This window comes from Scophthalmus maximus, chromosome 16 (assembly GCF_022379125.1).
Source record: "Scophthalmus maximus strain ysfricsl-2021 chromosome 16, ASM2237912v1, whole genome shotgun sequence".
NCBI lineage: Eukaryota > Metazoa > Chordata > Actinopteri > Pleuronectiformes > Scophthalmidae > Scophthalmus > Scophthalmus maximus.
In genome coordinates, this window is record NC_061530.1 from 16396479 (window position 1) to 16612480 (window position 216002).

At 45.8% G+C, this 216002-nt stretch overlaps 11 protein-coding genes across 41 annotated transcripts; 4 read left to right on the forward strand and 7 right to left on the reverse strand.

Annotated features, from left to right (window-relative positions):
- The first annotated feature begins 987 nt into the window (after positions 1–987).
- glud1b (glutamate dehydrogenase 1b) lies at positions 988–16158 on the forward strand. The gene is made up of 13 exons (XM_035612201.2): positions 988–1550; positions 5072–5152; positions 5480–5535; positions 6238–6301; positions 7102–7196; positions 8284–8463; positions 10248–10385; positions 10529–10666; positions 10775–10855; positions 11688–11811; positions 14250–14341; positions 14610–14672; positions 15146–16158. Exons 1-13 carry the CDS (start codon positions 1154–1156, stop codon positions 15263–15265), a joined length of 1629 nt encoding a protein of 542 aa, XP_035468094.1. The 5' UTR covers positions 988–1153; the 3' UTR covers positions 15266–16158.
- Positions 16159–17225: 1067 nt separating this feature from the next.
- Positions 17226–27017, reverse strand: sncgb (synuclein, gamma b (breast cancer-specific protein 1)). 2 transcript variants are annotated; one of them, XM_035612205.2, is made up of 6 exons: positions 26624–27017; positions 22242–22283; positions 22000–22127; positions 21385–21402; positions 20551–20592; positions 17226–19177 (listed from the first exon to the last, which is right to left on the reverse strand). In XM_035612205.2, the coding sequence occupies exons 1-6, from the start codon at positions 26742–26744 to the stop codon at positions 19169–19171; spliced, it is 360 nt and encodes a 119-aa protein (XP_035468098.1). In that variant the 5' UTR covers positions 26745–27017; the 3' UTR covers positions 17226–19168. The 2 variants fall into 2 exon arrangements, with proteins under 2 accessions (XP_035468098.1, XP_035468099.1); XM_035612206.2 differs by lacking the exon at positions 21385–21402 and having other exon boundaries at positions 26624–27014.
- Positions 27018–28877: 1860 nt separating this feature from the next.
- Positions 28878–41968, reverse strand: ldb3b (LIM domain binding 3b). Of its 3 annotated transcripts, none has more exons than XM_035612202.2 (10): positions 41863–41968; positions 41367–41703; positions 38018–38169; positions 36990–37065; positions 33618–33640; positions 32391–32588; positions 31647–31670; positions 30448–30617; positions 30305–30341; positions 28878–29596 (listed from the first exon to the last, which is right to left on the reverse strand). In XM_035612202.2, the coding sequence occupies exons 2-10, from the start codon at positions 41460–41462 to the stop codon at positions 29500–29502; spliced, it is 873 nt and encodes a 290-aa protein (XP_035468095.1). In that variant the 5' UTR covers positions 41463–41703; positions 41863–41968; the 3' UTR covers positions 28878–29499. The 3 variants fall into 3 exon arrangements, with proteins under 3 accessions (XP_035468095.1, XP_035468096.1, XP_035468097.1); XM_035612203.2 differs by having other exon boundaries at positions 41907–41928; XM_035612204.2 differs by lacking the exon at positions 31647–31670.
- Positions 41969–43796: 1828 nt separating this feature from the next.
- Positions 43797–64151, reverse strand: LOC118287922 (melanopsin-A-like). 2 transcript variants are annotated; one of them, XM_035613566.2, is made up of 11 exons: positions 63772–64151; positions 58202–58338; positions 57933–58066; positions 55081–55284; positions 53552–53723; positions 52951–53112; positions 52007–52114; positions 51053–51221; positions 50359–50550; positions 48303–48374; positions 43797–45852 (listed from the first exon to the last, which is right to left on the reverse strand). In XM_035613566.2, exons 1-11 carry the CDS (start codon positions 63892–63894, stop codon positions 45652–45654), a joined length of 1674 nt encoding a protein of 557 aa, XP_035469459.2. In that variant the 5' UTR covers positions 63895–64151; the 3' UTR covers positions 43797–45651. The 2 variants fall into 2 exon arrangements, with proteins under 2 accessions (XP_035469459.2, XP_035469460.2); XM_035613567.2 differs by lacking the exon at positions 48303–48374.
- A 5386-nt stretch (positions 64152–69537) lies between these two features.
- On the forward strand, positions 69538–73702 carry LOC118287924 (GTPase IMAP family member 8-like). Its single transcript, XM_047327861.1, has 5 exons — positions 69538–69699; positions 69789–70478; positions 70918–71670; positions 71783–71992; positions 72081–73702. The coding sequence occupies exons 1-5, from the start codon at positions 69675–69677 to the stop codon at positions 72284–72286; spliced, it is 1884 nt and encodes a 627-aa protein (XP_047183817.1). The 5' UTR covers positions 69538–69674; the 3' UTR covers positions 72287–73702.
- Positions 73703–88615: 14913 nt separating this feature from the next.
- On the reverse strand, positions 88616–131828 carry usp54b (ubiquitin specific peptidase 54b). Of its 4 annotated transcripts, XR_004785741.2 has the most exons (21): positions 131677–131828; positions 122384–122977; positions 116985–117077; positions 111581–111715; positions 110353–110466; positions 110164–110246; positions 108370–108475; positions 105417–105563; positions 103094–103243; positions 102606–102798; positions 102195–102377; positions 101694–101913; positions 100669–101055; positions 100264–100391; positions 99951–100109; positions 96594–96741; positions 93389–94218; positions 93104–93231; positions 92878–93009; positions 92510–92649; positions 88616–91061 (listed from the first exon to the last, which is right to left on the reverse strand). XR_004785741.2 is itself a non-coding variant. In XM_035613530.2 (20 exons), exons 2-20 carry the CDS (start codon positions 122537–122539, stop codon positions 90975–90977), a joined length of 3579 nt encoding a protein of 1192 aa, XP_035469423.1. In that variant the 5' UTR covers positions 122540–122977; positions 131677–131828; the 3' UTR covers positions 88616–90974. The 4 variants fall into 4 exon arrangements, 3 of the variants coding, with proteins under 3 accessions (XP_035469423.1, XP_035469425.1, XP_035469424.1); XM_035613530.2 differs by lacking the exon at positions 92510–92649; XM_035613532.2 differs by lacking the exons at positions 92510–92649; positions 122384–122977; positions 131677–131828 and adding an exon at positions 122153–122358.
- Positions 131829–133109: 1281 nt separating this feature from the next.
- myoz1b (myozenin 1b) lies at positions 133110–142085 on the reverse strand. Of its 2 annotated transcripts, none has more exons than XM_035613844.2 (6): positions 141926–142085; positions 138778–138864; positions 135011–135177; positions 134857–134926; positions 134586–134772; positions 133110–133736 (listed from the first exon to the last, which is right to left on the reverse strand). In XM_035613844.2, the coding sequence occupies exons 2-6, from the start codon at positions 138860–138862 to the stop codon at positions 133502–133504; spliced, it is 744 nt and encodes a 247-aa protein (XP_035469737.2). In that variant the 5' UTR covers positions 138863–138864; positions 141926–142085; the 3' UTR covers positions 133110–133501. The 2 variants fall into 2 exon arrangements, with proteins under 2 accessions (XP_035469737.2, XP_035469736.2); XM_035613843.2 differs by having other exon boundaries at positions 134857–134929.
- Positions 142086–144334: 2249 nt separating this feature from the next.
- Positions 144335–158127, reverse strand: synpo2lb (synaptopodin 2-like b). Of its 2 annotated transcripts, XM_035613454.2 has the most exons (6): positions 157797–158127; positions 155702–157417; positions 153237–153388; positions 152817–153119; positions 152063–152451; positions 144335–148019 (listed from the first exon to the last, which is right to left on the reverse strand). In XM_035613454.2, exons 2-6 carry the CDS (start codon positions 155801–155803, stop codon positions 145279–145281), a joined length of 3687 nt encoding a protein of 1228 aa, XP_035469347.2. In that variant the 5' UTR covers positions 155804–157417; positions 157797–158127; the 3' UTR covers positions 144335–145278. The 2 variants fall into 2 exon arrangements, with proteins under 2 accessions (XP_035469347.2, XP_047183456.1); XM_047327500.1 differs by lacking the exons at positions 155702–157417; positions 157797–158127 and adding an exon at positions 155611–155629.
- sec24c (SEC24 homolog C, COPII coat complex component) lies at positions 157394–173060 on the forward strand. 5 transcript variants are annotated; one of them, XM_035613450.2, is made up of 25 exons: positions 157394–157548; positions 159250–159432; positions 159675–159755; positions 160305–160431; positions 160947–161113; positions 161291–162145; positions 162232–162374; positions 163323–163391; positions 164593–164701; positions 164898–165025; positions 165703–165841; positions 165936–166051; positions 166864–166988; positions 167209–167400; positions 167488–167581; positions 167896–168012; positions 168145–168315; positions 168468–168564; positions 168677–168822; positions 169050–169188; positions 169470–169588; positions 170521–170700; positions 170825–171010; positions 171119–171208; positions 171657–173060. In XM_035613450.2, the coding sequence occupies exons 2-25, from the start codon at positions 159273–159275 to the stop codon at positions 171795–171797; spliced, it is 3891 nt and encodes a 1296-aa protein (XP_035469343.2). In that variant the 5' UTR covers positions 157394–157548; positions 159250–159272; the 3' UTR covers positions 171798–173060. The 5 variants fall into 5 exon arrangements, with proteins under 5 accessions (XP_035469343.2, XP_035469345.2, XP_035469346.2 ...); XM_035613451.2 differs by lacking the exon at positions 157394–157548 and adding an exon at positions 158518–158655; XM_035613452.2 differs by lacking the exon at positions 163323–163391 and having other exon boundaries at positions 157395–157548.
- Positions 173061–173679: 619 nt separating this feature from the next.
- LOC118287867 (NACHT, LRR and PYD domains-containing protein 3) lies at positions 173680–179026 on the reverse strand. 2 transcript variants are annotated; one of them, XM_035613458.2, is made up of 9 exons: positions 178562–179026; positions 178248–178359; positions 178079–178153; positions 176202–177990; positions 175391–175552; positions 175115–175288; positions 174821–174988; positions 174536–174582; positions 173680–174441 (listed from the first exon to the last, which is right to left on the reverse strand). In XM_035613458.2, exons 1-9 carry the CDS (start codon positions 178583–178585, stop codon positions 173921–173923), a joined length of 3072 nt encoding a protein of 1023 aa, XP_035469351.2. In that variant the 5' UTR covers positions 178586–179026; the 3' UTR covers positions 173680–173920. The 2 variants fall into 2 exon arrangements, with proteins under 2 accessions (XP_035469351.2, XP_035469350.2); XM_035613457.2 differs by having other exon boundaries at positions 178248–178379; positions 178562–179025.
- A 4215-nt stretch (positions 179027–183241) lies between these two features.
- LOC118287871 (calcium/calmodulin-dependent protein kinase type II subunit gamma) lies at positions 183242–214617 on the forward strand. Of its 17 annotated transcripts, none has more exons than XM_035613472.2 (23): positions 183242–183533; positions 186026–186120; positions 192206–192265; positions 194651–194705; positions 194930–194995; positions 196119–196191; positions 197467–197569; positions 198029–198112; positions 198573–198667; positions 199179–199301; positions 199427–199510; positions 200123–200165; positions 201014–201076; positions 203932–203972; positions 204758–204841; positions 206392–206436; positions 206579–206633; positions 206841–206921; positions 209176–209316; positions 210373–210448; positions 210549–210643; positions 211405–211641; positions 211786–214617. In XM_035613472.2, exons 1-22 carry the CDS (start codon positions 183469–183471, stop codon positions 211635–211637), a joined length of 1860 nt encoding a protein of 619 aa, XP_035469365.1. In that variant the 5' UTR covers positions 183242–183468; the 3' UTR covers positions 211638–211641; positions 211786–214617. The 17 variants fall into 17 exon arrangements, with proteins under 17 accessions (XP_035469365.1, XP_035469366.1, XP_035469371.1 ...); XM_035613473.2 differs by having other exon boundaries at positions 183243–183533; positions 206579–206624; XM_035613478.2 differs by lacking the exon at positions 209176–209316 and having other exon boundaries at positions 183243–183533.
- Positions 214618–216002: the final 1385 nt, after the last annotated feature.

Here is a 216002-nt window from a genome sequence, read left to right on the forward strand (position 1 = left end):
ATCGCAAACATCAGCAGATCGACCCCACCATCTCTTCCCTCACTCAACAGATCAGGGAACAGCTGATAACAACAGGCCCCTGAAAAGATCCTCTGATCAAGCCACAAAGTACAAAACTCTACAACACTGTGATTCGCCGTGTACAAAAAGCTAATTAATGACCAGGCGGATGCACTTTCTAATCTATATCAGCTCATGTTACAATAAATGTAATAAACATACTGACATAGTTAATATGGAATGAACTGCCTCTTGTTCCCATGGAATCAGTTTGGGCTACGAAATAATGTATTGTTAATAATATAACAATAGTAATGATGATAATAATAATAACAGTAATACATTTAATTTATAAAGCGCTTTTAACAAGGCCTCAAAGACACTGTACATGAGTTAAAAACAGACAAAAGCGAAGTGTGTGAAGGAGGAGTACCGCAGGTCCTTCCTTCCTGCTGCTGTGAGACTGTATAATCAGCACTGCTCTCAGTAGAACACAAACACACACAGACACACAGGCACACAGACACAGACACAGACACAGACACACACACACACACACACACACACACACACACACACACACAGGACTTCACCATTCTCCATGTGTAACTATTGCTACTGCTCTGTATATAGTATTTATACATTTTTTTTTATATTGTCTGTCATATTTTTTACATACCTATTGCTTTTAAAAATAAATGATTTCTATATTCTTCCATCCACTTTGCTGTTGTAATGTCCACATTTCCCTATTGTGGGACGAATAAAGGTATATCTTATCTCATCCTATCTTATAAACCATATAAACTGACGACTGTGGTCAATGACGCTGATTTAAAAAAAAAAAAATCACTGGTGGAAACTCGGGAGCGCGCACTGTCATCAGTAAACCCCCGACCCTCCCTCGGGGGCGCGCCTCCTTTGGTCCTCCTCTTCCGCGTGGCGCGTGCTGCGTGCTGCCTTTTAAAGCAAACACGCGCAGCTTGTCGTTCCCCACTCGGCCAGAGGACGCGACGCGCGGAGGAGTTGCAGTGTCGGTCATTCGTACCCCCCCCTCTCCTGTTGTCACCCCCGTTGTCCTCGTTGTTTTTTTTTGTACACTTTTCTATTTTTCTTCGAGTTGTTCGTGTTCACGGTTAGCTAAGTTCCCGTCATGTATCGGTATTTCGGGGAGCTGCTGAGCCGCTCCGCGGGCAGCGCTCTGGCCTCGGGGTGCGTGGACTCCGCCCTCCCGGTGTCCTCGTCCCTGATGCGGGTGCGTCACTATGCCGACGCCGCGGACAAGCCCGACGACCCCAACTTCTTCAGGATGGTCGAGGGCTTCTTCGACCGCGGCGCCGCCATCGTGGAGGACAAGCTGGTGGAGGACCTGCGGACCAGGGAGACCCCCGAGCAGAAGAGGAACCGCGTGCGGGGCATCCTGCGCATCATCAAGCCCTGCAACCACGTCCTGAGCGTGTCTTTCCCCATCAAGAGGGACAACGGAGAGTGGGAGGTGGTGGAGGGGTACCGCGCCCAGCACAGCCAGCACAGGACACCCTGCAAAGGAGGTGAGCCTCGAGTCACACCTCCCCGACTGGCCAACTTTGACAGTTAGCCATAGCCAGCTACTTAGCAATTAGTTAGCAGCAGCGTTAGCCTCTTAAAAGCACAAAACACAAGGCAGCCGCTGTCAACAGCTGCAGCCGCCGCGCACCGTTACACTCCCGGCCAGTCCGGTTTGATCCGGAGCCAACCGCCGTTACATCCGCATTTCGAATAGCTGCCTATATGTGTACATAAGACCGCCACCACTTTAGACTTTGTGCGCAGTGTGCGTTGACCTTCCTGCTCACCTGTGGCTGTCACGGCGCAGCTGTTTGTTAGCCCAGCTAGCTGTGAAAACGAATGCACATATTCAATGTTGTCTTGCCAAGTGCCGTCGTTTTTGCTAACGGTTTCTCACAACTCTTTGGTTTGACCTGCTGCAACACTGGCTGGCTGCTGCACCAGCTCATTTTCTAGCCACCGGCGACGTGCTCTTTCTGGACATCGGATGTATGGTGCATTGATGTCATTGAGCATTTCAGGGTTCAGCTCTGAACACATGTGCTGCACAAAACACATGGCTGACCACTGGAGACCCTTCTGCCCATCACCCGTGATCCAGACACAAACCCGGGAAAGTGTCAAAAAACCAGGGGTGAAGGACGCTGAATGTTGTCCAGTGGAACCAGCTTTGGGCAAAATATGGCCTAAAATCCTCTCTGCTCAGTGATGTATACCCCCAGGGTTCAGAGGTCAAGGTTTAAAGTGGAGGCGTTATGGCCTACTGCTGTAGTGCATTCTGGGTAAATTGCGCGTAGAGGGTTGAAGGGGAATAGGAAGACGGGCGGTGTGAGCAATGAGATGGGGGTGGTAGTGTGTGCAGGCACTCCCATTTGTCAGCAGGGTGACAGGTGGGGGGAGGCCGCTGCAGAGAGGAGGCCTTCTCTATAGAAAGAGAAATCCCATTTCAGTCAGCCAGTCAAAGGGCATGTTTGAATGGTATGTTGCGGACATTGGCCCCGCGTTAACACCATGGAACCTGCAACTGTGTAATGCAGTGAATGGAGGCCTATTCTGGGGAAGACGTGCCCTTTGCTCAACGGGCTAATGTACAAGAATTGCTTGAGGGATTTAAAAAGGAATCGATTGGAGAGTGTGGCCTCATATGTGTCACCCACAAAGTATCCAATCAATCACGAGTTTCTCCACCAAATCACTTAATCAGTGATAGGTCAGTGCCACACACTGTCCTGCCAGTGTACAAACCCAGCTTGGCATTAACAGTCCTCTATAGTAGTAGGTAGTATTACAAAAAAGCTTTCTCTCTAATGCTGCTTAATTTAGATCAAAGGAACAGCTGACCAGTTGTTACAGTGGCCGACCACACAACTATCTGGAAGTGTTAACTTTTGATTCGTAGTTATTTAGTGGCACTAAACAGCGGGTTAAATAATAATTAGTATGACAAGACGGTTAACAGCCTACAGTTAACAACAGGAGTCGCTTGTCTTGGACCTTAACTTGGCCTGTACAAAAATAATATGCAATTTACACAATTGTGATTTAACTGTCAAGTGTTATTGATTCAAGTGGCCCAGTAAACAAGTCTGATGGGCTCATCATTCCAACGTCGTAGATTAAAATGGGGGTGTAATAGTAAAATTAACTGCGTTTAATCATTGATTTGGTGCATAGACCTTTGGCTGTGTTCGTTGCAAACTACAAAGTGCAAAGGCTGTTTCTGAGTGTGCATGTGGTGCTCATGCTCCAGCTTTGAGGGCCAGTCTGGCATAAACGTTGCAAATTCAGTATTGAATTTCATTTCCTTTACTCGCCAATGGATATCTGCAGCAGCGTCAACAGTGTAAACTCCTGTTTTGCCTCTATTTCTATCTCCTCTTTGCTTCCATAAGTAGTTGCTTCCAAAATAGCTAGCTTTTGATAGAGTCATCGTGGTGCAGTCTGCACCAAAAAATGGGGGTTTTCTATCAGTTCTCTTTGAACTTAGAGGAAATAGAACACAACGCCTTAAATGCAGGAACATCATATGGAGTGCGTTTCATCGCGTGGATGTCTAGAAGAGAGTTTGTGACAAGTTGTCCAAAAGCACAAGCCGCTCAAGTTTAGTTTAGTCTGCCAAATAGTCGACACCCTTCTCCTTTCTGTGAAGAATTGGAATGAATTTCTTCACATAAATTCATGTCAAATGGAAAACCACATGTTCAACAGTTTGGCAAAGTTGCATCGACTATGTCATAGAAGTTAAAACAGGAGCCCTTCTGTAGACACAGAATTACAAACTCTTACTAACTAAAGAACATCAATAGCAAAAAAACTGTAATCATTAAAAGAAATAGTGTTTTTTAACCAAACAAACCTCGAAATCTGTTTTAAAACGAGTGTAGATATGTGTACACTGTACAGGGTCTGAAGCAGAAAGCTCCGTCAAGTGAGGTCTTCTGTAAAAAAACATACAAACATAAAACGAGCTACACAGATTGCAGTGGAAACTCTGAATTTCAGCGTGGGCCTCAGTTTATATCCCAAAGTCTGCCCTCTAATTCAGAGGAATGTGTTTACAGAAGCGTTTGAGTTCTTGTTGCTATGATCGGCTCTTGGTTGGGTGGATACATGACTTGTTGGTTGGGGGGGATGGGTTTGCAGCCTGGCCTTTTTTCCCTTTTTAATTTGATCACTGAGCTCAAGATTGTCCTCTGTTGGCCTGAGGTAGCTCAGCTGATCTGTGGATGAATGGGAATTAAGATCTAGATGAAGAACCCCAACAACCTTTCACAAGATGGAGATGTTTTTGCACACGCAGATCGACACAAAGTGCTCTTGTCTCTTCTTGTCTCCGCTGTTTGCCCTTTGGATTGCTCTGCGTAAGCTAACACTGGAGACGCAATATTTGGTATTGCCGGACACACACACACACACACACACACACACACACACACACACACACACACACACACACACACACACACACACACACACACACACACACACTGTACCATTGGTGTGTAGTAGTACAACTTGGGCAGTATGGCAGGGCCAGCAGCTGGTATTCATCTCTGCACAAGGGCCTGCCCTCACATGTTTCCCTGGCAACGATGGTAAACGTCAAGCAACAGGATGAATTGACTGCCGCTTGTGGGCCGGGGCCAAAATGGAGGGCTGGGATTGGCTCGTTCGGTCTCCACCCGCCCCCATCTCTGTTACTGTGACTGTCGGACACGGTCAGGGATCCCTGGCCTGTTTACGTGGTCAGGTGCGGATGTGGAGAATTGGTCCAGTCTCACTTAATAGCACAGATGGAGCATCTGTGCTATTAATGTATTTAATCATTCTGAATACAGCTGATTAAACATCAAATATCGATTGTTAAAGATAGAAAATAAAAAAATATAATTTGCTAAAAATACAAAAATCGGTTTAAATAACTTTTACTCGTACAACTCATACACTTCTATTTTCCCCCCAGTTTTTTTGTGTTTTAAACTTACCCGTGTGTGTGTGTGTGTGTGTGTGTGTGTGTCCTCAGGTATCCGTTACAGTACAGAGGTGTCTGTGGATGAGGTGAAAGCCCTGGCTTCTCTGATGACCTACAAGTGTGCTGTTGTCGGTAGGTATTAAAGTCTAAAACTCTCCCCAAGGCGTCTTGGTGGTTATCCCCTTATTTTCCACAAACACAGTAAAACAAATGTCTTTTTCCATCTTTTTAAGTTTTAAAGTTCAAAAGTTCAATCAGGACACTGCTTTTGAGTTCATTTGCCAGGACGTTAGGTTGAGGAAATTGGAGAATAGTTATAATTTTTTTTGTTTTGTCTCTTCTTCTTCTGATGACACTTAAAAGATGTAGTTCTGCCTTTGGTGTCTTGTAGTTTTGTGTGTTGCCACACATATTTATGTTCCTGTGGTTTATTAAGTTGTATCATTATTTTTCCTCCAGATGTGCCATTTGGGGGAGCCAAAGCTGGAGTCAAGATCAACGTCAAGAATTACTCTGTAAGCCTTCTAATGTCAATCCTCCTTCCCCACACTTACACACCCCCACTGTAAAATAATGCTGTATGTAGAGATGCACACAAATGTTAAAGTGTTTCCTATAAGGAAAGCAACGCAGCCTAAGATGAAAACTTAACATCCACAAGACTGGCAGTCTTTGGCGGGGATATCAGTTTTCCACATCTCCCTTTCTCACATCCAAACAAACCCTGCAGATGAGTCACAGCCTTTCATGTTGTGTGTGTTCATCCACTCAGCGAGGGCGGGAATTAAGAGAGAATGATTAAAGAGAGAGGTCGAGATGTGAGAGAGATGCTTGTTAAGCAGATGATCAAATGTCCCTCGCCTCTATCTTTTTCTAGATTGAATTTTAATTCAAAAGCTGGAGGAAGGGCTTGTGCCAATAAATGACCCGATATACTTTTCAGTATTTTGTGGTTTAAGTTAAATGTTCACATTCTGTTAATGATGCTTCCCTGTTTTTTATTTGATTATAAATGGACATTAATCTATCTATTAATGTTTGTTGCCTATGAGTTTAGACGTGTGACTGGAAGGAAAACCTAAACAACACCCCCCCGACACTTTTATTAAAATGCCCAAGCATCTTTCTAAATATCTGATTGAAACTATTCCTTTATATCTATTTTTTTATTATTTATATATTTTTTGTTGAACTTTACTGTGTTTCTGTCTCTGTAGGACAATGAGCTGGAGAAGATTACAAGGAGATTCACTATTGAGCTGGCCAAGAAGGGTTTCATTGGTGAGATTTCTTTTGTGTGTATGTGTGTTTTAGACTAACTTTTAAAGTTTCAAAACTTGTTACTAAAAAAAGCTAAAAGCATTTTAGATTTTCACTGAGTGATTGATTAGTTGTATTTGTTTAGTAACTTAGTTTTGAAAGATTGACGTTCACCGTCCTTGTCACTGTTTGCCCAAAGAGCTGCTGTGATGGATATTTCCACTGAGAGAAGTAAACATTTCCTGTCGTCCAGCGCTGTTTGTTCAGGTCGGGGTAGATCAGGGTGCGCCTGTGTCAGCGGTGGAGGGAAATGAATGCGGAGACAAAGGGATCGGGATCAAATTTCAACTTGAATGTGATGTTGGATGTTTTGTGTTCAGTTCAAAATGCGTCACCGAGTGATGTGACGGCATGCTATGTGTATTTTGACATTTTTATATTCTTGTAAACAGCCACAGTTGTTTAATTTGGTGAGGTTTTATACAAGGACCTTCACTAGTTAGATGCATAAAACACCTAGGGGGCGCAGGGGTACCCGCTTCAGATTACCGCCCCATTCTGTCAGTGTGAGTGTAACGTGGTCAAACTGCCCCTATTGAGATATTCGGTCATCCTTTTCTCTCTCTCTCTCAGTAGTCCCATCCCCCACCTCTTTGCATGCCCTGCTTCTGTTTTTGGATCTTGTTCCAGGAAAACAGACCCTCGAGGGCACATGTGTATATAATGTGTGACACGAAGCCTTGTGCTTAACAGTCGTTTGCATACTTCACAGAATTCTATTCCTTCCCTCCCTCCCTCTCCTACGTGTCTTTGTTCACCAGGACCCGGCATCGACGTCCCTGCCCCAGACATGAGCACAGGAGAGAGGGAAATGTCCTGGATTGCCGACACATACGCCAACACCATTGCACACACTGTGAGTTCTCAAACATACACTGTCTGATTTGGCTGGTTGTTTTTTTTTTACTGAATCATAAAATAGGGGGGAAAAACGAAGAATGACTCATATGTTAACCACGAAAAGTGGTTTCCTGCCTCTCCCTTCCCAGCAAACCAGGGAGACATTCCAGCTTCACAGACTGAGGCCTGCCTGTGTGTGTGTTTTCATCAGATAATCCTTCTCCTATCAAATCCTGTCAAACAGCTCTTATTTGACCAAAGATAAACAATATTTACCTGTGTGTTAAGAACATGTGCCTATATGAATTGTCAAAAGTTAAATCCCAATCGTCAAAGATTATAATGCTCAAAAACTGTCATTCCAACTTGGTTGTGAGTGTCTTTAGGTCCTTAGGAAAAGTGTAAAATTTAATTTGGAAGAAGTTGGGAAAGGGCAAATGCAGCGTTAAGAAAATCCAACTTATTTTACCAGAGACTTTGACTCCATCCCAGGCCAACCGCACGCAAACCATCAGACTGCTTAATCATGTAATCTAATTCCGTTCATCGATCTAACGAGAACCACACTAGTAATACATTTGACATGCTAATTTTGCCTTTCCACTCTACGTTTCTAAACTCCTCTCACCTTATGCAGTCATGTGACCTCTGTTTCAGAAACCCCTGGCAGCACTTTAGAGTGGGTGACACATTCCTTCTCCTGCTCTGGGTATCTGAGGGCAGAGGATTATGGGTAGTGTGTGCAGATGTCCTGTCAACCTCTGCACTGTCTGGTAGTGTGACACTACACAACCTCTCGTTGTGTGTCAACACTCCGGCACCACCGATGGCCCACGAGATGCTAGTTTAAAAAATCTCTTGACTGTATTGAATTCCATTTGTAGCGATTGTCTATTGAAATATGACAAATCGTAGTAGTCTCTGCGCTGGTTTCAAGATTTGTAATGGAAATGTGAGAACGATCGGAAGCCTTGAGAAAAGTTCTTCCCGACTGGGAAAACCCCAAAATGAGGCTTCAGAAACACAACGATTCTCCTGCTGTGTAAATAATTTTCTACGGTTTGTGGTGTTTGATTTTCCTTTTTTTGCGTGTGTGCGCGCAGGACATCAACGCCCACGCCTGTGTGACAGGAAAACCCATCAGCCAGGGAGGAATCCATGGACGTATCTCCGCCACTGGTCGCGGAGTTTTCCATGGCATCGAGAACTTCATTAACGAGGCGTCCTACATGAGCATGCTGGGCCTGACCCCTGGCTTCCAGGACAAGACCTTCATCGTCCAGGTACACACACAAACAACAGACAACGCACGCACGCACGCACGCACGCACGCACGCACGCACGCACGCACGCACGCACACACACACACACACACACACACACACACGCACACGGTTTGACCACAGTAGACATTTTGCTTAAGATATTTGCCCGCCAATTCTCCCAGGATTTAAGTTTTCATTTGAAATCATGATGAGGGGTTTACTGCTGCGTCTCAATCAGAGCCATGCCATCTGTTATCTGCTCTGATCTCCTCATACCAAGCAGACAGCAGGGAACTGCAGGAGTTCCCTTTTCTTTGTTCGGGGCAAATGATTCCGTAAGAAAGTGGGAATATTACATTTTCTTTTGTTTCGATGATTTAAATGTAATCTTAACAAAGAGGGGATAGAAAGAATCACTGGAAACCAAAACCACGAGAAAACCTTCCTTTCTTTAAGTGTCCCACGGATTTTAAATGCGGAATCTCTATGAGGTGAAGTTGGTGTGTGTTGTTGGGATGAAAAAGGCCAAGTTTCCCTCGCAGTTTCACTTCCACTCGTCACATGGAAGCCCCTCACGTGTGATGGACACGCACACAGAGACACACTTGACACATGGCCTCCGCTGCTTTCCTCGAATCCTTTTGTACGATTACCACTTTTTCACGACAACGATTTCTAATCCCACAGATAAGCAACTCTGTACGTTTAGATGTGTTTAACTAAACACAAAGTGTCTGTCAGGGTCAGGGTGGCTGCACCCTGTGTAACTTTCACACAAAAGAGGATCTGCTCATTATTGTTTCCTTACACGATGAATATTGTTCCTATCATTTCCTTTTTTTTTAAGAGGATACAGACATATTTTCTCAACTGTAATTAAAAAAAAAATTTGATGTTGAAAGGAGATGTTCGTGGGGGGGGGGGGTTTGAGTGATGAAAGGTGTCACTGAGGAGCTGAAGAAGCAATAACAATGGCTGAATCATCACATAAATGTTCAGAAAAAACTAATCCCATTGCGTGCGTGCGAGAATTGCATTGTACTGAGATTAGGTTTTCTTAGAGATTTATTCGTAAGAGAGGAGCCAGCAGATCTTGTTTTTACTCCCCTATCACTTGATCCTTTTTTTTCTTCTCTTTTTTTAATCGGCCGTAAAGTCAGCCCTTCGTATTGCCATCATCCTATGACACTGTATATTCCATGACAAGATGGAAATTAAGTCGGAGCTCAGCCTTTCCGTAAAAATGTGTTGAATGGTCTGAGATTCATTTGTATAATTTGTACAGAGGTTCCAATCTTTTAACATCTCCGACAATATGAATAATTATTGTGGCCAATGCTCTTAATCAGTGTTTGAGACTTTTCCCTTTTGCCCCTCTATTTTTTTATTTTTTTATTTGAAAAAGATATGTTCTGTATTTTTGATGTATAGCGATAACATGATATATATGTATAATGCGATATACGATCGTCCATATCACCCACCCATATTCCCAATCGGATTGAATCAACAGGCTCCAGCAGTGATATACTTTAACGATGACACACTGCAACTGAATGACATTACCTGGAAAACATCCTCCCTGTCCACCTGTGAATGTTGGTGAGAAATGGAGACTGGTCAGATGCATAAAAAAAATTCAAACAGAATAGTTTAATCAAACATATTTATTGTCAGGGATCACCTTTAATATTACGGTGGACGAGGATGGTGTCATAACCTCAGCCGGCCACATGGTGGCACCAGAATATAGTTATTTGGAGCTGTACTGAAATATTCACTATTGCTGTGGCTTTTCACAGGGCTTTGGTAATGTGGGTCTCCACTCTATGAGGTACCTGCACAGGTTTGGTGCCAAGTGTGTGGGCGTCGGTGAGATTGACGGAGCCATCTACAACGCAGACGGCATCGACCCCAAACAGCTGGAGGACTACAAACTGGTACCAGCACAGTTTTTTTTTTTGTTTTTTTTGTCTGTGACTGATTTGTTGTCATGGAGCAATATTTTTGTCTGATAACATTCCTGCTTGCTGGAATTACAAATTTTCTTTTTCTTCTCTGTGCGTCTCTTCACTTTCTGCAGCAACACGGCACCATCGTGGGCTTCCCAGGAGCCAAACCCTACGAAGGGAGCATTTTGGAAGCTGACTGCCACATCTTGATCCCTGCTGCGGGAGAAAAGCAGCTCACACGTCTCAATGCCCCCAAGATCAAGGCTAAGGCAAACACTCAGTTTGATAAAACCCTTACATCGCTATTTGGATTCTTATGAAGACGAGAAATTGAACTTCATTGTAGTCATGTGACGTTTGAGTTTTGTTTGGTTTAGATCATTGCTGAGGGAGCCAATGGCCCGACCACCCCCGATGCTGACAAGGTCTTCCTGGAGAACAACGTCATGGTTATTCCTGTAAGTACACACACATACACACACACACGCGCACACGAGAAATGTGCAGTATTTGGATAGACGCATTTAAGAAGTTTTGAACCAATTCAAAACTCTGGATTTGCGTGTATGGTTTCCTTCAGCTCAATTCAAGTGAATAAATTGGTTCCTGACACACTTCACGCATAATGGCTCTGAAAGAATAGTGTCTCAGAAGTATGGCATGATATGATTTTTTGCAACTGAGCACCAATTGGGATTTAGCAACACTTGACATCTAATTTGTCTGATGACAGTTGCTTTATGTTTCAAACATTGTCAATCAAATGGGATGAAACCAGAGATTAGCTGATTTTCGTTGGGTATTACATTCATGAATGGCACTTAATAAAACTTTAACTGAAACTTGTATAGAATAGAATGTAAAACCTTATCAATAAGCAACTTCTTAAACTTCTCATCTAGACAATCAGCCTTTATTTTTAAAACCACATTTTACTCATTTCATTTTTATACTTTTATTTATGTACTTTACACTTTTCCTCCACCGTCACTCTTGGTTCTCTTCATTCATTCTCCCTTTCAATGTTCGTGCACTAAAACCAGTTTTCTTGTGGGCTTGTGAAATCAATAATGTCACAAAGTGTTTGTTTCTTTTTCAGTTTATTTAATTGTCATTTATTTGTCAGAATTAAAAGGGGGGAAAAAAAACAATTCAATTTTCATTTTCAATTTTATTTGTACAGCGCCAAATCTCAACAAGCAGAAAACCCAACAGTTTCCACAATGAGCAAGCACTTGCACTGGCGACTGTTGAGGAGAAAAAACTTCAGTGTGATGTTTCATTCTGCAGGACATGTACCTGAATGCTGGTGGTGTGACCGTGTCTTATTTTGAGTGGCTGAAGAATCTCAACCACGTCAGCTATGGAAGACTGACCTTCAAATATGAGAGAGACTCAAACTACCACCTGCTCAGTGAGTACAAGACGACTGCTTTGTAATTCATGCAAAACCTGACAACAGACAGGGTCATATGACACAATTTTTTACAAGATATGTAAAAAACAGAATTTGTATAATAACCCTGTTTCTGCATGTCGAGGAGAAAAACGCACACTGAAGCCACACAAAGCCACACAGAATGGCTGCTACTCTATAGTTTCAACACACGACAAGTCGTCGCACGCGTCTGCTGTCGCTAACTAACTACGGCGCACGGAACAGAGTCAGATCTCCCGCCAACACACATTTCCCTGCACACGCCTCTGGATCTTGTATCATATGCCTACCGCTGCACATGCACACATATAGAAGCTACGTACACACACAGGCACACAAACAGCAGCTCACACCCCGACTCAGTCACACAGTCAGATACTGTTGTGGACTGCAGAGGCGTTGTTGTATTTAAGCAACCACAATCTAATTGTGTGTGTGTGTGTGTGTGTGTGTGTGTGTGTGTGTGTGTGTGTGTGTGTGTGTGTGTGTGTGTGTGTGTGTGTGTGTGTGTGTGTGTGTGTGTGTGTGTGTGTGTGTGTGTGTGTGTGTGTGTGTGTGTGTGTGTGTGTGTGTGTGTGTGTGTGTGTGTGTGTGTGTGTGTGTGTGTGTGTGTGTGTGTGTGTGTGTGTCACTATCAGTTGGTAGGCGTTGGGCAGTAATGCCTTCGGGGTTCATATCAGGACAACACTAACACACATGTTGCTGTCTAAACCTTATCAATAAGCAACTTTTTTAACTTGTTATCTAGACAAGCAGCTTTTATTTTTAAAACCACATTTAACTAATTTCATTTTTATACCTTTATTAATATACTTTTCACTTTTCCTCCACCGTCACTCTTGGTTCTCTCATTCATTCTCCCTTTCAATGTTCGTGCACTAAAACCAGAAACAACAATTTTTTTTCTACAAATCAGAAAAAAAAAAATGTAATTGACTTTACATCCCAGTCACCTATTCATTAATGAAAGGAAAAGGCTTTGATTTGTAGTTATTTACTGTATAATGATCCATGTTGAACTAGTCAACAGACAACCCATGACCTGTCCTTCCCCCCTATTTCTATTTCCATTGTATTTTATTTTGGGGCAGGGACTTTGGTCTCTTTGACCCCAGCCTTATCAGGAGATCCTTCTTCTTAAGCATCAGAATCATCAGAGTCTGACTCTTCAACAGCCAATTGTATCATTAGCTGCGTCAATTTTTCCAGTTCCATCTTTCTGAATTTTTTTCCAAATTCTGTCTTGATTGCCATGTATCACAAACTTTCCACTCGGGTACATACATACAGTGCCTCTCCTGTTGGCAAGTTTGATTTTACCCATCGGTTCATTTGTCCTGGACCCTGGATAAGAATTTAGTATTGCCTCTCTCCACTCTTCTTTGTTCTTGGTAAAGAAAATGAGGTTGCATCTTTCATCTTTTTTAATGTCCTCAAAGAGAGCATCTGGATTTTCCATCAGAATTATTTCTTTGCGTTCTTTCTTTTGTCTGTCTGACATTCCTTCTGGGTATACAATTCTTCTAGCAGGCATCTATGTAAAAAATCAAAAAGAAAGATTATTTTTTATGATTTAAAATGTTAGTGATAAAAGGTAAAACACATTAAACTTGCTGTGGTTTTATACCTTGTATTTCTCTTGTTGTTGTGTCTTTTTTTTCAAACTGGTATGGTTGACACTGGTCCAACAGCGGCTTCCTGTTGGCACAAAAACATTATCCAGGTTATAAAGACTTACCTTTACAGTGTGGATGTTATGAAGACATACCTACCCATAATATAGAAAAAGTCTACCTACCTAGTTAAGTCTAAATGTGACTCTTCTTTTCATGCAGCGCGTATTTCAGGTTGTTTGAATATGTTTGTAATTGCTGGAATACACTTTTACAAACGGTGGTCTGCAAGAATAAAAAGAAAAGAAACGTTTCTTTCTCTTTGCAGTACAGGAAACCTGGATGTGACACACCACTATCAAGGCAGTTAATGTAATGAAAATGCAAAATTGATTTGTTTTTAATATGGCCGTAAGAAGTGAAAAAGAATCCATCAACAACAAAATTTAAAGGACAGATAAATGAATGAATTCTTACCGAGTCTGTGGCAGTTCACGTAGAAGTGACTTGTGTTGCCTGATGGGCAAACAAGTGTCAGCTGATGTCTGTCTCAAGAGAAAGTACTCCTCTGTAAAACCTCCCCCTCTTTTTATATCTACCTTCTCTTTTGTTCACATGAAACCGCAGAGGATTTTTTCTTTCTTTAATTATAGGGAATATTAATATAAAAGATTATTGTTGTAAAACTACATTGATGAGATGATTCATCAGGGTGTTGATCATCGCTGGTATTTGTTTTTGATGCAGAAACTACACAGGCCTCTGAATTCTCGTCTCTTTGTCCTGTGTTATTTCTTGTAGTGTCGGTCCAGGAGAGTTTGGAGAGGAAGTTTGGCAAGCAGGGAGGACCCATCCCCGTTGTACCCACTGCTGACTTCCAGGCCAGAGTTGCCGTGAGTAACATGTACCGACATGCAGATATCCAAGCGTTGACCACCGCTGATCAGAAATTATTATTTTCTAATGATACATTTGAGGTCTACCCTGGAAAAAACAGCCATACGCTCACAACCTGACAGAAGCTCTCGGCCCTTCCACCAATAACAATTTAACCAAATCTCAAACATATAAATGAAAATGGTTAAATACTCTGCGACCTATATACCAGAGAATACAGAAGATAAACAATGATACATTTTATTTTTTTTATTTTCTTTGCAGGGTGCTTCTGAGAAGGACATTGTCCACTCCGGGTTGGCCTACACCATGGAGAGATCTTCTCGGGTAAGTGATCCCACAAGCCGCCGCACTGTCCGACATGAACTAGTGAACAGGGGCCATGCGCAGTGAAGTAAACTCAAATGAAACATCACGACTTTGTCTTCAGAAATCTAGGAAACCTCTGTGGTTCTCAAGCTTTTTCTGTCAGATACCCCATCCTCCTGCAAACCAGTTAAATGTCATTCAGTCATCAACAATACTGGGAAATTTGTAGCAAAACAAGTCAAATAGAGCGTTAGATTATTCAGATATTTTTGGGAACACGAGCTGCATGTTTGTATAAAATTTCACTTACACAACAGAAAAAAATCATTTCAAAGTTAAAATTGGTGAAAATTGTTTTTCGGGACAACAAGACACAAGGTCTTCCCGTTATTTTCCCTCTCATTTGGTTTTCCCTCTCATCTGTGTTCAGTTTGAAGCTTTATCTTCAAAGATGACAGTATTTATGAAATGTTCTCCCTCTGCCTTTTCAGCAAATCATGCGCACGGCGAGCAAGTACAACCTGGGTCTGGACCTGCGGACGGCCGCCTACGTCAACGCCATCGAAAAGGTCTTCAAAGTCTACAACGAGGCCGGGCTCACCTTCACATAAATGGCCAATCTCGACCCACGCTTCCTCCCCCCCCCCCCCCCCCGCCTGCTACTGATCTCCCTCTCCTGCCATCTTCCATCTATTACACAGCCTTCAGAACATATCGCTGTTTACCGCTGCTCTTTCGCCCTTTGTCGTACACACGTATACAGCCACACGTTGGCTAGCCTGGTTTTTACGCTGTGATCTTTTTGCTGCCATTGTATTGAATCTGCATCTCTGGGCTACATCCTGAGAGAGGACAAAAGACCCCATCCGCACCTCAGCCCCCATATAAATGTTATTGATATTGTTCTATGGCAGCCGTGTTCGAAACGTCCGGGTTTTTTTGTTTGTGATAGCTGAACGCATGCGTGACCCTCCTGTTGCGATGGTTTCAGTTGTCAGCACTACAGATGCCTTATTTCAGAAAGAAGTCTGCTCCAAAATGGAGCAGTTTCACTTCAATCAAAAGGGATTTAGATTTAACTACATGTGAATAAGAGAATAGTCAATTTATTACTTTTGAGTTTGTCTTCTTACTCTCTAAAGTCTAACGGTTAGTAGTGAAGTTGCCAAGGCACAGGATTGCCAACAATGAGTTGGTGTTTTTCTCCCGTAAGTTTTTGCCTTTCAAGATTGGATAGATGCTCTCCCACTCCTTGTCCCCTTCCTTTTTCTTCTTCCTTTCCTGTTTTCTTGCGCTTATCTCAAAAGCCGCTTCTTCCCGATTCCTCCGCTGGCCAACAAAGGGGAGCAGAGAGGGCGCGAGGTTGAGCGCCTGTTCCCTGGTTAAATATTTTTTTCAGTTTTAACCGTCCAGTTCCTCAACATAGAAAACCCTTTTGGAGGAACTTACTTTTTATTTTTATTTTATTCATTTTGTGGAAACCAATAAAATGTTCGGAAAATGATACAACAGCGTGTCGCGTGGGTTTTATTTTCATAGTAAACTGTCACAAACTGGGTGGACTGTAAAAGTAGTTTGAGCAGTGTGTGACAGCCGGATGCATTAATTTCAGATCAAGCAACAGGTATTAACCAGGAAATTAAACTGAACAAAAACCAATGCCAAAGAACCAATGGAGACTCCAATAGATCAGTACTCCCGAGTAAGAAGTAGTCAAGCTCAAAAGCTTTCTGATGCACTTTGACATGTTCAGGCATTTATGATTTATGTAGTCTACCCTACAAGTTTCTAAGGGTTGGAGAAGGAAGATTGAATTTTAAATTCAAAGAGATAAATTAGTTGCAACAATTGCTCTGGTTGCTCCCTTAGGACAAAGCTCACGTTAAACTAAAAGTTTGGGTTTTATCCTCAGAATGGACATCTGTGCTAACATTCTCAGGAACTTCATTAATTGCGAGTTTGATTGGTAAAGCGTCACATAATCTAAAATCACCGGGGCCTTCATGTTCCACCCGTGTCTCCATGTAATCCTGAAGCCCTGCCTTGTTGAAGGGGCCTCATAGTTTCAAATTTTGTTTAAATGCTGTAACTGACGCGTGGATACAATGGGATTGACAGCTGGTATCGTCCAATGGGTGCAGGTCACAGGTGCGGGGGGGGGCCCGCTGCTCCTCCAAAATATGATTACTTTGGATTTCAAAGAACCAAGATGGTGCTGATCAAAATGCTGAACTCGGGGCAAGGTCACGGTAGGTTTCCACTTTGTTTGCAGTTGTTACCCAAGGCTAATTAACTGCACAGACAAAAGTATGTTCTTTCTATATATGTTTCCACCTGGTAAGAAAGCAAACAAAGAACTTTGGCAGAGGCTCACCACTCGTTTTTGCCTTGTGGCCCCCACAGAGAGGTGTTTGACAGGTCCCTTTGTTTGCTAAAGTCACATAATGCTGTGACCTTAAAAATTCAAGATTGACGACAGCTCACCCTGGTCACCTCTCACCTGACTCACGATGAGTGAAAACCTTGTATTTGCCGTCAGACACTCGGCACCAATAAATTCCTGACACGTAGTTGGATTTCAACAAAACCATTTTAATTTCACCGGTACTGTTTATAAAATCAGCGAGTCTGCTTTGATTGCCAACTTAAACATGGTGTGTGATTTGTGTTTGCGTGGTTGAGGTGGGATTGTGTGTTGCTTCGTGTGTGCGCGTGTTAGTGTAAGTGTGGTGTAGTGCATGGTCTTTGTATGTGTGTGAATGTCAGATTGCTTAATAAGGCAACATGCAGTCATTAGTTTCCATTGGCCTCAAAGTAAAACACACAAACCTACTTCAGAAACAAACGCACACACACACACACACACATACACACACACACACACACACACACACATTGCTGGCTGAAACCGTTCTATGTTAACACACACATATATGCACACACATACAGTGCACACCGACACACACTGACGCCGGGCAGACGAGCAGTGAAAGGTGGCATGACACTGACATAGTCAATGAACGGGAACTGGTTAGTTTGAAATGAAAATTCCCCTAAAAATCAACTACATATCCCAGAATTCAAGCTGTACACAGAGCTACACATAAAGCTGATCCACAATGAAACCCAAACCCTCAGACTGCTCTCGCACAGTGAACCGATTCCCTCGCTGAATACGCGCTTCTCGTCACAGAAACCTGAATCAGTGACTAGTGTGCAGCCCGCTCGCTGTTCCTCAATGGCATGCAAGACAGTTTCACAAACAGCGAAAGCAACGACATGATAAAAGGTGTTCAGCTGCTCACCCCCCCCCCCTTAAAACACCTTTCTAACCCTACTATTTCTTTTAATTTCCTCTTCAGGTCAAGTTGAGTCGGTCCTCACTCTTCACTGAAGCTATTTGATGTTTAGACTGAAGAAAACTGTCAAACCAAACACTGTTCTAATCCCCCCATAGTTTTCTACACATTTTTCCCCCAGAATTCACCCTGGCATATTTTGGAAACTTTGGGATCTCCACAAGGATTTGAAATAATGTTCCGTGAGTTTAAATAGAAGTCGTCGTTTTTGGGTTTTTTTGACGTACCATGAACACATCGTTTTCCGCCAAAGTTAGAACAAACACCTTTTTGGGGTTGATGACACTTGCAATAACCCCGTTTCTGCATGTCGAGGAGAAAAAAACGCACACTGAAGCCACACAAAGCCACACAGAACGGCTGCTACTCTACAGTTTCAACACACGACAAGTCGTCGCACGCGTCGGTTCATGCAGTCTACTGTCGCTAACTAACTACGGCGCGCGGAACAGAGTCAGATCTGCCGCCAGCACACGTTTTCCCTGCACACGCCTCTGGATCTTGTATCATATGCCACCCGCTGCACATGCACACATATAGAAGCTACGTACACACACAGGCACACAAACAGCAGCTCACGCCCCGACTCAGTCACACAGTCAGATACTGTTGTGGACTGCAGAGGCATTGTTGTCTTTACGCAAACCACAATCTAATTACCACTCGTGTGTCCAGTGTGTGCTTCTGTGCTGGCATTTACTGTATGCATGTGATTCATGCATGTGCTTTATGAAGGTGTGTCTCTTTTTGTGTGTGTGTGTGTGTGTGTGTGTGTGTGTGTGTGTTTGTGTTTGTGTGTAAGGTTTTCACTATCAGTTGGTAGGCGTGGGGCAGTAACGGCTTCGGGGTTCATATCAGGACAACACTAACACACAGGTGAGGCGAGGGTAGGACGGGCAGTGGGGGACAAAGCTACAGGCTGCAGGAGATCAGAGGGGGCAGCGGGGTGGGGGGCACCGGGGGGCGTCGAGGTGGAGGGGCACCGGGCGGCTGGGAGCTGAGGCGCGGCATCTGGAAGAGTCTGTTTGAGTTGGTTTTGGTTCCGTAAAGTCACAAAAAAATATGTTGAACATCTGGAGTCTGCGAGGCGACGGGGGCGGGTGGGTGGGGGGGGGGGGGGGCCGGAGACGACGGGAGGGGAGGTCCTGGAGACGACTAATACCCCTGGAAGGAAGGAAGAAGAGGGGTAAAGAAGGAAGGAAGCTGTGTCAGCAGTGGCCAAAGTATGTCGATTCTTTAGTTGAGTAGAAATAGCAATAAAACAAGAATAATGAAACTTAAATTAAAGGGCAAGTGCAAAGATATTACACATCAAGTTCATTTTCGTGAGCAAAGGTCAAAAAGTAACAAAGTACTTGGATTGCATGCCCCATGGCTATTTCCATGTACTGCTGTTTTATACCTGTATTCCACTACATTTCAGGGAAATACTCTCTTTACTTGATATTTATCAAACAGATTTTCCTTTTACAGACAAACTTCATGATAAACAGTTCAGGTTAAACCAGTAGTTCGCCAAACTTAGACATGTGAGCCCTTACAATAAGAAAAATAGAACCTGCTACGTACTATTAAAAGTGAAAGTGCGCATTGAAACAATGGTCCCTTTGAAATTCAAAGGCCCAGTCAGTACTTTAACAAAAACTGTCAGTGAAGTTTGGTTTGCTGTACCTTTCGATTCTGTGTATTTTCTCATGGTCACGGCAAGACTTGATTTTGGATAATATAATAGTTATTCCACTTAAATGTGTATTTTGCTTCTTGTCCTTTTAGTCGGATGTCTGACCTTCACTGTGGAGACACATGTACAGTACGTGCAGAGCTTGATACGGACTGTTTTCACGTTCGTCCGCCGAAGAGCGGCGAGGTTTCTCTGTGCTCTGATTAAATCCCAGTAAATGTTAACATACGATCAGGATTTTGTGACAAGCCAGTCATAATACTGTATGCCCAGTATGCAGCTTACAAAACTGTGATTTTTTGAGTCTTCCCGTGTACCAATACTGCGAGTGGACTTTTCAGTGAAGTAGGAGGCATCTCATGGCCATTTACATATTCCGAGATTGTGGCTTTTTCCAACGAGGGAGAAGAAGTTGGTGTAATCGTATGAATTGTATGAAGGATTTCATGAAGGAATTTCACTTTTTGAAGGAAAAAAAATAGATATATTGGGTCAATGGCATAAGATATCTGCAGGCGAACTGTACAAGGTCAAGATGCTTTGTAGGTAATGTAGACACCAGGTCTTGACAAAGAAGAAGAACTCTGGTTCTACTGCGTCGATTTTGATATTCTATATTATTATTTTCCTCTGTGGCAATTGATTTTTCACGAACCACAAACTGCAACTGTGAACTACAGTAAACTGAACATAGTAAAAACTACAATATTTTCCACCGAAATATCAAGGAAGTAAAATACCCGCGTCGTGTACAAGGATTGCAAAGTCATATGTGAGTGCAGTACTTGAGTAAATATATATGTACCTCTGGAAAACATAAATATCAATGCTGCTTTAAGCCACGTGGTTTTCTTACCTCTCCTCCTTCGCCACCCTGCTCCATCCCCCCGTATTCTCCCTGTGGAGGATAAAAAGGGCGAGTGAGAATAAGGTAGACGCAAAAAGGGAGATGGAGGATGAAGCGATGAAGCGATGAGGTGATGGCAAGGCGGAGTGCCAAAAGCACAGACGGCCGTTTATCTAGCTTTCGTCGTGTTAGTTACGACTACAAGGACCATGCTGTGTGGTTGACTCAGTAACTCTTTATTATCATGCTGACGACACGGGGGGCGGGGGCAGTTAGTTGATTAGATCTTTGCAGGACGTACAGTAAGAGTGAAATAGAACCTTCCCTCTGCCGGGCTCTGGCTTCACAGGCCTCGTTCAGCCTGAGCAGCGCGCCGAGCTACTGGATGAATGAACCAGGTAACATGAATACGGTGCGGGACTTTGTGGCCACGTGGTTAGAAATGAGACGTTTTATTGTTCATCGTTGCCGAAAAGCATGTGAGTGCGCAAGCGTCTGAGGGGGGTCAGAAGAGCTAATGCAGTATTCACAGTGACATACTACGTTGGAGTTTTTTTTTCTACTTTCCCCACTTGACGTCTGTTGTGGGCTGTCATCTAAAATACACTGAATCACCGGTTTATTAAGTACACCTGCACAAATGTAATGCAATCCCAATACATCCCCGCATTTGTGATTCTGCACAAAAAAGGTCAGATTGACTGCAGGTTTATTGGATTGCATTGTTCATGTGTACCTAATAAACGGATAACGACATGCAGAGTATCCCGTCTTTGTCTGTCCTTCACCCCCCCCCATCCCCGGGATGACCTATGACCCCACATTGCTCTGTCCAATAGGCACCTGGTACACGGGCTCCTCCTATCAGGAAAACACAGGTGAGACACAAACAGCAACAAGAGACAAAGTGAGAACGACAGCGACACAGAAACAACAATGGTCGATATTTAAACGTTAACAGAAGAAACACAAATGAAAAAAGACACAAACGTGAGATGTTCAGGAGGAGAAGGAGAGGGCCATCATCACGCAAATTAAACTGCACCACTACTGTAAACTACTGTAGACTTAATCATGCCAAAAAACTAACACACGATTATTAATAAAATGCAAATCCAAATATAGATAATAGCTTGTATATACATTACATTGTACATTGAATATCTTTGGGGTTTGGACAGTTGGTTAAACAGAACATTTTGGTAAACAAGTGGAAGACACAGTGCAAGTGAGATTTCTTGGACCAAGAGCTCTATCTGGTGGCTGACCTCAAACATTGTCCACATGTTTTTGTTCCATGGTGATGCATCCTGAAATATTTTGGTGACTCTCTTTTTTTTTTTTTTGACATTATATTTGGGTAATCCTGCTGCTCTCGTCTACAGGTGCTCACTGGTGGCCACGTCTCAAACCCGTGGAGGACATTGGCGTGACCCAAATGTTGCCATGGATACTGACCTGGTTGATCAGCCCGGTCGACGCGCCGACGTTCTCGACGCCCTCCACGTTTGCCTGTGACACCTCGTTGGCCCCGGCAGCCGTTGCGTCTGCCACGATGTTGGCCTGATCCACGGTCCTGTTGGCCACTGGGAGGCAGAATGTAGCACGGTCAGTAGTGACACTGAGACACACACACACACACACACACACACACACACAGGTCACAAATGGGACGACACACGTACACAAGGTTTCATTACCTTTGTTTACTGAAGACTCAACTCCCTCCTTTGTCTTACTGCCTGAGGATCAAGGAGAGAGAGAGATTACAGTCACATTCCCGTACACAACCTCCATCAGGCTCATAACAAGGAAAACTACACTCCCTTGTTTTATTTGGGGTTGATATGATATATTTTGTTGATATATTTTGCATCTCGTCAGTATTAGATTTGGTCTTTTAATCAGTCAGTAAAGATTTGAGCGTAAAAATTTCCATGATTTTTATTCACCAGTGAATTCAACTGAGACGCTAACACCTAACTGATGATGATTAATGATGCAATAGAGAGAGTATAATAAGATTTCCATTGAAGATGGGACACTGAGCTTTCGATCTCACTAAGACACAAATCCTCCAAATGTGTGAATTCTAATACATTATTTCATTATAGGGAAAAGTGTTCACACACTCTAATCCACGACATCTTCAATTATCGAGGCAAAGCTTTTGATCAGGATTTTCATTTATTATCAATTTTTACAATTTCTATTTTGATAAGCACATTTTTTAAATTGTCACAGAATCAGGAAATTATGTGACAGATGTTGAAATTATGTGATACGACCTCTTTTTTTGTATTTTTGGAAACATGTATTAGCTGCTGCTGCCTGCAGAACCTTGTCACGTTAGCAGAACAGTATCTATTGCACTTTCTAAAAAATATATTTTCAGAAGACCTACTTTCACTGATGTGTTTTTTTCCCCTCATGTTTATTTCAAGTGAACTTCTGTTTTTCTGCTGGTGCCATTTAATTTCTTTTATATATATATATATATATATATATATATATATATATATATATATATATATATATATATATATATATATATATATAATTCCATTTCAAACCTTCAGAGCTCTTTTATTTTAAAGATGCTTAATTATCTCTGCTGACTTGACACACTTTGAGTGGAAACGTTCTCGTGAACAGGAGCATATCTGCATTTCCTCCTCCGCTCAGCAGTGCCGATTATTGTATGATCCCAAGCAGATTAAATTGTGGTTATATAATCTGCCTGGCTGAGGGACAGGAAGAGAGAGAGACATATGCTCTCCGCAAGATGAAAGGGAATCATGGGTGGAAGGTAGAAAAACCAATGGGAAGGAGGAGTAACGTGCATACACACACACTGTTCTGTCTAGGCCTCACACAGATGCAGATGCGGCCTTTTCGGCGTTTCATCAGGCATCCACCCAGGTCCTCTCTCTGCCTGCTGCTTCCCTCCATCTCTCTCTGCCTGCTGCTTCCCTCCATCTCTCTCTGCCTGCTGCTTCCCTCCATCTCTCTCTGCCTGCCGCTTCCCTCCATCTCTCTCTGCCTGCCGCTTCCCTCCATCTCTCTCTGCCTGCCGCTTCCCTCCATCTCTCTCTGCCTGCCGCTTCCCTCCATCTCTCTCTGCCTGCCGCTTCCCTCCATCTCTCTCCGCCTGCCGCTTCCCTCCATCTCTCTCTGCCTGCCGCTTCCCTCCATCTCTCTCCGCCTGCCGCTTCCCTCCATCTCTCGCTGCCTGCCGCTTCCCTCCATCTCTCTCTGCCTGCCGCTTCCCTCCATCTCTCTCTGCCTGCTGCTTCCCTCCATCTCTCTCTGCCTGCCGCTTCCCTCCATCTCTCTCTGCCTGCCGCTTCCCTCCATCTCTCTCTGCCTGCCGCTTCCCTCCATCTCTCTCTGCCTGCCGCTTCCCTCCATCTCTCTCTGCACGCTCCAGTGGTACACGAGCCACGTGCCTGAGCACTGAGCAGCACTGCAGCACACACTGGCACACTGGCACACACACACACACACACACACACACACACACACACACACACACACACACACTCGCACTGCAATGACACAGCTCGTTTCTCTCTCAGCCAGCAGGGGGAGCCCTCCCGGTGTCACTGCACTGGCTGTGGTGATCTGTCTCTCACCATCGTGCAGGACAAACTATGGGTGAGTGTTCTTGCGTTTTCTTTTCAATGTAAATGGACATTTTAAAATAAATAAATAAATGAATAAATAAAGGATGCAAGGTGATGCACAGGACACCGCTGAGCCAACAAGAGGGAAAAAAAAATAATCCTGATAATAAATGATAATCCTGATCAAAAGCTTGCCTCGATAAATGAAGAGGGCGTGGATTAGAGTGTGTGAACACTTTTTCGAAATAATGTATTAGAATTCACACAAAAAAATGTCTTCTTTTTTATTTGGAGGATTTGTGTCTTATTGAGATCGAAAGCTCAGTGTCCCATCTTCAATGAAAATCTTATTATAGTGGTGATGTGTTTGCAGCAACATAAAATATATGATTCATGCCACCCAGACATTCATATGTGTATACACAAAAAATATTCTGCATATACACAGATGGAAAGAAAGCTGTGTAGGAGATAGACTATTTCCAATGAATAGAGGTGGACAGCCAAAGCACAAATCCTCGATTCACTTGATATGTGCGGAAAATTGGCGATGGCACGTTGTTGTTGAGTTGTGGTGTTTAATATTAAGGGTTTTAAGGTTCAATGTTCAATTCATTAATTGATAAAAACATGGATATGATTGTGTACATATTGATCGTAAAACGACATGAATAAGCGTGATTGTGAAAGGAGTCGTCTGAACAAGTGCATCCTGCCGTCTGTCCAGGTGTGGGCCCGTGCGTTACAGCGGGCGTGCACACCTCGATACTGTGCGACCACATTCACATGCTGACGTGCGCCTTCTGCTGCAGCCTGATACCGTGGTCTATCGACCGTCTCCACTCCAGCGATCACAATCCCTCTTTCTTCTCCGTCCCCTCCTTCATGTGCTCGTTTTTTTTCCTCCATTTTCTCTTTCCCGCTTTTCCTTTCTCCCCGTCTTCTCCCCTCCAGCCGCCCTCAACCCCTCTCCTCCACCTGAGCTTGGCACCACCCTGGAACATCCAGGCTTCATCCTCCCTCGACCTCCTCCATCATTCCACCGTCGCTGCATGTCACCTGCCTCTCTCTTTTTCTGTCCCTCCATCTGTTAGCACGAAGCTTTTTCTGACATAACACCCCTCCCTTCTCTCTCTCTCTCTCTCTCTGTCTCTCTCTTTTCCCTCTCTGTCTTTTCCCCTGCATCTCTCCATCCTCCCTTCTTTCCCTGGGATGGGTGGGTGGAGATGGGGGGTTGCTGTAAGAGCTGTGGGGGAGGAAGGCGGTGTGTCATCAAAGCAGCATGCAGGGGGCAGGCGAATCCCTTGGATTTGGGGATTGGCAGGGTAAATACTGCAGTGCACAAGTGATCCTTGCCCTGTCTGTCCCCCCCCCCCCCCTTCCTCACTCCTTTAGCTTGTGACATTGACTCTCGCACGCACACACATTTTTTAAAATATCATCCTCATTAAGATTTAGCTGCGTGACAGTCCATCAGAGCGCAGAGGAGACGGAGTGTAGACGACGACGTAGACTTCCACTCCGCTAACTCCTCACACGCCCCCCCCTCCTCCCTCCCCCTCCCCCCTCTCAGGCAGGCCTGAAAGCCTGATTCTCGGGGTAACCTTGAGATGTGACGCAGTTGTTGCTGAAGCGAGTGGAGAGGAGCAGGGACGTACAGCAGGACCACATAGAATCTGAGCATCTGCAGCATCTTTTTAAAAAAAATTTAAATTCTAATCTTTTTTTTTGGGGGGGGGGGGGAGGGGGCAGTTTAAATCCATCCCAATATACTTGCATTCAATTTTTTTTATTTATACATGAATTTGAATAAAATCTATGTGAAACAAATCCTCAAAAAAAATGTTTGTGAGCCTGTGGAATGTAGGTCAGCTCCATTCTGGAATATTAAAGAGGCAGATCAGTCTCTGGGGACTTCATTGCTTCACTGAGTTAATTACTGCACGTCCCTCTGCAAACTCCTCTACCAACCATTACGTGTGAATCAAACAGAGCACAGACAAAATCCTGCGGTATCCCTCCTTCCTCCTCTCGTGTACGTTGTGCGTTATATTCTTCCCCCCCCCCCCCCAAAGATAACCCACCACCCACCACCCGGTTACAACTTTCTCCATCATCCCCATCACCATTTGACCCCTCTCCACCTTCTGTCCCTCACACTTTTGGACCCCCACCCTCTGCCTTGCACCAGTCCTGCAGCAGTCTCCTGCCAGCACTCAATCCTCTCCTCCCCCCCGCCCCCCCATCTTCTTCATCCTCCTTTTCCTCCCCCCTCCCTCTGTCCCACTCACTTCTCACAAGTGTCCCAGACGTAACGCCCATGGGACCCCACCTCAATCGGTGCACAAAACACACACGATGCCACCTCACACGGGAGAAAAAAAGAAAAACAACCCCCGAGTGCATCTCCTCACAAAACTTACTGACCGCCCACAGATGGGGTTTTTGTTACCTACCTACATACATCACCCCTTCCTTGGTCTTGGCTGCCGCCTCCTCCATGCCGGCTTTGGTTTTCTCTGCGGCGGCCACCACTCCCTCCTTGGCCATGGAGAACCCCTTCATCAGTACATCCATCTTGGGTTATAAGACGGCTGGGCTCCCCTGCTCCAAATGGGCCTGGCTTGGCTGACTGGTGCTTACGGTGAGTGTGCAGCGGGGATGTCGGAGTGCGCTTGTCTGTGTGAGTATCTGTGCGTGTGCCGGTGGCTCCTCCTCCCTTTGGTGCTACAACAGACGGTTGGAGAGGACTGCACAGCGGGGCTACAGCACGCAGACTGCCAGCGAGAGAGAGAGCGAGAGAGAGAGAGAGGGTGGAGGAAGCGGCGAGTATGCACGAGATGGAGAGGGAAGAGGAGGAGGAGGAGGAGGAGAGATGGCCGGATGCTGCAGCATTTTCAAGTCATGCTGCAGCCCCGCCCCGCAGCCGTCCCTCCCCTCTCATCCATCTTCCTCCTGATGGCTCTCACTCATGCTCGGCCTATTAACATATTTTGATTGGCACGTTGCTCTGGACACACCCTTCTAGATGCTGAGCTTGTGAGAACTGTTACACAACCAGCACAGCTTTAGCACTGGAGGCGAAGTGGATTTTTTTTTTCCCCCACATCATATGCTTTGTGAGATTTTGTCATGTATTTCATCTCCATTTGCGTTTTGCACAGCTTGTCCAAAAGATGTGATTCCTCCTCCTTTAAGAAACTGTTCATTTCATTCACTCTGTTCATTTATTATTAAGAGAGTTACAGCAATGCGAGTAAAGCCCCCCTGAACTGAATTAAGAGAGACACAAAAAGCACCTGCAGCCATTTCTTATTGTGAGAAGAGAAATTGCTTGGTCATCTCCACCTGAATGAGTCACAACTGCCGCCCTCCTCCTCTTCCTCATGGTCCCATCTCTGCCAAACATGCCGACTCAGCAGAAAAGCAATTCTGTATTAGTAGTCTTGGCACTCCTTCTGCGGGCCGCTCAAGTCAAAGTGAGAAGAGAAAAGTGATTTATTGGGAACACAACTGATCCATGAAGCGCAGTGGTTGCTGTTGCAGAGAGGAGGGGGTCTCGTCCTTCTGGGTCTTTGAATGTACAGAATCTCTGGTCCTCTGGTGGTGGCATGAAAAATTGACACCATGATGCAGCATCATGGCTGCACTGATGGCTCGGCGCGTAGCATAAAAGATAATTTGGTCTTTCAATTATGAGAGTATAAGAATTATAAGATTTTTTTAAATTAAAATCTGTGGAAGATATAGTCCCCACAAGCAAACTGCAAGTCATGATGAAGAAGCATTTGAATGCTTTTTTTTTAATTTAAAGCTCCGTTACTGGTGTGTTTAAACATACCTGAGACCTTTCGGCGCTTCATGTCAACTGTGTAGTAGGCAGTCAGGACTAAAGGAAGTCAAATATAATAATAATCCATATCATTCTATATTAACAGGGTCAAATCACTATGTGCAATGTGAAAGAGGGTGTAAGTAGGGAAGAACCCACACAGAATTATCAATGTAGCAGTTTCCCTCATCAGCGTCGTTTCCAGCCGCAGTAGGCCGCTGTTTTCAGCCAAAAATGTCAATAAAGCCACTGTTTGCTGCCAACTCGGTATTGGTGGAGACCAAAAACAGAGCTAAAAGGAAAGTGATTATTGGATTTAGGTATGAATGCACATAACATGACTTCAAAGTTCATGCTAATGTTGCCTTGTGTCTGCTGGTTGTGTAAAAAAATGTTCACCGAATCAGATTCATAAGCTTCAATATGTCAATGTTGTGTTTTTATGTTGTTCTGCTGCCCCCCCCCCCCCCTCCCCCCGACTCAGGTCTAAGACACAACTCTGATTGCCTTCTCTCCAATGATGCGAATTCTTACTCTCGCTTCGTCTTCAGAAACGTTCCTCTTCGCTCACATGTTCATAAAGAAGAAAAGAGAAAAAAAGAAGAATTTCCCAAGAAAATTCAGAATGCAGCAGCAATAATATTCAGCTCCCCATGAAGGGTATTTGAGGCTTCGTCAACATTGACGACATAACTGTGTCACTGTCAATGGTGCCACCAGCTAATCGACAGCCACATTATCCAGTCGACAGCTATGAGGGGCTCTTTCAGAATAACATTTTGCACCAAAGGTTTCAGGAAATGTGACCCCGGTATTGAGAAAAATGTCTCAGAGCGACACGGCTACTTCATTTGTGGGTTTGTAACTGTTCACTCAGCTTTATAGTTTAAAGAAAACATTTATTCACATTAATATCAGTACATTTTTTGAGTGCATTTTTGTACATACTGTATCTGTGCATATTTATATATTAATGTCTATGTGTATATGTCCTTTACGAGCCTTCTCACAAGCATGCTGAGAGTGTTCAAACTCATTAATTTGTGTACGCCGTTTATGTACCTGGCGGGGGGGGCGTAAAATAAACATCATCATTTCTGCAATTTCACTTGAATACTTGTGATTTTTTGTACAATTTCCCTTTCGCTTAAGAGAGACAGCACCCAAACAAACAGGAAACAAAGAACCCAAGAAAAACCCAAATGCGAGATCAGGTCTTAGCAGTGGACAGGTACATTTGAGCTTATGAACACAGAGCATTCTCACACTAACAGTTAGTATCTCACGTTCTACTGATGTAGTCTACAACACTATCTCACATCGCCGAGGAGTTTCCTCCTCTTCCTCCTCCTCCTCCTGCTCCTTTACCCCCCTCTGTAATCTATCCCCTCTTCCTGTTCACTCCTGTACTTTTGTCCATGTCCTCCTTTCTGTCTCTCTCTCTCTCTCTCTCTCTTTCTCTTTCTCTTTCTCTCTTTCTGGTTTTTCTCCCGCTCCTCTTTACTCCTGGACGTTGAGGATCTGTGCAGACAGTCCGTTGTGCCAGTTCTTCAGCTTGGCAAAGCGAGGCCCTTTCACCTCGGACTCAAACTTCTCTCTGAGGGGAGAGGAAGGCAGGAGAAGACCCTTACACCTGGTGACAGAACTGTTATGAAAATGCATTTTTTTTTAAAAAGGAAAAAAGAGAAGATCTCTTGAGAAGATCGATACCACCCTCTTGTCTGTGCAGAAAAGAAGGCCCGCAGCCCGTTGGCTTGGCTTTGCGTAAGGACTGGAGGACAGGGGAGACGACTGCAATGGCTTTGTCGTAAGGTTACAAAATACTTCTGCCAGCAATCAAGATATGACGTGTGTGTCGGTGAGCTTGAGAAGAGCCCCAATTTGTTTCTCGTGTATTTATATTTGATTCACAGTGGCAGCCATTGATTTCTCTGCAAACCAATTACCTGATATAGGTGAGGATTCTGCAGGAGCTTCGGCTCTTCTGAAGTTGGGATAGTAATGAAATCCTCAAAAGTCTCTTTTCGTCTTCCATCTGGATGAAGATTTTACTCAGTCTACTTATTTTCCAATTTTATTTTATTTTTTATTACAAATTTGATGTTACTTTTTAAAATCGTTCAGCATTTTCCTTCAAAAGTGACGCATTGATAGGTCCTTATTCTTAAAAAGAGCAATTGCGTCACATGTACTGCACGGGCGTGAGAGTGGTATCAATTTTCTCATCTAACTGAGAGCAAAGCTAAGCATATTTCCCAAAATGTTGGTCCGCAAAAGTGAGGAGTCCGTAGCCGCTCCTCCTTACCTCGACCTCTGCAGGGCCTCTTCATCTGGGTCTTGCACTGTGTGGAGAGAGAAAAACTTGTCAAGCGCTCACCAATGAGATAGCAAGAGGGAGTTAGGATTTGAGATGGGTTATAAAGAAGGTCGCGATGACGGTGTACTGACGGTATTCAGTGCCAGTGATGTGGGCCAGGATTCGGAAGCTCTTGGACTGCAGGTTGGCAGCGCGGCGAGCCCATTCGGACATGTCCTGGTTCATCTCACCGGGCCGGATCACTGCCTGGTACACGGGAGACGCACAGTCGACCACAGGGTCCTTGACGGGCAGAACCCCACTGCAGGGTAGAGAGAACTGTCAGAGCTCCGAGTGTGTACCATGTGCACACCCTGGAGTGGTGAAAGGCGTAGGTAACCAAAAACCAAGATATTCAGATGCTATTAAGTCGGGCATCATTTCAAGATGTGATTATATATTTCTTTTATAATGATTCTAATCACAAATATCTGCATGTATTTTTTAAATGTTATTTATCTCAGTGTATCTATGATTGCCATCTAACATGGTGTCTTTTTTTTAAGTACCACTAGAGGGCGCCAGTGTCAGGCATTTTCAAAAGTGACTCGCAGGTTTGTTAAGGTGAAACAACAAGTGCGGCACTACACAACAAAGCAAATCCTGTTTAAAAATAAATATATCATATTTCCTGTGGGCAGTTACGATATGTTGGCTTTGTTTTTCTTCACCTACATGGAGAACAGTCTGTTCACAATACTTAGTTTTACTCTCAAGGTGCCTGTAAGTGTTCAGTAAATTAATACACTGGAGTGAGTTTACACAGCAACGTGACTGGATAGTGTTTTCCCAGCATTCTTTAAGTGAGTGTTAGAAAGGTCAGTGAATACTGATGGGGCGGTAGTCGATTTAAAAACCTGTGATTTGATACTCAGAACATTCCCATGCCAAGAAATCCCATCGGGTATCATTAGGCGTTGATACTGTCGGCTGCTTAAAAAAAGAAATATATATATATTGAGCAAGACTCCACAATAACGCCCGAACACGACCTTCACTCTCACACACTGACCAAAGTGCTTCTACATTCACAAGAGTCCACGATGGCCTGTGGTTAGTGAGTTTATTCCACCAAACGCCTTGACTCCAAACACAATACCCCGGGAACAGAAATGAAAAACAAAGACACATTCAAATGGATGAATAGTTGCTGCGGGACCTTTTTTCCGGTTGCTGGACATTAGTCTATGAGACGTATGAGAGCGATGCACAAGCTGTTATGAAATCATGAGAGAAAGAGGACGCGAGTGTGAGGAGAGGCGGGATGGAAGAGGAGCTCCGCTGTACTTACGCCAAGGGGGAGCCCGCCTCCTCACTGAGGTCGCAAACCAGGAAGGAAAGGTGGGGAGGGATGGGTGGACGACAGCGCAGGTGTGGTTGGTTGTTTGATTGTGGATGGAATGAGCAGAGGAAAGTGGGTGAAAGGCACAGAGGAGTACGTGGCACGAACAAAGACAACAGGGAGAAGCCCGGCCATACGTACAGTCCAGTAGACAGCGTGGACTAGAGATATGCTCCTGAGTTTAGAGGCTACTACTTCTTGTTTGGGCTCCTCAGGCAAATGTATAGAAAAGGATTGGTTCACCCAAAGTGTAGGAAATTGGAGACACATTTCCTTGCGTGTGGTATGTTGTTTATTTTTTTTTATCTGAAGAGGTTGTGAGATGTTCATCGGCAAGACGTCTGTCCAGTGGGGCTGCGATGTGGTTGGTTCAGGAAGTATCGAAAGTTAAAAAAAAGAGTCAATATCGTCAGTGTTCCTCAACACTCGCACGTGTTCATGTGGCTCCCTTATACTGACTATACTATACTAACACTGAAGATTAATATTTTGATCATAAGTTGGAATTTATATTAATATTTCTACTTCAGTTTGAACTACGGCACAGTTTGGGTGAACCAACCCTTTAATTTGTCAGTGCGCGGACCTGTCGGATCAGTGTGATGTCAAAGTGTGTGAGGGGAGAGAGCACGTGAAAGGCCTGGGGGGGGGGGGGGGGGGGGGGGGGGGATTAGTTGGGTTATGTGACCTCACCTGTCGTGTCCCTTGGCCTGCGACTGCCCTGCGATGGCGTCCATGATGGCGTCCTGCGAGTACATGCTGATTGGTGTGTTGTACTGGGCGTGAACGATGGTGGCCTTTCCGCCCGGACCCCTCACCTCAATGGGCTTGTGGGTGGACAGGGCCGAGTCTTTCAGAGCTATGGGGTTGAAGCTGGGAGTGTACTCCACACTGTCAGCGCGGGAGGGGATGGGGGTTGTCAGTGGGGTCGAGGACGAGGTTTCAGGTGCAAGGGGTGGAGGCGAGAGGTCGACGGTCAACGGGGGAGGAGTGGGGAATGTGAGAGGAAAGAAACGACAGAGAAAGTAGCAGAGTGAAGACGGGGAACCGGGTCAGCGTGGCGTAACACAACAGAACGGGAGAAGGTGTAACTGGGACATAGACTTATTCCATCACGACTTGCAGCTAAACAAAACTATTTTGTTTCACTTTACAGAAAACGTGTAAACTTTTATTCCTGGGAAACAACGAAAAATGCTGAAATGCCAAAGTCCAAAGAAAGACCAAACATGCCATTTAATCGCAACAACCAGGCGGCCAACCCGACAGGACCACAGCACAGATTATCACCTGTGTTTCTCTGAAGATGCACAAAGAAACACGCACGCACACACACACACATACACGCACACACACACACACACACACACACACACACACACACACAGCAGATGATGTTTTGCTACTGCTCATGCACGTATTCACAGTAATATACTTTAAATCTTTTCATATTCACAAATATGGAAACGAAGGCTTGCGAGGACCAGCAGAGATGGAAAACATAGGTAGATATAGTTCAACATTAAAATCTGTATTTTTAATTATTATCATTAATTAAGCATTAAAAATAGATTGACTCATTTTTGTTCTTTGAAGTTTTGAGTAAGTTTTATAAAATCTTTATCTAACACAGGGTACACAAACTCTGGTGAGGTACAGGTTTTGTTTTTTAGTTTCCACTTCTGGGGACCAGATGCTGTTAATCACATGTCTCGAAGTTTTCCGCCTGAGAGTTATTGCTGCAGAGGAAACAAATGACCAGCACACTCACAACAAGCCATTGCAGTTACACCGAAGCCTTTAAAGCTAAGTTGGACACGACTTCACTTCACACCCAGCTAACAGATCCCAAGGAACAAATCCCCGCTCTACAGAGATACACTCCATGCACAATAAATACTGAGCGATGACGGTACTGACTTTCCAGCTGTGTTTGCGATAACCTGAAACACACCAGAGAGAGATGGACAGGGGGAGACAGACAGAGAGGGAGAGAATGTCGTGAATCACCGGCGGCATTTCGGGGGATAACAATGGCACCGGGTGCGTTTGTGGGAAACCGTCCCAGCGGCCTGTGTCAATCCCGTAAAACCCCGTGTGCGGGTCAGAATAGCAACCGTTTGTCATCACTGGGCTATTTCCCAGCGTCCCCCCGGCGTGGCGAGGAGTGACTGACAAGAGCAGGAGTGTCTCAATCACATGGCGGGCGGTTGCGGAGACACATTTAGCACAGAACGGACCCCAAAAATACACACGAGCACGCAAACAGAACGGCAGCACCTGTAAACGCATGTAGATGATTTCCCCCTTTCGTTGATTTTGTCAAGACTCCCGCTCAGATCCAGTTGAAATTTACGCACGTAACACTTGTACAGTATCGTGTGTTGTGCCTTTTGATAAATCGTGAATTTCTTCGTGTGAAAATGCAAGAAATCATCGAGTTTGACGACACGTATTTTGAGTATTCCTCATATGGACTGTGGAGATTGGACTGAGGGGCCTCTGCCTTTGTCATAACAAGTTTAAAAAAAAAACCCAGCTTAATCTGTCAAAAGGGGAAAAAAAACAAACATCTTCACTTTCTCTGTCGGTAAAATGAGTTCGGTGTCACTTCCTGGGAGCTGCGGCAGGTGCCGCAGTGGTGGACACAGATTTTAATTCACAATATGAACATTTCCGGATCACGTCCCTTGTGAGACTTTCGCAGCACTGAGGCGAGTGGAACCGAGGCCGGGCGGGTGGTGACATCATGACCTCTCTGCGCAGTGCACAGGAGCGTCCAGGGGAAAATGCTCGGCACTAGCTCACATGCGGGACGTCTCCCTACAGACGGGGAGGGGCGGAGGGTTGTAATCTCAGGTTTGGAAGAGAGGCGGTCGAGGGGATTCAGGATGATGCTGTGTAACCGGAATAGAGCATTCCATGACCATGTTCAACAGCTGCTCTCTCTCGTGTGTGTGTGTGTGTGTGTGTGTGTGTGTGAGTCTCCATGCACACGGCGAGGTGGGGCCACTGGCAGGGTATAACTGCCGTTATCGCCCTGCCTTCTGTCTGGAGCACATTTCCTGACACCTGACTTGCCATCGGCCCGTTGCTGCGAAGCGGCTCGGCCTGCAGAGGGGAAACGCATTAGTGGAGACTGATATCTGGATGTGATATGTCAGAGGCCGAGCAGATTACAGCCTCAATTACCCTCGGCAAGTATTGACTGAGGCTTCACCCAAACTCACACCATCCGGCTGAGGACAGTTCCCTCAACGCCCTCCGCACTCCTGCCAGTGCAACACACGCTTCAGGCAGCGTTATCACTGATCTGCCCGACAGCGCCAGCCAGCGCGCAGTAAAACAAATGCAGATCCAAGTCTATTTGTGTCCTGAGAGTGAAAACATATAAAGTTCAAAATCATAAGATGTGTCCACTTTCTTGAAAGACTGGTTCTGCTCTTCGTTGTTCCTGTCGATCTCTGACCCGGCAAGGCGGCCGGATTGCTTTCCAGAATCCATCTCTCCAGGCTCCGTATTTGGGACCCACCCACAGTGGTTCAGACCAATCCGTCCGACGTGGGAGGAACGATGCAACCGTCACTGTTGTTTCGCAAAAAAAAAAGTCCCAGAGAGGGCGGCGCGGGATTCAAGAGTTTCTGACAAGGACGAAACGTGGCGACTGTGGAAGAGGCTCTAATGGTGGACATCCAGTGCACCTGGGAATACGTGCGAGGGTCCTCTAGGGAAGTCAGGAAGTACTTATTCATGATTGGTTTTTGGTCCTGTCATGAGATTCTTTGTTCTGCCGGAACAATTCACTGGTTCCGGCTTTTTGTTTGCGAATATTGTCTCTGCTATTCTTAGTTTTCTGATGGTAAATTACATCTAAATGGGTTTTGTGAGAAACGAGTTTGCTTTTACGTCAAGTTGAAACTGTCACCTTTGTGTGACCTCAACAGCAGAAGTTTTACAAATAAAGACAAGGCAGTCTGTTCTGGGCTTTGTATTCCCATCATCACCAGAGGACACGGGGGGAGACAAAGATAAAAAGAAAGATAAAAAGCCTCCAAAAGGGAAACCGGGGAGCTGAAACTGCAAAACTACTTCCTTTTACAAGAACGGAAGAAGTCCAAACCAAAACTGACCCCTTGACTCTCACTCCATGTTGAACTATGCTTGAGGCGGCATCTGGCCCATTTCAGCGGAGTGCCGGGGCCCCGCGACCTTTCGCTCAGTGTCTCAGATCTGCCTGTAATGAAAATCCTCAGATGACCCTGTAGCCCGATCTCCTGCTCTTCTGTTACCTGGACATGGGCCAGGTATGTCTTGTGTGTACGCTCCCGAAATAGTGCCACGTGTGACAGGAGTGAAGGCAGCGACGGCGACAGAGAGTTCTGAGTACATTTCCTCGTCACCGGGTCCCGTTAATGTGGGGTTAAACAGGGAAAGCGTGACTTCCTAGACTCCTCTACAGTGACAAGCAATACTTCTGTCACGTTAGTTTGTGGGTGTGTCGGTTTTAGGCGTGATCTCCGGCGGAGTTAGATTTGCGATTCTCTCCGTCTTACTTGACGGGGGATTAATCATCCCTTTGGTAACCTACCCCACCGATGAGCCTCCGCGGGCAGCTGCCGACCCCTCTCCCAACTTGCCCTGCATCAGCATCATTTCTCTGAGCGTCTCGGGGGAGTAGAGGCCAACCGGGGAATTGTACTGCCCCCGCTGGCCTGGTGGAGACACGGCAGCTGTTGTGGCGGAGGGAGGAGCTTTGCCCGGGGTCGAAAGGAGGTCGGGATCTTTTTCAGGGACTTGGAAGCAATGCCCCTCGGAGGAATTTAGATCCTGGAAAATTTCATGAGATACTTTCATTTCCATTTGAACCTCTTCAAAAATGTTTGTTTTAGGCCTGAACTCCTCCTCCATCTTTTCTAAGTCCTCAAAAAGGTGAGGAGAAGTGCAGTTAGACAAAGCTTGAGGCAGCTGCTTGTTTTGTCTTAATTTTCTTGTCATGTGGGTTGGGTGTTTTCGGTTCGCTGACCTCTGACCTCTGACCTCTGCACAGGACTCCCTGCAGTTGCACTGCGAATAGTTAACACTAGAGGGCAGCAGGACACTGCCTGATGGCACCATTAAAGAAATGCGAGGACGTGACATTCTCGCAAATGAAGGAGAAGAACACAGAACAGGAACATTTATACAAATATGTACAATTATGCAGACACGTGTTTTTTTTTTGTGTGCATGTATAAGTTGTGTGTGTGTGGAATTTCCCATGTGTTTATTTGAAGCCACCGTGGGTGTTTATACCTTCTGGTGGGGGATGACTGGCATGGGTGAGTCCATTCTTGGAGTTGCTGTGGGAACTGGTGCAGGGCGTCTTGATCTGTGGAGTAGAAAACAAACATGCCTTTGAAATGAACCGTCTTTTGCTGCATCAGATTTTTTTTTTTAAGTCTGCCTCAACTCACTCAAATCAGTTATTTCTTATTTGACCCTTCACTGTGTCGAATCATGTACGGTTTTGGCAGCAAAAGAAGAAGTTTGTGTGTAGGTCAGTCAAGACTTTGCGACATCACAAATAGTCCAGGAACCAATCCCGGAGCAGTATGCGGACCCGTAACTCGAACCTGTTCGTGAGGCAGAGGAGACATCTTGTGTCCACCAGTGAAACTCTGAGAGTGAAACTTATTTCTTGATTTTTCAAGAAGGTGTAAACTTTTTTTTTGTGAAGAAAATATATCAGATACAAATTATTATTGGGGCTGCGCGGTGGCGTAGTGGTTAGCACTTTCTCCTCACAGCAAGAAGGTTTTGGGTTTCGAGTCCCGGTACAAACCAACCAGGGCCTTTCTGTGTGGAGTTTGCATGTTCTCCCCGTGTATGCGTGGGTTCTCTCCGGGTTCTCCGGCTTCCTCCCACAGTCCAGAGACATGCAGAATGGGGTTAGGGTCATTGGAGACTCTAAATTGACTGTAGGTGTGAATGTGAGATCGAATGGTTGTTTGTCTCTGTATGTGGCCCTGTGATAGGCTGGCGACCTGTCCAGGGTGAGCCCCCGCCTCTCGCCCAATGTCAGCTGGGATTGGCTCCAGCCCCCCGCAACCCCTAAATGGATAAAGCGGTAGACGATGGATGGATGGATGGAAATTATTATTCAACGCAGAATAACGTGATGCTTCTTAAAACGTGTCTGAAGCGGCACATGTGACTACATCTTTAGACGTTGACCATGTCCTTTTTCTTTCTTTCGGCTCCAGCACCCCGGACGCTCCCTCTGCATCATCTACTTAGGTTTACTGGTCAGGTGTTTCGGTGTGAGTGTACTGGTTGCCTACTTCTGCATGGTCAGGGACAGTGTGTTGGTGGCCGCCTTGATCTTGTTCTGGGCCTCCAGGTGCGTCATCCCATCAGTGCTAACCCCGTCAATGGATGAGATGATGTCGCCCTGGGCCAGGCTGCCGCCCGCCGCCTTGCTGCCTGGAGTTATCTGTGGAGGGGTCAACAGCTCAAGTCACACAGGGACCCCCTGACGGAGACTCCTCAGGGAACACGCAAGCGGCGGAAAAACACACAAGCAAGTTACAGAGTGAGTAAACATTAACCTCAGGGAAAAAAATGAATGCAAAGAGCCTCAGTCACCATAGCATTTATACTGTGAATGTAGCAGCTCAGTAAATAAGGCTTAAAGGGAGAGAAGAGAAAAGTTAATGAAGCAAAAATAAACGAATCCCTCCCATCTGCAGATTAGATTACCCCTTAGCAGCACAAGGGATCTTTATCTTTATCATCACTGTGATAAAATGAGGCGGAAACGCAGGGGGATTTCGAGTAAAAGAGCCATAAAATGTGCGGGACAGAATTATCCTGTTTCTTATTTAACTTATTATACGTCAAAAACAATAATTCTTGTGTCTTTATCTTTGACTGAGCGGTTGAAAGGGATCCAGTAGTACAGGCTAAAGCAGGCTGAGGATTCTGAACACTGAATCAAACTCCACGAGACATTTTGGAGTTAACGTGACTCGAACCACAACCTCACGGTTCGGGACCCTTTCTTTTTTAAATCACTCTATTTCAACTGACATTTTCACAGATCGACCTTCAGCTGAACACGTACTCTGCGGGACTCGGATGCACGACCGCACCTCAGGGGTTGAACGACACAGAGACGAGGTGTTACTGAGCTCCGGGGCCTCGGGGGCCGCACACTTTTGGTCCTTGGCTTACAGTCAACTTGTGAAAGAGTTAAAAATAAGCAATGCTCTTCTTGATGCCTGCGGCTTCACTATGATTGACCCGGCTGAGTCCCCCTTCCATTCCCCATACACACACACGCACGCACGCACGCACACACGCACGCACGCACGCACGCACGCACGCACGCACGCACGCACGCACGCACGCACGCACGCACGCACGCACGCACACACACACACACACACACACACACACACACACACACACACACACACACACACACACACACACACACACACACACACTAACCTTTTTTTCCCCCACCTCTGTTTGTCTGCTAGTTGTTTTTCTTCCTTTGTGTGTGTGTGTGTGTGTGTGTGTGTGTGTGTGTCACAGCAGAAAAGCGAAAGTGACGAGGGGAACTCATTTTCTGCACGGCCACCACGGTGTAATCAAACACACGTGGAGACACATCATATCGCCTTTTTCCACGTGCACGAGCTCATGAAAGTGGCCGATCAGGGACCAAATAGCGTTTGAAAAGAAATTCATTTAGAATATCTCAACCTCAAGAGAGAGCGTAAATAGCCTGAAGTGACATGGGTGACACGTGTTCAGAGGGTTAGGATTATGGCCACTACTGTAATAAAAAATAAGAATAATTCAAATATATAGAAAACCCCATAAGCATATAAAATCGCTGGACAACAGCAAACCAGTTTGGTTTGTGCCATACTAACACATAGATGTAAGGAATCCGCCTCATTCCTCTTTCCTCTCTCAGGTCTTAGGCCCAAAACCAAACCGCGGCGGCGTTACGTCAAACTGTGAAGAGACCTCCCCAACTCGTCACGTCGAGCGGCAGTGTTTTGTGTTAACCTGCCAGAGCCCGTCGAGGCCTCAGGATGAACACAGATCCCATGATGCAATGTCGTACCAGACCCGGATCAACGCTTCCCCCCGTGGTCGCCCAGGAGTCGATGCACACACAGACTCATCCCCAGCTGAGCATCAATCAGGACTGAGGCTCCGGAGGCGTGGGGGGGGGAGATCCAAAAGCTGAATCTGAAACTGACTGTAAGAATAAAGCTTACTGAAGGTAACACAAGACGCCGTCAGCTTCCTCGCTCACTTCCCCTGCTTCCCTGTCCCGTTCCCTGCCCCTCTCCATCCATCCACCTCTCTTCCAATGCTATTTAAAGGAAACGCTGTAAATACACTGGCAGTCCTGCCAGAGAGAGCGAGGGTGAGAGAGAGAGAGAGAGAGACCCCGACTATCTGTTACAGAGGTTAAAACTAATCTGATGTTTTTGATTTATTTTATTCTTATTCTTAAACTCAGAAAATATCTAGGAGCCAAACTGGACTGATGGATGAGAATCTTTTAAGATGCATGGAAGAAATTCCTTTTTGTCACAATAAGTCCGCCCTGTCCGCTGTCCTCAGAAAATGTTGTTGTGTGGTCTGACTTTTTACTTTTCAAGAGATTCGATATTAGGTCAAATAAACGAATCAATCTTAATGTCCCGATTGCGCGATGTCAAACTTAAACCTGGGGTTGGAGAGGAGATATTTGAGTTTGTACGTGACGCATTCAAAGTGTAAATTGAATTCACCGGTGCAATTTTTCAAGAAAACTGACAACAGTGAAAGTGATCTCATTGCCGCGCCACCTCCTCTGCAGGACAATTATTCCTGTCTATCCTCTGCTGCTCTATTTTAGAAAAAAATCTCTCTGGAGATTACATGTGAGCCTCAGTGCCACCACCGTGAACAGCAACATTACATAACCTCTGCACAGCCCCTGCTCTCTCTCTCTCTCTCTCTCTCTCTCTCTCTCTCTCTCTCACGCACGCACACACACACACAAGCACACGCACGCACGCACACACACACACGCATGTACCATATTGCACATGCACAGACACAAGCTTGATTAAGTTGAGGACGTGCAACTCGTTGTGGTCAAAACAGGTGAATATGCAAAGAACTGGGCCGACTTGCACTGAAAGGTTCCAGATTACGGTGTGTAGGAGTTCCGTCAATTAACCTGCCTCACTCACAGCCCCTTCAAATAACGAAACATTTGTCGGATGTGACCTAGATATCCATAAAAACATGAACTTTCCGAAAGGATTTGTATTTTCACAGAGGCCCCATGCGCCCGTTCACCTGCAAATCACCAAAATGACACACACTCTGATATTTAAGTGGGAAAATGTGACAGAGGATAATCTTTTCGAAGTTCGGGGGATTATGTTGAGCTGAGTGTTTGCATCAGTGTGGCATCGTCTGTGCAAAGGGTCTATAGCTTCAGTTTTAAATCACTCATGTACGGTTTACACAGCCAATGCACCACTGGGACATTTCATAGCAGCAGATTATCCATTTGCCAGTGTTTATGATCTGTATTGTCAATGTGGCTCTGCTTGTTTCTGTCTCGCTGTTTTGCTGGTTGCTTTGTTCACCGCAAATCTCGGTCCTTACCCTGGAGATGGTGAGCGGCATGTTGAAGTCCTTGCCCCCCTGTAGTCTGAAGCCCCATGGAGCAGGGCCATTCAGAGCCACCGTGTACGTACTCATCTTCGGTCAGACGTCAACACTCCCCCTGATAACAACTCCTGCTGGTCTGTGTGCTGCTCCCCTCCTGCTCGGCCTGCCCTCGCTCTCCGTCCTCCCCTGCTATCCTTTTGTCCTCCTCCTCTGTAAGCCCTGGCTTTTCGCTTCCGTCTCTGCCCGTCCGCTCCCAGCTCTCAGGACAAAAACGCCCTAGGGTTGGTGCTGGTGGTGCTGGTGGGTGGGTCAGTCAGTCGCTGTGGAACCTCTGTGTGACACACACACACACACACACACACACACAAACACACACACAAACGCAGGGACACACACATTGGCATTTTGTGCACACACAGGTGCACACAGAAAGAGAACGCAGAGCTCAAAACTTTGTTCCCCCCTCTGATCAGAAACTATTCCAACAAACCTCGACTCTGAGAAAGTGCAAACTCTCAAAAATCAACATTATACTCAGTCTTTAGATGGAGAAGAGTTTCTTGCCTGCAGGGTTGCTGAGGGTGAGGGACAGACAGCCTAAGAATAGCCGGAGCGAGCAGAGGCACAGGGGCCCTGGCCCTTATAAGGCCTGTAACACGAAGCCCCAGAATGCTTCACTGCCAATTCACATCGCCAATATAGACCCCTCTTACTGCAACACATTCTCTCTCTCTCTCCCTCTCTCTCCCTGTGTGTGTGTGTGTGTGTGTGTGCGCGCTATCAGCTCAGGCTGCTAACACCCTATTATCCATACTGATGTCATTCTTGTTTTCAGTCTTGCAGTCCTTCGCTCTGCTCGAGAAAAAGGAAACAACAAATTATCCAACGCGCCCCCTAAGGCTGACCAAGCCGCCGGCCCTCCGTTTGTGTTGGCGTGTGTGAGTGTGATTTGGAGCAGTCAATTTGCAGCCAGCCACGGTTTGTTAAAGTTAAATGAACACACACAGCATATTCAGTCATTGTTTAATAGCCCCTCCCAGCGGGCACCTCCCAAAACCCACAGATATGATCACCCATGTGGAAACTGTAATTTCTGTCATCACATTTTAAAGTTGAATATTTTTAAAGACACTGTCGGACCCAGAACATATCAAAAACTTTTTTTTCTCCTGTTCCCTTCTTTCTTATTTTTCTGAGTGGACTTACTACTTGTTGCCGTGCAGATTAAGATTTAATTTACAAAACATGATGACGGGCTGATAGAATATGCATTTCAAGGGATTCGATTACTCAACGGTATGTTGCACAGTTGAAATTAACTCCATCAATGCATGATCCAATAATATAAAATAATACAACATAAGCAGGGGCATTTTTTCGAAAGAACTAAATACTTCCTTTTATTGTAGAATTATTGTAGAATTATTGTACTTGCACTTACAACCTCCTTTGCAAGTGTGAATTTGAGGATGAGAGAAAATGCAGAGGCTTATAGCAGGTCACCATCTACACATCAATCTGTCCCACCCACTTTACTGTTCCTTCTCATGCAGAGTGCAGTACCAATCTTCACCTCTGCAGGGCGCCATAGTTCTGCAGGGAGGCCTTAAAGCCAAAGAGCACGAAGGATGAACAGTCCACCGTATCTGAAATGTGACATGTGACATACATGACCTATGCACTGATGCTGCTCTCTGTCATCTGACATCAGGACGTTTCAGCTGTTATCTTCTGCGCCGGGTGGATCTTATCCATTCAGGAAACTGAGCCTGCAATGATTTGTGAAAATACCGGTCAGCTGACGCGGACGAGCAGCTGCTGCATCAGGAGCCGCTCGTCCTCGTCGTTATGGTGCAGCACATGAATGCATGTGACCGTGTTGTGAGTGAGCACAGCAAGATGACGTTACCCCTTTTTATTTTATTTTGCCTACTTAGAGATGAAGAGCACTGAAGAGCAATATAACAATGCATAAGTGGATGGTGTGTTGCCGTACAGGTCACTTCGAAATAGTTGATCAACAGAAGGGTAACTAGAATGCAAATTTATCTTCAAACAAATTCGTCGGTTCCAGCTTTTAAAACTTGCTGGGTTCATGAGTCTTTGGCGATGATACACGGAATCCGCCGGGGTTTTGGTCTGTTGGACGGACAAAATGAACACACTTGAAGATTGCACTGGACATTTATCCACCGAGAAAATAATCAGCGGATTAATTCCTGCTGAAAGTTATGATTGGTTGCAAAGTCCTCGCGTAAAAACAGCTCAAGCTCGAGCAACACCAAAGAGACGGGGAGACCAACACAGAGTCGCAGAAAGAGGCACAACGCACACAAATGCAGAATTTAACCATTTTTTATTTAGAAAAATAAATAAAAACAACACAAAACATTTTGTACAAAGAAAACAAAATCATCATGAAACCATCACTTCATTAAATCTAATATATATATATTTACTGTAAACACATGTATATTTAATGTTTCTCTTTGTTTCGTCATAATGCCAAAATTGTATCCATAACCTCTTAAACGCATGTAGCTTTGTACATTCGCTGATGGAAACTGGAGGGCAAATGAGCAACAGCATTTGTTGCCGCTCTAACTGAGATTGCGTGAAATGTATTTCTACACACAAACAGCTATTACAATCATAGTCAATGGTGCAGCAATTTTAAGTAATCTGAAAGGGAAGTGCAGCTCACTGAAGTGGAACAACAACAACAAAAAAATGGCAAAGTCACTTATCAAACTGTCTCCTGTGTATCTAATTGCGAATGTCACATGGCATCAAGAGGAATGTTTAATGACAATGCTAGAGTCCAGTGTTTTTCTCGTGGCTACACACACGCTCACATAGGTTGGACGATGTTCTGTGCTGTTGTGACTGGGCTGTGGCCCCGATCGGTCCGCTCTGTGCCGTTTCATGTCACCAGACCGGGGAAAGATCCTCGCCAAAGTGATTTCGTCCCCTCCGGATCTGTCGAGTGGGTGTGTGATTAGTCATTTTAAGACGTACATCTCACTTTAAAGTGGCGTTAAGTGTTTTGGTTTTTTACCAATAAAGGGGCGGAACAGACTTGAATGTTAGCATAATGTTTAAAAAAAAGAAAAAAGGGGTTTCCTTTATTTGTATTTAAAACGATTTATGGTGCGTTTGAGCACAAAGTGAATCGGTGAGGCGTTCACAGGCTGACTTCTGGTCAGGGAGGCACAGGTGCACCCACCGGCGAAAGACGCGTCAGTCAACATGAGCTTTCCGGCAGAGTTCCAAGCAGACTAAAGAAAGGAAATCTACATCGTTGGGAGGCCTGAATAAATTTGATATATATGGGAAACAACTCGCCTACTCACCACCTGTTGAATGTTCAAGCAATAACCACCACTATTTCACTTCTTGTCGGCTCTTTTGGAAATATTCAGTCCCTTGAACCAAAGTGTCCGTCTGCATTAAAAACATGCGTCATTTCAAAAGGGCTCGTGAACAATGTGCAAAGGTGAATTCAGGATTTCTGAGGTTGTGAGACAGCAAACGTTCAATGAATGGATAAATAAAGAAGATTAAAGCTGCTTGCAGACACGCACCGAGGTCCGGACACTTTCCTGAACTTTTCCGGAGGCGCCGAATGCAAGAACGCAGAGGTCTGCAAATGTTGCTCCGCCGGAACATTTTCCGGAACATTTTCTGGAACTTTTTTCCGCCAGCCGCCTCGTGAAATGAGCCCGTGTGAGGAAAGAAGCAGGAAATATATATTTTCTTGCTGTTGTGAACGCACCAGACTCGGACGACCTCCTGCTGCGTGTCTTCATACGTGACCGACAAAGCTCAGGAAAAATGACCGGGCGTAATTTCAACAGTTCATGTCTTGAATACCGTTCTCAATTCTTTGAAGACGGACAATTGGACATTGTTTTTGACATCTACAACTGAAATTGCACGACGAAAGGATCCCCCTTCCTGGAGATGTACAGTAACTCTTCCCATTGTGTCCGTTACGGCTAATTTGTTGCCTCCTGCTCGTAGATAAACGATCGTCAACCATCGTGATGTGTCAGAAAACGTCAAAGAAGTACAGCAAATCTCTGCAAACACGGACACGGACACATTCACGCTCACATACTCATAAACTACGCGCAAAAAAAGAAATCAGGAGAGCATGCTGTGGTCTTGAGTTACCACAACTCGAAAAGCAGCATGCTAGTGCACAGAAAAAGTCCCATGGGGGGAAATAATCCCACAAACACAGTTACACAGCCTCACTGCACTTTAGTCCAGCTGCTCACTGCAATGCGGTCGTCTGCAGCCGCGCCACGTCGAGGGGCTCCTTGACAACCGGGCAGAGCTTTTGTGTCAATTTGTGGTTGCCACGAAGACCCGGGGGACTATGGAGTATAGACGGGCTGGATATGGAGGTGGCGATGACGGGTGGCGCTGGTTTACACGCCGTCCTCGGCCCCGACTCCGCCCTCAGGTTATCCAGCTGTGCAGGCAGGGGGACGGAGAGAGAGAGAGAGAGAAAGAGAGAGAGAGAGAGAGGGATGTGTTCAGGTATCGTAAACTGAGAGTGGCCATGGGAGGACGGGGTTGGAGGCTTGAGGTGTGGAGGTTCGGGGGGAGACTGGAGTTTCATCAACTGTTGCTTCCATTTGGATCAGTGTAGCTCTTAACATGAAATACATGCAGCCGATCAAAAGGCATCGATTGGTTGGATTGATGAATGACCCACACACAGTTCTCTTGACAGAGAGAGAGACTTTATCACTCAGCCCCCCCCCCCCCGCCCTCAAGATGAATAGCTCTGCACGAGAGAAGCGCAGTAATCTTAGAATATTTAGCATTTTTTCACAGGATGATCCTGTTTAATTTAAATTTGGCTCTTATTTTCAAATCCATCCTTCTATTTTGGGTTGAGGCCACAAGAGACTGATAGCACTTGGCACGTCCCAGGGCTCATTTCGCGATATTGGAAATATGCTTATTTACAGTCTCGCTGGGAGCAACATGAGACGTTCGATACCACGCTCATATCAGTCCGTCGGATGTGAAACCACCAGCGCCAGCTGCTGATTATCAGCTCAGCTTAGCGCAAAGACTGGGGGTCGGAGGAAACCGTCAGCCCGCAGCCATCACTGTGGTCAGTACAAAGTTCTCTTCAGGGAAAAAAGATGAAAAGAACTAGATAAAGTTGCCTCAAGTTGTAAAAACCTGAATAATATTCTTCGTGCATCAGTTTTTTACACACAAATGCCGCGGCAAACAGAAGCTTCATTTAACATGAAATGAATGATGACAAATCAAGTACTTTGTACAACACCTGCTATGTCAGAATCAGCGAGAAGATCTTTGTTGTGAAAGTCAAACAAGTTATGTGAACCTGGCTGATTAGGACACATCTCCTTTCACTTCTGTGAAACAGTCAGTTAGTCGGTATCGTGAATCTGTCTTTACAGCCTTTGTCCTGGAGAAGTTGTCACGTCAATCACACCAACACATCCGAAACAACTAACACCATCACATGGTCGCAAAGACTGAGAGTATGAGCAGAGGATGTCAGGTCGGAGCTGCTAAGCTTCTGATTATTATTATTATTCGTTTGGGGTTTGATTGATATTGATGTCAGATAAAATGAATGAAAGAGGACAGGATGGAAAACACAGTTGATTGGATGAACTCGAACGAGCAAGGGGGTTGGGGGGGGGCGACTACAGAGACATGCCAACCATTTAAAATTACATCACTTTTAAAACAGCACTATGAAACCTCACAGTTTTTTGCAGCGGAATCATCGAGCGAAGCTGAATGGGTGACATGTCACTTTAAGTGACTCTTAAAACACAAGTGAACACAACACCTGAGCAAGACCGGCGCAAAACAATCAGGTAAAGGACACGAAAAAGAGTAGAGCCTCTTCATTATCACGGACATATCCCTTGAAAAGACCAAAAACAAAAACGAATGACTATGTTTCTTAGTTTTCTAAAACACAAGCAAATGAATTTGAACTAAATGTGTGCCAACTCCACCGCGGAAAGAATTTACAATCCTTCTCGTGAACATGAAAGGTTTTAATGAGATCCATTTTGTTATACACGTATGACATATTTAATTAGTCACATATCAATTATTCCCTTTCAACAGCACATGTTTGTTGTTAAAATTCATATTTCTTGATCTTCTTTTACTATGTCTTTTTAAATCATAATATAATATAATATAGTAAAATATAATAGTGTTTAGTCTCGACCTTACATTGTCTTCTGAGATTCTCAGTTTGGATTTGGCACATACAAATTATATTATATTTAATTATAATATATGTAGGCATGTTGTCTCTCTAGGTACTGACATTATCTTTTTCATGTTCATCATGTAATATCATAAACATTTGTGTTAAATGAAGTATTTTGTGACGTATCAGGATAAACTGATACACTGTCATAACAAGAGAAGGTTCTTGCTAAAATGAAATCATTTGATATATTAAAGATGTAATTATTGCATGAAATTATGTACAGTTGTATCATCCATATCCTGTATGATACACTGCACTTCACCACAGACGCACTAAATTACTGCACTACACTGCAATAAAGAAACAGAAAATATAGAATATCAAATAAATAATAATTCTGAAATATTTATGATGATCAATAAAAACATATTACTTTATGGCTCCAGTACAAAAACAATAACCTGAGAGGAATAAGTCATCAATAAGTGGAGTTCTATGGAATAGACATATAAACTAAATCTGATTTATTCATTATTATTATTATTATTATTATTATTATTATTATTATTATTATTATTATTAAAGGTAGTAGTTTTGTTATTTGCTGTTGCTTTCATTTTTTCATGGGATTTTTCCATTTTCAGCAGGGCTGCTCTGCCTGCAGCAGAGCAGCAGGCAGACAGTCAGTGGACTCTTACAGTAGCAGGCAGATGACTGGTTGGCTGCAGACTCATGTCCGACATGGAGATGTCCTCGGGCTCCGTCAGAGTCTGAAGGGTACGCACATAAAAACATGCCACTTTGTGTTAGTGCTTCTCAAAAGAGCTGTTGTAGTATTTGGGCCTCTGGGTCACATGCTGATCAAACACAGAGCGATTCGAATGGGGATCTGATCATGGATCTTGCAAATGAAGGAATATCTCACTTGAAAAGTACGTGATGTCGTTTTCCCCTCACTCCAGTGTTAAGTTGGTTTGTCGAGAGTCACGGCGCTGAGCGTAGCCACAGCGAAAACAAAAAACGTAGTAATGTGGATTTAGCCTAATGCCGCTTTCAGACCAACGTTGCTCGTTGCAGGATCATTTGCGTTAACTCGTGCGAGTGAGAGCAACCCGCGGACATCTGCCCGTGAAACTGTTTGCGAGAGTAAACTGCGATTATAGATAAAAGGTCTAATTCCATTGTTTCCTCTGTGCCGAGATGGAAGCAGATGGAGGTCAGAGACTCCTGGAGAATCCGCCGTCTTCGTCTGCCGACAAGTGCAGTACATAACCGTTGGTCGAAGCCATGCAATCTGTGGATTACGTCTGAAACTCCCAGATTACTGGATTAGTTTTTGGACCCAGTGTAACAGAGTCCTCAATGAACCTGGCCTGCATGGCAACAAGCTTTTATGCGCGTGTTTGCATATGTGCGTACATGTGGACTGTAATATAAGATGATAACAGAAAGACGGAAATGCTCCATATATTGGACGCTCCAAATTGGATGACCTCTTACTTTCCACTCGCCCAGCATCACGATTGTTTTGTTTTTTATAGGAACAACTGTTCTTATATAAAGTGTTGGTTTGGTAAAAAAGTGTAAAAAGTAAAAAATGTGTAGTCTAAATTTAGAGCAAATATTAAGTAACCTCACATGTTGTAGGATTTTAGTTTCATATACCACAGTGGTTTGATATATGAATCTCAAATCATACAACATGTGAGGTTACTTAATATTTGGGAATGAAGACAACTGTGATCGCCCGGAACGCAACAAGGAAAAGACACAGGCTCCATGTTCGGATCGGTCGGCTGTGCAGAGGTGAGCGCGGAGACGAGTACATGTTAAACTTAAGTTTCACCTCCAAATACGTGGTTCAGAATGAAAAGAAAACCCCTGTGACTGACGCCGTGCCATGTCCCCACATGTCAGCGACTAAGTCCTAAAGATCCAGGTTGCATAACGCAGAATGTGTCCGCAAAGCCCATATGTGTGGGATGGGATACTAAAAATTATTAAAAAAAACATATACAGTACTGTGCGGTGCATGACAGCAGCTCATGCCCTCGCATTGATCCGAACCAGTGACGCTGAGCGTTATGATGGATTATTATAAAAAACAGCTCAATCATTTTAGACGCTGGGTGTCAGTTCTACGCATAGCGCCTGTAAGTTAAAGCATTTGCCTAGCGTTGAGTGAAGATGCTGTTCCAGTCTGGGGAATGGCAGTGGATACACATCATGCTTTTAGCAAACTCATGTTCTACTGGAGCTCCTGGATTCTTGCTAGAAATTAAATTTTTCTGTTTGTGTGCATTCCAAAAAGGGAAACGAAAAACTCCTCAAAGGTACAAACGGGCAGTTCGGAGTGTTAACACGACTCCAGAGGAACACGGCAAGTGATACTGAAATACTCCGACCAACATGACCCCACATCGTTGCGTGCCATGAGTCACCAAATATAAACATGGCGTCTGTTGACTTTAACAAGACAACGAATCCCTCTGTGACCTCACTGCTCAGACTCAGGAGGAGAGGATCGGGACTGGCCCCCGACGTGATGACAAAACAGAAGCGAGACTTCCCAACAGAAACATCATTATATTACAAATGTGAGAACATTGTTAACCGAGCGCCATCTGACGTGCAATCTCAGTCAGACTGCACCTTAATGCACTGGAGTTTGAAATGTACGACTTTCTGCCAAATCTTCAGTTTACTACTTACTAGTCTATATAAAACAACGATATGTAAAGGGTCCATACTCACAGTGATCGGTGAGAGGTGACATACGGCCGGGTCAGTCGGGTTGTGGGCGGCGGTTCTCTCAAACTCTCCTGTGTTGTGACTTCTCACCTTTGACCTCTGGCTTGCACGGCGCACCTGTTTGACATCAGCGGACAACTGATGAGTGACAGGCGTCCGAGACAAGCCGTCCTCCTCGGTGTCTGACAAGTGGGCCTGAGACAAAATCACACGCAGGCACACACAGACAGGCAGACACACACACACACACACACACACACACACACACAGACACACACACACACACACACACACACACACACACACACACACACACACACACACACACACACACGCACACACGCGCACACACACACGCACACACGCACACACACACACGCACACACACACACACACACACACACACACACACAGACAGACAGACAGACAGACAGACAGACAGACAGACAGACAGACACACAGACACACAGACACACAGACACACAGACACACACACACACACACACACACACACACACACACACACACACACAGACAGACAGACAGACAGACAGACAGACAGACACACAGACACACAGAACACACACACACACACACACACACACACGACTGAAATCAGCAACCCATAATTCAAAGCCTTTTTGTCGTGGGAAGTGTAAGACAGAGACATACCATATTAGATATGAAGTACACTCACTGATTCGCTCTCAGACTGGGAGGAGTGGCGGGTCTTGTTGGCGCCTTTGCTCTCCGATTGGCTGGTGAGCGTTGATCGGCGGGTGGACTGGAAGCTGCTGCTCAACGGGTCTCTGCCGCTAATGCACAGCAGCGCCCCGAGGTAGGGAATGTACCTGCTGAGTGCTGACCTGTGGGAGAGAGAGAGAGGGAAACATCCTTTGAGCTTAAATTGGCCCAATTTCCACTTTCAAGTAGAATCCAAGAAGATCACTCAAAATCAGCTCAACAATTTTCACTCTCCTGAACTTCCACCGCATGCAGGACAAGCAGAGCGGAGCAAAGGCACCACAATGCAGTTCGGCAAACGCATGACGTAGCCCGATTTTCAACTGCAACTGTGAACCACATTAAGTGTATATTCAGATGGAGGGACCACGCCCTAACTAAGCCAATGTGCACTGACAAACCTAAAAAGAACCAAGAGAAAAGAAGCATCAACTCTGCCAACAACAAGTTGGGGGAAAGCAATACAGAGATTCAACACTTTCAAAGAAAAATGAAATAAAATTTCAATATTTACTGAAGGAGAAAAGTGTCCGAGCATGAAACACCCCTTGAGTACAGAGGATCAACACATAAAACTTTACTGAGCTTCTTCGGAACCTGCCTCCTGTTTCTGATTTCATTAAATCCTTTTCCTTTTGGTTCTCATTTAATCCATTTCAATTTGTACGTCTCATCGTTTCTCATGCATTTTCTGTCTTTTTTCATTTTTGCTTCATTTATCTCCACGTTATAAAAATACTGCCCAATATGCTAAAGTGTTTTTTTTTTTATCAATACTTTAATACTGAACTTTGTAACAGTTATGCAAATAAAGGAAAGTTGAAATTGTGAGAAAGGGTGAGATTGAGTCCCCAGTAATAAACTGCACAGTGCTGCTTATGCACTTAACACTTGTGTGCAATCCCACCTGTATTTTGGATGTGTAATAGCGTATATGATGGGGTTGTGGATCGCAGAGGCTTTGGCGATCACGGCAGGAACAGAGTTCATGTAGGGGGTCAACATGTCAGCGTACCTGTGAGACAAGAGAGAGGGGAGCAGGGACAGAGGTAGTTGAGAGGGAGACAAATGAGACAGGGAAACGAGACACGTCCACGTGACGGGGGCTTCGGCGGCCGTGTTGCCTTGTACGAGATCCGTCGAGAGAGGTAGGGGGGAAATAAGCTGCGCTAGACGGTGCGTAATGTAGATGTCTAATCAAGTTATACGAAAAGTACCAGCAATCCCATATAATAATCACATGTCCTATCAAATTAAACTGCCTTTCTCCCCGTAAGTAATAGCACACTGGTTTATAAAATAATGTCCTGACTCCAACACTCTGCTACAGAAGGAAATATTTTCATGCAGATAGCTTTGTTTGTCATTTGGCCAGGTTTTAAAATGTCTGTCACTGATATATGATATCTCTATCTAGTACAATTGTCATAATGGATCATGTGAATAAGATCTGGTGGCCACAACATCGAGGAAAAAGTTGGATAATCAACAAATCTGGGATCTGAACAGTAGGATACTGGAAAAGACTCTCTGCTGTTGAACTTTAGATCTCCAATTGGTGATTTTCTTTTTGTCCAGTTTGGGGTCAGGTGAAACTGAGTTATTAGTTACTTTTTTGATGCTTTGAAACCAAAACTATGACACGGAAAATCATTGTAAAGCTCCACAGAAATGAGGGGTTTGTAGATACTTCTCAGTGGGTTCATCACATTAAATGACCAATTTCCAATGGTCCATTATTAATAATCCTAAAGTATCAGTACTAGAGTTTTCTGTTCTGATCGAGATGTTTGGAAATCACTTGATTGAAATGAAAGTCTCTTTAGCAGTCATTGATACACACACACCTACCCAGCGAATGCAGTGAGGGCCACGCAGGAGTAAGGGGCCCAGGAGATGACGAACAGCAGGATGACGATGAGGGCGATCTTGGCCATCTTCCATTCACTCCTCATCTTATGGAACTTCTTCGCAGAGTCTCTGGTTCCCTGGCTGTTGATCTTTGATATCGCCCTGGCAAACACAAACACACTCACCACGGTTAAGAAGGTTTGCTTTTGTTTTCAACGGGATCAAAACATGATGGATGAAATTTCCTCCCGTCAGAGTTTATTGTAGTTTTACTCAGTTAAATCATTTTGAAAGTAAATTACTATTGGAGTTGGACAAATGTTGTATATTTGTGCGCACACAAACGCATGCAATTTCATCAGCGCCTGCTGTACATTGCCAGCGTCGACTGCAGGAGCAGGACTAGTTTTCAAGTGGAACAAGACGTCATCGGAAATCGATAAGAAAGGCAAGACACGTCGTTACTCAACAAGACATGAGTATCAACGCACTGTTATCAGCCCTGTCACGGAAACCCATGTCTTCAACAACACATAGGTGGTGGGAGCATTACTAAACATAAACAGTGTGTGTGTGTGTGTGTGTGTGTGTCTGCACCAACCGTGTTGCGTGTCGGATGGCTCTGAAGATGCAGCAGTAGCAGATGATGATGATGGAGAGAGGGATGAAGAAGACAAAGGTAAAGAGCAGCATTGTGTAGGAGCGGACAGAGGGGGTAAAGGTCATGTAGTCCCAGGAGCAGGACGTCATCATACCCTCCGGGACATAGGCACCTGTGTGAGAACATGTACACTTGAGTTGCTGGTTCGCACGCGGTGAAGTTTAACAATTCCTACTTTATGGCAGTTGTACAACGCCTAGCTTTTTCACAATCTGAAAGACCCTGAACTGCTTTTTGTAATAAAGACAAGTCTGTCCTGACAGATGTCCCCCAAGTGTCTCCTTACAACTACCTGAAGGGCCTGGATTTAGTGCCTCATTTGACAGTCCAAATGTTAGGCTCTATCATGTGGGTACATAGCAAATACAGAAGCCAGAAGAAGGAAGTGAAGAACCACTTCTGTGAAACCACCAAGCAATAAACACATAGTTTTGTTGAACACAATATACAATATGTCCAACCTTCTTAACTTGTGGTCCAATCCAAGCGATAGGGACATAAGGAAAGCATATGGCCTAATTAACTAGTACAAAAGTTATATTTATATCACATATTATTATAGAGTTATTATATGATCTAAGCCTATCCAATGTCTAAACTATATTTCCAGGGAAATAATCATAATCCAAATGATAGTACAAAACATGTGCACAGAATACATTCATGAATTATTTGGTTGCATTACTTCATATGGCTTTTATCAGTCAGTTTATATATACTCTACTTGGATTGTAGAGCCCATTTATGGACTTTTGATTTTGGCATCTTGGGGTCGGATTTAAATTTGTTTGATTTATTATTGCTGTTGGAGTGCCCCAGGGCTCTATACTCGATCCTTTACTTTTCTCTGTGTACCTGCTGCCACTCAGTGATTCATTTTTATCCGACTGACAGTTGTAATTCCCCTTCATCATCACAATCTCCAGCAACTGAATGACCTGCACAGCTGTGTAATACAACCAAGTGCATATGAATGGGGTTTTCCTACTCATACCCCAGTTCCAATGACTGACTGTGTTTTGGTGCGTTCTTTGGTCCCCTCCGTAATTCAAATCCTGTCCAAACAACAGTCTGAGTCTTTCACAATGAAAGGTTCCTGTTACTGATTTTTTCAACAATTCAGTTAATTCCCATTTGGGAGCTCACGCAACACGTGACACTTGAAAAGTAGAGCTACCCTCGATAACCTCTCTTCAAATGCTGCTCAGTGGCTATAATGTCAGCTACATGTAAGCATGAGGTGATCTGCGTTCTGATAGCTGATCTTAAATTGAACGTATTTGGCATGTTGACAAAAGACCAATCACGACCTATAGTAGTACACCCTTCAGAAGGAATTCGAGATGCTGACACAAACAAAAACAGTGAGAGACGTACGATGGGGGAGCTCGACAAATGAAATCCCTCGGAGGAATCACACTAATCAATAACGACTTGGTTTCCAGGTCCCTGCGGGTAACTGTACTCACTCCAGCCAAAGAAGGGGGGGAGGCTCCAGCCCATGGAGTAGACCCAGGCAACCGCCAGGATGCTAAGGGCTTTCCTGCGAGACATCACCCCCAGAGAGGCCAGAGGCCTGGTGATCACCACGTACCGATCCAACGCAATCACCATCAGTGTCATCATACTGCAGATACCAAACAGCGCGCCGCAGAAGGCATACAACTCGCAACCTGTGTGTGGAGAGGTGAGGTAGGAAGGGGAAACATATTTCTACATGTTGTAAAAGACTGTAGCTTTCAGGATAAAATACATTTTTTGGCAGTGGTTTCTTCAGCAATTGAACAGCAGTTGCAGCCGATTCGGCAATTTCCGAGATCATTAGAATGTATGTTTTGCTCGTGTCATATTAGAAAACATACACGCCTGTGCTAACTGGTCATTTTGTATAGACTGTAAGGTGAGATTTTTTTTGTCTGTACATCTTCATGTCTTTTCCAAGCGCATTTCTTCCAAACTAACTCATTATATTAATAATTTGTTTACAGCAAATCGGGACTCTGAGATAACATTGTTGTCAGACTTGTTAGGCATCTCCAAATTGAATTTTTTTACACAATAAGTGTTGTCGGTTGATAACAAAATCAGGCTCAATTTGATAATTGTAACTTATCAGTCTATTTGTGAGAAATCCTGCTTGAATTGAAGAAGAAGAGGGGAAAAAGAGATGGAAGAAATGTGCGCTCAAGAATGCAGGGAGGATGGGAAGGCGAGAAACAGGAGCAGTTGAGTCAGTGAATAAAACAAAGGTAATTAATAGGAGGGTATTGAATGGGAAATGGAAAATGAAGTAATGAATGAGGGAGAGGGGCCCGAAGGTAAAGTGTGAGTAGGGGTGTCGGGTGAAGGGAAATAGAACCAAATAACATTTTGATGAACGGAGAAAAAAACATGTGGAGGACAGATAGGAGACGTGTGGAATCCACAGAACAGCATGCAGTATTCATGTTTAATAAATATTGAATTTAGGTTGCACACGCAGTAATGAAGTCATTACATGCTGTGCATGGTTTCATTCAGACGCTGCCACTGCCTTGACTTCTAACACATCTCTTTCCATCCCGTAATGTAGCGTGCCGTTCTCGACGGACTCTGTTACTATGCTAAATGTATCCATAACACACTGACTAAACACTCAACCTTCACTTCATGTGCTGTTGTCCCTCAGGGACGATTACCATCCTGAGTGTATGATTACCATCGACATGTCACACATCGTGTGGTCCCGGTGCCAAGTCATCACATCCAAGCACGAGGAAATCTTTCTCAAGTGTGTCGCCCGTGTGAAGAAAATCAAACAAATACCACTCAGGCAATTATTAATTATGCATCACAATGACTTTCTGTCTGTCGTCCTGACTGCCTGTGTGTGTGTTTGGCCGCCCCTTTTTTTAAGTTAGCGAAACTAATCAAGTCCAGATTGGCTCCCAAGGAACAGCAGATGTTCTCTGGAGATGAAGAACAATACTGTATATCGAAGTCCTGGGGGCGTTTTGTGGTTACCGGCAAAGTCCACTACATCGTGGTCAAGTCAAGATGACGAGTTCAGCAACGGAAAGGTTGCTTGATGCGGTCCTTGTCACGTTCAGGTGTACTTATGTGCGGTTGTGTTTCAGTTGCGGCATGTTGTTGTGCATTTTACCAACTAATAGAATCATTCTCGTGTTCAATATGTAAAATTAAGAGTCATCATGCTCATGTCAGCGTTTTAATGATTCTCAAAGTGAGAATCGTGCTAAACATGCCAATGTTTAGGAGGCAGCTTCTCCAAACTGATGGAAATCGGTTCATTGTATTTAAAGACATAGAAAAATAACATCTATGTTAATTTGTTATATCTGTTTTTCTTGGTATATGTCAAATTTATCAAGACTGCACTCCCGTAAAAAAAGGTTTAAAAAAAAAAAGATCATGTCACATCCTGTACTACATATAGAGTACATACCTTTACAACTTTCAGTCGTATGAAACTGCATTTTGACTCCATTACATATTGGCTGGAGTTCCGTGCTTGGATATCATAGATAATTGGCATTACCAAGAGAGCTATTGTATTTCTCCGTAGGCTCCTACCTCCTCTGTACTGAGGTCCAACACCTCAAAAATGCTCTGATAGCTTTTTTGTCTGTTAGAAAAGGTTACGACGGCACGCATGGGGGGAAAAAAAGGAGGATCAACAATTTTTCGCGGTGCTTCATTCGACTTATTGTTGACATCCCTGCAGCTAATAGAAACGCCCCGGCATTGAAGAGCGCATGGAGAGCGTTGACGTCTATGAATTCTGGCAAAATAGGACGGGCGAACACAAAAGGCAAAAGCTCAGTTTGGCTTTTGCTTTGTTATGTCCATTCATCTCGTGCATATTTGACCTCGACTCTCTCTCTGTCTTTTGAAAAGCTAAGCTAGGAATGAAAGAGAAAGGCTTCTTAGGCATTGGGCCGGGATAAAAGCATGAATCCTCTCACAGTAACCGCTGCTCAAGAGTTGAGCGCCTGGTCTGACAGTTCCACTGGCTGTCTTCATATAGGTCAGGACAACTCCTGAAGGAAGACGCAGTGCTTCCGATTATCAGTGTTTGAATTGTGGAGAGAGGCATCTGTTTTACCACCTCTCTGTCTCTGTTCCCCACAGGTTGCACACCGATGTACAACACACACACACACACACACACACACACACACACACACACACACACACACGAGTGTATATGAATTACCATGAGTCGGTTGTTGGGCAGATTACATTGTGCAGCGTTTGATAATAAAACCAGGTGTGAAAATGTTTTTGCAGTGAAGTAAAAATGTGTGTGCATGTGTTGTACCTTTCTTTCCAAAGATCCATCGCTTGTGCATGCTGGTGATGAAGAAGACGGGTGTCTGGGTGAAACACATGAGGAAGTCCGTGACTGCCAGGTTGATGATAAAAATGTTGGACGGCGTCCGCAAGCCCCGGCTCCTGCAAGACACAAACACACACACACACAAAAAATTTAATAAATACAAAAAAAATGAAGTTTATTTTGCAAATGCAAAAACTTGATAAATACAAAACAAACTTAAGTTTATTGCAAACAAAAAACACCCACAGTACCTGCAGAAAGCATATATGACGAGGAAGTTTCCCAGCATGCCTGTGATGCCCACGGCCAAGATGACAATACCAATGGTGTAGTGAGCGTGGTTTGGGACGTCGGCCGTTGGGAATGGGTGGCTCGGACCTATGGAACCCTAGCAACGGTAAAAACAAGGATCAATTAATCCCGAATCAGGGGATCATGATAAAAAAGCCAAATGCAAAAGGGTGGGAGGAATATATATATATATATATATATATATATATATATATATATATATATATGACATTATTTACTTAATTATTAATTAATTATTATATGTTCATATAGATTATGTTTTCATTTTCCTTTCTTAATTTTTCATTTCAGTATTATAAATTCCCCTTTTGTACTGCAAAATTGCTATTTCGAAACATACATTTTTCTTTCCGCTGCTACTTCCCTTTTTTCTTGTTTTGCATTTAATCAATAGCAATAAAATATATTAAAACATTTTGCCATTTCCTTTTTAATTCTCCATATTGCCTGCGGATTTCATTTGGGTGAAACAATCCTCTACAGAAAAGACAAGAGATGTGTTTCAGCATACGTGTCTTCAGTGATGAAGAGGCCTGTTGACATTTAAAGCAATGCAACTTGACTGCGTTATTTCATGATGTCTATATTTGGGGACATTCAAACTTTATGCTTGAGCGTAAGTGCGTCTGCAAGTATTAGATTAAAGCCTCGGAGTGAGAGAAAATCCACTTAGTCTGCAGGAGCCCACTCTGAATGACCTCTATACACCACAAATACACTCTGTTTAACTAACCGGATTCTTTTCAGTAGACTGATTAGGGTATCAATAATTGGTTTGAAGTGCTAGTATGTGCTTTAAAACATCAATTGGTGACTTCAAGCGACCTACAGCACATCGGTACCCACTCGGTGCAGCTCTTCCTGATGAAAAGCCGGGAGAAGATGAAAGCATCTGTCCACGCTTTATGCTCCAGTGACGATTTCTTTTTTGAAGGTCGCCGAGCGATCAGCGCATATCGACCTCCGTCGGCAACAAAGGAGCTCTACAAGGTACCTGCCGGAGCTTACACTAGGGAGCCTACGGTATTTGTCACACGCAAAGTTTTGAAAAGTCTTACGAACAGAACAGTGCAACGAGTAAAAAAGGAGTTAAACCAGAAGGCAGGGGTTGAAAATACACTGCTATTCTTCAAAAGACGCACGCTCACGGTTAGTGCTGCTCAGATGAGAACTGAACCATCTCTAGGCCTCGACTGCTGGGGCGAAGTCCCACGGTGCCCCCCTCCCATCCCCTCACGTCTACATGTCACTAACTTTGCAGGAATGTCTGACTGCAGATCTGACCAGGACTCAGCTATTTCTTGTTATTATCTTTACCCTATTATTTATCTTACTAACATTATTCTTGGTGGCGCTGTCATTGCTGCTGTTGTCATTAATAACAGTATCGCATCTATAAGTGTCACTATTATTATTGTCATCATGAGAACCAGTCTGACAGAGATAAATACAACAGCTACGCAACTGTTCCCCATCTCTCTCTCTCTCTCTCTCTGCCTCCCTTTCCACCCACACCTCCTCTCTCCCCGACCGGTCGCGGCGGATGTCAGCAAGTACTTACTCATTGTGGGAACTGTTGAGTTTCTCTGTAATATCGTGAGGTCCCGACCTCACTGTGTAAAGTTTCCTTGAGATAGTGTTGTGATTTGCCGATTTACAGTGTTTGCAGTGTTGCTTAAGTCAAACGACGTTTCTATGGTCAGATATATATATAAAAAAAAAAAAAACATCATCATCGCTGCAAAATGATATACTGTGGATTATTATGTGGACGGATGCCAACAATGCAAATATTCCAGAAATTATCTTTGCAAATGTATTTAGATAAAGTAAATGCACTCACTTACACAGTCAGTGTGTTAATATGAGTGTGAAGTTTTTTACCTTATGTTCAGAAAATTTAACTCTTTGGCTTTTGGGATACCCCCCCCCCCCCCAAAAAAAGAAGTAAAGATCAATGAAGCAAAAAACAAAAAAAAAAGGAGTTATGGTAGTTGTGGTTTTTTATCCATAAAAGCAGATTTTTGTGTGTAATAAACACCTCAGCACAACTCCAGAGAATTCATGTCAGAAATCCTGGCAACACTCCTCTGCATTAAAACTTTCCTTTTGTCTCTTCCCGGGAACACGCGCGCACGCGATTTTCACTAAGCTCAATCTTCCTGAGTCGCCCCAGTGTTCAACGGGATGACACACATATCCGTTCATTAATCCTACACATTTAAGTGTGCAGTGTGTGTGTGTAGTGTGTGTGTTTTCTGTGTCTGCGTGTCTCCGGCTTGTCCAACATCTGTTTCAGCAATCCCGCTTTTTTCCCGCGGAGTCAAGAGCTCCTGTCGGTGAAAAGGAGGTCATCTGAACAGTGCGGGGAGAAGTGATGGAGCGGTTATGTAAGCAAGTTGCGAGTGAAAAGGTCACGGGGTCACGGGGATGTGTTGCTGGAAGACGGGGGACGGGTGAAGTGACGGTGGGATGCAGAAGTGGCGTATGTATATGTGGACTGTAAACACACGTAGATCCAGCGTCACTGCTGATGTGGTGGATCACACTCAAGGTCCCTGCGGTCGTTTTCCTCCTTTTCACTCTCCCAGCTGGATCTCCTTCTTACTTTCCTTCTCCCTCCACAAGCACTGCTGAAAAACCAATCCCCGTTAGAATCTCTCTTTCACGTGTGTTCCTTCGTTCCCTGAATCTCTCCATCAGCCCTCTCCCTCCTGCTGCTGCTTCCTCTCATGTCGTCCGCCTCCTTGAGCTGGAGCAGCCCTGGGCCAGATTAATGGCGATCTCACGGCAAGGTGGAAGGAGCGGCACAGCCAGCGGCACGGCACCGACGTCTCCTCTATGTTTGTGCAGGATTTACAGGCTGAAGTAGTGGGTGGTAATATCTGTCTCCGATGTACGCTCCTAAGGCCATAACGCCAGCATGTCTGGGTTTTACTTTTTATCGTCAGTGCAGAGCAAGAAATATAAATTTAAATGGAAGAGAGGGTTCGAGTCAACAAAAAGACGTGCATGAACGTACAACTCATAGCTATGTACACGTGCTACCTAACATATACTGTGTGAACACACGGACGCATTGGCGCTCATGTACCAAACCGAAAACTGCATCAGTCTGCAACAGCCATAAACAGGTCCTGTGTCGACAGCATGCTCACACTCATAATCAGTGCAGCGGTTCATTTACAGTAAAGAAGTGTATTTTCACTATAAACAAGTCTTCGTCATCTGACCGTGTAGCCACTCAGATATATTGCTTCAGAAAAACTGTAAAAAAAAAACTTGTCTGCACACCATTGACTGTACGTAAAAATGGAAATAGTCACTGGGTCCGTAAAGTGAAACCAATGCCAGTATTCTCTTGAATGCCCAGCAGAGGGCGACTAGACTGGTCAGTTTCTATAGAAGTCTAGGAGAAAATGACCCTGCTTCTCACTTGAACGTCAGTTAACATTGTCCTCAGCAGCCCGTTTCAAGCACGATGTTAGTTTTGTTATCATTATCATTGTGTAAAAATAGACGATAAATCACGGTATGCATTGAAGAGTGGATACAGCATGATTGACATATCGTCCAATAGGTGCAGGTCGCAGGTGTAGGTGGAGGTGCGGGGGACAAACTCTCAGTCAGGTCACACCACCCGCCCCAAATTACTTATTTTACTTCTGAATTTAAAAAAAACAACAACAGCGCTCTGGGCAAGATTTCAACACAAGGCTTCAAAACGGCAGATGACAAACAAATTGGTGACGTCACGGTGGGTTGCCTCTTGCAGACAGACAGACAGACAGACAACTGCAAAAGTTGTCAAAACTGCACCTATTGTAGTTTGCGCTACAGTAGCCACATTCAGACACATCGGCACAATCCGCCAAACTGAATCTGTCACACATTCTATCACATGTCACGAGCAAGTTGTTAACAGCCTGAGCTGGCAAATAAAGGACTATCTGCAATTTCAGAGGCCAACTCATCTGTTTATTGACCCACTCTAATCAACAGCCAGAGGACAAGGGCCACCCCACCACCACCACCATCTCTCTCTCACACACTCACACACACACACACACACACACACACACATCAGCAGCAAAAGACACATCTGTTTTTTCCTCACAGCCTCTCCCCTTGCACAAATGTGTGCATGCATACATACGTAACAATTCATAAATTAGACATATATATATATATATGTATTTTTTTTTATAATTCACCAAAGACTGCAGATGAGTTGGATGATCGAGAGAGAGAGAGAGAGAGAGAGAGAGAGAGAGAGAGAAAGAGAGAGAGTAGAAAAACAGTGCTCCGGAGAGAAACAAGGAAAACCTGGAGAGCTTTTAAATGAAAACCACACTTATTATTCTGGAGTAGAAGATCACATCTGTCTGAGGAGAAGCTGCTGCCCTCGGGCACCGATTCAGTATCAGCTTTCCCAGCAGCACTCCCACTATGAGGTCCAGACCACAACAGCTCGACCGAAGCCTGGAGGTCTGAGCTTCAAAGTCGGGATCCGAACGGAACCGTTCACACTTGTTGAACTGTACATTTGCCGCGCGGCTGCGCGCCCATGTGTTTCTCAGCGTGTCTTTAAAACAGCTGTTACTCTTTCACATCATACTCAATGTCCACCCCCCGGACTCCCAGGGCAACGTTAAAGCTGCGTGCGTTGTCTTTATTACTTTATGTTTGACTTGCGGCACAGAGGTGGATCCATTTTCCGCACATCTGTATGGGGAGGGATTTCCCTTGGAGGCTGCGCGTAAACCGATCCCTCTGTCGGACAAGAGAGCGAGGGAGAGCGAGATTGGGTCGGAGGAGACTTGGTAATGAAAACATCTTTTAACCCAAACATCTTAGACTTTCCAGAGGGAACACGTCGTGCCATAATTGGAGCTAGATCAACGCCTCTTGGTGCAACACTCTGGTCTCAAAAGTAATTGTACCGAGCGCATGGAAGTCCTGTTGCGGGACAAACTCGCGGAAACTCATCTGAAAAAGATCATTATGAGCGATGATGCGACAAAGATACATGACTGGAATTTGTTTGTGTTATGACGCGCGCAGCGACGCGCACATCCACCCACCACACCAGACTGTCGGGACCGTTCTCCCGGAGACCATTCCGGTGCTGACTGAACGGAGCGCTGATGCGCAGGCGATGCTGGTGTGACCCATTCATTCACTCCGAGTTGATATCTCAGCATGTCCACACCTCCCTCGTATTGTTTTCCTCAGATTTAATAAATGATTTAAAAACTAATAACAAACACAAAAAAAACATGAAACCTTCAAAGTTTATTCTCCATTTTCTCCTCCCCAGATGTGGTGAGTTGGTATTTGGCTGCTCTGGGTCGGACCCTGGCGCGATTACGCATCGCTGCGGCGCACGCTTGCGCGCCCGTATTCAGGGACATTCATTCAAGGCGCCAAAATAAACACAACAACGGCAACAACAACAGCAACAGCAACACAAAAGAAGAGGAAGAAGAGTTTGGGGCATTACGCTCACAGTTGTAGCGACTGGAGACAGCTCCATGAGCCGGTGCGGACTGATGGAGCTGATGTTCCAGGGTGCCCGGGCGGTGGGGTCCGATGTGGGGAACCCCGGTCCAATCAGCAGCCTAGAATCCATCACCGGTCCACACGGCGGTCAATGCACGGAGGCTGTGTGCAAGAGCAGTGGACGCGGGGGGCGTCGAGTCTACACGAGGTGGTGTGGGGGGAGTCCGAGTGGCCAGACGTTATCGCCTCCCTGCGCTCATACCCCACTCTGACAGCACCACTGGTACAGCAGCTGTGGGAGGGTGGGAGGGAAGGAAGGAAGGGCTCTCTCTCTCTCTCTCTCTCTCTCGCTGTTCCTTGTCCAATCTCTGCTCTGGGGGAACCCTGCGAGTGTGTCAGTAGGTCTCTGCGTGTGTATAGAAGTGATCATTATTTTCTCCCCCATCACATCAATGCACATTTTGGCACGTCTTCTTATCAATTCCCTTTCCTAGCTTTTCTCTCCTCTGCTGACAGGCGGTGAACACCAATAACGCCATCAATCAAAGAAGAATCAACACACACACACACACACACACAAAAGATGAGCCTATATCTCTATCACAGAGTTCCTTGCAGGGCTTGTGGTTCAAATTCACAATCTCTTTGTTTTGGTTTTCTCTTATTTTTCATTTTGCAGAGACGTTGCTCACATCCTCAATATTTATGTAGTAACGGATCAAATCTATATCTGTGACTCAGACAGCCAGAGTGTTTTGTTAAGTGCATGGAGAGTCTTTGGATTGTCAGTGCATCTGTGCAGAAAGGTGTTGGTCGCACGTGGAACATTCTGCTCTGTACAGACAATCAGAAGAAATTGATGAATGATGGAAGGATACAAAGGCATTTTAGTTTTGGGTTGAGTTGGTTCCATGTGTGTATGCAATGTTTTAATCCTACAGGGGGGGGGGGGGGGGAGGACAAAAGAATGGAGGGAGTTATTAATAGAAACAATACTTACTTACTTATTTACTCACAGTGGCCATAATAATGAGAAAACAAATAAAAAATAAAACTCTTATAAAAAAGGGATTTACAACAACATGAAGGACGCCTATACCGTAGCCAGCCACCAGGGGGCGATCAAGACGCTTTGGCTTCACTTTTGGGGAGCTGTCATGTCGTCCATCTTTATAGACAGTCACAAATCTAGCATTTGACATTAGTATTCATTTAAAATACATGTTTGTGACCACCCGCACTTTGTTAGTCTAACTTACGTTATACATGTCTGATATTTGTTACCTTGGGTAGGTGAAGATGTCTTTTGGCTGCATGCGGTTAAAAAAACTATCCCATCAGAGTAGTGGCATCCAACCACAAAAACGAAGATATGGGTCGGAAGAACCAAAACAGCACGCTCAAAGACAATAAAACACAATGTTGAGCTGAAAAAGAACTGCAGGGCTGGGTGATAATGTGTGTTTCATTCCTATGTAGAACAGAATGATTGTAGCCTAAAGATTTTTTTTTTTTTTTTAAATAGAGCTTTTTGCTACTAACGTTCAGAATCAAAAGCTTAATGTGATTAAACAGCTTCATGCTAATGTTCGTTCAGTCCCGTCACAGGACAGAATCTCAGACACTGCACTGATAGAGATCGATATTGCATCACTCTCTCTGTCTCATGATTACTGGAGAGGGCACAGCGAGTTTGCTGAGTTCTACCGAGGGGGAGAGCGGGAACATGTTTTTCTATGCGACTCTAAACGCTCCTGGGTGAGCAATAAGGCGCGTCCTTAATCTTTCCAGATCCGAGATGGCATTTAGCCGAGCACGCCTGGCCCGGTGAGCGGACAGATCGGCAGAGAGGCTGATGAATTGGAAAAAAATTGCCCCATCGTCAACAGACGGAGTATGCTGTGGAATTTAAGCGTGACCCTCTTCCAGTTCTTTTGTTAATTGTAGAGGAAAGTGCAAAGTCTTATGATGCCTCTCTCATTTATAACCTTTCGTTCTCCTTACTCGACCAGAGATTCTTCTTCTTGATTTTTTTTTTCCCACACCCACCAATTCTTACCGTTTACATAACTCACTTTTCTGTGGCCTTCAGTTTTCAGCAATAACATGTTCCAAATGCCCTATAATGATGCTTAATGCTACACACTAACAGCACAAATGTCCCTTCAGCTCCCTCCAACCAAGAACAGGTTAAACCCCTTCAGGAATTCCCAGGCATGATATGAAGGAATTCAAGAGCACAGGGGTTTTCAACCTGGTGGGAATTTTGGTTTTGTTTGTTGATGTTTTGTTTTTTTTGTCCCGGAGAAGGATGTGAGATTGGCTACAGGAAAGGTGAGTCACAGAATCTTGTGTGCAACGAGCAGCCAGGCTTTGTGCAGACTTGACTCCTGTGCACCTGAAGATGACCATGCTCTCTGCCATCGGCCTCTGTCATAGAACCTAGCTAGATTGCGTTAACCTTGAACAAAATCTCCACCCATAAACACACCACACGGTTGCGTCTCCTTGACGTTAGAGGACATGGCATTGACTTGCATACATTTCCTGGAGACAATTTATAACCATGACCATAACTAATACTTGCCAAACCCTAACTCTGTAACTCTTACCCAAACGTTTACTTTAACCGTACCTCACCCCAACCTTAAAACATGTCTTCCCATAAAAATTTTATTTACGTTATGAGGGTCTTCCTTGTCCCCACAAAGGAAGTCAATTAAGGCAACATCTCTGTAATGGTGTAAGCAGACTTGTAGTCCCCACAACATGAGCAATACCTAGACCACGCACGCACGCACGCACACACGCACACACGCACACACGCACACACGCACACACGCACACACACACACACACACACACACACACACACACACACACACACACACACACACACACACACACACACACACACACACACACACACACACACACACACACACACACAGAGGGCAGTTTCGGAGTTCAGGGTTGCAACATGTTTAAACATTTAACTTCCATCCTCTTCCCTTCTCATTGAGCTCTCCAACACACAAACACGTCCTTCCTGCGTGGATGTTGTGTATTTTGATCTTAAGTGTACAGCGTGTGTGCCTGGGTGGATTTGCGAGCAGCTGCAAAATCCACAAAATACCTTGTCCCGTGATGGGGAACTCTGGCTGATATTGAGAGGATCAGAATCTGGGTCTGGACTTACACAACGTTGGCATTACACAAACAACACAACTCGCACAAAAGCCAAAACAATGCAACCCTGTGTGGAATGATCCCATTTGTACTTCAACCCTCCATCTTACTGAATTACTTACTGAGCGGCGTCTACGCAGCGGCTCAGAGTTGAGAACAGCGATCGTCAGCTTCAAATCCGACGGCCCATTTTCAGGTCAGGAAAGCCGATGTGTCCAGATTATTGCAGCATTGCAATATTGTTATTGTACATGTCAATCAACCTACCTAAACCCGCCAGAGTAGTCTATTACGCAAAACGCAGACAGCCAGTTGTAACACAGTGAATTACAAAGTACAAAACTGATGCTAATTCAGCAAAATGAAAAGGCAAAAGTAGGAGTTCAAATTAAATGTGTGCTGTGGTGAACTAGCAGAAGAAGAAGAAGAAGAAGAAGAAGAAGAAGAAGAAGAAGACCAATACAGGTCGACTGGGGTTTTTTCTCTGTGTGTGTGTGTGTGTGTGTGTGTGTGTGAGACAGTTGTGGTAAGTGTCATTTCAGACAAATAAACGTAACTGACATTTAGAAAATCTGTGTCGGCGTGGGACATGAGGTCAGGCTGGACAGGTATCACAGATTTCCCAGGGAAAAGACAGTACAGTCACAACTCACTGGAAATAATGGATTAAGATGTGACAACCGTGCAGGCTAAAAGGCTGGAAAGTCGTAGGGTATATCCATCCATCCATCCAACAGTGACTTACTGCAAAGCCACTATGTGAAATGGAAAACTCAAAAGACACAGACAATGTCCCCTGCCGGCCAGTGCCCATGTATTTCAGCGCATGACAATTCGGGGGGTCCACGGACGCCTGCACAGAGCTGGACTCTCTGATCAACCAAAATGATGTCACGCAGACCCTGGTGGACGCTTGCATGCTCACAGATGCGGAAAGTGTAACACTAACTTCATACCATTAGATAAATTCAAGAGGTTATGCATATTATGACTAAATACGCTGTGAGAGATCACAAGTCACAAAGGCAGCTGCAGAAATGTACAATTGCAGTGACAGTCTTGGAGCGAACATTTACCTGGAAACAGTCGCCCAGGTGAAGACACCTGGGGGCACCTGGTTCATCAGATGTTGCCATGCAGCATCTCTCGCCCTACCCAGAGTCATGGGAAAACACTGGCGAGAGGAGGGATGATGTTAATGCATGCAAAGTTGAAAACAGTAGCTTCTGTTTCAAAGGGAAAACAATAGCAACTTCCCCCTTATGGTTCCTGGACGTGCGAAGGAAATTCCCAGAGGGGGGGTTCTTGTTAGTTTTGAGCCGCCAAATGCAATTTGTTCTCAGCTCTGGACATTTGTGTCTCGTCCAAGTCAACAAAACACCTATCAAGATGTCAATGACTAATTAGGCTTCGTATTGAACCCCATTTAACTCCAGTTAACACACACACACACACACACACACACACACACACACACACACACACACACACACACACACACACACACACACACAGCTGTTTGACAAGGACAGAAGACAACAAAGTGTACTGAAATGTCCACATTTTATTAAAAAACATGTAATCATTTTAAGCCCGGTAACCACAGCAGAAGGAGCAAACAGCTGCTGAAAATAACAATGTGCATCGTCATAACACGTGTTCATGTGTGTGTGTGTGTGTGTGTGTATGCGTGTATAATATTTAATGTATGTGTTTAAAGGGACGTCGCGCAAAATGGTTGTCCTAAGAGTGTTACCTGTCCTTCTGATAGCTTTTGTCATGTAAGGTTAAGTATTGTTTCAATAACGCCAATGATGTGCAACTGCTCATTTCCAACCAGCATTGAGGAGGATTAGATTTCTGATATCACAAGTACGTGTGGCGTTGTTTGACTCAATGGAGCTGGATTAACATGAATAATCATTGGGACAGATGGAATTGACTTAGACGGCCTCCTGGTCATGCTGGCAAGATCTCTGTGCCCCTGTTTTTTTGTTGTTGTATTAAATGTAAGAGCTATTGAAAACAGATCTCCATTGTATTCTGCTCACACACTGTTGATCGAGTTGATACAGCGGAGTGTTAAAAGTGACACCAACTGTAGCTGTGTGTGTGTGTGTGTTGCTATTAATTTGGTTATGTAAGGGTTTTGGCGGAGGCAGCAGGTCGAGCCTGACACCCACAAACCAGTTCGACAACATACAAACACTAATGTCAGAGCTTCTGGGAGACAACAGCCGAGACAGAAACATTTTATCTGATCTCCAAGCGTGGCCACGCGGACCTCTCTATTTCAACCTTGTATTCAAATATTATTTAGGTGATGGCGTTTGTAACAACAGAATGTGCAACAATCAGGTAATGAAACCCAAGAACACACACAGATTGACCTAATGACCCAATAATCAATAGCAGTACTGGATCAATGCATACAGTGTGTGTATATATGAAAATACACAAAGATTTATGAAACTGCTGCTGATGCAGTTAAACGTTTTCACGATGAATGGAAGAAAACAAAAACATTTAGTCGGAGGATTCAACGAACCCGCAGGTTCTATGTGGGGGGAAAAACAGGGTGTGGTTTGCTGGCAGTGTTACCAGATCCCTTCCGCTGATGGAGTGTGAGGTACATTCAGCGCTTCGCTTACACACAGCGAAGCTAGACACAGAAGAAATCGAGCCCCTTGGCAGTCGTATTAATTACCCTCTTCAGGAAACATGAAGAAAGCTACATCTGTCAAAGGTGAGTCAAAAAGGACCCACTGCGAAAGAGAGATGGTTCATCCACAGTTTTCAATCTTTAAACGCTATGCTTGTCCGTCTTTCTGTCAGAGCTGAACGCGGTGATATTGGGATCAAAAAGCTCCCATAAGTATCTGGTTGGAAACATCATCCTGGGAACCGACGCGTTTGATGCAGTAGATTCAACTTTTGATTGTGAAAGGCGAGAGGGAGAGGTATGCGAGCGGAGCGTCACGCTGGTGAAGTCCCCTGGATGGCTCCGGGGATATCACCTCTGTGATACGCCCGAACTTGTCAGGACGGAGACGATTCTCAGCGTCACCCTGTGTCCGCCCGGAATTCATGGTTTCATCCTCGTTATTAATGCCGAGCAACCATTCAAAAAGGTACACAAGAAGGTAACCAAGGACTACTTGCAGCATTATTTTGGTGAGAAGGTGTGGCACCACACTATAGTGGTCTTCAGCCACAGGGGCCACCTGGGCTACAAGACCATCGAGGATTACATACGTGGGGAAGGGGCACCACTGCGGTCGCTCCTGGAGTCCTGTGGTCACAGATACCATGTTCTCGGCGACAATGGCACAGACAGCAACATGGTGAAGGTCAATGAGCTGTTTGAGAAGATTGACGCCATGGTGGCCGAAAACAGCTGTTACGAGATCCTGAGCGCGCTGACGCAGAGTGCGAAGGAGGGGAGGAAGGAAGTGGACCAAAAGGCCGAGGAGTTGCGCCAGCAGGCGCAACAACAGAGGCAACTGCTCGGAAATCTCCTGTTAGGTCAGTTGGATTTGATCCGCATTGATAAATGTTTGTCAGAAGAGAATGAACTTGATTGACCTGTTTTTCTAGTTTGGGCCACCAGCACTGTTGTTAATAATAATGTTGTAGTGGGAAAACATTGCAGCTGTCAAACGACCAGACACATTTGTTAACAACCCCTCAGATTAGCCAAACCTATTTGAAAATTAAACTAAAGGAAAATACTAAATTGTTACCCAAAGTGTGTAATATCAATAAACACCAGATTTGACATATAAACCGGTTTAACAAGTTTCATATTCAACCACGAGTCATGGTCTATGCACGATTATTAAGTAAAACTTTTGAGATCATATATTTTAAAGAAATGACAAAATAATAATAATACTTGAGTTTTACTAAGCAAATATTGTCCTTTTTACTCATCAGATTTCTAAAAGCTATCTTCCTTACACAGAGCCAAAACCCAGCCTGAGAGTCTTGATGGTCGGCTGGGTGTTCTCCGGCAAGAGTGCCACTGGGAACAGGATCTTGAGAGCTGAAGTGTTTCAGTCTGGTGACAGAACCATGAAGGTTTTACGGCAAAGTGGCGAGGTGAATGGGAGAGAGGTCGTCATCGTGGACACTCCTGGATGGTGGAAGTTCTTCCCGGCGGTCTTCACCCCTGCTGCTCTGAAGTCCGAGATTCTGAGTGCCTTGTCTCGGTGCTCGCCATCTCCAAATGTCATTTTGCTGGCGGTGCCACTTGACACGGCGTTCACCGAGGAACAAAGAAGAGTCACCGAGGACAACATGCGGCTGCTTGGGAAGAGAGCGTGGAGACATGTCATCGTGCTGTTTACGAACGGGGACGTCTTGGTGAGGAAGACTATTGAGCAACACATTGAAAGTGAAGGAAAGCCTCTCCGTTGGCTTATTGAGAAATGTGAAAAGAGGTACCACGTCCTTGACAACAAGAGCACAGACGATGGTCAGGTAACAGCGCTGCTGGAGAGGATGGAGGAGATGGTGGCGGGAAACAGCTGTTTTTACCTCAGCGAAACAAATGATCCACAACCCGGGAGAGAGGGAGGTGACGGATTAGCTGAGAACAAAGATGAGAACAGAGTCAAGGAGATCACAGAGCAGCTCAACATCGAGTGGAATCGAAGGAACTGGGAAAAATACCACATCTTCAAAGGAGATGTCAGTATGGACATACGACCAACCTGTAAGCATCCAGAAGCATTAAAACAAAAAACTGTATTCAGCACATTCTAGCAGTAATTTGAATCAGTTTCATGCCTCGTATGACAAACACGATTATTGTTTTTCCCGACCAGTTAATGAAGACAGGCAGAAGTCTGAGGCGTCAGCAGGAGAAAAAGAAGAAGATGAAGAAGCCCATGAAGATGACCAGTTTAAAACCAGGCTTGAAGTTGAAAGTGACGAGGATGCGGGTTCTGGCTCTCTGAAGATAATGAAGGGACTGCTGGAAAGAGAGTGGAGCAGACGAGAGGCGTCGATGGAGCATTTCCACGAGCTCGTTGCAGGTGAATAAGTCAAATAGCTACTGTGCGTGCAAGTATCCTCTGTCTTTATCAGTGTTGTATTGATTTAAAGTCTTATTTTCTGCCATAGACAAGGAAGTCAGCTCCGAACCAGATCTGGATCAGCTGCGGAAATCGAGGGATAAAGTGCTATTGTGGCTGGAAACCCAACACACAACATCAGGCTGCAAGTCCGAGAAAGAGAATCAGCGCGGAAAAAGAAGACCCGCTCTTCAGCCTAAGAACCCGGCTGGAAGTGCGGCAATGAGGAGGAAGAAATGCTCTAACAATTACTGAAATTATTGAAATGAACCTACACGTGTCGTTAATATGCTCATGCCTCTTACTAAGAGAATAAGGCTCATATAGAAAATACTTTAACACATGCAACACGATATTATAGCACAGAAACCTAATATCATGCAGTGTGAAATGAAGGAAAAAATCGAATGAATATGAATATTTAATGATACAAACAAAAGGGTCCGGAGCGGTGTCGAAGTTCCTGTTGATGCCTTGTGATGTGTGAGAGATAACTGACTCACGGAACTTAATTCAGCCGACCATGTCTGGTAGACATTCAGGGCTTTTATCAGGATGCTTCCCACTTCTGTCGTGAAAATCGCTAAACTACAAACCGCAACACGTTGCAGGGGGAAATCATCCAGGGCTGATTTTTAACAGATGTGCAGATTATTGTTATCAGCCAGCACCTGCAAAGACTTAAAGGATACGGGTTTGGGTGTGTCTCCTGATGATCGCCCTGCTGAATTAGAACTGCAACTTTAGAACTGGGATAGAGGAACTATCTGTCTAGAGGCTCTAAGAAAATAATAATATGGCCCCAGTCTACCACCAAGTTACTTAACACAAAGTATTGGAAGGAAAGGGATAGGTGCAAAAACATATATACGTATATATATATATAATGTATTTTAATGTCAAATTAGACCCGATGCATACCCTGTTGATGACTGCATATGAAGATGCCTGACACATCTTCACTTTATAAAATGATGTCACCATGCACTTTTTTATTTATTTTTAATTTTTATTTTTTTTACATAATTTGGTGCCAGAGTGGAGCCACGTTATCAAAGTGCAAAAATTTACAGAAACCATATTTGGGAAAACTTTATTTGCCGTATACCGTGATTGTTTAGTTTGGCCACGTCCCATCCGCTAATATGGAGGGGGGCGGGTTTTATGGCCTGTACTGCAGCCAGGGGGCGGTCAAGTTGTTTTAGCTTGACTTTTGGGGAGCCCTCATGTCATCCATCTCTATATACAGCCATTCCTTATTAGGACAGCAATCCTTGAGGGTATTTTGTCAAATTTGGCACCAAAGTCCTCTTTTTTATTTTATTTATTAGAGCTTTGATGATCAATGGACAGGTTGGCTTGAAGAATAAATGCACTATTTTTTTCCAGCTTCTCAGTTAATTTGTCAATTTTATCAAATTGTCATAACATATTATATCCAAAGGACCCAAATCAAATTCTGCTTGGGGCCCCGTATAGGCTTGGGCCGCCTCGGATTGGGATATTGTGATTGTGATTTCCTGTAACTTTACTGATCATGAAGCTGTGATTGTAGTTATCATATGTATGTCTGTGTCCAAGGTTCTATTGTTTGGTGTTTGACTGCAAAATGAGCAGCAAGGCTGTCATCATTAAGCATGTTAAGAAATACAATAAAGTAAATGCAGTAAAGTGCGGCAGTGGTGCATTATTTTAACTATTCACATCACAGTTTACTGGACTGAAGCTATCGCATGTGACATTTCGACTGAAATGAACATTTATTAATTTTTCTTCAACCCTCACGGCATTTTTAATATCCTCAGGTCAGCACTACAAAGACGTCCATACAACCCATCTGACTACTTTGATTAATTTAAATAGCTAATTAAATGACTGTGTGATGGGAATTATGAATTACCTGCCTCAGAGTTGCATTATTTAATAACCACAAATGGAAATAGAATGGCACCCAGTAGAGCGAATTCCTCCACCACGGCCCAATAACAGTCCCCTTATGAGACCATATTTAACTCCACCACATCTGGATTGTTATTTGGATCTGAGCAAATTGCACAGACACATAAATATCAGTCCCTTAAAATGTGCCTGATTTTTAATCAAGAACCATTCATTTTTTCCGGTAAATTGGTGAATATTACTATTATTTGAACTATTTTGATAGTTGGGATAGAAAATTCCTTGCCAGATCCTTGCCAAAAATGTAACGGGATCTTGCTTGGCCCATATCTCACCCTGACACCAAATTTTTGAAAAATACATTTCAATAGTTTTTGCATAAGCCTGCTGACAAACAAACAAACAAATGGACAGGGGGTGAAAACATAACCTCCTTGGGGGAGATAAATACATTTTTTGGAGAAAAAAAACACCACAAAAAGGTCATGAACATCACACTCGGAAAAAAAGAGGGCGACGGGTGGATATTGCAAATATCAGAATTGTGGACAGGAGCATCAGATGAAGAGCGATGAAGATCTGCAAATGTGTACTTGAATCCTACTGAGGCCCCTGAGCTCATCAGCAGGACCAGCAGAGGGGGATTAGAAGGACCATGGATTACCAGCAAAGAGGCAAGCGGGGATCTCTCTGTTTTATCAGAATGAACCTTAATCCAGAGCTAAACCCTCGACATCTTTGTATTCACAGAGACAAAGACATCGATACATACAAACACACTCGAGGTGGCGATGTGTCAGTTAGATACCACTTACTATTATTAATGTTTACCCTTACCAATATACCATATAACTGCATCAACTGCGCACACACACACACGGTGGGTTTTAAAGGAGACATATTATGCTTTTTTACAGTTTTCCTCTTATGTCCGGACAATATGTAAAATGGTGACACCACCAAATTACAGACGTACATAAATCATGTCTAACGGGCAGTCTGGCACGCCCCTAGCAAAGCCTAGGTTTAAAGTGAGAGTGAGAGAACTTCCTACACGCGCTTGAAGCGGTTGACCAATCACAACAGAGTGGGCTTCATTGGGAGGGAGGGGCCTTAAAGAGACAGGAGCTAAAACCGAGCGTTTCAGAGAGAGGCTGAAAAGAGGAGCTGCAGGAGAATGGACAGTTTGAAGAAACTGATGTGTTTACTGAACATTAGAGCATGTGAACCTTTTCACGTAATAACCCCAAAAATAAAAATTATGAATCTGAATAGGAGGATAATATGTCACCTTTAAAAGAAAGAGAGGAAGAAAGTAAATCGTCTCTGGATGGTCTACCGGACTGTGTGGTTACCACATGCACACATGAATGCTAACTTCATCACCTTAAACTATGGTTTTCTGATCTTTCATGTTGGTGAGCATACACAAACAAACACAGTGAATGCACATGAACACAGTCGTGTGCACACATGCACTGAAGAACTGTGACTCTTTATCAAAAAATTGTGAAAACCCATTTAATAACGTCCAAGGATTTTTACAAAAAGTGGATCTTAATGTTTGTGTGATTGAATACAGTGAAAAACAAATTCCAAGGCAAATTACATGACATTATTCTGAATCAGACTAGGTTTTTCTTTCTTCGTTGTGGCCCCGGACCCAAGACTTTTGAATTTCTTTCCTTGGACACACTACACTTCTCTTGTTTTTGATTCGTCTGTGAGTTGAAAATTCGTCAACCTGACGAAATAACAGGGACAACTAGAGTTCCATCTAAAAGTCATAGCTCAGTTCAAGTCTCTCACACATACAAACAGACAAACAGCAACCCTATCACCTATGGATTATCATTTGATGCTTCTAATTAGTTTTGCAAATTATATTTTGAGGAAAACATTAGCGCTGCCTGGCTATGTTCAATGACAAGGTTAACATTGGTGAAAAGGTTATGACCTCTATTTAAGGTTAATAAAATGGCACACGCTGTGTCTTGGCTGCACGATGGCGTAGTGGTAAGCACTTTCGCCTCACAGCAAAGAAGTTTCTGGGTTCGAATCCCGGTTCAACCAGGTCCTTTCAGTGTGGAGTTTGCATGTTCTCCCCGTGTATGCGTGGGTTCTCTCCGGGTTCTCCGGCTTCCTCCCACAGTCCAAAGACATGCAGAATGGTGTTAGGTTCATTGGAGACTTTAAATTGACCTAGTGCAATAATATCACACAAACAGATTTTCTGTGTTTTCTATAATGTTTAGCAAAAGTTCCTCAATTCCCTCGGGACAGAGCTTGAAGACACATGATAAGGGAAAGACAAAGAAGAAAGGCTCCTTTTTTTTTTGCTCAGTCAGATGACAACAGGTCAGAAAACAGCATTTCCTCTAGTCCACCCATCTCCTTCTTCTGGTCATAAATCAAATCATGTGACAACCACAAATTAAAGGGGATCTATTGCAATCCTTTTCAGCTCTATATTTCAATTCTGGGACTCAACTAGAGTAGATTTGCACTATTTACGGTTCAGAAACAGTCTTTATAAATCTCAAAGTGCCCGTTATGCAGCCGCTCAGTTGAGCCTCTCCTTGAATCCCATTTTCTTACGACCGGCTGAATATCCACAAGTCCTGCTTCCACACCCTGCACCACTGCATCCGCTTACTGGTGTGCCGAAAATAAACTGCAAAACGACGACGTCAGATGACCCAGAGACTAGCTTTCTACGAACAGAAGGAAAAAGTAAGACAGGAGAGAAAACAAGGGGAAGAAACCGTGACAAAGCTGGTTCAGGCAAAGTTCAACTGGGTTCAGTGAGGTCAAAACTGCATATGCAATGAGACAACAAAAACAAAGTTGTAACAGAATACAGAAACCAAGAGCGGTTGAAGTTAGAATAATTTTCTTCAACCCTTAACCATCGTATCTATTGCGTGAACGCGCACAGCAAAAGCTGTATTTCAATCATGAGAGAGTTTTTGAGAAACACATTGAATTATTTTGAGTAGAAGGAATAGACATTGGTGCTTAGACACCGACAGGATGTAGAACGCCATGGAAGTTGCCCTGTGAATTAAGTGCCTACCAAGCTTATGCTGAATCCTTGGGGCCAGCTGCAGCAGTCCTGCACAGGTGTGACCCAGGGCCAAAGGCTCTGCTGCTTTGAATTTGGACACTTGGAGGACAAATAACCTGCTCCACATGTCACGATGGGCATAACTGAGAATGTCTGCAGTGAGACAGGAAATGTGTGCATGGAGAATACTTGACAACAATTGACGTTAGTGACATTGATGCAGAGGGTGATTACCAGCTCATCAAGTGAGTTCCGACACTGGCGGGGAGTGTAGAAGACGGCACAGCCTTGAGTCCGCTGCACGGACGTCTAGTTGCTCGTGTCTTTTGTGGAGACAGTAAGTGAGTGAGTGGTACGAGGTACTGACTGGAAGGACGGCAGTGAATGAAACTGAGGACATCACTTAATTGCCACACGTCGACAGAAAGCATCTGCCTGCCCTGTGCACTCTTCGCATAAAAGGCAAACAGATTGGATTAAAATAGCATACAACGGATTAAAATTGCACAGTGGGGGAAGTGATGTTATACAGCTGGCAGACAAGACGAACAAGGGCATATCAAAACTGACAAACAGTAATTTGCGACTCCTTTCTCTGCAAGTATGCATGTGTACGAAAGGAAGAGATTAGGTGAGGCAGGCCGAGTGAGCGAGAGAGAGAGAAAAAAAATCAATCATCGGGTTTGGAAAGGGTAAGAGGTAAACACTGTGTGGGAGGGAAGGGAGCCGATTTTAAATGTAGGATAAAAATGTGAAAGGGACAGTCAAAAAAGATGTACCTTATAAGGAAAAACTGACAACTTGTCAAAGTTCTTTTACCATAAGAGGCCAAGAATCTCTTCTCCTGACTGACCCCTTGAAGACTTTTGAGGAAGGGAACACAGCCATGGCATTATGGGTATAGAAGCAGAATGGTTGAGGAGACGGTGGTGAACAGCACAGACACAGATTATTTTTAGGTCAAAAAAAAAATTGATGTTCTTTACCAGAACATCTGAACAAAAACAAAACAAATGACATAAATGAGATCGAATGAGGGTTTCACGACGCACGCACGCACGCACGCACGCACGCACGCACGCACGCACGCACGCACGCACGCACGCACGCACGCACGCACGCACGCACGCACGCACGCACGCACGCACGCACGCACGCACGCACGCACGCACGCACGCACGCACACACACACACACACACACACACACACACACACACACACACACACACACACACACACACACACACACACACACACACACACACACACACACACACACACACACACACACACACACACACACACACACAGCAACTGAGAAGTCTTTCAATATTGATTAATCTGTGGGTTCTTCGCTTGATTAATCAGTTCAAGAAAATGTCCGGACTTCAGCGTATGTCTGAACGCATCGCAACTGAGCTGAGACGAGCTGTAGCTCCACTCTTGTGATAGACCGGTGAGATGGCCTCATCTAACTCACAATGTTGCATTATGTCTTGAATCTGCTAATTGTTTCAGCGCGGCGTGCAAAGTGACGATCTCCCCGTGGGCCGATCAGAGAGATAACTTGACTCAGTGAAACTGAGAAACTGACAAGTCAGTTGAAAAAAGGCAGAAGATAAGATAGTGTTTAGCCAACAGGTCACAAAAAAGAAGCGAGGAGGAGGCAACTGTTGAGATGGTGGAGTGGTTCATGTGTTTGTAGATCAGGGAGAGATTTAATGTTAACATGTCACACTAAGCCTGTTGAATCTGGAATCACAGGCTGCTGCGCTGGTGTCCTCATGCAGACAAGCGTCTTTTATGTGTGCCCATTATTAAGTCAACATTAAATTGGCCCAGTATACGTGGCATCTGGCATGCGTTCTTCACAAACACACAGAATCTGGACAGCGTCCTGCTGTTCATCCAGTTATGGCCGTGCCGTGGGGGATAGGGATGAGGACGATTCAGCAGGTCAGCAGTGATGAATGTTAGATGGAAGCACTAAGGAGGAGAGATAAATCTCTGGGAAATGGCAACCAAGTGATGAGGACTGGAAGAGTTTCAGTCGCTAAATATAGACGGTGTTGTTACAGAGCACAAAGCTGCCTGCGATGCCCAAAACTCAAAACGTGTGTCACAACTCGACAAGCCAGGGAAAAAGCAGACGCTGGGAAAACACATGGTCACATCAGTCCAGTGAACCTCGAGGAATTTCAACTTATTTTGGATGATTCTGCTTGGACACAGTTTTTTTAACTACTTAATGAAGCATGGGGAAAAAAATGTAGGATTGCAGTATATGCCGACCAAATGCGAGAAGCTACACAAAACAGACCCCTCCGGTTTTCTCTGCGAAGCCGTGAATCTGGGAGTACAGCAGGCTGAGCGAGTGCGGCTGCCCTGGGGTCAAAGTTCAAACAAACGAACTGTGACCTTCAAGGGGAATGCAAAATATGTTCTGTGTTGATTGTTGGCTTCAAGACAATACACAGCAAGAAGTGATACTTCCTTCAGATCGGCAAGTCAGTTGGGTCTCATCTGACCACTTTGTCAAACCCCCATCTTTAGGTAACATTTCAATCGATCACTTCAGTATATTATTAATAATTGTATCCTCTGGCTGGAGCCGCTACATGGGTGACAGGGAACAGTTAAGCCACCAGATCTGGAGGGATGAAGCTGGGAGATATGAGAATTTGGAGGAAAAAGACAAGGGGGGATGATTGTAAGGGAAAAGACGACGAGAGAGAGAAAGACAAATGGGGCAGACTGGACAGAGAAGAGCCAAAGAGTCGGGGAGAAAGAAGGATGTAAGAGAAATCGAGTGTCTGACAAACAAGCGAGGTGTGAACGTAGAGAGGGATTTCTGGGATGAATCAGAAAAGACCACGCAAAGGTGAAATATTGATTGATAGCCAACCACCCCTCACACCAAGGTGTTTTCAATTCATAACAGATGTGAATAGAAAGCCGGGATACAGGGGGATGGTGGAAAGGTGTGGGAGCTGGACATGAGGAAACAAGAGAGGTGAGTGGGAAAATCAGACAGAAGAAGAAAAAAAAAGGAACAAATAGGCAGAAGAAGAGATGCATTATGCTTGTAGAAGAGTGAATGACCTTGGCAACAAGCATTACTGTGACAGATTAAGGGTTAATGTCCAACGGGGGTACTTTTAAAGAAGAGCGGAATACTTCCATCACACACACACACACACACACACACACACAGCGGGAGCTGCGGTGCTGAGTGTGCTGCCGAGGGCTGAAATCAAAAGCGGTGATTCTGATAATAATAATTGCAGTGATTACTGCTTGTTCGCATGTCTCCCAGCATTTATTCTCATGTTGTCCCCCCGACGCATTAAATCTCTTCAATCTCTAACTCTTTCAGCAAAAAAAAGCTGTGGAGGAGATTTCACAGGGCTAAAAAAAAACAAAAAAAACAAAAAAAAATAAAAACACATTCCCTTGCTGTGGAAACACAGTTGGGCTGCATGCTGTGGAAATGTCATCAAAACCCTGAAAGGGAGTTTTGACTTTTAAGCCAGGTTGATGGATTGTGTGTGTGTGTGTGTGTGTGTGTGTGTGTGTGTGTGTGTGTGTGTGTGTGTGTGTGTGTGTGTGTGTGTGTGTGTGTGTGTGCACATTGTTGTGAAGATTTATCTTAGTGGGAAAAGCTGATTTATTAGGCAAAATGACTACAATCAATAATCAGAGAATCAGAGGAAAGGGTAATTTACTTCAAAAGCTACCTTACATAAAAGATTGTTTTTCTGTTTGTATCTGTTGTGACCCGATCCGACCTGGATAGTGTTGTCATTCACTATCTCTTTTTAAACACCAGCATCCACTTGCAGACGAGTTTGCTGTAGTTGTACATTGTACAATAGACGTGCTTTAAAATATGCGGATCAATGCTACATAAGTAGACACTAGGTTTAGAGGTGAATTGCCACCTCTTTCACACAGTGCCGTGCGCAATGATGTACTACAGGGAATGTTGTATTTGATGTTCCATGACACTGGAGGTAAAGGTTTTCATTTCTCTGATCCCTCAGTACAAGTCGATGTGACGCCTTCACGAGTGGACCTCACTACGAGTGCGGTGAGACAGACAAAGAAAAAAAGAAAGTACACAGGGGGAAAAGATGAATGAATGAATGAACGAAGCAGAGAATGAATGATCGGGCTCCGTGCACGTGCAAGAACACCACTTGGTACGTTGCTATGGTAACAGCAAGTGCCATCTGTCTGGGATGTACATAAAGTAGCAACATGTGGGGTAGAACTCCTGCATCGTGCGTCACACGTGTCTGGAAGTGCTGATGTACGGAAGACTATTAGGGCCAGGCATGAGAAAAAAAATGAGGGGGAAGATTTTTATTTTTTATTAATTAATAATTTATAAATTTTTTATTTATTTAGCATTTCAACATTAAAGTGGAAATGTCGAGAATAAAGTCGAAATGTTGAAATGAAAGTCGAAATAGCCCTAAACGACCGTGTTGTGGTACCAGTTCAGCTAGCTGTCACACATCCACGTGAACTAACGTTAGAAAAGCTACGCTAGCTCCGGCAACTGCACGCCTCTCAAAACTCATTAATGGTTGTTTGCAATTGAACGTTACTGGCCAGGAAACGCGTTGACGTTCATGTGCAAACACCCGTTGTCACCGCATCGCTTCTTTCCATGTTCAGCCTGTCAATAATAATAACGCAACCTTTACAACTTGGTCAGCAGCTAGCGTTAGCTTAGCAAACTGGCTAGCAAAACATCAACATCCGGTTGTTTGGCGCTGCTGAAAAGTGCTTCTGTAGTAGTATTTCAACTTTTTAAATTTATTTATATATTCTCGACATTTCGACTTTATAATTGGAATGTTAATAACTGTATGTGTACTGATGTGTGCGGGTGTCTATGCGAGGAAAGCTACATGTGATGCAACCGATTCACTTAACGATAACCGACCCTGAGTCGTAACTTGCTTGAACAAATGAACAAGACATGCAGACAAAAATAGAATTTTAAAAAAAAGAAAAGGGAAAAAAGAAGAAGAAAGAAGTCGCGTCTGCTTGTGATGCAGCAGAGGGAAAATGCATGGGGTAAAAATAACCCCTCGGTTTCTATTCCCCTCCGTTATGGTCCTCTCCGGCTGCTCTCCCTCCTCCGCCGGTGCACTATTTTTAGCCCGAGATGACTCTCTCCTACCGGGAGCCTGAGCGCCTGTCTGCCACTGCGCCGCACGTGAGTCCCCCGCACGTGCGCTCCTCTCCCGCGCCGTGACAAGCAGCCCGGGCGTCAGACACGACCCGCGTCCGCCGCCGGTGCCAACGCCAGGGGAGAGAGGAGGAGGGAAGGAAAGAGAGCGAGGCGATAAGGGGGATAGGGATAGAGATGGAGGTGCTGGGTGGTCTTGTCATTGATCGCTGTCTCTGAATAAAGGATGGGGGAAAAGGACAAGACAAAAATCAAACCATTCACTTATTCATTCCTTCATCCTTTCATGGATTTTTCTATGGAAGACCAACCTCTGCCAGAAAAAAAGTAGGGACACGGATACATAGAGATTAACAAAACTCAAGACGAGGTCATCACTGCCCACAAACTTACACTCGTCCTTGACCGTGGCTCGTTTTCTTTTTCTTTTATTTTAAAGTTATGACAATGTTTGGTGATGGTCTTGATAAGCGCTGACAAACGCCGTCCTGCTGTGATTCAGGAAACAGGCCAGAAAATAATCAAGAGTCGATCAGGGTCAACAACTACAAAGGCTGTATTTGGTTTGGTTTCATTTGCCTCTCCAAGTGGTGGGGGTTTAGGATTTTGTTTCTTACCATTACAAGTATATGTTTAGATTTTGTGAAGTCCTCTGGAGTTTGCACAGTGTTTGATCAGGGATCAGTTGCTCTTTTAACTTCCACAGGAGTCCCGCTTCCTCCTTGACACGTCGTCTCCAGCAGAGAGAGCTTCTGAAGCTACATTCCAGTGCATCTTTGACTGGTGTGGTTAATGTACGGGTTGTCATCTGCTCGAGAACTGATCTGTGTTTCATGGGATACAACCAACCCGCCTAAAAAAGCGTTAGCGATCACAACCATCTCCATGTGGTTTCTTTTAGCATGAACGAGACGGTTTAAACTTGATTTGAGGGCGGGACATATGGGTTGTACAGTGCGTGTTTTCTGTGAATCTCTAGCCAGACTTTTGGCTTTAAGGACGGCTTTGTTGCTCTGTCGTGATGGGTTCACCACTTTGGACAGGACTAAAGTATCTCTAAAACCTTTAGATGGACGGCCAAGTTGTCATTTTACAGGGATTTGTGGTCTCTGGTAAGACTTTGATAATCCCCTGACGTTCCATTTAGTGACAGGGTTTGACAACTTGTGGATCAACATTACATTTGGTACAGAAGTCCATGTCCCCCCTACCAATATTCTGGTTCATAAGAGGATATAACTGCAAAACTAGCATGTCTTTTAGACTAGTCTCAGCTGAAATAATGAGCGTAGTCAGGGAACAGTGTTGGCACATTGAACACAAGTGCGAATGTAATTGCGTTGTCAATGCACACACGGCAACAATAAGGACATAATAGCGCAAGGCCAAAGCGGCCGGGTAGCCGCTAAGAAGCTCGAATCAATTTGCCAGTAAACACACAAAGCAATCTTCTCCTGAGGCCTCAACTGTTGACGATATTCATTTTCACTGATTGATGGAGTGGAAATAAAGGTTTATCAATGTTGAGCTGCATGCGTCATATTCCCCCCCTCTTCTGGAACTTTTGTATCTAATCTGTTCTTCGTTTGTTTTTTCATTTTTGAAGTTCTTCATGCTAACTTGAAGTTTAGGTTTTTCGAATTTCATACTGCATTTTGTTGCAACGTTGATGATATTAGACAACAAACAAGCATTCGCTGCCTGGTGCTTGCATATCGTGGTGGCACACAAGACACACATGCAGAATGGTAATGTCATTTCTATCATTATGATGTGCGTTATAATTTAAAAAAATTGTATCTATCACCATAGATTAGAACATGCAACAATATGTTCATATATTCACACAAGAGGTGTACACATTTTTTTTCCTATGGCCTCTCTCTTTAATTCCTCCCTTTTTTTGCTCCAGAATTATGCCTTGTCGTTTTAACGGCCATCCACTTTTTCTCGAATTACTTTGGACCATTTACCAAAAGTGACAGTTTTCTTCTACGGTTTTTATCTGACTGATGACTGATAAAGGCAATCAAGCACTTCCTGTCCTAATGGCTGTGGTAGAATGACTCGGATCAGAGCTCATTATCTCTTCTTTGTCATTCCAGCAGTCCTGAAAGCTTCTATAGGAGCCACTCGGCCATCTTCCCCTGTTGGTGTTTCAAGTGTTTCCTCATTGTCTGCATGTTTTCGCATCACTTCTAAATTTGTTGGTTGACAGGTAGTTCCAGTTACTTGTATAGTATGTGCCTCTTGATCCTGTGTCGATATGACTGGTGTTCAGGCTCTTACTAAACAATAAGAAACTATTACAAGCATCGTATTTTTCTGCTGTAGGCCACACAGAAAAGGCACAGCTTAGCAAATGTCCAGCAAAAACATATTGTACATTTAAATTCAAGTGACAAAGCCACCCATAGAAGCCAAAGTTATATCGATAATCCTTTCTTAATTTTCATGAGTAGAAGAGCGTTAAGAGTTAATGATATGACATTTACACAAGGAAATGTGTCATATTTGAAGTTAATTTGTTTCAGACTTTTGACATCTCTTGTCCATTTTTTGTCAAACTTGCGGCGTGGCTCTCAGGATAAAAAATGACATTCTCATTCGCGCCATTCACATTGCGTTTGTGTCATTTGCATTTGCGTGACGCCGTGTCGCGAGAGCCGATTATCGCTGCCATTTTTCAACATCACCGATGTCCACGTCCCAGGGAGGACGGGCGAACACAGAAAGAGTTTGGTGTGAATGCACCATAAGAGCTCCGTTTTAACAATCTAAGTGCCAAGTCCGACGACGATGACGAAACGCGCTTTTGGTAGTTTGCGGTAAAATGGTTTCTGGTTTGCTGTCTCTGAATTAATCCTGGGAGTGTTTTGGGCATGCAAAAACCCCCAAACAGTGTACTTCGTCCCATTCCATTGAAACGCAAAGTGCATTTGCTATTTACGTGAACTTGAAATCTCTGTCGGTCTAAAACTAGCTAAGACAGGTTTGGCACTGCTCTGTAATGGATTTAAGAGAGGACTTCAATTTTAGGGCTTCATTTTTGTCACCACATATGGTTCATTTGCCTGCACAACACTAACAAATGCTGGTACACAATGCATGTGTCTATTTCCACATTGCTTCTTTGTATGTTCCTAAATCCATGTTTGCTTTTGTGCGTGTGTTTGTGTGTTCATGTCTCGCCCACACATTTTTGTTTGTGCTGATGTGGTCTCGATCTTTGACAAATGAGCACGGCGTTGTCGAGAGGGGTGTCCGCTTCGCTTAGCAACGTCTCCTTCACCAAGAAATTATCCCACTCACTGTTCTGTGTCCAATTAGACATGCCTCTGTAACATCACATTTTCTCTGTGGAAATAACTTGAGAAAATATAATTCCTATCTCAATTGCCCATCACGGTGCACGGTGGCGTAGTGGTTAGCATCTTCGCATCTCAGCAAGAAGGTTCTGGGTTCGAGTCCCGGTTCAAACCAACCAGGGCCTTTCTGTGTTGAGTTTGCATGTTCTCCTTTTGCATGGGTTCTCTCCGGGTTCTCCGGCTTCCTCCCACAGTCCAAACACATGCAGAATGGGGTTAGGTTCATTGGAGACTCTAAATTGACCGTAGGTGTGAATGTGAGGGTGAATGGTTGTTTGTCTCTGTATGTGGCCCTGCGATAGGCTGGCGACCTGTCCAGGGTGAACCCCGCCTCTCGCCCAATGTCAACTGGGATTGGCTCCAGCCCCCCCGCGACCCTTAAATGGATAAAGCGGTAGACATGAATGAACTGACCATCATTTTCATTATGGAAGACCAATCGTGTTGCTCTTGCACTTGGCGTGTATCATCCATATGCACCTTCAGCACCGTTTGCTGTGTTGCCCAAGTCAATTCCAGAGGATAGTTGTAAGCTTGCATTTTAAATATTTTACTGCTCACTTCTGATGTTGAGTCTGCTCATCTCCAGTCACTGCCAGCCGATTACATGTTGCATTATTTTAGAATTACATCACGGACACACACACACACACACACACACACACACACACACACACACACACACACACACACACACACACACACACACACACACACACACACACACACACACACACACACACACACACACACACAATTGAGTCATTATCTTTTCTCTGCTCGGCTCTGCAGGGAATTATTTTCTTTTTCTTTCGTTTTTTTTTTTCCTGCAAACATCTCTTTCAAACTTAACTGTCATTGCCTTTGGCAAAATCTCTCTGGGTTGTGGCAAAGTATAGGAATCTTTTTGGTGAGCGGAGATATGTATCTGTGATGACACAAACATAAATGTCAGTACTTTTGTGAATGAGTGGGCGTGGATGAGTGCGTTGTGGGACCATCAGGCTCGTGCATCACTGCTCACATCTAGTGGTAGTGGGACACACTGCAGCCTGGCCTGACAGTCAGCATTTGCAGGCAACTTTTTTATAATTTTTGGCAGCAACGGCCTATTCAATAACTTACAGTCTAAAACACTGGTAATCATCAATTTGACATACATTTTCCACACTGCAATTTATATATATGTACATATAAACATATATGTACATATATATACGTATATCATGCAATAAATAAAAAAATGTTTCATTTATTTTAATCTTGTTTACCTCTTGTCTGTATCCCTTTCGCACTTTAATTATTGTTATATATTTACTGTATTTATTTACCTGTGAAGCACTTTTAATTGCCTTGTGTATGAAAAGTGCTACACGAATAAAGTTGACTTGTCTGATACCGAGGTTGATTTAGTTCGCCAAAAGTCCGTGGAGTGATACCTCCTGTTGCGTTAGCATCTGTGTGAGCCGGTAACCGGCCTTACCTCCAGTTCCCGGAAGACGAGAGCAGAGTCCGGCGGTGAGCAGTCAGGGACCGGTCGGGCCGGGACCGGGGGGAGAGTGGAGTGGGACGTGGTCCCGCTGATTCCTTGGAAACCAAGGTACTGAACACGTCGTTTGCGGGAGCTGAGCGACACACGGACGGTCTCACCTGTTCCTCCGAGTGTCGCCCCAGTATAGGCGCCATTTTTCTTTTTAAAAACAGCCCGCCATCATGCTCGGAGGATCTACGTCATGAGGGGCGTGTCCTCCAAAGGGCCAATTGCAACAAATTTCACCGATGCCTTTTTTTTTTGGTCCAGGCTGAATATATAGTATTCATGTGTTGCAGTTAATTTGTTTAAATATTATAATTATTCAACCTCAATAATACTGTAATTTATTTTTGACTGTGTCCTAAAACAGACAAGGGAAAAAAGGTCAAATTCTCTATGAACTACGACTGTCGATAATTCATCATGCTAGTCATTTTCTGTATTCTGTATTTTGTCTCGATATTGATGAGGTGAAAAAAAACGACACTGAAAAAAGTAATTTTTTTAAAATCTTAAACTAGTAACCTACAAATTAATTTGTTTGAAGTTTGTTCAACTTAAAGCTATGGGTTGGCTTCATATATTAACTTTAAGTTGAACAAACTTAATTCATTTGTGTTCAAGTTGATAAGCTTCTCTTTTTTTAACTTTATCGCTAAAAAATACAAATCCTCTCCGTAATTTTCTTTTTTTTCAGTGTACTGATATTTCTCTCAACTCATCCCATCAGAAACATCATCAGCACATTAGCAGACTTCCCAGAATTCATCTCTCAGAGAGAAAATATGAATGATGGAGACTTGCTGTGCATCTAAGCTTGTTAAATTAAGTCGCAGACTCGTCATTTCTTCGTATGAAAACAGGACAAACTACAATGAAGGCTGGTGTCAAACAAAGTTTTGCCGTCTTACAAACATTTTTAGGCAAACTCAGGCATCAGCCTTGTGTGTTGACTTTGTACGTTGAGTGGCTCTGACAGGAGCAGCTGCAGCCGTTAGATCTTCATGTGAAATGAAGACGTTTTCAAACTGAGAGGACGAAATTGGAAGGCAAACCTGTCTGCAGCTACGACTGACAATATCTCTTCTATGAAAGCTGTTCATTGAACCTAAGATCAGTTATTGCCGAGTATTTTAGATTTTTCCAATAAAATATTTTCATCGCACTAAAATGTTCAAATTCTCTAAGAGTCCAAATAAAAGTATGGACATTTTGCACCCTGATTCTGTCCACTCCTCTGAAAAATTAATTTCAACTGCCTATTCAAAAAGACATTTCACAGAAATTTTTCACGAAATTAGAATATATTCCAATGTTTCTTTGGTTAGATGCAGATATGTAACAAACATTACAGTTACTTTTACCAGTACATTACAGGTACTTATACAAACATTACAGATACCTACAGTGGATTTGGTTTTCCAGTTGTTTGAAGATTTCAGAAACAGACAGGGAGTTACGTTTTTTTTTTTACACCTGATCTTTCCAAAAGCAAAAGAGGACACAGACATGTTACGGTGGTTACGCCCCCTGTGGGAGTGCATTGGTAATAACTTTATTGCAAAAATACAGGTTCCCTCTTTCCCCGAGCAACAACACCCCAGAACTGACACACATTAATCTACACACACCCACAAACAATAAACCACCTTCGGCCGTTCGCCCAGTCTCCACCCCTCTCGGGCTCATGTCATTCGCCAAAAAAACCCAAAAAATCTCACACTTTCATCCTTTAGTTTACATTCATTCGCTCTCTTTCTCCATCCCACTCTCTCCCTCCGTGTTGCCCTCTTTTTTGCATTCCATTGGATGAAACATAGCAGTAGATGCAGAACAACAAAGTTCACCAGCAGCATTAAACATGAGATTCTCTCCCCCCTCTCCCCCGCGTCGCCGCCCAGAGTCCATGAGAGCGCCCGTGGGTGGGTGTGTCTGCCTCCTGACTCGTCTCTGATACAGGAGGGAAGGTTCATTTGCATAGCGGACTCATGCGCTACAATTGGCTACATTCTCCCACATCCAAAACCCCAAACAACAAACAAACTAACAGACAAACAAACCTACATCAACAAAATCTGAACCTAAATGGGGAAAAAAACCCAGAAACGACGATGTTAAATAAGCTCTCTGAGTTAAGTGCCAACCTTTGGTTTAGTCACAACGATCGGTCAACATCAGTAAATTCTTAAAGAACTTTACATTGGCCAGTTTTATAATAAGGACGTTGTAATTTTTTTATGATATTTAATAGAATAAAGCATATAATAAATGTACTCTACACATGTCAGAATGCTACTCAGTAAAGGGGGGTGAATTAAGTTAAATCTGTTCATTACTGTATAATAACTCTTCATACAACTGAGGAATGGTTGACATCTCTAAAGAAGATAGCTCACTGGCTGAAAATATACCTCTAATACATACATATCATATAAAGTATACTCATATTTGACATGTCACTGTCTCAGGCTGAAGATGAGCTTCTTTCTTTTTTTCTATTCACAGCTGAGATCTCAAAAAAACAGTTTCAGTGGGTGAGAGAAATAATAAAGTGTGAATTCATAAGTGCCACTGAAGTTCACCTGAGGCCTTTTTAAGTTAAACAAACACCACTGACGTCGCTCCACCTGCTTCTTGGTCAAACAGCCTTCGGAAAGTGCACTTCTTCTGCCAAGTAATCTTACAAAGCGCACTTGAGTCGTCTCTCTGCTCACTGATAAAGCCCAAGAGAAGGGATTCCCTAAAGCTACATTCTCCCATTCCTTCTCGACTTTCCCCCCCTTGCTGGCCTGTTTCCGGTGCTACCGTTTTTTTTTTTAACCTGTCCGGAGGGAAGAAAGCAAGCGAGAATAAAAGAGAGCAAGAAAGGAAAGGAGGAGAGGAAAGACGCAGAGAAAAAGGAAGCGCTTTTCTTGTTTAATCTCCCGGTAGAAACGGGAGAGCTGTCATTAGGTCGGCGAGCGGTTTGGGTAGGAGGGGTGGTAACTCCAGCTAGACACTTGTGAAGTGCACTCCACTCGTATTTGAAATGCAGACATGAGGAAGTACCACTTTAAGTTTATCAATAATTGTTAATTATCATTATCAACATTCCATAAGGTCTTATTAATTAACATACAGGTTTCATACATGAGTTTTTCTGTACATGACTTTTAGTTAATAGAGAGTTCGGTCTCGGGCGGGTCTACTGTGCGCGCACACAGGAAGAAAAAAACAAAACAAACAGACAAACCCTAAATCAAAAGAGAGAAAAGAATATGGCTGTCCATCTTAAAACAGACCCAGTTCGGCTACGTGTGCGTCCAACAGGAAATGCCCGTGAAGAAAGAGGAAGAGGGCCTGGCTACTTGGTAAGAGCCTCCCCCTGAGCGGAGGGTCCCGCGGGATGGAGGGGCGAGTCAGCCGAGAGCTCGGGTCCCAGTCAGACCCGGGCCGGTGCCCAAACCAACGCAAAACTGACCACGCCACAGGAAGCGGCATGCGCGCCAGGCTGACTGCACAGGGATTCCCTCTGAGAAACCCAGGGGGAGACGAGAAACAACAGTCCCGGGAAGTAGGGGAGAAGCTTGAGGTTGTAGTTGGGGGTCAGAGTGACTGCATAGACAGAATAGTAGGTTGAAGGGGGGGGCAAGGTGAGGCAAAGCAGGGTGCTGCAGGCGCTGAGGGAGGCTCTACGTCAGTGCCGATGTGCGTGTGTGTGCGTGCATGTGTATGCGTGTGCATGTCGTTTGACGGGGGGGAAGGAGAAAGAACGGGATCGCAGCTGAGTTTTTGATCCTCCCGATGCCAGGTCCGTCGCAGGCGAGGCCGTCGAAAAGGACCGCGGCGCCGCCGCCGCCGCCCCGCGTGGCAGTGTTGACACGGCGAGACGTTAGTGAAGCAGAGCGGGACTCTGGTCGGAGGACAGCTTGACCCCCGTCAGACACAGCCAGAAACTCCCAGCATTGCCCGACAGCTCCTGGACGAGGGGAGAGTGAGCGGGAGGTCAGGTCGAACATGGAGGTTTACAGTACATACACGATAAATATTCAAGGAGGGGTTGATTTTGTGATGTAGTATTCTTGTGTTTATGGTCATTTACCCACCTGTTCTCAAAGCCCTTTTGACAACAAGTGTCATCATCCTCAGCTCCTCAACTCTTATTTTCTGTCCTTGTCTTTATTTCATTTTCCGAACTCTGTAGAGCGGCCTTGGGTAACCGGAAAGGCGCTCGATAAAACACTTTCTTTGTATTGTTATCATTATTTACACTGTATGTCCCTTTTCTAGTTTCAATCTCAGTCTCATAAACCAACCATTTGTTTGAATCCTTTTTAAATGACATAAGACATGAGAAGCCTCATCATTCCTCTCCCTGTATAAAAGATCGTAACTGTATCCAGGTTTCGATGCACCTGTGTGTAGATTTCAGATATTAACGTGCCACAGTTTCCCCGGTTTCCGTCTGAGTACTACACAGAGTATATTACGGTTTCTGAGAGCAGGACAATAATATTGTTTTCTAATTTGCTCATTATTAAGGTCTCAGGCACTTTGCCCCCACAAATGTAATTTTTAACTTTCAAATGAAGGCGTGGCTCACAGGCACAAACACCTGCAAAATTACGAGTTTCAGTTTGATAGAGTTTTCTAAACAAAAGCTCCTGTTCCTGAAAGACATTAAAAGATTCTTCATTCCAGCAGTTACTTCATGAGGGTCAGAACAACTTTTTCTGAGCCGTCAAAGATGATGTAATTATCATCATTATCATGTATTCACGAAAACTTGCGCTGAATCCTCGACTTGACAGACAGTTGTACTTGCTAACTTTTGATTTCTGCCAAAGGAAATTAAATATCTTGAAATGGAAGTGTGATTTTGGCACAAATCTTCACACCGTCAAACATTTTAAATTCAGGTGCCTTTGCCCCGGTTCGGACGGCAGCTCTGACACTTAAGTCGCAGCATCGGCCTTGAGTTGCAACCTGAAAGAAGAATGAAATATTTATATTTCAAATTTGCGTCACTGTGTCTATATTATCGACTACTGCGATAGCGCCACTGCAGCATCCAGCTGCAGTTAAGATACAAAATAATGATTTCGCCTGGCACAGGGATGGAAATGACCTGTGCTTGTCCACAGCTACTACAAATCTGTGCACATCCCCGGGACATCGCTACGTGCCAAAAAGGGGCTTAGCCTACTTTTGTGCTGCATGAGTCTGATTCGCCACAGAGTCCAATGTTCAACCAGAAACTTTTCACAAAATCCAGAAAAATACTTTTACTAAGCTATTCTGACCTGATTTTAAAAAGTGCTCTGAACCCACTCATCCGAGTGTCTCAACCAAGGAAATCCAGAGAGTTTACCGTTAGTAGTGTTTATGCTTCATAGAATAGAGGTATGGGCTCAGCACAGTGTTTACCTGTGAAGCAGTGGAGGGAGGTGGTCATGAGAAGGTGTTGGTGATGAGGATGATGGAGAAGATGAGAGTGGTGAAATAGCAACAGGGACTCAGAAGAGAGGAAGTTAGCAAGGAGAGGCACTGACATCAGTCTGCTTCACCTTCGAGAGAGAAAGAGGAGAGAGAGAGAGAGAAGAGGAAGCAAAGAGCAAGGGGACAGATAGGAGATCGAAAAGCAGGACAACAGGAAGAAACGGGACAAAGGGCGGGGAAGAAGAGCACAGGGGAAAGCCATGTGTAAAGTGAAGTGCCACGGTGGGAGTATCAGGCAGATGCAGTTCAGTAGCACAGCCATCGGGAGGCAGCAGAGCTGCGGAAAACACACTCACAAAGCTGCGGGTTGCAGTGAGGCGGCCGCGGCGCGAGGTCACCACTGTGCCGCTCAGGCTGCGGCCAATTCGCCGCAGGTTTTCCCCGTCGCCGGGCTCCGCCCCAAAACGCAGATCCCGCACCATCGCTGGCTGCAGAGGGAGAAAACGCGTCCGTGAGATGTTGGACAGCGGTGAGGGGCGAACATGCGAGGGGGGGCCTGCGTTGGAAAGACGTAGGTGTCACCTTGTTGAGGTAGGTGGGGGTGCTGGTGCCATCAGCCCCATACACACTCCTCTCCATGTCTGCGTTGGGGGTCTTAGAGCGACCCTGCCCTCCCACCCTGGATATGAGCCTCTCTGACGGGCTGCAGCCTGAAAACACACACACGGCAGCTGACGGCATGAACAAAGCCTCCTCTGAAATTTGATTGAGGCGTATTAACAACTTGAACCTTTTTTATTCCCCTGTGTTCATCTTAAATTTACCTATTTGGAATCGTGTGTGTGTGTGTGTGGGGGCGGGGCATACCTGTCTTTCCAGCCTGCAGACTGGCCTGGAAAAGGGAGTCAAGCTCAGACAGCTCAGCCTCCTCGCGGTCATAGCGGGGGTCACTGTGTTGCCCTGGGGCATGCTGGGAGCTGCGGTGCCCTGGAGAGTACTGGCAACTGTAGCTGTAGTTCTGGCTGGACGCCCGCGGCCTGATGGGAGCGCAGTAGTCTGGGGGCGTGCTGTATGGCATCACCACGGCGTCAGGGCGGTCCAAACTCCAGGAGGACCAATGACGTGTGCCGCCGTCGGACGCGTCCCCGTGCCTCAGCCAGTGCTGGGTGGCGACAGTGGGGGAATGGGGCCGGGGGGGCTGCCAGAGAGGCGCTAGAGGTTTCCTTTGCCCAGAGGCTTCCAGTGGGGAGGATGGGGGAGGAGTAGAGGGCAGAGGGGTAGGGGGTGTGTGTGTGGGCTCAAGGTGTGTGGAGTGTGCGGTGTGTGTGATGTGTGTATCCCAGAGACGCAGAGGAAGCGAGGGCAGAGAGATGGCTAGGTGCTTCCCCAGAGGTCTGACACTCACCCCCCCTGCCTGCAGCAACTCACACAGCCTCACCCCGGTCCCCTCCCTCCCATCTTCACCTTCCTCCCTTCTCCTCCCCACACATCCGACCTCCTCCTCCTCCTCCTCCCCTCGGCTGGAAGGGGCACAAGGGTGAGCGATGCTGAGGCTGAGTGGGGGTCGGGGGGGAGCGGGCCGATAGGGTGGAGGGGGCGGGTCCGGGCCCAGAGCAGCATCCTGGTTGGGCACTGCCTGGTCCTCTTCCTCCTCCTGATTGGGCGTCAGCAGTACTTGGACCGGGCCAGGCTGTTCACTGGAGGACATGGAGAAGGAGGGTGTCAGTCGGAAAATGGGTCTTTTAAAAACTAAACCAAAAAAAAAAAGAGAACTGCTCTGACGTCAGGTGAGTTACTGCATAGAGGGAAGGTCACAACACAGCACACCAGGATAACACACGCGCGCGGACATGCACACACACACACACACACAAAACAAACAGCTACAAACACACAATGATGCAGCCTTGTGCAAGCGTCGCTTTTGTGCATGGGATTTCACAGCCATGCTGTTTATGAATCAGGCGCAAGCTCAACCTCCTGATCTGAACGCATCCAGCTCCAAACACCAAATGGGTTTCGACTCTAATCTGATTTCCAGAACAACAAATCTGCCCCGTGGTGCACCGAGCACCGCAGTATATCAACAATGACTGGCTCCCTCAGTTTGGAGCAATTCGGTCTCACCGGGCCACTATATTATTTATTGATTTAAATACATTGATATGTGGAGGATATGATATATGTTGGAAATTAGCAGGATCCGCTCTGTAGAGAAATCGTGCCTATTCTGGAGTCTATCCGTGTGTTGAAAACTAGTGTGTGTGTGTGTGTGTGTCTGTAAATTAGTGTCTATTTTGATGTGTGTGTGTGCGCAGACCTGTACGTGTCTACATGAGCGCCAGCCTCCATCCCCCACATTAACTCCGCCGTCTCTTTTCAGCCTTAGTAATTACCCAGCAGGCTTTGCAGCAGCGAGCCATAAATCAGAGGCTTGTGTTGATCAATAGAGGAGAGGAGGAAGGTAATAAAAGAGGCTGAGCGCTGAGCTCTATACCTCCTCCTCCGTTCCTTTCAGTCCTGCTGTTAACAGTTTGGATTCACAGTTTATTAATTTTTAATAAATTTGGCTTCAGTTACAACTGAGACTATATACCAAACATTGCCACAACTAAGTTAGCACCTCCAACCCTCGTCTCTGTCTATTCAGCGGGTTCCAAGACTCCTTAAAACATCTAATAGGAGAATGTTGTATATTAGATTGTGAGATTACAATGAATCTCACCATTAAATCACGTATGTGATTAACTCCTGACTATATTTCTAACTTATTACCTCCATATGAGCCTGAGTTTAACATGAGATGCTCAGTGAGGTGCTTAAATGTAGTTATAAGCTAAAGACCAGAAGACCAGACCGCAAATCAGCAAGTACCACCCCTCATCAAAATCGTAATCTAATCTATTTTTGCGGGAAATTATGAAAAATGCCTATCACTATTTCCTAAAGCCCAAGTTGACGTCTTCAGATTGTTTGTTTTGTGAAGTCCAAAGCCCAGAAAATATTCAGTCTACTATCATACAAGACAAAGAAGCAAACAGGGAATGTTTCCAATATTTGCGTGAATGACAACTTAATCAATTAATCGATCAAATACCAACATCCGTGAGTCTTTGGTTCCAAAGCCTGTGAGATGCAAGTCTTGTTATCATCATTTATTTAATAAAACGAGTTTGCATTATCTCACATTTAAATATTTCATATTTAGAAAAATTGAGTGAAAATATCTTTTTCACTCAAAAACTCTTCTGCTTAAACTGACTTTCCCCTATTCACGCATACAAAAAAGAAGAAAAGAAAAAACCTTGACACATCAGCAGGGAAAACCAGAAACTGACTCACTGTGAAAACACAAACACAGCAGCATAAAAAGCCCAACAAAATAGAAAAAGAAAAACGCAGCACGGGAATCTATGACTGGAATCTCATGGCAGCACGCGGGGGCAGAGAGACAGCGACGGACGGCAGCGTTCACAGAGCGCAGACGGAAAGATCAGCAGCACGCAGGGAGCGGAGGGAAGCCTCGGCAGCACACGGCCACAAAGAGCAGCACAACAACGATGAAGGGGAAGCGGTGGAGCGCGGAGAGCATCGCAGCCTCTCTCTTCTTATTCTCGACCGGCGACACAGAGGCCGGCGGAGCAGGTTATTCCTGCACTGCAACAAACACACAAACACGGGGGCATGACTGTATATAGTCAAGTGTGTGTGTGCTTGAGAACACACACACACACACACACATTCAAACAGACATACACACATACAGCGGGGTGTGAGAGTGCAGTGCTGGGTGGTTATTAAAAAAAATGCGGGGTTCTGGGATTTGTGGGGGGGTGGGGGGTGCAGCCAGAGCTGGAGACACACACATGAGGGTGTTGGGGTGTTTTGGGGCAGCCAGCACTCAGAGGACACACACTTAGGAGTCCTGCAGCGGGTTTGGGGACAGCTCGAGCTGAGGACACACACAAAGTGAGGGAGAGGGAAGAAGGGGGGAGAGGGGGTCTGAGGTGAATCTGAGACGGGCACCGTTGTGGACACATAAGGAGAGGGGGGGGGGGGGCAGTGTTGGTACCTGTGACGCCCCTGTGGACGGGCGCTTCCTGCCTCCAGTTCCATTTCCTGATCCTGCCTGCGTTTGATTGGGCCCCCAGTGCTCCTCATGCACGCGGCTACAGCCAATCCGCTATGAGCGTTAGCCTCATGCAGGGGTCTGAGCACAGCTGAAGATGTTAACAACAGAGCGGGAGATTTAAAATGAACAAATAAAGAAAAGGAAAAAAGAGAGAGAGAGAGAGAAGCGTCGACAAGGTGGCGGAGAAAGGAAGAGGAATATGAGAAGGTGTGAGAGAGAGAGGGAGAGAGAGAGAGAGAGAGGATGAACACACAGGTGAGACAAAGGGAGACAGAGAAAAAGAGAAGCAGAGCAGAAGGAGTGGTTATGAGGGGGCCGGCATGCGTTACGCTCCTCTACTGTAAGTCAACACGTGTGTATTTTATTAAACATGTACAGAGTTGCAAAGTGGGAGGATTTATTTAGGACTACTTTGGATCGATGCAATCATTTACACAAAGTATTGGTAACTGCTAGAAACATATGGGGATTCCTTTAAACTGTGATTCTCAAGAAGAAGTACACTGAGGTACAAGTGATCACAGGCTTTATGATTCAATCGTGTGGGCAGCTAATGGCGAGCTACAGCCACAAATTACACTTCATTCAGATCAAGTTCAGATTCTTATAGCATTTGTGGCTTTTTCTTCCTGATTACATCACAGGACCGAGGCTGGAATAAACAAAACTGACGAATATACGAAGATCCAAAGATGAAATTGCACATTTATTCTGTAAAAAAACTAAACGTTGCCGTCATGAGCGATAAAATGAACCCTTCCTGAATACTATTTGATCATGTTAACAAACTTTTACATTCCTGTGTAGACTCACAGACATTAGTGAGTCACTCATGTACAGTATGACAGCAGCATTACCCTGCAATTTCCACTTATATAGTCTCCACTGACAAATCCACTACTTTATCACCGGAAGAGCATTTTGAAACAGGAACATTTTTAAATTAGGGGAGGAAAAATAAATCCAGACCCATCATCTTCCCACTTCACAACTCTAGTGTTTATGCATATATATGTGTCAATTTGCCCTGGAGTTAGAAAATCAAAAAAAAAAAAAAGAAGTCAACATTAGATAAGTGAGGAGCAAAGTTGAGGCTACGTTCATCGAGCTACCGACATCAGACAGGGGACAGAAAAGGGACAGTTCGAAAAGATGTCGTTTTTTTCGAAAGGAAGCTTTCCAAAGTGCGTGGCCTTGTGAACGCACCCTGAATGGTGATGGTTTGTTGTTAAAGAAGATGCAGAAAAAGGACAACAAAGGAAAAGCCATCACCCGTCCTGGCTCGGTTTTAGAACACTTTGGCTTGTCGGGGACAGAATAGAGCAGGGCCGATGGCCGCTCTGTTGCTGTTGCTGTCGGCCCAAACGACCTCTGACGCACCGAGGCAGATTGTCCGGAGTCCGCCGGACAACCATCGATACGGATGTGGAAGCCCAAGTTTCTGTTATGTAATCGCACCGATAGCGTCGCCATCTGTTCATTCGCCAGGCGTCCTCTCACTTCATCAAGGTTGAGTGTACTCACAGGGCAGGGAGGTGTGTGTGTGTGTGTGTGTGTGTGTGTGTGTGTGTGTGTGTGTGTGTGTGTGTGTGTGTGCGTGTGTGTCAGGTACATGAGGCAGAACACACCGAGGCACACACAGTATAGGACAGACAGGACACAGCACAATAATCCCTGATATAGATTAATATATGCTGAGCTAGACGGGAGAAAACCTGCCCACCTCGTTCAAAGTGGGATTTTTGTTTTTACAGTTGTCTTCTGCTTTGGACAGTAGACCAGGCTACCGGAGCCAGAAAACAGAGTAGGAGCTTCTGTGTACAAAACTTCTTCCTTCTCCTCCGTTATCATCCAAAGTGGTGTTGACAACTTCCTCAGGAGCTCTGAGGAAAAGTACCTGCGTCCTCTACTGCAGCGTCTTAACGGCAGTGACCAAACAGTGATACCACCTGGAACCACTAGGGGGCACCAAAAGTTGTCCGTTGCCTCCTTAATCCAAAGTTTCTTAGAATCAACCAAAGTCTCTCGCTCTTCCGCCGTGTATCTGTGCGTATGACACCAGCAACGCATCAACTCACGCGGCAACATCTCCGCAGACTTTCAACTTTTCAACACCACGTCGTGAATGCACTATCAGACATTCCCTTCCTTATATACGCCAGATATTTTCAAAACTACATGCCCCCAATCTGTGACGGAAATGTGTACCGAAAACCGGAAACAAGATTAACCTCTGGAATTCACACACACACACACACACACACACACACACACACACACACGAGGATACACTGTGCATAGCAGGTATATATATATGACTAGTTGTATGTATGTAAATGAATAAACATAAACACGAAGTAACACAAACATACTCAAACACATATACTGCATATAAAGTAAGGGGAAAATACAAAAGCGCGCACACACACACACACACACACACACACACACACACAATTTGGCCGGGGCATCAGTGCTCTGAGCTTGGAGTGGGATTAGGATTTTAAATGAGAACTATTAGAGACACACACACACACACACACACACACACACACACATATTCTGACATAAAACACTCATGGATGACACACAAAAACCCGATGTATACAGTATAGGTCAGAGTAGCACAATGGACTATCAGACAAATAAAAAATACAGACGCAGGGAGACAGATGGCGGGACAGACGCACAGATGGGAAAGAGGACAAAGAGGAGGTCGGACAGAAGCACGGACAAACAAGTCACTGTCAGCGCTAAACACGACTACAGGAGATAATGTGACCTCAAAGTTGCACCAGGCGAGACTTTTACATAGAGAAACACTTCATCACAAATTGACGAGCGGGCGAATGGTTTGTTTGGAGACGGACGACGTCGCCCCGTGCAGCTTTAAATGCAGGTATCTCCTGACATTCCTCTCAAAGGGTCAGTTCACACAAATTCGCAGGAGAACACATACAATCCCACTTGTCCCTGGCAGTATCTCACCAGGCAGACAGCGGAGTTTGGAGCTCACTGTGTGAACAGGTTTCCTCTGATATCAATTAATATCCATTAACCTCCATCGTGGAGACAGAAATCTCAGAGGCACACGGCGTGTCTCAACACTCACGCTAAATGAAACCCTAATTATTCACCCTCATGGCCGGAGATAGCACGAGAGACGTGATGAGAAAATATGTTTTTCCTAGATTGGGTGAACCAAAAAACATATGCAGTCCCACACACTTCTTCCTTCTCCTCCACTTCCCACTCCTACCCTCCGTTTCTCCTTTTTAATCCTTCCTTCCTCCCTACCCTGGTGTTGGAGCTGGTCCAGGTCCATGAATTTGCTGGGTCTGGGGTTGAATCCCATTGCTGCCTCCCGCTCCGCCTCCCTCCGCTTCTGCTGCTCCTGCTGGCGGGCTCTCCTCGCCACCTCCTCCTGCAGCTCGTCCAGCTCACTGCGCCCTGAGCCTGAACACGCACACACACACACACACACACACACACACACACACACACACATAGGGGATGAAGAACAATGTGTGGGATCAGTCAAACCACATGCACATTACAGCAGATACACGCACAAATACACATTACAGCAGATACACGCACAAATGCACACCTGTGTTGGCGCTGCTGACCCAGCTGGGTGAAGGCAGCTCCTGCAGGATGGCACCGGTGCTCTTCGACTTGGGCACCGAACGCCAGGAAGGTCCAGACATGAGCACCCGTTTCTGTTGCCCCACCTCCCTGTGGAGAGAAACGAACCGACATGGGGAAGGGACAAAAGGGGCAGAATGCTGAGCACGTCGTCAACACAGACAGACAAACGTGTTCATTGATTGATTTGTTGACCGCTGGGCCATTTGTTGTTGTTAGCGTCACATTATATTCGATGCTCATGGAGTGAAATTGAACGGAGAAAAAAAAAAGAAGGAGGGCCACAACGAGAGCGAGAGAGGCAAAGATGATGAACAGCGGGGAAAACAAAGGCAGAGACAGTAATCGTTATTTGTGGGTTTTCTACCTGTCGGGACTGCTGCTGTTCCTCTCGCTGCTCTCGTAGCCACTCTCCATCCTCTGGATCAGACGTGGCTGGTGCTCCACCCCTCTCAGAGGCGGAGGGGCAGGGGGGCCCATCGTCCGCCCGCCGCCCAGAGACCTGGGCTGCCCGACCAGCCCAAACCCCGCCTCCAACTCCCCGATCTCCCTCCCTTCCACCTCTTGCAGGCCTGGCTGTGTGGGTGGAGCGGGTCCCGGGGCGGGGAGGGAGTCCTGGGGCTCCGGCGGGAGAGAGGGACCAGGCAGCGTGTTGTAGCCCAGAGAGGAGCCTCGCTGGCGGTTGAAGATGCTGTCTATGTTCAGGGCCTCTCTCCTGGGCCTCCAGGTCGGCCTGTAGCGGCCTCCAGATGAACTAGACAGCAATGGACAAAGATGTTACATCAATCTTCAATGGATAAAATCTTCTCAAGACAAAGTAGAATCACTCAATGTTATCAGGGAGTCAAAAACATGACCTACAGGATAACTTGATTACAGACTCATCTAGATCCTTAACTTTGTACTGCCTGTAGATAGAGTGTGAAATACTAATACATATGCTTCGTGACAGATATTGCAGTCGCGGTGATCATGTTATTGGACATTAAATAAAGAGCATGTAGACATAAAAAGAATACGTACATAAGTCCTATAGTTTGGTTTTATTTGACCTTGAGCACCACTCCTGCAACGTTGGTAGGTAAAAAGTTAATTCATTCAAGTACGGAACTTTGTTTGACGTACAAATGATCCAGTATTTCACAAAAAAAAACACCAATTACAAATATGTTATCATAAATTGGAGCAGAACTCTGTTTGTCCTTCTGTGCTTCCTCATTATTAATCTCACAGCCCCTCAGATTTATCTTGTGACCCTTCTGCACCACCAGACTAATCTAAGTGTATATAAAGTATCTGGGAAAAGCCTCAACAGTGATGATGCATCAGTATTGACAATCTAATAATGTTCATGTTTACATGGTTTGACCAGGACTGTCAGTGGTGCAGTACCTGGACTTGCTCTCACTGCTGGTGCTTTCATCCTCCCAGTGGGGGCCCCCAGCCCCGCCCTCGCAGCCCCCTACTCCTGACGAAGAGGAGGAGGACAGGGGACGAGAGGAGGAGGAGGAGGAGGTGAGAGGCCGGCGCGAGGAGAGGAGGAAGACGGCCGTCTCCTTGTACTCCGGCAGGGGAGGAGAGGACGGGCGGGGGGGACCCTCCACTGCTGACTCTGAAAGTGGGAGAAGAGGTAAATGCAACCAAATTTGTATTTATTGCACAGGGGATAATTATGTAGGCAGCATTCCAATTGAATATGAGAATAACCACGAAAAGAGGTGCAAAACCTGAAGAATCTGTAATGACGAATCACAGGGGCAGAAAAAAGTACTGCAGCTTTGCACTTTCTCTAAAAAAAAAACCCTGTGGTCAATCGTGTATTTGCAGTTGTTTGGAGTTTTTTTGCTGCACTCTGTGAGTCTAGGTAGCTTTGCTGCCGGACATCAGTTTTACCTCTGGCGTCAGCACTGTGCGGTGGGGTGCCGATGTCGTAGTTGCAGACCACCGTGGTCTGGGATTCACTGGAGAGGTGGCTGCCCGTGGACTGGTGGAGCGATCGGCTGCGGGAGGCGCGGTGACTCGAGCTGTCCGTCGAAGAGTCGGTCCGAGTGTCGCTGGATATGGACGGCTCCCGACCTGGGGGAGCGCGAGAGACAGAGCGGGGAACTTTTAGCTAGTCCTGCATCCCAATATGTTCGTATGCAAAAGGCGGGCAAATAAGTTCAGTCTCTGCAGCGTATAGAGGCAAGGGGCTGGATTATGGGGTTGAAGGTCAGAGCTCTAAAGCTCTAATGAAGCTCGCAGTGATGAACACAGAAGTAATCTATTCTGATCTGTAGCAGAGTGTTTTTATCTTTGCTGTACCGGAGTCTTCGCTGTCGTAACCAGCCTTGCTGCTGCAGTGCTGAAGCTCCAGCTGCGGGTTGGAGCTGGTACAGGGGTTGGGGCTCTCCTGCAGTATCACCGGCGTCCCACGGGGGTCAGCGTAGAGCAGCAGCAGGGGCTGATAGTGGCCTTTGATACAGCGGGACACCACGTCCTTCCACTTCGGGCCGATCTGGAGGTGCAGCGAGGGAACCCACGCTCACACAGACGCACGTACTTTGCAGCTTTATGGAACACAACTCACGCTCAGACAGAGTGACACAACATCCGACCAGTTTTAGCTCTGAAGCCCGCGGCACGATTTGAACAGAGGCTGAGGGTTAAAACAGAGCGCGCGGCGCTTCGACTAACACGCAGCGCGGCCCCAGTCGCTCCTGCCGCGCACGGGCACAACTGGAGATGCGGCTGATGCTGCACGGCGCACCCTCCCCCGCGGCGCAGCATGCAGACTCCCAGCTGGGTCTCACCTCTTTGACGTGGGCGTCGTCGAAGTACATCCACTTGCGTAGCTTGGTCTGGAAGAAGAAGGTGGAGTAGTGCTTACCGTAGTAGCACACCATGCCCACCAAATAGAGCTCCGCCTGGCGAGCCCTCTCCTCTGTCACACGGTAGAACAACTACAGAGAGAGAGAGAGAGAGAGAGAGAAGAGGAGGGGAGGGGAGGAGGAGGAGGAGACCCGGAGGGAGGGAGGGAGGGAGGGATGCAGGGAAGAGAGGGAGAGGTGTGCGGTAGCGGAGGAGATAGAGACAGGAGGAGTTAATGTGAATACGAGCACATTTTTGCTCACCTAGTGTATATGCTGAATGCAGTAATCCTTCACATGCATCCACTCTCCTTCCCCTCGTATCGTGCACGCACTGGACACGCTGCTGCAGATACTGTACGCTGCAGCTCTCTCATGCAGAAATTATTCACAGTTGTCACACTGATGCCTCGGTACGCGCAGCTGCTGCAGGGAGAGCGGATGCTTCTGCACGTTTCATACGGGGACCACTGTGCATAAGCACTCAGAGCGGGAAATGGACAACAAACTGATTGCATAGTTTTGACGGCGATAGGAAAAAACGACATCATTGTCATCACCATCGTCGTCGTTGTCATCGTCCACCGTTACTGCGAACCTTCCCTTCACCACGTTATTCTCTTGGCCGCACAGGGACGGGGTATTCTCAGAGAAATGGCAACTCAATTGACGGCACCAATGGAGCTGCGTCACGCGATGCGTAACCGAAAAACGCGGAAGCGAACAGCGTTCCCCCCGGTATCCATCCCCAGTGACGCAGACGGCAGACAGTGGAACAGCCCGGTTGACAAACACAACTGAACCTCAAAAAGAATCTTTGTCGATGGGGGAACAAAAGCAGTCGAAGAGATAAAACAAGAGCGAAACCTCGGACGGGCATTCGCTCCGTGGAGAGATCGACTTCTGGGACCTGAGAGGCTTCAAAAACATCATGCAGTTTGTTTTCTTCCTGCTAGATCAGTAAGTAGCGCGACCAGCCTACCTCTCAATACTACCCTGGACGTTTGACTCAAGGTTATTTGTTCATATTGGGATTTTTCACGGTTGTTTCTGCTTTGGACGGTAGACAGGCTACTGGCATTTGAATCCTGTCTCTCTGTATTTTAACAAATCATCTTGACCAATATGGTTCAAAAAGTGTGAATAACAATTTTCTTGGTCCAAAACTAACAATTACTTTCTTATTTGAGCCGATTTATCATCAGCCTATAGAAGGTGAGACAATAATTTCCACAACCCAAGTTGATGTTTTCCAGTTCTTTCTTTTCTCCAACCAACAGTAAAATTATATATATATATATATATATATATACAGTATATATATATGTATAATAGCCCTAACACAACATACAAACAATAATAAAATCAACTAATGTTATTTAAAAAAGCAACGACAAACAGCAAATCCTCACATTTTAGAAGCTGGTACCAGTACGTGTTCAGCATTTATGCTTGATAAATGGATTGAAGTAAAGATGAATCGATTGACATGATCATTTTACTGCAGAAGACTAATGGTTTCAGCACTGACATAATTGAATCCGAGGAGAGAAAGGACAAGCGCAGCAGGGAATCGGAGCAGAGAGACAGAGAGAGGAAGTGACAACGGGACAACGTGGATGCAGGTGGATTCACTCGTTCCATCTTTCTAAAAACACAACCACACAAGAGCAGAAAATTCAACCGCGCATTCTTCCGATTGGTATCTGACAACTGGCCTCCTCTCACGGCATTGGGATAAATAGATAAAAACGAGAGAGACACCGGCCGGCCACAGAGATACAAGATAGAAGATATAGGGACGAACTTGACTAACTACAACACATATTCATATTCACAGATCCATTATTCATGGATATCACTTCAGAATCAGAAAGCGGCTGGCGATGTTACAGTGGCATTAAAATGCATCAACAGCACTCAGTCATGACACGATGTATGGCCTGTCTGTGTGTGCGTGCGTGTGTGTGTGTGTGTGTGTGTGTGTGTGTGTGTGTGTGTGTGTGTGTGTGTGTGTGTGTACAGCGCGAGTTGTGAAAGCTGCAGCAGGAGACACTATATGAGATGAATGGAACTCAGGTGGAAAGCGTGTTAGGACACGATTGGTGGAGTTTATCGAGGCCCACATCATGCACATATTTGTCTCCGGAATATTATCAAGTATGTGTCTGTGCACATTTATGTGTATTTCATCACAGGCGATATGATTATGTGATGATGAGTGTGTGTAACGGGTGTAACGTGTGTGTGTGTGCGATCCCCTTACGTCTCCCAAACGAAGGCAGGTCCCCAGGCTGTGTATGACGTCCTCCGCCAGGTCCGAGTGGTCCGAGTCCCACACCAACCCGATGGACACGATCTCCGGAGAGTTCATCAGCACCCGGCGGATACGCAGCACCTCCCCACAGTTACTCTGTGATGGAGGGACGGAGAGAGAGAGAGAGAGAGAGAGAGAGAGAGAGAGAGAGAGAGAGAGAGAGAGAGAATGGGCTTGATAAGAAGGAGACAACCTGCACGTGTGATCAAACAAGTTTAGAGTGTGACAACAGTGCAAACCATCCCTTTATTTGGCAAAAATCGTGGACACGCACATGCACACATCGGATGAGGCGAGTAGCAGGACAATGAGGGGTTAACGACGGAAGGCAGGAGAGAAGAGGTGATGAAAGGACAGTGAGAGAGAGAACAACAGAGAGAAAGAAGCTCTGTGCTGAGTCCCTCTTGTCCCTTGGGCCTTCTGTTGAGTTCAGAACCGCGTGTTCTGAATCCTTCCTTTGAGTCATGACCCACCGCAGAGCACGCACGCACACTCACGCACACTCACGCACACTCACGCACACTCACACACACACAAACACACACACACACACGTGCGCGAGCAATGCTGAAAGTGCTGGCGGAGCGGGCTCGGAAACAGCCTGAGAACACCCTGGCAACCAGACACATTGCCAAACACAACACACACACACACACACTCACACACACTCACTCACACACACACACACATATGCACAAGCGCACGCACAGAACTGTCCCTTTGGTGGGCGGCGGGCCGTCTCGCGCTGGCACCAGAGACGACAGGAAGGTGTTTTTGCCAGGTTTTTTTTCTTTTCTTTCGCTCCTCGGTTCCCAGGAAGCGGCACAAACACGGGCCAGCGAGCAGCGGCCAAGCGGCGCAGCGCCGGGACAACATGGCTGTCTGTTAGCCCGGGACACGAGCGCGCGTCACCACGTCGCCCGTCGAAAGGACCGCGCGGACAGATTCGCCCCTCTGCTTCAGACTACAACATTGATCGGAGGCAGTCTCATGAATTTTATATGCAAAGATTTTTTTTGTTCTTCTTCTTCTCCATCCCCCCCTGCTGTGGCTGTGCAGACCTTTCCCCAGAGCGTGCGAGTTACATAACGGCGCTGCTGGTCAGAGCACACTGTGGGTTTGCAGAATGCTGATAGCGGCATTGTTCAGAGCATAAATGAAACAACATTTTGGAAATAACGTTTTTTTTTTTTTTTGGGGGGGTGCGATGACAGCTGAGTTACTGAATGCATTCGTCCTACTTAAAAAAGGGCGATTCCAATTTATTCGCAACTTGGGCTTTACTCCCGTAGGTTCCTCCATCATTTTCCGCCCAAGTTGTTGGGCGAGGCCTCGCCGCAACGACGCCAGGCCGGGCAAAAGAAAAACGCGAGCGGCGCGTTTTTAAACCAGCCGACGTTCAGCTTTTCACGTGGAGGTGAAACCAGAAGCGAAGCCAAAGGTTTGAGTAGCCTGTGAGCAAGTCGTGCATGCTCATGTGTGACAAGTGTGTCAAAGTGAGCTGAAGGGCCCCGTGTTATAATTTTATTTTAAATGTATCTTTACGAACAGGTTGGAGTTACTTGTGCTTGCTACCTCTCTCATGTGGGACGAATACGACGGAGCAAATTTTGGCGGGACAACTGTCAATCCATGTAGCACAGAACCACGGCAACATCCAATATATTCAGCCAAGTAACCAAAAACAAACTAAGAGACAGGGGCAAAAATATAACCTCCTGGGCGGAGGTAATTATGTACTCAAAAGACTTTCTGCAAACGGCACAATCTATGAGCTTCCATAAGAGATATCTGAATAACACTAAAACTGGAGTCTTATTTCAAACACCTAAAAAAAAAAAAAAAGACCAGTATCAGTATCAGTACTTTGCAGTTTCCTCTCTCTCTCTCTCCTATCTTGAATCCGGCACCTGCAGTATCTTCCGGCAGCCTCGCTCTCGTCCCAACGCCGCCACTTTGTCTGAGCAAAGCCCAAAGGCGGCAATAACACAAGATGGGCGCGGCGAGCGACGCAAGGCGAACACAGGCGGGTCGTGCGACTCCCGCGGGACAGTGACGCCGTCCGGAACCGCGGATAAACCAAATGGCGTTCATCGGTGTGTCGGGAGGGGGCGGCCGCTCGACTGGGCCCGGACACTTTGGCAGACTCTGGCCAATCTAGCCGGATCCATTCGGGGCAGCAGCCTCTTTCCCACGCGGCAGCGACGACACACAGACATCGCCAACGGAGGGAACTACAAAGCGTCCCTCCATCCACCCGCCCTCTTCCACCACCTTCACCTCCCTCCGTCCGTTCTCCCCTCGGTTCCCTCGTCCTTCCTCTCGCCAGACCCTGCTCCTCGGCGCTTCTGCACACTTGAGACTCATCTGGTTTGACCAATTTCAAACCCCGAAAGAAAATGTGTTGGTCTGAAAAGGCTTTGCCCCCGCTCGACGTGGCGCTCCGTTGTTTTCCCGCCTCGGAGAGGGACGCCGACCGGCGGCGCTTTACCGCACAGGAGGTCAACGAGGACAACTCGCAAACATTTATTCCGGCAGCAGAGAGCGAGGAGGGAAAATAGGGGGGAGAAAAAAGCAAAATAAGCTGATGATTATGCAACAGGGGCAGAGAAAAAAAACAAAAAAAAAAACAGGACATGATGAAACTACCAAATTGGTTATGCTGCAAATTATATTTTTAAAATCAGATTTTCAGCATTCTTGTTGCATTATTTGATTTTTTTTTTCTTCATCTAATTATATTAGGAGGAAAACAAAACAACAAAAGCATATTGGGTTACCATAATAGTTAAAAAAAAATGACCAAAAAGTGTCAAGCTGCATATGGAAATGTGCGCCCGTGTGTGTGTGTCCGTGTGTGTGTGTGTGTGTGTGTGTATGTGTACACTGTGTATTATCTCACAGGGCAGTTGCGCAGGTCTCCCATGTTGCTGGCGTTGCGGAGCAGCTCTCCAAACATGTCCGGTGTGGGTTTGTCTCTGCACTCCAGCATCCTCACCGCCTGGTTACTGCAGCATTACACACACACACACACACACACACACACACACACACACACACACACACACAGAACAACAACTGAATCACACACTCGTTGACTGATTTACCCCCCCCCCCCCCAGAACAGCGATTAAACATCTATTTGCCACCAGATTGTTTCCATTCTCTGCATTTAGACGCCGATGCTTCTCAAGGAACAACACACTGAAGAATTCAAAGATTTCTAGGGCAGATAACCCCGAGCCAGCATGTCGCTTAGGCTGCCATCCACACACATCTGCACGGACTCATCTGCTTTCAGTAAGAAAGGGGAAATGAAGGAAATGAAAAGAGCAAAGAAGAAATCCAGATCACACAGCCGTTCTGCGGAAATGCCTAAATCCTTTCTGATCATAATCTTTGACCTTCCCGGAGCTACAAGACGGGGAACATTGTTTCATTTTTATTTCATTTTTTCACTGTTAAATAAAAGGAGAAACTCCCTGTTTGATTCAAAAAGCTTCCTACGCGGATCCCAACTGTTGTTGAGACGATCTCCTCCGGCTGAGCTGCATTCGTCCCTTCGAAGCACAACTGTCCTCTGGAAGGACAGCATCAAATGTGTGTTATTATTATTATTATTATTATCCCTGAATACCAAATGAACTTGTGAGAGCTCCGGCCGCAGCTCCTTACCACGGGATTATGTTGGAATCCCTATTGTTTTTCCGAGTCAAGTATTCCTTTGAGAATAAATATTTTAGCCCCCCCCCCCCCCCCCCCCGTCCTCTCCCCCCAGCCCCTGCGCCCACCCGCTCGTCTTCAGATGAAAAGCTAAGGCAAACACGCAGCCAACAAACATGTTTGTTCCTCTGTTTTACTTGTGTATGAATAAACTTGCACCAGGCCCTTTTTTTTCTTCTTCTTTTTTTCCCCCGCTGCTGCCCTCTGATTATCGTACTCATGTTGACTTAAGCGTATTTGGCATATCACGACTGTAAACAACAGGCTCCACTTAGGGTAAAAATAGCTCGGCTGTGCCAACAGGCACCAACGCGGAGCGGTGGCACCGCTGCCTCGACCCAGCGTGTTTGTTTGTACCTGTGCCGCCCCCCCCCTCACGTCCGCCCCCCCCACGTCCGTCCCTCCACCTCCTCCACTCTGTTTTCAAAATGTCCGAAAGGGTTATGGAGTGATATATCCTCTTATTTCCCTCTCGTTCACAGGCTTTCCGACCCACTGTTCCACTTATAGATTTATGTCGGGCCCCCGGGTCCACTGAATCAAACAGCTGATTGATTACTTCCCCCCCCGCTCCTTATTTCATTGACTCAGAGCATGTGCGCTTATTTTTTATGTAACAATTCTGAGGATGCGCACATGCCTCTCCTGTGTGAGGATTTACCAAGCGACTGTCTGTGTGTGTGTGTGTGTGTGTGTGTGTGCAGACTATACCTTATGCACAAGCTCACCTGCTCCTGAACATACATGTGTGTGCATAATATGTGTGTGTGCGTGTGCATGCGCATGTGTGTGTTATTGTGCTTACAGTTCAGTGTTCAGCGGGGATCCGTGCAGGAGAGAAGAGAACACGCTGTACCTTCCTTTACTGCCACCCAGCCTCAGCTTGCTGCCAGATTTACTGCAGTGTGTGTGTGTGTGTGTGTGTGTGTGTGTGTGTGTGTGCGTGTGCGTGTGCGTGTGTGTCTGGTCTTACCAGAGGGATGTAGTGGAGATGTAATGAACCATCTGAATGAAGGGCAGGGGGTCTGATGTGGCTCCACAGCTGTTACACACACACTGCCAACACAAATCCATCCTCAGAATCATCGCAGGACATTGTGTTTTAAAAAAAAGAAAAAGAAGCTGTTTCATTTGGAAGATCTTTTTCAAGCCACCGACCTACCTGTTCGAACAGAGTCATGGCAAACTTCTGGTGCGGTATGCAGTGTTTGGCTGTGCAGATGTCCTCTCGACTCTCCGCGCTGATGTGGAAGTGGATACGCATCAGGAGGTTCTCCTGAGACACGCAGGAGGCAAAACACACATCAACGGATGCCTTTGTATTGTTTTAATGTGTGTCACTATGGGCTTGAGTCTGTGTATGTTATATATATATATACGTACTGTGTGTGTGTGTGTGTGTGTTTGATCGCTCCTCTCTGTTGGTGCTCTTGTTAATCTGACCGTGGGAGCAGCATCTATATTTCATAAGAGGCCGACGGATTCCCCGACTGAACACATTTACTACCAATCGATCAGACAGCGGCTCGCAGGTACACACACATAAGACACGCGCGCACTGTGGAGGTCTTCAAGGTGGAGAGCGAGAGACGGACGGAAAGTGAGAGACGCGGGAGAAAGCAACAGGACGACTCGCTGTGAAGGAAAGAAACAGACGAGATCGAGCATGAAGATCTTTCAAAAGTCAAACCTGTGACTAATGACGTTTTTTCTTCTTTTTTTTCCCTTCTTCTTCATTTTCCCCTTCAATAGATCCATCCATTCATTCATTAGCTCCACCGCCGATCCGGGCCCCAAAACTCTTACTGTAATGCTCTCTGTATAACTAACAATTCATCCTCATAATACTGCATATTGTTCTTAAACGACAAATTGGATTTTGTGGTATTGTATTTCTATAAATTTAAAGATACACGGGGCTGGAAGGAAAAAGCCCCATAATGCAGCGTAATATACCACCTAACACTGACTGCAGCCTCACGAACAGAGTCGAAACAAAAGTTGAATATTGTAGGCTCGAAGAAAAAAAACACAACCAACGTGTTTCTTTGAGGCTGCTGCGCTGGATTCCCCCCCCCCCCCCGTCCCCCGGAGATTTCTGACTGCAGCAAAGATGTGGAAGTTCCTAAAAATAAGCCTTTAGGCAAACCCTCACCTCTCCCCCGTGTGTGTGTGTGTGTGTGGCCATGTATGTGTGTGTGTGTGTGTGTGTGTCCATGTATGTGTGTGTGTGTGTGTGTGTGTGTGGCCATGTGTGTGTGTGTGTGTGTGTGTGTGTGTGTGTGTGTGTGTGTGTGGCCATGTATGTGTGTGTGTGTGTGTGTGTGTGTGGCCATGTGTGTGTGTGTGTGTGTGTGTGTGTGTGTGCCCATGTGGTGTCGCAGACTCACAAAGCACTCGGCGGCGTCGTCCATGATACCCAGCTGGAAGCGTTGTTCGTCTTGGAAAGTCTTGGCCAGAGCGCTCCGCAGTGCATCCGATGGCAACACGCGCTCACTGCTGAACTGGAACTGAGCAAAGATACTCTGCAGACACACACACACACACACACCCATATAGAAATCCATTAATACTTTATTTCTCTGCTACAAATATACATTGTACCGTAAACGCTTCTCCTGAAAGACCCCTGCATTGTTGGAAAGGGTCCATGCGCACACGCATAGTATATTAAGCGCTTCTTTTTTTCTACTTCTTGCTTCGCTCAGAGTGAAATAAAACCCACTCAACACATTTGTCCAGCAAATCGGCACCGCGTTCCGTCAACTGACCAATAAAAGCCGAACCAGTGGAACTAGTTGTCGGCGCCTGTCAGCAAGTGCCGCACAGCGAAACCCAGAGCCGGACTAAAAGAAACGCCCCGCAGCACAGCTGGCCTCAATATCAGCCCGTATCAATAATAAATGCCGTTTGTAGTGCACTTTTCCCTGATAAAAAAGAGTGCTTCCGTAGCAGTCAAATAGAAACCAAATCAAACTGTTGCAGTGGGGCTCCGAGAGAGAGCTAGGCCACTTAAGTGTGTTTTGAGGGCAGCGTTCAGAGACCAGAGAGACGGATCAGTGCATTCGGAGGGAAAAGACTGGTTTGCATCCATAATACTGCCACAGAGGTTTTATGAACCCATATATATATATATATATATATATATATGTATATATATATACATATACAGCTATTCGATGTTTTCTTTTCAGGGAGGTTATGGATTTGCCTTTGTTCTGCCAAAGGAAGAACACTAAGTGTTTTGGGTAGAGATGCAGATTTCCCGAGCCACTGCACGGTTCCCAATCGTTTTTGGCAATTGGGACCCCTTGAAATACACCGACGTCTGCCAGCGACTTCTCATCGCCGATGTCAGACGTGTACGAGATTAAGAGTTTTCGCCGCTCAACTTCTCAGAGCTACTCACTGAGGCTCAGGGGCCCTAAGAAGAGTTTGATTGGGGGCCCCCCGCTGCATCTGCACCATTGTCAAGGCGTGATCACTCACACGCCCACTGTAAATGTACTATTATCCTACACTATCATTGTTATTATAGCACTGCTCTGAATAGAACACACACAAACACACACAGGACTCAACCACTAAAATAAATTCATAAAATAATTCACGGATACACTTAAAGTGCAATAACTAATTTATATTTTATACTTTTGAATATTCCATGTGCAACTATTGCTACTGCTCTGTATATAGTATTTATATACCTTTGGTGTTTCTTTATTTAATGTTATTTTTTTGTTACATTTTGTACATACTAACCCTTTTCTGTAAATTTCTTATATATTCTTCTGTCCACTCTGCTGCTGTAATGCCCGAATTTCCCCATTGTGGGACGAATAAAGATTTATCTTATCTTATTGATGAATCTCTTCATTATCAGTTTTGGTAGCTGCAGCTTCGTTGTTCTGACAGGGGTAGTGGGGACTTCTTTCTTGATTTCTTCATGCGAGCCGACGGCGAGGTGGAACGAGTATCTCCATGAGTCCTTTCTAATTGTTGTTGTGAACAGAGGCGGTATTTGTAGAAATAGTGGTCGAAACTTGCAGCAGTCGTTCCAGAAAACACAGTCAGTTAGGTTATGTGGCTCATGCGGGTTGAGGAGGAATAAATCCGGATCAATCGACAACTTGAATGTAGTGATTTAAGCCGGAACGTGAGTTGGAATCAGAGGCAGTGGGACTGTAACGTTTGACTGAGGCGGATCTGACGGCGACTAACGCGGGACCGATGAAAGCATCGGATGCCTTTTCCCCACAATGCCGACGGACAAAAATGACCTCATTTTTCTTTTTGTCTTTGGTGAGTAAGAAGAAGAAGAAGAAGAAGAAGAAGAAGAAGAAGATTGAAGGCAAAACCGACCAACGCTAAAAAACAGCGCCGGGAAAAAAAAGCCGGAGTCAGTTTGACGTGTCGGAGCAGCACCTGGTCTTCCGTCCCAGCAGTAATTCAATCACTGATTAGACGGCTGGGCGGACAAACCAGCAGGCGCTCTGTGTCCCGAGGACTCGCGCACACTCCGGAGCGAGTGACGGAAAGATATTCGGGCACAGTCACACATGACTCATCTGTTTGCTTCCGTCTCAGTTGTTCACTGTACAATCAGGCGCACGGCATCGCGTCCACATCTCTGACGCGAGCAAGCGTTCCTGTATTTATTTTGTTCATTTTTTCCTTTTTTTTAAACTTGATCGTCGGACGCGTACGTTTGAATACATTGAAAGTACATTTGTGTGGGGTTTTTTCAAATTTAAAAAAAGGGGTTCTTTGACCAACGCAGACCATCTGGTGGAACAGTGGAGACGCAGGGACCCTTTAAGAAATCTATACGGATGCTTTGCTAATTTTCCCACCATGAAGACTAATCAATGTTATAATCAATTTGTCAGTGATGTGACACTTCCTTTATCGAAAAATTTGATTCCCTCTCAATTCTATTTGGCAAAACTGTTGTGGCAACTTCGCCTCTCTAACCGATTACTATGAACATTCATTTTTTTCTTTCCTGAAACCATAACTTTTTTAACCATAACCATAGATTTTCCTTTCCGAAGTTCCCAGTGGGTTAACGAGAGTAATATGAGCAGTGTCCAGCAACGGAAATTCAGGCCAGAGTTGTTTTCCCGGTCGTAGTGAAATGTTTTCATTTCCCCATCTTTACGTGTCTGGTTGATTAGAAATGTCCAAAGTCATAATTTACTGTAGCAGTTTACAGTGAAGGCCGGTCGTGATCATGTGGAGTGAAAGTGTTATGAAACAACAGGCCTCCGTCTGTGAGTGTGGCCCGAGTGTGTGCAGGCGGAGGGGTTGGCAACGGGAAAGGTAATGCAGTCGTGCTGACGGGGAGCACAGTGTGTGTGTGTGTGTGTGTGTGTGTGTGTGAGAGAGAGAGAGAGAGAGAGAGAGAGGAAGTGAGCAAGAGAGAGAAAGGGAAACAGAAGGAAGAAAAAGGCAATGTGTGAGCAATACGGTGACTGTGTATGCGCGTGTGTGTGTGTGTGTGTGTGTGCGTGCGCGTGTGTGTGTGCGTGCGTGCGCGTGTGTGTGTGTGTTACGGTGGCTGTGCTGACTGCAGCAATGCGCCAAGGAGAATGGAGGGGGAATATACCCTACAGAGAGTGGGAGGAAGGGAGGGAGGAAGGAGGAGAACAGGGAGGGATGAGGCTGAGTGAGTAAGAGAGCGAGGTGTGTGTGTGTGTGTGTGTGCGTGTGTGTGTGTGTGTGTGCGTGCATGCAGTGGTCTAAGTGTGAAGAGAGGAGCACTCAACACCAACTCCCACATTCATTCATCTTTCTTCTTCTCTCCTCTTCTTCTCTCTTCCTATTCCTTGTAGTGTACGTGTGTGTGTGTGTGTGTGTGTGTGTGTGTGTGTGTGTGTGTGTGTGTGTGTGTGTGTGTGTGCGTGTGTGTGTGTGTGTGTGCGTGTGTGTGTGTGTGTGTGCGTGTGTGTTCAGGTATCTGCATCTAAGAGTGTTTTGCTGTTGAGAGAGATAAAGTGTTGCAGTGATTTCTGGAGGGATAGCCACGGGCAGCCTGTGAACTTATGTTTACTACGACAGCGTCTTTATCTGCTGCAGACAAACAGAAACATCTCACACACGATCCGCCCAAAATAAAGCCAACCATAATGATCATTTGTCTCTGTCTGATCCTGAAAAAGGAAAAAGGAAGAGACGTTTGAAAATTGAACACGTCATCGCAGTTCCTTTGGCGCGCGTCTCGCCTGATTGTTCAGAGAGTTTAATCTCCGTTGCTGTGGCAACCACAGCTACAAACAGAAAGCAGGAACAGTGTTACATCTGTTCACATCTGACAAAGGACGGGCAATGAAAACTGAAAATGTGAACACTTAGCATGGCGGAAGTACTTCTGATGCGTACACACACAGCTGACGCACGCTCATCACGCCCACGAGCTTCTCTGTGTGTGTGTGTGTGTGTGTGTGTGTGAGTGTGTGTGTGTGTGTGTTTGTGTGTTGGAGCATCCCAGCATGGCAAGAAAGATTTCATGCCGTGCGTGTGACGTGTGCAGCATGCGACGAAGATTTGTGTGCGCACATAGGTGTGTGTTTATGTGCGTGTGTAGGTGTGTGTGTGTGTGTGTGTGTGTGTGTGTGTGTGCGCGCGCATGTGCACCACTCCAGCGTGGGCTCTGCTAGCTCAGCGCCTTCAGTCAGCCAATTAATTACAGAGAAGCGCTTGAGACAGAACAGCGTGTAGGACACACACATCGACGCTGCACGCACGCACGCACGCCGCTACACACCAGCGCGTTACACACAACTCGTCGCCTTCACTCAGACACACATTTGTCATCGCTAATGCAACAAATGTCTGGAGCAGAGCTGCATCAGGCTCGTTCATTATGAGGGTTTCATGATGTTACGACGCGTCTTCATCTTCTGTCGGGCAACGGGGGGCGGCTGCTGGGACACAACAGTGAGTGGACATGCAACCGCGTCATGGAGAAGACTTTTACATTGGAAGCAGCTCCTCAATTTAGCACGTGACGCTTATTTTACACAGTGTTGCTTTTAGAACAATTGATGGAGAGAGAGAAAAGGAAATGATTGAAAGGGAGAACACTGAGAAAATTAAAGCGCGGAATGGAAAAAAGGAGAACAGATTGATTCAACCTGCAACGGCAAAGGAAACATAGCTGTGATGATGACGTTTCGATTTTGAGAATTGAGTCAAAATGTTACGAGAATTAACTCAATAATTGAGAAGAAGTCCCAATATTGCAATGATAGCGGGCTCCTTTTAACGGAATAGACATACAAAAACAAGTCCTGATACTTATTCTTCTAATTTTATGATTTTTTCTTTCTCCTAAAATCATGACTATTCTCATAACATCATGACTCCTCAGAAGTTTAAGTGGCCCTGATACTTTGTCATAATATTTTTGAAAAGAAATATATTATGACACTATGGGCACGATGTATTTGGTAAAGCGTACATATGTCGATAGTCATCGTATGGGTTCAAATGTATGAACTTTAAGTGGTAAAAGTCAATAAGTAAGAACTTGAATTACACGGACAGAAGGAAGGACAGAGTTTTAAGTCTTCAAGTGTCATGTTACTCAAGTCATCGGATGAATGCAGTGGGTTTAAACGTGCAGCGCGTCCTTGTCCGAAAGAGAAAACCTGAGTTCTCGAGCACTTAGTCACGGTACAAAGAAGTAGCACCGCCGCTTCACAACGTGTGATTCAGAAACCGCCTCTGCTTGACATGTCTGACAGCGACAGTGTTTGTGTGGTTAACAGCACAAAGGGGGAGGGTCTTTACCTTCAGAGCACAAAAGATGCACGAGTCCTCCATGCACTTGTGTGTGGTCAGCTGTCGAAAGCTCCGGCGAAAGATGTCGAGATGCCACAGAACCTGGGAGACAGAACACACACACACACACACATTTACACACAAACTGGGGGGGGGGAGTATCCTCTTTGTGTCTCTTGGATCTGGAGTGATCTAGGTAGAGGCCACAAGTGCCTGATCATATTTTCCTTTTTTAACTGTTACTTTTAAAATAATTTAACAATATTACTTGTTTTAGTTGCATTTTTTTTAATGACATTTAACAAAAATAAGCAACAATAATTGCGCTGTCAATGTTGTGAAGCACTTTGAACGGCACTGACCTGTATGAAGGACCTACATACAAATAAAGTTCGATTGCTGGCTGACGGCTCACTGTAACACAAACGTGCCTTCTGGTGAAGTGCTGACAGAGGAAGTGATGTAAGTATTTGAAAGGAGACATTATCATGATGGGGCTGCTGAGTTTGAAAAAAAACTTTTGGAACCGCTGATCCAGCTATAATGTCTGGATAATGTATGTGAAACAATCAGATATTTCTATCTACAAACAGCTCATCTTTTCCTGCTTCCTCGCAAGAAGCTGCCTTTCCGTTCGGTTGCATATTTAAAATGATGAAGCCGCTCGGTAATATTTTCAGTCCGGGGCATTTAAAGCCCGACTGGTTCCAACAAACAGTTTATTGTTGGGCTCCATCTGCTACCTTCGACACCGTGAACCACGGTTCAAGTGTTGCTATGGCAACCTCTACCTCTGCCAGCCCCCCTTGTAAAAATTTCTGGAAAAAATCTGAGAATATGAAGGGGAAATCTTGTTGCGTGCTCTACCCAGACTGTTGCAGAAATGTTCCTGTCCGTCGGACTCGGACAATCTCCATCTCCTGCCGCGCTCTTCATATATGAACAGCGAAAGGCATAAAAGAAACGATTCCATAATCCTGGCATCTGCATGGTAGTGAACTCTTCACAACTTTAGTTTATCGGCTAAACCGACTTTCGTTGTTTAGATCAGAGTTCCCTGTTGCTTAAAAAAAAACAACAGGGAAATCGCTTAAAATGGAATCCGATGACTTCCCGTAATGCGAGAGGGTTGCAGAGGAATCGACACCCCGGTCTCTGCCGCGCGGTTTGACTTTTAGCCATTTTCAGCTATGTCCTTTTTTAAATTTTTTCCCAGCAGCCACCATGGAGTGCGCTTTCTGCTTTGTGTGTTTATGGCAACAAAAGAGAGGCAGTGGCAGACGTTCATTTGGAAAGACAGACATCACAAACCCCAAAGACACATGGTAGAAAAGTGGTTCGCATGAGGTAGTTGTCTTTCTGTCCTTCTCTCTCTCTCTCTCTCTCCCCTCCCCCCCCCCCCCCCCCCCTCTCTCTCTAGTGCATAATTAGAGGAAAGAGCTTTTAGTACATTCATTCAGCACACTGTAAGATAATATTGACACAACACTGTCCCTTAGGCTTCGGCTGAAATATGCAGCACTCATTCACAGGACCACACACACACACACACGCACGCACACACACACACACACACACACACACACGAAAGACACCCTTCCTCACGCAGACAACTTTTCGCACAAACACACACATGTGCGCGTGCGTGTGTGTGTGTGTGTGTTAAGCACAGAGTGATAGGTGGAGGAAAGAGGGGGTGGAGGATGACAGACTGCATGCTGACGCCAGTGTATGCGTTCGTTCTTACCCCCCCCCCCCCCCCCCCCTTCCGTTGCCCCCCTCCCTCTCCATAGTTTATTTGGCCGTGATGAATCGGCTCCCTGCACAGCACTGCAGCAGCCACAAGGAGGGCACGCTCTCCCCCTGCCCATCTCTCTTTATTACCAGGTATCCATCTATTCATCCATCCATCTCCTCTTTTCTCCTCCCCTACGCACCTACCGCGTCTTTCTCAGCCTCTTCGGCCATTTGTATCATTTGTTCCTCTCTCTCTCTCTCTTATTTTTCTCTCTTTCTCTCTCTGGAAAGACTGCAGGCGCTTCTTAGGGGGGAAGAAAACTATGCTGAAAGTAACGAACAATCCTAAAAAGTGATGGAAACGTACACAGAGTTGGACACTGACCGCACCAACTTGTGCTTTTAGAAAAGTCAAATGTAACCAATGACACTGGAGGGATTGGCTGCAGTGTCGTGGATGAGGTGGTCCTCCTGCGTCCTCGTTTGTGATGTCAAATAAAATAAATACTTCAGAGTATTTCATTTCTCAAAAATACTACATCAGAGCTGTTTAAAATTATTGCTCGTATTGCTTCAGATTTTTGCTGTTCCCATGGTCCCGAGTGCAGCAACCAACCAGCTGTCAATCACACTGTGTCCACGCTCCATGCTGTATCCTGTGCTTTATCGTCTATATGACTTTAAATGAGACCATCATTTTTCTAAATGAACATCGTGCCGTATTGAAGAAGACTCGAAACTAGCGGTTGATCCAAAAAACTCGATATAAATCCAGTGAGAAGTGGAGTCATCCTCTCATAGAGGCAAGAGCAATAGTGCTAACCCCTGCATGGCCGTGCCAACTGGGACACACACCCCAAAATGAAAGTATGCGGTGAACGATCCCGTATCCTCTTCGTGTCTCTGACTGACTGTTGATGCAGAACATCCCGTCAGCGAACGTACTCAAACGAGGTGTTTGGCTTTGGACACTTTTTGCTCAGAATCCCGCCCAGAAAATATATGAAACTGTTCTGTAATGAGTCCCGGAGTCCAAAGCGGAGTATCAACGTTAAAACTTAACTCTTCGCTGTTTGATCTTTTTTACGGGACAGTGAATGTGTGAAAATGCAAAAAGGATATTTTTGGCCTTCTTTGAGCTTTGTAAATCTGCAAAAACTTTGTTTTTTCCAAAGTTAAGAAAGATTCAAACATGTTTTAAGTGACTACTTTTATGCTGCCGACAAACTGATGCTTCAATATCAATCATCTAATTCTGTCATGTATGGAAATATATCGGTCCGACTTTTAATTATTTTCTTTCACTGAGAATTTTGAGGATTTTTGATTCAGGACTTTTGTGTATTTTTACATTGCTTAAGTAGTACTTTTTACATGAGTAAAGTATCTGAACACACACCACAGACAAACAGACCCACACACACACACACACACACACACACACACACACACGCCGCTGCCTGATGAGTGAGTCAATGTGTTTCAAGCCGGTGGACTCTCTAACTCTTCTTCTTTTTTTTTTGTTACCCGCGTTGCTGAGCGAGCGCACCCACTTCACCTCACAGCACCTTCCTCCGCTCCCATTAAACCACACACCGCATCCACGACAACCTCTGCCGCCGCCCGCCGCCCAGCAGCGCCACCGCAGCAGCCGGAGTTAAGTGCCTTGCTCAAAGGGGCCCTTGGGGGCGAAAGAGGCAGGAGCGAGAGCATTTGGCTGGCTCCCAGCGCACCTGAGTGGCGGAGCGTCGAACATCCCAGTAAACAAGCAGACGCAGCTAAAAGGATCAGTTCTGAAAATCAATTAATCATGAGGGTTTTTTCTTTGTAAGCAGAGACTGAAACATTTACCTGTGACCGGCCTCCGCGGGGTCAAGTGTTTTAATCCTCGTTTACATTTTTTTGTGTCTCTTTTGTGAAAATTCCACATCTTTTGTTTCTTTTACGAAACGAGCGATGTCATGGCGCCGCGCAGAGAGCTCGGGCAGAACTTTTTCCGCCGTTCAGCATTCGGGGAGTCCTTGTCCTGAACTTGAACTTTGACCCGCGACTGTCCATCTCAAACGCAAACATACGCACACTGAGAGAAAAAGATGAATGCGAAACAGCCAAAATACTCTGGACAAATTGTCTCGGTTCATCTCCACTCGTCTGTCTCCCGTCAGACGTCCTCTCGTCTTTGTGCGTACATGCGTGTGTGTGCGTGTGTGTGTGTGTGTGTGTGTGTGTGTCCTTGAAGTGGCCCACTTTCCTCCGCTGCTTTTCCCTTTTTGAGACACATTCCCTCAAATAAACTTTGCGTCCTTCACTGTGTCTTTTCATGTCTCTCCCTCCTTCGCTCCGTCCCCACCCTCTCTCTCGTCCTCTCGTCCTCTCTGATCTCTTCCTTTCCACATACAAAAACACTCCTTATTTTTCCCTCTTACCTCATTTGACTCTCTGATCCCGCTCTTCCTCCCAGCGGTAGCGCTCGCGGTCCGCTCCTCAGTCTTCTCATACTGTATACTCCTCATCCCTCTGTCTGCTCGTCTCCTCCTTCAGCAACTCTTCGTCTTCTCATCTGTGCCCCTGCTCTCTCCAACTCTCCCTAAGCTTCTGCCCCATCACCTTCCTCCCTCTTCGGCTTACTCCGACCTCTCTCCCCTCTTCCCTTTCTTTCTCCCCCTCTCTCTCTCTCTCTCTCTCTCTCTCTCTCTCTCTCTCTCTCTCTCTCTCTCTCTCTCTTTTCAAGCCAGTAGTCAAGAGGCATGTGTGTGTGTGTGTGTGTGTGTGTGTGTGTGTGTGTGCACAGAGAGAGAGGAGATGCAGCAGTGGCAGTGCAGTGTAAGCATCTCATCACACAGACTGGATGTCCACATTGAAGCCAGACTGGCGTCGGTGCCAAAACCCACCGAAACACGCAAACAGCCGTTAAGACGGTGCTAATCTCCTCCATGTCGCATTCAAACACTGCAGTGTGTGTGTGTGTGTGTGTGTGTGTGTTGGGAGGGGAGGGGGGGTTTGTCTGTTAGCATGAGTGGAATATACCATAGCGTATGAAGTATTCCTTATTAGAAAGTAGTTGCTTTTGCCATTAATGCATAAACATGCTGAGGACATTACACAGGAAACTGAAAACTGAACTGCAGTAAAGATTTTATCGCAGTGATGCTTTTTTTTTTTCTTTCTCTTTTTCTTCTTTCTATTGGCTCTGTTCTCCGGCACATTGGATTTGAAAGGAAAACAAGGCCCATGAGATTAGAAACGCTGAATTTGATCTTTTTTTTTATATATAGAGGTGTTTATTCCCAGATCAGATCATCAGTCTGGGAACTGTATCTCTGTTTTACCAAATGTCTCCAGTTTTAGGGGAATAGAATGTAAGTGGATAAGTCAACATGACGTGAAATCTAATCAAGTCATCATATTTAATGTTTTGGTGAAATGTCAAACCCAGAGACTTCAGCTGGACGTCTTCCTGTGACGTCTTCTGCTGTCGCCACCATCAACTCCATGCATCTCTCTGGCTAAGGCCTGGTCTTGTCCCAAAGCTTCCAAATGACATCGTTCATTCGCAAAAAAAACAACAATGTCCAGAAGTATTTGGAGTCTTTGGACCAGTGTCACACTTTTCCCCTTACTGGTGCCTTCTGACAGCCCTGAGCTTGTGTGCGAGTGTTTATCCGACTGACCTGCAGAGCGCTGTTGAGGAAGCAGCTGTTCTGTCCCGGCTCGTTGCTCAGGCCTTTGCTGGGTGCAATAGAGGTCATGGTTCGCGGGGTCACCAGCCCCTGCACCCCAGCCGCTGCTCCGCCGCCCGACGCAAAATAGTTCCTCTTCCACGACATCACTACCCGGACGCCCCCGTTGCCACGGTGGGGCGGGGAAGGGGCGGGGCAGCAGACCAAGCGATGGCCTCTATGTCACGCCCATGAGAGGGAACGAGGGAGAAGGAGAGTGGCACGGGGGAGGAGGGGATGGAGGGGGGAGGTCGATGGAGGCGGCGGCGGATCAAGGAGTTGTGGTGTGTCTTGAACGGGGATTTGGCGTCCATACGCCCCCGCCCTCTTCAGCCGTGCGTCTACTTTAAAATCTGTCCACTTGCCGGAGCCAGCGGTTGGCTTTTTTCTTTTTCTTTTTTTTTCTCTAGATCCTTGGATTTAGCTGTTTGTGTTTGAAGACGTGAGAGTGTGTCCGAGGCATCCCCGGGAGTATTCTGTCAGATGGATGTTGACTGGGCAGCACTGTTGTTCCCATGTGGACGCTCCTTCACGGCGTTTCTCCTCCTGTAAGACACAAAGACCAAGCTGTTAGGAAGATCCTCAGAAGGAGCGAGCCTTTTTTTTCTCCAGTGTTTTTACCAGACGTAATCTCTGGGTCTATTCATAACTTATCGCCTAAGAGCCTCACCGATATGTACTGTGTCCCCTTAACAGCTTGGGAGGAACCAATGTCACCAAACTTCGTCTTTCGATATTGTTTTGATCGAAAAAAATGACATATTGTGCATTTAAACACTAATTAAAATATATATATATATATATATATATATATATATATATATATATATATATATATATATATACACCGTGTAGAGTTCCTTCAGTAGTAGTTCCGTCAGTAAAAGTATTTAAAAAGTTTACAGCTTGCCCTCAACTGATGGAATCACTATAGTGATAGCTGGCTAACACTTAATTGAACTAAATTTGGGTTATTTGATGCATTACACTTTAAATATTCCTTGTATTGCACTTGACAATTGCAGTAGATGACTTTTAATATGCATTAATCAATAATTGTCTGTATGTAATGCAAAAGGGTCAATTATTGTGCCAAAATCATAGCAGTTTGTAGGCTAACTTTGCAGCTCTGCACCCCAGCGCAATTACAATTACTTTTGCATCACGAATCACGAAAATGATCACGTGAACACAACGGTCATTGGGAAACGTTGTATCAGTGATACGACACACAGGGACCGCTTGCAGAAATCTGTTGTGTCATTTTATAATCGGTTCTTAGGGACTTTATCTAGAGCTTATGCTGGTTCAGCATCGCTTTGCACAGTTTCAGTGTGTGTGTGTGTGTGTATGTGTGTGTGTGTGTGTGCGTGCGTGCGTGTGTGTGTGTGTGTGTGCGTGTGTGTGTGTGTGTGTGTGTGTGTGTGTGTGTGTGTGTGTGAGAGAGATAGAGAGAGAGATGAGGCAGTCCGTGTGTGTTTTGTCACCAGTATGGGTGCGTGGGTGTGTGTACATGAAGTTGCATAACACCATAGGGCAGTAACTAACAAATCCGCAGTGCCCCCCCTCCACCTCCCTCCCTCCCTTCCTTCCTTCTCCTATAGCTTACCCACTTTTGGCAAAGCTCCCTCGCCTGGTTGTCAGGTTGCGTTGCCGCCATAGCACCCCCCTGGCGAAAGGCCAAAGGGCGCAGGGATGCTGCGGCGAGCAGGCAAGCAGGCAAGCAGCGTGGGCTGTTGCCATGGCAATGGGCACAGGGGGTCTGGGGTGGCGAGGTCAGGTGACGAGGGCCGTGGGATGGAGGTAGAGGGGACATCGTGACGAGCGAAATGCATCAGAGCAAATGTGGACGGAAATATTATACAACTGTGAGACAGCAACTTTGCAATGTCAGTTCATCTACTTGTAATACAGCCTATCTATCTTTCTATCTATCTAGCTATCTATCTATCCTTCCATCTATCTATTTATCTATCTATCTTTCTATGTATTTTTCTATCTTTCTATCCATCTATAAAAACAAAAATACACATACAATATTTTCATCCATACACAAACAAATTCAAATTGCCAGAGGATTTATAAAAAGATTTGGCTGGCATGCCCTGTGTGTGTGTGTGTGTGTGTGTGTGTGTGTGTGTGTGCCTCCCGCTGAGCCTGTGTGGAGTGTGTGATCACACATCCTCTCCGACTGCACCCTTCAGCCACACACAACTGAGATTGCCCTGGCAAGCCCTCGCACAAGCGCTGTTTATGTGGTCTGTATGTGTGCGTTCATGTGTGTGTGTGTGTGTGTGTGTGTGTGTGTGTGTGTGAGTGTGTGTATGTGCGTGTCCCCACATCTTCGGCTAGTTACCATGGAAATAGGCCAAGCAGCAGGCACGCGGGGGAAAAGCCGAACCATGTGATTTAACAGAGAAACACACTGTGCTGCACTGGTTGAGAAAGCACACACTCAGACACACACACACACTCAGACACACACACACACACACACATCCCCACACGCACACGGGCACAGACACACACACGGCTGGCGAGTGACGATGATGTGTATTGATGGTGGAGAGTTCCTGGAAGCCAGAGTGAGTCAAGGCACAAGTCAGTCAAACTCCCTGACCCTGCGCCAGCAGCCATAAGGAAACCAGGACCTGTGGTCGCAGCCCCGACCAACACAGGGAAGACATGTCCACGTGTGATGTTGAGGTGAGGACTGCGGCGGCACGGCCAGACACAAAGTGTCAGTCGTGTGTGCGTGTGTGTGTGTGTGTGGCTTCACCATCTAACCTTGTGAAACTCAATCCCAGTTTGACATAAGGAATTGTCAGAAAGCGAGGTCCTGACTTCTTCAGCAGACAGGATGGAGGAGGTGACGAGCGTTATATTTTATCTTGGGACAAAGCGTAGGTTAGACTAAGGCTAAAGACTAAAGAGGGTCTGATTTAAACCCGATTCACACACCAAGCCTACTCTTGCTGGCGACACTGTCAGCTGCTCAACGTTATAGACTATTGAAATGGCGACTGCGAAACGAGCTACTGCGCCAGTGCGGTGGACAGCCGAGTCAGAGGAAAGGCTTTGACGAAGTGTGGCAAAAAAAACAACTATAACCATACATTATTGTATAGACCGAGCAAGTGGTCGCACTCGGCGAGTCTCCATCGCATTCGCTTTGTTTGCACCTGTGACGTGAGGCGGCGCGTTCGCTGGGGCAATAATCTTACAAAATATCTAATATAAAAGTGTGTGATGTCCCGTTATTTTGAAATCTTGCTCCGACATGTTTGAGGTGGGAGAGAAGAACATAGTGTGAAGATTATCCTCCAGTGCGCGAAAATAGAAATAAACATGTTCCTGAAATTAAACTTGTCACTATAACGCCTCGTCTCTTGAGGCTTTTTAAAACCCAGCTTTAGTGTGCGACTACTGCTACTGCTACTTACTACAACTACTGGTGTTGCAAATACGTTGCAAGTACTCCTGCTTCTATATTGACGACAACCTTTCTTCTTCTGTGGCTTGTAACGACATTTCCAATCCTACATCAATTACTTCTTCCCCTCCTCCTCTCTCCAGACCTAATGATGTTGCGCTCCCCAGCTACCTCGCTTTCTAAGATCCCCCCCCCCCCCCCCCCCCCTCCTCGTATCAATTGTCACGCCGCCTCTCCAATATGGACCCCCCTTCTTTTCCTCTTGCCCCCTCCCTCCTCTCTCTTTCACTCCTTCCATTTCTCAACTCTTCCGGGCCTCCTCCGAGTGACGTGCAGAACTTCCGAGGAGTTTATCCGCCGACAGAATCTGGAGGACGGCCTCGATGCCTACTTGATCCCGGTGACTCCTCTCTGATCCACCTCGCTGCGAGTCATGCAAACATGCTGCGAAAAATATCCCTGCGCGTCCATCTGCCGCTCCATCAGATCAACACTGGAGAGGAGTGGCGCGACGTATGACGCGCGGATCAGGCCTTCTTCCGCAACTCCTGTCTTCTAATCTGATCATCAGGGAACGCTGCTGTTTTTCGACGACGAATTAATGCGTCAATTTGAGGCTCGTTTATTTTTCTCTTTGGGATTGGATTTTTTGCGTGAGCTGAGTTTCCGTCTAAGTATGCAAAGCATGATGTGTCAAACTGAAAAAGCTGGATGGAAATAACGTCTTGCGACAGATTTTCACACCCTTTTCAACTGCAGATATTTCTTAAGACCTAAAGTGATTCAAGAAGTCACAGTGCAAATTCGGAGGTACCGATATTTGTCCCCAGCTTTGGGCTTTTGGAAACGCAAAACAGTTTCTATGTCATGTTGCATATGATTATTAGTTGTAAAACAGCTAAACCAAAGAATAATACTCCCTCGGATGTTTTTTTTTTTGGAGGCCTGAAAAGATGAAACTATTGTGTAGTTCACATGAAAAGAGCGAGGACCAGAGAGATCATGGCCTAAAGTATGTGGACATCCAATCATTACACACACACACACAAAAAAAAAATGCCTCCACTCTTCTGATTTCCGGCTTACTTTTACTCCACTATATTCTGGAAGAAATATTTTCTGGTGAGGTCAGCCACTGATGCCGGGTCACAAAGTTTGGCTTGCAACCATCTGGAAGGTGTTGGATGAGGCTGAGGTCCGGGCTCTGTGCAGGGCAGGTTCACGTCTGTCACACAAACTGGGAGAACCAACCTTTTGACGAACCTCACTTTGTGCACAGGGGTGTTAAGACGTCCAGAACAAGGGTCTTTCCCCAAACTGTCGCCACACAGTCCGAAGTAAACTGCTGTCTGCGCAGTTACACTGTATTTTGACGGAACCATCTCACAGCAAGGTGGACGCAGTGGCTTGTGGTTGCATCACACAATGTTCTACGGAAGATGTTGCCAAAATTGTCAATGAAATCAATTCGGAGGACTTCTCAGGACTAGGACTTCCATGCTGGCAAACTGCGGTTGGCAAAATCTTGCCAGACTGAGAACTTGAAAAGATTCTCAGAAAAGAACTAAATCAAAATGTGCACTTCTTCGATTCTGTTGAAACTGGGCTAACGCTATCTGCTAGAGGATGTTTGTGTGATGCGATTGAATGATCCAGAGAAGCTACTGGACATTTTGATCAAACTATTTAACCTTGTAGCTTTATATTTCCCTAATGTGGAACTGGGTCCAGTCCACAGACAAATGTGGAAAGGTCCGTCCGCATACTTTTGGCCATCTACACTATGTCCAACTTCTAGAATATGACCTCACCGACAGGTCACATGTGAGGTATGTTTTGATTTACATTTTTTTCTCCTATTGTTTTTACATTGCGCTGACGGGGAAGCACTTCAGAAATCAAAGACGGATGGAGATGAAATGCTGTTGATGACACTGTTTTGGAATTTGAATGTACAGTTCCTCTCTCTCTCTCTCTCTCCCTGCTCCGGATAGTGTTGCTTGGTGACACTGACACCGAACAAAGAGACGATACGGCCCCAGAGGACAATAGCCCGTCTCTCCCACTCGCGCAGAAACACAGACGAGAAGTGAGTTTCGATAATAAGTCTTGATCTTTTCCTCTCACGCGCTGCATTCTCCAAAGTTGGCTGTGTCGTCCCTTCCTCTCCGGCCCATTCACTTCATTTCTGTCCCCTGTCCCTCACTTTCTTCCATTGACCTCTATTTTCCACTCTCATTCACTCTCTCCACTGCCCCCCCCCCCCCTCGTCTGTGTCTCTTTTCCTTTCCGTTTTTCCAAAAAACTTCACTTCACACGCATGTGCTCACACACACACACACAAACACACACACACACACACACACAAACTGTGGCTTTCCTGTAACTGGGTTATGTGTAACTTCAAATAGCCCGAGTCGACAATAGGGAGAGCCCAGAGTTCATCCTCCCCTCTGAGCTTCACTTTATACCCCCTCAAATCTGGGGGAAGTTTTATATAACACACATATAAAACTTGTGTGTGTGTGTGTGTGCGTACATACAGTAGGCACACGCGTGGCTGCATGTGTGAGCATAATACCGAGACTGAGACCTTCTTCTTCTTTTGCAAGAGTCAAAGTCATTCCCCCAACATTAAAGTGTACATGTGAAAACACACACACACACACACACACACACACACACACACACACACACACACACACACACACACACACACGCGTAATCTTATGCACGCACACCAAGACACAAAACACGTGCACACTATAGCCTAGATGCAACCCATTATCACCATGGCACACGTGCACACACCAAATCCTATTAGTGGGAAAATATAGAGAGGGGTGAATATTTGCTTAATATTTCGGCTATTGCATAACCATCCTTATTCACAATGCATGGCGGGAATAATGGGAGTTTCTTTTAAAGTTTAGGTCAGAGTGGAGACGAGGAAAGGAAAGGAAAGGAAAGGAAAAGGGGGCAAACAGGGGAACGGGAAGAAGAAGAGAAGAGGAGTAAGTGGGACATTAGATTGAATAACCAGCCACAAGTCAAAGAAAGAAAAAGAGAGACCGAGCTCTCCAGCGAATGGTAAAGGTCAAAGGAGACACACGGAATGAGCGTGCCTTTCTCTTCCTCTCCTCCTTCCTCATCCTCCGGGATGACTTAATCTGCTCTTCCGTATACCTCAACCCTGGTATAATCCCGCACGTGCGGCGCCAACCAGATCAAGGACACTTTAAGGGAAATGTCAGCGATAGATGAATCCCCGCCGGGAGGCTGAGACACAAGCTGCGCTCGGTCACACTTGACCACGTCTGGAAAGAAATACTCGGAGGATTTAAACCAATTAAAGTGGAGAATTTGAGGGGAATTAGATACGCTCCAAATTGTCCCACCACCACATTGCTGTTTGTTTCGCAAATTGCAATAAGTCGACGGGACCTTGAGATCGCGCCACGCTCGCTGACAAAGACGTGGACGATCCGGTGGTTCTCTGGTGGCAGTGTGCGTCAAATGCAAACAGTCCGAGAAAAGTCGGAGAACTGATAAGTAAAAGAGAAAAAAAAGATTCAAGGCCAAAGTCAAGTCCGTCATCCTCAGCTCTGGGGCTGTTTTTTGGTCACGTGTCAAGTTGCATGATTGTCCACCACAGCGAAAACACAACAACACAGAAACCATCCTGACTGGTTTGAGCATTTAAATAATCCCCCCCCCCCCCCCGAGGAGAGGGGCGAGGGAAGCCAGGCTTTTCCTGGCAGTGTGGACCGAGGCTACGGACGAGCTGTTTTGTAGATAAAGGTAATGAGGGTTCTCCTTCCACGACGACCCTATGCTCTTCAGGCAGGATAAGAGGTTGCACGGCCTGGGACAAGGAAACATGAGGAGGCTCCAGTTGTGACGGGCCGTAAAAAGGATGAAACAGCTGCACATGTAATGTTAGAGCAGAAATATAGACAACTTTTTCTCTTAAACTTGTCATTATGATGTTAAAACTGTGGGAGAATAGAGTTCTCCCAGTATCTCATCCCCGCTGATGCAAATGGCAGACGGCGGCACAGTCGAATTGGCAAAAACAACTCAACTTCGTAGGGACAAAAAGCAGGTGAAGAAGGAGAGAGCCCCGGCACTTGAGAGGCTTCAGAAAACGACATGCAGTTTGTCTTCTTTCGACTAGATCAGTAAGTGACACACGCCAGCCTACTTCTATTAATACTGCTGGACGTTTAACTCAAGGTTATTTTTTCAAATTGGAATTTTTACGGTTGATTTCTGCTTTGGACGGTAGCCAGGCCGCCGGCCTTGAGTTAACCGCGATGCTTACGCTGCAGCTGGTTTACCGCTGGGATCCAGGAAACAAAGCATTGTACATACTTCATCCCTCTCCTCCGTTACCGCCAAAGTGGTGATGGCAACTTCCTCAGGAGCTCTGAGGGGAAAGTACCTGCGTCTTGCCACTGCAGCGTCTTTACGACAGCGACCAAAAACAGTAATACCACTTGGAACCACTAGGGGGGGGGGGGGGGGCGCACAAAAGTTGTCTGTTGCCTCTTTAAATGAATATATATCGTAGTACAAAAAACGAGAAAGGGAGGAAGTCACTATACCTTCCAGAGCAAAAAAACTTTAAAAAGTCCAACTTAAATGTCAAGGCAACATTACAGCTCACTTTGGTGTGTGTGTGTGTGAGTGTGTGTGTGTGTGTGTGTGTGTGTGTGTGTGTGTCTGTGTGTGTGTGTGTGTGTGTGTGTGTGTGTGTGTGTAACTGTTCCTCCAGGCAGATAGAAATGAAACTTCATTCTAGGCCTTTATTATAGGGGTATGACTTGTTCTAATAGGTTTAAGTTAGACCTAGGCTAAAGTTAGTCGGTGCTATGTCTCCACAAGTTGCAAAAACAAATGTGTGTGCTCCTGAAGTATCCTATGTTCCTTTTCAATTTAATTTAAAAAAAACAACATTTTGAAGCACTGTGTGTGCTCGTGCGTGAGGCGCGCAGCAGAGGGCCGCGTCACCGTCTCTGTCTGTCCGGGGCCCGACGAGGGGCCAAAGTCATCAATCACGCGGATTGAAACCGCAACGGTTAAATCAATGGCGGCCCCCCGGGAGCGATGACAGCCCCCGGCGTGAATCCGCCGCGGAGTGGGAAGGAGAAAAGAAAAAAAGAAGAAAAAAAAAAAGGCTGCGGTCTCTCTCGGCCACATCCATCAACAAGTCGACACAACTGAGCACCAGAGTCCGCGAGGGCGAGGAAACGCGCAGCGCACAGGACAAGGGGGGGCCAGGCGCGCACCGGCGGCATGTACCTGCGGCCGTGCAGCAGCGTGGACAGCAGCAAGACGAAGAGTAACAACACCTGTAACCGCGAGATGGACTGTGCGAAGTACCGCGACTCGAGAGCACCTGACTCAAATAATATGACAGACAAGAGGCGGAGCAGCGCGAGGGGAGAGCCGCTCCGTGCTGCTGATGAGAGTCATGATGGAGATGATGGTGGTGGTGGTGGTGATGATGATGATGGAGAAGATGTCATCCTCAGAGAGAGAGAGAGAGAGAGAGAGAGAGAGAGAGTCGCGCGAACACATCTGGGGAGGACCACATCTGGCCGACACGTTGACCATAAGCCCCCACACCCACTCCACCCCATGAGCCCCCCCCCCCCCCACACACACACACACACAGACACACACACACACACGCGCGCGCGTATATACCCTCCCTCCCTCCCACTCCACACACGCACACGCCGCGCGTCCCCCACCCCGACCGGTGCCCCCTTCTTCTACAACCGTGGTGTCGCCGGCTTCTACTCACCCCGGGTGCTGTCGCCGCCAGTCTCCGTCCGATCGCGTGTCCCACCGTGTGACTCTGACTGGAGAGAGGGACGGAGAGGGAGGGAGAGGGAGGGAGGGCGAGTCGTGGGCGCATCCAGCCCCCACCAGCGCCATCCAGCGCTCCGGTCTTGGCACGCCGCTCTCGCGATACCGTGCCATCCTCCGAGCTCTGCGCTTTTAGTGTGTGTGTGTGTGTGTGTGTGTGTGTGTGTGTGCGCGCATGCGCGTGCGCGTGTGTGTGACGTAGCGGTTTTATCAGGGGTGGCGTGTGCTCGGCTCGATGGCGCCGCCTCCCGGACACGAGGCGAACAGAAGATGGCGTTTCCTGTCGCGGGTGACCTCACCTGTTCCACCTCCACCGACGAACCTTCAGACAAAACCACAGACAGTGGTGGAGTGCAACTGAGTACATTTACTCCCAGCGAGTATAGAACACTGTGATGCCACTTTACTTGAGCACTTCCATTTAATGAGGCTTTTTTTCTCCACTTTAGTTAGTTGAGGGGAATTTTACAGCCTTATACTGACTATTTATTTTTGCCAGATTCCGATTTTTGAACACACAAAAAAGGGCTATGGAACAAAAGCGCACCGATGAAACCGCACGTACCAGTAGTGACATTAATTAGGAGCCGTTTATGTAATCCTCCATTCTCAGAACACCGAACATGTCGTGTACTTCTTCCACCTCGGTATGCAGAAGACATCTGTTTTAACTGGAGACCTGCCACGCAGCACCGGTTTACAGTCGCAGCTGACTATTCATAGTGCAAGTGAGAGGTCATGGGGACAGCGTTTGGTGCAGTGGGGGGGGGGGGGGGGTGCAGGAGACATTTGACAAGTCAAATGCACAAAACCTGTAGAAATATGTTAATCAACTTTACAGTTTAACTGAGTAGGTTCACTGAAGTCCGACCCGTCGACTACGTCCATTTTGGTCCTACGTGTCTTCAGTCCGCCAACTGTGTCTGTTCCGTCCTTCTTATAAGAATAAATGTCTCTTGAGATTTGTACTTTGCTTGTTTTTGACGGGTGGGGGGTCGGGCTGGAAAGAGTCGATCCGGAGCTTTTCAACCACATCTCACAGTATTCACCCGTGGACGGAGTTTTGCTGTCATGGAGATGGCCTGGGTGTCAGCATGCGACCCGAGGTGTAAAAACTCATGGGCGTCTGACAACAGGTGGTCGCATACGAAGGAGAAACTCTAAACCCCCTGTCTCTGTTCGGGGAATGTTAATTTGGCATGTGAGCAAACTCCATCCACCGCGGACCCGTGGTTGAGCGCTCCGGAGAGAGAGAGCTCCAAAGTGTATGATTCCAAAAATATAGGTTTTTTTAATATATATATATTAGGAGATAACTCTTCTCCAGGACGATACACGTGCAGTGGTCACACGAGGAGCAGTCAGACGTTCTGTAAAGGGGGAACTTTATTGCACAAATACATTTTTTTTTTTAAGAGTGCAGAGTGCTTGTCTGTTTCTGTTCACACAGGTCTCACATTAACTCACAGTTTTGCAAAATCATCGGGGAGATAATTTGTCCTTTTTGTCCTCCGCTCAAGGCAGTTTTAAATAGTATTTGCTTTTTCATGCAATTAAAGTACATTTTAACACGTGCTTGTGTTGTCAGTGTATGTGTGGCGTGAATCATGATCTGCTGAATGCTCGCATATATGCACTCATGTGACGGCGTATTCTGGTACAGTATGTATGTATGTAGGTGCGTTTATGAGTTCTATGGCTTGTAAGGTGTGTTTCAGGCTACATGTGTACTGTAAGCATGTCGCCGTCTGCATGCGTGTTCACAGGTCATCCGTCTCTCCGTCGAAGGCGACGTTGTCCACGTCCATGTGGATGTGCGAGTTGTCCTCGCCGCACACCCAGCCGATGGGCGTGCGGTTGAACGAGGGCCGCAAGAGGATGTCGGCCTGCAGGCTGGGCAGTGGCTCCGGCTCGTCGGTGGCGACGCTGGCCTCGGGCAGCTCGAAGGTCAGCAGCTTGGTCGCCTTGTCGAAGCCGCCGAATGGCAGCGCCGTCCTGGGGAAGAAAAGGGAAAAGAGAAGAACAGGGGCCTGAGAGACAAGAGATGTCTGGTTCTGTGCTTCATTCAGCTTCGTTACGTGGACGATGTAAGAACACCGAATTGAAAATGATCTCCACAGATGACATGCTCCTGTGGTTTGTGCCGGTGGCAGGAATGGGTCAGGGGATCCACACAGACACACACAATTACCCCTACGAGACACAAAACAACCACAAGGAGATGTAAAATGACTACAAAGAGACAAAATAACTGCAAAATGATGCTTAATGACTACAGATGTACAAAATGAATCACAAACAGATGCAGATATGGCAACAAAGAGACACAAAATATCACCAAAAAAAGCAAAAGGACCTGAAAGAGACGCAAGATGACCACAAAGACTCATAAATTGACAGCCATTTTGTGTCTGTGTGAGTCTGAGGGTTCTGTCTCTTTCCGTCTATGTAGCGGTGTTGGGGGGCCCTTTTACATATCTGTGCCCAGGGGCCTCTTGTCTCATAATGCGTAGCGACACAACCAGCACTGCCGGTATCATCTGTTATAATATCACTGTTGTACCAAATTTCCACTGTTTTTAATGCTACTTGCACGTGTGTTTCCGCGGTTTTGTAAATACCCAGTGCCGTGTCCTGACTCATATCTTCACATTTCTGGAGCTTGACCCTTACAACAGCAAAGGTCATAATACCTTTGCCGTTTGCAGTATCAATTCAGACAAATTAAATACTGTTGATATTGTGTAAATATTCACAATTCTCACAAAAGTGCCAGAAAACGGTGAGATAAACTCAGTATCTTCTGGTTTGTGTGTGTGTGTGTGTGTGTGTGTGTGTGTGTACCTGTTGAAGCTCTTGAACAGAGGCAGATCTTGGTGCACCTGGATGGGTCCCGGCATGGAGGCCTTCATGGTGGCTCTCAGCTCCTCGTTGCCCTTCATGGCCCGTTCCCATGGTGATACGTAGGTGCGTATGTACTCCAGTCTCCTCTTCTCCTTCTCCGCCTCCTCGTCCACTGTCTCCTCCACCACTGGGGATGGACAGAAAAGCATCTTAAATACCGAAAAGATGACAGAAAACATGAATGAATGTAGAAGTGCGTTGATGAGCCTACTGTTGTCTCCTTTTGGCATCTCCGGCTTTGGGGGAACAGGGGGAGGGCACATCAGCAGGTTCTCAAGGTTCTGCTGGAAAAAGGAAGAGAAAGCCATCAGCACCCACATACGCACACAACATATCCACGCTCCCCTTCGCTCCGTCACATTCACCATGTTCTCGTTGGTCACGATGAACTTGTCAACTCTCTGCTGCCTCATCCTGAACATCTTGGAGCCCTTGTTCCCGGACAGGGAGAGCTCCTCCAGCATCACGTCCTTGGGCGTCTTGATCTTGGTGCCCAGGTCGAGCTCGGTGGCCTCAGTGTCCGGCTCCTCGTCTGCCAGGAGGATGACGGCAGAGGGTAGGGGGAAGAGGAGGACAAAATGAAGGCACTGAATGCGCAGCGGCAGGTGGGTATGTGTGGAGAACATCAGGTAGAAGGGAAATCAGGACAGTTTAAACATGTTGAGAAAAATGCAGTGGGGAAAAGCATTGAATAAAAAGCCGTAAATTGTTTTTATGAATTGAAACGTGGTGCTAGAAGGTTGTTTTGCGAAAAGAGCATATATCCATATAGAAACTACTACATACTATATACTACTACAGTATACTTTGATAATGCATCCTAAGTCAATTATTATATATATTATGACACGTGAGAAATTAGAGTTTCTGATTCAGATTTGGTGGAAAAGGTCTGGAATAATTTGACACTTTGGAAAACATTATTCTACTATTCATTTCTTCATGAGACTTAGATGAGAAGATGGCGGTTCTTGTGGAAAAAAAGAACAAAGTGTAAAAATGAGGAGTTGTAGTTTTACACTGGGATTATGGTAATATTAGCCTCGTGGTGAATAGACTGACATGAGGTTGATTTTCTCATCTATCTCTCTTGCGAAAGAAATTAAATAATGAATGAAATACTGTACTCGTGTAACCCACGATGATTTATCGCTGTTCATCTTTAAAAATGTTTTAGTTATTAAGATTCAGGGGAAGGTACTGTATACACTGAGCCGTGCTCGCTCTCGTCAACTTAACCCATTTGGCAAATTAAAATGTTTAGGTTTAGCCTCCAGTTCGTGTCTGATGTTGAATCAGGGCTGTGACCGTAAAAAGGGGTGTGGGTGCTTTCATCCCCCGGCTTTCATACCGTACTTGTGGTGATGAATTACAGTCAGAACCTGTTGTGCCGGAGGATGTGAGACCAGGGGAGTCGTGGGCATTACTAGGCCAGAGCAATATAGAGGAAAAGGGGGCCGCGGGGAATGTCACAACAGGTTCTGGTAGAACTGTTTATGGAGGGAAATCCTCGTGACTGCCCCCTTCTCTCTCTCCACCTCCCTCCCCTTGTCTTTTCTCTTCCTCCTCACCGGCGGTGATGGAGAGATCTGACGGATTTTTACCGCTCCACGGAGCTCCTCATAAAACACTCTTCTCATCCACCGCGTACACTCTGATATCACTCATAACACCTGGAGCCCGGCCATAAACCGACACACACACACACACGCACACACGCACGCACACACACACACACACACACACAGTGGCACGAACCACATCTATAAAGCAGGGAGTTGGCATTGCAATGCTGCTGTTAGCAGGACCTCGTAAATCAGACTTGTGCAAGTGGGTGTGTGTTAAGTGTGTGTGTGTGTGTGTGTGTGTGTGAGAGAGAGAGGGAGAGAATAATTGAGGCTGCTGAGCAGAGCGAACTCTCCCATGAGGATATTGATTAGAGTGTTAATTCAGAGGAATGTGAAAGTGGAGCTGGCTGCTGACCAAGGGGGACCGAGACTGACGGAGGCAGGGGTGGACAGACACTGACGGACAACATACTGAGGGACAGAGGCTCGGGATGAACCGTCAGGGGGGACACAGTGGCAGGGATGAGCGATAGATGACCGGGGGCATTAACTGCAGCAAAAAGGGGATAAGCGGGATAAGCTCCCGACTGGCTGAAAACAAACTGGTCGAAGGATACAGATGTGACAGCAATGGACAGGAACGGCGAGACAAATGGACAGACTGTTGAACGGCGTGCTCAGATCGGCAGATTGTGTGTTGTCGGCGTTTACAGACGTCTTTTCATGATGCGACAAGTAAATGCCACTTTTGATTCTCCTGCACGTTGAGACAAGAGTCTGCGGCCACGTTGGCAATCCCTGTGAGGATGCGTTTATGCACAGCAGGGCACAGTTACTCTAACATGCTCATAGCGTCAAAATTAAAGAAGAGCCGGGGCCGATGGGAACGCCGTTAGTTTCGCAATCAAACAAAAACTATTGGGACAAGTTGAAAGTTTGACCCCAAAAAAAGTTATTACAATTCCTCCTGAGGGGAGGCGTGAATGTCTGTTGCATCTTCTTACTAAAGAAGAAGAACAGCGGCGTGTAGAGTAGAGGAACAATCAGGGGTTAATGAAAGTCAGATGGATTCATCCTCTGGGGATCATGAACGTCTGCACAAGGTTTGCTGTCACCTGTTTTTTTTTCTCCATTCATTTGATTTGTTTCTTTGCTGCACTATACTCTATAGCAATGGAAGAAGCGTCCAGATTCTTAACCTAAGTAAAGTTACAGATTTACGTTATGATATGATGTAAAAAGAAAAACATTTTCAAAAAATACAGAATTATTTACAGCATGTTTTTCTTGAAGTTTCAAAAATAAAACTTGTGAGTGTTATACTGTGCTGAATATCGTTTCATCATCATCTTATAATAAAATTAGATTATTTATGTAATGATGTGAGGGCAGAAGGATACAGCTGATTGGGGTGGAGCTCACTGGTAGTTAAATGTAGAAAAACTCTTTAAGAGCTTTATTTTACAAACTCAAACATAAAATCGAATCATCAAAATAACAATAATAAAGCTCTTATATTAAATGTAGAAGAGGAATTTAAAAAAACAGTACAAAAAATCTGAAAATGAGAATACCCTAGTGAAGTACAAGTACCTTGGAATCATACTTTGTTTTTTATGGCTGCACCATCTCATTTTATGGAACTTTATTATTATTATTGTTATTATTATTATTATAATTACCATCTGCACCAGCATTTACACATTACCCTCAAATTCAGCCTGACACACCAGGTTATTTTATTTTTTTTATTATTCATTTAATAGATACATTAATGTAACTAAAAATAACCTTCTGTGAGTTTGAACAATGTTCAGCTGCACAGCGAGAGTTTGAACAGATGGACGTACTGGTGGGTCTGGCAGAGTGAAATATATGAAACACTTTGTTTCCGATGGGTATTTTCCTTCAGTAATTCTCTGGAGAATCCCCAGTGAACAGGCTGTGATTTTTCATTTTGTTTTACGGAAAAAAAGAATAAAGGGAGAATTATTTTGTTGAGCAGCTCAACAGAGAAAAGAGCAGCATTATAAGAAATTAGATAATTAAAACAAATACATGTATACTAAGAGTAACATTTTGCAGCTGTGTGTTTAATGCCAAGACGTGATTCATTTGCCACATCTTTTACAAGTTGCACTGATTCCAGATCCAGTTAACACACAACCTCAAACAAATATATAGTGGGAGCGGAATCACAGTCGTGTCTCCTCTAATGGTCACAGAATTGTGGCTGCTCTGCCATTTGATAATGAGCCACATTGTGTTATTGCGTTACTGCTTGGTGTGTGTGTGTGTGTGTGTGTGTGTGTGTGTGTGTGTGTGTGTCTATCATAAGACCACATAAGACCACATGTAACGATTCAATTTGCGGACACAGATTGTGCAGATAGCAGACACCAGAGAGCAAAGCTTGACATTTACTGGTCTGGATAATCAGATCACAGGGGAGATAACGGACGGTCTTTGAGGAATGAGGATGGAGAGGTGCGGCCAAAATGCTTCTAGTCGTTCTGTGTGTGTGTGTGTGTGTGTGCGAGTGTGTGTGTGTGTGTGTGTTTTACCATTCTGGCTGATGTTGGACAGGTCAGTGATGATCTTGATGGCCTTCTTCCTCTTGTTAGAAGGGACAGGAGTAGTGATAGGCATGGCTGTAAAGGACACAACAGAGGAATGACAGCGTCACCATAATCTTTCTCGTCATACATATTTCAAAACAGATCAAATGACTCTGTGTGCTATGGAAGAATCACAGGGTGCAGTGCTTAAAACATTTTGAAATGAGTTTAAATGAGTGAACTCAGATCCGTATTAATAGTAGGTTTCTATTTTATCTGGTTGGAAAAATGTATGGTTCTGATATTTGTTTTCAATGATTTTGAGACTACATTTGTTTAAATTTACGTTTCCATATGTTATTTTTTAAAATGTTTTGTTGTAACACAACTGACTTTGATCTTTTACTTTGGCAGTTTGAGCATCACTGATGGCTTCTACCCACGGATGGAAATTATCTTCTGGCTATATCTAAACAACAACTTTATTGCGGATTGTCCCTGTTTTGTAAACACATAAATATAATTAAAATCAATACATAAAAAGTTGCAATTCATAGTGATAAACCCACAAAGAATTGTCAGCCGAATCTGCAGCTCTACAGAACACTTTTCCATCCTGCAGCTCAGTATTTTGGTTTTACAACCTTCGACTTTGCTGTTCGGTTCAGTCTCATCAACCTTCCCATTCCCTAATGCTGCAGCAGCTGTCTTCAGCAACAACGAAAATATGACTCAGATGATCCCACTGTACACTGCAAGCACCAAACAGACCAAACAGACAAAGTTCACAGACGACTTTGGCATCTAAACAGACAAATATTTCCCTCAGGGAGTCGGTGGAGACCAAAAACAAAGCTAAAAGGAGAGAGAAAGGATCTACATTCGCCAGATGATCAGTTACACGACTTTGTATGTTCTCAATGAATAAACAAGTAACTGACTGCTTGCCACAACATAAAATTATGACTTGAATTTTGTATGTAATTGATAGTGATATTGATTCATGTGTAATGTTTACAGAGGATTGTATTCATGATGTGCAAAGACCTTATTATAGAGCAACAACACCACTATTCAACAACACTGCGACTCATTTCCTGTTTTCTCACTACAGTCAATGTTGTTCTCTAAAATACCATGGCCAGGATCACACCCCAACCTTAACCCTGCACTTATGTTAACCCACAAAAGGATCTAACAACATGTTTTTTTGTGTCCAAACATAACCGTATTTGTCACACTTTCATAAAACAGTGATTTGTAACAGTTTTGGAAGGCACACACAAGTTACGTCGTCCTGCCTGTAGGGGGCGTCAGATGAGAAATCACCTCAAAGTGTTGCTCTAATGGGCAGTTGGAGGTCGTGTTGGTGTACAGCTGGTTGTATTGACCCCAAGTGACCCCAAAAGAAAAAAAATCTATATATATGTTTGAAAATTGAGCAGATGTATACATAATAAATCAGCAGTGGACTAGTTATGATAGATTGTCGGTGATCTCGTGCACTCGCTGTCCTGAGATCCACAGGGAGACTATTAAAAAGTCTGTGTCCAGCGGCCAGCTTCACTGCGAGGCCCTTTCGTGAAATTGTTCAATCGACTAGGCGACAACAAATACGGCATAAACACAACTCCATTCGTGACATCGAATGCAGTTTTTAATTTTTCAACAACGCGGCTCCTCTTGTCTTCCGGTGTGCTCCGTCGTAAAAGTTGTACTGTACGAGCGGTTTAATCAGATATTAAGAATTATTGCCCCGGCGCTAATTCGGTCTCTGTCTGGCGTCTAGCGAGGAGCAGGACAGAATTAGCAACAAGACACTGACAGGCGGTGAAATGTGATACAACAACAGTGTGAAACCTGCCCATAGATATTTAAGGACAAGGTATAAATTGTTTTTCCGAGACATATCTGCGGATGATGACGTCGCCCATTAGTTCCCAAATGCACGCGAGCTCCAGCAGAAAGCGCTCCTAATTAGGTTAAGCAGACTTTTTTTTTTGCACATAGTGTATGGCCTCTGCATGCCCCGGAGGACACTAATTCCCAGTGGCAGCTTGTGTCTCTCTTGACAAACCACTGCGATAGGGCCTGGCAGTATGTCGCTGTCTGTTGCACAGGTCAAAAGCAATTATGTACGGTCGGAGGTGAGTTCCCCACGTATGCAAGCGAAAAAGCCGTAGAGCTCGTCCAGGGGGAGACAGTTAATGTAATTGCTTTTCATCTGCTGTAATTGAAGCTCATTTCCTTGCTGGGAATTCAGTCCTGTGCGGGCTATTTTTATGAACCCATGTTCTATACCTCCGCCATGAGGGGGACTGTCATGTGTGCGCGTGCACACACATACACACACACACACACACTCGAGCCTGATTAATGTGAGTCTGTGGCAGGAGATTACAGGTGTTTTTTTGGAGGTTTCTGGGAAATGTGCAAGGTGGAGGGGAACTGGCAAAACGCAGGAGCCGTGTGCAAACGGCCTGGGTCCTGTTACGGCCTCCCTGAGCGAAGAGGCGCTCCCGTCCCCCCTCGACCGGCCTGTTTTAGCTCCAGATAAATCTCGAGGGGACAGCTGCGGAGGGAGGGCATCAGTCAGCACATTCCCAAACACACACACACACACACACACACACACACACACACACATACATCCATGATCCCCGTGGACTAAAAACTCCACTGCAGAGGGCCACATTCCTCACCCGCCACGGTGTTGGGTAAGACGTGGTGGAGGTAAGACGTCTTCCACCATTTGGCTGAGATTTTTGGTTTAATTCATATCTAAATTAACTCTTTACTTAACGGTCAAACTCTGTGTGATATTGTGTGAATTGAAAGGCTTTTCATGAGCAATTACTGTGACTTGAAAGACAACAAACAGTGCACACTGTCATATTAACTGGAGCATCTGCTTCCGATGCCCTCTTTCATTAATACATCTATGGGTCACGTACAGTACAGGGGCTTCTCCTGCAGCCAAAACCACGGGAATCAAATTAATTTGGCTGCAACCGCCTCCGGGGATTCATGATTATCTGACAACTCGGCGACCATCAGTGCAAGATCATCCACAAACACTCAAGGGCATCTCCGGGAGAGATTCCTTTTTTCTTTATCGATGCTATCACGCAATGTCAGGGGTCAGGTGTCTTACCTACGGCCCGGGTATCCACAGGAAGACACGGGTCCCAGAAGTTGTGTGTGTCGGAGGAAGGGGAATATAAATTCCCGGGTAGATTTGTGTCCCACGGTTTGTTTTGCAGCGCCTGCCCTCCTCTTCGCCCCAGAGAGAGTGAAACCCTATCAGCAGGGCTGCTGCGGTGCTATGGACTGGGCCCGGAGGGGCGGGAGGGGCGGTGGGGTGAGGTGAGCAGGGGGTAAAGTGGGAGGGTGGGTGTGGTGTTCGGAGTTCAGAAGTCAGCAGGAGTGATGATAACAAACTGCTAGTAAATTGATTTAATTCAACGGCTTTTATTCGCTGACTTGAGGATTTTAGTCATATATGAAATTCACCTCTGGAAATCAGGGATTTGCTCAAAATATAAATTGACATCCTTTTTTCCGAATAATTTGAGATATAATAATTTGATATTAATAGTTGCAGTAAGATTTACATATGTAAATGGTGCAAAAGAAAGAAAATTTAAAAGGGAAGTACAGTACCAGGAGAAAGATGGAGACAGGAACCTAAAGCACAAGAGCAATAAGTGAAAAACTATGCAATAAAATGAAATATATAAATATAAGAGTTAAAAAACTCAAAGAATTGTAGGAACTAGAGCTGTTGTTGTTGGTCAGTTCATATGTCCGCCTCTTTTAAATGGGTTAAAAGTTGATTCCTATTTCCAGGTGTCGTGATTGCAAAGATCGCTTTTGGTCTTTGGCCTGTGGACTTTGATACAACCTGAAGAGCTGCGTATTAATAGTGTTAACCTTTGGGTGTGATCAGCAGCTTCATGCCTCGGTCATGTCTGGCAGCAATTACACTTGTATCACCATGTCAGTCGGTCGATCAAGTTCTTTCTTGAGAATTTTTTGTATGAAACATCAAGGGCTCACCAACGTTATACTACACTGCACCAGCCGTCCTTTCACGTAAACCATCCAGCGGTTGTTGACACATTCCAGTCAAAACCACGTCCCCAAGGTGACACCGGAGGGAAAAGTCAGGTGCAGGGTCATCATCGAGCCGGTTGGTCATAACCTTCTAGCTAAGGATACGCCTCTTTTCCAAAAATGACAACTGTATCAATGATCAAATTAAATGCGATTGAGCATTATTTGTACATGAACCGACCTGGCCCTTAACCCTGACCCTTGACCCCGTCCCTGACTCTGTCGACCCAGAAACACGGTGTGAGGAAAGCGAGCCTCTTTGGCAGAGCCGTGAGAGGAGACAGGATGTATGAGGCAGCGCTTTTCCCCTCCCCTACAATCACATTGTAAAAAAAAAAAGAGCCATCAGAATTAAGAGTTTAGCACCGCGCCAAATAGCTGGAGATTAACGGCTCCAAAAACCGGTGGGATGAAACGACGGAGACGAGTGCGCGTGCGCTGCAGTGCAGTGCAGCGCTCTCCAGAGAGAGGAATTATCAGAAATGAGGAGAACGAGTGAAAGAGGAGAACCGTAGAATGAATTTATTAATATGGCCGAGGGGTTAAAGGAGCCACCTCAGCCATTACTCTGAGTGCAGTTAAAGCTTTTATGTGTTTCTGAAATCCAGTGACCTAGTTTGTTGGTGGGGGAAAAAAATGTATGTGCAGCAACACTGGAGGGATATTTTTTTGTGTGTGTGTGTTGTTGTACCTTCCAATAACAGAGCAGCTAAGCTTACCGGTGGAACTGAACAGGACTAAAGTTAGCTGCTAAAGTTAACCCCCGTCTGTCACCTGATCCCAGTCAAGGGTCAGAGGTTAGATCCCCTTCTGTGACCATGGTTGGGTTTCACAGCTCCAAGGCCGGGGGGGGGGGGGGGGGGCCTCTCATTAAACTGCTGCGAAATGTAGGCCATTGGCCCTTCGAGGACATCTTCAACTACAATCAGATATTGACATTAAAATATATCAAGTAGTAAAGGAGATGTATGTATTTTTAATGATTTTTTTTTTCATTATTCAGCTGGATTACCAAATAACCTTTGATTTAGAAAATTGAATGTAGGATATGAAAAGATAGGATAAAAAATTATTTATTTATATATTTTTTTCTTTGACAGGTGTGCAAGAGATGTTACGGAAATTTTACTGATGTAAAATCTGTGATTTGACCAGGAAGGGAGGTGGTGCAACATGTCTGACTCTGGATGGCAAATCCTACAGCGCCCCCATGTGGTGAAAGTTTGAAAAAAAAAAATCTTGATTCCTGAACTGTCTCTTCTGATGACGGAACGTGTTTATCTGTACACAGCCGGAATCCAGATGGAAAAGTCACGTCAGTTAATGTCTGAAAGAGAGAAAAAGTTGCACACACACACACACACAAATAAAAATAATAAAATGTGAGGGTGAGATACTCGAGCCTGGCGACACGGGTGACAGAGGAAGAAACAGAGTGACAGCTGAGGTGAGTCATGTCTATTTTTATTCAGCCGCATGTCTCCGTGTAGAAGAATCACAGCCAAACAGACACGTTATACCTTCACTTGTTCCACATCAGCGGATCAGAAATCAAGTCTACTGTAAAAGGCTTTTCCCCGTCTCTGCGACAGCCGCGTTCCTCGCACCTATGAAAGACTACAGAAAAGAAAAGCACACACCTCTTCAGTATACGCAACTAAAAAAAAAAAAAGAACCAGACACGCAAGTGTTCAAACATTAATACTTAAAGAGTATATATTACAGAGGGCATTACAGTATTAGTAGTAATGTCAAATTTGTTAGTTTCTCATATGGTGTTGCTGGATTACAACAGGTGCTGCAAGATGTTTACAGACAGTGCAGCTATGGGTCGAATCTGTTCCTTTTACACTTCATCAGACATTGTTTCTATTATGTCACTTCATCAGTGCCTTCTCATCTCTTCCCATCCTCGACTACATCTCTCTTCAAACAGTCTCTCGTCTTTTCACATCCGCTTTTCGTCTTTTTAACACTAAAACTTCATTTTTGAATCTATCAATACGCTATTTACAAAAACTTTTTCCAGCATCTCTTCATGTCCTGTCCTGTCAATCTGCAGTTTATCTTTTTTTTTTTTTAAATCTTTCCCACGTTTCCACACCACATCCCCTTTTGCAAAACACAGTGATCCCTTTTAAATGTGACCAAATGCGTTAGGTGAAGCAGTCAGATCAAACTGACTACCAGGTTAAATGTTAAAGACAAAATGTGCTACACGTGTGGCCAATCCAAACAGACCTTGTGATAAAAAGTGGCTGAAAAACTCCCAAGATGCAGCCCTGATTTAAAATATTACAATACTAAAAACACAAGGACTAATTAAAAAAAAACAATATGGCTCCCTGTTCGCATAGAGCCCTGGTTTCTTATGTCCAGACCAGAATCAGGTCAGTGCATAGTGGATCCGGGGCGCCAGACGGAAGGCTGCAGACCCAAGTTGGAAGTGCTGAACCTGGGCCTTGGCACCCTGGCAGGCAGAGCGCTGCTGGACGCCGGCTGAGAGGCACCGGTGGGACTCAGAGGACTCAGATCCGGGGCACTCTTAAACTCCCTGTTGGCCTGTGCTGCGTTGCAGGGCTGAAGGTGGGAGAAAGTGCGGGACTGAACCGGGTTCGGAGCAGGAGAGGAGGAGAAGGTGGGGAGCCGAGGGAGCGGCACGGTCGGGGCAGGGGGCACAGGGGGAGACAGAGGGGCCGAGGCCCACTGAGGTTGGTAAGGCTGGGGTTGAGGCTGATAGGGTCGGTTGGAGGCGGGGCCAAATGTGGGCGGAGGAGACGTGATGTCGGAGCGCCACATCGGTTCCCCGAGTGTCGTCGCGGATCGGGGGACAATAACTTTGAGGGCAGGCCCTGTCGCTATCGGGGGAGGCGTGGAGAAGCGCTTCACCTCGTATACACGTGCTGTTTTCTGAGGACCACCTGTCATCCCTTGCTGCTGCTGCTGCTGCTGTTGATAAGTTGATGTGTCCTGGGGAACCGCGCCCCCGTAGCTGAACAGGGAGGAGTTGAGCTGGTAGGGCTGGTGGCTCATAATGTCCACAGGTTTGATTCCTGCTTTCTTCCCTTTAGCTCCAGCTGGCACAGGCTTTTTCACCTCCGGCTTCTTCTGCGCCTTCAGAGGGCAGGAGGGGGAGAGGAGGGGGTTGTAGCTGATGGGAGGTGGAGCTCGGATGCTGGACGAGTACTTCCAGGTGGCAGGGAGCGAAGGCGTGGGTGAGGGCTCCCTTGTCTGGCCGGGAGAGTAAGGTGCTGCAGCAACAGAGGGAGATCGATCCACAACATACCGATCCATCCTGTTTTGTCGGCGGGCAAACAGTTGACCTCCCTTCCCTGCCAGTTGTGGCACCTGAGGGGCTTGCGGTTTGGGGGCTACAGGCGGAGGCCTGGGTCCTCGCTGAGCCTGCATGAAGTTGCAGGCCTCTGCCCCCAGCCGCAGCCAGTCCTCCTCGGGCCCTGACTCGTGCCCAGCCTCCACACTGGGTGCGACCCCGGATTCTGCACCGGGGGTTCTCACAAAGCGATCGTCCATGTTCTGGACCATCGACAACAAATCCGGGTTTGGGGAAACATCTCTGTTCTGGACTGCGCAAAACATCGGCTTCTTGTTGCCACGACGATGGGCATCGTGCAGGATGCCGGTGCGAGCGGCGGGCACAGAGATGCGCTGCTCACGCGTCGCCAGTGAATCAGCGGCAGGAGCCTGGGGAGGCGGTGCAGTTGCCATGGCAGCATGGGGCCCAGGGGTCACTGCACCCGTTGTGTTCAGGTGGGGGCGGACAGACGGAGGTGGAGGAGGCTGGGTGGGAGGAGGAAGATGGACGGGCTGGGCATTGAAAGACACCTGAGAAGGACCAGGGGCATATGGTGGGGAGGTGGGAGGAACAGAAAGGCAAGTGGAGGGAGGTGGGTGAGCAGGAGGAGAAGAGAACGACAGCTGAGCTGGAGGGGAGAAGGTTTGAGCGGGGGATGGACAGACTGGAGATCCTAGAGCTACAGAAGGAGACAAAGCGGTGGAGGCGGAAGCGTGCACCGCCGGCTGAGGAGAAAATGTGTGTGGGTGTGCAGGAGGCTGGGAGAAAGGTGGGGAGGACAGAGAGGAGGGAGGTAAGAGAGCTGAGGGGGGAGAGTGAACCGAGGGATGAGAGTTGTTGTTCCTTGCAGCGATGTACAGAGAGGTGCTAGACACTTCCCTCCTCGCATCTGGCCCTGGCGGATGGCAAGTAGGCGGCATAGTCACCATGGAGACGGCCGCCACGGGCTTGGTTTCCATGGTCACGGTGGTGGGTTTGGGTTGGGGAGGGCGAAACATCACAGAGGTGACAGATGCGCGGGCAGAGGTCGGGCCTGGGGTGAAGGGTCGTGCGGTACGGTTCAGGACACTTAGATTGGGATTGAGGCTGGAGTTCAGGAGATGGTCTGAGTCTGTGATTGGGTTAGGACTGAGATTAGGGGGAGAGCTTGGATTAGAGTTTCCATGGGGCCCGTTTTGACTCAGAAGGGGAGTCTGAGAGGCTGGGCTCAGAACAACACTCGCCCGACTAACAGCGACTGACACCCCGTTGGTCTGAGCCACGGCCGGAGGAGACATGTGTGCAGGGTGGTTACTGACTGGCTGCTTTGTGACGCTGCTCTCCAGCCTTGAGCCCTGATAGGCCGAGCCCTCCAACCCCGGGCGTTGATTTTCGGGGGTCACAAGTCCTGGAGTCTGACGGGCCGAGATGTCCAGCCCTGGGCTGTGATTGGTTTTCGGTGCGGTTGGAGTAGTTGGTGCGGTCGACGGGCAGGCGGAGCTCCTCCGGTCCAACAGGTCCAGGTAACCTGAATCCCACGTGGGGTCAAACGATGCTGAGAATCCCTCTTCATCCACCTCTGAGCCACTTAGGATGGAGCTTCCTCCTTCCTCCTCCGTCTCTCCTCCTGTATCCCCTTCTGTCTCCCCTCCTCGGTCCCCCTCAACTTTCCCAAAGCAGGTCAGCGTGTACTTCTTGGCCCTCTGCCGGCGCTTCTTGAACATGAGCACCCCTTTCGAGTTGGGGTTGGGAGCGTCAGTCAGCAAGGAGGCGATTGAGCGGCATTTGGTGCGAGCTTCCTTCACCTGCTTCTCCACCACACTCTCCCCACGCTGCAACTCTGCAGGACAGGGAAGAGACAGGGAAGACAAGAGGGACCAAAAGTTAATGTGCGGAAAGAGAGAGGGCAAACAAAGGAGGGAACTCAGAATTCTGATTTTTGATGAATACATAAGGCACCAGGCGGAAAAATGATGGAAACAAAAGTGCGAGCGGTGGCTGATTTGTACAGTATTGTCACGGTGAGGAGCTCTGATGAGGATTAGCAGTGACAGACAGGAGTGTGTGCTGTGGATTTAGAACAAAGGATTCCTGCTGTCACAGGCATTGCCTCCTGTGTGTGTGTGTGTGTGTGTGTGTGTCTTTGTGTATGTGTCTGTGCTTCGTACAAGGCTATTTGCGTCTTTTATAGTATCTTGGCTCACCTCACATGAATATCGTCACTAAATAACTGTTGTCTGATGCTGTCACGCTTAACCAAGGTTTAAACAAACAATACTCCGAATATCAAACTTCTGTTGCAATGTTAAAGAAATTTCTGTTTACGTTGATTAATGGCATCCTCCACAAGAAAAATGACTGTACCAAGAAAAATGTCTGTACCATGCTGGCATTAAACAAAGTGGTGCAGGGGTCTAAATACAAATACCCTTAGTTTAGCACCAACCACAACACAGGCACCAGCAGTTTTGTTGGTATTTTACCCAGATTAAGGGATCGCCAAAGTTATTACAATTCCCCCTCAGGGAGACATTGATGTCCGTGCCAATCTTTTTTGTTTCATGGCGATCCCTCCAAAAGCTGTCACGTCAAAACGCAAAGGTCAACCTGCTGGTAGCAGTGGATGAAAAGTCAGGGGATCACCAACCACGTCATTAGGATTCATCCTCTTGGGGCCAAAACTTCACTCTAATCCAGCCAATGGCTGTGGAGGTATTTCAGTCTGGATGGAAAAGCAGGGTACCGGCAGACCGGATTTGCCGTCCCTGGAGCCATAGTTAAAAATAACTGTAAATAATGTGAAAGCTTTTATCATTTTCCACATGTATGTATCTGATCCATCGTGAGCGAAGCAGCTTCGACAAATTGATGAAACACAACGATATAGACACATCGGCTAATAGAATTTATCTTAAAAGCGTAGAACAACAAAAATAAGATGCACAATCACAGGTACAGAGACCTCGGGTCTAAATCATTTCAACATTAACAACATGAATGTTTGACTTTGTAGGACGCTGACGTGGCACATAAAAGAGGTTAATTCTTCCAAATCTGAGAAAGGAAACGTTACTGATATGAATGAACCCCTAATGATTGTTTCAAAGCATCTTACCTGCGTACACAGTGCGTGGGACTGTGTGTCCGCCTACGTCTGAACCTGAAAGAGATGTGAGGTCCCGCATCTCACCAGTGTGAGCGTTTGCTTAACCTCCCTCAGACCCTCCCACACACACACACACACACACGCACACACACACTGACAGACAGTGTGCAGTCCTGCTCTGAGCGACGACGGAAGCCGTTCGCTCTCTGTCTTGCAGTTCTTCTCTCGTGGGCACAGCCCATGTAAAGACCTTTGTCTCTGACCGGCAACCCGAAGCAACACATGATGTCAACCCACTATTCCTGTCCGTCTGACAGGCATCAAACACCTGTCCAGTCTCTGAGACACACACACACACACACACACACACACACACACACACACACACACACACACACACACACACACACAAAGGCACAAGGACAGGAAGACCCCCTCACCAGAGGATATTTTGACAGCAGTGTCATTGAGGGTGAGTATACTGTATGTGTGTGTGAGTTCACAAAACCAAGTGTAGGTTATTGAAGGAAGTGTGGGGTCCTGCTGTTGACACTTCTTCCCAAACAACCACTGCACATAAACACACACGCACACACACACACACACACACACACACTAATACACACACACACACACACACGCACACGCACGCACGCACGCACGCACGCACACAACTCTTCAGCAGCAGTGCTTACAATCCCATATCCGATGTGTGTTTGTAACGTGAGAAAGGGCAGATCCCTGGACAACTCAGTCATTCATCCTATAGTAAAGCCCCAACGTAAGTCGGTTAGGCCTTCAGCTTCTTGTTCCAGAGGACAGATTGCTTACTACCGCATCACTCGCATGAAGTCACAACTCAGTCAGTGCATAGTTATTCAGCGCCATCAGCTTGTGGCCACTATTCTGCCTTGTTGACATGATGAATAAAACTTTAGAGACATTATTGGGAAATGCACTTATTTTAATTTCTTGGTGAGAGTTAGATGAGTAGACTGGCATCACTCTCACATAACTTTTGCCCAGCATATAGCCCTTCATAAAGAAAGAAAGTTGGATTTTCATACTTCAGTTTGTGTGCAGATTAGGAAAACAAGATAAAACATGTTTATTTGTTTAGCTTTAGAGGTGCTGGTACATGGATTTGTTACTTTTAGGAGAGAGTCAGGCTACCTGTGTCCTTCTTGTTTTAATTTAAATTAATCCATATCAAATGAAGTTCCTCCAGGGTGATTGAGTGATATCAGTTTTTAAATCTAACTGAAGCAAATAAGCAAATTACACCTAGGTACATGAGAGTAATTATTCAGTGGTTCACAACCACTTTGTGCTTGTGGCCCCTTAACAAACCAATGTCTACTTGCTTGTATTCAACTTTATCAGACCCTTTCATTTGAATATTTTTGGAGGCACTTCAAAAGAATTAAGAAAAATTTACTTTTTATTCCAGATTACCTATCCCAGTAATCACTTCATGATTCATCTCGCAAGCCTTTGTCAATGGAATCAGTTTGTTGTTTGGCCTATTAAATGTCAGAAAATATTAAAGATAATCCGTCAAAACTCTCTAGGCCCACGGGGGGGTTTGATAAAGTTGGAATAATTGTTTGTTAGCCCAACAGTCCAAAACTCCAAAATATTCACATTACATACATGAAAGAGAGAAACGCATTAAAGCAGCAACTTTAGAAAAATTTGAAATTTGAAATTTCTATTGACAAAGTTGTTGCTTAATGGTTAATAATGGTTAATGGATAATGAATTGGCTTACAGTATTATAACTGGCATAGAGATTTTACCGATAGATGCCCCGACAAACCCACACATATACCACAATTTGCACGTACGCACACGATCTTGCATAGAACACAGAAACACACACACAAGCTCATCAGGCACATATTCAGCTGTGTGGCCTAAGTTGCTTCCAGTCTGTCGATCAGAAGCTCCGGCGTCTATAAATACAGCCAGTGAGGCAAATACCCAGAATACTGACAGAAGAGATCGACTGCTGTTTGAAGGGACAGAGACGGGGGGGGGGGGGGGGGGGGGGGGGGGGGGGGTGGGGGGGGGGGGGGGGGGGGGGGGGGGTGGGGGGGGAATACCTCTGTGGGTATCTGGTATATCTCACTCTATCACCACCAGCCTGTAAAATATAACAGATAATGACCACTAGAGGGCGATCTGGCTAAGGATTTGAGCCAAACTGCAGGTGGGGACTTTTGGAGACACCAGGGGAATTACTAGAATTTAAATTAAAAAGCAACAACACTACGGTTAAAAGAGAAATAGCTGCGTTACCGTGAGAAACTAGAGATGTTCCTGTGCAGCTGTTTTCACATCCTCAAACTTATCATTGCAAAGGTTTGAATCTTGAGCAAACCCAGGCTGTATTTAACAACAATTATTCATTGGACTTTTTTTTTTTCACCATACACAAGTGAGGTCATGGTAGCTTGGTAGCTATGGAAACCCAGTCTTCAAACAGGGCTTTTAATCATCCACACTTTGATGTTACTTGATGTGTGTACTTTGTGTTCTCTTAAGCTTTAAATAAGATATTTAACACGTAGGAAATACTTTTTCAAACATTTTTTTCACTTTACGAAAACTTGCAACATGTATGTTTGTATGATCAAATCCTGATAGTTTACTGTTCTCAAATTGTACATGTATTTAACTCTGCATATGTATTTTCTCTTTTTTCCTTTAGTTTATATGTAGTTCTTAGACTTAAAGACCTGTACTTTTAAATTTTTTTACTAAGATATACTTACTGGCTTGCCGTGCTTTGTCTTTGTAGGTGGTGGAGAGCTCATCACTGACGGGGGTCTGCTGTAGTCCCACCATGGCCACCAATTGTTTACTAGAGCCCAACATCATAGCCTCTTTCGCCCGTTCAGGAGACACCAGGGGTGGGCAGGTCAGCCCAATGAAGCCGGCCGCCTCCTGGAAGCCGCTGTCACCTTCTCCCTCTGCTTCCACCAACCCCCGATCAGGGGTCGGGGTGAGTGTGTGAGGGGTCAGAGTGTGTGGGGTGTGTGCCGGAGGGGTCCACTCTGTCTGGGGGGGCTGGTAGATCAGCTCTCTGCGAGGGACGCCAACGAGACACTGACCGTCCCACGGCCCCTGCAAGGAAACCCCTGCATCTGTGGCACTCTCGTACCTTAGAACAATGAGAGAACGCGGCAAAGATGATCATCTTTAAAATTCCCATGTGTAAAATTTTGAGACTGACAGCTTGGCAAGGTGGTTTGTGGAACACGAATCAAAAAAATATTTTATATATATATATATATATATATATATATATATATCAGAATATCTCAAAAAACTCTTGTATCTCTTACTACAGCATAGGAAGGCTGTAATGATTTGTCTGATATGATCTTTAAAATTGAATGATTCCATATATTTGACTTTTTAATATACTGCAGCCGGAAATAAAACAGTATAATGTTTCAGCTTTTTGGAAAACAACAACAAAAAAGGCAGAACATGAAAATGGGACTTCAGGTCTCCATCTCTTACCCGCTCATCTCTGAGGTCTCCTCCTCTTCCTGGTTGTCATAGCGCCCAGGTGAGCGTGCATGCGGAGGTGTTCGGCGTTGGCGGCGGTGAGCGAGTGACTGTGTGTCTGCGTCACTGTCTGTTTCTCCGTAGTAGGCCTCGCTGTCTGGAGGGGAAGTTATGCCTTTGGGGATCCCAGTGGGGGAGAGGATGGAGGGACAGTGGGATGGCAGGGGGTCCACGGGCGGAGACAGGACCCTCATGGGGCAGCGGGGTGATAAAGAGCGACCAGACTGAGATGAGGACTTGAGTCCTGCGGGGGCCCTGGAAACACACACGTATACCAAAGGAAAGACATGCATCAGTTTGTCTGACATTGCCTCACATAATATGGCGTGTGTTTAACTGTGTATGTGTGTGTGTGTGTGTCTATGCTCTGACCTTTTAACCCTCAGGCTGAGTGTAGCACTCTGTGCATCGATGAAGCTCATGGCCTGAGCATGACTGAGCTCTGCACACACCTGGTCGCCAATGGCAACCAGCTCATCGTGCTCCTTCAGTCCAGCTCTGCAGGCTTTGCTGCGCCTGCGAACCTGTAGAGAGGAAAGAGTGACACATTTATACACAAAAGCATGTAGTACATTCACTTATTAGACAAGACATCACCTTCTTTTTCTGTTTAAGTCATGAATATTTAATATTGTAGAGAAGTTCTTCAGGTCTGACCAAGTCTACAGAGGCTTCAAAACCTACGGCAGGTAGCCATAAAGTTCTGAAACGTGAACATCAGTGTTCAGACGTCTCTCCTCAAGTTGCAACTATCACATCCCTGCAACAGAATAACTCATGAAGTCATGCAGCTGTTGCTGTAGGTCACTAAGAGATGATGTCATAAGATTCTTCAGGAAGTAGATGTCTGTGAGGGGGGGCCGGGGGGGGGGGGGGGGGGGTGTTCTTGTCCACTAGACTTCAGTTTCCTCCAAAAGAAGATAGGGCCCTCTCCTCTGTCTCCTAACACTTACACACTTATACGAGCATATTATCATGAAATCATGAAAATGTTGAGTGTGCTCCAGCACCTACTTGGACTCTAAAGAGGTCACAGAGTTTGTCCTTATCAGTGTCTCCTGACCCAATGATCCTATTCCACCATCATATGCAAGGACAAGCTATCTACTTTCACACACACACACACACACACACACACACACACACACACACACACACACACACACACACACACACACACACACACACACACACACACACACACACACACACACACACACACACACACACACACACACACACACACACACACACACACACACACACACACACGGCACAAGTGAACATCATGAAAGAGGGGGTTGGAACAGCTGCATCACCAGTCTGGTCCAGGGGGCATGAGTGTCATACACCTTATGTTCTCCGCACACCCGAAATAAACCCTCGCAGGAGAAATCAACCACATTCCTGGACAGATGAAAAAAGACGGGAGCCAGTGTGGTGTGGAACTGAGATAAAATAAAAACAGAATTAGGTCTAAACAATTTAGGGGAAATGGAAGCGTGTGTACATGTGTGTGTGTAGTTTCTATGTGTGTGTGTGTGTATCTGTATCAAGAGTCCTTTTTCCATGCTGAACTTCCAGCACCTCTTAAATAAGCTATTCTGATCCTCTAGCTTGCGTTCCGTTCCCAACCAGGCTTATCTGAGGCATGCACACGCACACGCACGCACACACACACACACACACAGACACACACACACACACACACACACACACACACAATTAAAGACGACCATATCTATTGTACTTGAAAATCCTGGATAAACAGAAGCATTTTTTTCCCGCCATAGTCACTTTGCCTCCATTTTGAATCACAGGTTATGACAGCTCATGAGCGACTAGCCAACTTTTAACGTCGGTGTGAGCGAGGTCACATTCCCCCTCTCCAGAATAGCTTTTCTTATTAGAGACAACATTCTGGTCTGTCAACAAATATAAACACAGACACGGGAAAGATTGAGGGGAAACCGAACTGGAATAAAAAGAATATTCTCGGGCTTAGAGTTGGCTTATTATGTCTTATTAAGTATGCAACGATGACAAATCTGAAACAAGGTTGTTTCCTCTTGTGTGTAGACGCATTCAAGCAAACACAACATATGTTTGATAGAAAATGTTTATGCATGATCTATTTGAAAGAGAGCCTTTCTCGTCTATTGTATGATTGCTAATGAAACGTGTGTTCACACTGTTCTCTGACCCGCAAACTAAACTCACAACAGGGCGGAGGTGAAATTGAATTGGGGATGTGACCAATTGAATAAAAAGAAAATCTTTTCCTCGAGGCCCAGTTGCATGAAGCGTGACAGAGATGGTCAATGCTTCTCTCTCAATGCAGACAGAAGTTTAGTGTGAAAAGTTATTCTGGTTGATCTCCTAATAGGACTCTGCAAATCAAACTTATCCCTCTCCAGTTCAGTAATGCTCTCCAAAGAAAGATCAATCATCCCTTTTCTGAAACTAGCTGAGAATAAACTATCGATTGGACTGATCATACTCACAAAAGTATTTGAAACGTAACACAAGTCCCCTGACAAGAACACTTGTATTTTACACTCTAGACATACATTCAGTTACCACAGCAATGAGCTACTTATTCTTCCCGATTTTATTCTGATTAAATGTATAAGTGAATCAAATTTTCAAACAGAAGCTCGGATTACAAACAATAAACCACAAAACTGACCATCAAGGGCCTGAGAGCTCAGGTAACAGCTGCGATCTCTATTAAACGTCTACTCACGTTACTACCTTGGCAGCAATCTCGCCTGCACACACGCGCACACACACGCACACACACACACACACACACACACACACACACTCCACTGTACCTTCGCCACCTGTAGAGGCTTCTGCTGCTCTGCTCCTCCCTGCAGCCTGAAGCCCCACGGGGCTCCTCCTGAGAGGGAGACCACGATCTCCTCCGCTACCATCCCGCCGTGTGTATGAGGGGGTATTTGTTGCGCTGCCCTTCTTCGGTTCCTCAAACTCCTCGAGTATCAATGAGTGAGAGGCTTCTGTCTCTCTGTGACTAAGGAAAATCACTCCACCCACGAGCAGACAGGAGGGGGGTGGCTGGCTTTCATCTGGAATGCTGTGTCGGAGGGTGGGCACTCAAAAGGGCGTTAGGGGGCAAAAGTGTGTGTGTGTGTGTGTGTGTGTGTGTGTGTGTGTGTGTGTGTGCATCCTCCCGTGTATTCAACACTTGCCATGTCACTCTCAAGCACTCTCTACAGGAGGGGATGCTTGCTGATAAACCCTCCCGAAATAACCACCAGCACCACTCCCTCCTCCCCCCCCAGCTCAGCCAGCCTGGGCAGCAGCCATGGCTCACAGACCTGTCTTCATCTACCCACAATACCCCAACCTTAAAGCCCGGACGGGGGGAGGGCGTGAGAGGGAAATATTTTAGGAATCTCAGATGGTTTACTGTCTATACATTTTAACAGCTTTAGAGGGAGTTGTGCTCCAGTCGCCCGCCTCCCAGGAAGTGCAGTTTAATTTCAGAGCGAGCTCTTGTGCAGGGTTGGACAAGATGATGAACACCGTCTCTCGGGGCTGCTGCGCATTCACTTCAACGCCTCTGACTTTGCAGAAAAAAAGGGCGAGGGATTACAGAATTTTGGTAGCCAAAATGACTTGGCCCCACGGCACCTTCAATATGATCAACTGATCAAAGTCATGCCAGATTTGTGATGAAATAGCTCATTGAGGAAATTTGGGCTGAGACAACACTTGATGGCTCAGCCCATAGGAAGTTTAGTGTGAAAACATGAAGAACGTAAAAGCTTCAAGTGTTGTATTTTGACTGTTCACTTGCCTTTATTATTTTCTAGTTACACAATTATCCTCTTAAAACTGGAGAATCTGGAGAATTGCCAATCTTACATTTTCTTCTTCTACTATTTATTGTTGTTGATGTTCTTCTTCTTGTTCCTTCTTCTTTGCTTCGTCTTCTTTTTAAAGGCAGGTGTCAAGCAATATTGCTGCCACCTACTAAGTGGTGGAGTGTGAACCATAGCAAAAAATCTCATTATTTAAAATAAAATGTGATAAATGTGTATTAATCAAGTTTCTCTCAAGAAAGCTCCAAGATGGAGAAAGTATTTCACATTCAAATTCAAAGACGCTGCTTTGAGTCTTGGCTTGTCAAAAGGAAATGTGCCAAATAAATAAGCTTGACCTGACTTAACTTCAGAGGCGAATACTTTGAAGAAATTGACACAACACATGACTTTTACATGACACATAAATGATTTCTTCAGCAAACACCGACACGTTACGTCATCAGATACTGGCGGGAATAACCGTAGTGGTGCTAAAAAAAATCCTAAAAATACAATATAGAAAATAGAAGAATAGAATAATAGCATTAGTGATATATCAACTTATCCTCGCGGTGCCTGGTTGCACCGCTCTCCGTCCCGTGAACCGGTGCCGTTGCTCCGGTGCAGCAGAGGTGGTGAGCGCGGAGGGAGGAAGTCGCTTCTCGGTGTCCGGATGTGGACGTGGCACAGCGCTGCAGCAGTTCCGCTGAATGTCCGCTCCTGTTAACCGAGGAGGGATTAGTGACAAACGGCCCGGGACGACGTCCGCCTTCAGAGTTTGTCGAGCCGCCGGGTTACCGCAGTTCGCCCCGGGACAGAGGACCGCCTCTACTATTCACAACACTTCGGAGGTAAAAGCGTCGCTTCGGGACCGATTAATGTGTCACATTACCCGTCCGGCTTTGACGTGGAGGGAGAGGGGGGGGGGCGGATTCGGCAACGTTAGCTCGTGCTAGCTAATGCTAAGCTACGGCTAGCGTCGCTCCGTGAATTACCTGGATGTGTGCTAGCTGAGCTTCGGAGGGGGACGGACGGATTCGGCTACGTTAGCTCGTGCTAGCTAATGCTAAGCTACGGCTAGCGTCCTTCCGTGAATTACCTGGATGTGTCCTAGCTTAGCTTCGGGGGGGCTAACAGTTCCTAGCGATCCCCGGGGCCACAGCTGATTCAACCGCTGGCGCTGTCATCTCGATCCGGGTTGTGCGACCGCGACCGGTAGCTTAGTTCGCTTTAGCCCCTCGTGACTCGATAGGGAGCTGAATTAAAGACGGGTTTTATCGGACGTGTGGCTGTTCGCTGCGTCGCGTAGCTTTTCTTTTTTTTTCGGTTGACATGTTGTGTTCTCGAACGTCAGCTAGCCGTTTAGCTAACTGCTAACTGTACTGCGGCACTGAGCTCCGCTCCTGTTAGCTCTCCGCTCCGCTCGACAGCTTTTCTAAACACTTTAAAAGGCGTGTCACGTGATTCTCCTACCACACGTCCACGTCCCTGCAGGGGGAAGCCCCACTAAACAACAGCAGCCCCCCCGTAGTTGTCGCGACGAGCCCGGCCAGGCGGAGCAGACGCGGCTCCCCCGGCAGGCCCGACACCCTCGGTAGCCGCACGGCGCCGGCGATTGTGTTTCTCGTCGTGGCACCTGCGCTGCTGAATTATTCAAAAGGATCCCGCTCGTTTAGCACCGTGCTCGCCTGTTAGACGACACCACACCACCCCTCTGTCATATAGGTTCGCCCACACACTCATCCGAGCCAAGTGGAATACACAACGTGTGCGTCTGTTGTGAAATGATGGAGGGAGGAAGTCGAGCGGCTCTGTGGGGCCTTGTCGCGAACCTCGACCTCCAGACATTGAACCGATGACACCTGCAGATTGTCACCACAGCGTCGGGCTTTACGTTTCACTCTCACATCCGAGAAAGTGCCCGGTGGCCTTGTGTCTGTCTTGCTCCGAAATTGTTTGTAAGTTTTATGTCAAGGCTTTTCTCTCTTTTGAAACCTGTTGTTGTTGTTGTTGTTGTTGTTGCTGTTGCTGTTGTTGCTCAGTTTGTGTGTTAGCACAGAAGTTAGGTGACTTGTCAAGGAGCCACCCGTGGGTGTGCCCAACCAAGGCAAACAAGGAAAGACCAATAAAGGTGTTGTCACTGGTCCAGGACACATTAACAGAAGGAAAGGAAAGTGTGATTTGCGTCCGACTGTGGAAACCTCTTGTGGAGCTACGGGCCGCGCTTGTTATTGTTTGTTAGTTCGGGTGCATGACGAACGGGGTCAAGTCTGTCTTCTTAGTGCTGCCTTTAAATCCGTCCTGCTCTGTCGAAAACAGAACCGTGCTGAAGTTTGACGACCATTCATCTAAATTGGACCACCTCCGATTGGAGACAGACTTTGTTGTTTATGTTGTGTTGTCACCCTATCACAGGAGCCTTCATCAAAGATCAACACATCCAAAATCATCTGTTGTACATCGTTGACATCTCAGTTTTAAACGGGCGAAATCAGTTCATTCCTTACTTGGCATAACGTCCCCTTTACAACTGTGTCCCCAATTTTGTCCAGATTTAGGGATGAACTGAGCGAGGATGAATGTAAACCAGCACACTCCAATGGCCTCTCCTTACGGCCAGCCCCAGCCTGGCTACGGCCATCCCGGCTACGCTCCCCTGGATGGGGGATACCCTGTCCCCTACGCACCCTACAACGGCCCCGCTTCAGCCTACCAGCCTGGGGCTCTGCCACAAGGTAAAATGCAGCCTTCTGAGCATGTGTGAAAGAGAGACACCAGCTTAGCTGTGATGCTCTTCAAGCATCCTCATAACCAACTTTCATTGGACTATTCTACATGCTTCTTCCTGCCATTTGGGTGCCAGTGCCTACTAATCTTAAATATTAACTGCCCTCTCGTTTCTTCACATTGCTTCACACATTTCCCTACATCTCTCTGTATGTGTTTTCCTTCTCTTTACCCTTTTCTTGTATTTCAGATTATTCTCCTTTCACAAGTTTTCCCTCTAAGGCTGTGGCAGCCACCCCAGTCTCTGACCTCTCCTCTCCTCTTGACTTGGGTAACTGGCTCCTCTGTTTCTCTTGCCCATTTCACACTCCACATGTTCTTCAGTCATTAAGTCCTGCCTGCAGCAGCAGCAGGTGTTAACCTTGCCACCATGTCCTTTTTTCAGTGTGCTGTAGAAGAAGATCTTTTAGTCACAGAGATAATTTTTAATTGCAGCCAGCAAGTTAATGGCCTTTTTATTAGAAAGTTTAGAAAGATATGCAAACCACGTTTTTTCCTATGTTTGAGGGATTCCAATTCAAAAAATAATTAAAACGGTCACTTTAAAAATGTTGAAAACAATAACTAGATGTCTACCTGACAGCTTTTAGCAATTTTTGTTTATTACCAGCAACATCAGGTCTGGTTTTCATTTTCAGTCCTGTGGCTCCACATGTCTGTGCTTCAAACCAGTTGGCAAAGTTTGGAAATGTAATAAGTTAAATCTGTTATGGCCTATAAGCTTGTCTCATCACATTAGTTAGATTGATATCATAAAATGGTTTGTTGCAGGTGTTGTCTTTTGCAAGTCCTTGTGTAATCTCTTGTCCCTGCTTTTCAGGTCCTGCCAGAGGTCCTCCCACCTCTGGACCCCCGCCAGTCTCGGTACCTCAACCATTTAATCAGTACAGTCCCAGTCAAGGGGACGTTCAGAATGGACCCCCACCTATGACTCAAGCACCACCCAGGTAATTGCATGTTTATCGATTGTTCTATTCGGCAAAATGTACCCACGCCTCATATTTTATTCAAACAACTAGATGACGATCTAATTGGTATCTTTTAAACTCTGCTATCCCAATTAAACATCATTCACTTGGAACAGGCATTTGACAGAATCGTTTTAAAGACACTAAAAAGATTGTCTTTAAATCTCGAGACTTGGTGATCCTCCTAGAAGGATGTCTTGTGGTCGGTTAGGAATTAAAGTGGACTCAAACACACGCAATGTGATTGTAGTGTATTAAGAGCCAGACTGTGAATTGTGCCAGACCACCAGGTGCTTGCAGTTAAAACGTCAAGCACAGAAAAAGAGCTGAGCTGCAAGTTCCAAGCAAATATCCAGATGTTCAGCTGTGGATATTTGTTATTTTAAATTTAGTCAGACCTTGGCCGGACTAGAGAATCTTTTGCCGCACCTTGATCTCTCCCTCCACTGAGGTTTAAACCTGATTAAACACAGTAGATGATGTTTGTCCTTCAGGCCTGCTGCGTCTCAGCCATACAACCAGGGAGCTGTGAACCCGTCAGGGCCACACTCCAGCTATCCCCAACACTATGGGCCCCCACCCTCAATGCAGCAGGTCACCAACCAGATGACTGGAATGCAGATAAATTCTGGACCGCCAACCGCAGCCGGACCAGGATATGGTAAATGTTGATGGGGTCATACTTTGTTTTATTTACTGGAATAATGATGTAAATGTGAGATGGGGTGTGGACTTATCGTAACAGAAACTTAAAGGTGTGTATTTAAATGTATGTAGTCTGTCACAAACTCTGTGAAACCGAGAGACAAACACACTGTCTGTTGCTCTCTCTCCTCAGTTCCACCTCACAGCTCCCAGCCTCCCATCAGTACCGCCTACTCAGCCGCACCTCCACCCGCCTACAGCCAAGCCTCTCCCCCCGCATCTTCTGCTCCCCCCCAGCCACCACCCCCCAGTGGCCCTGCAACTTCTCAGCAATACTACGGAAGCCCACAGTCTCCTTCTCAACAGCCATTCAACTCTTCTCTTCCCCCTACATCTCAACAGCAATTTACCTCCCCTGCACCGCCACCGCCTTCCTCTCAGCAAACTTTTCCTCCTTCCTCTCAGCAAACCTTTCCTCCTTCCTCTCAGCAAACCTTTCCTCCTTCCTCACAGCAAACCTTTCTTCCCCCCTCTCAGCAAAATTTTCCTCCCTCCTCCCAGCAAACCTTTCCTCAATCCTCCTTCTCGGGTCCTATGCCTCCTCCCAGCCAAGCTCCTGCTCCTCCAGGATCCCAGCCACAGCAGTCCTTCTCCCCAGCCCAGCCCCCTTTCTCCTCAGCACCTCCACCTGTCAGCCAGCCTGCCTTCATTTCCGGTCCACCTCCCTCTGCTCAGGGTTCCTTCCCACCTAGAGCACCCCCTCCTTCCTCTCAATCTGGATCTTTTCCTTCTGCTGGTCCTCCTCCCACCTCAACTCCCTCCAGCCAATACCAAGGCCCCATGCCTCCCCAGCAGCAGCACCCTCCATCCCAGCCATCACCTTATCACGCAGGTCCATCTCCTCCCAGCGTTCAGATGCCTCCCACTTCCATGGCCCAAAGCAACCACCTGCCTCCAGGACCACAGGGCCCTCCGTGCCCTCCCGGGCCCATGCAGCAGCCTCCAACTCAGCCTGGCATGCAGGGAGGATACCCACCTCAGCAGAATGGTGAGGAGACTGCTGCTAAGTGGAAGCTGAATCTATTACTGTCAGTTTTTTCCCCCATTGCTCAGGTTTTTTCTTTTTCTCTGCAGGTGCTTTTGGGCAGGTGAGGGGCCCGCAGCCTGGCTATGCAGGCCCTTATCCCGGGCAACCAAACTATGGAGCCCCTGCGCCAGCACCCGCTCCTGCTCCACCTGCACAGAAAAGACTTGACCCAGATTCCATTCCTAGCCCGGTGAGCAAACAAAACACATTTACGCTTTTACTCCAGATTTCCTAGTTTACTACATCATAACACCCTCTTGATCTCTGGCTATTTCTATTCATCACACCATTTTTTGGAGACTGGGCTGAAAATGCACACTCAGTGACCATGTTTTTAGGTACACCTCTTTAGTTTAATCATAGACTGTATGTAAAAATGGACGTAGTCACCGGGTCAGAAAAAGTGAAGCCATCGCTGAAGTGCCTAAAACCGGTATTCTTTCTATGATCTTAGTAATAAACATTTGATTACATTGACATATTTCTGACAACATAAACTAAATCTGAACTCTGTAAACTTAATCAAGAGATGTTACTCGGTTTGACACACAAACACACACACACACACACACACACACACACACACACGCCTGTTTGAATGGCAGTGGATCATCTCGCACGGCAGCAACAGATCCCAGACATTGCGGTGGATATTTTTGGGTTAGACTGTACAGGTGTGCGCCTAATAAATGGTCACTGAGTTTTGTGTTCACTACTTATGCCTGGGCAGTAATTCTACAACTTCATATATAATATTCTATATTAATTTTCACCCCTTTAATTATCCTCACACTGCTCAGCTGTAGCACTACAGAAGTCTTAACATTTTCTCTTTGTTTGTGAGCTTCTGTCTTTTACCTGTAGAGCTGCTTAGCATGTTTGTCAAATAGGCTACTGGTATGCTAGTTTATATCTACTTGCACCTTACTGTCATCAAGTCCAAAGTGCCACTAATCTATAATCAATACTACAGATTGAGTTTCTGTCTGAATAACAAAGATGCTGCCTGCTGCTCAGAGCAGCAGCACCACTGAGATTTCTCTTCTCACGCCTTTTTTATCTTTTCACTCTCTGTATTTATCCGTTTTATTTTGTCCTGTTTTTGCACAATTTGCTGGACAAACTTTTGAATGTAAAGCAAGCGTCTGACATGCCGGCTGTGCAGAAATCAAGACATAGAATAGATCCAGACGCTATCCCCAGCCCAGTAAGTTTCCTGTGTGCCTGCCTTGTCCTCCGCTTCGCCCTGTCGTCTCCGCTCGCTTGCATTATCCCGCAGCTTCCACTTCCTATTCTTTCTTCCCAACCCCCCGCAAAGTCAGTGATATTAACAACGTGACAATATGGACTTATGCTGTATTTTATGCTAATATTTCAGTCATCCCTGCTAATCTGTGTCCAGTAGGACTGGAAATATGCCTACTGCTGTAAACCATAGTGGCATCTGATAAATTCCAGTAGTAGATAAAACTAGAGCTGCAACAGTTAATCGATTAATCAATAAGTATTTGATTACTAAATTAAATCGCCAACTATTTTGATAATCGATTAATTCGTTCAAGTAGTTTTTGGAAAAAACAAGTCAAAATTCTTTGATTTCAGCCTCTTAAATGTGAATATTTTCTGGTTTGTTTGCTCCTATATGACAGTAAACTAAATATATTTGATGTGTGGACAAAACATAACATCATCTTGGGGTTTGGGAAACACGATCGTCATTTTTCACCATTTTATGGACCAAACAACTAATCGATTCATCGAGAAAATAATCAACAGATTAATTCATCCTTAGTTGCAGCCCTAGTCCGAACATAACACTGCAAATTAAACTCCAATGTTTTGGGCAATACGCTTATTTCCATTCTTTTGCTGAAAATTAAACGAGAAGATCAATACCACTCTCATGTCGTCCTCGCTTTGGCAAATTATTTGTACATCGGTTTGTAGTGTTTGTCATTCATCAAGCTCAGACAGCTCCCCCTCCTCCTCCTCCCCTCCTAATCCTTTTCCATGCCTTGCATGCTAGCCTGCAATGTTTTGACTTACCCACAATTCCCTTGGATTAATGGCATGCTTTGATGCGTCCTGTCCGTTTTCTAGGGGATGTCATTTAGATCAGTTTTTTTTTCCTCATATATTTGGGAATCTACACAAACGGCTTCAGCATGAATCTGTACCATATGTCACCTGTCATGGCTTAACTTTGAAACTTTTGTCCACAGATGTTGACTGATTTTCTGTGTGTGTGTGTGTGTGTGCGTGCGTGCGTGCGTGGGGGTTGTGTGAAAGTCCTCTTCTGCGTGTGATCCTCTTTTAGACGGTGTGAGTCCCGGGGACAGTGTCATGTTGTGTGTATTCAGTGTAAACGTTTATGAATTAAGACGATTTTTGCAATCTCTCCTTTTCAGATCCAGGTAATAGAGGACGACAGGGCTAAGAGCACCGAGCCATTCACCACGGGGGTCAGAGGTCAGGCCCCACCGCTGGTCACCACCAACTTTCAGGTCAAAGACCAAGGTAGGTTTCCTTCTTTCTAATAATACAAACAAAGCTGTTTTTACATTCACTTACTTTTACCTACTTCTTCCAAAAGAGTTTGATCTTTCGATAAAAAATCTCACAGATTCCTCCTCGAGGTCTCTTCCGACTAGTTACTAGTCATAAAGAAAGTGAACATTGCGACATTAATGGAAGAATGTGTCTGTGTGTTAAGGGAATGCCAGTCCCAGGTTTATTCGCTGTACAGCGTACAACATGCCTTGCACAGCCGACATGGCCAAGCAGTCTCAAGTGCCACTGGCCGCCGTCATCAAGCCCCTCGCCACGCTGCCACCAGATGAGGTGAGACTGCTCCTCCTCGTCCACCCACTCCTGTCTCTCTGGTGTTGTAGATGAAGTCCCTATAAAATGGGGCAGGTGTTTTTTTTCTGATATGTTGCTGCATGACGAGAGAAGAGCCGTGTCAATGTAAACTCTTGTCAGAAAGCAAAAAAAAAGTGAAGCAAGGTCTAATGTATAATATATATTATGATAGTTGCTGCTGGCTACCTTAGTATTTCACTTGCCCACAAAAACCTTTTAATTTTTATAGATTAGATCGTAGTTTTAATCTGGTTCATCAGTGCGTCTCCTTCTACGGTCAGACAGTTTTAACCCTGAGCTTATTTTGAAAAAAAAGATTAGTTTTCAGGGCAGTGCCTGATTTGTAATCATAATCACAGGATGCCTGTGATGTCAGTGGGATAATCTGTCTCAGAATCATGGAGGTGGGAGTGGCTGCGTGACCTTGTTTCATGCGTTTATCGCCAATATCCATTTGGACTAGTTTTACGTTACATAATTTTGTCAGGAGAAACAACTGTAGGGAACAGAGGGTTTAAAATCGGTACGGGCGTGGCACACGTGCACTCCTGTTTCAGTGGTTCTGTCGTCCATATTTGGGTTTTATTTGATGAAGTTACCATCTTTGCTAAAAATGTGACTCTCATACTCCTTTTACATTTGAACCTTCTTGGCAGACCCCACCATACCTGGTGGACCACGGCGAGGGCGGCCCGATCCGCTGCAACCGCTGCAAGGCCTACATGTGTCCATACATGCAGTTCATAGAGGGCGGGCGCCGCTTCCAGTGCGGGTTCTGTAGCTGTGTCACAGAGGGTGAGTTTGTGTAATTGTGCATGTTGCATGTTTTTATAAACAAGACTGTATTTATGTTTTCTGTTAATCCCTCTGCTGTATTTTTCACCCATAGTGCCTCCACATTACTTCCAGCATCTGGACCACACTGGTAAGAGGGTGGACTGCTACGACAGGCCAGAGCTTTCGCTGGGCAGCTACGAGTTCCTGGCCACCGTTGACTACTGTAAGGTAGGACCCTGGTACTAAATCACAGTGTTCACAACTGATCGTTTACCCCTGAAAATCCCTCTGTGATCTGCAGGAGCAATGCTCTTGTTTCGTGAGTTTTATGACAGATCATAATGACTCTGTAATGAACAAAGGAAATATCAAATAATTCGCAGTGTAGTCAGTTGTTATCTGCTGATCTAATAAAAGCAGAGCCTCGGGGCTGATGTCTCAATTGAGACTCGCTGAAATTGGCTCGGTCTGTGTTTTATTTAATGGGCGTCAGTTTGGAAATGATTCTGTTCAGGGCAGCTTACAAAACAGTGTGTTATACTGATGGGTGCTGAATAGATTTTGGTATTGATGAGACATGGGTGCCCACAAAACTTCAATCCACCTCTGATCTCCAGCTAATTTTGAATTTTCAAGTGTCAAATTACCTGTTTGAATCGTTAAATGTGTGTGAATATACCTCTTTTTATCTGTGCATCACTTAAACTTACTTGTCTCGAACACTGTCCCAGATATGTTTATTTATATTGCAGAGCCTTGTTCTCGTGGTTTTGATGAAAATAAAAGATGCTATTTTAGATTCAGGCTTCTAGAAAATCACTTTTGAGACAACAACTCAGTTTTATTCTGGGACTGAATCTGTGATTAATATTTATTGATTAAAGAAATACCCAGTCTATAAAACCATACAAGATGTAAATGTTGCCTCCAATCATACACCATATTAAACTGAGCAGAAAAAGTTTCAGAGCCTGTCCGTGTGGTTGATAGGTTACTGTCATATCTTAACACGTGTGTTCACATGTCCCATCTTGAAACAGAACAACAAGCTCCCTCAGCCTCCAGCCTTCATCTTCCTTATCGACGTGTCCTACAACGCCGTAAAGAGCGGCATGGTCGGCATTGTCTGCCAGGAACTCAAGTCCCTTCTCGACTACCTGCCCAGGTACCCAAACACATCGTCACACCAGAGGGAGGAAGTATTTGTTAGAAGGCAGGGGTAAAAAAGAGGGGGAAAAATGAGCCAATGAAGAAATGGGTAGGGAAAATAACAGAAGGGATAGGATAGGGAGAAAATGATTAAGGAATGGTTTATTCCCTCACTTCTATCTGTTAAGAAATGTTGACCTGTTTTCCCCCATTTTGTCCTTTGTGTCTGCGTCCAGGGAGAACCCCGAAATGGACTCGGTGGTGCGGGTGGGGTTTGTCACCTACAACAAGGTTTTGCACTTCTACAATGTCAAGTCAAGCCTGGCCCAGCCCCAGATGTTGGTGGTGTCGGACGTATCGGACATGTTTGTTCCCCTGCTCGATGGTTTCCTGGTAAACGTGAACGAAAGCCGGCTAGTTATCGAGAGGTGGGCAGACACAGACAGATCCCAGAGGGTGTCTATGAACAAATGACAAACTGATTCAAGTTAATGACTTTAATTGTTGCTTTCCAGTTTACTGGACCAGATCCCAGAGATGTTTGCGGACACCAGAGAGACAGAGACGGTCTTTGGACCCGTGATCCAGGCTGGACTGGAGGCATTGAAGGTAACAACTCTAGTCAGGACAGTCTTATGAAGGGTCGATAAAATTACAAAAAATATATAAATAAATGTTTTTCCTGAATTTTAGTTCATGGCAGTGATAGTTCCTTGAACATTTTGGATTAAAAAGATCTCATACTGAGTTAAAATTTTAAATGTGACTGGCGTGAGAAGTTGACGGCTACATTGCTTCATTCAAACCACAAATGTTTGAAATTCTGAGACTTGAAAAAAGGGACCGGATCTTAACGCATCTGCATGTGTGATACGAGGCCTGTGAGCAGCTGCTGACATGTTGCCGTGTGTGCTTTTCTCCAGGCTGCAGATTGTGCTGGGAAGCTCTTTGTGTTCCACACGTCTCTGCCTATCGCGGAGGCTCCGGGAAAATTAAAGAACAGGGAAGACAAGAAGCTGATTGGGACGGATAAGGAGAAGGTAAACACAAGAGTAGCAAGTTGGGATTTAATTGCAGACTCACTTTTCTAACTCAACATTACAAAATGATTTTATGTCTTATATATGTACCTCTCATTGACTTCCCTCTCCTCCATCTCCTGTCATCCCCAGTCTCTGTTTCAGCCCCAGGTCGGTTTTTACAACACCCTAGCCAAGGATTGTGTGGCCCAGGGCTGCTGCGTCGATCTCTTCCTCTTCCCCAACCAGTATGTGGATGTCGCCACGTTATCAGTGGTTCCCGTCTCCACTGGGGGTTCAGTCTACAAATACACCTACTTCCAGGTGAGTGTAAAATCGCTCCCCTCCTCTTTCAGTCTCGCTCTGAAGCTGCTCCACTTTTTTTTTTCTCGAACATGAGCTTGTTTGACCGCATCAAGTGCCGGCGTTCGTCATCAGCATTCTTCGTTTTGTTTTGTTTGTCTTCTTCATCCCAGGCTCAGTCAGATCAAGAGCGTTTCCTGAATGACCTCCGACGAGACATTCAGAAACTAGTAGGGTTTGATGCCGTCATGAGGGTGCGAACCAGCACCGGTAAGACTCAGCCCTCAGTTGAAAACAAAACCCCCCCAAAAAACATGATCCGATTGAGAGAAGTGTGACAATCTCCTCTCCTGCCTCTGTCCTCGCCCTCGCCTTTCCTCAGGTATCCGAGCGACAGACTTCTTTGGCTCCTTCTTCATGAGCAACACCACAGACGTGGAGCTGGCAGGCCTGGACTGTGACAAGGCCATCACCGTCGAGTTCAAACACGACGACAAGCTCAGCGAGGAGACGGGGGCACTCATGCAGGTGTGCTTATTTGTCTTTGTGACAATCCTTTGTAATCCTTTAGAAGAGGGGGATCATTTTGAATTTTAAAAAAGTAATTTAGGATAGTCTTCATATCTTACATATCTTTTGGATGTATAACCCAGAAGTTTTGATGAACAGCTATAAACGTAGAAACTACACGTGAACGCTGACAAAAGCCTTTTCATGTGTAAGACACATCTGTCTCGTTTGTTTCCCTCTCGTAGTGTGCCATCCTGTACACCAGCTGCAGTGGACACAGGCGCCTCCGCATTCACAACATGGCCGTCAATTGTTGCTCCCAGCTGGCGGACCTCTACCGCAACTGTGAAACGGACACAATCATCAACTTCTTCTCCAAATATGGTGAGTGCGGCTCTAGAGCGCACGGTACATTTAATTTACACATTCTGCATTATACTAGAAGTAAGTGAGAAACATTTTCTGAAAATACGGCGGAGCAGCTTATTAGTCTCCTGTAGAAAAAGGGTGGAAGATTATGGCTTTGTGAAATAAATTAGTTTGCTGCTGCTCCAGTCTCCATTTTTTTTTCTCCATATCAGTGCAATACACCTTATTAATGCTGCTTTTAATCCCTCGTGGCTGTTCCAGTGAATGTGTGTGCTGTGTGTTTGTGTGTTCGGCAGCTTTCCGCGGCGTCCTGAACAACCCCACTAAGGCGGTGAGGGACACCCTGATCAACCAGTGTGCTCAAATTCTGGCCTGCTACCGGAAGAACTGTGCGAGCCCCTCGTCTGCTGGTCAGGTACTTGGAACATCAGCTCATACATCACGTTCACCGCCCTACGTTCTCTTTTCCCTCTTTCTTTCTTTTTTTTTTTGTGCAGAGCTAATTCTCGCATTATGCACACAAAAGTTGTGTGTGTGGTTCAGGACACTTCACATCACGCAAAATGTCGGAGACCTCTGAATTAAATTAATTTTATTACAAAATAAATTTTGAAACGTTCGACCACATCTCACCAGCTTCATCAGAAAATGGAGCTGGCTTAGATGTGTGGAACTTGATAAATGTCATCTAGAGCTGCAACTATCAGTCCATTTATCAATTGACAGAAAAGTCTGTGGCAGCTATTTTGATAATAAGATGATTTATTTATGACTTCGTAATATTAAAAAATGCGAGAAATTCTCTTTCTAGCTTCTCATTTGTGATTTCATGCTTTTCTTTGTCAGAAATGAAAAGCAAAGTTAATACCTTTGGACAGTTGGTGAAGATGTCACCTCGCTCTGTCGGAAATTATAATGTACAGTTTTCTTTTTATAGGCAACCAATTCATTGAGTAAGTGAAAAGAAAATCAATAGATCAATAATGAAAATAGGAATTAGTTGCAGCCTGTATATGACCAACAAATAAATGACAGTAATGGTAAAATTAATGTGACCGATCTGAAAAAGTAAGTGGACATTGAGTGGAAATAGTTTTTACTGTTCTCAGGGTTCAAGAATGAACTTGACGCTCATTTATATTTGCACTTTGGAACATTTTACATACTCTAGAAATTGGATCATGTAAGTATCTCATATTAACAGTAATAAAAGCAACAAACATCAGACAAGAAAACTCTGCATGATCATGTCAACACATCGTCACACATTACATGTCTGTTTAGGTATTTGAAGATGACACCTTGGTCTGTAACATCTGTATGTGTGTGTGTTTGTGTGTTTTCCAGCTGATCCTCCCCGAGTGCATGAAGCTGTTACCCGTCTATCTGAACTGTGTGCTGAAGAGTGACCTGCTGCTGCCGGGAGCCGACGTCTCGTTGGACGACCGGGCTTACCTGAGGCAGCTGATCAGCTGCATGGACGTCTCCGAGTCCCACGTCTTCTTCTACCCCCGCCTGCTGCCGCTGGTGAGCTCACTGTCTCAACTGCTCACACGTGTCTCTGTTCATCGGTGCTAATAAAACCATGATATTGTTTCCAGTGGAGGGAAACGATGATCTGATTTTGTGATTTTCCCTGTCATGTTTCCAGTTGAAGCTAGAGAGCGGGTCGCTGCCCGTCGCGGTGCGCGATTCAGAGGAACGGCTGTCGAAAGGCGGCGTTTACCTCCTGGAGACGGGGCTCCACCTCTTCCTGTGGGTGGGGGCCAGCGCTCAGCAGGAGCTGCTGCTCAACATCTTTGGCACGACGAGCTTCAGCCAGATCGACCCGAGCATGGTGAGCGGGAAAGGGGATTTACGTTCCCTAATTGTTTGTTGAACTCTGCAGAACAGTCGAGTTTCAAAGTTGTCTGTTCTTGCTGAGCGTCTCTGCTTCGTCTTTCAGACGAGTCTACCAGTGCTGGACAACCCGTTCTCCCAGAGACTCAGAGAAATCGTCGACTCCTTCAGAGCCCAGCGACCACGATACATGAAGGCAAGATTTCTCCTTTTCCTTATTTCCTTTCTGATGTTGATAGGTCACAAACACTTGGTGTATCAATACAAAAACAAGTCTTATGTCTTATTTTGAAGAATACATCAAAAAAAAAATATTCCCACACATCCCTTTGAGATTCATCAGTTTTCGATACAATGTTTGATGTCAACGGTAGAGCTGAAACAATTAACAGAATATTAGTCTGCAATATTTTGGTAATTAATTCATCATTAGTTATCAAGAAAATCGTCAATCAACAAGTAAAACTTTGCTTTATGTTTTTCGAAATGTTAGGATTTGTTAATTTTCTCAAATTTACTATTTTTTGTTTGGGAATTTGTGAAGGACATTTTCTAAGAATAATTTTCAGATGTTTGACATATTTTGTCCGCCCCGTCGTGCTCTCTCGTCCTCACGCTACGCCTCTCTCTCCTCTTTCTCACAGCTGATGGTGGTGAAACAGGAAGACAGAGCGGAGCTGATATTCAGGCACTTCTTGGTCGAGGACAAGTGTGCCAGTGGGGGAGCGTCGTACGTGGACTTCCTGTGTCACATGCACAAGGAGATCCGCCAGCTTCTCAGCTAGGCACCCAGAATTCCCCGGTTCACCTGTATGAACTCCATCGCCGCCACCACCACCACCACCACCACAACTGACCCCACCCACCTGGTTCACCGCTCCTCGTAATAGAAAGAAAGAAAGACAGCGCTTTTTTTTAACCTAACAAATTAAGCTCTCTTTGCTGTCTGCCACAGAACAGCTGGCGGATCTCATTGTGTGTGTGTGTGTGTGTGAGTGTGAGTGAGTGAGTGAGCGAGCGACCGACAGAGAGGATCTGATGTTAACAGAACTTCACTCTGCCTCAAATCTCCTGCTCCGACACTGCAGGAGCAAAATAACCGAGGAGGGTAATGTACATACACGTGTGAACAAGTACATGTATGCAACAGACGTAAGTGTGCGATGGAGTCCATTACTAGCACTGGAAGACAAACACTTTTTTATATATATGATTGAATCCAAATAGAGTGAAGGAAATCTACATACAAGACGTCGGTGGAATTAGATAGTCCCTGTTTATTTCTGAACCGTCTCCCCATTTACTCATCTCACCACGCTCCTCCAATCATCTTTTATGTTTGTTTCTTTCTCTCCTTTCCAGATGTGAGAGGTTTAGTTGCCCACTGCCCGGCCCCTTACTTCCTGGTGTGGCCTCTAGGTCCCAAACATCTGAATTTAAGCCCTAAATTTGTAGCTCCAATTTGAGTCTGACGTGAAGTTTTCACCCCGCAGGAAGCATTTGGAATATATAATCTGCTTTCAGCGTCCACAACTGTACTGAAAATTTGGGGTCTCCATTCATGACAGTAAATTATGTCATGCAGATTTGTTTGAATTGGCTTCAGTTGAGTTTTCTTTGTGGATTGAAACATCTGGCGCCGCCGGTGTTTATTCACGGATGAAACGGATGTTGCATTTCAAACTCGATTTCATGATTCTGTTGCAAGGCGTTTTTTTTAAAGTCTGTGCAGCACTGTGAAAGGCCAGAGATGGAATAATGATTTATGAGAATGATTCACAAAATGAACAAGTGAAAGAAGAAAAGTAATGTGATGTGAACTTTTGATCTCAGCATCACAGTGATGGTTGATTCTGTCTCTTGGTGGTGTGTAGTGCTGCAGACTTTATATTAATCTGAAGCTCTGATGTCCAGAAATGTATTTAAAAATTGCATTTTTAAGCAGCACAGAGTGACGGCTGATGAAATGGGCATCGGACATGTTTGCAAACTTTTTGAGTTGTCTCCGCACTGACGACGCTCAGTGTGTAAATAAAAAATATATAATCTGTACAGAATTAATAGAAAAATAACAATTTTAAAGACCTGCCTGAACAGTGGTGGTTTGTTGATGGTTGGTTTCTCTGTCACAAAAAGGCCTAAATTTAAAATCGAGGCTTTTACCGAGAGAGAGGAAAAGACTGGCTGTGTGTGCGTGCGTGCGTGCGTGCGTGCGTGCGTGCGTGCGTGCGTGCGTGCGTGAGAGAGTGCGTGAGAGAGTGTGTGAGAGAGTGTGAGTGTGTGAGTGAGTGAGAGAGTGCGTGAGAGAGTGCCTGAGAGAGTGTGTGAGTGAGTGAGAGAGAGAGAATGCGGGGTCGGTCCTGGTGAATTTCTTCTGAGGAACAGAGGGATCAGCCAACACACACACTATTACCCATGAGATTAATTTCAGTTTTCATCATTTATCGCTTTCTGTTCTGTTTTTTGTTTTTTTAAATCTGACTTTTGTGTTCGTTTGGTGTGTGTGTGTCGCCCTCTGTTCCGTCTTTACGTTCACTGCGTTTGATGGACCCGTTGTCTTGACTGTAATCTTCATTTCTTTTCCTTTGATTTGTTTTTGTTTTTTTTCATTGCCTCTTGGGACTGCTAATAAAATGAGGTTCAAAGTGAAGCTCATGGTGGCACTAATCTTTTCTCTGCTGTCTTCCCTGACGAAAGCCTTTATTACAAATCATGAATGTATCCATATTACATATTTCATCAAAAATACTTTATCTTCACGTTGCTGTACGACATTTACAAAATGAGTCACAAACGACCTCTGCCCTCGTCTTCTGCCTCCTCACAATTACTCGGATGAATCGACCCTTTAAGTTAAGGACACCCGAGCAGGGGGAATATGACGCTGTTTTCCTTATGTCCTGGTAATTTAGCAAAGGGTAATTGTGGAGTTGACCCATGCGAGCTGAAAGCCTGGGTAGACTGGTTCAGTGAAGGAGGTGAGGAAGGTGTGGAGGAGGCCCGGCGAGCCACAGGACACCTGGTAGAAGGACAGTGTCCCCGCCGACCAGTCCAGGAGGACCCCCACCCTATTGGAGCTGGGCGGGATGGTGAGAGCGGTGTTGGTGCCGTCGTGCACGGCCCTGTAGCCGTCGTCGGTGCAGCTCAGGGCCCAGGAAGAGTCGTTTCGTCCTAACCAGCTGTCTTTGCCCTCCCCCTTCCTGCACATCCGTCTGTAGGCGACTCCGATCGAAGCTCTGCCGCACCGCTCGGCCTCCCAGTAGCACTGACCGGTCAGCCCCTGCCTGCACAGCACCTGTCTCCAGAAGTCAAACCTCTCCGGGTGATCTGGATACGGCTGCTTGGTCCAACGCGTCGCTTTGGTGTTCCCCTCGGACAGAGAGAGGTCTGCGTGCGCCGTGTCCGGGTCCAGGCTGAGTTTGACGGTATCTGATTAAAACGGATACAGAAAAAGGTTCGTTTTTTTTCCAGTGTTATGTCTCCCGCGTGCTGTGATATGGGTGGAGAAGGAAACGTTACTCACATTTCTTGGGACCTGGAAGAATCCTGGATTCACCACATTCTTCCACACTAAGACACAATATAAGACATAGTTCTCAGAGTTAAACAGAGGCTGGTATTAAAAAAATATGTGCAGATGGCCATTAAAATAATTTTATTTTTTTAATTTCAAATTTTTAGATCCGATTCGATATACTGTATTGTCCCATAGGGGACATTTGTTTTGTACAGTGACTGCTCCCCCATGATATCGTTGTTGGCCGACTGATTTATCCCTGCGGCCCTTGTGGACGACGTCACTACCCACCTGAGCTTCTGCAGGCTGCACTGCGGGTCGTCTCGCAGGGCGGACAGCAGCTGCAGGCCCAGGTCTCCTGGGTGGTTGTAGCTCAGGTCGAGCTCCCTCAGGCGGGAGCGGTTCAAGGCGGAGGCCAGGAAAGTGCAGCCTGCCTCTGTCACTCTGCACAGTGATAAACTTCAGGGAGAAGAGAAACACACCGAGGGGACAGTTCATCCGTCTGATCCCTCATGTTTTGGCTCTGCTCTGTATTCTCCCCCTAAATAATTCACATGGAATGGAATTTCACTCGGGCGCACTCACATGAGCATTTCCAGTTTGCAATGAGGACTCTCCAGTCCAACGGACAGCCCCTCGACTCCCACGTCCTGGACGTCGTTGTCGGTCAGCTCCATGACTTTGAGCTGACAGGATGCTGAGCTGATGATGGAGGCCAGGGCACCGGAGCAGTGCTCTGTCAAGCTGCAGCTCCTCAGTCTAAAAGACCAGAAAACACACACAACGATTTTGCTTAAAGCTGGAAAACGGAAAAAAAAAAAAACACACATTGTTGGGACTTTTCGGACGAAAAAGCAAGACCTTAGTGTCTCCACTTTGCTTCCCTTCAGTCCAGCAGAGAGCAGTGTCACTCCCGAGTCCGTCAGCTTGTTGTTGCTCACGTCCAGCTCCCGGATTGGGGATGAGCTGACGCAGTTTGCCAGGATCTCGCAGCAGGTCGCAGTGAGATTACACGCTTTGAGGCTGCAATAGAAAAGGGCAGCGTGACGAGAAATGAAGAAACAACCCTTTCTTTGGAGATTAGACAAACTCCACGTTATCCCCCCCTTTGATCCGAAGACGAACAAAGTGTCAGGCAGGTGAAACTCGTCAAACCACCTTACATCATGCACTGCTTATATGTATTACCACCCACAGATTGGCAAATAACAGGCTTTGGAATAATATAATGTTGTACTTGAACTTTTAAGTTGTATGTTTGAGTCTTTTGTAAAAATACCAAACTGAAAATTTAAGCAATCTCCTTGTAATCAATTAAAAAACCTTTATTATCATTTATCGCATAACGACTTCAGGGGAATCATTTCAGATGTTTGACTCACTGAAGAAGATCAGAGTTTGGGTTTGTATGACCATAAAGGAATGGTAATTGTTTAACAGGAGAGTGCCTTTGGAGTTTTCCTGGATTGGTTTTCATGTCTGCCGACTCAAGCGAGTCCTGGCGGCGCTGCTCACGAGACATGTGGCCTCTAGATTCATCTGCCGCGGGGTAAATTCTTTCACGTTTCTTGGATCGCTAAATCCCTCACGCCGGAAAAGAACATGAGATCTCCGGCTCCGGTCGACTGGCTTTAAACGTCAGGAACGCGCCTGCTTTTAGGAAACCACCCACTTTGCCACTTGGGCCGTTTTCACAACGGGCAGCAGCCTCACGAGTCCCTCCTCGGACCTGGAGTAGTGGCCCAGCTCGAACACGGCCAGTTCTTCCTCCGAAGTCAGTAGTACGAAGACCAGCGTGGCCCACTGAGCGGCTGACAGTTTGGCCCGGTTGAGCGCGCCCGAGGTGAGGTAGCACTGAATCTCCTCCGTGAGGGAGTGGTCGTTGAGCTCGCCGAGGCAGTGGAAGAGGTTGAGGCAGCGGTCTGGGGACGGACTCGACCGGATCCTCTCCTTGATGTGCTTGAGGATCTCTGCCCTGGTCTTCCGGTTCGTCCTGTTGCTGGTCATCAGGTGCTTCAGCAGAGTCTGACTGGACTCCAGCGACAGGCCCAGCAGGAAGCGCAGGAAGATGTCGAAGTGGCCGCTTTCGCAGCGCACCGCCTTCTCCACCGCTTCCTTGTAGAGGCAAAGCTCCGAGGCGTCCCTGAACAGGAAGAGTCTGGAGGCGGACACCTTCTTGACCAGGACGTTGACGTTGTCGTTGTGGAACACCAGGAAGACGAAGAGCGCGGCGAAGAACTCCTGCACGCTCAGGTGCACGAAGCAGAACATCTTCTCCTCGCACAGCGACAGCTCCTCGCTGAAGATCTGCGTGTAGACCCCGGAGAACACGGACGCCTGCGTGACATTTATGCCGCTCAGGACCAGGTCGCTCTCGTAGAAGATCAGATGGCCCTTCTCCAGCTCCCGGAAGGCCAGCTGACCCAGTGAGATGAGGTTAGCTCTGACGCAGGCGGTGCTCGACTCCCTTCTCCCGGGCAGCCTCTTCTTCATGTCGTCCACGTACAAAGCCAAGAAGTGTATGTACATGTTGGTGAGGGTCTTTGGCGTGTGGTTGCCGCCTGTCGCCGCCAGCTGCTTCTCGAGAACGCTCGCCGCCATCCAGCAGAAGACGGGTATGTGGCACATGATGTGAAGACTCCTGCAGGACTTCACGTGCGCGATCACCCTGTTTGCCAAGTCCTCGTCGGCAATTTTCCTCCTGAAGTACTCGTCCTTTTGCTGGTTGTCGAACCCTCGGACCTCGGTCACCAGGTCGACGAACTCCACGGGGATCTGGCTGGAAGCGACCGGGCGGGACGTTATCCAAACCAGACTCAAGGGGAGCAGTCTCCCCCTGATGAGGTTGGTCAGGAGCACGGTGACCGTGGTCGGCTGCGTCACGTCGGACAGGATTTCACCTTTGTGGAAGTCCAACGACAGGCGGCTCTCGTCCAGTCCGTCCAGGATGAAGAGCATTGTGTTTCTGTCGCAGCTGAAGATTCCCGTGTCTTTCGTGTCGGGGAAAAAGACGGCGAGGAGCTCCACCAGGCTGAAGGTTTTCTTCCTCATCAGATTCAGCTCTCGGAAGGAGAGCGGGAACACGAATTCCAGGTTGGCGTTCGCTCTCTCCTCCGCCCAGTCTAGAGAGAACTTGTGGACGGACACTGTCTTTCCGATGCCAGCGACTCCCCTCGTGATCACCGTTCTCGCGCGCTGGTGTCGCCCTGGCAGAGGGTCAAAGAGTTCATTGCAGTGGATTGATTTCTCCTGGGCCAAGTGCGTCCTGGTGGTCGTCTCAATCCGCCTCACCTCGTGCTCCTTATTGACTTCCGCCCCTCCGCCCTCGGTGATGTAGAGCTCTGTGTAGATTTTATTCAGGGGTATTTTGCTCGCCTGTGTTGTCATCCCCTCGAGCAGGTGGCTGAACTTCCTCCTCAGCGTGGCTTTCAGTTTCCGTCGACAGTCTGCGAGCCGGTTGTCTGAAGGAGAACGTGCATGTGAGCGCTGTTTAACTTTCAAGAGTCAAGGTGGTCCGTTGCGGGGTAATGGGCCGTGTGAGATACTCACTTTGGGGCTGCAGAGATCCACAGCTGTCTGCGGCGGGGTCATGGTTCAGGGCTTCCTTTGATGGATGGTTACACCCTGCGAAAGGAGAGAGAGAGAGAGAGAGAAAAAAAAAAAAAGATCAGCAGAGCCCAAACCCCACGTCTTACATACAACGTTAACCCTTATCTACCTTGGGTGATACTGATGTTTATGTCGCCAACGCTCGAGCCGACGATGGAGGGAGCGACCACAATGCTTCCACTCTGGGCAGAGATGCTGGGATGCAGCTGACGAAGCAAAGCCTGAATAGAGGGAAGTGACTCTGAGAGAAACCACAAAACTCAACATCAAGCGCTTGTTACAAGACCAAAATTTGTAATAGTGAAAAGCAAGCAAATCTTATCTTCACAGAACTCGGCGCCCGTTTCTGGCTCAGTGACCTCTGGCACTATAGGTTCACTTCCTTGCACCAACGCCCTTTATTCTTTAAGTCGACGTCCTTACCTCGAGAGACCTCATCCGTTTCATCGGCACCACACTTTTCCTCCATTTCTTTTTCACATCATCTCCTCCATCGTTCACAATGCCGCTCCTCGTCGGCGGCCTTCATCCGAGGGCCAGACGGTCCTGCACACTCTCGGCCAATGACTTTGCCAGGGGGTCGCGAATTCTTTCAGATACAGCCATCGGTCAACGCAGCAGGAATACACCAGGGTGGCTGCTTGTGAGCAGCAGTGTTTACACAGATACTGTACAAGAAACTGTCTCTCTCAACCTGCCTGGGTGATGGTGACATAAACCGGAAGGTGGTGTTTCCTGTCTACCCAATCTGTCCTCGAGTGAACTGCCGCTTTTAAAACAGTTAAAAATTGACTTCTGTTTCAAAACAAACAACGACAACGCGTTTTTTATTTTTTTGCGTGTAAAGTTATTTTTTACATGACATTACACCAGAATACAAGAAACCAACAGCTGCGCAATGAATGGATATAATCTCAATCAATTGGGACTTCATCTTTTTTTATGCAAATGTCTTGACATGTGTCTCCGTTTCGCATCGTTTGGCCTTGGCTGGCGGCGGTACGAGCTCGACCGAGTGCTTTGCTGTAATGCAAAGGATTTTCTCGCGAGCGTGCGATCAATCCTTTCAAAGTGCAGTGAACAACGTTCAGCATCCTCAGCGGAGGTCAAAGTCGCAGCGTCTCTTTTTCCAGTCCAACATGCTGCAGCTGTACCTATTGGACAGACGGTGGAGGCAGAGTCCATTCTCTTTTACTTCTTCTGTGTGCAGGAACAAGCTTTCACACATTTTTTTTTTGGGGGGGGGCAGATACTGACTCTAAACTGGTTCGGACCACAATTAAACCCTGGAAACATAGATAACCAAGGGTCTTCTCTTCAGGGTACTTCTAGTAAACTAAACCATACAGTCAATTCTGCAGGTATCATACAGCAGATTAAAAGATCCCCATCATTTGATATTCAAAATAGCTGCATATAATTTTTTTCTGTTGATCAGCTAATCGAGCTTTTAGTAGGATGTTCTTCTGTCCTTATTTTACTAGAGCAGGTGCTTCTCAAGGCACCGACGACGATGCCACTTCCTCTGGAGACATTTTTTTTAGTTACAGACAATATGCACACTCTTACTGATCTCTTGTGGAGGGAGCCGTGCACTGCATCACGTTACCCCAAAACCTCTACAAGTCCAGATGCAGTGTGTGTGTGTGTGTGTGTGTTTGTGTGTGTCACCTCTGACTTTTATAGTTGCTTATTTATCCCGGCCAAGGTGGGTGACTGAGCACGCTGGCATTTCAAACGGCAACACCCTGCAGTTAAACACACACACACACACACACACACACACACACACACACACACACACACACACACACACACACACACACACACACACACACACACTGACGCCCGGATGCAACTGTGGACACACAACTGACTCACTGAGAAGTCGGGGGGATGGGGGGAAGGGTCAGTAGTTTATTGCTCCGGGGCATCATGACAGTATCTGCCGAAGCAAGAAAGAGAGCATTTCATTCATTCATCCCCCCCCCCCCATACCCTTTCAGATGATACTTCTCCAAAACAGTGGTGAACGGGACAGTCATGACTCAGCTCTTGGCCCTCTCAGTCGTGATGATGCAACAGATGGCATATTCACCCTCGTTAGTCAGTAGAAAAGAAAAGTCATGCCCAAATGTATGACGGCGAGTGAAGCTCTGATTGCACAATTGGTCTGTGTTGTCTGGATTCAGAGTTTGGGTTTGCCGCCAGAGTCTGGTTCCAAAAAGGTGGAATTATATACACATGTGAGCGGTCGTTCAAGCCGTGAACGGGCGTATTCCTCAAAGCCTCAACTGACCCCATATAAAAAGACAAGTTGGCATAAAAGCTGGATAGATTTTCCCCATCGCTGATATTACTGGATAACTATAGATACGTTTCCTCCTCGGCTTCCCGCTGCAGGATTCAATAAGGGAAGTTTGTACGCTGTAAACCCCTTTGTGCATCCATGACATCAAATTTTTATTGTTGAGTCCACACAAATGTTCTGGACTGTCAAACTGTAATAAAAAACTCTGCGTTTTTGCTCGACACAAAGACTTGATCATCCTTTCATTAATGTTAAGTCAACAATTTTTTTTATTCTTGAGTTCATTTCATTTTTATTTAAAAGGTAGGTATAAACCATTTAATTCCAGGTCAATCTTTTTGTAATGGTTGTAAAAGTACTTACTCAATTGTTTTCCGTCCATATGTCCAGTACTCACCATAAAAAAAATGTGTTATGCTGAAAATATGAGATTATTTTTTTAGGTCAGTAGTTGTAATGTTACTGTCCTGTGCTAAACCAAACGTTTTGCATGGAAGCTTTTTCCAATATACGTTTAAGTTGAGTGAGCGAGTTTGGATTTACAGTGTAGGGGACAAAGTGCCCATATCTAGCCATCATCTCTTTCCAATTATCATTTTTTTATTCCTCTGCGGGGACGGATCCACATTTCACGGTGTCAGTACTTCAGCATGTCATTTTTGGCCATTTCAGAGGCGCTGAGTGTGTTTGGTCACAGCAGGGGAACGTGTGAATAGCTCACCTCTTTGACTTTGTGTGCATTCTCCTCTGCAAACGCAGGACGAGACGCCGACGTTGAAGGACTGGACCTCTCTTCTCGTGTCACTGTGAAGTCAAAATCAGCTGGAGAGCAGAGTCAGAGAGAGGCTCAAATGTAACGCACAGTTGTGATGTGACCTGTGTGTGTGTGTGTGTGTGTGTGTGTGTGTGTGTGTGTGTGTGTGTGTGTGTGTGTGTGTGTGTGTGTGTGTGTGTGTGTGTGTGTGTGTGTGTGTGTGTGTGTGTGTGTGTGTGTGTGTGTGTGTGTGTGTGTGTGTGTGTGTGTGTGTGTGTGTGTGCGTGCAGAAAAACCACGCACAGACTTTCTTTCCCTTATTCGCCGATTTCAGCTTGGAAAAAAAAAGAGCCCATCCTCGGCGTTCCTGTGCTCCCACTCCTCCTCCCTCCTCTGCTTCTCTCCGTCTCTCATCGGGCGGGCAGAGGCACAGTGTGTGTGGTTGGTGTGAGATAACAAAGGCTGAGGAGTTCAGCATTATGTAACTTCTGTGGAGGCTGAGGAGGTGGAGGATGAGGAGGCGAGGCAGCAGGGTTGGCACATAGCAAAAGGAGGGCAGGAGAGGGCCAGGAGCCTGCGTTGCAGTGCTCATTTGTCTTCCACATGACACACACACACACACACACACACACACAGAGACACACACAAACACTCACACAGAGACACACTGACACACACACACACAGACACACAGAGACACACACACACACACACTGGCCTCCTTTTTCCTGACTCTCCATCACTGATTCAGCTGGCTCACACTGGCAGATGCAGTATTGGCCTCACAATATTTGAACTTTTCAACGTTTCAGCTGTGTGTTCCCACGCTGACAACCACGCGTACGAGATTTTCAAATCACCATTTTGCTCTCTCTCTCTTGTTTTTTTCTTTCTTTTCTTTGACGGTGTCCATGTGCTGCTCGTTGTCCCCCCTCTGAGCAGACCCCCCCCCCCCCCCCCCCCCCACACACACACACACACGGGGCCTCCAACTACCTCTCAAGCTCTCGGGCTCCCTCCAGCCCCATCCGCCTGTCCTCTGATGGCCTCCCACTCATGCCACATTAAACATTTAGTGAGGCACTCTGGATCTGTGTGACACCATCTTTTAGCGCCGCCAAAGCTATAACGGCCCCCACACTGTGGAAGCAAAAAAACCCAAAAAAACATAGGTGCACGCTCGTCGGTGGTGGGAACCCGATACAGCGGCGGTCGGTCACACTATTCTCTCTAATCATCCCTCAGTCTCTCTTAGGCACACACGCAGACACACACATACACACATATACACACACACGCACACACGCGTGCATGGCATCGAATGCAAAGGCAAAATTAGTGGTTCCGAAAAATGGCCCCAACCTCCTGTGAGCCAAAATTTGCATTAATCAATATTGATCTGTGGAGTGTGTGTGTGTGTGTGTGTGTGTTTGTATTTTGCATTTGCACAGACTTTATGCAGCGCGTGTGTGTGTGTGCGGGCGTGCATGAGTGTGTTTGTATTTTGCATTTGCACCGACTTTATGCAGCATGTGTGTGTGTGTGTGTGTGTCTGTATTTTGCATTTACACGGACTTATGCAGCGTGTGTGCGTGCGTGCATGTGTGTGTGTGTGTGTGTGTGCATGTGTGTGTGTGTTTGTATTTTGCATTTGCACAGACTTTATGCAGCGCGTGTGTGTGTTAATGTGTGTGTGTGTGTGTGTACGCGTGTACGCGTGCCTCTGCTGCAGTGAGGTGCGACCCAGGGTTGGGTGTATCCCAAACTGCAATTGTTATTCATTCATTTATCTTATTTGATTTTAATTTTTTTTGTTTTGTAAAGAGACGAGACAGGAAACAGGAAACCGCCCAGGGACACGGAGGACTATCGGCAGATGATCTTCCACTGTCTCCTCAGCACCTTCTCCCCACATTTCCCAGTGACTTCATTGAACCAGAGGCCTCGGTCTCTCGCGCTGTTCTCGCGAGGGTTCCCCCCCACCCCACACACACACACACACACACACCATCCTCATCATCACTCCTCCTCCTCTCCCCAGCCCCTCCCTTTCCGCCTGTGCTCGCCTCTCTCCTCTTCAGCCCTCGCCAGCCTCGCCTGTCAGATAGGTGCTTCAGTGTCGGAGGCTAGGCTACGCTCCTGCCCCCGGACCGGACCCGACCCGCGCTGCACACGAGAGCCAGCCGCCGCCGCCGCCGTACCGCCGAGGCTCGGGCTTCCTCCCCCCCCCCCCCCCTACACCCTCCGTCTCTCGCGGCTCCGACCATGGCAGTGCCCGCCACTTCCACCAGGTTCACCGACGAGTACCAGCTGTACGAGGAGCTCGGGAAGTAAGCAGCGGCGGTCGCCAACGGCTTTTTTCCCCCTTTTCCCTCAGTGTGTTGCATCGTGTTTGTCTTGTCGCTCCTCGTCCCCCCCACCCCCGCAACAACCTCGCCTCGCATTATCGCTGCTGTAGCCAGCTAGCGGGGCGACGGCTAACCGAGGTAGCTCCACGACACACAAGTCACGTCGGTGGTGATTTTTTTGTGTGTGTGTGTGTGTGTGTGTGTGTGTGTATGTGTGTCTGCGCGCGCGCTCGTTGACGTATGTGCTGCAGTCGGGGCTAAAATAGCCGCTGCTAACGGCTAACTAGCTTCAGCCGCTAGCCGCCGAGCTAACACGCTGATGCGGATCGAACTAGCCGCGTTAGCCCGAGCGGCGTTGCGTCTTTTTTTCCTTTTTTTTTTTTCTTCTTCTTCTTCAGTCGCTTAATGGTGACGGAGGGTTCCGCACACGGGGGGGGGGGGTTGATGCATTAACCGCCGCCGTGTGCCCCCTTCTTGTGTGGGTTGTGTCTGTCAGTCGGTTCTTGCTGGAGCCCCCACCCCCCCACCCGAGAGACGCCGCAAACCCGGTGACATTTCGCAGCTCTTGACAGCTCGGTGCTCCCCGGTCCGACCAGAGGCTGCGGGTCGGCAGCTAACTAGGCCGATCACTTTTTCTTTCTTCTTCTCCCCCTCTCTCTCTCTCTCTCTCTCTCCCCTCGAGCAGCTGCACATGATTTGTGTAACCGTGTTGAGGAACGTCACGTACCCCCGGATCACTGACACGAGGAAGTGGCTCGGTCCCGGCGGCGCGTGCTGCTGCTCTACGCGCCGTGCACCGCGACGCTCGCGCACACCCGCAGCGGCAGCTGATCCGATCGCGATGTCGTCACTAGATGCATCGTGGCTGTGGCCCCTGGTCGAGGAGCCCTGCGAGCTTTGTGGGGGCCCAATTTGTTGCAGTGACGTATTTCTCTCGGTATTTTGATGACGACAAGAAATCCGGGCCACTACCTCCTCTGTTTCATCATCATCGTCGTCGTCATCATCATAATCAGCAGCAGCATCTGTTGTTCTTGGCCGGTGAAGCCCCCCCCCCTCGCCCCCGCCCCCGGGTTGTTACCTAAAGCAGCGGTAGCTGGGCCACATAGAGACACAGCAGCCTTAATTTCCAGCTGCCATTTCCACTATCTGCCTTATAATTGACTGCAATCGTGCATTGATTGCACAGCCAACACACACACACACACACACACACACACACACACACACACACACACACACACACACACACACACACACACACACACACACACACACCCTCCATCCATCCATCGTGCATCCTGGCCTCCCCTCCTCCTCCCGAGTCTCTCCTGCAGACTTGACCACTTACCTCAGCTGAAGTCTCTCCTCCGCCCGCTCTTGTTAATGCATTTTTGCTCTGTCATAGGTTATTAGCGTCAGCGCACGAGTTGCACTTCTGTCACCTCTCATTTGCTGGTAAATAATTGAAACTAAGAGCAGAGCAGAGCAGGAGGGGGAGAAAAAAAAAGAAGAAAAGAGTGCAGCAGTTAAGTGGCCTGCCCTCCGTGTACGAACCAGGAGTGGAAGAAAAGCAGCCTTACTCTTGCAGGGGGTGGGGGGGTGGGGGCCTGTCGAGGGCCAGATGCTGCAGAATGTACATGCTCTGATTTCGGGGGGAAATCATGCACACGTGACACCCCCCCCCCCCCCCCCCCCCCCCCCCCCCCCCCCCCACCCTGTGATGCTCAAAATTGAACGATCGCCACAGAAGAAGCTAGCAGGTGCAAAAAAAAATGTGGGGCGTTCATTTTGCACTGTCCTCAAAAGTACGAGTTGCTGTACAACGCGTCATGCACTTCCCCTTTTTTCCTGGTCCAGTGAGATTCACAGCTGAGCATTGTTACCTTGAGAGTGCATTAAACGCTGCCCATTGTTGTGCGTGGTGCAGCCAATTCATTCTGGCTGAGATGGCTGTTGGAAAATTGAATTTCCTCCTGGAGCGGTGGGCTGCATTGTGTTGCGAGCCTATCAAAGATTAGCAAAAAAAACCAAAAACGTACGTGGTCATCCATCTCTAATCCCCACGACCTGAGGCTGATATCGGCACTCAACACTGGACTGCTTGTTACATTGGTGGTGCTTGTTTTACATGATTGTGGCTCATGTTTTCATAGTGTGTGTGTGTGTGTGTGTGTGTGTGTGTGTGTGTGTGTGTGTGTGTGTGTGTGTGTGTGTGTGTGTGTGTGTGTGTGTGTGTGTGTGTGTGTGTGTGTGTGTGTGTGTGTGTGTGTGTGTGTGTGTGTGTGTGTGTGTGTGTGTGTGTGTGTGTGTGTGTGTGTGTGTGTGAGTGAGAGAGACCAGGGTTGTTAGCATACTCAAACAAACCACTGCCACACGCATGGCTGCAGTTTCAAATGTCATTGTGTGTGTGAGAAAGAGGGAAGCATGTGAAATGGAATTGATTTTTGGTTGTTGATGTTCTTTCTTCTTAGGGGAGCTTTTTCAGTGGTGCGTAGGTGTGTAAAGAAGTCGTCCGGACAGGAGTATGCTGCAAAAATCATCAACACTAAGAAGCTGTCTGCAAGAGGTACGTACAGTAGCGCACCATGCACACTCACACACACTAACATGTGTGCATGCTTGCTATGTTTTTGCGGTGCAAGCCGGCAAGGAGCGCTGTCTGGTATACGTTTTTTAAAATTTCAACATTGTCCCTAGCTGGTATACAATAAAGTTTCTGGAAATGTATTGAGAAGCATTCTGTGGATAACATAAATGCTTGGAGATAATAATCCAATGAACTAAATCAAGGAACCTCATCCTATCGTTACAGAAATCCTGTAAACTCAATATTGCTATGAAGCAGTTCAGCTCACCGATGTAACCCAACGGAAAAATTTAAAGTATATGTAGTGCAGCAAAATCTCTGCTGGTTCACACTTTGTCTTACTGTATATATGTCGTCATGTCCCCCAGCCTAATTGGAAGGTATGCATATAAAACTAGAATACCATTAATTCAATTGCAGGTAAAACATTATATTCGATCATTGTGTCTTGTGGGGAGTTTTAATCAGCAACTTCCTGGTGATTTAATGACCCTCTATAAACACCGTATTGAATAACTCTCAATCTCTCCTCGGTGGCGTCATTACACGACTGCCGGACAACCGATTGATCCAAATTCCTTCATGGCTGGGACCTGGACTGAAATGTAGCAATAAGCATTGGCAGGACATGAGTGATTTCTCTTGTCTGTCATCTATTTAATTGTTGCCTTGGTAAATCCACAGTCCACTCCTGAATTCAACTGGAGCGTCACTTGTGTGCATCACGGCGTAGCCAAACAAACTATGGCGCACTCGCCCGCCGTGGCGTGCCGCGTTGTCGATGACGCAGACTCGCCCCAGTGTGTCAGAACCTCCCCTGGCTTCAGACTGAGACACTTAATTGCTTTCTCCTTTTTGTATCTGATGAATTAGAGCTGCATTCCTTCCTGACATATACACACACCTGGCTCCATTTGTTCTCCTCACCTGCACACTCTCCCATTACCTCTGTGCCTCTCGCTCCCTGCTCGCCGTTCTCTTGTCTCTCTCTGCGAAGGGGGATTGGTTTGTATTGAGGCTAATCCACTTATGCTAAATGTATCTCATCAACCACTAAGACCTCATGGATTCCATAGGCGCCTCCCTGTTTGCCCTGTTTTTGTCTGATGGTGTGTGTGAGTAAGCTAATCTAGAGCTAATAGAGCATGTCTGTATTGTGAGGCATTTGAGAGCGTGTTGTAATGCCGTTATTGTTCTATCCCTGCCATCCAAGTGTCCACACAGGGCAGCTTCTGGTATTAATGTCCCACCTAGGAAAACTAAGGGCTCAGCAGAAAACTGTTGGCTCTTCACTGAGGCACGGAGTACAATGTAGGCCTGTGTGTATGTGTGTGTTTGCCAGGGGAAAAGAAAGCCGACCAGTAGAGGAGGAGGAGGAGGAGGAGGAGGAGATTTTTAACAGTATAGTCTTGCAAGGAGATCAGTGACACTCTGCACCAGGGAAGAAAGGTGAAATGAGACAAGAGAGCGAGACACTATAGAGCGAGTGAAGGAGGGAGCCGGAGGATTTTGAGCTAAGAGAAGAATTGCGGTAGGCAGCGCGGCTGACGCAACATGCACCTACACGCACACAAAACACAACATCCACACACACGGAGGCATCCAGTGCGTGAGCAGGCAGCTTGCCCGGTAGGATTTGGGTGGGTTTTTTTTAGCCCGATGGGGCGAGTGTGACCTCACGCGTGGCCTGGTCGGTAAGTCTCTCAAAGCTCTGGTAAACACTGCAGTAATCTGAGGAGGGGAAGGGAGGAGGGGAGAGGAGGCAGGCAGGCAGGGAGGGAGGGAGAGGAAGGAAGGAAGGAAGGAAATGAAAGAAGGAAGGAAGGAAGGGAGGGAGGGAGGTCAGGGATGGATGTAGGCAGTTGGCGGTGGGATAGTCCAGCCTACAGGCAGTTGGAGGTGGATGCGAGTGGGTAGCAGTGTGCACAATGCCCTCCCACACTCTCAAAAAACATTCACCAGATTCTCATCCAGAATCATCTATATGTATATTATAAAACTCAAAATTATATTGGTTTCAGATGGCAGTGAAGAAATTGCTGCGTTGGTGTTAAGACTTGAACTGAGTAGAAGGACTGCTGTTTTATTTTGTTGTAGATTGAAGTGACTGTGGAAAGTAGATGGCGTGTGCGTGCGTGCGTGCGTGCGCGTGTGTGTGTGTGCGCGCGACCTATCCAGTGTGATGCGCTCCCCTAATACTTTTCCTCCTCAGCGTTGTTTTATTGTCCAACATTTATGATTGTCCCACTGAAAATAATTTAAGTTGTGCTGCTTAACTGACATTATTTATTGTTCAGCAGCCCCCCCCCAAAAAAAACCTGCCTGTTTGTTCTTAGCTCACCTCCTGCAGCCAAACACAGTTTCATAATTACTGTTGCCAAATCACAAAGATTCAGCCGTCATCTCCCCTGAGCGTTGCCAGGGTTCAGACCTCTGAGTCACTGCCCATGTCTCTGATTTGTGCAGTGACTCGGATGGATTTGGTGTTTTTCAGCTGACTTTGAGAGCTTTGTCATCGGGATGGGGGTGGGATGTCCTCTTCCAACGTAGCTAGCTATTTCATGAATAAACAATAATGGGAAAAATGGCTGCAAGTGGCGATCTGTCTGAACATTTTGTACAGATTGTTTAAGTCAACCTAAAGAAATATCAGCATATTTCTTTTATCACCGTGAAAAACATTAAGGCAGCCACTCCTAACTGTGCCACCTCTTCTTTGTCTAATTAAACTGTCTAACACGAATAAGATGTCAGCCTACGAATTGAAGCGTCTCTGGTTCGACTACCCTGGGTGTATTTTTCTGCCATTGATCCAAAAAAGAATTGACCCTAGGGCTTTGCCTGAATTTATGGTGTGTCGCGGGTTACCACGGTGACCACTATGGCGGTTGATTTAGCATTTGATCGTTTGACTTCTGATCCTGCTTCTTTACATCACGAAGCAGTGGGAGAGTACAGCTGTAATTTCGACAAGCTTTCTGCCTGCAAGAGAGAGCCAAAGTGAAACCAGTTAAACCAGACCTTCTTGGTTCTGTTATAGGAGCAAGAAAACCTCATTCAGTTATTAAAATGAAATTCGGCTTCATCATTATAAAACTGTAGTACATTCTTGGGACAGTATTTCCTGGAACACACTACATTATATGTCTAGATAAGTACAATAATTTGTAAAGCAATTTAAAATTACTTTGTTTTTTTTTTTCCAACATCTTTTAACAAACCCCATTTCTCGAATGCCTTAGATGCTCATGGGCCAAAGGTCACGACTTGACAAGAGAAGACAAGTCCAAGAGGGGGTTGTGGTTAGTTCAGGCTTTTAAAGGAGACACGTTTTTTTTTTCCTTTCCTCTAGTGTGTTATATAGGTTTGTTATGTATGTAAAAGGTCTGCAAAATTAAAAAGGCCAAAGTCTGCAGTAAAGTGAGCTACTCTGCTCCTGAAACGCCTCGTCATTGGTCCGGCCGAAACTTCCGTAAGATGTTGACATCGCCATTTTACGGAAGTGCATAAAGCATGTCTAGCGGCTAGTCTGGACCGGCTGCAAAGAGGAGCTGCAGGAATGGACAGTGTGAGGAAACTGATGTGTTAACTGAACATTAGAGCATGTAAACCTTTTTAAAGCAACAACCCAAATCAGAACTACGAACCCGAATATGAGCATAATATGTCTCTTTTAGTAACAGCTGGATAGAGGGAAAGAGAGGAGCAGACTCTGTAAATGTTTTGAGATGGCAGCAATAGCAATTATAAAGCAGCTGGAGAAGAGCACGTCTGTACGTTTAGTACCTGGAGCAGTTCAAATAGCAGGGGTTCGATTCTCCGTCAGTATATATTATGGTATCATGGCGTATCCTTAACATGCCCCCTGAAACAACAGTACTGAGGTATGCTGTCAAAAGTGAATTGGCGATTGAATTTGTCAGTGTTTCCCCGTTTGGATGTGAACGTGCCCGAGACGAGAGTGAACGGGACCATCGGTCAGATTGTCTGCTTCGTATGTGTGGCAGAGTGAGGGGTGGCACGTGTGTTGGGTCCACTCCATCCTCTTCAGCTGATGTAAGATGGCTGTAGGCCCGCCCCACGGCAAAGCAGATGGCCAATTAGAGAGCAGCAGGAAGTGCCAGTAATTCCCCTCCAGCCCTCTCTTTCCTGTCTTCTTCTACCACACACTCTCGCAACAACAAATAAGGAGATTGAATGAATTAGTGAGTGCTGCAGTGACACTGCACCAGGGTAGTCAGCTACGCGCGCGCACACACACACACACACACACACACACACACACACACACACACACACACACACACACACACACACACACACACACACACACACACACACACACCCCCCACACACACACACGGGAGCTGTGATCCACCTCTAAGCAAATGGACGTGCCATGTAATCCTCCATCCTTCTCTCGGTTTGTCCGTCCATGCTGCGTCACCGCTGTAATTAGAAGGTTCATGTCTCTGCCTTATTTCTTTCTCTCACTCTCTCTCTCTCTCTTTGATGAGGGAAATCTATACCTGCGGGGAGACGACAGGGAGGGTTGTGGAAGAAAGACGTGGAGAGTGCAGCACCATGTTGAGAGTGTAGGAGAGCGACCTGGCAGCAGATTTAAGACACGTACAAGTTGGCAACAAGTTGGAGAAAATTAAGGCGAAGAAAGTGAAGAGATAACCGTCGCAGAGACCGTTGCAGAAAGTGACTCTGCTTTTTTTTTAATAATAACGTTCTCTTATATTATGCTGGTGCATACTCTATTGCATTTTGGAGATGTGGTTGATTGCTCAGCAACAGCATGTGAATTGTATCTGCGGCTGTTGCTGCACTGGGGAAATTAATGCAAATCGTTGTGAGGCTGCCTCATTGTGTGCGTGCGTGCGTGCCTGCACTCGCCACGGAGCTGTGGGGTTTAGTCGCCTCCACCACACTGACAATAGACACATCCACGCATATCCAGTCACACTGGATTTTCACTAGTTACCCCAAGCGACCTCTGACCTCATCGTCATATGGCATGGTAGCATGGTTTTGGCTGCACCCCAACGGGATTTGGGGGTGGGGGGGGTCCACAGTGTCAGATGGTTTACACACCGACACACAAACACATGCATGTGCACATTTGCTGCTACAGGATTCAGTCAAATCTACAAACAAGGATGTTGGTTTAGACGAGAGGCATGTGTGTTCTTGCTAGCGTCCCCTCCCAGTGCAAACACTGCAATGTTCTATAACTGATGTGGGCTTCACACTAACCCCTTTACACGCACGCACGCACGCACGCATGCATGTATGTACGTGCAAACTCTTGCACCCTTTGCTACACACAGCCTCATTAATTTGCGCGCACGGTTTAATAACCTTAAATGAAACCACACATGAGATCAGCAGAGCTCTGCTAGTGACTGTTAGCTTCCAGTAGCAAATGCAGCTGCTGAGCTTGAAAGGCGGTGTTACTGGTAGCTTAGCGCCGTGGCCTAAAAGAATTTGCATTCATGCACCTAAAAACAAATTCCTCCATAAATATTTGCCTTTAAATACTGGCACGATAAGCATTTGACTCCGTAGATTTGCTTTGTTTTCGTGATGGATGCTCAAATGAATAGTTGTTACAAAGAAAACTACACGAGCGAAACGAGGGCCAGTTAGCAGCATGTCCAACTTAACTGTTTGAGTTATTTCCAAGTCGGAGCATGTGTGGCATGTGTTGGACTAGTGGTTATGGGCCCATACCATGTAACCACTATGTGCTCATTGGAATGCTGGTCACACGCATGTTTCCTGTCTGTATCTCTTCTGTCGCCCGTCAAACAAACAAAATGCCAATAATAACATGACATAACATAACAAAATGACAATGGGGATGCATATTTTAGTGACCAGCTTATTTATTTTGTCTGCCCTCCTACAGCAGTGATGATCACCACAACTGAAAATCTAAAATGCTAATTTCACTTGAATTAATTTATTAAAAATCCAAAATATCATTGTAAGACCACAAAAATGTTTTTTCCCTTGTGTTTGTCACTTGTCTTAACTGTGACGTTTCTCTCCTCAGACCATCAGAAGCTTGAGAGAGAGGCTCGCATCTGCCGTCTCCTGAAGCACCCCAACATCGGTGAGTTGTTGTACACAAGACCCCTGCAAGTGCGTGACACGTGATTCTGTATATACATATTGTTGGTCATGAGTAATAAGTAGGATTGTGGTAGGTACAGTACCAGTACAGGGAAGGAATAAGAGTAGTATTTACTCTCAGAAATCAGGTCAGTCTTAACAAAAAAGTAATTTTAATAAATATATATATAGCAATACTCACCTTCCATTACGATTAGTGTGGTTACAAATGATTGTATAAAATATTTAATTGTATAAGAGATTTCAATCCTTTTTTCCCCCAATATGATGACTTCATTTTTCACCAGTGACGCTGGTGAAGTTAAACCGTTAAAAAAATTAAATACCATTGTCCAATGAAAAGGCTGCGGGTCTGTTGAACTGCAAAAGTGATGTCTGGCGTCTCTGTATTTTAGCATCACCACCTTGAATTGTTATCGAGATGATAACAGCTCAGGACCGCTAGCTTTGGTTAGGATATTGTGAGTCTTGTTCAAATTAGTAGCGCAACGAGACATCACCTACTTTGCCCTAAAAACCCAAACTAAGTGATCCCAGAGAGAAAAAGCGATGACAGTGGGCCAGCGCGGAGCTTCCTCTTGCTGACTGTGCTTTGAACAGTCTTACAATGCAGAAGTAGTTTTATGAGAAAGGGCCCTCAGCTTTCTGGACTTCCTGGTTTTTATGGCTCCTTATCTCTCTGCACATAAATGTGCTAATTGTTGGAATTGATGTTGTGGTGATGATTAAAAAATAAAAAGCATTTTGCGGCTCTAAAGGAGACGGGGGAGTCAAAGATCGCGAAGGGCGACATGACCGAATCGATGACACCTTTCCCATTTCGCCTATTTCTCTTTTCCTCGTGTCCTAGTTTCATGTCTGTCCCGCAGGCACTCATTCGCCCCTTGCCTACTTTTCCTGTTCTCTTCCCCCTCATATAGATTATTCTCTCTTGTCCTTTAGCCCCTTTTTTGTTGACATTTTGGCATCGTATGCATTCAAACTTTGGACAAAAGAGGGCACAAAAATGAGACAGATGGAGAGACGATAGCAGGAGGAGTAGGAGACAGATGGAGGGAGAGTGAAAAGATGGGAGGAGGAGGAAAGAGCAGTCGCTCTTGTTTCTTGCTGCAGGGCCATCCTACTTCATCTTATTATACAACTGATATTCATTTTACATAACGATAACTGTGGCTCCCCTGACACTGAACCTAAGCTGTATCTCCTGCCGCCTGGATTCTGCTTTGTCATTCTGCTGCTGTTAAAGTTACATTGACGTTCGGGCTGGGATGGTTACTGCCTAACCGCAGCATCATGGTAATGTGAGCTCATTAATGTAATCGCCACAGCACTCACTTAGTCTCCATCGGTAATCAGCAGACATTACTGGTAACAAGCACTTGTCTTATTTTCTTGTTTTTCTTGTAAATAGAACATTTCCTGACCTGCTTCCAGATCTCCAGTTTATGGTCGCCAATCAGAGCAAGAATAAGAGCAGCCATCTTAAAAAATATATATTTACAGAAAAATGCCACAAAAATGTTGCTAAGTTTGCAAAATTGCAGAGGAAACAGTCTTTGTAAGTTGATTATGGCTCACTCCACATAACGCATCACTGCTGCTACTCCGGAGTTTGGAAGTTTGGAAGCGCTGCTCGTGCCGTTTTTTGTCGCGGACACCCGCATTTATTCGCTTCCCGACTGGTTCTCATCAGTCAGGACTCGGCTTCCAGCGGTGAAGGCGAAGCATTGTAAATACTTTGTATTAGCTCTACCTCGTCATCGCTCCAAGAAATGAAACCCCTCATTTCACCATTGTCGTTTCTCGTTCGTAGTGTTTCCTGTAACCAGGTAAACAATCTGCTTCACGTGAATGACGAAAGCCTATTATGAATATGTACATGTGGCAGGTTGATTCTACAGTTTGAAGAGCATCAAACCTCCAACACTTCACTTATGAGAGAGAAACGTTTTTTATACAATCCACTTCTCCTTTGCTTCATGACGAGCTACAACCACGGTCACTCCTGGTTTGTCACATATTATTTTAACTACTGGTAATTCGGCCCCAAACACAATGCGTTCCTCACATCCTCGCTCCATGTCACTAATCAAAGTGTGGGCTTTAATGAATTGGCGGTTATTCCCCTAAACACTGGATGCGCCGTCAAATCACAGCGGTGAGCGGCGGAGAAAATCAATACGTCACGGCCACATTTAACGCTAATTCCTCAAGCTCTTGCCTTTGTCCATTCATCTCTTAAAAAATCATTTTTGATTAAGCATTTTCTCCCAGTCTCAGTTTATGAGGAGGTTTTAACGGTCAAACACAACGGTAATTCTTTATTTCTTTATTTCTGTCTCACTGCCCACCCTCTCTGTTGCAGTGAGACTCCATGACAGCATTTCAGAGGAAGGATTTCATTACCTAGTCTTTGACCTGTGAGTATATTCTGCGCACACACACACACACACACGCACGCACGCACGCACGCACGCACGCACGCACGCACGCGCACGCGGGCAGTGACATTTTATCCAATGCGTGTGACTGTGGTTTGTTTGTATGCTAACAACTTCTTTTCTCTTGCCTCCCATGTCTCTTTCTTTCTTCGTCTATTTCCATATTTTCCCCCTTCTGTCATTCCCTCCCTTCCCCCTCCCAGGGTGACAGGAGGAGAGCTTTTCGAAGACATTGTAGCCAGGGAGTACTACAGCGAGGCTGATGCCAGGTAAGCGTCTTCATACGTAGCCGCTGCTCGCGTTCACATGCGCAGGTTCTCCGCGGCGAACATACGGCTTAATCCCGTTTTAAATATATGAATTCTCCCTCTGTTCATGAATGTGAACCTCACCTCGGTGGTCTGCGGCTTTTGAAGTCTGTTGTACAATTGGATTAGGGGTCTCTGTCTGCTCATACTCACAGGGGGCTTTTAGAAACACGCACACACAAACCAAGGCCACATGGATCTAAAAGCCTCGGCCGTACTTTTCGCAAGCCGGGTGCCCGACCTTTGACCCACTAAACAATTTTTCTAGAGACATGACATGAACACGAGCCTCAAGTCGTGGGATCATGGAGCCTTACACCGCAGTGCGTAGGACAGTAGCAAGGTTGGCTCAGCAGGCTGGTGTGAAACACGCAACACTATCCAGAATTGAGAAATCATGGCAATGGTTTTAGTGGCAGCTGAATTGACGCCCCCATTACTTAAATTGCTACTGGGATGGAGATTTATCGACGGTGTGGTGTAAGGCCTCCCACACAAGTTTCTCAGTATTGATTGTTTAAACTACAGAAGCTGGATAATGTCTTTTGAAAAATAATAGTGATTTGTGTAGTAGATGTTGTGCAACCTGCTGTTTTAACTTCAACGTTCACTGGCTTAGATCGTAAAGAAGGGGATTTTTACTTTTCCTTTCCTTTTTTGCATCCTACCACCTGCTTTCATTATCTTGATTGATCATGTCTACAAAAATTGTAAGAATTGTGAAAAGCCCACAGTAATGTCTTTATAATGCTTCTGGTCCAAAACCCAAAGATATTCACAAATTGAACAACTTTTTTTTTTTACCATATCCAGACATTGAAGAAGCAGTGACGAGATATGGTTTGGCATTTAAAAAAAAATTTTTTTAGAAAATGCTTAAGCAGTTATCACCATAGTTGTTTGTTGTTAATCTTCTGTCGAATTCTACATCTCACACTTTAAAGGTTTATTTTTCCCCACAAGTTTTCAAAATTTCAAAATTTTGTCAGAAAAATGCGTCAATCCAGCCTTAAAAATGTACAACGGCTCAACTTTGACGTTTTCAACTCTCTCTCTCTGTTTGTCCCCTCTTCTCTCAATGTAGTCATTGCATTAGTCAGATCTTGGAGAGTGTCAATCATATCCACCAGCATGATATTGTGCACAGAGACCTCAAGGTGAGTGGCTGCCCGTTACCGTGACAACCACACACTCACACACACCTCTCTGCTCGTGGCCATGGCAACACACAGATAGCTCTGGTTGCTCCCCCCCCCTCTCTCTCTCTCTCTCTCTCTCTCTCTCTCTCTCTCTCTCTCTCTCTCTCTCTCTCTCTGTCTCTGCATTTCTGCTGCTTCTATCCCTTTTCCTTTTTTCCCCCGTGTCTCTCTCCCGCCTACTGTTTTTACCCTTTATTCCTCTTTATCTGATCCCAGATCAGTCAGCCTGTCTGTCCTTGGCCACAACTCTGTGCGTGTGTGCGTGTGCATGGATGCATGCATGTTCATGTCGGCCACAGAGATGGTGAGTCATGGTCACGTGGCGGGGTTTGTCTTTCACCAGTGGCAAGGAAACAACAAGGACTCGGAGCGACACATACATGCAAGATGACACACATGCACACTTTGTCCTTTTGCGAAAAAGGGGGGTCTATTATGAGAGGGGAGGCGAAGGCATAGGTGAACCTCAGGAGTTGCCAGGACAACCCACGTGACATCACGCCACACATGGAGCAGCGGGGGAGCGGCTTGAGTTGTCCCAAATTACTGATAGTCTCAAGCAAAGATTAGAGGAAGAGAGCACTTTCCTTCTCATCCCAGTTTAAGGAGATGATGATAATACTGGCAGGATGGACGGTAATAATAATATTCCTTGAACTATACCTTTTTCAGAGAGGGACTGCAATGTGTGGGTAAAAAAACTGTCTCAAGGGATGTCTCCGACGTGTGTGGGCGGTTTTTGTATACGCGTTTGCGCGCTTTGTGTCGAAGAATAACACCATTTCCTCGAGCGCTGCCTGTCTGATTTGTTGGCCTTTTATCCTGAGTGGGCTTTTACTGCGGCCCTTTATGTCCGACTGCCCAAACAACGGCCATTTAGAACGCTGCCACACACGCCGCCTCTCGCTAAGTACACTTTCCATTTAGCATGCAGTCTGCAGTGCTGCCTAAATGACTCCCGAGTGGTTTCTATGGCTACGAACCCATGCCCATATAAGGCGTTGTGGAGATTTTCAACCACCCATCCTCTGCCTTCCTCCTCCGTCTCTCCGACGCTTTCTCACACCTTCACCCCACCCCCACACGAGCTGTTTCGAATGCATCAAATATAAATATTTCTAAGAACCTCACTGAAGGCTGCCTGTCACTATCTGTCTGTCACTGTCTCGATCTCTTGTCCTACATTCTGCTTCACCGCGTGTGCGTGCGTGTCTGTGTGTGTGTCCCTCTCAGCCTGAGAACCTGTTGCTGGCCAGTAAGATGAAGGGAGCTGCAGTGAAGCTGGCAGACTTTGGCCTCGCTATTGAAGTACAGGGAGACCAGCAGGCTTGGTTTGGTAAGAAACACAAACAGTGACACACTACTCGCATCAAACGTGCTGGACCTGTTATCTGTAAATCTGTCTGTGTGATTAGCACTGGACAGCTTTTGCTGTTGAGCATACGCATCACTGTCATATGCGGTGGGTCTATATATATATATATACACGTCTGCCCGCTTGAAAGCCAAAGAATATTTGTGCGAACCTACTTAAGAGGCTCACAGACATTTTCCAGTTCATGCTTAGGTCATTGTGTCTTGGCCAACAGCCGAGCCGCCAGCATTTGGCTGACTCTCCAGCGGGGACGAGATGATTAATGGGCATTTGCTTGTGACTCTACATAATCCTTTCTTGCATTAGAGTCCAGCGGGTCACTATAAACGGAACCATTCACATACCGTGTAAAAATAGCCTTTATCGTAATTTTATTAAAAGGCATCGGTTGATTGGGTCCTGTCGTTTTCTGTTGGGCAGGGTTCGCGGGCACCCCTGGTTATCTCTCACCCGAAGTCCTGAGGAAGGATCCCTATGGCAAGCCTGTGGACATATGGGCTTGTGGTAAGTCATGGGCCTAATATTGTGTTAATTGGCTTTTGGGAAACATGCTCCAGACTGTGGCCATGTTTGTCTTTATTCAAATCATCCAATTCAGCAGCCACACATTGAATCATCTACAGGTAAGATTGTTTTCAAAAGGAGAATGGGAATGTAAAACCAAGGCAAGATAATCCTGAGACCCTGCAACCTAACTCAGAGAAACCTGAACTCAAGTGTTGGAATGACCAGGCTCTTCTAATCAACACATTTTTTTTATAGTTGTATTTCTTTATATTATCCTGGAGATGTTATCTGTTCCTGTGTCTCTATTAATCTGAATTACATTAGAGAGTGTGGTTTTCCTGAAACATACAAAATGAATAAGAATAATATAACTTTGCCTCATTTGAATGAAACATTATCAAAGTAACCTAAAGTGATCTCCCTCTCGTTCACTTTCTCTCACCTTGTTTTCTGTTAGGTGTTATTCTCTATATCTTGTTAGTGGGATATCCTCCGTTCTGGGATGAAGATCAGCACAAACTCTATCAGCAGATCAAAGCTGGAGCGTATGATGTAAGTGTGTGTGTAAATATCTGTAAAAGGTGCAGTGCAGGAGTTTGCTAAGCAGTATTTGAATGTTTAGTAGTGTCCAATTGAGAGTTGTTCCAAAAGTATTGATCCTATCGGGGCCTCCCTGACGCATTGCAGAGGGGTGTGTGAGGAAGAGGGAGAGACAGAATCAGAGAAGGGGGTCTCCTCCTTTCTCGGTCTCCAGTCACGTTGCAGTTTTCCTAAGGGAGAGAGAGTGGGAAGTCTGAGGCAGCCTGTTTGAAGGGAATTTACTCTTAATAAAAATGGCTTAAAGACCTGGAACCGTAGCATGTGTTCTGTTAATCCAAAAATGTAATTCTGCAGTTTTGTTGTCATATCAGCATAATTTTATTCAAATTGACTCAAGACCCGCTGCCCAGATGGTGTGGATTAGCCAGCAACATGCCGATGCAGGCTCCCAACCAGTCCGTCAGGAAACGCGTGCCGTTTCCTCTCCATTCCAAGCGTCACCGTTTCTCCCTTTTTTCCTCAGTTCCCCTCCCCAGAGTGGGACACGGTGACTCCAGAGGCAAAGAACCTGATCAACCAGATGTTGACCATCAACCCAGCCAAGAGAATCACTGCTGAGCAGGCCCTCAAACACCCATGGGTCTGCGTAAGTATTCACTCGCCTAACCCACTGAAAAAGATTACTGGAATGACGCAAGAAGTTGTCAATGGGTACGTAAATAAATCTGGGCATGAATCCCACACAATAATAATTTTCTTGTCTTCCTACAGCACCGCTCTACAGTGGCCTCCATGATGCACAGACAGGAAACTGTTGAGTGTCTGCGCAAGTTCAATGCTCGCCGAAAACTCAAGGTACTCATCCTGAATCCATTTTGCGACAACACCCCCACCCTACTGCTGCCTACCTTTAAATCTTAATGTCGGTTTTACGCCCTATTGAATCTGAGCACGTTTGCCGTCTCTTGTAGAAACAAATGGGAGTCAAACCACATTGCCTTATTTTTAATTTATTTTTTATAAGGAGACGTTGAGGTAACAGCGGTTGGTAAAGTCATTAGCTGTTTTCAGACATAAACTCTGTTTTCTGTTCACATACGAAGAATACATGCAGACTCAGTGCGTGTCTGAAAGCAGCTATATACTTATGAATCTGCGGGTATCCAGCAACAGCCATCGCAAGTTGTCTCCTAGCAACTGTAAACGATGTGAAGACATGATGTTAATTGTGCGTCTCCCCAGTAATTTACATTACATTAATTATTTTTTATTGTTTGACAAAGAACAAACAAACACTTAACTGGATCTAGCTGTCGAAAATGTATCTGTTATTGTCCCATTAGAAATGAACGCACAAATGAGTGAGGAAAAACTCAAATCCTGTTCTATTAAACAAAAGTCCTTGCTCTGATTATACTTCCTTCACTTCTTCTCTCCTTCTTCCTCCTCCTTCTCTTCCTCCTCCAGGGAGCCATTCTCACCACCATGCTGGTGTCCAGAAACTTCTCAGGTGGGTGTGCCCTTAGCCCTCCACCTCCCACGCAGCACATGCAGAGGGAGAGGAGGAAGGAGAGTGGATAGAGTCCTCTGCACCTCTTTTAACCTGCTCCACACACACACACACACCCACACACACACGCACACACACACACACACACACACACACACTCATCCTCAAAATAACAATATGTTTTTGTGTGCGCGTTTTACAGCATTTCACTTTCTTGCAACGCTGAATTGAAATGTGAAGTTCCTCCGAGTCATGGTAGAAATAATGATGGATTGTTATGAGTGACTTGAATCCTCATTTATGTGACTAAAATGTGATATTGTGTCATGTACCAGATTATACGTGAGTGCCAGTTTTGTCCTTGTCCATGCTAATGTATCTCTCCCTCTGTGTGTGTGTGTGTGTGTGCGCGCGCGCGCGTGTGTGTGTGTGCGCGCTTGTGTGTCCGTCCTTTTTTTCTGCTGCCTATGGAGCGTTTGATTGTGTGAGAGAGGGAAACCTAGACTTTTATGAGAATTTTTATCTTGGGGGCAAGCGTAGTTTTTTAAAAAAATCAGATGAGATTTTCTGTTTTTAATTTGATCTCAGTGACTTTTTGTTTTCTTTGAAGCCTTGTCCTCGGCTCCTACATAAATGGTCAAGTCGATCGGCTACCGATTTCAGCCCTGGGCCTAGAACACCACAGGCGTGCCAATCTTTGCTTTAGCCCATTTCTATCATACTCTGCGCGATACATCTGGGCTGTAGCCGGCACGCCCTGTAGCCTTCTAGGCCCCCGATTGAACAGCGTACGAAAGACCTGCCTAATTTGCATAGCCCCTCCCAACTGTAGCATTTCTGTCCAATAGTGGGCCGGCAGCATACCAACTCTGCTGCTGCCGCCTCCTCCACCGCCTCACTGGCTCAGGAAGGTACGTCCCAGAGACACGCCCATCCACTTCCTCTCCACACACACGGCTACTTCTTTGATTCATAGTACAGGGTGGGCCCCCATTACCACCCTGTAACTCCTGCATGCAGCCTCTGCCAGCATCCTCATCCACACACTCACACACACATACACACACACACACACACACACACACACACACACACACACACACACACACACACACACACACACACGTGCATGCATACTCCCACAATTTTATTGAAGTGACATTATAGTGTTGCTATAAGGTAAAGACATCACATTTTATGCACACAGTCATTAACATCAGCATCACTTAATGGTAATTGACGTAGTTTTAATGAGCACTTCACAGTGCAATTTACATTTACACCTCATCCCCACTCACCCTCAACCTCACAACCCCCCAATTTCATCCCCCAAATTCGCCATGTTGTCACGTCTTGCAAGCTCCATCCTGACTTCCAGCTGACCCCATACGCCTCTGTGCTCTCCCCCCGCCGGGGCTGTGAGGATGGGCACAGGGCGGACTGGGACAGGGGATGAGGAGAGGCATGTATCCTGGGGCCGGGAACTGACACTGCAGGGGGCCGGCAAGAGCTGGGTTGGCGTGCTGCCATCGTCAGACCTGGGTCTGGTGGGAGGAAAGGGGAAAAAGGTGGATGTTGAGGAGCTGGGGGAGGAGTTCAGACTGAGACGGAGGATGGGAGCGCTGCCTCCGGTGCTATTAGCAGAACCAACTGTTCAAACCATAAACGCTGCGCAGCCTTCCTGTTGAGTCCCTTGAGCTTAAAGGCATCCTCACGTCTCATCTACCCCTCCCAAGGTCTGTTTTAGTACTTTTGAAAAAAGTTTCCGTGCCGCCTCAGAGGAATGTGGCGGCAGATATGCCGCGACTTTTGTCAAACCACAAAGTGACACATTCCACCAGTTACTTCGCCAGAGACGGATGGATTCCTTTGTTCTGAAAGTACTAAAACGGGGTTCAGCTCTCATCCTGCTGGGTGTGGGGTGGGTGGTGAAGGTCGACGATTCCGCTGGTGGCTCCATGGATTTGAGTATATTAGAAACAGTGTAGAGCAGATGAGGTTCTCTGTCGGCCTTTTTCAGACGAGAGGATCTTCTCTGCTCTGCAGTGAACATAAATCTCTTCATAGGTAACTAGGATCTGTGCGTAGGCAGGATAAAGGTCAAATGTGACAGGGGAGGTGACCTCAGTGGTTGCTCGTGCGGTGTGTGATTGGTGCGATGAAAATCGGGGTGTCTGCGGTGGTTTGACTGTCAGATAGAGTCCTCCAAATGCGGGCTTCCTCAGTGAAACTGGACCAAGTTGCCCGTTTGTAAGTTTCTATGATTATCATGTTTGACATCATCACTCCAAACTGGACTCCTCGGCTCTCCCTCTTTATTGTCCAGCCTTTCTTTTTTGTTGTTGGTATGTTTTAATTTTTTTTTTGGTCCTCTGATGATGTTGCTCATCACTGCAAAATCCTGGCACTGTATTTTTATTTTACTACAACTGCTTCCCTGCACTTGTCTGTAGAGTATGGCTGAGGCAAGGCTTGGCATTTTATGTTTTTTAATGACATTATAGCAAAATGTGACAGACGTGTACAGTTTTGAAGCGTTTCTGTATGTTTCCAGAGAGGTGTTTGCCTTGCTGTCTCTCGCATGTGGGCGTCCTGTGTGGTTAAATCCTATATATTAAAAAAAAAAAATGTTCCAGGGAGATGCACCTTCAGTTGCTCTCTAATATGTCCTTCCCCGAGCGTCGTCATCGAGCTGTCACATCGCCTGACCGTCGCAGCCCTCCCTGCCGTGGGTCATCTTGACTTTATCCGTCCTGTCATGTGACGCCGGCGATCATTGTCTCGACCGGAGGAGGGAGGGGTCGTATCTGGAGAGCACATGAACGTGGTGGTCCCAACGCTGTCGCAATTAGCAGCCTGATGGCTGTTTTGGGGATAAGATTCAGCCAAATGAAGTGCAGATGATTGTGCTCTGCACAATCGACTCTCTTTGGTTTTGGAATGAAAATATATATTTTATTTGATGTTTTTTCCCCCCCCCCCGCTGGATGCTGCATGGCCAGGCCAAGATAGACGCTGCATCTCGACACAACGACCGAGATTAAGGAGCATGAGTTGTCTCTTGATTTTGTTTGCTGCTGTCAATGCTTTTCTCCACTCTCCTCTGTAATACAGAGCCGCCTCTTTCAGCCCTCCCCTCTCCCCCTCCCTCTTTCCCTCTCCCAATGTCTTATTGGAAGGTAAGAAACACAAGATAAGATTATTTTTTGGGGGGAAAACATGCGTGTCGGTAGGAAATGAGAGAAAAGGATGCAACAGACAGTTGAAAGCTTTAGACCGAGAGGAGAAAGTGACTGTGGCCCTTAAAGGAAATCAATGATTTACATTAACCCGGCTCATCACTGTCAGTCCCGGCGGCAGTTTGAGTCTGACCATCACTCTTTTTTTTTTTACATCTGCTGGGGTCTTCCAGACAGGAAATGGATTGAGGAAGTTAACTTTGCTCTCAGGTTTCTCTTTTTGTCCCCAGATGGCAATGAATTGATTATGATGTGAATGGGTTTTGCAGAGTGTAGCCGCCTGTGCAGGAAAAATAGAAATCCATTTAATGCATGTTATTCTCTAGCAGCATCTACGCTTAATTTGCCACAGAGGTTCAGGTGTCGGGGGTTTCATAGATGTGACAAATTGGCAATCCAGATTTTTTTTTTTTTTTTTTGCCCATCTTCTGGGTTTCTATAAAGAATCGATTCAAATGGCACGGATACTGTGATCATTGTCTACCCGTTTTCTCTCCCTCTCTATCCTTTTTTTATTTTCTTTACAGCATGCAAAAGTTTACTGAACAAGAAGTCAGATTCTGCTAAGGTAAGGTTGTCTCGTTACCTCTCCGCCCTTGTTTGTTCTGCCACATTACGTCCTCCGTCTCCTTTGTTAGCTGACCCCCTTTTCCCCACCGCCTGTTCTTTTTCTTTGCCTCTCACTGACTCACTCAACTCTCCCAATCTCTTCAGTTTGTAAATTGTAATAGTACATTATGTCCAATGTCATTCCTGTACATTAATGACATTTGTTTGGTTAATTTATTTAGAAAAACCTTGTTGGTTTTTTTTGGGGCTCAAATTTCCTGTTCATTTCTCTACCTCTGGGCTCCTCGGCCTTCTGTGGGCTGTTTTAAGATCTTAAAATTGTTGTAGTCCCATCCACAACATAAAAAAAATTGCATTTATATTATGGTGTAATTTTCAGCCAATTCTTTTTCTATATTTTTTTATTATTTCACATTTATTGGATCTCAGTCAGAGGTTTGCTCATCTCTTTTTGCTGAGCAGTCTCCCATCATTCTCTGCTACTATTAAGCATCTCTTTCCCCCTCCTGCCTCCCTCTCTTTCCCCTCTGCCCCAGGGGTCTCTCTGTGCAGTTAAGTGGCGGAGGCATAGAGGGTTAGTGAGGCAGTAAAAAGGATGATCTAGAGGCCATTCTGTGGCACTCACCCTCTCATTTACCCTGTTAGTTTTCAACAGCCTGGGAGCCTCGACCAACATTAGCTCCAGTCCCTAAAAGGCGTATAATTCCAATATTTTGTGTATGTGTGAGGGCGTGTGTGTGTGACGCATGTGTTCACTTTGAGTGTCTTGCGTTCTCGTCCCAGCCTTCTACCAACAACAGTAAGAACAGTATAGTGAGCGCCATCAATGCCCTGAAAGACACCAACATGGCAACCAACGCCCAGATGGTACAGTAGGCCGCCGCAGTGTCGGTTCCCGCCGTTTCACCTCACCCCCGCCCCCACCCACCCAGTAGTTTCATAGTAGCCCCGTTGTGCCTCATCCACCATTGTCATAGTCGCTGCTTGTCATCCTTCATCTACCATCCAGGAAGTGTTGCACTATGGCGTCCCGGCAGTACCCGTCCTCTGCCAGTTTTACCCCCCCCCCCCCCCCCCCCCCCCCCCCCCCCCAAGGTGCACATGTGTTTCCTGAATTGTAAATCAAGCAGATGAGACACAAACTATTATAAATGCTTGTTATTCATTTTCGTCTCAGGCTGCACATGTGCACCTTTCGAAGCATGACCATACGTCATACAGGATTATGCACCTCTTGTGTCACAGCACAGGGAACTGTAGCTACAGCTGCTGATGAAGAATGAAGTAGAATTTAGTCTCATCATGCGATGGCCTCTGTTGTATATTCTCTCCCTTCCCCTCCCATCACTAACCAGCTTTTCTTTAAATTTCCCACTAAACTCAACTCGGCTTGGCAACCATCCATCCTAACATCTTACTTTATCATTCCATCTTCTGTAGGTCTCCCAACCATGTAACTCACCCTAACCCGTTTAATAACCCCATCGACATCCGTACCACACTGCCAAAGCTTTAATCACTGTCCTCACATCCAGAAACCAGCATGTAGCGGTTTTAAGATGCCTCACTAGCATGTATCTCTTATGACATCTTGCAGTGATGTGGTTGGGTGATACAGTTCTGGTTTTGGTTGTGCCTCTCGGCGGGTGGTGCCGGACCCCAAAGTAGGGCGTATGGCAGGGTGAGGAGGAGCGATGTGGGCTGTTGCTTGGATGAAACGAGACGTATAAAGACGACACATCTTTCACCATTTTTCTGACATTTAGCAAACAAAAATGTATCTAAAATGGTCAATCGATGATTAAAATAACTGTTAGGTCGAGCCCTAGATAAAACTTTTCATTGTCTAAAATGAAAACAGCTGTAAATTAATTGTATTAATGTAGTTGATAGAATTATGTCAAACTATTGTAGAGTTATGATCCTGTCATCACAATATGATGCAGTGAAAGGTGATCGACGGAAAATTGATCAACACCAATCTTGGAAACTGATTAAATATTGTCAGCATCTTCAATGTAAGTTTATTATTATATAATATTTGATTGTAAAGTAGAAATAGGCTGATTAGGAAAAATAAGCAATTTTAAAATGCCAACTTGAGCGTTAGAAAATTCAGATTTTCTATTTTTCTCCATTTTCTGACCAAATAATAAATACAATAACTATGGCCAATTAATTAACAATGAGAATAATCATTAGTTGCAGCCCTAAATGATGATGCGGATTAATATCCCAGCCCTGACCTCGAAGGTGCTTTGTGTTTTTTAATGGCTTCATCTACTGCTAGTAAAATAATATTGTTAGGTTGTGACGCCATAGCTGAGGTAAAGTAAAGGGCCCGGGTTGAAGCCAGTGGAGAGGCACTCGTTCTGGGTTGCGATGTGTCGGACTGACTGTTCTGTTCTGCATCGCAGGAGTCGCAGAGCACTGTGGTGCACAACCCTCCCGATGGAGTTAAGGTGAGATATGTGCTTTTTTGTGTGGTGGAGAGGCAGCGCTTCGCACAGCTGTTTGATTCCCAGGCTCCGTTTGACAAAAGACCCTGTTGGTTGTTTTTTTTAAATGTCGCTTTTGTTTGCGTTTCCCTCTCTGCGCTACCAGGGATCAACAGAGAGCAATGCCACCAACGACGAGGAGGAAATGAAAGGTAGGAGAGGTACTCAAGTGTTTTATTTCCCTTTCCCTGTTCTTATCCGCTCTCTTCTTTCTCTTCTGTCTCCCATCTAGTGAAGTGTGTGTTTTTGACTGTAGTGGCTGGTAGGTGTGCGGAGATGCAACGCGCGTCTCTCACAGTCTTGACCGTGCGCCTGTGGTATGTGTGTATTTATCGTGTGTCTGGCTGCGTTTTGTGTGTGTGTTCTAGCGGACAGTTCGGTGCTGAGTCAGAGCAGCGCCACAGAGGAGATGCCCCCACTTCTGCCCTCACCTCAAAGCTCACCTGCCAGTAAGTTTATCCATGGCAACCAGAAGATTTTTACGGTTGCCCCTGGCAAGGACCCTAACACCACCACCACCCCCACCCCCCCCCCCTTGGCTTTGTGTACTGGCAATAACGTCTCACATCCTTGAGCTCCCTCACTCTGATCCTCCAAGCTTTTTTTTTGAGGGTTCCCACGGGTTTTTTGAATATTTTCAAATTTAAATTTATTTAATTGAGAGTAGTACAGTTAATTCTCAAGGAACAGAATTTGCCCAGAATTCGATATTCGTTGATATTGGTGTGGCTTTATTAAAGGGATAATTCTGGTTTATTAAAACTTTTTGGATATCATTCCGTTGGTGATCATAACATTTTATTCACCGAGTTAATTGATGAGCTCTGGGAAAACAGGAATCAGTAAAAACAAGTCAAGAAACACGAGCTGTCAGACAAATTGTAACAAGCTCCCAAGCCCCTGGTGTTGTGGCCGTCTTCATTATTTTCTTTTTGATGGTTTGATTGTTCAAGACTAAAACATTTATTTGAAAACCTCCTCGTATTTGAACCCATTTTAAGATACAAATCACTTCTATTTGTTGAGGTGTCGTGATTTCAAGATTCCTATTTAGGAAAGATTATGACCAGTTGATATAATCTAATATTATATATCCTTATCAAACTGCTCTGCCACCATGTTCCCAGATACAACGTTATCATACCTAATGTTCTTATTAGTTTTGATAAACCGGAATATTCCCTTACCAGAGCTGCATTACCAGACTGCGTTTTACAACCTGTCTTCTCCACCAATAGGGTTCAGTTATCTCCTGTATGTCCACTACACTGTACACTCTGTGCTCCCTCATGCAGCACCAGACTCCACCTTAGAACTGCCTCACTTGTCTGTGCTCGGAATAAAACTTAAAAAAAAAAAAAAAAAGAAGAGACAGAAGGGACTAATCTTCCAGGTCACAGAGTCAGTCTGTCCTGATTATGGAAAGTCATACGAAACTTATGACATAGTTGATCAGGGCCACTTGTGGGAACCCTGAAATTGTGTGTGTGTGTGTGTGTGTGTGTGTGTGTGTGTGTGTGTGTGTGTGTGTGTGTGTGTGTGTGTGTGTGTGTGTGTGTGTGTGTGTGTGTGTGTGTGTGTGTGTGTGTGTGTGTGTGTGTGTGTGTGTGTGTGTGTGTGTGTGTGTGTGTGTGTGTGTGTGTGTGTGTGTGTGTGTGTGTTCACAGCATCTATCCCCTCTTCCTCTCAATGAGACATCTCCAGCTGGACGAAGCCTTGTGCACCTTGCAGCCGTGTGTCCCTAAACCGGCCTCCCAGTCCGACGTAGCCCTGGAACCATGCTCACCACAGAGCCCCATGTTCCTAACGTGTTCTCCTCCACTCCCAATGCTCTATTCTCCGTCACGTCCTTTAATCCTCTCTCTGTTTTCTTCTGCGTTTCTCTCTTAATCACCGTCATTCACCGTCTCCTCACAAATCTTCCTCCCTCTACACTCTAATCTTTCCTCCCGTCGCTTGACCTCTTGTCCTCGTGCATCTGCTCTGGTCAGACACACCTGCACCAAAGGACAGTCTGATCTCTCTTCCTCCCCTCCTCTGTCCTCCCTTTCCTCCACTCTCCCGCCTTCCTTCCTGAACATGCTTACGTTCCCTCACAGGCATAACATGAGCAAATAACGAGCAGGGGCTTCGATCCTTTTCGTTGCCGGGTGCCGCGGTTCATCAGACGGGGGCTCTGTTAATGTATTTGCGCATTAAGAGTTGAGTAGACGTGAGCAGAGCAGGCAGTTAAATGACTTCCACATCACACAGCATCAAGATCAGAGCTACACTGATCTCGCTTCCAGCTTCCATCCTGTCCTCTTGTTACCCATCTGCATGTCTGTCACAAACCCACGCCAGCTCTGAGCGTTGTTGTCTATTTTTCTCTCATTTTACGGATTACTAACCACACGTCAGCCTCAGTCTCTAGTTCAGCTTTTGTTCAACCCGCATGGACTGTGTGTGTGTGTGTGTGTGTGTGTGTGTGTGTGTGTGTGTGTGTGTGTGTGTGTGTGTGTGTGTGTGTGTGTGTGTGTGTGTGTGTGTGTGTGTGTGTGTGTGTGTGTGTGTGTGTGTGTGTGTGTGTGTGTGTGTGTGTGTGTGTGTGTGTGTGTGTGTGTGTGTGTGTGTACATTGGCGTGTCCTTGTTCTTGTCATCCCGCCCTCACTCCATCCATCCATATTGTTTTGTGTTTGTTGACCATCCGTTGTGTGTTTCAGTTCCACCGCATGACGTAAAGCGCATGGCATGGAACAGCACAGGCAACAGCTCCTGCCCCGAGTCTGAGCTCTCACAGTCCTCCCTGCCTGCCGCTCCACTAGGGAGCAACACTGTCGCTGCTAAATGCAACACTAAGCAGAGTAAGAGCACATCTGGACTAACTGACCCTCCGCTTTTCCCCCCCGCACTCTACTCGCTTTCGCACGTCAAAACATCTCTTGAAATTTCCTCTGTAACGAAAAGAGCAGGCCGTTAACGACAGCCGCCGCCACGTGTCAGGGTGATGAATATAATTGAGACTCGGCGGGAAAGAAATCTTATTTTCAGCTCATGTTCTCCGGTCAAGTAAAGCACATCTCTTCACGTGTATCACACCGTTCAGACATGGACGCGGGGAAAATGTCTGGAAACTGTTTGCGGACATTTTCAGTTTGCCTTTCACGCAGCAGGAAATTGCCCGAGTCAGGCGCGTTCACGCCAATAGGAAAATGTCCGGAACGTTCTGTGGCGTCTGGGTAGAGCGTGCAGGAGGCAGGACATGACGATAAATCAGCAGCGGCAAGCAGCGTATTATGTTTACGGTCATCAACACGCCCACTCACTCGCTAAAAATCCTCCGGAGATTTTCCTGCCGTGTTCCCACATGGAATCACTCTGACCTTCTCCGCAAATTCTAGGAGGTGGACCGGCAGGAAAAGTTCCGGAGCAACATTTGCATCACACAAGCATCCTAGACATTTCAGGAAAATGTCCGGACACCAGCGCATGTCCGAAAGCAGTTTTGATTCACACTGACAGCATGAGATTAACGAGCTGTGGTTTCACCTCAGTGGTTCCTTTAAAACTAAGCAAAAACAGAGCCGAGGGTTGTTGAATCTTTTTGTTTTCGTGTCGGAGGCGGTGCGTGTTCACACGGCCGAGTGTAGTGTTCAGTCTGTGTGTTGCTCAGAAGGTGAGAGGCACAGCGACAGACGAGGTCAAGTCGCAGTGAGGGAGCTGTTTTGGTGCCGACTGACGAGGTTAAAGACGAGTGTCGAGCCGTAGCCACAGAGGAGGAAGCGCCTGAGGGAAGGCAGGAGCTGCAGTGATGAGAGAAAATGTCATCGAGCAAAAACCACCACATAGTTAATTGTTCTCTCGCCTCCTAAATGGCTCCTCATCGCTCACCATCCATCTCTTTCTTGTTCTCTCTGTAGCCCGCAAACAGGAGATCATCAAGATAACAGAGCAGCTGATTGAAGCGATCAACAATGGAGATTTCGAGGCCTACACGTGAGTGCGGCTGCCTCAGGACTCCCTGGTCTTTTGTGTCCCCGTCTCCCCATCCCTTCATTTACTCACTCGCCCTTTCTTATCTTCTTTTCTTTCTCAGGAGGATCTGTGACCCTGGACTCACCTCCTTTGAACCCGAAGCCCTGGGGAACCTGGTGGAGGGCATGGACTTTCACAAGTTCTACTTTGATAACTGTGAGTTTCACAGTTCAGCCGTATGAAGTCCAAACCATTTCATGTTAATGTGTGAGGAATACCTGCTGGGTGACGTGGGAAGAAGAGATCAGACAGTGACGTCACCTTTTTGGGAAAATGTCAATAAACTTTTATTTTTGGCTGACGACAGTCTCATAATTATCCCAATGAGGTGAATTATATAGTCATGGTTTTGTGCTAGCAACGGCTGCTGCTAATATTATTTTCATTGTTGGTTAATCTTAGTTGAGCATTGTTTTGGCTCTGAATTGTCAGAAACCTTCTGGTTTTCTAACAATTAAACCCCAAAATATTCAGTCTACTATCGCACTTTTGAAAAACTGTAATAAGCAGTATTATGGCATTTTATTTCAACTGATTAATCGATTTGTTTCAGATCAGTTTTTAACTTATTTCTATAACTGTTTTTCTGCAAAGCAGCAAATGTCTGTTTAAAATTTTCGTTTTTCTGCTTTCAAATGATGTGCCGCAGTTTCCCCTCGTGAGTTTTTCCTCGCCCATCTTCCAATCCATTGTCTGAAGTTTTCACAAAAAGAGAATATAGCTGTGACTTAATCAGTTGAAACTGGTCTTTTTTTGAATTCTGACAATAATACATTTGATTTTAAAGACTTTTAAAGGAACTCAAGGACATGAAGACATTTAAAAAAAAAAACGCAGTTCCTTGTCTCTGTGCGGTAAAATATTAAATGTGGACTGAATTCATTGTTGCCGTCCATTTCTCATTTGTTTTTGTCAAGTGCTGAGCAAGAACAGCAAGCCCGTGCACACTACCCTGCTCAACCCGCACGTGCACCTGATCGGCGAGGACGCGGCGTGCATCGCCTACATCCGGCTCACGCAGTTCGTTGACACCACGGGCCACCCTCGCTCCAGCCAATCGGAGGAGACCAGGGTGTGGCATCGTCGCGATGGCAAGTGGCTCAACGTTCACTTCCACTGCTCAGGAGCACCTGCTGCACCACTTCAGTGATCAGGTATTCACACACACACACACACACGCAAAACCCTTACGCCATCAGATTAATTTTGAACAGGCTGAATTGTCTTGTCGTCCCACCCCCCCCCCCCCCAAAAAAACCTAACTTAATCCTCTTCTTGCCCCCTCCCCTCCCCCTCAGTGGTCCTGAGCCTCCAGTCTACTGGAGTGTGTGTTTTGGGGGGCAGTTTTTTTCAGCGAGCGTGTTTATGAGGCACCTCCTCTGCGTGGATTGGCTAGTGCCAGGAGCCCGGCCGGGCGAGATCGCATCCCTCTCCACGATACCAACCAATCCTGTCCCTCCTTTGACCTGCTGGGGGCCGGCTGAACACAAGACCACCGCCCCCCCATGGGATGATGCATGCATCTGGCGCCTGAATGGAGGGCGCGTCTTTGCCCTCTATCCCTCCCCTGGCAGCCATCTTTTTTCTGCCCGTGCGAGATGAGACGTCCTGGGGGAGGAGAGGATTTACAGTTGAACTTGTGACAGTTTATGAGTATGAGTTATGAATATACTGTGTAAATTATGACTAGATGTACCAGAAACCACCAAAACCCAACCAAGCATTTATATTCACTATCTAATAAAGGGAGGAGCAGAGAGGAGGGTGAAGTTAGCAGCTGAGATTTTGGACACATTTTTTGGCATTCTAGGGATTACATGTACCTACCGGGCGGAAGGTGTTGTGCTCGTTACCCGGGGCGTTGGTGTAAACATGTAGGGAGGTTTTCCCCCAACTGAATTATAGAGGGAAGAAAAAAAATCAAGTGGGGCTCAGTCAGAGAACTTGACGACGAGAGAAACTTGATATCAAAAACATGAAGCACCAAAGTGTAGAACTTTAGGCTTTTTATGTGTTTTCGTTTGTGTGCTTGTTTTTCCGACGAGAACGGGAAAAAGATCTTGTTGTCGTGGGATGGGGGGGCGTCTGATTTGAGGTTTACGTGTTTTGTTGTGTTTTTAGCGTCCTGTTCTCTTTTCGTTCCTGTGAATAACCAGAGCCTTTTTTTTTCCTCTTTTGTTTTCTTTGTTTTCTTTTGGTCTGAACGATCCTACATTCGAGGCTCCTTTCTTTTTTTTTTTCTTTTTTTTTAAAGCAGCCGTTTTTAAAAAAAGAGGGATTTTACTGTGCAAGTTTAAAGCTCACCTGCACGTTTCGTTGCGTCTGTATGCATCGGAGGGAGAGCGCGGGGCCAGTGACGGCGTCTGCGTTTTGCATATTCGCCTGCCGCCTCTCCCTCATCCACCCCCCCGTCCTGCTCGCTCTCCCTCTTCCTCTCTCTTAAACCATTCCCTCTATTAACTTTCCCTCCCGCTCCTTTTTCTCTGCTTTCCGCAAGGGCCTGGTTTGTTTATATCCACTGTGTAAATACAGTGTATGTATAGATATATGTAGAAAAGTGTAATATATGTACATGTATCTAAGAGACACTCATCCTGTGTATCTGGGTATAGGAATCACCCCATCACCCCCGATCTTCTTTAGGAGAAACGTTTTTTCCTTAACAGGTTTTTGACTTCTCCTCCTTAAAATACTTCCTTGAGGAAAAAAATTGGTAGCTTTTGATTATTCACTCAGTAAACACGTTTTAGGCTTCCATCCCTCGTCCCGTGGCCCTAAGACTGTTTCTGGAGATGGGGAATAAAAGAAATAACCGGATAGAATTAGTTTGACTCTTGCCCAGCATGTTTTTAAAAATATAAAAACCGTCCTCATAGTTTTCCTTGGACTCCTGATCCCACAATGCTGTGATCCGTCTCTTCATATCATGCACACACATACACACACACGCACACGCCTGGTGGTGTGTCTAGGCTTTGTAACATATCTGCACCACTACTGTGTGACCAGGGCGCCACCCTTGCTGTGCTGCTTCAATGTCTCCATCCACCAGCGACCGTTGTATCTTAAGCTCCGCCCTCCCCCTCATCACTCCTCCCCCTGATACCCCCCCTCCTCCCCCTTGAGATGTTTAGTTGTAACCTCTCTGTTGTTTCTCTGTTCCCCTGTAACTGGTTTGATTTTTTTCTTTTTAAAGTTTTGTTTTATTACTATTATTATTATTATTATTGTCATTATTTTTTGGGGTTGTTGTCGTTGCTGTTGTTGTCGTCGTCGCTGTTGACTTGTTGACTTGTTGACTTGTCGTTTGGTAATTTTTGCCGATCTGCCAAGCTGGAGTTCTGCACTCTCTCCCCTCGCACACGGGAATTTAAAAAGAGAAAAAGATTTTTTTGATATTTGTTTTTAAAAGGGGAAAAAGAGGGAGAAAGTATAAAAGACAAGACAACACAAAAATTAGCTAGATTGAAACGATCATCGATTGATCGGGCCTAAATTATTTATTAACGTTAATCCAGCCTTGGTGGTTTTAAATCGTGCCTGCTCAGTTGAGAGGAGTTTTGGAAGCCCGAGCGAGCGAGCGAGGGTGGGTTGGTGTGGGTGTGCAGGTTTCTTCGACCTCCACTGTCGAGCCAGAGCGGGAGACCTAGTTATATGCATGTTTCAGTTACGCATTTCTACCATGTACCTACCTGAATAAGGATGGAGCCTAGTGTTAATATATGATATTTGCATCTTTTGAAACAAGAATCTCCTCCATCCAGAATGTTGAATAGGTGACATGAAAAACAGGAAAAAAATGCAAAAAGAAAAAAATAAAGAAGAAAAAAGAAGAAAAAAAAACAAGCGGATTCAGGAGCCGTAGCTTGGTATGAGGCCCTCGATGTTAGCGTCCCCCCCCCCCCGTCCCCCCTGCGTTGTAATGATATACTATTGGGCTGCGCTTTCTCCCCCAGCCTTCACGTGGATGCTGGAGTTTTTTTGCATGATCATGATGTACAATGAAATACAACCATGAATTGACGACTATCAAAGTGTTTGTCTGAGTGTTAGTTGGTCTTCATCATAGCTTTGTTATTCTTCGAACTTGGATCTTGAAAGTATTTAATAAAAATACTATTTCAGCACTGCCACGTCTCTTTCGACTGGTTTATTTTTATTTATTTTTTTCGTCTCTGCACTTTTGTAATTCTGTCAGGGTTTTTTTTTTTTCCGTGTCATGCGGAATATTTTGTGTCCCATCTCCGACAAATCTCTTTATTGGCGAGGCGTCGAAATCTGTGCAAGTGCTCTCCATCCTCGTCCCCCAGACCAAACAAACCTGCCAGAGGAGTCTGACGTTTTTACCCGTGGTCTTTCACACTTGTCTGGTGCCTCGTACCTTCTGTCAGGAGAACGTGCACTGCGACGGGGCCTTTTCCTTCTGATCACTGCATATTTTTCTTGCGAGCGTTCCATCAGCAGTCTCACCCTGACATCGCCCAAATTTGGAGCTGATAGAAACTATGCAGGACACATTACAGGTTATGTAACGCCGCAGCATTGATTAGTCAGGCTGAATCTCCTGCTCGTGTATATATAATCTCTTAGTCTAATTTTAGGGAAAGGAAACTTATTTTGTGTCGGATGACATTCGGCATGGAAAACACAAAGTCGCTGTGAGGAGAGAAAAAAAAAATGGAAGAAGTTAAAATCCAGATTGTTCCGGCTTGGCCGGCTGCTCTGGCCGGCGCCACCCTGCACCACAGCTGTCATAATTTGCCCTCCACACTCATCTGGCCTCACGTAACCAATGTCGGATTAAGCCCCGGACGACGCTGCACAGCCTCCTGGCCTGTAGCACGTGCGCAGTGAGAAAACCGTCACTGCTGTCCACTCAACAGCTCGAGCTTTGCTCTGTCGCTGTCTACGAATGCTCTTTATTTCAGCCGAGTGGGGGGAAAAAAAAATTGTGCTGTTATGTATGATGGCTGCAGGTTGTGTGTGTGTGTGTGTGTGTGTGTGTGTGTGTGTGTGTGTGTGTGTGTGTGTGTGTGTGTGTGTGTGTGTGTGTGTGTGTGTGTGTGTGTGTGTGTGTGTGTGTGTGTGTGTGTGTGTGTGTGTGTGTGTGTGTGTGTGTGTGTGTGTGTGTGTGTGTGAGTGAGATGTAGGACAGCTCCCCCCTGGTTCCTCTGCTTTCTGTGTGATTAATGAGCGGAGCTCCGACCCTCTCATTTACTCCCTCACAGACACACACACACACAAAAAAAGGAAGGTAGAAACTCTTGAGGGGAATGTGTCTGACCTCCCGACTCTTCAGTGTCAATAAAATGAGGAAAAGTTGAACCAGAACGAGACTCGAATCTCAATTACTTTTGACCTTGTCGAGGCAACCCCCCCCCCCCCCCTGTTTGTCATCTCCCCGAGTTTAAACAAATGTCCGCGACTCTTCGTGATTATGCCCAACACGACCTTGGCAGTGGCTTGTTTTCGTCCAATGTGACCCTCGGAAAACATGCAAGATGTATTTTGGGAA

Bases quoted from the DNA above. Each gene is read 5' to 3' on its own strand.
- LOC118287867 (XM_035613457.2), bottom strand. From the start codon at position 178,607: ATGGAGGAAAAGTGTGGTGCCGATGAAACGGATGAGGTCTCTCGAG. The intron at 177,991-178,078 runs GTGAGTATCTCA...GTTCTCCTTCAG, and splicing joins TGGATCTCTGCAGCCCCAAA to ACAACCGGCTCGCAGACTGT. The intron at 175,289-175,390 runs GTCTTGCTTTTT...CTGGTCTTTTAG, and splicing joins AGCAAAGTGGAGACACTAAG to ACTGAGGAGCTGCAGCTTGA.
- usp54b (XM_035613530.2), bottom strand. From the start codon at position 122,539: ATGTCGTGGAAGAGGAACTATTTTGCGTCGGGCGGCGGAGCAGCGGCT. The intron at 111,716-116,984 runs GTAAAGACCCTC...GTGTGTCTGCAG, and splicing joins GCATCTTTTGTGCTCTGAAG to AGTATCTTTGCTCAGTTCCA. The intron at 102,378-102,605 runs GTACAGCAAAGA...GCGCTCCCCCAG, and splicing joins TTACGACAGCGAAGACTCCG to GTCGGGAGCCGTCCATATCC.
- ldb3b (XM_035612202.2), bottom strand. From the start codon at position 41,462: ATGAGTACGTACACGGTGGCTCTGAATGGCCCTGCTCCATGGGGCTTC. The intron at 38,170-41,366 runs GTAAGGACCGAG...ACCCCTCCACAG, and splicing joins TGCCGCTCACCATCTCCAGG to ATAACTCCAGGCAGCAAGGC. The intron at 29,597-30,304 runs GTAAGGAGGAGC...CTCTCCCCTCAG, and splicing joins GAGGCCCTGCAGAGGTCGAG to AGAGAAGTTTGAGTCCGAGG.
- myoz1b (XM_035613843.2), bottom strand. From the start codon at position 138,862: ATGCCTATCACTACTCCTGTCCCTTCTAACAAGAGGAAGAAGGCCATC. The intron at 134,773-134,856 runs GTAGGCTCATCA...GTCCATCCCCAG, and splicing joins GATGCCAAAAGGAGACAACA to TGGTGGAGGAGACAGTGGAC. The intron at 133,737-134,585 runs GTACACACACAC...TTTCTTCCCCAG, and splicing joins CTGTTCAAGAGCTTCAACAG to GACGGCGCTGCCATTCGGCG.
- sncgb (XM_035612205.2), bottom strand. From the start codon at position 26,744: ATGGATGTACTGATGAAGGGGTTCTCCATGGCCAAGGAGGGAGTGGTG. The intron at 22,284-26,623 runs GTAGGTAACAAA...CTTGATCCTCAG, and splicing joins GGAAGGGGTGATGTATGTAG to GCAGTAAGACAAAGGAGGGA. The intron at 22,128-22,241 runs GTAATGAAACCT...TCTGCCTCCCAG, and splicing joins TGAGTCTTCAGTAAACAAAG to TGGCCAACAGGACCGTGGAT.
- synpo2lb (XM_035613454.2), bottom strand. From the start codon at position 155,803: ATGGTAGCGGAGGAGATCGTGGTCTCCCTCTCAGGAGGAGCCCCGTGG. The intron at 153,389-155,701 runs GTACAGTGGAGT...TCCTCTCTACAG, and splicing joins AGCCTCTACAGGTGGCGAAG to GTTCGCAGGCGCAGCAAAGC. The intron at 153,120-153,236 runs GTCAGAGCATAG...GTGTGTTTCCAG, and splicing joins CTCAGCCTGAGGGTTAAAAG to GGCCCCCGCAGGACTCAAGT.
- sec24c (XM_035613450.2), top strand. From the start codon at position 159,273: ATGAATGTAAACCAGCACACTCCAATGGCCTCTCCTTACGGCCAGCCC. The intron at 164,702-164,897 runs GTAGGTTTCCTT...CTGTGTGTTAAG, and splicing joins CTTTCAGGTCAAAGACCAAG to GGAATGCCAGTCCCAGGTTT. The intron at 165,842-165,935 runs GTGAGTTTGTGT...TTTCACCCATAG, and splicing joins CTGTAGCTGTGTCACAGAGG to TGCCTCCACATTACTTCCAG.
- LOC118287922 (XM_035613566.2), bottom strand. From the start codon at position 63,894: ATGGATTCTAGGCTGCTGATTGGACCGGGGTTCCCCACATCGGACCCC. The intron at 51,222-52,006 runs GTGGGATTGCAC...TCTCTCCCACAG, and splicing joins ATTACACATCCAAAATACAG to GTCAGCACTCAGCAGGTACA. The intron at 48,375-50,358 runs GTGAGTATGGAC...CGTACCCTTCAG, and splicing joins GTCACCTCTCACCGATCACT to ACTCTGACGGAGCCCGAGGA.
- glud1b (XM_035612201.2), top strand. From the start codon at position 1,154: ATGTATCGGTATTTCGGGGAGCTGCTGAGCCGCTCCGCGGGCAGCGCT. The intron at 7,197-8,283 runs GTGAGTTCTCAA...GTGTGCGCGCAG, and splicing joins CCAACACCATTGCACACACT to GACATCAACGCCCACGCCTG. The intron at 14,342-14,609 runs GTGAGTAACATG...TTTTCTTTGCAG, and splicing joins ACTTCCAGGCCAGAGTTGCC to GGTGCTTCTGAGAAGGACAT.
- LOC118287924 (XM_047327861.1), top strand. From the start codon at position 69,675: ATGAAGAAAGCTACATCTGTCAAAG. The intron at 69,700-69,788 runs GTGAGTCAAAAA...TCTTTCTGTCAG, and splicing joins GAAAGCTACATCTGTCAAAG to AGCTGAACGCGGTGATATTG. The intron at 70,479-70,917 runs GTCAGTTGGATT...TTCCTTACACAG, and splicing joins GCTCGGAAATCTCCTGTTAG to AGCCAAAACCCAGCCTGAGA.
- LOC118287871 (XM_035613472.2), top strand. From the start codon at position 183,469: ATGGCAGTGCCCGCCACTTCCACCAGGTTCACCGACGAGTACCAGCTG. The intron at 199,511-200,122 runs GTACTCATCCTG...TTCCTCCTCCAG, and splicing joins ATGCTCGCCGAAAACTCAAG to GGAGCCATTCTCACCACCAT. The intron at 200,166-201,013 runs GTGGGTGTGCCC...TCTGTCCAATAG, and splicing joins GGTGTCCAGAAACTTCTCAG to TGGGCCGGCAGCATACCAAC.